The 256,078-nt window shown below is 51.9% G+C and overlaps 5 protein-coding genes across 11 annotated transcripts; 3 read left to right on the top strand and 2 right to left on the bottom strand.

Moving 5' to 3' along the window:
* Positions 1–3,813: 3,813 nt before the first annotated feature.
* On the bottom strand, positions 3,814–20,367 carry SLC66A1 (solute carrier family 66 member 1). 2 transcript variants are annotated; one of them, XM_053660563.1, is made up of 8 exons: positions 20,290–20,367; positions 15,106–15,295; positions 11,553–11,682; positions 10,785–10,872; positions 10,143–10,285; positions 9,892–9,984; positions 9,165–9,352; positions 3,814–7,393 (listed from the first exon to the last, which is right to left on the bottom strand). In XM_053660563.1, exons 2-8 carry the CDS (start codon positions 15,267–15,269, stop codon positions 7,327–7,329), a joined length of 873 nt encoding a protein of 290 aa, XP_053516538.1. In that variant the 5' UTR covers positions 15,270–15,295; positions 20,290–20,367; the 3' UTR covers positions 3,814–7,326. The 2 variants fall into 2 exon arrangements, with proteins under 2 accessions (XP_053516538.1, XP_053516537.1); XM_053660562.1 differs by lacking the exon at positions 20,290–20,367 and adding an exon at positions 20,150–20,279.
* A 154-nt stretch (positions 20,368–20,521) lies between these two features.
* AKR7A2 (aldo-keto reductase family 7 member A2) lies at positions 20,522–27,523 on the top strand. The gene is made up of 7 exons (XM_037140072.2): positions 20,522–20,861; positions 23,987–24,174; positions 24,372–24,476; positions 25,108–25,204; positions 25,386–25,485; positions 26,072–26,201; positions 27,149–27,523. The coding sequence occupies exons 1-7, from the start codon at positions 20,537–20,539 to the stop codon at positions 27,308–27,310; spliced, it is 1,107 nt and encodes a 368-aa protein (XP_036995967.2). The 5' UTR covers positions 20,522–20,536; the 3' UTR covers positions 27,311–27,523.
* Positions 27,524–28,133: 610 nt separating this feature from the next.
* MRTO4 (MRT4 homolog, ribosome maturation factor) lies at positions 28,134–33,742 on the bottom strand. The gene is made up of 8 exons (XM_037140073.2): positions 33,462–33,742; positions 31,520–31,578; positions 30,612–30,715; positions 29,802–29,883; positions 29,449–29,516; positions 29,033–29,184; positions 28,616–28,692; positions 28,134–28,511 (listed from the first exon to the last, which is right to left on the bottom strand). The coding sequence occupies exons 1-8, from the start codon at positions 33,487–33,489 to the stop codon at positions 28,359–28,361; spliced, it is 723 nt and encodes a 240-aa protein (XP_036995968.2). The 5' UTR covers positions 33,490–33,742; the 3' UTR covers positions 28,134–28,358.
* A 33-nt stretch (positions 33,743–33,775) lies between these two features.
* EMC1 (ER membrane protein complex subunit 1) lies at positions 33,776–59,115 on the top strand. Of its 2 annotated transcripts, none has more exons than XM_037140075.2 (23): positions 33,776–33,903; positions 36,249–36,373; positions 37,041–37,106; positions 37,348–37,441; positions 39,939–40,067; positions 41,386–41,512; positions 42,118–42,267; positions 42,574–42,741; positions 43,243–43,314; positions 43,693–43,752; positions 44,391–44,513; positions 45,269–45,365; positions 45,689–45,808; positions 47,363–47,562; positions 47,710–47,859; positions 48,765–48,926; positions 49,281–49,400; positions 51,652–51,789; positions 54,785–54,958; positions 55,506–55,716; positions 56,192–56,276; positions 57,410–57,539; positions 57,720–59,115. In XM_037140075.2, the coding sequence occupies exons 1-23, from the start codon at positions 33,809–33,811 to the stop codon at positions 57,897–57,899; spliced, it is 2,976 nt and encodes a 991-aa protein (XP_036995970.2). In that variant the 5' UTR covers positions 33,776–33,808; the 3' UTR covers positions 57,900–59,115. The 2 variants fall into 2 exon arrangements, with proteins under 2 accessions (XP_036995970.2, XP_036995969.2); XM_037140074.2 differs by having other exon boundaries at positions 33,777–33,903; positions 45,686–45,808.
* An 8,955-nt stretch (positions 59,116–68,070) lies between these two features.
* UBR4 (ubiquitin protein ligase E3 component n-recognin 4) lies at positions 68,071–186,716 on the top strand. Of its 5 annotated transcripts, XM_053660554.1 has the most exons (107): positions 68,072–68,311; positions 74,348–74,445; positions 75,658–75,761; positions 76,517–76,646; positions 76,745–76,884; positions 77,374–77,476; positions 77,591–77,732; positions 77,880–78,004; positions 80,731–80,855; positions 81,423–81,482; positions 81,644–81,834; positions 85,465–85,564; positions 85,686–85,823; positions 86,301–86,418; positions 87,917–88,104; positions 89,030–89,189; positions 89,293–89,378; positions 95,222–95,391; positions 96,568–96,850; positions 97,398–97,533; positions 98,398–98,477; positions 98,955–99,083; positions 99,775–99,957; positions 100,105–100,227; positions 100,315–100,544; positions 101,919–102,040; positions 103,207–103,304; positions 104,730–104,887; positions 105,652–105,861; positions 106,709–106,810; positions 107,149–107,249; positions 107,484–107,682; positions 108,048–108,236; positions 108,659–108,722; positions 110,100–110,291; positions 110,828–110,898; positions 110,989–111,136; positions 111,535–111,762; positions 112,401–112,571; positions 113,693–113,875; positions 114,957–115,115; positions 115,418–115,570; positions 115,952–116,179; positions 116,501–116,658; positions 117,871–118,042; positions 118,297–118,498; positions 119,602–119,765; positions 120,167–120,383; positions 121,204–121,420; positions 122,188–122,220; positions 123,354–123,417; positions 123,851–123,985; positions 125,069–125,243; positions 126,111–126,251; positions 126,982–127,103; positions 127,719–127,830; positions 129,503–129,633; positions 129,751–129,928; positions 130,396–130,500; positions 131,967–132,104; positions 132,932–133,106; positions 134,814–134,910; positions 135,566–135,673; positions 136,125–136,241; positions 137,178–137,387; positions 139,676–139,825; positions 141,278–141,505; positions 142,283–142,361; positions 143,044–143,289; positions 144,111–144,279; positions 144,773–144,917; positions 145,491–145,576; positions 146,282–146,369; positions 146,636–146,829; positions 148,840–149,079; positions 149,449–149,587; positions 150,278–150,403; positions 150,481–150,609; positions 151,331–151,674; positions 153,276–153,366; positions 153,673–153,757; positions 153,920–154,047; positions 154,822–154,951; positions 155,074–155,231; positions 155,953–156,062; positions 156,710–156,851; positions 157,247–157,328; positions 157,656–157,829; positions 159,804–159,925; positions 161,103–161,300; positions 161,963–162,043; positions 164,799–164,886; positions 165,420–165,547; positions 166,441–166,548; positions 167,072–167,191; positions 167,904–168,094; positions 168,721–168,894; positions 169,250–169,349; positions 172,686–172,904; positions 173,798–173,911; positions 174,780–174,922; positions 175,380–175,505; positions 176,524–176,718; positions 179,413–179,637; positions 182,758–182,848; positions 183,486–183,648; positions 186,339–186,716. In XM_053660554.1, the coding sequence occupies exons 1-107, from the start codon at positions 68,136–68,138 to the stop codon at positions 186,401–186,403; spliced, it is 15,579 nt and encodes a 5,192-aa protein (XP_053516529.1). In that variant the 5' UTR covers positions 68,072–68,135; the 3' UTR covers positions 186,404–186,716. The 5 variants fall into 5 exon arrangements, with proteins under 5 accessions (XP_053516526.1, XP_053516527.1, XP_053516529.1 ...); XM_053660551.1 differs by having other exon boundaries at positions 68,071–68,311; positions 129,503–129,928; XM_053660552.1 differs by having other exon boundaries at positions 68,071–68,311; positions 129,503–129,928; positions 183,489–183,648.
* The last annotated feature ends 69,362 nt before the right edge of the window (positions 186,717–256,078 follow it).

Below are 256,078 nucleotides of genomic sequence, written 5' to 3' on the forward strand. Positions count from 1 at the left end.
GCCGATGGCCTTGGTCGTGCGACCGGCGGCAGGCGTGTGGCAGCCTCGGCAGGGTGGCGGGCGGAGGGAGGGGCTGGTCGTGGGGTGGGAAGGACGAGCGTCTTCGCAGAGCCCCAGGGCTGCTGCTCCCAGCCCCGCTGTGGAGACCCCAGCGCCCCCGCCCCGAGCACTGGGGCCACTTTGAGTCACACCAGCCATGAGTGGCAGGTCCCGGCACCTCATCTCTGCTCCTGCCAGCTCTGCTCCCTGCTTCCCCTCCGTGTAGTGAACACCTGCTGGCCAGGCCCGCACACCTGGGGCCTCTTGTCACCACGGCGCCCAGGGATGGCGCCCAGGGGCGGGAGGAAGATTCCGAGTGCACCTGCGGCCTCGCTCGGGCCCGCAGCCTGACTGGCCCCTCTGGTTCCACGTGCCTGGATCCTCGACATCTCTGACCCAACTCCTTGGTGCCAGCTTCTCTCCACCTGGTCTGACAAAGTTCCAGATGGGGCATGTCTTTGTTGAGATAGAAACCACTGCACTGAGTTCCCTTTCAGTGCCTGGTGGGCTGGAGAGAAGGCAGGCCCTGGCCAGGTATGACTCTGTGCCACCCTGGGAGGGGAGCGGGCCCCAAGGCATTTCCTTACGTGGTCAACAGGGGTGACAGCTTTGTGGAGCTGTGTGAGCAGAGGGCCGGGCACACAGAAGGTGCTGAGTAAACCATTCTTCCTAGTTAGGTGTTCTGTCACGGGACCAAAAACACCACCAGAAACCCAGAAATTGTGACTGGGACGTGTGCCGGGCCCGACCTTACTCCGCCTTCTAGAATCCTCCACGGGTGCATTGCTGCTCGTGTTCTGGCGCTGCCGGGCGGCTGCAGTTGGGAGCAGTAAGCTCAGACAGCAGGTTCTCAGGTGAGGGGCAGTTGGAAGCAAGTGGCAAAAGGGCCCCCTCACAGCTACTCCTTTCCCTGCACCAAGGCAAGCACGGTGCCCCGCGGGGCCCCTGGAGCGTTCCCGAGGCCGAGGGGACACTGAGGAAACAGTGCAAGGAGCCTTGGACTGGCCCTCTGGGTCCCCAAGCTGCAGCCTGCCTGATGCTCACCAGGTACCCTTCTCCCGGTGGCCGATGGGCCCTGAATTCAGGGGCTGCAGGAGAGGGAACCTGCCGCGGTCCGGCCGCAGCGGGTCAAAGGGTCCCCTCGAGGTGAAGGTAGGAGTGGCGCGGAAATCAGGCAACTACACAGCTCAAGGCAGGTGATGCTCTGAAGACGTTTATTGAGAATCAAGCAGGGTTTTTATATTTTTCTACTTGGCTAGCAGTTCTGGTTTCATGGGTTTTGTGGTTTCTCAAAGTTCCTGAAACAGGAACTTGGCTGTCTGATCTAAGCCTGTTGACGCAGGTATCCTATTCTTTGTTCTGTGTCTGGGTTAATATTAGAAATGGGTTGGTGGGTGATTACGCCCTCCAGGTTGACCTGTATACTTGTCTATGCCTTTTCTTATTTCTTCTTCTGCTAAGGACTGTAATTCTTTGAATTCTTCTAAAATCTTTTTATATCTAGTTGGCCATATTCTAGAGTAGTATCTTAAGAGACTTTTCTTCTATTTTCCTTTGAGCAGTCATACATTTTTCTGGGGTGTTGTCTGATCTTGCTAGTCTTTCTGCACAGGGTAGGCTTTTTACTGTTATATTTTTCCTATTTTTTGAAACCTACTTTACCCTATTTTTATCCCAGACCCCATAGTACGGAAGTGTGGGTCTGGGGGGTGTAGGGACTACTTGAAGGCCCTTAGCTCCCTTAGGTGGGTACCACGGCCTTCCCTTAAGGAGATATGCTGGTCCCCATGGAGTTTTTACAGTTGGTGGAATATTCCTGGGTCTATTTTTGGGTTTTGGAGGGGCTTTTGTCCCATAGGGCTATTCCTACGTTGCAGGGGGCTTTCAAGGGTACTTCTTTCAAGTTTCTCTAGGAGTTCTTTTATAGACATGTTTTATACTTTGATTCCCGCTAAGAAAGCAGTGAGATCATCTCCTGATTTCCCAGTTTTCTAACTTATCTTGGGTGTTTTTCCAATGATCTGTTACTGATTAAGCTTGAATTCTCAGAATGTTCTGGTTGTTTCTTTGTACCTATATTCCCTGACGTTTCTAGTATGGTATCATTATTCTGTTCATTGAGCAGGGAAAGGTCTAAGCGCACTATCTGAATCACTGCAAGGGTATTCATAATGATTAAAGCAAAAAGGGTCATGATCCCCAAAGCAAGCACAATCACAATAGGTATTGCAAGGCCTTCCATGCCACGTCCACCAGGTTGGAAAATGCTTCCTTGAAGTCTTACGCCCCCTCTCAGGACCTTGTCATGGAGAGAGGGATCCAACAGTGGATGCGGCAGTGGATGTGGCAGGAACCTGCGTTGAGCACCTCCTCGGGCTGGTCACTGGGCCTGGGCGTCAGCGTTGGCCTTGAACCCTCCCCAAAAGCCACGGAGGCAGATGCGTGTCCTCTACCCCGCGGTAAGCAGGGGGCCGAGGGACCATCTTCCTCGCAAGTGCGTGTCAGCCTCTATAGCCAAGTCTTTTCAAACTTAATATAAGAAAGTATGTCTCATTCCAAGCACTGTAATAAATGCTATAAAGTATCCATTCTACAATTTACATGTAAGTCAGAAGTCTCATAATTATTTGCTCAATATAACTGAAAATTTGTAAAGCCCTCCGTAGGAAAACTGGACCGAGTCGTCACGCCTCGTCCAGTTGTGACTTCCATCAGAACGTCTGCTTCCTACAGATTCAGAGCTTTGTTACTGATTCTGCTGTTCCCTTTTCCGCTCTTCAGGGAGCAGCTGAGCTACCAAACAGATGCTTTTTTAATGGACTAGGTGGTGGTGCTGTTTCCTTGTTTTATGAAAAGTTTCATTATGATTTATATCACTGCTCGGATTGTTCATAGGTTTTTAAAAACAATTGAGGATACAGGCATTCTATATAAACTCCCAATGTAAAGAAATGAAGTTCCTGAAAGACTGAAATGTGGTACATTATTAAGTTTTTATTTTCTGTTTTTAGTTATTTTCTTTGAAGATATTACCTCACCGACACACGTCCTCATCTCTGTTTCTACTTTGTGAAACTGCAACTCGTCACGAGCTCGGTCAAGGCGCCGGGGAATAAACAGAAACATCGGAAACATTCCGGTATCAACCTCTCTGGTCCAGTGCGGCGATCTTCACCGCGTACCTTGGGAATTTTTTTAAACAGGCAACACCTGACTATTCAATCAGGAACTCGGACTGACCTCTTTTCCCTTAGATTATCAAATTAAAAAAATGACAATAGCTCACCGGGTGCCCTTCCCCCAGTGGCCAGTGGGCCCTGAATTCAGGGGCTGCAGGAGAGGGAACCTGCGTTGAGTACCTCCTCGGGCTGGTCACCGGGCCTGGGCGTCAGCGTTGGCCTTGAACCTTCCCCAGAAGCCACGGAGGCAGATGCGTGTCCTCTACCCCGCGGTAAGCAGGGGGCCGAGGGACCATCTTCCTGGCAAGTGCTTGTCAGCCTCTATAGCCAATGTGAATGAATCAAAATTATATGTACTTTTTATTTGTTGGATGAGCCAAAAAATGCATTTTGTGGTGTGCCGCAGAATTGTAGCAATTAGTTTGTGCCGTGAGAAAGGTGGACCGTCGCTGGCCTTGTGAAGGAAACACTTCATTTCCCTCACCTGGGTGACCACCGCCTCGTGTGTGCGTTTCAGGTCACCAGGCAATGACGACGTCCGTTGAATGTTACAAGGCAGTGAGTGATACAGTCACTACCCACAACTTCCCAGTCAAACCGTAATAACAGCCAATTCTATCTTCTTTCCAGTCACTTTATTGAGCCATAATTCACAGGCAGACAGTTTACCCATTTAAAGTGTATACATTCAGGAACGGGGGCGGGGGGGGGAGGACCAATTCACTTGTGCTCAGTTGCATGCCCAGCTCCCTCCCTCCCTCCCTAAGGGACAGTGTTTCAGGCACCCACTCCACTCATCCACTCACCAGGCATTTACTGAGCACCTACTGTGTGCTGGGGGCACGATGGTGGCCAGGACAGAAGTCTCTGCCTATACTATCTAGTGTGGGTGGGCAGACTTGTCACCATCAGGTCTGCCACGGGGCTGGGGGACTGACCATTACTTATTAGTTGAGTTAATTGGAAGCAAAAGGCCATCCCTGTTCCCCGCCACGGGGCTGACACTGACCTGGTCGGGTTGGTGCTGGGACATCTGGGTGGTCAGGACTCAGCAGCACCTGGCTGTTCCCAGGGACTCTAGGGTCCCACCACCCAGCTCCGGTGAGAGCCAAGTCCAACAGGAAAAGGGGTGAAGAGGACTGAATTGTGGGCTTCCCCCCCTTTCTCATTTCGAGGCACGGAAGGCTGCGTCGTCCGAGCTGAGGCTTCAGAGAACCCCAGGTTTGCTAAACAATCAAGGGGCACCCCAGTCTGGGAGGGCCCAGGACCGGGTGCTGAGGACGGGGCTGCAGGGCGGTCCTGCCTTTTGCAGAATGCCATCTGCCTGCCAAGCAGCTGGCCCCGCACCTCCCCACACCTGGAGATGCGCAGATTCCTGCCCACTGCCTGCAGTGCGGAGCTGGAGGTGTGTGAGCAGGGGGAGAAAGGAAACCCATCGGGGACCCCTGACCCACGGATCCCACCCCCAGCAAGCACGGCACAGTCAGCACAAGGGAACCCCCCAGCCTGGCGCTTTGCCTCTGGGAGCGACCCAGGGAGGTGCCAGGTATTGGATAAGCGGAAGTGGCCACCACTTATTTACCAGACACCTGCCATGTGCCAGGGCCTGGCACCACCCTGTTCACCACTGGACAGGGTGGTCCCACAAGGCAGGGACCATGTCTCCTCATCAGGCTGGGGCTTCCCGTGGAGGAAGGGGTGGTGTGCCCCCATCAGAGAAGGGTTTCCCAGGGTGGGGTGTGCAGGGGGCTGTGCTATTTCATTTTTTTTTTCTCACCCAGGTCTAGTTCAGGGGGCTGTGTCGCCACACCAGATCCCAGGTCTTTAGGCTATGAGGGCGCCACCTGGCCCCAGGTGACTAGGCCAGGTCACAGCCCTTGGAGGGGCCAGAGAGCTGGCTGGCAAAGGGGACCTGCACCAGAGCCAACTGGGGCCTGGGGCATGGAACAGACCAGAGGCCAGGGGGTGGGGGTCACTGCTCGGGGTGGTGTCAAAGGGAGCCTGAGCCCACCAGGGTTGGGCCGCCCCCAACCCCAGGCTGAGGCTGAGGCTGAGGCTGGGCCCTTAGCCAGGGTAGGAGGCCCCCAACTCCCACCAAGTGTGGGATGACTCCTGTAGCTGAGACCTGATGTGGTTCAAACAGCGGCCAGGCCCAGCTGGACGACCTTGGGCCAGTTGCTCAACCCACAAAGCCCATCTTTCCATCTGTTACATGGCCATCTGCACACACCCACCCCAGGCTTTCGAGGAGCGAATGAGGCCACAGCCTGGCCATGCACACGGTGAGTGCTCAGTACACGTGTGAGCTGCTGCCAGCCCGCACACGGGGCTTCACAGGCACACCGCAGGGCAGGGCGACACTGGCCCCCTTCACCCTCACTGCCCACCTGAACCTCAGAGGTGCCCGGTCCCTGGCCTTCCCATCCCAACTCCCCCCTCTTCCCTCCCCAAACCCGGACACCTGCTGTGAGCCTCTACTCGGGCCCCACCCCCACGACCCCACCTGACAGCAGCCCAGGCTCCCACTCCAGGGCCTTTTGCACACGCCTTTCCCTCTGCCTTCAAGATTCAGCTCTAGGGCTCCTCCTCCGTGAAGCCTTCCCTGGTTGTCTCCACATTTCTATGGCACATTGTACCTTCTCGTCACACCCCTTCTCACCAGGGCCTGGCAAGTCCTGCCTTTCTTAAGGGCAGGGATGAGGGGAGGCTCCTGCACCCCAGGCTTCCAGCACAGAGTGTGGAGGACTGTGCTCCATGAGTATTTGTAGCCCCAAACTAAGCCACAGCACCCCTCGCCACATCGCCGGCCCCGAGCTGCGGAGGCTCCTTGCTTTCTCCTGGGCTGGGGTCAAAAGGCCAAGGGTCAGCTTCTCCCCCAGCCAATCGATAGCTCCCGCCACTGGGGACCTGAAGAAGGGTGTGGGGGCGAGAGCAGGGTAGCTCGGGGCAGAGTGGCCCCTCTGCCTCGGGCACCCACAAGGTCACCACCAACAGGGACAGGGGACCAGAATGGAGTCTGCAAGAAAAACTCAGTTTCCGCTCAGGCCTGGGCCCTGCCTTCCTCTCCTCCCTCCCCATCTGCTCTTGTCCCTTCTCTTCCCCGGCAACACTCCTCTGCCCCTGCCATGCCCTGCTCGTCCTTTGGCCATACTGCCTCCTCCAGGAAGGCCTCCCTCCAGGGAGATCTGGTTGTCCCTTTCCTCCAACTAAGAATTATCGCAGCTAAACTTGAGTTCTTATTCCGTGCCAGCCTTTGGGGTTAACCCCCTAATCACACCATCTCGTAAGCAGGTATAAAGCGGTAATGTTGTCACCCCATTTCACAGATAGAGTAACTGAGGCACAGAACGGGTCAAATACAGAACCAAGCTCTGCACCTTAACCACTCTGCCTCCTCCTGAGCTCCAAGGTGCAGGTGCCCTGCTGGAGTGTCATTCTCACTGCTGTGTCTCCACCACCAGGTGTGCAGCCTGTCGCAGAGGAGCAAGCAGGTTGAAGAAACAAGGCCACCGGGAGGCCAGCCGGCAGCTGTGGTCCCCTCCTGCTGGGCTGTCCCACAGCCTGACCCTCTCGACCCCCACCTGGGCCCTGGAAGCTGGAGCCCAGGCCCCCCTCCACCGCGGTTCCCAGAGCAGCCCAGGTCCCAGCACCTTGGGAAGGAGTCACAGAACAGGCCTGGCTGGGAAGGACCGTTTACTAGGCTGGCTGCCGGTCCACAGGACAGCCCTGGGTGCTGCCCCAGGGGGTGAGGGGCAGAATGAGGTAGGTGAGCGGAGGTTTTCTCAGGGGTGTGGTCCCAGCTGCAGCCCCGCCCTCAAGGCCCCAGGGACAGCTGCCTCAGACCCTGGGGGGAGAGGGGTGAGTCTCTAGCAGGGACAGGGCAGAGGCCGTCTTGCTCCTGGAGGTCAAGTCAGTCAGGCTTTGGAGGAGTCAGCCCTTGAGGTTTTGGAAGCCTGGGGGTAGGCGGCTGGGTCAGGAGTACCAGGCCCCTGACCAGGGCTTCCCCCACAGGCTAGTCCAGAATCCACACAGCACTGTGACTGCCCACACCTCTCTCCTGGTGTGGCATCTGGAGATCCTGGTCACCTGGGCGTGGCCTGGGTCCAGGTCAGCCTGGGAGAAGGGGCTGGCGCTCTGAGGTGGAAGTGTTCCTGTAGACTAGGAACTGCACAGAGATCTGGAGGGACCAATGTTAAGGCCAAGCAGGGACTGGGTGGACCTGCCCCTGGGGCTCCATCCAGAGCTCTCTGCCCGAGCCCCACTCTGGCAGGTGGGAAGGGCCAGCCATGACGATCCAGCCTCTCTGCTCTGCCCACACCTTCCACTCTGAAAGCCCTTGAACTCCTCGGCCCCTGGCCCAACCTCACCATCCAGGTCAGCGCTGGGGTCTTCCTCCCTCAGGCAGTGACCCCGCAATCTTGCCTTCCTCCTACCCTACGCCGTCCTGGGAGGTAAACCAAGCGGGCAGGGCCATGTGAATGTCCTAGAACTTGAACTTTTCTGGACATTCAACTTTATATTAGTCTCAGGCGACCTTAAACTCCTCTCTCCCTGCACCCAGCAGAACTAGGTGGATGTTTAAACAATGGCCATGTTTACTTTCTCCCAGTGAGACCCAATCAGAACCTGTGCACCCTCTGCTGGGCCGTGTGCAGTGCTTCCAGATGCCTCGTCTTACGTAATCACCCCATTATCTAGGTGAGGTGGCGACTGTTAACCCCGGTGCAGATGAAGATACGGAAGCACAGAGAGGTTAACAGTGTGTTCCATGTCACACAGCTATGAAAGAGTGGAGTCAGAATTTGAACCCCGGTTTTTCCGGCACTAACTCGTGTGCCTCCACGTTCCAGCTTCCATTCCTCTGGCCGATTCTTCCCTTGTTCCTCAGGGCCTTTGCAACACCTGAGCTGGGAACGTCCCTCCCATGCCTCTGCCTGACTGATTTCTCCTTTAAGGGCACAGTTTAAAGGGCACCACGGAGGCCTCTGCTAAGCCTTTTGACCAGGACAGCCCCCTGGTCACGCACACTTCCAGTCGTTCTCTGTGGTACTTGGTGCCATTGTAATACAGTAATTATTTGTAACTGTGCATCCTGTCTGCCTCCCACTGCGCTGCGGGCTTCCGGAGGCAGGACCAGCCTGTTCTTGTTCACTACTGGACCCTGTGCCCGACAGAACGCATGACAGACAGGTTTGGCTCTCAGTGGATGGATGGACAGATGGATGGGTGGATGGTGGTGGATGGATGGATGGATGGATGGATGGTGGATAGATAGGTGGGTGGATGAATGGACGGTGGATGGATGGATGATGTATGGATGGATGGATTGTGGATGAGTGGATAGATGAATGGTGGATGAATGATGGATGGATTGTGGATGAATGGTGGATGGATGACGGATGGATCGTGGATGAGTGGATAGATGAATGGTGGATGAATGATGGATGGATTGTGGATGAATGGTGGATGGATGACGGATGGATTGTGGATGAGTGGATAGATGAATGGTGGATGAATGATGGATGGATGGTGGATGGATGGATGATGTATGGATGGATGGATTGTGGATGAGTGGATGGATGATGGATGGATTGTGGATGAATGGTGGATGGATGACGGATGGATTGTGGATGAGTGGATGGATGAATGGTGGATGGATGGACAGATGGATGGTGGATGGATGGATGATGTATGGATGGATGGACTGTGGATGAGTGGATGGATGAATGGTGGATGAATGATGGATGGATGATGTATGGATGGATGGATTGTGGATGAGTGGATGGATGAATGGTGGATGGATGACGGATGGATTGTGGATGAGTGGATGGATGAATGGTGGATGGATGGACAGATGGATGGATAATAGACGGCCATTGGATGGACGGGTGTGGAGGCTGCCATGCCCACCCCACCCCGCCGCCCGTCCTGCACACCCCGAAGGATATGACGGTGTCGAGCAGCAGCACGCCCAGGCTGCCCACAAGCCAGGGCAGGTGGTGCAGCAGGTAGCTGCCCTCGCTCTGGCCCACCTCTGGGTTTTTGAGCAGCACACTCAGCCCATACAGTGTGTTCCCCAGCATCACCAACGCGAACAGCGAGTAGGAGATCCCCTGGGTTGACTTGCGCAGGAACTGAAGGTGAGGGGTGTGAGGACAGAGACCTCAAACAGGGCTCCTGTTACTCTGGATTGTGACTGTCCTCGTGTCCATCTGCCCTGCCACACCGTCACACTGCGTGTAGTCCTAAGCTGACCTTTCCCGGTGTGCGCAGTGTCCGACATGGGCCCAGCACACGAACCAACCCATTTCACTGCAGCCCCCCCTCTCCCAGGAGCCCCCGCCCAGGCTGTGCCCTGCCCACTGGCTCCGTGATGCTCTGCTCCTGAGACCCCTATCCCTGATTCCCCACCTTCTCCTCTGCACTCGGGCTTCTGCGCTCAGCTCCCCGTCACCTGACCTCACACAGGTCACACGGGTCCCTGCATGGCAGGCAGCACCGTGCCCGTTTCCCAGAGGCACAAACTGAGGCCTGGAGAACTGGGTTAAGTTGCCCAAGTCCACAGTGAGCGTGGACCCAGACCTTGTGCACCGCGCTACTCCTGCACCCGGAGGCCTGAGCTGCCAGGCCGGCTCTCCTCTCCCTCTCGGCCCCACCCCCGCTCACGGCTCACGTTGGTGCGGATCTGAGGCAGCCTGGAGAACAGGTACAGCACGCTGGAGACAGAGCCGATGACAAAGCCAATGATTTCCTGCCGGGTGAAGGGCTGGGCAGGCAGAAGGGAGTGCTCAGGGCTGGTGGGGGCTAGAGGTGCAGGGTGAGGTTCCCACCTCCCTCCCAGAGGGCAATCCCCACACCCTGTGGCCATGCAGGGGAAGACCCTTGATGCCAGTCTCCCCCCACCATTACCTACCTACACCTCACCTTATTGCCCGGCTCCACAGACAAGAGCTTCCGCCCCCTGAAGACCTCCCTCGGGGCAGCCACAGAGCCAGCGCTGCTCAGCAGCGGGGCGGTGCACACCAGTCCCAAGGTGAACAAGAGCAGAGTATTGATGGGGGTGGACACTGGACACAAGCAGGAGGGAAGCCCAAGTTAGGTATCTAATAGCAGCAGACAGGCTGGGACTGACTGGCCCTTCAGTGGCTCTGTGACCTTGGGCAGGTGACCTACCCTCTCTGAGCATTAATTGCTCATCTGTGGAATGGGTGTGGTAATAGCACCCTTCTCCTGGGACTGTAAAGTGATGAGAGCGGTGGGGCCCTAAGGGTGTTACAAAAAGAGGTGCCTCGAAGTTGGGTCTTATCCAGACCTTGGCCATGGCTCTTCTGAACCCTCAAGGGCAGAAGCTGAAGCCGTGTTTGCTGAGTAAGAACTCAAGTGCAGGGAGCCCCTGTGGTCCTGCCCAGCTGTGTGCACCACCCTTGGGCCTCCATCGTGGCCGATCTGGGCTCGGGCTTTCAGATGAGGCCCGAGGAAGCCCTCCCAAGGTTCATCACCCAGCCTTGGGGCACCTGCTCCCGGCTGCCCCCGGTGTAGCTGACACGGAGGGACCTCCATACTCACACAGAGAGGGGCGGTTCTTAAACTTGTAATAAAAGTACAGGGACAGCATCACCACGTCTGCCAAGACGTAATACACTGCCGTGTAGGTCTGCAAGAGAAGCAGGGGCACCAGCTGAGTCCCTGGCTCTGGGGCCACGCCCCGCAACTGGGGCAGCGCTGGAACGTCCCAGCCGGGGGACCCTGGGCAAGTCACTTTGCCTCTCTGAGCTTCTGCCTGCTCATCTGGAAGGCGGAGCGCAGCTCCTACCCAGCAGAACCAGAGAACAGGCAGGCAGCACGTCAGGCCTGGGCAGGCAGCGCACATGGTACCTAGCTCCACGTCAGGACGACGGGGACCAGAGGTTAAGTGTGGACTCTGCTCGGCCTGACTCAGAGGCACTGCCAGTGGATTCCTGAGTTTTAATCCCGGCTCCACCCACCCACAGGAGAATGACGACCCTGGCTGTCTCAAGGGACAACTATTGCCCTCTAGCTGCCACCCCCATCAAGCTCCATGGGGATGGTAGCACCTTGGAGGTGAAAAGACTCCAGTGATCCTCTGGTTTGATGTGGTCATTTTGCAGATGGGGAACCTGAGGCCCAGAGAAGGGCAGTGAGCAGTCCACTGTCACACTGCCTGGCAGGGCACAGGGCCCTCTCCAGCGCGTGGGGCCCTCACAGGATGGAACGACAGGTCAGGATTCTGGAGCCCCGGCTTCTCCTGCTGGTGGTCCCAAAGCCTCTGCCATTGCTAACCGAGGCAGCCCACCCTGCCCGGGGCCAGCCCACCTGCAGGGGCAGCTGGTCGGCAAGGAAAGAGCCAATGAGGTTGCAGGAGTCTCCGCCAATCCAGCCCAGGAGAAACCACAGTGACAAGGCCTGGTCCATGTTCCCCGTCCTGCAGGCCTGGATGTACTGTCTGCGGTGGAGAGGGAGACACGCATTGGAGGGTCAACAAGGGAATGGCCCCCCCCAGTGGGACAACCACAACAGGGCGGTGGGCCGGGGGGCAGCAGCCGCACAGGTCACCGGGAGCTCTGCAGGCAGAGTCCTCGTGAGCCTTTCTTTGCCCTTTGGGGGTTCACACCAGGGAGAATTCCTCCAGCCCGGGAAGTCGATGGGGTGTGCATCTTCCCAGAGAGATCCAAAGCATTACTCACGTTCTCCTCTGCAGCACCCTGGGGGTACCCAGTGGGGAGCTGGGGTATTTACAGGGTCCTGAGGTTCAGGGTCAGGCCCTGAGAACCACTCCCCCGACTCTTTCTTCTACAAAGTGGGCAGGGAGTTTGACAAGAGCAGGGGGCTGCTGGCAGCGAGCCCAAGGCCGGGGCACCACCACTGCCCTCTCTTCAGGAGCAGGCGATGGTGAGATGCCAGGCCGAACCACAGCCCAGCATCTGCAGAAAGCAACTCAAAGGGCAGGGCTGTTGTTCGGCAGCGCCCGGTATAGAAGCTGGCGGCGTTCACACCTTGGGTGTTTTCCCAAAGGTCCTTGGTCTCAGCGTGGGCCCAGTGCTGGTGGTGGCTGTGGGGTCTCAGGCACAGCTCTGAGCCCTTCATGTATATTAACTCACTCAGTCCTCAAAGCCCCCACTGTGCGCTCAAGTCTGTGTTGAGGCCTCCACTCAGGCGGGGACAAGCTGGTCAGCTCATGCAGCCGGGGGAGTGTGGGAGCCAGGACACACTCCCAGACCCCAGGCTCCAGTCCCGCTCCGTGCAGATTGCCCTCCCTTCCTCTGAGCTTTCGGCTTGCAGGTGGCCCGCCGGCCTCCCTCTTCACCTGTCACTGCTCTGGAAACATCAGCTCCTCCTCAGGACCCTCTTGCCGGAAGCTTACGGCACCTTCTTCGTCCTCCGGAATACCCTGGGCCCTCCAGGACCCAGGCTTCCTGGGGGCAGGGACCGGACTGCACCTTGCACAGGCCTGGCACTGAGAAGGCCCTTAATGAAGGTTTAGCCTGTGTCCCACAAAGCTCCTTCAGGGTACTGTGACTTGCCATTTCCCCATAAACTGCAGGTGAAATGATTCTGTCACACTCAGGAAAAGCCGAGTGTTCAGCAGGAGCAGGTGGGTAGCTGCCCTTCCTGCAGTCACTTGGGGCTGTCTCCCGGGCCTGTGATGCCGCCCCGATTGCTCAGCCAGACCCAGGCAGGGCCGGCGCGGTGCCACAGCAGGAAAGGGAAGCCTCAGCCAGCTCCTCAGATGGCTCCGGAGAAGCTCTCCCCCAGGACAGGGAGTCTCGGTCCCTCGGCCACCGTCAGTCACCCAGATCTGTCTGGTCTGCCTCCTAAGGGACCCCGCAATGGCTTCTGACATCACCACCTGTTGCATGGCCTATCTCTCTCCAGTCTGCCTTCCCTAATGACTCCCAGGTCGCCTCTCTAAAGGGTGCTGGAACGGAAGGCCTGCAAAGGTCGGGCGGGGTCTGTTTCACTTCCTTGTGTCACGCCCAGTACGGCACCGAAACAAGGCAGTTCAGTACAAACGTCGAGGAACGGCGTGAAGAGACAAAACGGAGTCACTGTGGTCAAGCTGACGAATTACTGACACTGACGAATTACTGACACCACGTAGGTGGAGGCGGCAGCCTGGGAACGTACACTTTTCAGCTCCCCAGCCCTGCGGCAATGCCTGACTCGACGTCCACCCTGCAGCAGCCCTCGGGTCAGCTCCTGAAGGCCTGGAAAAAGTGTCCATGCAGCCAGACCGCTGGCCACCTGTGGGATTACGATCGCGGACCAACCCAGAAGCTAAGAACTCGGGACTGATTCTCCTCGAGAAGGTGCTTTGCACTCGAAGAACCCTCAGCGCTTCCTTTTCCTCCGCAGCCCTCTGGGGGCTGCCAGCCATGTTTCCAGTCTGTCTGTGAACCCGAGGCTGCAGAGGGGCTGGTTCTCACCAACAACTGCAGCTCCTCAAGAGATCGGTTGTGGAGTTACCGAGTGAGCCAGCAACTCCAGTCCTTAGGTGCCTCCCGAGAGCAGGAAAACGTATGTCCCAACAGAAACTTGGTGAATGCACACAGTGGCCTTGACCCATAACAGCCCCAAAGTAGAAAGGACCCGTATGTCCACCGGCGGGTGACAAACACCAGCACACACCATGGGATAGTAGTTGGACATGAAAAGGACAGAAGTACTGATCCAGGCTCAAACACGAAGGGACTGTTAAGACATCACGTCAAATGAAGGAAGCTGGCCACGTGAGGCCCCTGCTGCACGGCTCCGCCTTCGTGAGCTGGCAGAGCAGATTCACAGCGGGAGAGGGGGCGGGGCCGGAGGTGCAGGGGAAGGAGGAGTGAGTCGCTCCTCTCCGAGTTTCTTTTAACAGTGAGGAAAACGTTCCAAAACTAATTGTGGTGATGGTTACACAACCCTGTGAGTTACCCAATTAAATGCGCTAATCGTAGGGGATATGAATTATGTTTCAATAAAGCTGTTTTTTAAAGAAGGTCAAGCCCCCAATGAACGCCTCATCTTTGACCCTCAGGATGAAGAGCAGGTGCCCCAGCAGTGAAGAATTCTCTACTTCAAGGCCCTGATGACCCTCACGTACTCTGTCCAGTTACGGGGCCGGGCACGTTCACGTGAATAGGGTGAACAGGCGTTACACACACTCCCTCCTGCCACCCTTGGAGTAACCCTGTAAGCTAGGGGCCAATGTTCCTGTTTTACAGATGAAGAAACCGAGGTGCAGAGTGGCAAAGTGACTTCCCTGGGTCACAGCTGAGGGCAGATAGAGTTCACCGCTGTCCACATCCGCAGCCCAGGCCCCGACCATGGGCTTTCATGCAGCGTGTCTCTGGTCCCTGACGACAGCAGCGGCCACACTGTCTCCTGATCACTGCTTGGCCACCACCAGACTGCCACGGCGCAGAGGCCCTGTGTGACGCATCCCAGCCGTCCCACCCTCGGTTGCCTCTCTCACTGTGCAACCTGGAGCGATGTACTTAACCGCTTCAGATTTGTGTCCTTGTAAAATAGGGATAGTAACTGTATCTGTTTCGCTGGATTGTTATGAAGATTAAATGAGCTAAAAACAGGTTAAGTGCTTAGACCTAAGCTGAGTACGTAGCAGGGCACTCAAAAAACAGGAGCAAGTGTTATTATTATTATCTGGGGGTCAGCCAGGCCCAGCACAAGGCCGGGCCTAGGGTGAGCTCAGGGCAGGGCCCTCCTGGGCAAGTGGGAAGACCGTGAGTAGGGGTGGGGGAGGGAGCACACTTGGCCTTGAATCTGGTGAGACCCATGGCCAGACGGCAGCCCCTTGTCCTATGGTCCCTGGGGCCCCTGCCCCAGCCCTGCAAACCTTTCCTGGTCCTGCCACCCTGGCAATACTTACGGGAAGGTGGACGCTGCAAAGCAGAGAATGGAGATCAAGCCCAGGCCCACGCTGGCCTCGTCCCAGCCGTCCTGGGCACATTCACCAAACACGTCCCATATCCACTGGTGCGAGCCATTGGGGCAGCTGGAGAAATTGCCAGAGCCCAGTTTCTTCCAGACCATGGCTGCAGAGGGCGGGAGGGAGGGCTCTGTGGAGCAAAAAGAGAGGGGCTTCAGCCTCGGGAGGTCTGGGTCCCAGTCACGGTGCCCCCAACCGAAGCCCAACCCCGGCCTCATCAGCTGGCAGTGAGCGCGCCCCCGGACCAAAGGGCACAGTCAGCCTCGAGTGAAGCGATCAGAGCAAATGCGCGCTGACTACAGGTGCAGGGAGCTCGGTTGTGTGGTCAGGGACACGAGCCTCCACACCCCACCTTAGCTCTCACCGATGCCGTGACTCTGTGCCTCGGTTCCTCCTCTGGGAACCGGGCAATGACGTTGCCTCCCTCACACAGCTGTGCGGGCCCAATGAGTTCAGAGACACCGTGCGGAGAGCTGGGCCCGCAGACACGCCACGTTTTTGTCATAACCGCATGTTCGGGTCGTTTCCCATCTTTTGTTGTTGTAAATTACACTGTGAGGGTCTGTTGAGAGCAGGCCCATGCAGTGGCTTGTCACCTGACATTGGGCTGTGGATGAAAAAGGGGCTCTGCCCAGGCTGGTGTGGCTCAGTGGGCTGAGCATATGCCTGTGAACCAAAAAGTGGCCAGTTCAATTCCCAGTAGGGGCACATCTCTGGGTTGCAGGCCAGGTCCCCAGTCGGGGTGGAGGGGGTGCAAGAGGCAACCAACAGACATTTCTCTCACACATCAATGTTTCTCTCCTCTCTTTCTTCATCCCTTCCCCTTTCTCTGAAAATAAATAAAATCTTTTTAAAAAGAAAAGAAAAAGGGGTCCTATGGAAAGTAACCTTCCAGGGTCTGATCATAAATTCCTAACTGGGCAGGTCATGGTGGGTAGTCACGCCCCAGGCATATAACTGCTTTAGGGAAGTTTTTTAGCCAGTGCTATCCACCTGGGTACAAACACCACTGAAACGCTGGAAGTAATACCCCTCCAGATGTAACCACCCTTAAGAAAGCACATAAGGCCCTGGCTGGTGTGGTTCAGTGGATGGAGGGCCGGCCGGTGAACCAAAAAGTTGCCGGTTCGATTCCCAGTCAGTGCACATCTTTGGGTTGCGGGCAAGGTTCCTAGTTGGGGGTGTGTGAAAAGCAACCAACTGATGTTTCCCTCACATGTCAATGTTTCTCTCCCTCTCCTTCTCCCTCCCTTCCCCTATCTCTTAAATAAATAAAATCTTAAAATAAAAAGCAAGCAAGCATGCAAGTCTGTAATCTGATCCCCACTTGGCTCTCTCCCACACTCTCATAATCTTCCTTATGTTCCCTCCTGAATCTTGAATGCATAAAAGCAGCTGCAAAACTGCTATTCCCTGCAGCATTTGGGATCTTGCTCTCTGGCGTACGTTATCAGTTTGACTCAAAAAAAAAAAAAACCTCTGATAACCTGGACATTTTTTCCAGCAATAGGTTAGATGAGGCAGGTGGCAGCCAGGACCAGGGGAATCCTGAGGCTGCACAGGTGGCTGGGATTCAAGCCATATTCTTCCCAAAGTTCACCTGTGCGGGGTGCCCGCTGGCAAGGCGTCCGGAGCCAGTGCCCCATTCTCACCACTGCCAAAGCCAGAAGACGGCTGGCTGGCTGGCTACGGGGCGGGCAGGGAAGGCCCCTCCCGGGACCCTGGCACCCCGCACAGTGACTAGGACAGTCTCTGCCTGTGTGACAACCCTAGCAACGGAAGTGAAAGGGGAGCCAGGTGACGCCATCTCTGCCAGGCGAGGATCCTCACAGCCCGGTTACTGAGCTCTCTGCAGGCTCCATGCTAAGTGCCTCATGTGCGCTTATGCATTTTGTCCTCGTATCAACTCTATAAAGTAGAGGAGCCAGGGAAGCGACTTGCCAGGGCCATCCAGCCAGGAAGTGGCAGAGCCCTGAGTCAGAGCCAGGACCAGGATGCAAACCCCTGCTCAGAGCCACCAGCCCCGCCTCAGTCCTGTCCCTGGGCACAGCAAGACCCTCCTGTGGTCTGGCACGGCTGTGTACCTTCTTGCGCAGCCAGCCGGCACGCTTCCCCTTTTCTCGCTGCTCAGAGGGGTCCCCCCACCCCCATCCCACGCCTACACGAGGCTCCTCCTGCTACCTTCAGTTCCTAGTCCTGTTGGGAGGCCCAGGATCTTCCTAAAGCAATGCCCAGAGCTGCAGACTGAACACTGATGTCTTCCCCAAATTCTTCTTTTGAAACCTCCTCCCCCGTGTGATGGTGTTAAGAGTGAGGCCTTCGGGAAGTGCTCGGCCAGGAGGGTGCAGCCCTCATGAGTGGGGTTAGGGCCCTTAGGAGACCCGGGGGAGCTTTCACTTTTGCTTTTTCTCCCTCTCCATCTCTTTTTCTTTCTTTGCCCTACGAGGCCGCAGTGAGAAGACAGCCATCTATGACTAGGCAGTGGACCTCACCAGACACTGAATCTGCCGGCGCCAAATATCTGTGTTTATAAGCCGCTCAGTCTGCGGTGTTGTTAGAGCAACCCTGATGCACAGTCACCCTGACGGGAACACTAGCACTGAGGTCACAGTGCCTGAGGCTGTCAGGAAGGGAAAGGAAGCCAGTCGGCTTCTTTTCCCAGGCAGCTCTGGGCTCTCAGTCCTGAGGCGACTCCAGCAGGCAGAGGGCCCCGAGCTGGGAGGGAGGTGCCACGCACAGGTCACTGTCTGCCTGGTTCACTGCAGCATCTCCAGGGCCCAGCAAGCACGGCCGAAAGCCTCTTCCTGCCTCCTGGTGACCCAACTTGGTGGCCTTTAGCACAGCTGACACTGCAACCGTCTAAACACCAGCTGTCCTGTCAGCGGCACCTGAAAGGCCACCCCACGCTAACACACAGTTCGGGTCACCGCATCGTCACAACGCCAAGTTACACTTGTTCCCCGGCCATCCCCGAACTGGACTGCCTCACCCACCTTCCTCTTATAGATCCCAAATGTACATGGTCATCCTTGTCACTTCCCTGGGAAGTAGGGAATACTGTCCCCACTTTACAGATAAGGTTGAGCGGCTCAGGACCAGTGAGTGACCTGTCTGAGCCTGTTTATAAAATGAGATGAGCCTCACTCCTGGGGTGGCTGTGCTGATGAAATGCACACAGAGTTCTAGCCCAGTGCCTGGCAACGCACGGCACCGACGATTTTGTGGAAACAAGCCCAATGTCTCAGCAACCCTGAGGCCACTCCCTCACTCCCCCTTTCCACCAGGTTGGGAAGAAATGAGGAGGGCACGTGCCCGGTGAGGAAGGGTGGTGGTCCTCCACCCAAGGCTGTTGTGCAGCTCCGGGTGCTCTGAGACACGCCTGAGCCCTTGAACAGAAAGGGTCTTCCTCCGAGCGCCGCTGTGCCTATGGCCTGTCACCTCCAGATTCTGACTCAGGTGGGGAGCCAGCCTGGGCCCCAAGCCTGGCTTCCGGAAATGGGCCCATCTGGTCAAACAGCACGGAGTGAATGGATGTCCAGAGTTGTAACAGAAGTTTGTGTTTGTAGGTTTGACAGGGACTACAGCTGGGGTGCCTTAGAATCAAGGAGGGCACGCGTTCAAAATTCAGGATCAGCATGTCTGGTCTGGGGATCCCAGGCTCCCCCAGCTGATTCTGATGCATGTGCTTTGAGAAAGGCTGCGGTGGAGAAGCTGGAAAAGGCATCTCCTGCCACACCCACGCTCCCCTCCCAGGTGATAAACTGAGTCAAGGACATGCTTTCCTCTGAAGCTGGCCAAGTGACCTTCATCCATCAGGTCAAGTCCACATTCCTTGAGGCAAAGCCCCAAGGTACTTCAATAACTGACCGCCCCCCTCATCTCCTGTCCCTTGCCCAGGTCTTCAATAGTCATTCTCACACCTCTGGGCTCTTTCTGCACTTGCCGTCTCTTCCCCCAGCCCAGGAGTGTCCTTCTCTCGGAAGGAGGGTGGGGCTGGTAGAAATACTAAGACCAAGTTCTAAATTGCCCTCTCGAAGAGGATTCACAAAGCCTGGCCAGGCAACACCTGTCACCTCTTCCCCTTCCCCCCTCATGCACAAACCTGAAGAATGCTTATCCTCAGCGATCACTGCTCTTTAAGCCCACTCCTCCCCCTCAACCTAATTGTAAACTGAGCGCTTAGACACACCAGCTGCCCAGTAAAAATGTTGAGAGGAATGGGGGAAGGGAGAAAGACAAAAAAAGAGCCAGTTAGGAGCTCCAGCTCGGATGGCTTAAGGCTGAGGAGGAAGCACTCCAGAGCTGACCTGCCTGATGCCTGCAAGTACAGAACTCTTGGGCAAGCGATGGAGCCTCAGAGGTCCAATCTGTACAGCAGGGGGAAATGCAAGTCTCCTCCTTGGCTGACCTCAGAGATAAAAGAGATAATCTAGGCCAAACCATTGGCAGGGTGCCTGGCACAGGTTAAACACCCAGTAGGAATAGCCACGGATGACCATTATTTTGATTCTGCTGTAGCACTCCCCCAAGCCACCCCCCACCCCCCACCAAGGGTCCCTGGCACACGGCAGCCTTCAGTAGGTGTTGAATGGACAAGACTGGCGCCAACCCTCGCACTCTCAAACCCAGCCTAGGTATGAGTTGGGGAGAATGCAATCTGGGCTCCTTGCAGACCTGGGAACTACGTGGAGGGGAGGCGTGTCCCGGCTTGTGGGCACCACCCCCTCCAGGACTCCAGGTTCTGGGCAGACTCGTGACTCAGCCCAGCGCTGGCCGCCTGTTTGGCGGGGATAATGACAGGGCAGCCCGCTGGGTCAGCGCTCAGTCGCCCCGAGGACCCTTCCCCTGGCGAAAACAAAGTCGTCAGAATCCGGGACCCAGACCCCAAACCCTGGCCAGGCCAGTCGGAGAGGCCACCCTGGTCGCCCCTGAAGAGGGGGACAGGAGACCCCCGAAGGCTGCCCAATCCCAATCAGATCCTCACCTGGGATCTCGCGCTCCAAAGGAGAGAACAAGTCCCAGGAGGGTCCAGGGGCTGGGGAGGGCGCTGTGAAGACGTGGCAGGGAAGCCCCCAAGCTCCGACCCGCAGCCTCGTATTTGCTCCAAGCCTCAAACCTACTCACCACGTCCAGATCCGCCGCCCGGCGGGGTTTCTGGGTTGTCTCCACTGGCTGGGTCAGCTGACCCGAGCCCCCGCCCCGCCCCTGAAACTGGTGGCTCCGCCTCTCGCGTCGCTTCTCGTCATAGGGTTGCTGGGGAGACAAAGGCCAGTAAAGCGTAAGTGAAGGGACGCCAAGCTCGCTGTGCACGCACCCCACCCCGCAGCGGTGGGCGGGGTCCCAGGCGCCCCAGCGCGCAGGCGCGGACCTCATGCTTCGCGGTGCATCTCTAGCAGTAGCCGGCGCCGCGGTTCGCTGTGTGCGTAACCTCGGGCCGCCGCAGGCTCGCTCAGCCAGCGCCGCCGCCATGTCCCGGCCGCCGCCGTCCGCCTCGGGCTCCTCGGCCCGGCCTGCCACCGTGCTGGGCACCATGGAGATGGGGCGCCGGATGGACTCGCCAGCCAGTGCCGCGGCTGTGCGCGCCTTTCTGGAGCGCGGCCACACCGAGCTGGACACGGCCTTCATGTACAGCGACGGCCAGTCCGAGAGCATCCTGGGTGGCCTGGGGCTCGGGCTGGGTGGCGGCGACTGCAGAGGTAACGCCTAGCCCCCGCGCCTTGGGCCCCTGACTTTCCCCGGTACCGTGCAGGACTCTGACCCGACCCCAGCCGTGACAGGACTCTGACCCGCACGGACCCCAGCCGTGCGGTGGGGACCAGCTGCTTCGTCTCCTCCACTAGCCGACTTGCAACTCTGTGAATTGAATCCCCAGCTCCTTAGGCCAGGTGCACATCTTGCCCCGACAGACGGACAGTGCTGTCCTGGTCACCTTCACCTCTTTCCTAGGGGTTGCAACTCGGGAACTCCCAAGTCTTACCCCGAGCTTGGTCTAGCCCTCAGCTTTCTACTCTTGTTGCTTTCTTGGTGTTCTCTGTGGCACTCATCTCCAGAGCTGTGCCGACCCCGCCTCCAGTCCTGCAGGGTGCCCACAACCAGGCCCCAGGTTCTCTGCCTGTGCCATCTCCCATTGCCCTCACCGCCCATGCGCCCCCTCAGCACCCTTTACTCATCCTGTTCTTTCTTCGTGACTGCCCACTGAACAGACTTTGTACTCAGGGGAAGCTGTAGCTCTGCAGTAGGCCGGGCTGGGCTGGGGAGCAGAGATGGAGGTGTGAGAGCAGGGGTAAGGTAGCTCCAAGCCAGGCTTTGTGGTGGGGTCATAAGAGGGAAAGTAACCCTAACCCACCCCCAGGGAGCTCAGAGTAGTGGGGAAGATTGGAGCCAATGAGTACTGGGGAACCCAGAAGGTGCAGCATTCTGGGGGAAGGAGGGGAGGGGGCAGGACGACCAGAACAGGGAGACACACTAGGGAAGGCTCAGAGTAGGCTGGAGCTGGGCCTTAAAGGATCTGTAGTGGTGTGCTGGGCAGAGAATGACAGAAGGGGACTTTAGAGCTGGGGGCACAGCTGTGCAAAGACTGGGCTTGGAAATGCTAAGTTCCTTGATGTGTGGAAGGGTGGCCAGTAGGCAGGTGTGGCTTGAACAGTAGATGTGTGAGTGTGGAGGGACTGTCCCTTGTTAGCCTGATGCCATTAGAAGTAGAAGTACCTAGGAGAGTGTCTGGCACAGAGTGGGGACCAGTGAACTTTAGCTACTGTTGTTATTGCCATACTTTGCCTTCTCTTCTGAGCCACCCCCACCCCACTCCACCCGACCCCCAGGCTCTTCTTTCCCAGCCCTTGTGGGGCTTCCCCTTTGGGTCATAGCTCGGTGGACCTGGAGGAACAGAATGGGAATGAACCGAGAAAAGCCGGCGTTCGGGCTCCCTGTCATCTATCAGACCCAATAAGCAGAGACAGGGATTGAATCTTTATGGGCGCTCTATTCAGATGTCTGGTGATCAGAGAAGAGGCGGATTTGTACTCTAACAGACTGCCTTAAATTCCATGTTCAACCAATCCTTTATATAAGGAGAAGAAAAGTGTAGGTAAGGGGTTTGGAATTCAAGGAAAAAGTTAATCAGATAAAAGCTGCAGCATTCTTTCATCTGAGTCCTGGACGGTGGTCTTTCATTCCTGTCCTGGGCGGTGGGTGTCTCCCCCCTGGAGCACAGTGGCTCAGATGCTGCCTTGACTGCTCGCAGTCCTCCTGGGGCCCAAGAGTGGAACCGTTTATGGTCTCCTGGAGTCAGGGTAGGTCATGCCTTCAGTCCCTGGAACAACAAACAGTTTTTACATGCATTGATTACTAAGCATAATAACTATGACCTGAAACTAAAAATGGTGTTGATAGTGAAGGTTTTGTTTCTGAACTGTTTTTTCTACTCCAGCCCTGCCTTGTTTCCTTCTTAGAGGCCTAGCACTCACTGGGCCAAAGTCCAAAGGTTAGGCTCCAGGCAGAGTTCACACTAAGCATGCTGGGGAACATCTGGTCGAAAAGCCGTGGGACTTGTTCCCTCATGTGAAGTGGTCTGATGACTTCCCTCTAAACTGCTGACTTGCCTTTGCCAAGTACAGAAAGTGCAGACTCCGTTCACCCACCAATCCAGACAGCCAGCGTCCTGTAGAGCGTTTCCCCGCTGCCGGCACGTCAGAACACTGTCTTGTTCTCATGCGGATCGTGGCTCTACAGTGGGTGTGTGGTGAGCACGCTTCTGTGAGTCTGGAAGGGCAAGGGACGCTGTAATTGCCTTGTACTCATGTAGTAGCCTGCCCGTCTCCCACACCGACCTCTGCCACCGGCACTCACGCTCAGGCAGATGCGTCTCTCCCCTGGATTCTCACACCAGACTCTTTCCCGACTCTTGACCCGTCTTTGTATTCCCAGGCCTGCCCCCTTGAGTCTTTCCCTTGAAACTGCAGCCGGGGTGCAGAACACACTTGAAACATTTGAATGGTGGCATCTGAGGAAACCCTTCGGGATCAGGACTGTGCCCTTTCTCTTCTCTCTTGTCCCGTTGCGCCACGCCTGGAGTTTATGCTCTTATAACTCAGAATTGCCCAGCACGGCCCTTCACATACTGTATTGCCTTCCCTTTGATTTTGCCTGCGTCCCCGCCCTCTGGAATGTGCTTCCCATACCTCCTTGTGGACCACGACTCATTCTTTTTTTTTTTTTAAGATTTTATTTATTTTTAGAGAAGGGAAGGCAGGGAGGGAGAAAGAGAGAGAAACATTAATGTGTGGTTGCCTCCTCAGCGCCCCCTCTTGGGGGCCTGGCCCACAGCCTGGGCATGTGCCCTGACTGGGAATCGAACTGGCAACCCTTTGGTTCCCTGTGACTCATTCTTGGAGTCTCAGCTGGGGGTTACCCTGCAGGAAGCCTTCCCTGACAGTCCCTCCTCTTTGGGCTTCTTTAGCACTGGCGCTTGTCTGTGCTGCCTTTACCATGTTGTAACATCACCTTCTAGACTCCAAGCTCTTTGAGGGCAGAGATTGAGCATGTTCGGTTTGTCTTTGTGTACTCACCTCTAGCGCCAGGCCCGGCACAGCCAGCAGTTTGATGACCACTAATAGTTACAGGGACAGTGAACACTAGGACTTAGTTGTCATGTCATGTACTTCACCCTCATCATCTCCCAATGAGGACAGTGCCATTATCACCACCCCCATTTTACAGATTATAGAACTGAGGCTCGGAGACCTTAAATACTTTAGCCAGGGTCACATGGCTAATAAGTGGTTATAATACATCTGTTCACCACTGCATTCTCCCTCCACAGTGAAAATTGCCACCAAGGCCAATCCCTGGGATGGGAAGTCACTGAAGCCTGACAGTCTCCGGTCCCAGCTAGAGACATCACTGAAACGCCTGCGGTGCCCCCAGGTGGACCTCTTCTACCTGCACGCGCCTGACCATGGCACCCCCGTGGAAGAAACGCTGCGTGCCTGCCACCAGCTGCACCAGGAGGTGAGCGTGTTGCCCCGGGCTCCGGGAGGAGGACTGCTGTTCCTTTTGTTGACCTGTCATTACCCAGGAGAGTGGAGGCTTCAGGCCTATCCGAGAGCAGAGCTGAGGACAGTCCCCACTCTCAGGGTCTTCACTGTGGTCTCCCCTTCCCGGTCTCCTGGACTGTGTTGGTTCTGACCACCGCCTCTCCCCCGCAGGGCAAGTTCGTGGAGCTCGGCCTCTCCAACTATGCTGCCTGGGAGGTGGCTGAGATCTGTACCCTCTGCAAGAGCAACGGCTGGATCCTTCCCACTGTGTACCAGGTGCGGGCGGGGTCCCTCTGACCGCCCTGTGCCCCCTCCTCAGCAGCCACTCTCCTGCTCAGAGCCTGCAGGGTGCCCTCAGGGTGCTCTTCAGCCTGGCCACTAGGTGCCTGCTCGCTTGGCCTTGGCTCCCCTCCCTGCCTGCGTGAACACCTTGGTCCCATCCCTTCTGCTTCCCCTTCTCCCTGGTAGAGGTGCTCAGGTTTCACTCAGGTGGCTCTGGAAAGCCCTTCCTGGCAGCCCAGCGGGGCCCCTAATCTCCAGACCTAGTCTTCAACCATCAGTGTTTGGGAGCACCCGCTCTAGTCAGGGAATCCGCCTTTATTGTGGTCACCTGTCTCTTCTCTGTTTTTAACTCAGCTCTGACATCTCTTGGGGACAGAGACCTTGCTGGATTCACTCGTGTTTGGAAACCCAGTGTCCAGCCTGGCGCCTACGGATATTTGTGCGATCTCTCTAGTCCAATTTCCCTTCCTGGGGTCCAGCCCTGTCTCCCCATCCCGTCACCTCTAGTGAGCTGGGAGGTTATCGCTGAAGTCCTGGGCAGGTTTTGACTGAAAGGCTTAAAAGATGGCAGCTGGGGTTCCTTCGCTTGGCACGTGCACCCTCTCAGCTGGCCCTCTGCCTGCAGGGCATGTACAACGCCACCACCCGGCAGGTGGAGACGGAGCTCCTCCCCTGCCTCAGGCACTTTGGACTGAGGTTCTACGCCTACAACCCTTTGGCTGGTATGGCTGCTGTAGGGACAGCTCCCTGCCCCCCCCCCCCCCGTGGGGTGGGTGGGCGCTCCCGGCCCTGGGAAGCAGGGAGGGGTTTGACAAGAGGCTGGGCAGTGTCCTCCATCCTCCTGGTCCGGAACAGCCTCTGGGAACAGTGTGTGTAGGGGATCTGAGGGCAGCCTTCCCGCAGGGGGCCTGCTGACCGGCAAGTACAAGTATGAAGACAAGGACAGGAAACAGCCTGTGGGCCGCTTCTTTGGAAATAGCTGGGCTGAGACCTACCGGAATCGGTGAGCTGGAGATGTCTGCAGTAGGTGGCTGAAGGGGGCGGGGGCTGTTACCTGAAAGGAGAGGTTCTAGGCTGCTCTCCTGGAGGCTCCAGGCCTTCCCTTGCAGGCTGGACCCATGTCTCTGGATTCCTGCAGGAATTGCCAAACCCTCTGTGGGTTCTCTTGTTTTCTTGGGACCTCTGGGAAGAAACAAGGATCCCTGAATCGTATGCCAGGTCTTCCAAGTCACACCTGTTCCCCGAGACATGCTTATCACCTGCTGGGAGGGAAGAGGCCTGGATTGAGGTCCAGGAGGCCTGGAGCCTGCCCCTGTGCTAGCTACCTGTGTTCCATTGGTAAAGAGGGCAGGCTTCTAGGAACAAAGACGTCGCGGAGGTGTCTGGTGAGGGAGCCGCATCCCGAGTGGTTCTGCTGCCTAACAAAGCAAGAGACCCACTGCTGGAGCAGGCACTGGCCCCTCCGTGCTGTTTGGCTGGGCTTGGGGTGGGCGCAGCTGCCTTGCTTGGCTCTGTGCCTGTGGCCCCCAGCGTGACTCACCCCATGCTGCTGACTTCTGTGCCCCCTCCCCCATCCCCCACCTGCCCAGCTTCTGGAAGGAGCACCACTTCAAGGCCATTGCCCTGGTGGAGAAGGCCCTGCAGGCTGCTTATGGCACCAGTGCCCCCAGCACGGCCTCGGCCGCCCTAAGGTGGATGTACCACCACTCGCAGCTCCAGGTAACCCGGCTGCCCCGTCCGGGAGGCTCTGCTTCTGTTTTCCCTTTTTTTTGGTGGGGTAGCAGGGGGCGTGGAGGAAGGGACAGGGCTACATAGTTATTTGGTGACTTCTGAGATTACTCCTTCCTCTGAAATTTCTCCGTGGCCCAGCTCTTTTGCGTGGTTATCTTTTTTTTTTTTAGGTTTTATTTATTTTTAGAGAGGGGAAAGGAAGGACAGAGAGACGAGAAACATCAATGTACGAGAGAAACATTGATCAGTAGCCTTTTGCAGGCCCCCAACTGGGGACCCGGCCCACTACCCACCCTGTGCCAACTGGGAATCTAAATTTTGGTCCGCAGGCCGTTGCTCACTCTACTCAGCCACACCAGCCAGGGCATATCCTGTTGCTCTGAAGTCCCTTAAGTGGCCTGCCACAAACACCGTTGGCTGTGTGCGGTGGGATCCGCAATATTATACGAGGAGACCCACTCGGAGGCCACTTCACTTGACCAGAGTCCCACTGCTACATGTGACGGGGCACGGACACTCGAGACCTGCACCTTTAACCGTTAACATTGTCCATCCTTGGCGGCTGGCTGTCCACAGTGGGGTTGCCCTCCCCCTGCTGTCCCTGTTATTGAGCACCTATTAAGGGCCAGGCCTGGAGCAGACACTTCACAAACTTTTAATTGTATGGCTCACAATCACCTTGCAAAGTATAGGAAGTCTGAAGCCCAGAGAGGTCATGTAACCCACCCAGGTTTACCCGGCTGCTGGGTGGCTCTGAACTTGGGTCTGTCTGCTGCTGAGATGGGAGGCAGGGCTTCAGAGCTGTCTGAAGGCCAGGTGAAGTTCTTTCTGTCATACCGCAGGGTGGGAACAGACCCCTGAGCCCTGGTCGTAGCAGGGGCAGGGCTGGAGACTGCACGGGCGCATTGACATGTGGCCACTGTCTCCCCTTCCAGGGTGCCCACGGGGACGCGGTCATCCTGGGCATGTCCAGCCTGGAGCAGCTGGAACAGAACCTGTCGGCGACGGAGGAGGGGCCCCTGGAGCCCGCTGTCGTGCAGGCCTTCGATCAGGGCTGGGACCTGGTCGCCCACGAGTGCCCCAACTACTTCCGTTAGGCCTGGACCCAACTTGAAGTGGCAGGGGGTGCCCCCGTCTGTCACCTTCACTTCTCACCCTGGCCTTAAGCTGCTCTATTAGCCTGTTCTTTCCTCATCGTCTCGGTTCACAGACGGTTTCCTATATTCTTGTACTACTCCACGTGTGTGAAGGCTAGACTTTGTTGGAATAAAGCAGGCCCTTGACCTGGTGTTGCCCAGGCCCGAAGCCAACCTGGTGGGCTTGTTTCTTCTGCTGCCAGCAGCTTGTCCTGTCCTCCCCCCCACCCAAGGTGCTGAGAAGGGCGCTGGAGCACGGCTTCCCCTTCGAAGGGTGGGGGCAGTGGGGGGCTCTCCTCAGGCGCCTGCCCTGAGCCCAGCCTGACCTCTCCAGAGTGGGGAGAGGGACGGGGCGGGGGTGGCCCTTCCACACACACAACCCGAAGCTGCTTTTCTCAGTTGGGAATGCCTTCGCTGAAATATTTACAAATAGAACAATTCGGGCAAAATCCTGTCATTAGTCACCCTGGGAAGAGCAAGAACTCCCAGAATCCTGTGGCACATTGCTAACTCTCAGCTTCAGCAGGGCTTTCCTCTCCACTTGGCTAAAACCTCTGGTGGTCTGGTCGCCCACGACACTCAGTTCTGGTTTGTGGGAGGGGTGTGTGTCGAGCAAGGAGGGCAGCCAGGCGCTGATTTTTTGCAGCAAGTCCCCAGGACATGCCAGGGCACTGAGGGGGTGAGGAGGAGCCCTGGTGGCTGACCCCCTGTCCCCAGGGGTCACAGGAACCAGTGCTTGGAAGCTGACTCATGAGGTGAACAAAGAACCCTTGGAATCCAAACAAAAGTGAAACCCAAAAGCCTTTTTTTCTGAGAAAAGTCCCTTTGGCCATCTGCAGGGAGACAGCCTGCAGACGAAGTTTTATTGTTGTAGGAAGACCGTCTGTCCCCAGTGTCCTTCCTTGTCTCCATCCCCAGCGAAACCCCTGCTGCCGAGGAGCTCGGGGCAGGCCCTCTCGGTCGGGATGGTGCCAGGCCAGCTGGGAGCCCTCAGTCCCGGGCCCGTCCCTCAGGAGTCATCATCGTCGTCCTCCTCTGATTCTTCTGACGCTGGTGCGCTCTCCGGAAGGTCATCTCCCATCTGGTGGAACCTTCCAGAGTGGGCATCCCACATATACTTGACGGTCACCTTGAACTCAGCCATCTCATACCCGAAAAGCTTCTGCAAGAGACAAAGGGACTCAGGGTCAGGAGGAGCCTGCGTGATCCTTCTGTGGCCCCTTTGGCCACAGCCTGCAGACTGCTGGGAGGGGCCTGGTGACTCACCAGGATGCGGGCCTGCTCCGGGGTCAGCAGGTCACCCTCCTTACACACCTCGTAGTCAGACAGCAGGGTCACCACACCTGCAGAGAAGGCGGGAAAGCAAACAGTCACTTCTGGTAGACTTTGTGCCCACTGCCCAGAGCTGGGAGGAGCCTGGTGGGCCCAACTCCAGCACTCACTGGGGCACGGGCTAATCAGCGGTGCTCAGCAGCCCCCCACCTTGTCCCTTAGTGCTGTGTCCTGGCTGTAAGTTACTGTCTGCCTTCACCCCACCCATGAGGGGGACACTCTCAGCTCCACCTTCTCACGAGAAAACGGAAGCCAGCAGAAATCCCCTGCTTTGTCAGAAAGGGGAGAGAGGGCGGCCTGTCGGGTTTGGGAGCCTGTGCCCTTGGCCACTACAATGCGACCTCGCCATACCTCTCTTGAGGGCAGTGGGCAGCCCCAGCTGCCTCAGCTGCGGCTCCATGGAGTGGGGGAACTGCTCCAGGGGCCCTGGGTCGAGGTTCACAGTGAAAGTTGCTTTGTTTCCAGCGCGGGCGTAGTCCATCTCCGTGTACTTCGTGAACCACCTTGGGGGACCAGCAGTGGTTGAAGGGGAGGTTCCTGACTGGCCCACCTGAAGCCAGGCCCCCCGGGTCCTGCCTCCCCCACCGCCCTGTTCATCTCAGCTGTTGCTGGCAGCCAGCTTGGAACACCATGCTGGGAATAAAGGCTCAGTCAGGGGTTCCGAGGACTAGTTCTTACCTAACGTCTCCACTGTACAAAGTCTCCAGGTTGTTCCTCCCCCAGAGTTTTCACCAACCCCCCTCCCCACCGCTCCCGAAAACACTCACTCGTTCACTTCCTCCTTAGTGCGATTGGTGAAAAGGAGACCAACCTCACCCCTCAACTTCTTGCTGACCTGAAGATCAAAAGTGGGTTGGTCTGGTCCCATTAGAGCAGTGGTTTTCAACTGGGCACAATGTTTAGCCCCCTGCCCCCATTTGGCAACATCTGGAGGCAGTTTTAGGGTCACAGCTGGGGGATGTGTGTTTACTCGCTGGGTCTGGAGGTTACAGGAGAACCAGAGCTCTAAGCCAGACCTTGCTCCCACCCCCAGGCCATCCGGCCAGAGTGTGTGTGTGTCTTATAACTATAGCAGAAGAGCAGTCGCCTTGGCCCCTCCCAGTGAGGGCCAGAGACTCACCTGGTGCAGGTTGTCTTTGTACTCATCTGATGGGCTTCGACCCAAGGCCACCATCATTACTTTGTTTTTGCCGAAGAACATCCTGCAGAGAGCAGAGGGGTCTGTGAAGGCCACGGCCTGCCCAGCCCTCCCTTCGGTTAAGTGCAAACCAGCTCTAGTCCGGCTTTGGGGCTGAAGGTGTGGTCAGAGGCTCCTACTTCTTCCAGGGAGCCCTGCCCACTGTCTCCGGCCCAGGGTCCCCTTTGCTATTTTCCTGCCTATGGACCTGAGCTAGAATATTTTGTCTACCAGCCCACAGTGGGTGTTGAGTGATAATCCGCCTTCCCCACCGGAATGTATGGAAGGGGCTGCTCAATGGTCTGAACCAGCACCAGTGCAGCCGTGGATGACCAGAATGGTCATCTGCACTGTCACAATTCCAGCCCCAGAACAGGTACTTGCCACGTTGCTGTCAGGACACTGGTGCATCCCAGAGCCCTGTCTGGAAGTACATCCTGACTTCCTAAAACTGACAGGGGTGTTCCTAAAAACACTAGACCCAGAGGTAAGGGAGCCCCGTCTCCAGGAGGGATTGATGCCAAAACATTCCCTGAGCAACCAGCAAGGAGCTCAGTACAAGACCAGCTATTCCAGTTCAAAAGTGTCCTTCAGTGGGGGCACAGCACTCTGTCCTTGTTAAGGTGCCATCTGTGTGACCCAGGTACCTGAGGGTCAATAGCTGCTCCTCAGGTACCTGGGGGGCAGATAACTGTCTGACTGACAGCAGGGTAGCCCTCCCCGCCGCCTGCCCCCTCCCCGCCGCCTGCTCACCGGCTGTGCTTCCAGGCGTTCCGGATGTCCTTCAACTTGCTGTTCCTCATGTTGGCCACAGAGAAGATGAAAAGGTACTTGTACGTGTCCACACATTTCCGTAGCTGTGGAACAATTCACAGGGCTCTGAAGTTCAAGGGGCACCAGGCTGGGCAACACCCTGGCCTCAGATGGGAAAAGAATATGCTCCAGGTCGCTGAAAACTTTAAGTTTAGAGCCGGAGGCCTCTACGCCGGGATCACTTCGTACAGGGATTTCCCTGGAGCAAAGCAGGTGTGACCTCAAAGTACAGGAGAACCTGAGCCATGGTTTCTGACTTACCTGTGGCCACTGCTCTTTATTTGTTAGCTGTTGACAAACTAGAAATACTTAGCTAGGCCAGGAAGGCATCTACTAAATGAAACATATGAAGCCTCATTATAACTCTTAAGGAGCGGTGGCTCAGCAACCCTGCCCTACGCACGTTGATGGCTGCAGCCATGATGAGGTGGTCTCAGGGAAACAGAACCTTTGTGCAGGAGGAGACACCTGCCTCGCCCAGCCCGCAGCCTGAAGCAGGGTGAATGGTGAGCTGGTGCTTTTACCCGCGTCTCCTAAGTCCCAGCTTTCTGACATCAGGCAGACTAACAGATCTCCGGAAGCTTCAGTTACCCAATTGCAGAACAGTGATAATGTCCCCTCCTATGAAGGACACAGTGAATGATACACATGCAGCGTGCCCCGTACAGGGCACGAGTTGTCACCATGGGTGTTTTCATCGGTGCTGTCCCTGGAGGAAGAAGGGCTGGACCAGCATCCTTTTCCTTTCTCCTTCCTTTAAACAGTCTATTTCCATAATGTACAGTCCTCTACCTACCTTTATAAACCAAACACAAGATCTGAAAAAAGAGAAAAAAAGCAGCTCTTACCTCTTCTATCAGGTTCTGTTTCAGTTCCAAGCCTTTCTTAGCAGTTTTGGTTAAGGAAACTAACGTGAAAGAGAAAAAGGAGACATGATGAGAGTCTAGATATCCTGGAGACCCATTTTCTTCTTGTCCTCGGGAGCTCAGCTGGATCGAGCCAGTAAGAGGAGAGACAGCGTGGTGATTCCCAGGGTCCTCAGTGCCTACTCTCTAGCGTTCCCAACCCTGGAGATTCTTTGCCATGTTTCCTGTTATGCAGACAAACTAGACATCCCCTTGTTCCTCTCAGTTCAATCTAGAATTCTGTCCTGAGGTGTGTGGGTGGAGTTTGTTCCTGCTCTTTGTGTGCTTTCAGGCAGACCTAGCCTGCTGGCTGCGGCAAGCCGCTTTCTGCCCTTGGCCATGGTGTACAGAGACCATCTATGGTTGGCCTCTGCTATGAAATGAATGAGTCTGGGGGCTCATCGTTTCCCTCCTCTGCTACATCTTTTGCTGTCTGGACTCGTGGATACAGCAGTGCCACTTTGGAGAGGGATAAGCACCCATGCTGTGAAACAGCTGGCCCCTTACCCAGAAGGGTCTGACACCTGCCTGCCAGATCTCATCATGACTCCCTCTGCAGAACACATACACACTTAACAGGACATCAGGTGCAAAGGCCAGGGTGCCCCGGGAAGAGGCCACCTCTTATTTATCCTGCCTGGAACCTAGTGCCTCTTCACATGGTAAACATACAGAGAGGTAATCCCAAGGTTCAGGGGCAAAGGAAGCACTGGAGGACAAACAACACAAGGGCCCATTTTCCATCACTTCCACTGCTACAACCGTGAACCAAGCCAGCATCATCGCCTCCTGGATTACTGCTGGTCTTGCTGCTTCCACCCTGGCCTCCACCCTACCCAGCCCATTCTCAACGAGACAACTAGGGTTGTCTGTTAAATAGTTAAACCATGTAATTCCTCTGCTCAAGCTCTCAGGTGACTACACATTTCGCCAGGATGTGAAAGGCAATTCCTTGCAAAGGTCTTAAAACTCCTGCCCAGTCTGCCCAATCTGGCTCTCCCTCCCCCACCTGCTCCACCCACACTGGCCTCTTGTCCCAGGCCCCTGCCCTACAACACCGTTATCCAGGTAATTCCGTGGGTTGCTCACTTCCTTCCCCTTTCTGCTCATTTGCCACCTCATCACAGAGATCTTCTCTGATCATACTATACAAAATAACATCACCTCTCTTTCTCATTTTTACTCCGTGGGACTCTTCACTATGTGACTCCAGTTATTCAGGTTTTGGTATTAGGGGGTCCATATACTTCCCATAACTAAAATGTTCAGCTCAGTGAAGGCTCCACGCCTGTGTTGTTGTAAATGCTGTATCCTCCTCTCTTAGGTCAGTTGAGAGGAAGTACTTAACAGACCAGGTGAGATAGACACCACCATAGTCAGGAATGCTCTCTTAGGAGACGCCAATATGAACCAACTGTGAAAGAACCAGCCATATGAAGATCGGATCGTAAGCATGCCAAGCAACAGGAACTGCAAATGCAAAGGGCCAGACACGAGAGTAAGCCTGTGCTGGAGGAAAGGAGCTGCGGCCAGGATGGCGACAGCACGGAATGCTGAAGGAGTTGGGCTGAGACTGAAAAGGTGGACCAGGGCGAGATCAGGCGCGGTCTGCGGACTCAGAGGCTGTTTCCCGGCCCAGCAGGCCTTGGAAGAACACTCAAAGGCTGGACAACCAGTCTCCGCTCCCTTGCCCCATCGAGGTTCCAGTACCCTGGGATGGTCCTCCTGCACTAAACATCCCGTTGCCTGTTAGCAGCGAGTACGCAGAGCTCCCCGCGGAAGTCTAGGTGTCCCATTTTACGTCCCCAAAGCCCCATCGGCCCCATCACAGCCAGCACCTACAAGGCGGAGGTACCCCCTGCGTCCCAATGTCCTTTTCGCCCACCTTTCTTGTCGCGCTTGGATTTGGGCATCGCTCTGTATCCACATGCGGCGGAAGACCGGGTTGTCTCCTAGGACCCCAGCGGCGCGGAGGACTCTGGGACGGCCCTCGGGAGCTGTCCTCGCACGTGCCTGACCCAATCAGCTGTGCGGCCCTCCTCTCTCGGCCCGGCATCCACCAGCGCTATTCCCCACGTCTCCAGGGCTACTTTTCGCATGTCGGAGGACCTCCGAATCCTGGGCACCCCATCGAGGGCTTTGCGTGTGGTCCCAACTCTATGGTTCTGTGGAGATGGCGCCTGCGGCGCGGTGCATGCCGGGTCGGCGGTGGGCGGGGCCCGGGCTCCCATCATGGCGGCTGCGGTAGCTTTCCGATTCTGTCTCTTGGCTGCCTTGCTTATCCCTGCGGGTGCGGTTTATGAAGACCAAGTGGGCAAGTTTGATTGGTGCGTACGAGTGGGGCCCTTTCGGGAAATATGTGGCTATTTTCCCAGTACCTGTTTTCTGCCTACTAAAGGGCGAAGGATTACCGTGCAGCAGGTCCGATAGGCTACATAACTTGCAGGGCCCAGTGCAAAAGGAAAATACGGGACCCTTGCCCTAAAGTAAAGTTTTACGGTGGATTTGCGATGTCTTTACGGTGGTGACAGCAGAGCGTTAAACCAAACGTTGGGGCGCTTTTACCCTTCCCACGTGACCGCACAGGTAGCAAGCCCTTGAAGCCAGCCTGACATTGAAGCATGCCTGGGCTTCTGGTCAGAGAGCATTGGTCTCTCCCTCGTCAGGTCGCATTTCTGCGACGTCAGGTTTCTGATCTGCGTGCCGGAGGCCTTCAGCCCTCATGAATTCTCATTGGTCCTCTAATTGGCATCTCTTGGGCATGGGAACAGGACCTTGGGGGTTATTAGAAGCCCTAAATTGAGCCCTCTTCCCCTTCCCTCCCAGGGCATCCCAGCTCTGGTCTCAGAACGGGTGCCATTCACTCACTCATCTCCCTTCCCCCACCTCCTTTTTTAAGGCCCTGGTGTCCGCCTGCTTTTGTTTGAATCTCAGTTTTGCCATTTAAGGGTTGTGTGATCTTGGCAAAGTGACTTAACCACTCTGTACCCTGTTTTCCTTATTTATAATATTGTTTACTAATACTGTTCCATTACCTCCTATAGTAGTTGTAAGTATGGATGAGATAATTCCGGTAAATTAGCACAATGCCTGGCTCATTGAGTGCAATCAGTAAATGTTACTGATTATTTTTACTATTCAGGGAACATTTTAACCTTCAGAGCCCAACTCAGTGAAATCTGTATCTGTATCAGGCAAATTAGCGCACACATTTGTTGAGTGGCTGTAGTGGGCCAGTGGTTCTCCATGCCATGGAAACAGAGAGGTGGAGGAGCCCATGAGGCAGATATGCAGTAAGTCCTCACGTAACTTCCTCGATAGGTTCAGCAATTTTAAACAGAATGACGTACATCAAAAGCATTTTTACCGTAGGCTAATTGATAGAAACTAGAGTTCAGTCCCCACTGGGAATTGTTACAATGAGACAGCGACCTGCTGTGTAAGTGTCTGATATAAGAAGGTGTGACAAATTCAACCTAAGTCACATTTTTAATGAGTCAGGCAAGTGCTCATGATATAATATGTATCACACATATGTGGCATATTACAGTATGGTTCCAATTTAGCGGAATACTAGGTATATGCATTTTATAAGTTGAAAAGTAAACAGAAGGGAATACTCCAAAAACATTAATAAGTTTATGGTGGTGTTATATGGGGCATTTTTATTTTCTTGTTTATACTTTTATGTATATTTCACATGTCCACAATGAGCATGAAATCTAGAGTCAGGTCTTAGTGTTACATTCTAGCTCTGACAGTGATTCATTAACTTCAGTGGACTTTGGTTTATTATCTGTAAAATGAGAGTGATAACTGCCCTACAAACGTCAGAGTGCTCCCCGAATACCGCGAGACTGAAGTATGCGGAAGCACTGGTAGAAACTGTAAAATGTAATACAAGCCTGTCTCCCACTACCAGTTTAGTTTCTTCTTTGAAAAAAAAAAGTGACTGAACAACACCATGGCGAGGAATTCAGTGTCAGCATCCTGTGCGATTAACTTGCTAGAGAATTCAGTACTTACTCATTAGCAGCAATGTGCAGGTGCCTCCTGTGTACTTGATAGTCTGCCGCACAAAGCTGATTATGTCCTCTTCATGCTTAGGTCAGAGTGTTGAAAGTGTCGAGATAATAGTCCCCAAAAAGTATAAGCAATGGGTCAAATGGATCTTGAACACAGCAAGGGTTAGAAAAGGCTGTGGAGAACAAAGCCTGACCCAGTGTATGGAGTTGTGTTGGAAAATTTGCTTAATTTCTTGTTCAGAGGTCAGTGAAGATAGAAGGAAGGTTGGATTGTATGTTCATGGACAATAGGCTCTTCTCCCTAGCCTGTAGTAGGGGTGCCTAGACCCACTCTTAATAATGCAGAGACAGCTGTAATGTTTGTTCTAGGGGCCTCAGGCCAGGTGCTCCTTTGAGTGTCACTTATCTTGAGATAAATATGTGCTTACATTTAGAAGGAAGGCTTGTATTTCTCATCTGTTTCTCATTCTTGTTGCCTTTGCTTCTGACTACATTGTGTAGAAATCTTGCTTTGTGTCGGATCTCCTCATTAACAAACATTTCTCCTATATCCGTATGATGGCAATAAGCTGTGATCACGTCTTTTTCCAAAGTGCTCTGCGCGGTGATGGTTTTGGCCCTTTTCTTTACATTTCTCTTTTCTGTAGGAGGCAGCAATATGTTGGGAAGCTCAAATTTGCCTCCTTGGAATTTTCCTCTGGATCCAAGAAGTTGGTCGTGGCCACGGAGAAGAATGTGATCGCAGCATTAAATTCTCGGACCGGGGATATCCGTGAGTGGATTGCGTGGATCCGCTAGCTTGGGATGGCACGGCTGACCGTAGGGAATCCAGCATGGTCTGCAGCTTGCGAAGTCTGCCAGGCTGGTTCCCAAGTTAGGGGCCAGTTGGCCAAAAAATTGCATCTCTTACTAGATTCGGACAATTTTCTTTTCAGTCTTATCACTTAATATATTCCTATAACTGGCCTTTGTGGTGTATTCCCTCAGCTCAAGTCCTCAGTATTCTTAAATTAGATATTGCCACAAAAACATGTTACTCTATTTTACACTAAAGGTTTGGGTTGCCCCCTCCCCACTTACCTGTACTGGTTTTATGGATGTTTTTCAGCACTAAAATCATGGATATGTAACTTATAATCACTCTTTTTCTTGTGAATTGTATGGATTTTGTTAACTGTGTCATGGTTCATTCCTGTGCTTGATGGGGTGGTAGTGGGGACGGGAAGTACAGAGCTCTTAGGCTGGGGCAGCGGCAGCTCCTCTCAACCCCTCCTCCCCTCGTTCCCCACTGAGTGGGAGTGGCTCGTTGCCAATTATCTGTGGTCCTTCCTGCCCTCCAAAGAAAATGAGACTTGGCTATGCAAGCAAAGACCTCTTTTGCTCTCTCCTACCCGTCTTCTTGGATGCCTCTGTTCACATCTGACTCTCTTGCCTCGCAGTGTGGCGCCATGTTGACAAGGGTACGGCGGAGGGGACAGTGGACGCCATGCTACTATATGGACAGGGTGAGCAGAGTCCAGCTTTATTTCGATCATGGCTTCAGCTCCCTCCCTCCATTCCTTGGCTTCTTCTTTGCCCAGGGTCTGGCAGGGAGAGGAGAAGGGGTATTCCCAACAGGAAAGAGCAGGCATACGAAGGGCTCTTATTTGTACTCACATGTTGGAGGTGAGGCCACCGCTAACAGGCCTAGGAGGCTACAGAGCTCCACTTTGGGAGGTGATGTCACCATGGTCTTTTCCCTTCCAGATGCAATCACTGTGTCCAACGGAGGCCGGATCATGCGTTCCTGGGAGACTAACATCGGGGGCCTGAACTGGGAGATTACCTTGGACAGTGGCAGGTAGGGGGGGAGCAGCTGCATGGGCTTGGTTCAGAGCTTTGCTGCACACAGATCTGCGTGGACAGCAACTCGGGCCTTTTGGCTTTTTTCCAGGGACCACTACAGAGCCAGAGAGCGTTAAACACGCAGTTTGGTGGTTTTTTAAAAAATATATTTTATTGATTATGCCATTACAATTGTTCTATTCCCCTCCCTTCATTCCCCTCCACCCTGCACACCCCCCCACTTTAGTTTATGACCATGTGTCTCAAGTTCTTTAGATTCCATATTTCCCCTACTATTCTTACCCTCCCCCCTATTTTCTATCTATGGTCTATGGTACTTATTTTCTGTACCTTCTCCCCCCTTCTCCTTCTCCCACTCCCCCGTTGCTAACCCTCCATGTGATCTTCATTTCTATGGTTCGATCCTGATCTGGCTGTCCTCTTAGTTTGCTTTTGTTTTAGGTGTGGTTGTTAATAACTGTGAGTTTGTTGTCCTTTCACTGTTCATCTTTTTTTATCTTCTTTTTCTTAGATAAGTCCCTTTAACATTTCATAAAATAATGGCTTGGTGATGATGAACTCCTTGAATTTGATCTTATCTGAGAAGCACTTTATCTGTCCTTCCATTCTAAATGAAAGTTTTGCTGGATAGAGCAATCTTGGTTGTAGGTCTTTGGATTTCATGACTTGGAATACTTCTTTCCAGCCCCTTCTTGCCTCTAAGGTCTCTTTTGAGAAATCAGCTGACAGTCTGATGGGAACTCCTTTGTAGGTGACTGTCCCCTTATCTCTTGCTGCTTCTATGAGTCTCTCTTCATTTTAATCTTGGCTAATGTAATGATGATGTGCCTTGGTATGTTCCTTCTTGGGTCCAACTTCTTTGGGACTCTCTGAGCTTCCTGGATTTCCTGGAAGTCTGTTTCCTTTGCCAGATTGGGGAAATTCTCCTTTATTATTTGTTCAAATAAGTTTTCCACTGGTGGCTGTTCCTTTCCCCCTTCTGGTACCCCTATAATTCAGATGTTGGAGCATTTAAAGATGTCCTGGAGGTTCCTAAGCCTCTCCTCATTTTTTTGAATTCTTGTTTCTTCATACTTTTCTGTTTGGTCATTTTTTCCTTCCTTCTGGTCCACTCCCTTGATTTGAGTCCGTTTCCTTTCCATCACTATTGGTTTCCTGTGCATTTCCCTTCATTTCAGTTAGTTTAGCCTTTATTTGTTCCTCCATTTTGTGACGAAAATCAACTAGTTCTGTAAGCATCCTGATCACCAGTGTTTTGAACTGTGCCTCTGATAGGTTGGCAATTTCTTGTTCACTTAGATTTATTGGCTCTGGGGCTCTGAGTTCTTCTTGAGCTATGTTTTGATCTGTTTGCACCTGTTACGTATGAGGGGCGGAGCCTTAGTTGTTCACCAGGGCGGGGCCCCCTGGGTTGCTGGTTTGTGATGCTGTATGTGGGGGCGGGGTCAAAGAGGGAGCAATAGGTGGTCCCCTCTGCTCCTTCCCGCCACTGGGGCCTGCCCGGTCTGACTCATTGCTTGCCCCTTAGCTGGTTTATCTGCGCGCACATGTGTGACCGTGGTCAGCCTGTACCTTGTGCCTTCACTGGGTCCGCCTTTCGCTACCCCACACCTGGGATTTGCCCTTGGCTGCCTGTGCGCCTGGATCGGGGGATCTTTTTTGCCTGACCTGCTCCACTGCTGGCTCCGCCCCTCTTACTGGTCTAGCTGAATGGTTAGTTGTTGTTAGACTCTGTATTGTTCAATTTTTTGTGGCTTGGCTGCGTTTATTGTTGCTAAAACTTTGTGGTTTTTAGACTTGGTTGTGCAAGAAGGTACAGTGTTCCCACCTACGCCTCCATCTTGGCAGTCCAGTTTGGTGTTTTTGAGGTGTTGGAACACATGCTTACTCAGCCGGCACTCACTGAGCACCTGTCAGATGCAGAGCTCTGAACTGGGCATAGTGCTTGTTGCACTTGACTGTCTTTCCTCATCTCACCTTGACTTGAGAACTTTGCAGTGTTTCAGATACAACATAGTATAACACTTTCAGTGCTTTACATCTTTGCTAAGGTTGTTTAAATGGTCATTTGCATTAGCTTCTACACCCAATAGTCACTTATTCCGTAAACACTTGGGGAGCCCTCAGGCAGTGGGGACCCGCCTGTGAACGTGGGACATTTTGTTACCAAGGAACTCCTAGTCAGTTGAGGGGGGCAGGCCTGCGGCCCAATAACGACAGCTCTGCCCGATGGGTGCCGTGGTGGAGGGCTGGCCTGGTTGCTGTGAGGCCCAGCGGAAGGAGGGCGTGATCGTCAGGAGGTTCAGGGGGCGTGAGGGAAGCAGACGGCGGTGGTGCAAGTGCTGTCTCCGGGTCCGCTCACTGGAGGCAGCCGTGTTGGACCCCCCAGCCCGTTCTCTCGCCGAACCAGCTACAGGGCTAGCGTTCTGGCCTGTCTGCTCCAGTGCGAGGCTCTGGAGGTGAGAGCATTGTCCCCCTGTGCCTGTGCTCAGTTTCCAGGCGCTGGGGCTGGCGGGCCTGCAGGAGTCCACGAGGTTCGTTGCGGTGCTGAAGAGGACGACGCTCGCCTTGCATCACCTCTCCAGCGGGCATCTGAAGTGGGTGGAACATCTTCCCGAAAGGTAAGGCCACCTTCCCACCAGGGGACGGCTACCCGGTCTTGCTCTTTGCAGGTCCCTCTTCCTCCTTCAGGGTTGGAGCCCCTGCTCCGGCCCAGCCCTACCTTGTGTGGGTGTCGCTCGCGAATGCTGTGCTGGGCTCGCTGGTCTGGGCCTGGGCTCAAAGGCGCGTGGCCCCTGCCTTTCCAGTGCAGTGAGGAGAAAGCTCTCAAGCTGGACACCAGAGCCAGTCAAGCCAGGGGAGTGGCTCTCTCGCTCATGGTCATACTGCTTCTGGCTCTTCGACTTCCAGGTCAAGTCAGACAGCCTTTCATGTGAAGAATCGTAACAACTCAAGGCCCAGGGTAGGAGCTTAGGGGGATTTCAGATGGTTTCCAGAGGTTCTGGTAGTGGAAAGAATTAAAGCTGAGAAGGAACAGGAGGGAGGGATGAAAAGAAAGGATCTACTTAGACCACCTAAGGCAGGGACCCAAAAGTCAAATTCCTACAGGCCCAAGTGCATAGGTAGCCAGCCACTAGGAGCAAAGCAGGCTCAGTGGGGATTCTTGAGAGCTGTAGTGTGCCTGGCCTACCTCAAGGGGGCAGCCTTACCCAGTTGAAAAGTACCTTATAGCAGTGATTTTCAACTCTTTCATCTCATGGCACACATACTCTGCAGCAAACTGTAAAACATATTTTTTGTCGGTTTGACAAACAAAAATAGGTATGATTTTGATCCATTCACGTCGGATGGCTGTTGTTGTATCGGCTGTTATCGTTTTTTAATTTGACAGTCTAAAGGAAAAGAGGTCAGTGCCCCTGACTAAGTAGTCAGTTACTGTAGGAGGTCTTGTGGCAGCCAGATGAAAACACTGCCCTGGAGGGTGCAGTGTTACCTGGTGTTGCAACAGCTCACTTTTTGAACACTTTATTTTTTGTTTTTTATTTTAGAGAGAGGAGAAGGGAGAAAGAAAGGGTGAGAGACACCGATGTGAGAGAGAAACACTGGTTGTTTTTTTGTGTGGGCCCCAAGGGACCAAACTTGTAACCCAGGCACATGCCCTGACTGGGAATCGAACTGGTGACCTTTTGGTTTCCAGGATGACGTCCAACCAACTGGCCCACCCACACTAGCTGGGGCAGAATATCTTTTTAAAAAAGTGAGGAATCTGGTCTTTACATGTAAAATGTCTGTTTCAATTGTGGACAACTAATTGAAATAATAAAAAGGAGTAACTGTGAGCCCAACGAAACTCGCTGGGGACTGATAGTTCGTGACATCTGGCCGAGGACCCGTCCTCGGGTTCAAGCCCGTGCCCCTGCTGTCTCCTCCCTGCCTCAGTGACAGCATCCACTACCAGATGGTGTATTCCTACGGCTCCGGGGCGGTGTGGGCCCTCGGCATCCTTCCCTTCAGCCACGTGAACGTCGTTAAGTTCAACGTGGAAGATGGAGAGATTGTGCAGCAGGTAGGGTCGTGTGTCGTCTCGAGGAGCCGGGGATCGAGGAGGGGACAGGCAGAGCCCTTCCCTGCACGAGGGCCAGGGAACTTGGCTGGGTCGGCGCAAAAGCCCGTTAAGGTCCCTGACTCTGGTCGCTTGGAGGCTGCCTTCTCATCGAGTATTTATTTATTTACTTGGCTTTTTATGAGTGTATTTGAGCCAAGTTGATGACATGTGAGGAAGAGAGATCCCAGGTGCTCCCCAAGTGTTCATTCGAAGCCCTTGCACTCACACGTAGCGCTCTCCCGGGCTGGCGAAAAAAAGTCGCATGTGTAGGTATCTCGCAGGATAACGTTGTAAAGTAATGATAGAGAAAGCACATAGGACACGTACAGTAGATAAATGTTTATCCGAAATGTCAGGTGTTAAAAATAATGTGGTATGTTTTTCTGGTAACCAGAAAGAAAATTGTGATTTTTCTTTGGCTTTGGAGCGTTTGGGAGGCTGGGTGGGGGACAGAACTCCTTTGGAACCAACCCTGAAGCTTAGGCCCCCTAGTGGATCTGGGTGACGTTGCGGATGAGCTGAAAGGGAAGCATAAAAATCCTCCTGTTCTGCCGTCTTTCCCGTAGGTCAGGGTTTCAACTCCCTGGCTACAGAGTCTCACCGGAGCCTGTGGTGTGGTGGATGAGGCTGTCCTGGTGTGCCCTGACCCAAGCTCACGCTCCCTCCAAACCTTGGCTCTGGAGACAGAGTGGGAGTTGAGGCAGGTCCCACTGCAGGTGAGTGAGCAGCGCTGCTTGCCCTGGCCCGAGGCATGGCCTTCGCTGCTTAGAAAGGTCTTTCTCCCAGCGTCACTGCTTCCTTTCCGAGAGTCAGCAGCTGTTGAGAGAAGGCCAGGCCTCTGGCCGAACTGATGAAAGGCGAAGTGGGCCACTCTTCTCTTTGGAGAATCAGAACGGGAGCTTCTGGTGCTGCTTGCCATGGCCCAGTTCCTCTCGTCAGCAAAGTGGGGCAGAGCATGCACACCTGGGGTGGAACACTGACTCCTTGGCTGTAGGCCTGACCCTCCTCCTCTTGCCTCCCAGTCTCTCGACTTAGAATTTGCAAGTGGCTTTCAACCCCGGGTCCTGCCCACGCAGCCCAACCCAGTGGATCCTTCTCGGGCCCAGTTCTTCCTGCAGTTGTCCCCAAGCCACTATGCCCTGCTGCACTACCACCACGGGGTCCTGAGCCTCCTCAAGAACTTCCCACAGGTACCCGCAGGCTGCGTGGTCTGCTAGGATTCAGGAGGACAGGGCCAAGATGTAGATGCTAGGAGTCCCTGCCTTTGAGGCTGGACGCGTTTGCTCAAGAGAGAAGACGTCTTTCCATTGGTGGCTTGAGACGGGTTGGCCTTAGAGCAGAAATGGGAGACTTTTCCTTCTAAGAGATATGAAGGGTTTTTAGAGTGAAACTGGCACTCTCTTCTGAGCCCACAGGACAGTGGGGGTGTTCAGTAGAGCCTCCCACAGACACCAAGAGCAGCGTGGGGTTGAGGGTTGACCTGTGCCTCTGTGGGAGGCAGGGGACAGGCCTGTGGTCAGCTGTGGGTGCACCTGGGCCCTTCCTCTGCTCTACCGTGCCCTGGCCATGTTGTTCCAAAGTTGGGAGTACTTCCACCTCAGGGCCGAGGGGCGTCCCTGTAGAGGTGACCCTCGGGAAGGCTGCTGGCTGGTAAAGGCCCCATTTAGGAACTGATGCCCTGCTTCCCCCAGACTGCCCTTGTGAGCTTCGCCACCACGGGGGAGAAGACCGTGGCTGCAGTCATGACCTGTCGCAACGACGTGGTGAGTGTTGAGAGCGTCAGTCAGTACCGGGGCTCCTTCCTCATCCTCGCCAGGAGCCCAGGGAGCCAAAGTCGGGGGGCATTCTCTCTCCTGGCCACTCTGAACCCAGGGGGCAAGGGGCTGTTCAGGACTGAGTTCTCACTTCGTCCACAGAGCCTTCCGTGCGCCCCCTTGGTCCCCAGGAGTGGGGCCCTACTGTGACAGCGCTGCTCTCATCAGGGTCGATTAAGGGTTATGTGGGCCTCGTGGGCAGGAGTGAGGAGCGGAGATTTGCCTTCCCCGAGTGCTGAGGAGGCAGAGGTGGAAGCTTCATCTCGGGGACAAGGAAGTGACCCTTGGGCTCCGTTTTCTCCTTCCGTCCTTCTCTTTTCCCATCAGAAACCTGGCACTTCTGACGACGGGCCTGCGCGGAGCTTTTCGGAGAGGTCTAGTGCACAGGTAGGGTGTGGCGTCGGGCGTGTGCCAGACCTGGGGGCACAGGCGGTCACCCGGTGAAGTGGGGGGTGCACCCCGGGCACGAGCAGGTCCCCTGGCATATCCTGACTCAAATGGGGTTTCCCGAGTTGTGTAAATGACATTTCTCTTGCTGTTTTTTAGTTGGAAAATTAGGAAGTAGAATCTCTAAAATCTGTTCTTAACAACTTTCTCCTCTGGGCCTAATTTCCCCGTTTCTCTTGGGGTCCCGACTGGTGGAGTTGAGTTCCAGCCTGTGCCTCTGCACTGGAGCGCAGCGCGGGCCCTGGCTGGAGCGTGGGCTCCTGCTGCGGCCCTTCCCCGGAGCTTTCCCGAAGGGGTTCTCATTTCTCTGCTTACGGTCTGCCTCTTTGCAAAGTCCCTGCTACCCTGGACTGGCTTCCTCTGGACAAGTACAGCGGTTGTGATTCTGTTTGTTTACTCCTGTATCTTATTTCTGCCTTAGGACTTAGCTTTCTCTTCTCTTGGATTTTCTTTTGTGTGTATTTCTTCTTCCTGGCCTGGGTCCTTCTCTGGGACTTCCTCCCCCTTTTCTTGGACTTCCTCTGGGGACTCTGCTTTGGGGGATCCCTGTAGTTGACCTGTGCTGCCTGCTCCCCTAGGACTCGCTGGCTTGCTTCAACCAGACCTACACCATCAACCTCTACTTGGTGGAGACAGGTCGGCGGCTGCTTGACACCACCATCACCTTCAGCCTGGAGCAGAACGGCACTCGGCCCGAGCGGGTGAGGGGGAGCCTTTGCTTCCGGGCCGCGGCCTGTGGGGGTCTCAGCAGGCGGCTGCCTCTCCTCCGGGCTGGGGCACAGCCACGGGGCTGGATTAGATCTGGACGTGGGTTCCGGTTCTTCCTGAGCCACTGGGCTGTCATCAGTCCCTCTGAATAACGGTAAAAGCAGGTGCCATTCTTCCCAAGTCATCACTGTGCCAGGCACTGTGCCAAGCTTTTCGTGTGTGCACTGACTGATTTAACCTCCCAAGTGTCTCATGAGGCGGTTATTGCAAACGAGGGAATTGTGACAGAGATTCCAGACCCCACCCTGGGTCACCGAGCTAGTGAGAAGGGTCTCCAGCCCTGCCGTGGGCGGTCCCCATGACTGCCTGGCGCTGCCTTTGAGCACGTTTAGTTGTGTCCCCAGCCCATCTCTGCTGCGGCTCTTTTGATTCTAACGTGGGAACTTAGAAACTTGGCCTCCTGCTCGCTGCCTGGGGTGTGATTGGTACATGGTACAGGACGCGGTGCCCGAGAAGTACTCAGGCTTCCTCCCGGGAAGGTCTGAGCCCAAGCCCAGCACCAGTGCGCTGTCTCCCAGGAGTGCGTGTTGTCCTGTTGGAGTCTGTGTAATCGCTGTATCGTTTAGACGTCGAAGCTTGCGTGCCTGGCCCACCGACCCCTCCCGAGGCTTTGAGTCTCGGGGTCCGGTACTCTAAGAGGCACTTGGATTCTTGCTGACGGCAGTGGACTTGACCCTTTGCCTCACAGCTGTACATCCAGGTGTTCTTGAAGAAGGATGACTCCGTGGGCTACCGGGCCTTGGTGCAGACAGAGGACCACCTGCTCCTCTTCCTGCAGCAGCTGGGTGAGCGGACTCACTTAACCCACTCGTTTTGGGCCTGTGCGGGGGTTCCGGTGAGACTCCTGGGGTGGCGCGCAGACTTCTGGAGAAGATTCCCGCGGCATGGACCCTGATGTTTTTTTCGGAGCATGTATCTCCTCGTTCTGAGTTCCTCCCTACCATTCTCGGTCAGGACATGGAACCTTTCCCACCTGACCTGTCGAGTCTAGCACCTTGCTCTGTCATTTCTCATTTTTCACACAAGAGCTGCAAGAAGTCCCTGAGTCCCCAGGAAGGGTCTCTGGGGGTGGGGGCGGGCAGCTTGGTGACTGTGGTTCCTCCAGCAGGGAAGGTGGTATTGTGGACCCGGGAGGAGTCTCTAGCAGAGGTGGTGTGCCTGGAGATGGTGGACCTCCCCCTGACGGGGGCGCAGGCTGAGCTGGAAGGAGAATTTGGCAAGAAGGCAGGTATGAGCCCTGGAGCTTGGGACTGCAGAGCTGCGGGAGGGGTGCTGTGGGGACAGGTCTGTCAGGGGGACCGCAGGTGATGCTGTCTCATGGCTCCCTGGCTGGCGGGGTGGGGCCGTGAGCCCGTCCGCCTGTCTGTTCTGAACCAGGTCCGAGGCCACCTGCAGTGCCCCACGGCCGTTAGGTTTATGTCTGAAAGGTGTCACCCGTGACTCCCTTTAGAGAAGGGCCCCAAGGAAAAGAAACTTAATGTACTCCAGAAATAGTGACCACTGTTGGACCGCCTAAATTTGCCAGGCACCACACACCTGTTGTCCGCAAAGCGACAGCCCCGCCCTTCTAGAGGGACACGACTGGGTTGCCCCCCGTTACTGTGGCCGGCCCCAGGGTGGACCGAGTGCCCTGCTGTGACTCACCCCCGCCTCCCCATCCCTTCATCGCCCCGGCCAGCGCTGCTCACCAGGGGCCTGCTCTGGGCCAGGCACCCGGGCAGGCATTGCCGACTTTCTTAAGCCGAGGATTAATTCAGCTTTACTGTTTATTTTTGCTGCCTGGATCCAGCGATTCAAGGTAAAATCTGCTTCCTGCTGCCCGTTGCTCGTTGCCTGCACACATGACTCGCTTTGGTTAATTCGTTGTTTTCCCTGACTTGCATCAACAAAGTGTAGACGTGTGTGTGTGGACTGCTGTGGCCGTGACCTGTGCTGTTGCCTCTCACGTCTCCTCCTTGAACTGAAGGACAGTTACACGGGAAAGGGCACCCCCTTCAGTGTGCACTGAGCAGGCGCCCTGGGGCCCCTGCGTGTGCCCCATGCGGGGTCAGTGGCAGCAGCCTGGTCAGTGGGTTCCATGCCTTTTCCCAGATGAGGAACCAGAGGCCAGAAGGTCAAGTATATTCCCCAAGGTCACCGACTTAGTAAGCAGTGGAGTTGGGGTTTTAATCCGGGTCTGGCAGACTCCAGAGGCCACGCCCTTTACAACCCAGTCCGCCCTGTGAAGGAGGTTAGAGGCTGTGGTGCCACATACGGAGTCAGGGGCAGGGGGAATGAGAGCCCTGGGCCTTGGGTGCAGGTAGGTCTGTTGGTGCAGGTTCAACAGTTGACAGAGTAGGAGTGAGGCGGTGGGAAAGGGAAGCACACATTCAAGGTTGTGCACACATATGCACCCCTGCATCCCACGTCCCTCCCCCTTCTGGGTTCGTGGCACCCAGAGCCCTCCCCTGGCCAGGCTGGATGCGGGGCTTTGGTGGAGATACTCACAGCATGACTGCATCCTGCATGGCTGACCCCTGAGCTCTTAGTCTCCTATTAGGAGATTGCAGGCAGGGGAAGCATTGTGGGCCAGGTAAGTAGGTTTGGAAGTTCCCGCCTGGCTGTACCTGCATCTGAGACCGTTAGCATCCAACACAGGGCTGCCCCTGGGGCGTGCAGCCTGGGGCAGGCAGCCACAGGGGAGAAGGGGACTCCTTGTCAGGAGAAGCAAGTGTCCCCTCGCTGCAAACGCTGGGTCTGGTGGGGAAGGAGCCTCAGCCGGTTACCTTTTCCTTGACACCAGATGGCTTACTGGGGATGTTCCTGAAGCGACTCTCGTCCCAGCTTATCCTGCTGCAGGCATGGACTTCCCACCTCTGGAAAATGTTTTACGATGCTCGGAAGCCCCGGAGTCAGATAAAGAATGAGATCAACATTGACACCCTGGCCAGAGATGAGTTCAACCTCCAGAAGATGATGGTGATGGTGACGGCCTCGGGCAAGGTGAGAGGGGCCGGGCCACGCACACCACACTCTGAGGCTCGGGGAGGGGTGGGCAGGGGAGAGAGCATGGGCTCTAATTTTCATGGGGAGAATTAGCTGTTCCTTTTGTCTTTCTGGTAGTTAACTGGGTATTTGTTTATCTTTCAGCTTTTTGGCATTGAAAGCAGCTCCGGCACCATACTGTGGAAACAGTACCTCCCCAGTGTCAAGCCAGACTCCTCCTTTAAACTGATGGTGCAGAGAACCACTGCCCACTTCCCCCACCCCCCGCAGTGCACCCTCCTGGTAAAGGATAAGGTGAGGCCGCCTCTGGTTTGAACCTAAGTGGTATGTATGGTGGCGCTTTGGCGTTTGTGACTTACAGTCTTCCTGGGCCTTTCGAGCTGTGTGACAGTTACAGATCTGTGTTCAGGGTCCAGGGCTCTGTCTCTTCCAGTCCTTGCAGAGTGGGGGGCCTTGCGGACTGACGTGGAATGGACTGGAAAGTGGCTGTGACCGGGTCTGTGGTAGCCAGCTCGCCTTCGTCCCAAACAGGCAGCTGTGGGCAGCTGAGGGGCTGTTGCTCATCTCTGGATGAGAGAGAGCAGGACATGAAGCTATTTTTGTGTCTGCCTCCCGGAATTAGACGGACTTCTGTGGGTTTGTTCTGGTACTGGTGGAAGGGGGTTGGGAAGCATTGTGCTGGAGTGGCTGTCCTGGGGTTGCCGAACTGGTTCTTGACCATTTTATTTGCCCCTTAGCCAGTCCGGTTCTTGGTTAGCTTTGGAGTCAAAGGGAATTTTATTTTCTTTTTACACATTAGCCTAGGAGACCTTCACCTTCAGTTAAGAATAGTTTGTTTATTTTTAAGACTTTATTCATTTTCAGAGAGATGGAAAGGGAGGGAGAAAGAGAGGGACAGAAACATAGATGTGAGAGAGAAACATCAGTTGGTTGCCTCTCGAATGCCCCCAGCCAGGGACCTGGCCCGCAAACCAGGCCTGTGTCCTGACGGGCCATCGATGCAGCGTGACCTTTCGGCTCACAGGCCAGCACTCAGTCCACTGAGCCACACCAGCCAGGGCGGCCAGGACTGTTTTTGACAACAAGGATGAAGACGAACCAATCTAGCACATTCGAGCTGAAGCCCCAGCTTTCCAGATTTACGCCTCCCACGTGCATTCTTTTCGTGTTGGTGGAATCTGATGGTTTGTCCGTTTCAGGAGACAGGAATGAGTTCCCTCTACGTTTTCAATCCCATTTTTGGGAAGTGGAGTCAGGTGGCCCCCCCAGTGCTGAAGCGCCCCGTCCTGCAGTCGCTGCTTCTCCCCATCATGGATCAAGACTACGCCAAGGTGCTGCTGTTGATAGATGACGAGTACAAGGTGCGGCGCCTTCAGTGGGGCTGGGGGACGGTCCGGCAGAACCGCGCGTGGGGAGGGCTGGTCAGACAGCAGCCAGGGGGCCAGAGATGGGAGCTGCCGGCAGTCGGCGCACGATTGGGCTGGAGGGCGTCTGTAAGCGGCCTGATGGCTCTTGCTGCGCTTGTGAGAACGCAGGGTCTTAATGGGACTAAACGGAAGCCCTAATCTGAGCGTAATCAGCGGGCTCCATCTTTTTAAGATTTCCCATTTGATTACAGCTGAAGTTGAGGGGAAATAGTAATGAGTATAGAGAAACTGCTTGGAGACTCCTGACCTTTTTCTTTAACTTTTCTTGGGCTCTCTGGGGCGTTCAAGGTCACAGCTTTCCCAGCCACTCGGAACGTCTTGCGACAGCTCCACGAGCTGGCCCCTTCCATCTTCTTTTACTTGGTGGACGCAGAGCAGGGACGGCTGTGCGGATACCGACTTCGGAAGGTAGGGAGCGGGCGTCCTGCCGGCACCGCTGCAGGAGGGAGGTGCTCCCGAACTCTGCTGTAAATTCAGGTCAGCAGAGTCCGGTGTCTGATCAAAGTCACTTTCTTCTTAGTGATTTTATTTTTCATTTTATTCTTTAAAATTATTTTATCATAGTTCAATTCTTTTTAGTGATATTTTTAAAAAGATTTTATTTATTTATCTTTAGAGGGGAAGGGAAGGAGAGAGGGAGAGAAATATCAATGTATGGTGGCCTCTCTTGCGTCCCCTGCTGGGAACTAGCCCGCAACCCAGGCGTGTGCCCTGACTGGGAGTCAAACTGCGATCCTTTGGTTCACAGGCCCTCACTCAATCCACTGAGCTATACCAGCCAGGGCCCTTTTTAGTGATTTTTTTAAGAGAGGAAAACATCGATTTGTCCTTCCACTCACATGTTCACTGGTTGGTCTTGTCTGTGCCCTGACCGTGGGTGGAACCACAGCCTTGGTGCACCGGCCAGTGCTCTCCCCAGCTGAGCTCCCTGGCCGGGGCTTACAGTTTATCGAGCAGCTGCTTCGTGGCAGGCATGGTTCTCGGCGTTGTGGAAGGAGCAGGGAACGACAGACAGAGCCTCTGCTGCGTGGAGTTTTCGTTCTGCATTCCTTTCCATGGCAAAAAGAAGGGGCTTTGTCCTCCGTTTGGGGGAAGGTGGCCAGGTGGGAGTAGGAGTTGAATGAAAGTACTTTCTATATGAAGAGATGTTATAAACTCACGCTTTACAGGATGTGCACTTTGAATTTTATTTCCAGAAATGGGATTGATTTGCTCTGGCCTTGGCATTTGCGTCCAGCCCTCGCCCACAGCGAGGCAGCCTGCTGTGAAGTTCAGCCTGTGGTGCACTGAGGGCCTGCCCCCAGGCTCGCTAGCAGGGCCACACCGAGGAGTGGCTGGCGTGTACTCGCAGGATGGCCCTGCGTCCTGCCCCTTGGGGCCTTTGGGGGGTGCTGTGAGCTTGCACCCAGATGCCTGTGCAGGAAACCTCACTCACTGTGTCACCTTGGGCATACGACCTCTCTAGCCCCGTTTTCTTGTCTGTGAAGTCAGGTGGTAACAGCACCTACCTCACAGGGCTGGGAGGAGTCAGGGAGGGGATGCGTGTAAATCATGTAAAGTGATGCTCTGAAGTTTCGTAACAGCCAGCCGTTCACATAAACAACCAGGAATGGTCTACCCAGGAAATAACATTCTTTACTTCTGTGGGTGAAAGAAACTTGCCCTTCCAAGTTGATAGAAAGGAGACTCTGAAAGCGACAGTTCTTTGTGGGTACGGGAGAACAGACTGCAGTGTGGGGGGCACACATCGGTGGGGTCCTGAGGATGCTGGGGTCCTGAGGATGCGATCGGAGTAAGCGCTGGCCAAGGGCAGACAAAGGAGGCGGAGTGGGGATTGGCCGACGGCGTCTGCCCTCTCCGACCTCTGAGGGAGTTGACTGGCGGTCTTACCTTCTGGTGGTGCTTTTCATTGTAAGAGGTTAAACTGATGCGGAAGCCACAAGCAAAGTGTGAACAGCCCCTTTTTCAGCACAGTTCCCGGCTGCTCCCCCAGAGGGAACGCCTTCTGGGAGGTGGCCGGGCAGGTCCCCTCTGTGCCCCTGTGTGCTCCCTGCACCGCCGGAGCAGCTGCGCGACGCACGTCTGTGTGGTGCGGGCATCTGCTCTTAGTGAGGCAGACTGGACTGTTTTTATTAATAGGGAATTCGACTTCTTTCTACCTCGTTGTTTTGTTAAACCCAAGTTTATCAGTGCATGATATTAAGGAAAAGTCCAGAAATGTTCAAAAAAGGAGCACTTGTGTGCATAGCCACCAGATCAGGAAGCAGAATGGCACTGGCGCCCGGGAGACCCTGGCTCCTCTTCCCCTGCTGCTAGAATAACATTTAACCGTAAAACTTTGCTCATTGGTTTCCTGTGACTACACGGAACATTCCCCATAATGTTTTGAGGTCCCTGGCTGCTGGCCCAGTATATGAATTCTTCGATTTTAGTAAGAAGTGGTCAATTTTCTGTAGGTATTTTTTACTCAGATAAACAGTGGGATGCTGTTGAATAATCCTTTTCTTAGTGGCTTTCATATCGTATTAAATCAAACAGTTCTAAAACCTCTCCACAAACTGGGTCCTTCTGGCATCAAGGCTGCACATAATGACTGGCAGGTGCATCTGGCCGCGGCCTCTTCCTGGTCACGGACGCCGGCTGTTTGCCTTTGTTCTAGGATCTCACCACTGAACTGAGCTGGGAGCTGACCATTCCCCCAGAAGTGCAGCGTATTGTCAAGGTGAAGGGGAAGCGCAGCAGCGAGCATGTTCATTCCCAGGGCCGTGTGATGGGGGACCGCAGCGTGCTCTACAAGGTACGGCGAGGCTGTCGGCATGGAGCGAAGGGCAAGGGCTGGAAATCTGGCTCTAGAATTCGGCAGGTGCACGACCTTGAGTGAGTCCATCAGTCCCTTTCAGCCTAACTTAACGTCTGTGAAATGGGCCCTCTGTGCCCTTCTGCTGGGGTGGTTGTGAGATCACGTGAGAGACTCGTGTGTAGCTGGGGTGCCTGGCATGTGGCCACTACCCAGCAGATGTTAGCTGTTGTTATTATTAGTGCTACTACTGATAGAACTTTCTGTGCTTACCCCGTAGTCGCCCCATCAGAAACACCATCTCTGACCCAGCCCTCGAGTCAGTAGGAAAGGGCAGGAGGCGGAGAGGTGACCTGTGGGCTGCAAACCGCCCCATGAGAGAACGTAGTCATTGCAGTAATGGACACTGATCAGACCCTCCGAGTAACGCAGCAAAGGCCGAGTTGAGGAGAGGATGTGAGAGACCCAGGAAACCCACTGGGAGTCGCTTTGCCGGGTGCGCAGTGGTGCGCAGGCCTCCGGTCGGACTGTCCAGGACCAGACGCGGCTCTGCCACAGACTGACTGTTCATCGTGGGTGCTTTGCTCAGGCTTCCCGAACGTGTGTGTTCACTGGTAAATGGTGGCGGCAGTGTCTGTGTGATGGGGTGACTTTGACGATCAGCGGTCACAGGTCACGTGGAACGTGAGCAGGACAGTGTCTCCCACACAGTGAGCATTATTGTTAGTGCTGTCAGCTTGGAATCTTTGTTGCTGGGTGCCTTCCATGTGGCCACGGCCAGTTTCACTCCTTCGGGTTGCCAACATAGTACCTGTTCTAAAGTACAATTTATTTGAACTAGAAGAAAACTTACTATGTAGTTTCATTTGTACAAGGTAAAGTATGCTGGAATACTTGTGTTTTTATATATGAGCCTAACAGAGGTAGGGCTCTTTGGGTTCATATTCATTTTGCAAATTTTTAGGTTAGTCTTCTTTTACATTAACTTTTTTATTTTTGGCTTAATTTTAGATTTACAGAAAAGCCGCAAAGATAGTACATAGAACCCCACGTGGCCCTTCTCTGGTTTTCCCGAGGGCCACGTGCCTCCGTCCGGATGAGACACTGACATCGGTGAAACACTGTTAACTGACCTCCGGTGTTGGGGTTCGCCAGCATTTCCATTAATGTCCTTCTCTGCCCCAGCATCCAGTCCAGGGCCCCACGCTGCACCCGGTTGTCAGGCCTGTTTGGCTTGCTCTGGTCTTTGACAGGTTTTCGGTCTTACTGTGTTTTTCACGGCCTTGATGGTTTTGAAGAGTACTGGTCAGGGGTTTTGCTTTGTCTGCGCCGTGGTTATGGGCCTTTGGAAGGGACACCACAAAGGCAAAGGGTTTTTGTTGTTGTTGTTTTGTGTTTTGACTGCCAGGTGGGTGCCAGGTATGCTTTAGACACCGGGATAGTCAGGGAACAATAGACAACATTTCCTGTCCTCATGAGGCTTGCACTGTATTTAGAAGAGGCTAATAAAGACAAAAAGTAGGTGAATCAGATAGTATTTAGAGGGTGAGCAGTTCTATAGAAAAACATGAGCCTGAGAAGAGGGGATGGGGTGGGAGGGGATGCATTTAAACTGGGGTTAGGGAGGGTCTCCTCAAGGAAGTGACCCCTGAGTGAGACTCGGAGTGAGGTGGTGAGTCAGGAAACCTGGGAGGTGCCTTCTGGGCAGGAAAGCCACAGCATGGCTGGAACATTCTAGAAACAGCAAGGAGGCTAATATGGCTAGAGCGGGGTCTTTGAGGAGGAACGTCCAGGTCGCCCAGGCCAGGAGGTGACAGGACCAGACCACAGGCCATCCCTCTGGCCTTCTGAGCGAGACGAAGAGCCCCTGGGAGGCTGCGAGCTGAGGAGGGACCGAGATGACAGGCTGAACGGGCCCACTTGGCCGGCTGTGTTGACTCGCCTGCCACGGCCAGCGGGGGAGCAGGCAGACAGTCGGGCTGTTGTAACAATCCAGTCAAGATGGTGGTGGCTTAACCTGGGTTGGTCGGGGTGGTGACAAAGGATCTGATTCTGGATGCTTCTGAGCCGGAGCCAGCAGCTCATGCCGATGGGCAGGATGTGTGTGAGAGGGAAAGGGGTCGGATGGCTCGGAGGTTCCGGGCCCAAGACACGCACGGGGAACCCTGAGGCGGGGAGCGGGTGCTAGCAGGGGTAGCACAGGGGTTCAGTTGGGGGCATGCCAGGTTCGAGACGAGACATCCAAGCAGAGATACTGAGCTGGCACTCTGTCAGTCAGGTCTGGCGTTCAGGGAGAGGTGTGGCTCCGAGTTGGGCATTGCCAGCACCCACGGATGGTACGAAAGCCGTGAGATTGGCTGAGGTCACCATGAGCGAGTACAGATGGAACCGTCCCAGACATCCGAGAGACGAGGAGGAACCGCAGAGGAGACTGGGAAGGGGTGGCCAGTGAGGCAGAAAGAAAACCAGGGAGCGGATGTCCCGGACGCCAGGTGGAGAGAGTGTTCCGAGATAGGAGCGATCCCGTGTCACATGGTACTGGTAGGTCAGGTAAGGTGAGAACTGAGACTCGCCATTGATTCGGTGATAGGGAGACGCTGCTGGAGCAGCAGCGGTGCTGGAGCAGCGTCCCTAGGGCAGCGGGTGGGCAGGCCTGGATTGTATCTGTTGAGTTACCATTTGCTCTGCCTGTGACTTGAGCAAGATGCTTAACTACTTGCAGACATTTCACCTATGAAAGGTAAACAGCAGCTGCTTTGCAAGATTGTTTACGGATCCAGTGAACTGAGGCAGGCAAAGCACATGGCATGGCCCCCAGCCCCCAGCAGACGCCACCGAACCAGCTCTGAACAGAGGGCTCTTCCAACCAGAAAACCTGATTCCTCTGCCAGGCCAGGGAGCTCCACGTCCGCCTCACTGCCCGGGGCTCACAGTGCAGTGGAGCCCCTGGTGTGCCTCTGTGGCTCTGAGGGAGCTTTTGTCTCCTCCTCCCCAGAGCCTGAACCCCAACCTGCTGGCCGTGGTGACCGAGAGCACAGATGGACACCACGAGCGCACCTTCATCGGCATCTTCCTGGTGGACGGAGTCACTGGGCGCATCACCCACTCCTCCGTGCAGAGGAAGGCCAAGGGCCCCGTGCACACGGTGCACTCCGAGAACTGGGTGGTGGTAAGGCCTCGCAGATGAACTCGGGCTGGTCTCCCCGTGTCTAAACCCTCACATCGCCCCTTGTTCTGGAAGCCAGTCGCTACTCTGTGTTTTCATAGGATCCCAACCACCCATGGAAGCATGGAGTGCGGGTTAAGGGCGAGGCCCAGGAGGCAGACTGCCTGGGTTTGATCCCAGCTCTTCCATTTTCTGACCATGAAACCATGACTCGAACTAGTTGTTTATGCTCTTCTGTGCTGCTTCCTTTGTGAAATAGGGATAGTAACAGTCACCTCCAGTCAAGCTTACACCAGTGCCTGGCACATAGTGAGCACCCAAACGTCAGCTGTACTTATTCCGACCTCCAAGAATCTTTGTTTCTGATGGGCTCTTTGGGTAGCCTGGAGAAGACTGCTCCGAACACTCATTAACTTGTTAGCAAGGAGGAAACTGGGGTGCTGGGTAGTTTCCTTCCTTTCTGGGCGTGTAGCTCATTGGAAAGGTGCCTTCTGGGAGTCCCCTGTGCACGGGCCCAGCCGAGCCCACACCGGCCCCTCTCCCCTCGCAGTACCAGTACTGGAACACCAAGGCCCGGCGCAACGAGTTCACCGTGCTGGAGCTCTACGAGGGCACCGAGCAGTACAACGCCACGGCCTTCAGCTCCCTGGACCGGCCCCAGCTGCCCCAGGTCCTGCAGCAGTCCTACATCTTCCCCTCCGCCATCAGCGCCATGGAGGCCACCATCACCGAGCGGGGCATCACCAGCCGACACCTGCTCAGTGAGTGGCCGGGGAGGGTCTCTGGGGTGACTGGGCCCCAGGCAGCCGCACTGCAGGGCAGAGCTGAGTGACCGCCTCGAGGGAAGCTTCGCAAGGAGGGAGAGGAGGGCTTTAGTTCAGCAGAGAAGGTCCTTAATCTGGCTTTGCCACCATCGAGGTGACACCTTTGGATTCTCATTTCTGATGAACTACTTCAGTTCTGCAGTGTCACCTCCCTCCGAAGGTGGTGCCCTGACCCCATTCCAGCCGGTGGCCTGTGCGACGGCAGCAGCCGGCAGGGTCTAGGGCCCGCCTTTCTGCAGGGTCTGGGGCCTCACTCAGACCGCGTACATTGTTACGTTGTCCTTCTGGCCATTTCAGGGGCCTCGGTCCTTTAGTTGTCATTTCAAACTCAAACTCTAAAGTTCCGTGAGAAGGACATATTTCTGAGTGGCCCGGGGCTGGCCAGTACGAACATTTACTCCTTCCTGCGCAGTTGGACTGCCTTCTGGAGCGATCCTTTCCCTGCCTAAGGCCTTGCTGGACCCCCGCCGTCCTGAGATCCCCACGGAACAGAGCAGGTGAGCCGCCTGTGGGCTGTGTACAGGCTCTGACCTTCAGGAACTTCACCTACTGACCAAGTGCAGTCCTCAGTCTGGTGCGCCCTGTCCCGCCGTGCGGGGGGCTGGGAGGTAGCCGTGACCAAGCCTGACAAGTGCGGCTGCCCTTGTGGGGTTTACGTTCTGGTTGGAGAGATGGACAATAAGTGAGATGACCTGTCGGCTACTCATAAGTGCTGAGGAGGGAGAAGAGCAAACGGAGGACGGGGACTGTGAAGGGGTGGGGGGGTGTTAAACGTTGAGGGGCTGGCCTGGGAGAACCCCTGTGGAACAGTGACTGCTGATCCGCACCCTGGAGGGGGAGGGCGAGGGCGCTGGCCGTGTGGAGACCCCAGGAGGGTAGCGTGTCGGGCAGAGGGAAGAGCCGGGGCCAGTGCCCTGAGGTCATGCCTGCTGAGTTAGAGGGAGGCTGGGAGGCTGATGGGCTGGGGCTGCTGGTGGTAGGGACGGGGGAATGAGGTCAAGACGGTAATGGGGCTGGGTCACTAGGGAGGGCAGTCGCTTGTCACTTTCTGTCACTTTCGGTGTTAATTTCAGTAATTCCAGCCATCATTTCTGCATATTTGCTTGTCTCCACCCCGAATTCTCTTCCCTTGGGGCATGCAACATTAGATCCGTCTTTGCACCTGAGGAGAGGGGAGAGGAGGGTGGTTTGGGGGTGGGGAGAGGATGAGAGCGAAAGTGATGGGGGGTGGGGACAAAGTTGGGGAAAAGACACGGGTGATAGTGGGGTTTTCAGGAGGATGGAGGCAGAAGTACCGGGGAGGAAAGACCAGGAACTGACCAAGTGCCTCAGCATTTTGCTTTTAAAATGGCCCTGACTTTCCTTCCCTGATGTAAATTAGTGGTTGTTTCTATGCTACTTGTTTTTAGATTCAGAACCAGGTAGGAATCCAGATCACAGTCTAAGTCTACACGCAGCTTGCTTTCTTGCAGCCTTCCTAATATTTAGTTGCTAAATTTTTAACTGCCTAGTGCTTTGAAGGAAGATCTGAGGCTAGATATGAGGCCCGGAGAGCTCCCAGGCCTCCGAAAGGGCAGCCAAGGGATCCCCTTACAGCAGCGTGACGCCGGTCCCGGCTGATGTTTTGCAGGGAGGAGAACCTAATCCCGTATTCTCCAGATGTACAGATACACGCAGAGCGGTTCATCAACTACAACCAGACCGTTTCTCGAATGCGAGGCATCTACACTGCTCCCTCAGGCCTGGAGTCCACTTGTTTGGTGAGTAGAGCCCACAGCCACCCTGGGCGCCGTCTCCAAAGCCGCCCTGTGGGACAGCCGCTCTCGGTTTCACCCTTGGGGAAACAGCTGAGGATTCCATTTCCTGTCCTGCCCGAGTCTGGGGTTGTGCGGATCACTGACTGCCTTTCTTACCCGGTTCTCATTCCCTCTGCCTTCCAGGTTGTGGCCTACGGCCTGGACATATACCAAACTCGAGTCTACCCGTCCAAACAGTTCGATGTCCTGAAGGATGACTATGACTACGTGTTAATCAGCAGTGTCCTCTTTGGCCTGGTCTTTGCCACCATGATCACTAAGAGGCTGGCACAGGTGAAACTCCTGAATCGTGCCTGGCGGTAAAGACCCAGGCCCCGCCGCCAGAGACCTGAGAGCCGAGAGCGGATGGGGCGGGCGTCAGTGAAGCTCCCACTCAGCTCGACAGGGTGGTAGAGGGTGTGTGTCGGGTGCTCACCTTAGTTAAGAGTTGTAAGGAGGAAAGTGGGCTTGTGGACACTGCTGTGGGGCGTGCCTGGCGCAGCTGGTGGTGGGTGGAGGCCGGACTCACTCAGCCGAGAGTCTCAGAGCATCTCGATGGACCTCCTGAATCCAAAGACCACTGCCCTGTTCCTCTCTTGCCCGTCTTGTCCTTTTTCGGACGAGACCTCCCAACAGAGTTTTCTCTTTCGTGAGGCCTGTTTAAATTGACTTTGGGTTGTCTTCTGTTCCCCACGTTAACCTAGAAATCTTTCTGTTTCCCTGCTTCTTGCTTGAGTTGGAAGGGAGCTGTGACCGACAACTCCGCCTTGTAGGCGCGTCTGCACTTTTACATTCAGGAGGGCAAAGACCCCGCCTTAGCCGCAGTTTCAGGGCCGGTCCAGCCTCTCACAGCTTCTCTCCAAAGTAGCTCCTGGTGAGGAGTCCACATGTGGTGTCCGAGTTATTTTAATTAAGCCTCCAGGTGCGTGCTCCCATTCCGGTTGAGCCACCCAGGCTCTGTCTCCGTTTTCCGAAAGCCGAGTAGTAACCAGCATCTTGGATTGTTGATCACTGCCTATGCTCTTCGCCTAAGGCGTGTCCAAGCTGAGGCCTTTCTGTACTACTGAATTGTCTGAGCCTTGAAGAGATTCTGGGGAGGGGGAGGGAGGACCTGGCTGTTCCACAGCACCTCATAATCTTCACCACACCCACGGCCTGGGCCGGCCATCGGACAGCCGAGTTAAGTGGCAAGAGTCATCCTCGTGTAAGAGCCTCACTATTTATTTCTAGTTTTAGATATGAATTAATGTGTGGGTCACTAGATTGCTCTTAAAATGAGCTGACTTTAAGTCTTGTGGATCCTTAAGAAATGGAGAAAAAGGGTAGAGGTAGGAAATTGGCATTTTGTGGATGAGGCATTGCCGATTGGCCGAGCAGCCGTGTCTGCTGCAAATGAAAGACGTCCTGAGGGTTCTTCCTTGGTGGACGTGGGGCACGATGGGGTTTTCCTTTACTGTGAAGAGTGAAAGGTGCGGAGCAGGCCTCTGGCCTTGTGGGGGGGAGGCACACTCAATGTCTGAATAAAGCAAGTGACCAGCGACGCTGTTGAAGACCTTTTTTGTGGTTTAGGAACACTCTTGAGGCCACTTGTGCATGACAGGGACACAAAGTGCATGACAAAGGCCACTTGTGCATGACAGGGACACAATTTAGAAATTGTTTTTCAAAAATATTTTTTATTTTTCTGTGGTCATAGACTGATGGGTAGACTATGGCAGAAAAGGAATAAAAGTATTACCCTTTTTAAAAAATGTGAAATTGACTTTAATGAATGAACATTTGAGTATCTCCAGGAAAAAAACAGGCATCTCTTCATCCTGACTCAAGACATACTGTGCTTGATGTGAGCTGGGAGAAGGGAGGAGGTGTGAGTTCGGCTCTAGTTTTGAGGAAGCCGGGCTGGGACTCTGACTGTCCCAGTGAACACCTGCAGGCTGCCTCGTGGCCCTCGCCTGCCCGCCAGCCATGTTCGCCCAGCCCTACGGATCTGTTAAGATTCCAGTTTCCGTTTACCTGTGTAGGGGCCAGAATCTGAAAGAAGCAGCTAATGGGAGAGTTGTCTGACCTTTCATAAAATTCCCTATATTCCACTTTAATTACTACATTTTGACTGACAGATAACTCAGGTGGCAGGGTCCAGTAAATCTAAGCTGCCTTCCCAACCTTCCTTAACCTTAAAGCAGCACTCAGTTCTGACCGGCCCTGGTCAGCCTCTGCCCATGGCTTTGACTCTGGTGGGTTTTCTTATCTTCCTCCTGTTCTCTGCATGTCCCGTAAGGCCTCTGCCCCCTGTCTTCATTAATTAAGTTAACTTGGGAGCCCCCTGCAGTGAATGTTTCACTTAAAAGGCGATTCCTCAGTACTTTGGATGTCTTTTGTTATTATTATTATTATTAGTTTGGTCAACATATGAGATCTCTTGGCATAAAACTTTATAATTAAAAATAGTATTTAGTGATTTTCAGTCCATGTGGGGAATAAATGAAATGGTCTATGGCTTTTGTTAGTTTTCCCTTAGCCTTTGACTCTGGACAGTAGTCACCAGCTACTGGGGAATGTGCATGAATTAATACAGAACTGCACGACAGTTTTAAATTGGGTGGAGGAGTTATATACTAGTGTGTTTTGCCCCACCTTCTTCTTAAAACTCGCGTATTGATTTCATACTGTTTTTGGAAAAGGTGGACCCCGCTCCCCTCGCCCCCCAACAGTAGAAGGTGAGCAGGCTCATGTGTGGATACCGCAGTTTCATTGCTGACCCTCAGACTGATCATTCCAAGCAAGTTATAAACTTTTCTGAAACCCCAACCTTTGTTAGCATCCCCTCAATATTTATTTTGCTTAGCATCTGCGATCTAAGTTGCATGTCGACTCAGTCTGCCTGTCTCTCGGAAGGAGAACTCTGGGCCTTGACTAGCCTTTTGTCTGCAAGGGGCAGAGGTGAGACTTCTTGAATGCATCCCCTCTGCCCTCTGATTAGCCGCCAGCCCTTGTCAGGCTCTCACTTTAAGGGGAGGATGTTGCTCCGCTCCCCTGCTTTAAGGATTGTTGGACTGTGTCGCTCCGTGCTTCTAGAGTAGGACAGAAGATAGGCCCCAGGAGGGTTAATGTAACAGATCTCCTCGGGCAGTAACTCACCTCCTTACAACAAGCACTTGGTTGAAAACAGCCTCACAGACACAGAGCAGACTGCTGGTTGTCAAAGGGGAGGGGTGTCGGGGCACTGGGTGAAGATGGTGAGGCGATTCGGAAGTACAGATCGATCGCTTCTCGGCCTTTTGGCTAAGATCAAGTGAAGAAGTACAAATTGGCAGTTACAGAACAGCCACGGGGGTGCGAAGTACAGCATAGGGAACACAGTCTAATACTGTAGTAACTGCCTGGTCCCCAGTCGGTACTGGAAATGTTGAGGGAGGGAACACTATGTAAAGGATATGACTGTCTAACCGCTGTGCTGTACACCTGAAACCAACAGAAAATAATACTGAAAGGAAGCTGTAATTGAAAAATAAAAATAAAAAAGTTTTAAAAAACACACTTGGGACAGCTTATATAACCACAAATGATACACAATAACATAAAACGAAGATTAGAGGTGAAGACACAGCAAGAGGAGAATGAAAGCACAAAAGGAGACTGACTCAGACACAGCGGTGGTGGACACCCGTGTATGTATATACTCCGCCTTTTCTTCAAGCTACTCCAACATTAATCCCAGGCCAGCGGAGAATGAGCCATGCATGTAGATCGAATGGGGGGTGTGTGCGGGGTTTTCTCATGGCCTACCCGCAGAAGTGGATTTTAGGACCTGCCACTGGATTTTTTCCAGGGATCTGAAGGACACTGTTTATCTTATGTAGAGGAACAAGGAGGAATTTCCCTCTGGGCTCAGTACCACAATAGTTGTGTCTTTCTTAGCTCACTTATGAAAGTTTTTGAATATATAGGAAGAGGGGAGGGAAAGGCCTGCCCCGACCCCCCCACACAAAACTTCCTTGACTTTAAATAGAACGTGCATGTTGTAGAAAAATTTTTAATGTAAAAATTACCGTGGACTAGTACTAAGGTTAATCACTCATACGGGCATCAATAGCCAGTTTGGTGTTCTTGTGTGTGAACTCGTAATGAGATCATGCTATTTTTTTTTCAAATAATGAATCTTAAACATGTTTTTCATAAAAGAGGCCCTAAATCCTTTCTGGAACAAAGTGTGATAGAAATTTGAGATATGTAATTTGACTGCCTGTACCAATCGGGCCAGCTTATTACATAAGCTGCAATGATTGCATTCACCCTGAGACTTATTTACTGATGTCTGCTCATTTAAAATTTTGTTTTTAAGTAATGTATCTATTGTATCTCCGTTCTTTACTTGGAATGCTTTTTTCCCCCTTCTCAAAATCTGGCTTGTCTCAAATCTAACATCCTCCACAAAGCCTGCCCTGTTGATTTTGGCTCCCCAGAACCTCCCAGTTTCCTGACTGCTGACCACAGAATTTCCCGAGTGGTGCATTTCAGTGTTTTAGTGCTCGTGTCATGGTGTGTGTCCCAGGGAGGGATAAACTGTTCTCTGAGTTCCCCAGTATCTGAAGCATGAAGCTGCTGATTGACCAGTAGTTCCCCAAATGCTGATGCCTTGTTCATGGAAGCCTTAGGACATCTGTCCTTAGTGTCTTGGTGACAAGTGTGGAGTTCTGACATTGACATGCCAAGAGATAGCCCTACTCCCCTTTTGTGCTGTACTCTGACAAACCCTATCTTGCTGCATAAAACAAATACAAGATCAATATTGGAAATGAGCTTTGGGTACCATAATTTCTATTTTAAAAAGGAATGGTATCTTTTTGGTATTATATTTATATGTGCTTATATAAACAAAATAAATAGAACTTAGATTCAAAGTCCAAATAGGCTTTGGCAAACACCATTCTTTAAATTTTCAAAATTTGACAATTAGCATTCCATAATCAAAACCAGGTGGACAATACTTTGTCACATTTATTTTTTTTATAAAATGTAAACAGAGGTACCATCTCCCTTTCTTTTTCTAATCCTCACCTGGGGATATATTTATTAATTTCAGAGAGAGAGGTACATTGATGGGTTGTCTCCCGTATGTGGCCCGACTGTGAACTGAACCCGCCACAGCCCAGGCACGTGCCCGGACTGGGAGTCAAACCTGTGACCTTGCGGTTTACCAGATGACACTCTAACCAGCTGAGCCACACTGGCAGGGCCTATCTACCCTTCAATAATGGAGACGCTGGTATTTCATATGAAGGAACTGCTTCATACAATATTTCATTACTGAGTTATTTTAAAAGACTATAATTCCCAACAACTTCGGTTGAGTCTCCCTTCAAAACCTCCCCAACCCTGTGTCCCAGAGTAACCACTGAACAAGTCTGCTGTGTCTCTCTCCAAACCAAATTGGGTTTTACAACTCGATCAACAATATGGGTCTCCCATGCCCCCTTTGAAGGTCACAAGTTCGGAATTTTTTAGAGTTATTCCATTAGAGATTGTGACAAGATCAACTAACTACTCTCAGGGAAGCCTGTCTTACTTAGATCGTCTTTCCGGTTAGGATCTATAATGCAAAAGAGGTGCACATCCCACCTCCTCATTTTTTGAGGAGTTTGTGATGTTGGTTGGGACTGACCTCCAATCCGGAACCCTCATTTCCACCAGCACGAGGGCCATACAGATTTCTAATACAGGGTGCTGAGATAATGCCTTTTTCAGTATAGAGGCAGGCTATTTTGAAAGGTATCTATAAAATAGCAAGAGATTTATATTGACGCACTCTTGTCTACTATCGCCTAACATGCTATCTGAAAGAATGAAAGTTAAACAACAGCAATACATTTAAAAGGCATACTTCCACATCTATGCTCCACTGTACTTTTTAAAAATATATTTTATTTATTTATTTTTAGAGAGAGGGGAAGGGAAGGAGAAAGAGTGGGAGAGAAACATTAATGTGTGGCTGCCTCTCATGTGTTCCCTACTGGGGATCTGGCCTGCTACCCAGACACATGCCCTGACTGGGAATCGAACCACAAGCCTTTGCTTCACAGGCTCGTGCTCAATCCACTGAGCTATACCAGCCAGGGCTCCACTGTACTTTGGATGGTTTTGGTGATGAGTTATACCCCGTGTGCTATGTGATAAAATAAGCTAGTCTAGAAACTGATAACCAGAATGCCGGTTTATTGATGACAATGAAGAATGGAATTGTAAAGAGGACTAGAATACTTGCCCACTAGTTGGAATATATATTCTTTCCCATGAAGAAGTCTGAATAATGCTATTCTTTTTATTTCATTTATTTTTAGAGAAAGAGAAAGGGGGGGAGGAAGAGGGGGAAAGAAACATTGATCAGCTGCCTCTTGCACACATCAGCTGGGGGCCTGGCCCATAACCCAGGCACATGCCCTGACTGGGACCTGAACCAAAAACCTTTTGTTTGGCAGGCTGGTGCTCAGTCCACTGAGCCACACCAGCCACAGCTTAAATTGCTATTATGAGTTTGCTTGGTTATAGTTGAATAGAGGGTGTGTTATCCCTATTATCATATATATGGTTTTTACTATAGGCCTATACGGGTAAGAGAGACCTGAATACTCACTTGAGCTGACCAGAGCAGCCCTTCCTCACCCCCGAAGGATACATTGTAATCATTTGACTCCACTTTTCCCAGACTACAATACTACTTTTCTTTGTTAAATGCCTGCCATGTCTTTATACTTTAATCATGTTTTTGAACTCTGAAGCAAAGTATTTACAAAGTTTTTTTCTTTTAACTTTTTATTCTGATACAATTTCAGACATACAGAAAAGTTACAAGAATAGTACAAAGAATACTCAGATACCTTTCACTCGAATTCCCCAAATGTTAACATTTTACCGTATTTGTTCTATCCACCTCCCTCCTGTCTTTCTCTCCTCTCTCGATCTGATGGTCCAAAGTTCTGCTGAGTGTAAATCCTAAAAGATGGCAATCACAGAACTGAGGAAGATAAAAATCATTTCACGGAACAAAACCCTTCCAATATATTATCAATTTTGTGTTATTTCCTTTAAGCTGAGTTAGTATATCTAAGCTTCATTGTGTAGTTTGTCAGTTAACCATGTTAATTCACATTGGCTGAATTAACACCATAAAAATGTAGATATTTACCTTATAATTTTAATCATTTCAATTGTGATCCTTCCTTGGTTTCCTGTAAGTCGTGCTTCCTGCTGTTCTGTAAGACTGATGTTTTATTCTAGTCCTGCAGTGTGGCCAAAAGTATTTGTCTCTCTTAAAGGAAGAAGACTGCAAAGCATATTTTCTTCTTTGTTTTAAATTTTTACCATATAAAACCCACTATTTTGGGGAAAACAATCAATCCTTGTGGATTACAAGTGAATTTCATATTACTAAATTGAACCAGGTTTCCGATGTATTTCCTTATATTCTTGGTATTTTATTTTATTTTTTAAAAATATTTTGTTTATTTTCAGAGAGAGGGGAAGGGAGGGAGAAAGAAAGAGAGAGAAACATCAGTCTGTTGAGTCTCACACGCCCCCAACCAGGGACCTGGCCTGCAACCCAGGTATGTGCCTGACTAGGATTGAACCAGTGACCCTTTGGTTCGAAGGCCAGTGCTCAATCCACTGAGCCAGGCCGGCCAGGGCTCATAAATCACTTTTGACATGTTCAGTCAGTCACAGCACCTTCTCTATACATTGCATAAATCTTTTTGCGTGTATTTCAGTTGCATTTTTACCCTACTTGAAATAATAAAGCACAATACATCAAAATTGTTGCATATTTTCTTCCATCTTCAATATTAAAATGGCTACACAAAAATTCACCAATTTTGATGTTTTTAAAAAATGGACACTGATATAACAGCTGTCACAATCTAAGAAATTGTTTCAAATGAAGTTAAAAATAACTAAGCACTGCTAGAGTCATTGTAGGGAAAAATGTAACATTTTCTTGCCAACCCAATACATTCAGTGCTGCTTTAGGAGTTCCCACAAATATGCACTGACTTTTGGTTCCTGTAACTTCATAAAATCTCCAGAACAGACTGACCTCTATTGGCTCCTGGAAGCTAACAGTAGCTACTGTTTATTCATCTAATTGTTTCTAAACACACAGTATCTATTATGGTTTACTTCAAATAACTTTGTATCAGGTGGAATACTTTGGGGGGGGAATGCCAATGTCTCTTGCTTTTGAGGTTCCTGCAGTGACATTGATCTTACTGTTGTTTCTGAATTGAGGTATAAATCGTTAACTACTAAAGTGTACGCATCAAGTAGATAGCTCACTGAATACAGGGGTGCACAGGAGTGGGTTTACAGTTGTGAGTATGCCAGAGTTTGTTCTTTTATTATTTAACTGTACTATTTTTCGTCTGAACAAATGTAAACCTTCTTTCGCCCACCCTGTGTTCTGTGTATTTACATGTAAATACACATGATCTGTGTCAAGACACAGAATTTTTCCAGCTCCCTCCAAGTCTGTACTCCCACATTAAGGCGTATCATTCGGCTATGGCTGCTGATTTTTTTTTCTACTGCATTTCCTACAACATGATACAGTTTTAGTTCTTTTCCTAGCCACTTGGGATTAGAAGGGAACTAGTATTTTAAATCCTTCAGTTAATTCACAAAAATTACTATCCTTTAGTTTCTACCTTATTTTCTGGACCAAAGTATGTGTATTAGAGGTGTGTGCTGCTTCTAGAAGTCTTTTTTTTAGTGCCTTATTTATCTGGTTCCTTTCTTTTGTCATCCAAATTTGGACCATAGATGTCATTCCAAATCTCTGTGACAAGAACACAGTTCCAATACTGAAATTAATGTGGTAGTTGTAAGGAAAGATCTTTACCTAAGAGTGCTTTCTCCAATCTGTGAGCCAGAAATACTAAAAGTGTGTAATAAATATATGAGTTAACACACAGGTGGGAATCTCCTTGTGATACTTTGTATTTGCCTTTTTATTTTATTCTCTCTTCCAGCTGTAGCTGATGGTGGGGGAAGGATGGAGGCACGAACACTTGATCTTTTATTATTTCCTGAAACCCCTCCCAGAGAATCTGGGCAGATTAATTTTGTCCTTTGGGTAAAAAAAAAAAATTGATATTCCAAGAACCACTATAAAATGCTTGGTATCCAAACTTCTCCTTAGGGCTTTGGTTTGGTATCTTGAAAGAATGCAATATATACTGTATTATGAAAAGTTTTTACCCTGCATTTCATTTTTCATATTTTTAAGATTCTTAAAACACTAAAGGAAAATCCCTATGTTATCACTGAACACATGGTTTCCTCCAAGACTGGCCTTGACTGAATTTATTTCTAATATGAAATAGGTCTTTTCGCCCCAGCAGGTGTGGCTCAGCTGGCTGGGCTTCGTCCTGCAAACCCAAAAGCTTGCCAGTTCCACTGCTGGATCGTTTCCCAAGCAGGCCTGTGTGTTGCGGGTTTGGTCCAACCGATGGATGTTTCTGCCCTTCTGTTTCTCCCTTCCTTTCCCTCTTTCTAAAATTAAAAATAAAATAAAAAAAAAAAGAAATGTTTTTCCTTACTAAAAGTGCAGATTGATCACCAGGTACCAATTTATTCATAGCGTTACACCGGTAACAAAGGCTCTTCCAAAACTTGGGAAATTTCATGGCTTCAGGATTTTCAAACCGTCTCCACGGTTCTTGGGAAGATTTATTGAGGCGGACAGTGGTCCACGAAGCCCAAGAAGGTTCTCAATGCACGGATACCTTCCCTTGAGTCAAACGCTTTTCCCTCTGGTACCCAAATCGTTTTTTTCCTCGATAAAATCTAGACATTATGCCCTGTGAATAAAAGGTTACATTCTTTCTTGGCTAGTAGAAAAATGGGAGAAAGGGAACCTAACGTGGCAAACTGGAAAGAACGATGCGATACGTGCTGGTAACATTACTAACAAGGGTAATCAAAACGTAAAGGGACGTGGGCGCGAAGAAAGGACCAGTGGTTACAACAGTAGCGGGAGGCGCCGTGGGCAGGAGAAAGCTCTGTACTCGGAAGGAGGCCGTCGCCTTACAGTTACAGGGAGCCCCGGGGGGAGGCGGGGAAGGCACCAGCGGGTGAGGGAGGCTCGCTCCTCTTCGCCTCGGCCGCTAGGGGCGGCGCCGCCACCCTCTCGAGGCAGAGTCTGCTCCGCAGCCCCGATTTTTGCCACCTGAAACAAAGCGGCCGACTCACCTTTCGCGGGGATCCCGAAGCCTCAGAGCTCCCGCCTTCCCGAGCAACGCCCAGCGCGCAGGCGCGGAGACCCAGGCGCCCCGCCCTCACCCGCCGCGCCGCGGCCTGCGCAGGCGCAGCGCCCCAGCCCAGTCCCGGGCGCGCCGCGCTCCCCGCGCGGGAGCGGAGCGGGGCCTTCCTCAGCCGCCTCGCGTATTTTGGTCCGCGACTGCGTCGCTCAGGCTGACGCAACCGATTGCGTCACTTCCGCCCCCTCCCGGGAGGCGGTGCTGGGCCGGTGGCAATCCCCGGGAGGGAGTCGCAGGAGTACGACGGAAGATGGCGACGAGCGGCGGCGACGAGGCGGCGGCAGCAGCGCCGGCGCCCGGGGACCCGGCAACGGGGTTGGACACGACCCCGGGCTGGGAGGTGGCTGTGCGGCCCCTGCTGTCCGCGTCCTATTCCGCCTTCGAGATGAAAGAGTTGCCGCAGCTGGTGGCCTCAGTCATCGAGAGGTACCGGGCGGCGGCCCCGGCGGGGCGGGCGAAGGGAGGGGGAGGGGAGGTCGTGCGGGACGGTCTGGACCCGCTTCCCGGGCCGCCTCCTGCCGCTCGGGGGCCCCCGGCCCGGCCGCGGCTTCGGGGCTCCCGGGCGCCGGCAGACCGGGGCTTGTCTGCGGTTCTTGATGTCAGCCCGTGTAAATCATCCGTGCCTCAGTTTCCCTTCCGAGCAAAACTTTTGAGGTCCCCCTCCGGGAGGGCGTGGTCGGACCTGTTTGCGAGTGACTTCGCGATGCACCGCGCTCTCAGGGCACTGTCCCCGGGGCTGCCCCCTGTGTTAAGGTCAAAGCGCTGATGAGTTTGCATTTCTCGCAGGCACTCGTGCCCCTAGCCTGGGCCGGCGCGGAGCCCGGGCTTTAAATGGGAGACCTACCAGATAATTTAATAACGGTCTTCCCGTGGGGCTGTAATCACTGGGGCACGTGCTGTTTCTGTGACTGCGGCCACTAATGACCACTGAGGACTCTCTCTTCGGGTTGCACTTACTGTGTATTTCCACCGGAACGGCCTTTGATTAAAAACATTTACGTGTGTTAGTCCAAAAGGTCATTTCTCCCCCATAAAAGGCACTCTCAGTTTCTCCATAAAATATCTTCAGACTCTTTGACAGATGGGACTGTTTATTGGCTCGCTGTTACATGGTTCTTTGCCTTTTTGTAGGGAGATTCTCAGGTTGTGAGACTTGTGTTAATGAAGGCGGGGCTTGCCTCTTCCTGATTTAGGTTCTCAGAACAGTCTTTCATTAGTTTAATGGTAAGTATGCCTTTAAAGTTGGTCTCACTTTCATTTTTTTGGGCCAACCCTTCAGCAACTCCCTGCAGTTGCTAACTGGGTCATTTTAGCTTCATGCCAACAAGGGTATGTCTAATTGTTATCCAGGAGGTTAGAAATTGCTGTTTGTTGCTAAAGGAAGGCCCATGGTTTGACATATTGTTTATTATAGTGCTTATTGTTAGGTTTGTGTTGCTTTGGATGCAGTTTTTAGAAATACTATAATGAAATAATGGTTGGCTTTGGTAATAGTTTTGGTCACAGTTAACTTACAGTCAGATTTTTCTCATCATTAAGCCAAGAATGTTCTGAAGATGTAAACAAATATCAAAGGTACTGCTCTTAAATTATGTAGCCACTTATTAGCCATTTTAAACATTTGGATTAGTGGCATTTTTCCTGAGTTATAGTCGCCATGTTGTTTATCATGGACAGTGCTCCACTCTTTAGAACGTTTGCTTTTGTGTCTTTGTGGACACAAGCTGAGAGGGTTGAGTCGTTTGTGGACACCCTCCTGTGCATCCGGTATTCTGGGCCCGTGCCTTTTAAAACCAATAGTTGAGCGACTCCCTCCAATCTGTAGAAGGAGCCCAAACCAAACACATTAAAGTAGGTTTGAATTTTGTCACATAAGTAATAGTGGTGCCTCTCCCACACTCTCTGTTAGGTAGGGTAATCAGCTGCCTGTGTGTACGGACTCGAAAGACCTCTCTTCAGGGGTTAGAGAAAAGGTCCAAAGTTATGGCTGTTTAGCAGCAAACTTTTATTGGAAGGCAAGATCCTTGAAGTCTCTGTTCTGGTTTTTGTGGCTCAGTTCACTTTGAAAGCCAGTTAATGTAGCCTTGTCAGGGTCTGTGAGAAGAATATGATCTTAAGAAAAATTTCCAAAAGAAACATCTGGCTTATAAGTTCTTTGCTGTTAAAACAACTAAAAGTATTAAATGTGCAGTTTGGTGTAGAGCAGAGGTTGGCACACATTTTCTGTAAGAGGTCAGACAAGTACGTATTTCCCAGCCACGTAGTCTGTGTCTGCGCGAGTCAACTTGGCCATTGTGTTGGGAAAGCAGCCTGCATGATAGATACGTGGTAGACAAGTGGGCATGACTGGGTTCCAGAACCCTACCTGTGGGCACCTCAGGATCTCATGTGATATTTACGTTAAAAAGATTCTGCTTTTGATTTTTGCAGCCATTAAAAAATTTAAAATTCACTTACAAAATTTAATTGAATTTATTGGCATGGCACTGATTAATTAAGTTATACAGGCTTCAAGTGTACACTTCTTTAATACAACATCTGTACATTGCATTGTGTGTTCCCCACCCAAGTCAAGTCTTCTTCCATCAGCACTGATGCCCCTTCACGCTCTTCTACTTCCCCACCCCCTCTCCCGCTGATGATCACCAGACTGTTGTCTGTTCTGAGGGTTTGGTTTTCTTTTTGCCCAATCCCTTCACCTTTTCCTCCCAGCCTCCCAGCCCCTTCCCCCTCTGAGGGCTGTCAGTCTGTTTCTGGTTTGTTTGTTAGTTTACTTTGTTCACTAGATTCCACAAAGCCATTCCTCAGTGTGTGGACGGCACAAACAGGTGGTTGGCTGGATTTAACTTGCAGGCCGTAGCTTGTCGACTCCTGATTTGTAACACAAAAGTGAGTACTGTGCTATCAGTACTGTGTTTCTCAAGTTTTATTTGCCTTTCAAAATATAAAGGGAATTGAGGGTGTCAGAATTGTGGAAGTAATTCTTTAATATGCAGCTGTGGTCACTGAGCACAGGGCCAGGTGAGAGCCAGCACTGCGTGGGCGCCCACGCTGCCGCTTTCCTTCCGTGGCTGCTGCTGCCGCTGCCGCTGCCACCTGCTGTGGTTCCTGTGCTTCTTTCTGTTGTTGTGTCCTGCTGCACTTTTCTTTCTTGCTTCCAGGGGTCCTCTGTTTCTCTGCAGCGATCTGCTACCCTCTGCCTCCCTTTTTGATGTCCTAGTCCGTGCCAGCTCTTACTTTCTCTCTGGCAGCCATTGGAATTAACCCATTGAATTCCTTTTTTTTTTTTTGACTCTGGGGGTCAGTGACAAATGTCTTAAGAGACTGCTTTGTACTCTACCACTATGCTTTTTGTCCCTGTTCTTTCAGACTTTCATACTTGGAATTGACCTTTTGGTTAGAAGAAATGGTTGATTAAAAACAAATTCCTCAGTTCAGACCCTGTTGAGTTTGGCCTGGTAATCGCCTGTGAAACGAAGGAAGCATAGATCGGCAGGGGTAAATTGGGAAGGGACTCTCAAAAGTGTCGTTCGACTTTGAAAAGAAAAAGGTACCCGAGTTTACTTAAAGGGGAGTTTATTTCCACTCCCTGTTGCTGGTACGTTTGTAGGAGTAAAGATCGAAAGTCTTTCGAGCACCATCACTTTTCCAGCCCAGAGATGGAGCTGGAACTGGCTTAATGGAGCACATACTTTGTGTGGAGTTAATTAGTATAATTGCTGAAGGTAGCCTGGTGTGTTAACAAACTGTCAAACACAGAGTTCCTTTCTTAATTCGGTGCAAAATAGTGGTGAGTGCTGCTCTCGGGGGACAATTTGATTGGCTCCCGGTAGATTACAAAAACATTTCTCTTTCCCCTGAGCCAGTCAGTCCTTCCTAGGCTGTCCTGGCCTCCTTAGTGACGAGCCTGAGTCCCTGCCTCCCAGTTATTAGGTAAAATTTAGGCCAGAGGGACCTACTCGGGAAGGCAGAAGCTGTTACAACAGCCTCATCAGATAACACGCAGCTATTTTGTGAAAACCTTGGAAGGGAGAAAGGGATGCACTGATACGGCGATCTTTTGAATTTATATGCTCCAGGACATAACTTTGTGATTGCTCTGCAGGGGAAAAATCCCACCACCAAATGGTGGAGTATGATTGTGAGGTCGGTTCTGGTCCTAGCTGCTGTTGCCCTGTCTCAGAGTCACGTCCACCGCAGGCGGTATCTTATCTGAGTGGTATCTTATCTAAGAGGGAGAGGTGAGGTGAATCCTTCCTCTTTTATTTTGCTCTTTTGGATTTCTGCCTCTTCCTAAACAAACTATATATTTCCAGACCCTTCTGGTTCTTCTTACTTACTTGTCAGAGTGGATCCCTCTGACCCGGCTGCCCAGTTGCTGCCCCCTGTGGTCCTCGGCATCCCCTTCGCTCTGTGTGGTGTGGGAACACCTGTCTTCCCACAGCGTTTCAGTCTCGGGTGCTGCTGTTGCCAAGTTAGAAAAGGCAGGTATTTTTGAAGTGTTTTTCATTTTTTTTCTCTGTGTTATATTTGCCTTCAATGTCTTTATTTCTTTCCTTCCTACCTCACTTCTTGCCCTTGTTCCTTTTTTTTTTTCATGTCTTTGCATCCTCCGGTGTCTTCATCAGAGTCTCCGTGTGTGAGGGTGGGGCCAGGAAGTGGGGCGGCGCATCTTAGGTGACTCATAGGCACTTGTTTCTTCAAAATCAAGTGATACGACCTTGTCCTTGGCCACAGGTCTACTCCCTCCTTCAAGGGCTTATGAAATTAATTTCCTTGGGTTTATCCTTAGTTTGCCCTAAGCAAATTATACATGGAGCTCAAGACTTCTGCGTGCACTGGCCCACATCCTAGTATCCGACTTTCGCCAAAGTGCATCCTTGCTTCTTTATTGAAATAAGGCCATCGTGGTGGTGGTGGTGGTGTTTTTTCTGGGCAGGATGTATGGTTTGTTAAATCACAATGGGACAACATTGGACCAAGCAATTAAATGAGTTTATTACTGTATTTTGGATCTATATCACTATTTGACTGGGAATGAAAGCAACGGAATAAGTTCATCCTTTGGGTGGACAGTTTTTCCTCTTAGTTTTGGTAAACCCGTTCGGCAGAAAAACATGGAGGTGAGTGGCTCTGAAGTTTTGCAATAAAGTAAAGAAGGTATGCAGCTTAGTAAAATACATCTAACTGTGGGGAGGAAAAACTTTAGAGCAATGAATAGGAAAGTATAAGGATGGAAGTGAAGGAACAATTAAACAAATGTCCTAGCAAGGGGGTTTAGTGGAAATTTTTTGCTGAATATGCTATGACCCTTATCAGTGTTTGATGGTCACTGGAAACTTTGAGTGGTACTTGGTTTAAAGTTTCTTGTTTCCTCCTTTTTATTCATCTGACAAATAGGGAGGAATGACCATTTCGTGGGCAGGAAGATCCCTGAACATCAGAAGTGCTCCATAAATATCTGTTCTTAGTTGGTCCAACATAAGGAACTGATCTTTGATAAATCCTTATTTATTCATGGTAAATCCCCAAATAACAAAGCATTTGCAATGCCAGACTTTTAAGCGCTGTTTAAGGTGATTCATCATTCTTGTTGGCACCTTCTCAATGTTCAGCTTGTCTTTTTGGCTCCTGTGTTGATTTGGCACGTGGATACAGTCCTTACTGTTTACCTTTCCTTTCCTAGGCTGATACTTCTGCCTAGAGAATCAACTCATTGAGGAAACTATGTAGCCGTACTGCTGGCCTTTTCCATTTAACAGGATACATTTTAGTCTTTTTGTTGCCTTCTTATTTCATGGGCTACAGATTAGCATCTGATTGGATAGAGAGAATGATGTAAATGTATCCAGCTTGTAGACCTAGTTGAGCTCCAGACTTTCACAGAAGAGGTTTTTCCGCCAAAGATTGGGATGCGGTTAAAAATCACTGAATTAGTTGTGATCTAGCTGTATCCCACCAGGAAGGCGGGGTGGGGTGGAAGAGAACTCTGGTACCTAGTGAATTTTGGATTTTGTCACCAGTTAGATGATTTCTTCCCTGGAGAAACTGATCATTTTTAAGTTATTACATGATGGGCCAGCCTTGTTTGGTCTTCAGAAGGGGTCACAGTAACCTATATTCCTACCAACAGTATTTTAAGTGCTCTTGTCTACCCTTTCTGGCTAGCACATGGTATTGTTAGGTTTTAGTCTTCACTGATCAGTAATATAGCACCAAATGGTGCCCTGTTCATGTTTTCCTTCAGCCCTTGCCATTCACTAAGCCAGATACTTTGGACAAGTTACTTAATTTTCATTCTCTAAGCTTCACATTCTCAGTCTGGAGTATTGGGATGATAACAGAGTCTTCTAAGCAGAGTTGCTGCAAGGATTAAGTAAGATACTGCCTACAAATGAGGGGTAAGGTATCTGGCCTACAGTAAGCACGGAGTAAATCTTGGCTGAATTGTTTCCTTCGCAGCGAGTCGGAAATCCTCCACCACGAGAAGCAGTACGAGCCGTTCTACTCGTCCTTCGTCGCCCTGTCCACGCACTACATCACCACGGTGTGCGGCCTCAGTGAGTGTTCCACTCTCCTCGTGCTCTTCTGAGGGCCTGGGAGTGGGGGTTGTGCGTCTCCCCAGGAGGGCGTCTGAACGGGCTGGTGATGAAGTCTCTGCTTCCGCACTTCTGACCGTCCATCCCGGAGTGGGGACAGTGGTCAGTGTGGTAAGGCTCCAGAAGCTTTCCACCTGGGCCAGCCAGGAGGGATTGAAAAATGACTTCATTCGGACACTGCTTCATCACCCACTCGGTTACCCTTCTTTACCTTCTTAATCAGAAACGTTGTATTGATTTCATAAATGTGATTACCAGTGAGCTGATTTCCGGGGGGGGGGTATGTGTGGGTAGGTGGGTACCAGCCTGGGTTAAGCAGCTGCAAATCAAGGGTCTATTTTATTTGGTTTTGGTGAGAAGGTGAACTCTCCTTTTGTGTTCTCTGGTATGTGAAAATATTTCACTTTCAGTTCCCCATCTTTAAACTTTTTCTAATCGAAGAGTCACCAAGCCCCTATTTTCCATTATCTGAATTTTTGCGTTTTCACATTTTAAAAAATCCTAACTCATACAGTTCTGAAAATTGTAATGATTTGTTTAGTTTAGTTTCTAAGCAAGTGAAGTGAAAGGAAGCCACAGGGTTGCTGAGCAATTTCTGTGTCCAGTGCTGTTCATTACCGGCACTGGGCCCTGGTGAAGGAATCACTTTTAGCTTGAAGAAACTTTGTGTAGGAAGCTGCTTGCAAAAAGGCATTAGAATCTATGGGGAAAAGAAGTTGTATGTGCTGGTGGTTAAGGGCATGAACTCTAGAGCCAGACGTCCTGAGTCTGACTCCAGCTGTGCCACGTGGGCAAACCATTTAACCTCTCTGTGGCTGTTTTTAAAAAGGAGGGGGAGCGGATAACAAAAACACCAACATCATAGGATTGGTTTAAGGATTGAGTTAATATGTTTGAAGTTCTTGGTACCCAGGGTGATGTATATCTCATTAGAATTATCTTAGTTCCTAGCAAATGTAAGATAAATTGATTTGTAAGTATTTGATGACTATCAGTGACCAGAAGCCTTCGGGTTGTTGGTTCTGAATAATTCTTATCATAGAAATATTGGAACTGTTGGATATATGGAGTATGTATCCAGAGCATCAGTACATGTCTCGTTTGATGTATTAACGGTGAGGGTCAAGTGCGTTACAGATGTTTGAGGTTAAGTATAACTCGTTGCTTTCTCAGTCCCGCGGAACCAGCTTCAGTCGGTGGCAGCAGCCTGTAAAGTCCTGATTGAGTTTTCGCTCCTGCGTCTGGAGAATCCGGATGAGGCTTGTGCTGTGTCCCAGGTGAGAGGGACGGCCTGTTTCCCAGTCTTCTTTTGAGGTAGGATTGTGGAGTGATGGAGAAGGGCTGTCACGGAGCAGGGGCCGGTGAACTTGCTCTGTAATCAGCCAGATAGTAAACACTTTGCTGACCATCCGGTCCCTGCCGCAGCTAGTCTCTGCCTTTCGCCTCTGCCTTTGTGCTGTGCAAGCAGCCACAGACCGCACGTGAATGACCGAGCATATAGTTGCAGTTCCGTAAACTTCATTTGCAAAAATGCAGTGGGCTGAGTGGGGGCTGCGGTGTCCTGGTCTCTGGTATAGGGAGGGCTGCAGAGGCTGTTAAAGGGTTCCAGTTACTGCCCGCAAGGCCAGGCACGTGAGACTGAGTAAAGCGTGCTCGCTGAGATGGGTGCATGCCCAGCTCTGAAGGCCAGTCACTGGCTCCAGCTCACTCCTGCTGTGCAGCAGCGGAGGCTCAAAAGCTTGTTACCGTAACCCGTGATGATTGAGAGATAAGAAGTCCGGATTTGTATGTTAAACTTCCCATGTTTGAAAAAGTTAGCATTAACTTCAAATTAAAACCAGCAGCGTGTGAGAAGAGTAAGACAGATGCGCAGACCAGTGTGGTCGGGCCCATCAGCTTGTGATTTCTGCTTCGGTTTTTTCTCCTAAGACTGCAGTCCTTGGTAGGAACCTGCATTGGGCCCGGTGCCAGTTAGAAGTCTCTAAAGAGTCAAATCTTCTAAAAGACGTATTTGAATTTGTTTTCTTTTCAGAAACACTTGATCCTTCTCATCAAGGGCCTGTGCACTGGCTGTAGCCGCCTAGACAGAACTGAAATTATCACGTTTACGGCAATGATGAAATCGGCCAAACTGCCGCAGACGGTGAAGACGCTGTCAGATGGTGAGTGTTCCTTTGGCCAGTTCCCTGGCCCGCTTTTTCCTGCTTTGCTTTCTGGCAGTGCTGTCCTCATCCCTCTGTCTGCTTTTCGTGTTTCACAGTGGAAGATCAGAAGGAGCTGGCCTCGCCAGTGAGCCCAGAGCTGAGGCAGAAGGAGGTCCAGATGAATTTTCTGAACCAGCTGACGTCAGTTTTCAACCCTAGAACTATAGCATCACCATCCTTAGGCCCGCAGACGCCGGTGAGTTACTTCAGCCAATGTCCTTGTTCAGGAGGTAACTCCAGGAAAAAATAACAACTGGACTTTGTATTTGTGGTATAAAGTGATGTACATGCCTATGGTAGGAAAAAAATTGAAGAATACAAACAAACAAAAAAGTAAAACTCACTCAGGCTCCTCCTGTCTCATTATTACTATTTTGGTGACTGTTTTGTGACATTTCTCAGTGTAACTAAACATGGAAGAGCACGCTCTCTGTAAAATGCGTCACTCTCTAGTAGTTGTGGGATGTAGTCATATTTGAAGCTATGTGCTTCTCCCGTCCTCTGGGAAGATTAACCCGTGCTTTCCAGCGTCAGAGAGGAGTCTCTGCTCGTCACCTGCGGAGTCTGAAGAGGGTCCGTGCAGCTGCTGCCCAGTGTGCACAGTCGGTTTGGTTCCGGACCCCAGGGCGGCGTCAGCAGGCGATGGTGTCTTGATAGGCCTTCCGCGTGCTTTGTTTTTCTTCAGGCGGAAGGGGAAAGCGAGGAGCAGTCATCCACAGACCAAACCTCTGCTGTCAAAACCAAGAACGTGTTCATAGCTCAGAACGTGGCTAGTCTTCAAGAGCTTGGTAAGATACCTAGTTGTTGGCAGAAAGCTGGTTCCTCTGCTTTCAAAAATTCCTTGAGTGGGAAAGAATCAGACAGAAGCTCATTTGTAAGGTCAAGCTTTTTCATTAATTCAGGTGGCTCAGAGAAGCTACTGCGTGTATGTCTGAACCTGCCATATTTCCTACGCTACATCAATCGGTTTCAGGACGCCGTGTTGGCCAATTCCTTCTTCATTATGCCTGCGACAGTAGCAGATGCCACTGCTGTTCGTAATGGGTAAGGTGCTCCAGGGGACCTAAACTGTGCATTCCAATGCTGCCCTCAGAGAGATGAGCTGGTCATTTTTACGGCGTGCCTACTTTCAGATTATGGAAGCAAGTGATTCACAGAGATGCTTTTGTCGTCTTCTCTGTTGTGTTCCAGTTTCCATTCACTAGTGATCGATGTGACCATGGCATTGGATACCCTTTCTCTACCCGTGCTGGAACCTCTCAATCCTTCTCGTCTGCAAGACGTGACAGTCCTCAGCCTGAGTTGTCTGTATGCAGGTGAGAAGTTACAATGTCTGATCTCATTCTCTCAGTCAGCGCAGGTATACTTTCTAGAAACCATGAGATTCTTCTGGGGCATCTGCCTTTACTTACTCCCTTCCCCCAAGGACCATCTAGTATCTCTTCTAGGTAAAAGGAGGTCCCAATAGGATAATCTTGTGAGTTGCCCTGTTGTTCAACAGCCAGAGTTGTGTTGTGAGCATATTTAACTCCATCGTGTGTGCAGATAGTAAGTGTCTCCTGTGTGAAAAGCAAAATGCCAAGTACTGTTGGGGTATCGAGGTGAATGGTATGTCGTCACTGCCCTTAAGGAGCCTGCACCCGAGCAGACGGACCACGTAGTAGAGACCCATCTATATGAGTGATGGACCCATCTCCTGAGAAACAGGAGATGCCCAAGGCAATGCGACGGGTGCAGCTCACTGGGGCACACACCAGAGGGGGCGACTGAGCCTTGCTGTGGGGCAGGTGTGAGGAAGGCTTTGGAGAACATGGGGCGTCTGTTTATACACATGACACATGTTCTTCACGCTTCCACAGGATCCCCTGTCTTTCTGTTGAACATGCGTCCATGGCAGTGGCGCCTGACAGCTGGTGTTTACTCTTAAAGTTATTGTTACCATGACTTTTTAACCCCTGGTTTTAAATATCCTAGTTCAGGACGTCTTGGAAGGTATAACAATTTCTGATGTTTACTTGGTTCTGTAAGTGAGGATTTGAACAGCCTCGGAAACCTGACCTTGGGTGCACCAAGAAATTAGTGAAGTTAATCATTTTCCTACATTCTTTGAACAGCTTATTTTGAACCTCTCTGTTCAAATAGGAATCTAAAGATGAAGGCATTTTCCACCATGGAAGTCAGCAGTCATGAGGAACTGACTTCTCTGGTGTGTCTTGTAGGGCAGGAAGGATTTTAGCTTGGCTAACTCTAGGCCGAGGCAAAAGCAGGGCCACAAGTGTTCTATCTCGGGTTTGGGGAGAGATAGAACACTTGTGTGTGTATTAGCGAGTGTTACAACTGCAGAGAAAGTAGGCCCGGTCACCGAAGGCCTAGAAATGCATTCTGAGTCCCTGGGACCACACCTTGTAGACAGCAGAGACAGCTGAAGATGCCGAAGGGCGGCGTGGTCTGAGCTGCGCTTTGAGAAGAACGTCTGCGCAGTCGCATGCAGGCTGTTTGGTGTGGGGAGGTGCTGGCGGCACAGACGCTCCAACACGGAAGGACACACGCATGGCCTGAGCTGGAGCAGCAGCAGTGAGAGTGGAGAGCTCAGGGCGCGTGTGACCACGTGCTCTCTCCACACCCGTTCCCAGTGTTTGCTTCTTAGTCCTCTACCTTTGATCTTGGCATTTTTAAATTGGGGATTCAGTGATTTCAATTTTCTGGGAATTTTTCTTTTTTTAAGTAACATCTTTATTCTTTAAGGTTTTATTTACTTTTAGAGAAAGGGGAAGGGAGGGAGAAAGAGAGGGAGGGAAACATTGGCATGAGAGAGAAACGTCGATAGGTCGCCTCCTGTGTGCACCCCAACCAGGGACTGACCCGCAGCCCAGGCCCGAGCCCCGACCGGGAATGGAACTGGTGACTTTTCATTTTGCGGGATGATGCCCAACTGACTGAGCCCCATCAGTCAGGGCATCGGTTTTCAGGGACTTTCTTAATATCACATGGATCTCAGTGCATTCAGTCAGTAAGGATTAAAGATTCTTTGAAAATTCTTAGTTGGGTTTGAGATCCCAGATTTGGTTTGTTGTTGAAATTTGATCACTTGGGGTCATATTTAAAGAAAGGGGTTATATTTATGTCCTTGATGTCTTCAAGAAAAACTAAATATGGGATTTTCCCCATAATCTTAAGAAGTTCTTTAAAAAGTATTTAAAAATTAATGAATTTTACTTTTAAAGCAGTTTTAGGTTTCAGAAGCATTGAGCAGATTTTACAGAGTTCTCATACAGTTCGTTTCCCGATACACAGTGTTCATTGTTGACTTAGCGCATTAATATGAGACACTTGTTATAATTGAACCAATATTGATATGTCATTACTAACTGAAATTTAGATTAGGGTTCCCTCTCTGTGTGGTAGTTATGTGTATTTTGACAGATGCATAATCTTATGTATCCATTTTCATTGTCTCTTACAGAAGAGTTTCACTGCCCCCACACCCCTTCCTGCTTCACCTAGTAATGCCTCTCCCCTCTCCCCACCCCAGTCTCTAGTACCCACTGATGTTTCTGCTGTCTGCGTAGTTATCTTTTCCAAGACGCCCTGCAGTTAGAATCAGCTATATAGTATGTAGTCTTTTGAGACTGGCTTTTTTTTTCCCCTTAGAATATGCATTTGTTTCCTCTGTGTCTTTGTGGCTGGATAGCTCATCTCTTTTTACTGCTCTTTATTTGTATATGAACCACAGTTTGTTATCCTTTCAACTTTTGAAGGACATTTTGATTGCGTCTATTTCTTGGCAGTTACGAATACAGCTACAGTAAATATTTGTGGGCAGGTTTTTACGTGGACAGAAGTTTTCAGCTCATTTAGGTAAACACCTAGGAGTATGATTGCTGGATCATATGGTAAGACAATGTTTAGTGTTGTCCGTATGGAATTTACTTTCAGCAACGATAAACTCACTGACTAGATTGTGATTGGGTTGTTTTCAGTTTCATTTTCGGTGGATTCTCGGAACTGTACCGGGACTGGAATCTGTGCATCTTTTTTTCAGGCGTGAGTGTGGCGACCTGCATGGCCATCCTTCACGTGGGCTGTGCTCAGCAAGTGCGGACGGGGTCCGCGAGCTCCAAAGAGGACGACTATGAGAGTGATGCAGCTACAATCGTCCAGAAATGCGTAAGCCAAGCCTCCGGGTGCCCTGGTGGTTCAAACGGGGGGACGTGGGCAGTTGTACTTTCCTCTGTGACAGAGGAAAGGACATGGCGTGCTCTCCACACCCCTCCCCCTGGGTAGCGGGTCTAAGAGGTAGGCGTTCGGTTTGTATATCTGGCAGGTTGCACTGCAGAAAGCATGCGGTGTTGTGGTGGCAGTGACCTTGTGAAAGATGAGTCACTCAGTCGGCATGTATGTTGGAGGGCTTACCACGTGTCAGTATATAGAGAGTAGAGACGCACGGTGGTTTCAGATAGTGATGTCAGATAGTGATAAGTATGTAGGATGAATAACCGTGATAGAAAGCAATCTGGGTGTGTCACTGTAGGTTGGGTGGAGGGGACACCTGTGGGGTGCCATGTGAGCTGAGCTAGAAGAGGGAACCAGTGCCACATGAAGAGGAGGGGAAGTGGGACAACTGTGTCATTGGAAAGTGACTTGAAGATATTTTGGTCTTGAAGCTAAGTTAGGTAGGATTTAGCATTTATAATATGTCTGCTCAGATTTCTCTGTATGTTTGATATTGGACAGCTTGAAATCTATGATATGATTGGACAAGCAATCTGCAGTTCCCGCCGGGCTGGTGGTGAGGTAAGAGGCATGTCTCTGCTATGTGCAAGTCTTGTGGCCTCTAAGATGTGTTCTTCACTTGTAACCCGTAAGAGGTGTATGTTCATAGTTTTCTTCTGTGCCTTTGTTCAGTGACAGCTGACATTCAACGTTTTAGTAATTTCAGGTGTCTCTCCCAACAGCGCTATCAGAACTTCCAGTTGCTGGGTGCCTGGTGCTTGTTAAACAGCCTGTTCCTCATACTGAACCTCAGTCCTACTGCCTTGGCTGATAAGGGGAAAGAGAAAGACCCACTGGCCGCACTCCGAGTCAGAGACATCCTTTCTCGTACGAAGGAGGGCGTGGGCTCTCCTAAACTGGGGCCTGGCAAAGGGTACGTGTCTCTGCTCGCCACTCTGCTGTGTCCTCTTCCGCCATTCTCTGCCCACGGGGCCCCGGTCATCTCCACATCAGTAGGAAGGTGTCCCTCCGTGCCTGGGTGAACGTGACGGCCCGATGATGACCACAGGCTGCTATCTCTGTCCACGTCAGAGCTGTGTGGCTTTGGATGAGTCACTCTTTTTTTCAGTCTTGTTTCCTTATATGTAAGAAGCAGAAAATTCCTGTGTAATACATATTTCAGAATTTGTGTGAGGTTCACATCAGGAAACAAAAGCTTTTGTATAATGGGCTCAGTTGATTTGGAGGTGATTGCTCCCCTTGCGTGTTTACCTGTAAAGAAAGGGTTCTGAGCCCTGGCTGGTATAGCTCAGTGGATTGAGCATGGGCCTGTGAAACAAAGAAGCGTTGCCAGTTCGATTCCCAGTCAGGGCACATGCCTGGGTTGTGAGCCAGCTCCCCAGTGAGGGGTGCACAAGGTGCAACCACACATTGATGTTTCTCTCCCTCTCTTTCTCCTTCCATTCTGTCTAAAAATAAATAAATGAAATCTGATTTAAAAAAATAAAGAGAGGGTTCTGTCAGGTCCTCCTGGCTTGCTTCCCGAAACATTTGCCGCTGTGTTGATGAAGTCCGGGCATTAAACGCTGCCTCCTAGAAAGGAGGTTAGCGACGTGGCTTGTGTGCTGTTCCAGGGTGTGTTTTCTAAGGACAGGCAGTTCTGGATTTTACCTCTTCACTCCGTCCCAACCACGCCGGAGGCCCTTATTCAGGCGCTGGGGATCCAGCACAATCAAAGCAATGTCCTTGCCTTTATGGAGTTTATTTTCCAACTGGAACAATACATCTGCTTGCTCAGGTTTCTCTGTATGTTTTTTTATTGGACAGCTTGAAATCTATGATATATTTGGAGCAAATATACTAAGTTCACAATAGATTACGTGTGAGTGTTATAAAGAAAAATAAGCTAGAGCAAGGGGCTGTTGTTTTAGTTAGAGTGGTCAGGAAAGATCTCTGAAGACAAGATGTGGAGAACCTGTATGAAGTGACAGAGTGAGGCATGCAAATATTTTGGGTAGAATGGTGCAGGTTTTGAGGTAGAAGTATAGCTAGGCATTTTTGATGGTCAACAAGTTCAGTATGGCTTGGATGGGGAAATTGAGGAGGGAGAGTGGTAGAATATTAGGTCAGAGGGTGAGCCAGGGGCCAGATCACCGAGGGCCAAGTGTAATCTGTAGGGGTACGAGGGTTTCAACAGCAGGTGGTGTGAGCTGATTGATGAGTGATTTGGGAATGCAGCTTCTGTGTGGGGAATAGACTGCAGGGTCAGTAGAGAAAAGGGGGGCAGAACAGTTAAAAAGCTAATGCGTCACTCCAAACAAGAGAGGAAGGGGCTCGGGTAGGGTGGTGGTGGTGAGGACAGAGAGGAGGTCAACTCGGGGTACCTTTTGAAGGTATAGCAGGTGGGATTTGCTGATGGCTGGGGTGCTGAGTGAAAAATATGACGTCAGCATTTTCTTTGGTGTGAGAAAACCTGGGTTGTGTAATTTTCTGAGCTAGGGAACACCAGCTCAGGAGTAGATTGGGAGGCAGCAAGGGGCAGAACCAGAGTGTAATCTTGGCCATGCTGACTTCGAGATGAATGCCAGACCTTGATGTGAGGCGTTGAATAGGCAGTAGGGTATGTGAGTACAGAATTCAAGGAAGAAGTCAATTCTGGATCTCATTCAACAAGTTATTCACTGGGTGTCTTCTCTGCCCCAGGCTCTGTGTTAGTCTGGAATGCTTTGATGAACAAAAAGTAGACATTCCCAAGAGACAAAGTTGATAGATATCTGTATGAATATCAACTTGTATCACATTGTATCTAGAGTGCATTGTAATGGTGCCATTTGACCTTGGTCAGGGCAGGCTTCCCCGAGGAAGTGTTCTGAACTGGGCGTTGGGACGGTTGGCAGCACACTCACGCGTAACGTTTTGGACGACAGCAGACTGCACGTGCAGTGGTGGTGCGTGGACCGTGTGGCCTGGGTGTGCTGTAGTGTGTGTCAGTGCGCTCGGTGATGCCCACAGGACGACGCAGCGGCATTTCTCAGAACGCGTCCCGTCCTTAAGTAGTGCATGACAGTGAGCTTCAGGCAGAGTAGAGGTGAGTTCGTTCTAGAGAGGGCGGTGGTTTGTGACGTTGGGAGTTTGTCCTTGGTCTTGGCCTTGTAAAGAGAAATGGGCGAATTCCAAAAAGTTCTTCTGTTCTTAGCAGTAGCACTTACATGTAAAATATGGTCATTGTTTCTTGAGGTTTAAAATGAATACATGTACAAATTTATAAGCTACAAACCATAAGAAAAGGAAAAAAAGGTCACCTAAATTAGTAAACATTCCGTCAGACATTTTTCTGTGCACATATACAAAATATATTTACAAAAATAGGATCACTTATAAAATACTGTTGACACCTTTTCAGTGAACAAGCTCTGTAAGTTCTAAACAGCTGACTGTATTTCACTGTATAAACATTACCATAGTTAACTAATTACCTTCTTAAACACTTAGTTTTTTTAGCTATGTTTTTTAAACCTTCTAAAACACAAATCTTTGTGAACTTGTTTAATTATCCCCTTGGGATAAAATCCTAGAAGTATAATTGTTAGGACAAAGGGTGCCCTTATTTACAAATTTGAGCCCTGGCTGATGTGGCTGTGGATTGAGTGCAGACCTGCAAACCAAAGGATCGCAGTTCGATTCCCAGTCAGGGCACATGCCTGGGTCGTGGGCCAGGTCCCCATTAGGGGGCACATGAGAGGCAACCATGCATTGATGTTTCCCTCTGTCTCCTTCCTTTCCCCTCTCTCTAAAAATAAATAAAACCTTTGAAAAAATAAGTGAAAAGTTGGAACGTGGCCACGCCGCTCTGGTTTGCCTTCCCTCCGCTGTGTGGCGTGTGCCCCTCGCCCAGGTTCTCTTCGACGGTGGGAGTTGTTAGTGTTCACCTTCGCTGGCACCGGAAGTGAAAGGCGGCATCCTATCGCTCTTATTTGCATATGTCTGTGGTTACTGGTGTGATCGTGGTCCTCTTCACGTGGTTACTGCTCATCTTCATTTCCTTTGTAAACTGCCTGCGTCCTTTGCCCTGCTTTTCTCTTTGGTGTTTGTCCTTTTTTCTTACTGATTCACGTGAGCTCATTGTATGTTAGATATACTCAGTCTTTGTCATGTGATCATTTGGACAGAAAGAAAAAGTTTTATAGAGGTTGGTAACTTTTAACTTTTTCTTCTCAAAAGAATGACTTTTAAGAAGTTCAGGTACCATTTAAATGTCAGCATCTTCACATGACCGACCCAGTTGTCTTGAACTGAGAGTTTCCATTTAAGGTCCATGGATTTTGAAGTTTCTGTAGTCCTGGAGTTCTTAAAGCCAGTGGGTCCTTAGGCAGGCCACGGTCGGGTTTCAGGGAAATTGTGTGCTTCTGAAATTACATGCAGATTCTGTGCTTTTCCCCCTGGGGGCAATTCCACAGATTCTGAACGGGGTCTGGGACCCCCAAAATGGCAAGATGCTCTGTGTTTAAGGTTGTACTTTATTGTGACTTATCTGAAGGATTGTTCTTTCCTCGTCTTTGTGTAGGCATCAGGGCTTCGGGGTGCTCTCAGTCATACTGGCAAACCACGCTGTCAAGCTGTTAACATCCCTCTTCCAAGACCTGCAGGTGGAGGCCCTGCACAAGGTGAGGGGCTGTGTTCGGGGGTCGGCAGAGGGCTGGCCGGCTGCTCTGGGTAAGCTGGCTTGATCGGTTGGTTGTTTCCTGGTGACTCAGACGTTGATTCTCTTTTGATGTTTACCTTCAGGGTTGGGAGACAGATGGTCCCCCTGCGGCCCTGAGCATTATGGCCCAGAGCACCTCCACACAGAGGGTTCAGCGGCTGGTCGACTCTGTCCCGCTGACGAACTTGTTGCTGACATTGCTCTCAACTTCCTACAGGAAGGTGGGTGGGGTGATGCCATGGGTAATTGGGAATATCTTGTATAAGAGAAACTTCCCAAAATGAGGAAGACTGACTGAAAGCTGTGACCTTTATAATGCCAGATTTGTGGTAATCATTTTAGAGATGACAGGAATTCTTAAATGATTCCAAATGATTCTTAAATTATTTGAATCTGCTGTTGGTCATTAGCAGCGTGATACATACTGCCTGGTGATTTGGGACAATTGGCGTGCCAAAGCAGAATCATACAAGACACCACGGAGATACTCCTTTTCAATTCTGGCCCACATCTCTGGTTTTGGAGTGCTTTTGTAGGAAAAAGCCATGAGAGTCCTGAAGGGAGCTAGTAGGAGAGCTACTTGTTGGATATAGAAAAACAGAATAAGATGGAGAAAACGTTCCAAGTGGTGGATGGGGTGAGGTAGGAAGGTTCCCGGGTGGTGGTCGCCAGCTCCACCGCTCTCACTGCTCGCCTAGGCCTGCGTCCTGCAGCGGCAGAGGAAGGGCTCCATGAGCAGTGACGCCAGCGCCTCCACCGACTCCAACACCTACTACGAGGACGATTTCAGCAGCACGGAGGAGGACAGCAGCCAAGGTAGAGCCCTCTCCTTTCTGTCCCCCAGCAGATGAGCCGTGGAGTGCAGCAGGAAGTGTTCCCAGCGGTTCCTCTGCTTCCCTGTTTGTCCTTTTCTGTCGGCTGCCTAGCCTGGATCTTGATTTTATGTGCGCTGAAGGTGACCTATTATTTAAGAGTAAGCCGCGCTGTTGAGGACTGAATAAAAGGAACTACTGTCTGCAGAGTCCAGGTTGCATTTCATTCCGTGTCCTCCAAAATCAAATACATCTCAGTTCGTGTTTCTTTTTCTAAAGATTTTACATATTTATTTTTATTAGAGAGAGAAAGAAAAAAAGGGAGAGAAAAATCAATGTGTGGTTGCCTCTTATGCGCCCCCTACTGGGGACCTGGCCTGCAACCCAAGGCATGCGCTCTGATGGTGATCAACTGGCGACCTGTTGCTTCGCAGTCCGGTGCTCAATCCACTGAGCCACCAGCCAGGGCTCTTTTTGTGTTGACCTGTTTTGTGAACTTGGCTCTGAGCTTTCCCACTTGAACTGAAGAGGTGTGCGAGGTGTCGGGTCTGGCTGTTGCTGTGCGTGTGTGGCCTGGGGAAGCTGAGGGAGAAGCTCCACACTGTTGTCTCGAACAGCGGGAGGGTCTGGCATTCCCTCCTGCCTTAGTCTGGCGAGAGACTGAAAAAGATAAACATCTCAGATTCTTTATAATCAGGTGTTTGGGACCAATGTACAGTATTGTAAAAGGTACGATTCTTATGTTGGGGTTTACAGTTAATAGGCAAGTAAAAAATTTGCTCTTGAAAAAGGGGAGGGATTTTGAGGAACAAGTATGAAAGACACAGGGATGAGGACTAGGAGGGGAGGAAATGGGAGGGAGGTGGGGAGCACGGGGCAGGGTGGGGGCTGGGATGGGAGAAATAGACAAAAAACTGTACTTGAAAAATAACAATAAAATTTAAAAAATATATATGTATTTTTTCCAATTACAGTTTACACTGAATATTATTTTGTATTAATTTCAGGGGTACAGTATAGTAGTTAGATGATCATATACTTTACAGAGTGCTCCCTCTCATATTTTTAGTGCCTAACAGGAAACAAATGCTATTGTTAAAAATAATAAAAGGGTATTTTGCAAAAAAAAAAAAAATTTGCTCTTGAAAATATTTGGTTTGTTGCCAGTAAAATAAAGTGAGACTTTCTCTTCCTTTGTGTGTGTGTCCTCTTTAAAAAAAAAAATCAGTTTGTAACAAAGAAAAAAAGTATCAGTTTTATTGAGGTCTAATTTATATAAAGTAAAATGCTTCCATTTTATGTTTCAAATTTTTCAGTTACAGTTGCCGTACAATATTACTTTCAGGTGTAAAAACATAGATGAGCTTTGACAAATTTATGTAGTTGTGTAACTGCCACCACAATCAAGATAGCCTTGTGTTCCTTAGACTTTTTAAAAGTGGATGCACTAACATTTTTAAAAAATGTGTTAATGTCTGTTACTTTTCTCTTCCTCTGTTCAGATGATGACAGTGAGCCCATTTTGGGGCAGTGGTTTGAAGAGACCATTTCCCCCAGTAAAGAGAAAGTGGCCCCTCCGCCTCCGCCCCCGCCCCCTCCACTGGAGAGCTCTCCTAGAGTTAAAAGCCCCAGCAAGCAGGCCCCTGGAGAGAAGGGCAACATTCTGGCCAGCCGCAAAGATCCCGAGTTGGTAAGAGGGGATTTCTGAGGCCTAGGGGAAGGAGAAACTGGGAGAAAGTGTGTAAAAAGCAGATCATTTGAACTAAAACATTTTCTAGGATGGATAACTGTAACATTTAAAGGTATTTTTACTTAGGACTTCAATGTGTTGGTTATGCTTAACCGAGGAACACGTACTCTTGGTGTTCCTCTGATTGAGAGTTACTAGTAGCATAGCCTGTGGAGTTAGAGGTGAGTTTCAGTCCTGCTTTTCTCACGTTCTGGCTTTGTGACGCTGGGCAAGACTCTGACCTCAGCCTCAGTTATGTCCTTTACTGGATTGAGGGTTGTACCTGCCTCGAAGTGTGGTGAGGGGTTAAGAGCCCTTTGCGTAGGTTTGGTACATGCTAAGTTCTCACTCACGATTTTTCCAACTAGCGTTTATTGATGACACGCTCTGTGGGAGCCCCTGTTCTGAAGCCATGTCGGCAGACAGGTCAGATGCAGTCCTTGCTTTCATACAGCTTAGCCTCGTGAAGGGTCTGGACAGTCAACATTGACACAACAATTCAGTTCAATTTTAATAAAGAATTCTATAATGATAATACAGGCTTCAGAATTGAATGTATCAATAATGTCCAAGAGCTTGACAAATACAGGACCTTAGAGGAGAAAGACGTGAGTCACTCTGTGTGGAACTCTCCCGTTGCCCTGCAGTGTTCTGTGAAGTCTTGCACCAAACCAACATACCGTTTTGTGTAACTGGTAGAATTACAAGGGAAGGGCTGTCCTAATCAAACTTAGTCCTGCTGTAGGTGACTTAAAATCTGGTTTTTAAATTCATTGTATTTACTGCACGAGGCCTGTGGGCCTGTTTCACTTGCTGTTTGCAGGCAGTGTTTGTAGGGGCTCTGGACTTCTGGACCTGGCGTCAGCGTTTCGTGTGTGTGTTTTAGTTCTTAGGTCTCGCGTCCAACATTCTGAACTTCATCACCTCTTCCATGCTGAACTCTCGGAACAATTTTATCAGAAACTACCTGAGTGTATCTCTCTCAGAACACCATATGGCTACCCTGGCCAGCATCATTAAGGAGGTGGACAAAGATGGACTCAAGGGTCAGTCAACAGGGTGTTTTTTCTGGTGGAGTTTGGCTGTAAGCAGGGTGGTGCGATACACTCAGTAGCTGCTGGAGTGATTGGTTTTCCTGTGTGTCTCCAGGTTCATCAGATGAAGAGTTTGCTGCTGCGCTCTATCATTTCAACCACTCTCTGGTCACTTCTGACCTTCAGTCACCTAACCTGCAGGTTAGTATGTGCAATGTCCAGTGAGGCCGGGAGCTCTCTCCATCAGCTCTCAGCAGGCTGCAGTTCTTGTTGCTAAGCAACACCATTTGTCATGGGATCCCCACAGTGGAGAGAGTGCTGAGAGAATATTCTACTGTGACCTCTGCCTTAGTTAGGATCATCGAAGGGAAAGAAAATGTCACAGTGAATTTAAAGAAAAGGAAAAACTACAAAAACAAACAACTCCTGATGACTATGCTACTAGAAAAACGGACAAAATAAGTGGGCGATTTTTAAAGATATAATTATATCCAGGATGTGTATATATGGATATATATATACACACATATATGTATATATGGATACACACACACACACATAAATACCCAACAAACATAGGAAGTGTTTGTCATTAGTAATCTGAGAAATGCAGATTAGGAGGCGTGTTTCAAAGGAACCAATCACAGGAGATGGATGCTGTCATGCGCATTCCTCCTGCAGACCCACCACAAAGGAAGTCCAGGGTCTCGTTTGTGGACTTGTAAATCTTACGATTTTCTCTCCCCACTGAAGTAGCTGATGTTTGGAATTCTAAATTTGAAATTTCTCATTTCATTCGTTTTACATGTATTTATTTTTGTGTTTATAGTTCTTAGGTTTTAAAAATTATTTTGTTGTTTCTAGTTTTTTTGTTTGTTTTAAATATTTTATTTATCTTTAGAGGGGAAGGGAAGGAGAGAGGGAGAGAAACATCAATGTATGGTTGCCTCTTGTGTGTCCCCTGCTGGGAACTGGCCCGCAACCCAGGCATGTGCCCTGACTGGGAATCGAACCATGATCCTTTGGTTTGCAGGCCCGCGCTCAATCCACTGAGCCACACCAGCCAGGGCTCGTTTCTAGTTTTTATAGCAAATGATGTCGTGTTCTACACAGCCCTTTCAGGCCTTTTCCACTCAGGCCTTTTCTCAGTATTGTTGAGACCATGTTGCTAAGATCCATCCATATTTTTGCATGTTTTTATAGTTCTTGTTTTGACTGCTGCATGATATCCCGCTGTCTTCATGACTGTCCCAGTTTCTTCATTCCCCTCTGCTCCTCCCACAGGCCTTTGGGTCCTGTCGGGTCAGATCGCAATTCCAGGTGTTGCAGCGATCTTTCTTGCATGTCTCCCCTGTCCTGTTAGGACTGTGACCAGGGGTAGAGTTGACAGGCTGTGGAGTATGTGGCCTTAGGCAGATAATGCCCAGTGGCTCTTCTGAGCAGCTGTGCCCAGTGTTACTGCACCGGCACTGTGTCAGAGCTCACAGGTTCACGCCCAGCGTTCGCCAGCGTCAGGTGCGCCTGGTAACTTTCTTACGTTCGAGGTCAGGGCTTCTCGATCTTCATCGTGCATAAGCATTCCCTGGGGAATTTGGTAAAAATGCTGGTTTTTAGTTACTGTGACACTCCCCTCCCCCAGCGGAATTTGGTAATCTCCAGTAATTTGCTTTACTGTTTTGAACATTTTTTTTGTTATTCTTAAGATTCTTTCAGTGGATTCTCAGAATCAAGATACAGTTGAAAGGCTTGCACTTATCCTCAAAGGGACATATTCCAGGACGCTGTTTCAGGAGGTTAAACTTGATTCTCATAACCCCAACCTATTCAAGAAATTCTTAAAATTTTTCTTCTGTTGGAAAGATAAAAGCTGTTTATACTTACCTACTGTTACATGAGGACATTTGGGCGGGGCAAGAAGGGGAACACAGATGGAGCAGAGAAGTGGTTGACGTGCGAGGTGAAGAGGAGGAAGGAGGAAATGCGTCAGTTAGCATACGGCCGCTGTCCTGCTGCTTACCAGTCCCTTGCCCAGATCTGAGTTTATTTAGGGAAGTTTCAGAGTTCGTAGACTAGATCTTTGCCTGCTTAAACTTGCTGAAGTAATGGGGAAGAAAGGTTTCTTTCTGGAGAATATTTAGGATTCCTCGAATTGTGTTGTCCTCTTGGCAAAGCTAATCGCAGGCCTTGTGTGGACATGTAGCCTGGTTGCCTGCGGCTGCTGGCTTCGTGCAGAGGAAACCCTCATGCCTCCCTTTTCCTTCCATCTCCAAACATGGGACTTTGGGGTTCTTCCCCCAGATCTCACAGCTGCGAGGGGGGGAGGTGTAACCTAGCCGTCTGCCGCTGGGCGCCCTGCGGAGGACACTGTTTCCTGGGGCAGGCACAGGGCCAGTCACCCAGGTGTGTGACTGCTGTTGCAGGAGGCACACAGTGTGCCCTCAGGGAGGTGAGTGACATGCGCCTCAGTCTGTGCGAGCAGACAGAGGTCAGCTGCGCCTGAAAAGTTGTGTTCAGCTGTCTGGGACATAAAGAACCGTGGTTCTGAGTGAGATTAGTAGACCTGTTTTCCACTTAGAGAAGACATTGAAATCTGCTTCTCGACGACTTTGAACGTACTGGGTAGAAGACGTTTCACCAAGAGGCTGTGGGAGAAGACGTCCTTGGTTGGCGTGGCCCCTCTGGTTTCTCACGTGTGTCTAATAAAGCATCTGCTCTGGTGATTTGTGTCTCTTGAAGCCCAATGAGAAGGCAGGCTTTGTCCACTTTTCCATTGGTGTTCTGCTCCACTGGCCTTGGGTGATGGATTAGCTCAGTCTCTAGCCCTGCTTTTCAGAGAGGAGGTTGGGGATGGGGTCGGAAGTTCCAGTCCTCTAATCACATGGTTTTTTTGGCAGCCAATCCCCATCCTGAAGCTGTCTGGGACCCGCCTATCTAGGGCCTCACATCATTAGCATAAACTCCGGTATCACTGAAAAGAGCTTATTATGATGAACAAAAGAAGCTTCTTTAACCCCTACCACTAAGGAAATTACCAGAGTTTCAGGCCCTCTGCACTAAGAATGGCACTAAGACCAAATGCACCTTTTATATGTCTCCATATCAACAGCAGAGGGTGGGGTGCGGGACAGGATGACTATTTAAAGATGAAGTGCTGGGTGGGGGTGGAGGTGGTGACCACAGCTGCGCAGTGCGCATGGACTCCATGCCTCAGAACTGCGCGCTGAAAACAGCTAAAATGGCGGTCTTAAAAGATTTTATTTATTTATTTTAGGGGGGGAAGAAGGGAGGAAGGAAGAGAGGGAGAGAAATATCAATATGTGGTTGCCTCTTGTGCACCCCCTACTGGCATACGTGGCCTGCAACCCAGGCATGTGCCCTGACAGGGAATTGAACTGGCCACCCTTTGGTTTGCAGGCCAGCACTCAATCCACTGAGCCACACCAGCCAGAGCTAAAATGGTAAATTTTATGTTGTTATCTTATCACAAAAAAATTACCTTGCACTTTTAGTACTAGTTTGTTGCTAGGACTACTAATTGTTAGCCTCTGTATTTATTATTTTGTTACTGTTAGTGTATTTTTTATTATATTTACTGTTACTGATAGAATTCTAATAGTTTAATATTTAGTGGTGATCTAGGTTCATTTATTCAATAAGTATTCATTGAACATTTTCTGTGTGTGGACACTGAGGAATAGTTGGCTTGAATTTCTGTGGGGTCAGGAGAGAAAGGAGGTTTGGTGTGGGTAGCGGACCTAATAGAGAGAGCATGGGAAAGTATTTGCATGGGATGAAGGACATAGGGAGGAGGAGCTTAAGGTGTTGCTGGGGTTTACATCTCAGATGCAGGCTGGCAGGATGCTGTGGTCTTTACTAGGAATGGAGTCAGGAAGGAGAGTTGGCTGGGGTGTAGCAGGAGTTGGAGGCGGCGCTCAGCCTGTGAGTTCCTGGGCGTCGGTCAGCTCAGAGGTTGCATTTACTCACGGATTACTCACTTATTCCACATTTACTCAGAACGGTCCTTTGGGTTTTACGGGAGGCACTGTTTGCCATTTTCTCTGTTTTTAAACACAAATGAGTTGATATCAGCTTACTGACACGACTTTTTTTCAGTCGCTATGGTAGGGCAGTCTTGAAGCCATTGTGTGGCCTGGAAAATAGCATAGCTGAGTACGAGGCTCCCCTTTAACGAAGGAGTCGACTGAAGGCCATTGGCAGAGGCGTTTTCTGTGACTGCATTGCTTCCTCTGTCGGTGTGTTGCCTTCCATTCAAACGAGAAAACAATTTGTGTGTTTTTGTATATGAGTTGTACATTGTAGGTTATCAATGATTTTTAGTTTAAATAGTTGCCATTACAATGGAAAAGATCATCTCAAATATGATATTTTGAGGTGCCAGTGGGATGAAAACATCTAGCAAGCAGTTGGAAATGTGAGTCTGAAACTGAGTTAAAAAAATCAAGGTTGCTAATAGCTTCGGGACTCAGTGAGGCAGTTGCTGGAGGGAGGAGGAACAGATGGAGTGGAAAGATAGTGAGGGAGACGCAGGCTGAGGCCGAGACCTCAGGAATGTCCGCACGGGAGAGGGGCGGGTGAGGGTGCTCGGGAGGGGTGGTCAGGCCAGGGCTGGCTCGGTTTTACTTCTTAGAAAGTCGGTTTTTCTTAACTCAGAGATAAGAGGGGTTGAAGTGGTAAGGAAAAAGACAGGTTCCTGAGGAATGTTAGCTCATTTCCACAGCTCTGAGACCTGAAAACTGACGCACAGTAAAAGCCTCACCTAAAAAATATCGTATAAAGAACATTATAAGGAATATATGTACATTAACTATAATCCTTTCACCAAACCTATGATTTTATTATTTATCTGTTTTCTTCTAGTCCCTATCCATATAGTTTGCATCATTTTATAGTTATAATCAGAACACTGATACATTTTTTTGTTGTCTACTTTTTCAAATTTCATATATATTGTGTTTTTTACATTTACCTTGATCTTTATAATGGCCACCATTATGGCTGCATGTCACTTGAACATTTAGATTTTTTCTCTAGTTATTTTTTATTACAGTAGTGCTACAGTATTTATTTTTTGTATAGCCAAGGCATATTTATTTTTTTGAAAGGTTTCCTTGAGTCAGGGATGGAAAAGTCATTTACGGCTGTGTTGAGCGTAGCGATTAAGAATGTGGGTTTTAGAGGTAAACCTGGCTTTAGTCATGATCTTAAACCACTCGGAGCCATTTCCCTCATGGGTAGAGTGCAGCCCACGCCCACCCCGCGTCACTGCCCTGAGCGTTTGTGTGACAGTGTGCACACAGCGCTTAGCCTGCAGTGGCTGCCCACACGTGAAACCACTCGTGACATGAGTAATTATTCCCAAGGAATGAGGTCCTCTAGGATGTTTTATAAGAATGTAATTTAACTGGCAGACAGAAATTTATCCTGTGTCCTGAGGTACCCACGATTTGTGTTTTCTGAAGCCTAGTGGGAGAGCAGGCTTTTGTCTGGCTTCCACCGGCGTCCTGCGCAGTCGGCATGTGTTGGAGAAGACAGGTTGCAGCCCAGACCACTGGGCTGGGAGCAGAGCCCAAACGAAGGGCAGGCTGCAGCCGGGCAGACGGCGACTGCCGCTGTGCGCCTCGGCAGCTTGCGGGCCAGATTGCTCTGCCAGTGCTGCCAGGGTAGGTTGTCAGACCTACGGGGTGTTGGAGCTCCCTGTGCCGAGTGTCGTTTGTAGTGCGTGACTGATTGTGGAGAAGATGTCCGCTACTGTGGTTCAAGTTTTTTTGGAAAGCAGACTCCTCATGTTCCACCCGTTTGGCACTTTACCTTGTTTCTGCTGTCTCAGTGCCTTTTTTCTGTTTCAGGACTTCCCTTGTGATGCTGAGTAGTGACAGATGTTTATTTACTTATGAAATAAACCTGATCTCCTTCATTTAAATACCCCTGCCAGCATTAAAAAGTGACACTAGGGAGCATTACTAAGCTTTTGGCCTGGCTTGCTGTCTTTTTCCTAACGGTCTCTTGTGTGTCTTTCATGTCAGAACACACTGCTGCAGCAGCTGGGAGTCGCTCCCTTTTCCGAGGGCCCGTGGCCCCTGTACATCCACCCTCAAAGCCTCTCTGTACTTTCACGCCTCCTGCTCATCTGGCAACATAAAGCTTGTGCTCAAGGTGACCCTGATGTCCCCGAATGCCTGAAAGTTTGGGACAGGTAAGAAACTGCCAAGAGAAGCCTTGTGGAGAAGGTTCCTTACTTTGTTTTATGTTTGACTCCTTTATAGTTAATCTGTGGCTCTGAGGTGGTGCTCTGATGATCGTATTTAAAGTGATGAGGGTGGAGAAGTGAGTTTCTGGTGGCGGGGCAGGGGGAAGATGTGCTGTTTGAAAGACAAGAACCACGTGGTGTGGAAGTATCAGCACAGGAGGGATTTGGTAGCAGTTATGAGATAGTACCTGACTTGTGAACATAACCAATTTTATCCTGACCTCATTTTTTGGAAGCGAGGGAACAGAGAAGCCAACGCTGTCTTTGGTTATATTGCTTTGAACATGAAACCACTTAGAATGACTTGCAGTCCTTTTTGGACAACTTTTAAAGATTTATTTTACTTGGGGGAAGCTCAGGTTAATCATCTAAATCCTCTTTAGACGAAGACCTATATTTGTCATTTTTGTTTACATGGCTCGGAGTCTTCAAAGCAATTTGATTTTCTCTTCTCCATTCTACGATCAAATAACTCTAATGCTGGATTTGAGAAATTGTAAACCCTCTCGTATGCAAAAGACCCTTCATTTTTCCTGGTGGAATCTTGCAAAAAGGCCAGGAGGAGGAGGGTGGGGGTGTGGTGAGGGAGCCCTCATTAAAACACAAGCCTCTTCTCTAACAGCCAAAGGCAGTGAGAACAGTTGGCCACATTTACTTCTTTATTTTTATTTATTTATTTTGCATAAAGCTCTTCCGACAAGTTCTCTGAATAGCAGAGAATTGAGTTATAATGTATATGACTATTATCGTGCACTGCTTTAACCTGTACTGTAAACTCTCAAAACAAAAATTGAACTCTAGAATCAAAGTATAGGGAAAAGTAATATTTGTTTCTACCTGACCAGGTTTGGTAATTTAGAAAAAGGCACCATTTTTGGGAGCTTGCAGTTCTGCCCACCGTCAGGCATGGCTGGTGGGTGTTCACAGGCAGTGCTGGGTGGGGCGTGGGCGAGCCTGGCTCTTCTGTAGCCCAAATTTAGTTTTCCTCTTTCATTTGCATGTAGCCCTTTGTCTTCCTCAGTTTGCTGTCTTAATTTCTGCGTTCAACACTGGACATTGTAGCACTTGGGGGGATGTTCTGACTTTTCCTCATCAGACATTCTCTCCTTTTCTCTGGGGCAGGTTTTTGTTGACCATGAAGCAGAATGCCCTGCAGGGCGTGGTGCCCGCTGAGACAGAGGACTTGAACGTGGAGCACCTGCAGCTGCTGCTCCTGGTTTTCCACAACTTCACCGAGCAGGGCCGGCAGGCCATTCTGACTCACGTCGTGCAGATCATCCAGGAGCTGAGCGCCAGCATGGACGTGCAGACGCGCTCCGTGCCGCTCGTCCTGGCTCGCCTTCTGTTGATCTTGGATTACCTGCTCCACCAGTACTCCAGAGCCCCCATGTATCTGTTCGAGCAGGTGTGGACGGGCGTGCTCTTCTTGCTTTACTGGTTGTTGTGGAGAGTGTTTTCGTGCTAGGTTTCCGAGTAGCCTTAGGATGCCACTCGGCCTGAGTCTGCGCGCTCACACTTTGTTTAGCCAGAAGCGATAAGTATAGATTATGTGACTCGATGAGTTTGTTAAAACCCGGGTGTTGTCCTTTGGACGGACCTTGTGTTGTCCAGCACAATGCCCTGAGCATCAGCCCTCAGGGAGCCTCTGTTGCTGGTTGAGAGACGGTGGGAGCGGAGTTGATGGGTTAGTGACTTGCTTTGTCGAGGTCCACAGTGAGGGTGGGAGGGCCAGGTCAGGATTTCTACTCAGCATTTCTTAAAATGTGTTGTCGAGTACTATTCCCTCTATACTTCAGCAAAAAAGACACTTTCCAGAAGTCACAGGAAAATCTAAGATTTTCTTTTAGTTTGAGAGTTCCCCAAACTTTGATGCTTTAGTCTGCGTGGCGCCTGGAGTGAGAAGCAGCATGGTGACTGTGTAGCTTTCTTACTCTGAGTATTTCTTTTCAAAGGTGCAGCATAACCTGCTCAGTCCTCCTTTTGGGTGGGCAAGTGGATCCCACGATAGCAGCAGCCGCCGGACGACCAGCCCCCTCTATCACGGATTCAAAGAAGTAGAGGAAAACTGGTCCAAGCATTTTTCTTCAGGTCAGGAAGACTGCCAATAAGAAACTGACTCGCGGGTTCTCCTTGGCGGGGCGGAATTTGGAGCTTGGAGACTCCTTGAGCATCACTGGTCATTGGTTTACTCTGCTTCCCGTGGGTGGCGGATACCTGTGGATCCAAAACTTTTTCAGAAATAAGTTTCACATATCCAACATTTATTTCAAAACAAAAAGCATTGAGATACAAGAATTAGGAAATCTTCTGTCTGGCAGGATGTTCTAACTTGTGGCGTAAATTTCCTTTTGGGGGATACTCAGGAAATAACAGGAGCCGTGACTTTCTCTCGTGTTTCTCATTGTCCATTCTTTTGATGAGGTGCCTCTTGTGTCCATTTTTAGTATGGGTTTGCTGCTGTCCTGAGGATTGCTAGATGTTAAGTATGTTTTGTGGAAACTTCATCCAGCGTTCATATGAAGTTACCATCATTGGCATCTCTCACTAGTCCCTTTGATACCAGGAGGACAGCATTTAAGTTTAGGGCGGTCAGTCTAATGGTAGAACTGTGTTGGCTGACTTGATCATAGAGCGTGTTAACTCCTAGAGTAGTGGTTCTCAGCTGGGGGTGATTGTGGCCCCACCCCCAGAGGGGACGTTGGGCAGTGTCTGCGGACATATTTAGTTGTCTCAAGTGGGCGGACGCTCTCGGTACTCAGTGGGTAGAAGGCAGATGGGTGCCAGACCCCCTGCAGTCCACAGGGCAGCCTCCCACAGCCAAGTCGTCGAGCCAGCACGTCGGTAGTGCCAAAGCCAGGAGACCCTGTTCCAAAGTGTTTCCTTAGTTTTATACTTCACAGTTGTAAGAGTTGAGAATAAAGTAACTCTTTTCATTGGTGCGTTGTTTTTCAGACACTGTGCCGCAGCCCAGATTCTACTGCGTCCTGTCCCCAGAAGCCTCCGAGGACGATCTGAACCGACTCGATTCTGTGGTACCAGGAATTTTTAAAACCCCATTTTACATGCGGATCAGGTGGTTTCCACCCAAATCAGTCTGTCCCAGGAAAGGGGTGCATTTTTGTAATGAGGGACTTGGGTCTGTGTTAAGGTTTGAGCTTATTCTAAAAGGAACCTGTTATTTTGAGGTCCATTTGCTGGGCTCCCCTTTTGCTGTAGGGGTTACCCTTCCTGGTGGTTCCCACCTCTGACACATTATTCGAGAAGACTCAGCATTTTCATATGCCTTATTTTAATGGACAGAGTTGTCTTATCCTAAAGCCTGCACTTGGGTGCTGACGATGGCTCAGAAACTGACCAAGGGCCCTGAGTGGCAGTATTGCTGCAGAGAAATTAATTCATCAGAATTTAAATGAACTAGTTTGTCAATCCTGAGGTTGAGAGTGGGTAGAGAGTAGGAGAAGCATGTTTTCAAATAAGAAAAAGTGATTGTCTTTCTCTCTTGCAATTAGGCGTGTGATGTTCTCTTCTCCAAGCTTGTCAAGTATGACGATCTTTATACTGCCCTGACATCCCTGCTCGCAGCGGGGTCCCAGCTGGATACAGTCAGGAGAAAGGAGAACAAGAGCGTAACGGCTCTGGTAAGACCGTGGCGGCCTGGGCTAGTGGCAAAGTTTGGTGTTTGTTGGATAACTGGGTAGCAGTTCAGCCAGAAATTTCCTTCTAGGACCTACTCAGTTTACTGCAGATCTGTTTGCAAAACTGACTGATACTTCAGTATTTTTATGTAGTTAAGGTGGTTATGTTCATCTTAGAGATAGTTTTGTCTTCTTTGGTTAGCATTGGAGAAAGTGTGACTTTGAGAGTTAGTGGCCACCTAAGTACTCCATCTCCTGTGAGTGCCCAACGGGTAATGCCGTGAGCCTCACACGTGAGCTTTTTCTGTGTTTGCAGGGATGTGTCTCTGCCTCTAGAAGCCACAACAGCAATTCAGGCCACAGAAGGGGCCCGCTGATGGGGGGCCTGCCAAGGAGAACGTCCTGCTTTCTTCTGGTGTTTGTTAAATTATTTGGGGAGTCAGAGTTGTCTAGAAGAGCTTTTTTGGCCTGTGAAGTGTGCAGGCCACGGAATGAATTGTACGTGTGTTTTCACACACAGTTCTGCTTTATCATCAGCCATGTTCTCTAGAAAGACCCGAGAGCCACCTCTCAGTTGAAGAGCGAGACTCCATGCTGTTGTGCTTTGAGGGCTGTGTTCGGAGCCATCCTCACTCTTGGGGAGGCCTTGAGGCGGTGCTGCTGCCTCTGAGACTGCGCCTTCTGCTTCTTCCAGGAGGCCTGCGCCCTTCAATATTACTTCTTGATACTGTGGAGGATCCTAGGGGTTTTGCCACCATCAAAGACTTACATGAACCAGCTGGCCATGAACTCGCCCGAGATGAGTGAATGTGACATCCTGCACACTCTGCGGTGGTCTTCTCGCCTCCGGATCAGCTCCTATGTCAACTGGATAAAGGTACCACGGTGTAACAGCGCTTGCTGCTCGGGGTATTCAAGGCCAGTGTGCTCTGCGCTGCTGGGAATTTTAAATATAAGAGTAATGAAAACTTCACACTCGGTCTATGTTGATCTCCTGAACACTTTTCTCTTGCTGTCCGGATAGGATCACCTTATCAAACAGGGGATGAAGACCGAGCATGCTGGCTCTCTCCTAGAGCTGGCGTCCAGCAAGTGCAGCTCAGTGAAGTACGATGTCGAAATTGTGGAGGAATACTTTGCGCGACAGGTGTGTTAGTTCTGGATCCGTAATACGGAATTTGGCTCATGTCACGGCCTTCTGCCACGTCTAATTAACATTTTGGTGTCTTTAAAGATCTCGTCGTTCTGTAGCATCGACTGCACCACCATCCTGCAGCTCCACGAAATCCCCAGTCTCCAGTCCATCTACACCCTGGACGCCGCCATCTCGAAGGTCCAGGTCTCCCTGGATGAGCACTTTTCTAAGATGGCTGCCGAGACGGAGCCGCATAAGTCACCCGAGATCACCAAGAACCTGCTTCCGGCCACGCTGCAGCTCATTGACACCTATGCGTCGTTCACCAGGTGTGATGGGCCGCCTGCCCGGAGCGGGGAGGAAGGGCTGGCTTCCTTCAGGAGCCTGAAAATTCCTAAGGATGAATTTTGTTATTCTAAGTACTATTCACTCTTCAAATCCCTACTGACTCGGAATTTTGTCATACTTACTTACTTACTTATTTATTTATTTAGATTAGCTTAGGGTTGTTTTTCTTTTTTCCTTCTCCATAATCAAGAGGTGTCTGATGAAGGAAGTTTCAAATAGTTCATTAAATGTCAAGAGAGTTTAATTTTTATAAATCTTTAAATACTTTCTAGCATTTTACTTGTAAGATACAAAGAAAGAATGGAATTTTTCCAAACACTGTTGTTTCTGTTATTCGCTCAGATGAAGCTCTTTAATGCTCTTTAAATTTTATAGTATTTAGCTAGAGAAAAAAAATTCCTAGTGAGTTAGAGTATATTGAATTCCAGCTCTTTCTATAATAAACACGGCAAATCATATGCCATATAGAGTCGTTTGTTCTTCATGATGTCTGAGTATTTTAAAATTCATTTTCCATGTATAATAGTGAGAGTTTATTTACGAACCAAAAATTCTGGCTTTCTTCCTGTTGGCAAAACGGACAGAACGGGGCCTGACTCCCCTCACGTTGAGCTGGGCGTGAGCTGGGAGCCGGGTGCACGGGGCCCTTTCAGCTCAGTCACCGTTCAGCTCCTGCTCCGTGGGCCTTCCACGCTGACAGGGGTTCAGATGCTGTAAAACTTAACTGATGTCTTCTAGTGTGGGTGCCTCCCGCTAGAGAGAGGACTGTTGCTTGAGGTCGTGAACAAGTAAAGGTGGATCATAGATACGAGGGCTTGCTGTGGGCCAGGTGGGTCTTGCAGGTGCAGGGCTGCAGCAGTAGCAAAGCTACGGCCCTGCCCCGGGGGCTTGTCGTTTCTCATCTGCCCCGTGGGGCCAGTGCTCTCTGAACGGAGCTGTTGACAGGTGTTCCTGGGCAAACAGGTGTGGGGAGTGCTGGGTAAATAAAAGTGAACAGTTTTAAAACATACATATATATAAATGATACTTCTCAGAGCCTTTATATACATCGTCAGTCTTCCAAGGCCAGGGGAAGAAATACCAATACAGTGTTCACTGTTTCCCACACTCATTTATGTTGGAACTGGGCTTTGGGAGCGGGTCAGAACTTGGGGTATTCTTTGGGGAACAGCTACCCATTGGAATTCTCATGAGACCAGAAAGGCAGGAACTGTCACCTATAGCTACTAGGTTAGGAAACTGAGGTACAGTTTTCTCAGTTTGTCCAGGGTTAGTTTTTGTTAACTATCACAGGAGTCCTTTGGCTCTTACACTTTATCCTGTTTTTTGGGCTTCTTTTCTTTTTTTCCCCCCAGAGCCTATTTGCTACAGAACTTTAATGAAGAGGGATCCACTGAAAAACCTTCCCAGGAGAAATTGCAGGGCTTTGCTGCTGTTCTGGCAATTGGCTCTAGTAGGTGCAAAGCCAACACTCTGGGTAAGTGAATGTGCTTTTGCATTTTACCGTTATTGCCAGTATGACCAGTGCTACCGCTTCTCTGCCTATTAACCTGTCTGCTGGCATTTACCATTTACTGGACACTTTCTGGGCATTGAACATGGATGGGTTTATCTATTTAGATCTTCAGAATAACCTCACAGGGTAAGTATTGGTATTATCTCTTTTTACTCATTAGGACACTGAGGCTTAGAGAAGTTATTTGCCCCTAATTCGATAGCTTTTTTATTTAAAGATTTTATTTATTGATTTTGAGAGAGGGTAAGGGAGGGAGAGAACCATCGATGTACGAGACATCGATCCATTGCCTGTCACATGCCTCCAGCCACGGTCCTGGCCCACAACTCAGGCTTGTGGGAATCATGCTGACTGGGAGTCAGATCAGCAGCCCTTCGGTTCGCAGGCCGGCGCTCAGTCCGCTGGGCCACACTAGCCAGGGCTCTAATACTGCATCTTGTGAGTGGTAGAGCTGGGATCTAAATCAAGGTCAGTTGGTTCTAAAAGGTTAGGCTCTTTTGTTGTGAACATAGATCTTTGTTCCTTTTTTCATTTATAGAGATTAGGGAGATCAGCGGGCTAACACTTCGTGCTTGGGGAAAACCTCCTCTTAGTTAGGAGTGATCTGGTAGAAATGTAGGATGGAGAATTAAAATGACTGCAGTTAAGTACAACAGTTACCCTTTAAAATTTCTAGCCATTTGTATTGTCCTGAATTTCAAGCTCTAAATAATCTTTTGATACTCAAATATTTTCACTTTCAGAAATTAAATTTCACTACTTCCTTGAATGTTCTTAATGATTTCTGCCCTTTTAAGATTTATCTTAAGAAGAAAAAGGATCAAAGCAATACTTCCTCATGGACGGCGTAGCTGATGTTTAATCTAATTTAATTCACTTTACTTGCCAGATTAGAAAGTGAATGTGGTGGGAAATGAATAGCTTATGATTAGGCTGCTGGCTATTAACCAGTTAGCTAATTCTTGGACATAGTACTGCTATTGAAATGTCCATTTACACCACCTTAGTAATTATTTTGACAGCCTGGGCTGTGGCGCTTCTTTTACTGCATTTGAGCTTGACTTTTTAAATGCTGTGACCTGTTCTTTCTCTTTGGTGATGATCCCTGATCCTTTTGTTGCTGCCAGGTCCAACACTGGTTCCGAACTTACCGTCGTCGGTGCAGGGTGTGTGCGAGTCCTGGAACAACGTCAGCACCAACGAGTTCCCCAACATTGGGTCCTGGGTGAGTGTCTGTCTTCCAGGAATCGGGCTGTGGAGCACAGCCCTCCTGTGTCCTGCTGTTATTCTTTGGGCCGAAAGCAGCTCCCGAGACATATTTGCATGCTGCAGTGTTATTTGCTGTGGCTGAGTCAGTAATCAAAGCCTTGAACTACCCTGCTGGTACCGTATGATCTTTTTGCAAAGAAGTGTGTGTTACTGTGTTGCAGGGCAGCTGCTCAGCCTCAGTTTCTTCATCTGTTAAATACTGGGACGAGTAGACTAGGTCTGTTAAGTGTTAAGTGCCTGGCACATTATCTGGCACATGAATTCTCAGTAAATGCTAACTGTTTCCTTTCCTCGCTGGGTTATGTCAAGAACGTGTTCCTCTTGCTGCAGTTTTATGGAGCAGCTTTTAGGTTTTCTAGGCTTTTAGAAGACTGTTTATCTTCTGTCAGTTTATTTGAACTTTGCATGTGCTCTATTCTGATTTCCTCTGTTAACAGATTATTCTGGTATTACAGTTCTTTGCAAAAGCCAACTCTTATAATCTCTTTATACCTTTTTTATAATTGTGACCTCAGCTTACATCACCTGGAGCTATAATACAAGGATAATTAAGATACTTGTAATGGAGACCCAGCTGCATTGCAAAATCCAGATTCTTTTCAATCAATAGAGACAATAATTTCCACATTGAATATACAGTTGACCCTTGATTAATACAGGTTTGAAATGTGTGGATCCGCTTACAGGTGGACTTTTCACTTGGCCCATGCGGTTCAGTCCAGCAGTGTTCAAATGTCAGCTCTGGGGTTGGGGGCTTGTATTTGTGGAGCGCCAACTGCAGTTACAGACAGATTTCAACTGCGTGGGAAGTCAGTGCCCCTGACCTCCAAATTGATTAAGGGTCAACTACAGTATATTCTAACTCTTTAAAAAAAAAAAAAAAGATTTTATTTATTTATTTTTAGACAGAGGGAAAGAGGAGAGAGGGAGGGAAACACCAATGTGTGGTTGCCTCTCACACACACCCCCTACTGGGGACTGTGCCTGCAACCCAGGCATGTGCCCTGACTGGGAATCAAACTTGGCAACCCTTTGGTTCCCAGGTCCGTGCTCAGTCCACTGAGCTACACCAGCCAGGGCTATATTCTAATTCTTTAGGAAGTGATATTGGTTAACTTAACTTCGTACTAACTTCGTTTTAAGTTTAACTTTTAAAATTTCAAGTTCACTTTGTACCAAATGAAACTTGTTAGCTGCTTCCTACGCCCCACCCCACTCCTGCCCAGGGTGAACAGCGGCGTGTACCGAGGAGAGCCATTGTCTCGAATCCTTAGCAGGGCCTTCGTTTCTCTGGGCTCAGCATCTTTTCTTTCGACCTGAGAATTTTATTCTGGGCGGGTAGATGGCCTGTGCATTCGTGTCTTTTTTTGCCTCCATTCAGCGAAATGCCTTTGCCAATGACACCATCCCTTCGGAGAGTTACATCAGTGCCGTGCAGGCTGCTCACCTGGGGACTCTGTGTGGCCAAAGTCTGCCCCTGGCTGCCTCCCTGAAGCACACCCTCCTCTCGCTGGTCAGACTGACCGGAGACCTCATCGTGTGAGTGCCGACTGCGTAGCCCGAGTGCGTCCTGCACCTGTGTTCTGTCAGTGCTAAAGGAGGTCGTGGGCTTTTTTCCTACATAAGTGCGTGACAGTGCTCTTGTGCGTGCTGTGGTAGCAGAGAGCCTGTTGCTGTAGATTAGAGTATGAGCATTTGCCTACGAGGATGTGCAACTTAGTTCTGGGGCCCACCAGAGCACCTCCTCCCCTTTTCTGTAGTATTTTTCATTAAGGCCTGCTGTGGTTTGGAGGGGCTCGGGTTTAAATGTTAGAGTGACAGTGATGTATTTGAAGTCACATTTCCCCAGAATCATTGTGGGAGTTAGACCTTGCCACCTGGGGACGAGGGCAGGCCACCGAGGGACCGAACGTGGATCACGGGCAGAGTCCTGTGTCCCATTGCCTTAGAGGTGATCCAGGTTCCCGGGAGTTCTAGAAAAGTCTGGGATGATTATACTAGCTTAGGTTTTAGTAAACTTTCTTTTCCGAACATTATAAAATATATCTTACTGTTTCAATAAATGAATTTTTCTTATGGAGATGAGTTGTACTTACAGATATAGCAATGAAAAAAAGAATATGAAATTGTATGATTGCACCCATGTATAAAGCAACTACCAAGGGGAAAAGACCAGAATAAAAGTCCTTCCCTCGACAATGATTGGATTGCCCTATTTTCTTCCTGCCCCACTCCCCCCTGCCCATCGCACAGCCTTTTGGAGGAGCGCACTCACTGACTTGGTTCCATTTTCTGTGTTGAAGCTGGTCCGATGAGATGAACCCACCGCAGGTCATTCGGACCCTGCTCCCCCTTCTGCTGGAGTCGAGCACCGAGAGCGTGGCCGAGATCAGCAGCAACTCCCTGGAGCGCATCCTGGGCCCGGCGGAGTCTGATGAGTTCCTGGCTCGTGTGTATGAGAAGCTGATCACCGGCTGTTACAACATCCTGGCCAATCACGCAGATCCCAATAGGTGAGCCTGCCCGAGAGAGCGGGTGCCCGTGACCTACTGCGGTCCAAGAGACGGCCCGACACCGGCTTCTTCACATCGCCCATCACTAGCTTCTTGTTGAGCCTGTGTGCATTTTGTGTTCTTGTGGGTGTACAGGAAAGGTTGCTGGGAATCTTCATTTCTGGTTAATTCTTAGGAATAAAAATTAAGAAAAGGGAAGGCTTACATGTTCAGGTGTGGAACCTGACATATTTCAACAGATGCTTCTCATGCCCTCTGCTAGATGTGATGACGTGTACAAAGAGACTGATGACATTTCTAATATTTTTGTGATCGTACTACTGAGAGGGGTGCTCAGTGGGATTGGGTGGTCTCAGCGTCGTTTGCCCTTGAGAGCTTGCCTAGGCCGTGCTGGTGCGGGCGAGCCCTGAGGCGCAGTTGAGTGGGTTGCAGTTTTACCCCATTGAGCACTGTATAAACAAGGCCTGTATGTATTGGGATTTCTTTATGTTGGTGAGGAGAGCAGGGTTTTTTGGTTTATTTTTAAATTTTGGGCCTTCTATTTTTCCCTTCTTTGTCCTTCCTTGTCCTTCCATAACAGTGATGACCCTTTGGACTCTTAGCCATTGACTGCACTGGTTATGTCAGATTTTAGGGCTCGTTTTTGTTTTATTAAAGTTTCACTTATCAAATATTTATTAAGCACTCATCGTGTGCCAGACTTTATGCTAACTTTTGACAAGGCAAAAATTGAGTATCACCTTCAAGGTTTAGGCATAAACCAACTTTAGGATTTTAAAACTCAGTGTCAGGAGGGCAGTGAAATGGGCCTTCTTTTGGGTGGTTAAGCTTTCCTTTCGACCCTCAGCGGACTGGATGAATCCATCTTGGAGGAGTGTCTCCAGTATCTGGAGAAGCAGCTGGAAAGCAGCCAGGCTCGTAAAGCCATGGAGGAGTTTTTCTCTGACAGGTGAGCCTTGTTTCCCGTTCGGTGAGCCGTGTTTGAATACTTCCAAAAGCAGGGCGCCATCTGCGTCTGTGCCGGCTTAGGTATTCCTTCTCCAGGGACACTGCAGGCAGCCTAAGTGTGCGTACAGTGTTTCAGGAGGGCTTGGGTGGGCGGAGGGTGCCTCGAGGGTACTGATGAGGAGCTGGTGGCCTAACACCTGTGGTGGTGACTCACTGATGACCAGCCCCTCAGAGGACACAGATTGTGGGGAAACGGAAATAGTGGTTTAGAGATTGTGGGGAGATGGAAATAGCGGCTTAATTTGGCTCTTCCCTCTTTTTCCCCTTTCTGTCTCCCAGTGGAGAACTCGTGCAGATCATGATGGCAACAGCCAATGAGAACCTCTCTGCCAAGTTCTGTAACCGGGTTTTGAAATTCTTCACCAAACTCTTCCAGCTGAGTGAGTGACAGCTTTTAGTAATCTCCTTATGGGAACTTTGATGTCTGACTAATACTGTGCATATCTGTGGCCCAAGAGTAGCAGGAAAATGCTAACAAGTGAAGAGAATCCCTCAGAGAAAGTGTGGAAGGGAGTTGAAAACTTGCCCGGAGCCTTTTCCGGCTCACAGTTTGCACCATCCTTCCTTTCCTCCTGCCCTCTGTCACTGACCTTGGCCTCTTGGTCTGTCCCCAGCCGAGAAGAGCCCTAACCCGAGCCTCCTTCATCTCTGCGGCTCTCTGGCGCAGCTGGCCTGTGTGGAGCCGGTGCGTCTCCAAGCCTGGCTCACCCGCATGACCACGGCGCCCCCCAAAGATTCTGATCAGCTGGATATAATTCAGGAGAACCGGCAGCTGCTGCAGTTACTGACCACTTACATCGTCCGGGAAAACAGGTAGAGCAACTGCGTCTGTGTTAGGTGGCCCAAATGACTCCAGAAATGTGTTGAGGATTTTAAACTCTTTCCTTCAGGCATCAGTCGATGGTATTTTCGGTGACCTCATAGCTCTTTCACTGGAGTCAAGGAGTCTAGCAGAGCTCTTTGATCTTTCCTGTGGGAAAACTTTTGCGGTGACTTGACCTGTCTGTTGTAACTTGGCTGTGAGTTTTATGCTCTAGTAGCCCAACTCCAAAGTACATGTACTCACGTATTCAGTGTTTAATTTGAAACTTTCTTTAATTACGCTTACAAATTTAGAGGTACGTGGAGTCAAAGTCCTGTTGATTACTCACCAATTTGCTTTTTTTTTTTTCTATCAGCCAAGTTGGAGAAGGTGTGTGTGCCGTGCTTCTGGGTACCCTAATCCCCATGGCAACAGAGATGCTGGCCAACGGTGATGGAACTGGTTTTCCTGAACTCATGGTTGTGATGGCCACCCTGGCCAGTGCAGGTCAAGGTGCTGGCCATCTTCAGCTTCATAATGCTGCCGTGGACTGGCTAAGTAGATGGTAAGAGGATGAAATGGGAGGAACCCACTTGTAGGTTACAACATTGCCCTTAGAGAATAGGGGGTGAGTCATTGCAGGTTGTTTTCTTGGTTGCTCACAGTGAGTATAAAAGAAATTTGAATCTCTGCCTTTTTATCAGGGATCAAGGAGCAGCCAGTAACTCTGATCACTTTGTACTTCATCTTCCGTGTTTTCTTAGTAGAGTTTCCTATTCGTTATTCCTAGGAGAAGTCTTGGGGAACTGTCTTAAGTGTCATTGATAAGGCCATACGTAGCACCCCAGTCCTCTGATTACCTACATAGTGTTCTAAGAAGGCCTTTGCTTCATGGTGTCCACAAATTGATGCAAGGTTCATGAAGATGCTTTCTTTCTTTGATTCATCTGATTTTACGTCCCTCCCTTCTTTTTGTCTTCGGATTAGCAAGAAGTACCTGTCACAGAAGAATGTTGTTGAAAAACTGAATGCCAACGTAATGCATGGAAAGGTAAGAAAGGGAGAAGCGGCCACAGTCAGGAAGTGATGATCCCATGTTTGTGGTCAGGTGAAGTCTCCCCCTTCTACTGGCCTCTGTCCCTGGCCAGTCTACAGAGGATAAGGTTGTAATCTCAGACCTGGAGATGTGCACTTGCTAACTGTGCCCTTTGGTGCCTTCTGGGTGGCAGGAGGTGGGTGGAAGGAAATATTCTGGTAAACATCCACCAGAATCCTTCTTAAAACATAGTGAACTCCGGCTGTGTTGAGATGCTGATGTGCCCTGGAGAACCGTCCCCTTCCCCTGCATCGGATCCGTGCGCCCTGAGCAGGCATTACGTGGGGTTGCAGGCTACCTCCTCAGCCGCAGTCTCGGTTCTAGAATCGGTGCCTTCGCCTGAGGCTCAGGTCACTGTGCCGAGGAGGAGGGTTCGAGCTGACAGGAGCCCCGCGTCCCGGCATCCCCCACCCTCCCGTCCCCTTTCATGAACGTGACCGAGGTGGCCAAGGACAGATAACTGGCCTTTGAGACCCACCACCATGCCATTCATTTCTCCTCCTTTCATGCTAATCTTTGTCCTTTCAGCTCCAAACTGTCGAGGTGCAGAGTGAGGAACTGAGCAATCTGAGGCTCTGAGGCCAGACTGGGGGGATTTTCAGGCAGGCACGGACTCCCTGCAGGCGGTTGTGTGGACCCTCTTTCACGTGGTCTCTGAAGCTGTTTCTCTTCCTCTGCACCGATTGAAAACCCAGAAATTTAAATGTCTTTCACTGGTGGTCACAAAATGCCAGTGGTGGAAAAAGTGCCGACTAGAGCCTATTCATACTTTTATTCCAGTCTCTTTTTGAATCATTTTTCTTCCTTTTTGTCCCCTTTTCTGATTTCGGTTTTATTCCATTTTGTAAGATTTTATAAAGCGTTATGTGTGTGTTTAAGAATAAAGGAATATGTAGTAATTCAGTACAATTTATTGGCCAGCTCCACGTGGTCGTGGTGCTAGGAGTTGGGGAAATGGGTAACTAAAACTCTTTTTTTTTTAAATATTTTATTTATTTATCTTTAGAGGGGAAGGGAAGGAGAGAGGGAGAGAAACATCAATGTATGGTTGCCTTTCGTGCGTCCCCTGCTGGCCTGCCTGCAGGGAACTGGTCTGCAACCCAGGCATATGCCCTGACTGGGAATCGATCCTCGATTGTCTGGTTCGCAGGCCCGCTCAATCCACTGAGCTACACCAGCCAGGGCTTTAAAAACTCTTTTTGTCTTTTTTGTTTTGCTTTTATACCATTCCTCTGAAATTGAACTTCATTGGGAAAAACTTAAGAAAGCATAGGTTACGTGATGACCTGTGCAGAAGCAAGGTGTTCACGGTACGGTGGTGTTCTCTTGTAGCACGTGGTGGTGCTGGAGTGCACGTGCCACATTATGTCCTACTTGGCCGACGTCACCAATGCGCTGAGCCAGAGTAATGGCCAGGGCCCAAGTCACCTCTCGGTGGATGGGGAAGAGCGGGCCATCGAGGTGGACTCAGACTGGGTGGAGGAGCTGGCTGTGGAAGAGGAAGACTCCCAGGCAGAGGATTCAGTAAGTACCGCGTAACCCAAGGGGATCACGGGGTGACCCCTGACCGGCCCTTGCAGAGCCCATGCTAACGAGCTCTTGGGTCTCCCCCACAGGCCTGTGAGCTTCAGAACTCACAGTCCTTATTGCCATCTCCCACTCGAATGTGATTAATGCCGAGTGTGTCTCCAGGCCTGCAGAGCAAGCTGTAGGGAGCCAGCCCCTCGGGGGAAAGGCCTGTTGAATAGGCAGGCGCCCTCTTCCATCCAGGGGCAGTCACCCTGCTGTTCTTCAGTTCGCGCATCTGAAATGGGGCTTCGGGGATGAGTTCTTCGTGGGAATGGCGTGAGCTCCTTTGTAGAGAAAGCATAAGATTTCTCTCTTTCTTACCCGTAAGGTGCTAAGGTCTCACCTGAAATTGTAGCACATTTATAGCCTGCAAGCCATTTCCAGGTTTCTGCATGTCATTTATGAGTCAACCATTTTATTTACATAGCTTGTGTTTTTGTGGGTGTCTGGAGGGGTGTAATTCCAATTAAAAAGACTTTTTATCTTTGAAGGATGAAGATTCTCTTTGCAATAAACTTTGCACTTTCACCATCACTCAGAAGGAATTCATGAACCAGCACTGGTAAGAAGAGTTCTCCCTTTTAGGTGAGGGTTTGCCGGGCTTTGATTGTTGGGACTTCGGGGCTCATTTGCTGGCTCTCGTTCCTCACAGGTACCACTGCCACACCTGCAAGATGGTTGATGGGGTGGGTGTGTGCACAGTGTGTGCCAAGGTGTGCCACAAGGATCACGAGATTTCCTATGCCAAGTACGGATCCTTCTTTTGTGACTGTGGAGCCAAGGAAGATGGCAGCTGTTTGGTGAGAGATTGGCACACTTGCTGGGCTGACGGGGTGACTTGTTAGTGACACGAGAAGGTTTAACCAGACTGGAACTCTGCATGTCACCTGGGTCTAGAGTACATTCTGATTCTGTCACTGATCGTGCCATAAGAATGTCAGGACTCACAGGGTCATTTGAGATCTTGGAGTTTTTTATGAGACCCTCTCCATAATTTCCGATGTCGTAACCAAGACCCATTGCTCTGTGTAAGTTTTAGATGTTAGGCAATCACCACTAAGAGCAGAATTCGGGCCTTTGGCTGTTGTTTCAGTGGCTATCAAGTTTCTCCTGTGGGTCAGATTTGTCTCCAAGACCTGGGGCCTCATTTCATCTGTGCCTGTGGCAAGAGCTTAGGGCCCGACGTTTTCTGTCCCAGGCGCTGGTCAAGCGAACGCCTAGCAGCGGCATGAGCGCCACCATGAAGGAGTCAGCGTTTCAGAGTGAGCCCAGGGTGTCGGAGAGTCTGGTGCGCCATACCAGCACGTCCCCCGCTGACAAGGCCAAAGTCACCATCAGCGATGGCAAGGGTGCTGACGAGGAGAAGCCCAAGAAGAGCAGCCTGTGCCGCACAGTGGAGGGCTGCCGGGAGGAGCTGCAGAACCAGGTTGGGCTCCCAGGGTGCCCGGCACTGCGGGCGGAGGGCAGAGCCCGCTGGTGGTTCTCGTGCAGGCAATGCACAAGGCTGTCCGTGCAGCTCCACTGGGCGGCCTGGGGGCTGTTGCCCCTTTCTCTGGGTTTTCTCCTTTCCACAGTGTGAACGCAAAGTGGGTGTGTGGTCAGTTGTGCCTCACAGGGAGGGGTGTGTCACTGAGGAGTGTGAATGGGGTTTTTGGGGGGGGGCAGGTTTTAGTTCTTCGATGCAGTAGAGCTCCCTTCCATGGCCAGGGTTCTTCATCTGAAGCACAGAATACAGGGCATGATTTGAGTGATTATTTTGTCAAATTTCCCAAGGATGGTGCCTAACTAGCCGTTCTGGTTTCACAGGAGAGAAGTGAACTGGTTGTGCGTGACGGACATGATTGAGCATTAGGGTGTCTGTGTGAGACTCCTCATGTAGAAAGGTCACTCTAGATAGAGTTAGTAGCACAGTAACACATTGATTGGGATCAAATCCAGTATTGAGAGAAAGGGACGGTTCTCCATAATGGATTCTGAAGGTAGATTCTGGCAGGATTATGATGAGTATGACCCATAATTTTTTGTCTTTTTTTTTTTTCATTTGTGTATTTGGATTTTTCTCAGGCCAATTTCTCCTTCGCTCCTCTCGTGTTAGACATGCTCAGTTTCCTCATGGACGCCATTCAGACCAACTTTCAGCAGGCTTCCGCCGTGGGGAGCAGCAGCCGGGCGCAGCAAGCCCTGCGCGAACTACACACGGTGGACAAGGCAGTCGAGATGACAGACCAGCTCATGGTGAGTGTGTCGGGGTTGGGGACTGAGACACTGCAGTGTGGCAGGTGCTCTAAGGAGCATCCGTAGAGCGGTCAGTCGCTGCCCATTTAGAACTTGGAACCTAAGGTACCATGACATCCAGTGTGCAGATCAGCACAGGAGGTGTGTCTTGTAAAGAAGTCGTTTGGAGTACGTCCCATGTTCAGTCCACCAAGGTGTGAGGATCTTCATTTGGAGGCAATTAGAATAGAAATTTCTTCTGTATATGAAAGAGAAAATCTCTGTATTGTATCTTCTTCGCTAAGAGTCATCTGACTTGCAAAAATATTTGCCCTCTTTTGCTTTAGGGAACTTTCCTTTAGTTCTTTGTATGACATGGGTTGTAAGTTGTGAGTCATTATCCACTTTAAAACCTGTGCTCAGCACTGAGAATGGACCTCCGGCGGGGTCTGCCGGGCCTCTTTAGTGGGAAGTGCAAAAATGAATGAGGTACGTGGCTAGGTCTCACAAGGTGACTGCTTTTAAGGGAAAATATTCATATGGAAATCCACATGCATACATACACACACACAAATAATAAGGTATTTATTAAAAACTTGTTACAGTTTTACACAGCAGTTGCACATAAAAGATGGTTCTGAGTCCGTTCAAGTCCAAGATACCTGAATATAAGGGTATAAGACACTGTTGTAGTTCAGTGTGTTTTCTTCACTCTCAAAACAAAGAAACAAACAAAAAAGTCGCAGTTTTAGAGCATTGTTTTTAGACTTGTAACTATTAAAGATGAAGATAAAAAGTACTGGGGTGGTGTCGGTGACCCACAGAGCTGCTGGCTTTCAGTTTTCCTAGGCTGGTTCAGTGAGAAAACATTCCATAGCACTGTCATTTTATTTTTTTTAAAGACATATGTTTTTTGAGAGCCAGTAGTGTTTATTAATTAAACTTAGGTTTATGAGGCACCCACTACATTGTTCTTACCAGATGATAATAACTTCCCAAGTGTACCAGTGTCCATGGGTCAGAGATTGAATCCATTGCTTCTGAATGACCAAGCTGCAGCATCTGTATCACCTGAACAGTGGGCCAGTCCACTTGACCTTGTTTGTCTTATTACTGCCTCCCTCGGCTTCCCTCTTTGCCAGGTTCCCACCTTAGGCTCCCAGGAGGGTGCCTTTGAGAATGTCCGGATGAACTACAGCGGAGACCAGGGCCAGACCATCCGACAGCTCATCAGCGCCCACGTGCTCAGGCGGGTGGCTATGTGTGTGCTGTCCTCCCCCCACGGGCGCCGCCAGCACCTGGCTGTCAGCCACGAGAAAGGCAAGGTGGGTCCTCCACTTCCTTCCCACTCATTTCAGGTCCTGTTTGTTTAAGCGCTACGTATAACAGGTAGACGACTGCCCAGATTGGTCCTCAGAAAAGGTTTATCAGTTTGGAGGACTGTGTCAGGGACAGCGCTGAACGAGCATTTCCTCGTGAGCCCTTAGTTACTAGATTAGCCTGAGACCCAGCATGACTGGAACAGAGCTTCTGTTTCTAATTAGTGACCTCCCACCGAACACGTCCTTCCAGCCTCCGGGAAAGGCGATAGCCAGCAGTTACCTATGGCAGTGTGGCTCCCATTCTCGCCCAGTTTGGTCACTCTGGAAGGCGTAAGCCAAGAGGCAAACAGCTTCATAAGAAGGCTCAGCCTTCCTTATTTAGTTCTTTCCTGCCCTCCCAACCCTCTAAGGACACAGGAAAGTTTATACGTTGTGTTACAGACCAGCGGAAGGTGAGAGAATGGTGGTTATTTTAACTCCTGTTTTTCTGTATTCTGGCTTCTCTATCACCAGTAAAGCTAACATCTTAGAAGTGAGAAACAAACTAGAGATATGTATGTTCTTAAAATAGCTCAAAAATACTTTTCTACTTTTAAAAAATATTTATTTATTTTTAGAGAAGGGAAGGGAGGGAGAGAAACATCAATGTGTGGTTGCCTCTTGTGCATCCCCTGCTGGGAACTGGCCTGCAACCCAGGCAGGTGCCCTGACTGGGAATCAAACTGGGAGACCCTTTGGTTCAACAGATTGGCATTCAATCCACTGAGCCACACCAGCCAGGGTTCAGAAGTACTTGCAAAAACATTTTGTAATAGATTATAAAGAATATAGTACATAGAAATTTTTTACTTATGAACTGATTATACAAGGAGAAATCGATCTTATTACTCATTTGTCCTCACTGGAAGGAAGAAAGGAAAGAACATCCCATATCTTTCAGCAAGAAGTAGAGGCTGATATTATTGTTCTAGGGTTTTCCAAGGAGGCTCGTTTACAATAAACAACTATTGAAGGGCGTGGTGTCATTGCTCTGTTCTCTGAGAAGCCTGGGGTTAGGAAGAGATTGCTTGTCGTTCTTTTGCAGATCACTGTTCTGCAGCTTTCTGCACTCCTGAAGCAGGCAGATTCCAGCAAGAGGAAGTTGACTCTGACCCGCCTGGCGTCTGCTCCAGTCCCCTTCACTGTGTTGAGCCTCACTGGGAATCCGTGCAAGGAAGACTACCTGGCTGTGTGCGGGCTGAAGGTAACAGCCAGATCCAGGTTCCCAATCACCTGCTCCCTTCTGTTCCCAGCACCACTTAGTGGTGGTTGAGGGTAAACTTAAAAACCATTGGAGTGCAAAAGAAATCTTTCTCTGAATTCCTTCTAGATTGTTTTCATGTTGGGATAGTCTTTGTGTTCTTGAAACCTAAACGTGTCCTAGACTGTCTGAATACTGTCTGAGGGCAGGGAGTGTCAGGAAGAAAGGAAACATTAGAGCTCTGAAATGCACTAGCCTGTTTCCAAATCATCTTTCAACCGGTCTGTCCCTTAACCCATGTCCAGGACTGCCATGTGCTGACCTTCAGTAGCTCAGGCTCTGTTTCGGATCACTTGGTGCTGCACCCCCAGCTGGCAACGGGGAACTTCATCATCAAAGCCGTGTGGTTGCCTGGTTCACAGACCGAGTTAGCTATTGTCACCGCAGACTTCGTCAAGGTACTGCGTCAGCTCTGATGGGGTCCCAGAATAGTTTTGCTTTTAAATCTGGAATGTCTGATCTCCCGTGTGTGCTAGCTTTTCCCAGAAGTTAAAAATAAAAAGCCCTAATGTTTTGTTGCCTTTTGTTACATTGGTGAGCAGCAGCTTTCTGTGTGTAGGCAACATGAAATTGATTCTGGTTCTGTCCGCATTGTACCACGGGCACAGCTGTTACCGTACTTGATACAGAATTTGTTGATGTGTACCTTTCCCTTACTCATTCCTTGAGGGAGAGGAAAGATAGTTACCCATTGCAGCTCTTTGGATTGATCAGGATCATTTGGGGATGGAGCTGCAGTAGAGCTCCCTTATTTCCTTCCTCTTCCTTCCATTCTACAGATTTATGACCTGTCTGTTGATGCCTTGAGTCCAACTTTCTACTTTCTCCTGCCAAGCTCAAAGATACGAGATGTTACCTTCCTCTTCAACGAGGAGGGAAAAAACATCATTGTTATAATGTCTTCAGCCGGCTACATCTATACTCAGCTCATGGAGGAGGCCAGCAGCGCCCAGCAGGGACCCTTCTATGTTACTAATGTTCTGGAAGTCAACCACGAGGACCTGAAGGTTAGAGCAGATGTTGCCATTTCCTTCTGTTCCAGATATAATTAGCTCAGCAACTCTGCTGCTGTTCTTTTCTTTTTTTCTTTTTGCTTTATGCTTCTAACTTTTTATCTCATAGCTAAAACTCTTATTCTTTAGGATTAAACCAATTCAACTTGACGTTTCTTTATTCCTGCATGTGTTTCAGACTTAGCCAGTGGGGTCTCATGCTTAGACTGTGAGGGCCCAGCATATCGACTGAAAACTAATCACCAGCAAAATGGGAAGCTGGTAGCCAAGGCAACGTGTGACGTTAATGCGGTTGTTGTGTGTTTGTCCCGACAGGACACTAACAGCCAGGTGGCAGGTGGCGGCGTGTCTGTCTACTACTCCCACGTGTTGCAGATGCTGTTCTTCAGCTACTGTCAAGGCAGATCGTTCGCAGCCACCATCAGCAGGACGACCCTGGAGGTGCTGCAGCTCTTCTCCATCAACATCAAGAGGTGGGAAGGGCCGTAGTGTTCAGCTTCGTGATGGCCATGGTCAGCAGGGGGCTCCACCTCCCTCCCAAGTCCTGGTGTCTGTTTTGGGTTTGGTGAAATGTCCTTTTGTCCAGCAAACGTCTTCCTTCCTTGCTTGGTATTTCTGAAGTCATGCAGTGTCCAGTATTGGCAGTTTTGGCTGTCCGCTTATTCTGTCCCCCACCAAGGAGACCCCAGGCTGTAAGAGGCGGTTTGGGATGGGGCCACTGTCACTCAGAAGGAAAAGCTACGGTCATGGCAGCAAACAGGATTTTTTGTATCCTCTCCCGAGGGAGGGGAAGGGAGGGAGGCAGAGAAGGGGAGAGAAACACCAGTGCGAGAGAGACGTCGATTGGCTGCCTCCCACATGTGTCCTGAGTGGGGATCCAACCCACAGCCTGTGTGTGTGCCCTGACCGTGAATCAAACCTGCAGCCTTTTGATTTGCAAGACGACACTCCAGCCAGCGGAGCCACACTGGTCAGGGCATCACACCCGATTTTAATGTGATCACTGAGTTTTGACAAGGGAAAGTGAGTCTCTCCTAGACATGCATGCCCTCTCGAGCCCCTTAGGTTGCCCTCCTGGGGGACTGACTGGTCATGGAACATGGCATCAGTAGTGGGGGCCTGGTTGGGCTTGGGAGGTGGAGGCTTCCGTCGGGTTTCCAGATAATAGTGGTGTACGTGAAGTGGTGAGTGTTCGTTTAGGGTGGGGAATGAAGAGGTTTAGGACTTTCTCCCGTCTTTCTTACCTGTTGTTGAAGGGCCATTCTAGCACTTTGTCTCTGGTCTCTGTTTTGTGAATTACCTGGTTTGGGATGAAATAAAAGAGATAGCGTCGCACATAACTTGAAGTACCTGGAGATTCTCACTAGGACAGTGGGCCGTGAGCCTTAGGCAGCTCCACGGCCCTGTGAAGTTGACAGCCTCTGGGCACCTGGGCTCACCTCTGCCCTCAGACCGTGGAACCCAGCATTGGAGGTGCTAACCAGGACTCCCACTGGGGATACCTGCTGGGGCATGTGAAAGCATATACATGGCTTGGAAGAAGACTGCGACTCGTGGGGAGTTCAGTTCCTGCACAAGTGTCTTGCTCTGGGAGTCCAGAACGTAGTGAGGATGGCCTTGAGGTCAAGGAAAGCATGAACAGGCGGTGATTGGTACCTAACTGTGGCCACCTTTGTCGCCCGCAGTTCCAATGGTGGCAGTAAGACGTCTCCTGCCCTCTGCCAGTGGTCCGAGGTGATGAACCACCCTGGCTTGGTGTGTTGTGTCCAGCAAACAACAGGTGTGCCACTGGTAGTTATGGTGAAACCAGACACTTTTCTCATTCAAGAGATAAAGACTCTTCCTGCCAAAGCAAAGGTCAGTGCACATTCTCCTGTCACTCGAACAGGCTGAGCCCGGTCTGGTTCTGTATTTGTCTGTTACACCCCTTTCCCAGCTTTGTCAGGGGAGGTCCAGAAAAGTGTTCGGACCTGGTTTTCCTGCACGTCTGTGTCACCCTTATGCAGCCCCGCAACTGACCGTGAAAGTAGCTGCTTCTCTGCCTCGTTCTCTCTGGGGGCTCCGATCTGTAGGCCCGGGAACCGACGCCCTCCTCTGCCCCCTTGCCCTAGATCCAGGACATGGTGGCCATCCGGCACACAGCCTGCAACGAGCAGCAGCGGACGACGATGATCCTGCTGTGCGAGGACGGCAGCCTGCGCATTTACATGGCCAACGTGGAGAACACCTCCTACTGGCTCCAGCCGTCCCTGCAGCCCAGCAGCGTCATCAGCATAATGAAGCCGGTCCGGAAGCGCAAAGCAGCCACCATCAGTAAGGCCCTCCTCACGCCCGTGGGGCACGGGGCGGCGGTCGGCTAGACTGCAACTCGGTGCGGACTGGGGTGAACACCCGTGAGGAGTCCGCGACTCTCCCGCTTGTACATTTTTTTAATATTTTTATTTATTTTTTAAAGATTTTATGTACTTATTTTTAGAGAGAGGAGAAGGGAGGGAGAAAAAGAGGGAGAGAAACATTGACTGGTTGCCTCTGCCCACCCCCAACTGGGGTCTTGGCTCACAACCCAGACATGTGCCCTGACCGGGAATCGAACCAGTGACCTTTAGGTTCGTTTACTAACACTCAGTCCACCGAGCCTCACCAGCCAGGGCCCGCTTGCACATTTCGTAAAGGTAGGGATGTGGGCCGGCCGATTTCCAAAAGCAGAGTGAGTGTCCTGAGGCCGCCAGCGTTCCCTGTGGATCTGGAGGCACGTCGCACAGGTGGGACATGCCCGCTGGCGTCCACCTCGGGCCAGCCGTGCTCCGGTGCCCAGGAAAGAACATCCCTCAGCCCATGCTTGAATGTTTTGTCTGGGTTTGGGGGAAATATCTTGCCCGCTGTGAAGTGCAGGACAGAGCTGATGGAGGAGCAGGCTCTTCGGTTGGACAGTTTCCCTGAGCAGTGAGGAGCCACTCGCAGGCCTCTGAGCTCGGAGCCTTGCTCCTGACCGATCAAGGACTCTTCAGGGAGTGAAGGCCTTAACGTAGGAGCGAGGGAATCTTGCTTGGCAACGACCGATGCGGGGGTCCTCCCACTACCTGCATGGGAGATGGTGATGCCACTCACCTTCCCATGAAGAAATACTTCCGTTGGTTTTACATAGAGCAGCTGTGAGAGGACCTACTGCTGTGTAACAAACAGCCCCCAAACCAGCACCGGGTGCCTTTGTCCTGCTAGGCAGTATTGTGGTTACAGGGATGAGGGCTGTTGGCCAGCTCCCCACATGTAGGCATCGTGCCAGTGCCAACGCTGTAGCGCAGAGTCTGTCTAGAGAGCTTGGGGCACGTGAGTGTGGGCTCCGCTGGGAGTGGGCAGGCGGAGGCAGAGACCACACTCACCAGTGCTCCCTGGCAATCCGGTGCTGCTCTCCACAGCGACGCGCACGTCCAGCCAGGTGACCTTCCCCATTGACTTCTTTGAGCACAACCAGCAGCTAACGGATGTGGAGTTTGGCGGTAATGACCTCCTGCAGGTCTACAATGCACAACAGATAAAGCACCGGCTGAATTCCACTGGCATGTATGTGGCCAATACCAAGGTGAGGACTGCGTCCGTGTGGGTTCCGTCTCTCAGAAATGGTATCGTTTGAGAAGACATCTCTTTTTAGAATGCAAGTACAAGGTCTTTTCCCCTGATCCTAGTTGAGGGGTCCCCAGAGTAAGTGAATGTCTTCACTCTCGCGCAGAAGGGCTTCTGCACAACGTTTCCAGCAGGGCTACCGTGCAGAGGACTGGGGAGTGGGGAGGAGGAAGCCTGACGTTGAGGAGCTCTGCTCCCTGCCTCAGCGTGCCCATCTTCAAGGAAGTGATTACCGGAGGGCGGAGAGGATACGGGTCTTGTCTGGGGTCACACACCAAGAGACTGTCAGAGGAAGGAGTTTGCAGGTTTGCCCTTAAGAACCTGTATTCATTCCCTGATGTGCACCTTTCCACCCTGCAGCCCGGTGGCTTCACCATTGAGATCAGTAACAACAACAGCACGATGGTGATGACAGGCATGCGGATCCAGATCGGGACCCAGGCGATTGAACGGGCTCCGTCGTATATTGAGATCTTCGGCAGAACTATGCAGCTTAACCTGAGTCGCTCACGCTGGTTCGACTTCCCCTTCACCAGAGAAGAAGCCTTGCAGGCCGATAAGAAACTGAACCTCTTCAGTGAGTCACCAGACCCAGGCCACTTCCCTGTTGGCTCCCCACATTCTGGGAGCCCTGTACTCCAGCGATGTCTCTGTGGCCTCTACTGGCATGAACCTCTGAGCTTCGTCTGAGATAAAAAGAGGAAGGGGGACAGGAAAAGGATGTATTTGAGAATGGGAAGGGCCCCAGGGGGACAGACACCCATCGGGTCACACTCTGCCTCGGTGCCCACTTCTGTAGGCATGGGTCATCCTTGCTGCGGGGCTGCCTGTGTGTTTCTGCAGAGTGGAGGCAAGATTAGCATGTGTAATCACAGGGCTGTCTTAAAGCATGGATGAGAGCCGTAGGCCCCACGTCTCTGGGAGGTGTTTGGTGGTCCCTGCCTGCCATGCCGTTGAAGCCTTTAAACCCTCAGAGTACAGATCCCTGAGTCTTTCGCTCGGCTGGCACCTCTCTCCAGCACTCACTGGCCCGCCCTCCGATGCTGTGGTGGGATGATGGTAGGCTGTGCTTTGAGCAGAGGGAGTGCTCTGCACTCCCTTGGGGTGGGGGTGGGTGGCATGGTCCCCGGCAGCACCAGGGGGTCTGATCCTCACAGCGATGGTTAGCGGCTGTCCTTCCCCCTCGTAGACTGTGGTCAGTGCGAGTGTATTTTCAGGTATGCAGCATCTGTACAAGGCCGAGGTGCTGCGGCACCTCAGGAGACGAGGTTCGTTGTGACTGTGGCGTGCACCTGAAGTGCTGCTCTGCCCAGGCTTAGTCTGGTCTCTGCTTCGGAGGCAGTGGCCTTAGCCCTTCAGAGAACGTGTTCCTTAAGGCCGCCTCTCGCTTGTTGTAGTTGGGGCCTCCGTGGATCCGGCAGGAGTCACCATGATCGACGCTGTGAAAATCTATGGCAAGACGAAGGAGCAGTTCGGCTGGCCTGATGAGCCCCCGGAAGAGTTCCCGCCTGCCGCCGTCAGCAGCATCTGCCCTTCAAACCTGAACCAGAGCAATGGCACTGGAGAGAGTGACCCGGCCGCCCCCACTACGACCAGCGGCACTGTCCTGGAGAGGTACCGGCACTGGTGGGGGCCGGCTGCAGTCCTCACCGGTTTTCACCCTCCTTGCAGAGCCTGTGTCTTGGAAGAGCCAGTCTCTGTGAATGGCCCCAAGTCTAGCCTTTGATTTTCACGTTTGCACACAACTCCCTGGCACTCGCTGTCTCCTCAGCGTGCAGGCAAAGCCTGGAAGTGTGCAGAGAGCCCTCCAACTCCAGTCTCTGCCCAGGGCTTCTGAGTCTTCTCTTAGTGTTCAGGTGTCCTTTGGAGTAGCCAGAGGATGCTGACTAAGAAGCTTAAACCAGGATTATGGATTAAGATCCAGTCTTGCTGAAATTGTAGGGGAAAATCTTCCCTTTCATTCTAATTCCATCATTTCCTCATCTTTCTCTGCAGCAGCAACTTAGGTCATGGTAACACTGCTGCCAGAGGTTGGCTACTGCATCTGTAGCAGAGCTGAGAGCCTCCTAGGCTCCCTCCAGTGGCCTTCTTAAGCACTGCGCTTGGCTTCTTTGCACTAGGTAGCTGCTGGTTTGCCTCGGCAGAAGAAGTAACTCACGATGTGAGATGTTGAGTTTCCTACATTGTAAGTCAGAAGAATAGCCTGGCTTGGAATCACTGCCTCCCACCAGCAGCCTCCCTCTCTCCCTTTTTTCTCTTTCTTTTTTCTCTGTCTTTCTTTGTCCCCCTACCCTATTCTTATATTGTTTGCTTAGGATGTGTTTCCAGATTTCTCTGAGCTTCACATTTTTTTCCTTTTTTTCCTTTGCTTCTCCCCAAAGTTCTGAAACTGAGTCCCTAACCAAGCTGGACCGGTTAGTATGCCTTCTTTCTCTGCACGAGTGAGTGTGTGTCGGAGAGCCGTGCGACCCAAAGTGGCTTGGCGTCAGTCCTGCTTCCGTAGAGCCCCCCCCCCTGCTTCTTTCTGTCTGGTCATTGCATGGCTGCAGAGCTGTCCGCGGGCCAGCGGGGAATGGGGAGGGCGGTGCGTGCGCACTTGGTGTTGGCCGCTTCAGACCTCGTTGGCTTTGTCTTCCTCACCCCGTTCCTCTCTGTGCCCTCTCTGCAGTGGGCGAGAAGGGCGGCCAGGGGCGGCAGGACAGCGGAGGAGTCCTACCGTCTGAAAAGCCACTGGGGAACTTGTTCCGTCCCACTTCGTTTTACGCCTCTGGTCCCTCTTCCCGGGCTCTTTACTGCCTTCCTCTCCCCCTTGACCTTTCCCTGCAGCTGCCCTTTCAGTCCTTTCCTTTCCTGTCTGAGCGTGGGCCGTCAGAGTGTTGGTCTTCACACTATGCACATGAAACCCCCAGGGCCGGCCCTGGGGAGCATGCTCCGAGGTACCCTCCTGCAGTTGGGTTTCCTGTTCCTTAGCTCAGGTTTCTAAAAGTATCATTTAGAAATGATACTCTGAAGTATCATTTAAATGTTGGCATTGGCACGCTCCTGAAAACACGGTTTGCCCTCTTCCCATACTTAGGGACTCATAGGATGTGCCTTTTCTAAGAGGCGTAAGTGAAGTGTAAGCTGTCTTTACCAGTGTAAGAAGATGACTTCACCTTTTCCCTGGTGTGAGTGTCCCTTTGCCTGTGATCTGTGGGCACCTGAGCTTCGGGCCTCATCACATCCAGACTTCTAAGCCCATTTCAGTGATCGCAGCCATAGGCAGCCGAAGGAGCACGTTTATCCTCTTTGAGGAAGAAGAGCCCTGTCTCTGGGTTATGGATAATGAACATGGCCTCAGGTTGATCTCTGAGCAGGCGCCAGGTTTCTTCTGGCCCATACCACTGGGACGATGTGCATGGTGCTCGTGGCAGGTCTATGTGCTCCGATTTGGCGTGTGGCATTCCTTAGCTGTCCCCAGGGTCCTCACGACTCTAGTTTGCACTGGCTAAAGCACAAGGCAGAGAGAAGGGCTGCTGGACTGAAGCCAGCTTTTCTGTCTCCCTAGGCTGGTTGTCAGTTCTTTAGAAGCCTTGGAAAGCTGCTTTGCTGTTGGCCCAATCATCGAAAAGGCAAGTTCCTTTTTCAAAGTACATGGGAGGCTTTCTGGAGAAGCAGGAAGGCAGTGGAGTCGTTGGAGGCCCCGGGGACTCGAAACTGAAGAACATTTATAGCTTAATCTTGATTTGCAGAGAGGCTCCAGGGAAGTCTTCAGCTTCGGGCCTTCTGTCCTACTTTTAGGAGGCCTGTAGTGTTTTATAGAGTAGGGTGTGATGCTAAAAGAACACTGTTCTGGGGGTCATGAACTTGGACTCAGTTTCTACACCTATGTTGTGAGAAGATTATAAGTTTTGAAATTCTTTGTTTGGCTTTTTGCAGCCCGTGGAGCATGTGACCTTGCTTTGCTGGTCTAGAAGGGAAGAGGGGGAGGGCGGGGTTCAGACAGTGCGTTTGGCATGGACTGGGCAAGTCAGTGGTAGGTAACCCTGCTGTCTGTCACGTCAGGAGAAAAACAAGAATGCAGCTCAGGAGCTGGCCACCTTGCTGCTGTCCCTGCCGGCCCCTCCCAGTGTCCAGCAGCAGTCCAAGAGCCTCCTGGCCAGCCTGCACACCAGCCGCTCGGCCTATCACAGCCACAAGGTAAGCGTTCCCTCACAGGAGTGTTTTCTGAGTACTGACAGGGCATCGAGCTAAGTTGGCTTTTCATGTGTAAAGCAGGGGCATGGTTAAGTAAGGTGGGCAGCATAGCATTGAGATTAGACCCCCGCCATCCAAGATGTCTCCTGAGAAATTAGTGGAAGTCTCTGCAACCGAGGACAAGCCAACAGCAGGCTGTACGTTTGTTCCTCCTGTCACTGTAACAGCACCAGCAAGATTCACAAAAGAGAAGGGAAGGGCATCCACGTGTGAGTGTCCCTCGTACTGGAAGGGAGGGAGGAGGGGGCTCCCTCAGGAGAGCAGGATGGCTGGCCTTTGCCTTTCCACCGGCTGCGGCCTGACTGGGCGAGCCTGCGGGCAGTGGGGGGGGGGGGTCCTCACCTGTGGAAGTCGGCGGGGCTGAAGGCGGCCAGTCAGGCTGGTTTCTGGTTTCAGTAGATGGGAAAGACGACAGTTCAGACCCAGACTCCTGGGTTAGCTTCGTGCCTCCAGCCCAGAGAACCAGCACATTGTCTCTCAAGGAGAGACAATTTTGGGAACAGTTTGTGTGATGCGCACTTACAGGAGAACGGTTCCTTCATTGTAGGAAAGCGATCTGGGTGTTACAGTCCTGGAGAACTGAGTGGTTTCTGATTTTCCCATCATACTGATTTTGTGACTTAAATTTTGTGTAGTGCCTTTAGTTTTTTATGTGTGAAGAAGTTTAACTTTGAGCCCTGGCTGGTGTAGCTCAGTGGATTGAGTGCAGACCTGCAAACCAAAGGATCGCAGTTCAATTCCCAGTCAGGGCACGTGCCTGGGTTTCAGGCCAGTTCCCAGCAGGGGACGCACGAGAGGCAACCATACGTTGATGTTTCTCTCCCTCTCTCCTTCCCTTCCCCTCTAAAGATAAATAAATAAAATAAAATAAAAAAGAAGAAGTTTAACTTTGAAGATTTGTTCCAGTTAGCTGGGTGGTGATCAGCCTGTTCTCTGGAGGGAGGTGGCCAGCCTGCCAGCTGTCCTCCGCTCTCCACGTTAGTGCGGCCTTTGCTGTGGGTTACCCCTGTGGCCCCTCTGTTGCAGGACCAGGCCTTGTTGAGCAAAGCTGTGCAGTGTCTCAACACCTCCAGCAAAGAAGGCAAGGATTTGGACCCCGAGGTCTTCCAGAGGCTGGTGATCACAGCTCGCTCCATCGCCATCATGCGCCCTAACAACCTCGTCCACTTCACGGAGTCAAAGCTGCCCCAGATGGAAACAGGTGAACTTGGCCTACGTGGCCGTGGTCCTGAAATCTGCAGCTACATTTTCTTCAGCCTTTCCTCCCTTCGCTGTGCTCACTGGCCTCCGACTGACTGCATGCTCTGGCGGGATTTTACCCTCGTGTCTTTACACCTCGTGGAGGGTTTGTGACATTAAGATTGTACCATTTTAAGTAAATACTCCTTCCACTGCTTATTCCCCGGGTTATTTTTGGGTTTATTTAGTGCTCTAGACATCAGTCTAATCTGTCACTATGTCTTATGATTTTCAGGTTAAAGTTAAAGTTAGAGCAACTTCAGGGCCCCATTCACTTTAAACTGCTAGGGTCCTGTCTTCTGCTTTCATGCTGTTCTCCTGTTGGTCCGTGTGGTGGCCCTTCTTGGTGCCCATTCTGTTTCCCCCTCCTCCTCACTTTGTCTGGGCACCACACTTGTTTTGCTTTTATCAGATACAGTTCATTGATGCTTTTACAGTCCTTTGTCACATGCACCCACGTACTGTCGTCATCCTGTGCCTCCTCCTAATACTGTCACCCAGGAATCGTTCCAGAAAATCTCAGAGGTTCTCCCAGCTTTTACAGTGGGGAGTTGAGCAGTGGGACCTGAGACCTCTGAATCTGCTGCGAAGATCCTGAATGCTCCCCCTTCTACTTAACTCTCTAACATGCGATGTCTTCTGTGATGTTCCTTTCCCAGACTGCTTTCCTCCTAGATGTGCCTGCTGGAATCTAGGGATAGTTGGCATGTTGATTGGGGCCCCACTTGAAACTCCCTCCCCAGGCAAGCTTCCTTGACCTGAGTTAAACTTGACACAAATTAAATTCCATCCCCGATTTACCGTCGTTACTAACTTTCTTTCTGTGTAGAAGGAGTGGAGGAGGGGCGAGAGCCTCAGAAGCAGGTGGACGGGGATTGCTGCAGTTTCATCACCCAGCTGGTGAACCACTTCTGGAAACTCCATGCCTCCAAACCCAAGAACGCCTTCTTGGCGCCTGCCTGCCTGCCAGGTATCGCGTGGGCAGGGGCACCTGCGTGTTGGTAGCTGGCGAAGCCCGACGCGAGTCCTGTCTTTGAACAGGCCCAGCCCCCAGCCTTGTCCCTCGTCGCTCCCTCTTCCAGATGAGTAGTCAGGGACAGAAGGCTGGGGGTCCGTCCGTGTTCCTGACACAGGAAGGCAGGAGGGGCAGCGAGGGAGCTTCTCGCGTAGCTCTCCATGTCGGGTTGGCTGTTTCACACGGGGCATGTGTGTGCCCTCAGTTGTGTTTGGAATTATTTCAGAAATCTTTGGGAGACTGACTGATAGCCACTTCACAAGGTAGCAGTTAGGTGTCAGCCTGGAGAACCGGGTTGTTCCGAAGCTGCCACTGCCTTCAGTGTCTGACCTCTCACATCATCCTGAGTTGGGGGGGAAGAGCCAGATCTGAACGGCAGCCTGGGAAAGCAAAACCGCCCCTGGTGCTCACTCGTGGTGGGAGTTTGCTGGGGCAGCAAACCTGAAGGCGTGCCAAGGTCATGTTTGTTGTTACCAAAGGCTTGGGGTTAGTGGGGACATTTGGAATCTGCCAGCTCTAAACACTTCTCTACCCTGGTTTGATGTCCAGGAGAGCAGACAGCACTTACTGCTGTGACTCGGGAAGTCTGGGATGGCTTTTAAGGACAGTGTGGGAGATTAGAAGACTTTTTTCTTGGACTCTTGAGTAGGTAGAAGTTTTTCTGTTGTCCTCTTCTCCCCTTCAGGCCTGACTCACATCGAAGCCACTGTCAATGCGCTGGTGGACATCGTCCACGGCTACTGCACGTGTGAGCTGGACTGCATCAGCACGGCGTCCGGGATCTACATGCAGATGCTGCTGTGCCCCGTACGTACCCCTGCACCGCCCAGGCACGGGCGGGAGAACTGCAGTAAATCCACTAATGAGCGAGGACACTCTTAAAGGAGATCATGAGAATGAAGAGTTTTGAATATCGATAAAAGCTTTAAGATTTATTCATTCCTTGGGGGGAAAAAAGGTTTGAAGAGGTGATGGACTTTGTCTTGTTTAGGGCTGATACCCAGGGAATATCCTGGTGGTTGCTATTTAGTGCTGAGTATTAATCAGAAGGGCTAGATGAATGACCACCACTAAGCTCTGGTTCTCGTGACTCTGTCACAGAAGCTCAGTGTTTGAAGTGCTGATTGTAGCACAGAGCTAAGTTGAGCCCGATGATCTGATGAGAAGCCAAACCCCCCTGTAGAGAGCCAGGTGGCCTGCCGGTCTGCCAGCAGGGACCATGATGCAAGAGTGGGGGTGAAGGGGTCTTACTCTGCCAGGTCAGGAGATGAGGTTAACTGCTGAGCTCGGTCAGCAGGGTTGTGGGCGAGAGCAGGTAGGTCTTCTCCATGCATGGAAACGGTTGACTGAGAGAGGAAGGTGTTTGTAGACAGTGTCTTGAATAATGTGAAACTTAAGTGTGACAGTGTCCTTCAACCTCAGGACCCTGCGGTGAGCTTCTCCTGTAAACAAGCTCTGATTCGAGTCCTGAGGCCCAGGAACAAGCGGAGACATGTGACACTGCCATCCTCCCCTCGAAGCAACACTCCGATGGGTAACATGGGGTCTCGACCTGGGCTCACGTGGCTGTGGGAGGGCGGTGCTGCCCCCGTGGGCCAAGGGCCCAGGGCCTGTGGTCTGTGGGTCCGTCGTTGTTGTCCTGCCTTGTTCCGCAAAGGCCGTCAGGTGGCAGATAAAAATGCGTATGCTAAAAATGGGATAAAAATAAAGAAAATCAAAGCCATGGGAAAATAAAGGTACAGTAGTCAAATCAAGCCCAAGATGCAAAAAAAAAAATCTGCGTCGTGAGGTCCTGCATAGTTGTTAAGTGAAGACCTTACATCTGGATGAATGCTTCCTCAGAGCCACAACCAAGTCACCTAAGAACAGTTATGCAAGTCACACGACTAAGGAAAAGTGTAGCCATTTTCCAGTGAAAACAGACTTCCGAGCATGGAAGCCCTGCAGTGAGGGTCTGGGTCGCTGCCTCCGCAGAGGCCGCACCTACACTGTTTGACAGCAGGTGTCACGAGAGGCTTCCCTCGCCATACACTTGGACACAAGTCGGGTAACGTGTAACATTGTAGTGAAAGCTGTTCTCAAAGCATCTAAGTATCAGCACTACATTGTGTAAGTCTCTGGTTACTTGGTTTGCCTCAGAAGGACATTTCCGATGAAAGTCACGTGCATAATTTTAAGTTTTCTATTAGTCAGGTTTTAAAAAGAGTGATAGGAAGTATGTTGAAGTTAACTTGCTAATCAGTCTAGTGCATACAAGTATTTCAACATGTCAATGTAGATTGTTAGCGCAGTGCTTCGAATATCTGCAACATGTCTTTGTGAGGTCTTCATCTAGTGTGAAGTGTGCGCTAGTGTCACATTTCCACGTGGACCGGGCCCGCTGCGAGTGCCCCGGAGCCACACGCACGGTGCAGGGCTGCAGGGGTGCATGTGACTTTGTGGCCTTCCATCCGCCTTGAACACCATTCAAGGTATTGAATGGTACTGATCTTAGCCGAGCTTCTCAGGAGTTAGGCCACAGTCGGTGCATCTCCGGTGAGAAGCAAGAGGGCAGTCGGTTCATGTTTCCAGTCGAGGCCATGTGCACACGCTTCCACAGCCCGCCTGGCGAGAGGCACGTTCTCCGTCTTCTCACACCAGGGGTCTGGCCCCCCTCACACTAGGAGGCCTCTCCCTTCACACAGGAACTGGCTGGGCCAGGTTCTCCTAATGCTCCTGCAGTGTGAGACCTCACTGGCCCAGTTGTTTTGGAAAAGCATAGTACCACTTCAAGCTGCCATGACAGATAACAGATAACAGATATTAGATTATTTATTTTCCCTGTCTTGTCCAAGGTCTCTTGAGAGTTGGTGGGAGCCTGTGGACTTACTGGGCTTCAGTTTCACTGCGTTGTGGAAATCCCTTTGTAATTCAAGGTTCCCCCCATCATGGCCCCCTCCCCCCGCCACACACACACTCACTCACTCACTCACTCACACTCTTCATCAGCTGGAAAAGGTCTTGTCCTAGGTGGGGGCAAGCTCTCCCTTACCAACCTATCTTCTTAGACCCTGCCAGGCTAGGCACAGCGCTCTGGGGTCTCTCTCTGGGGCACAGATGCCGGCGGGTAGCTCGTCGTCTGGGCTTTTGTTTGCTCTGTGAGTCACGCTGCTGAGGCGGGGGAGGTTTTTAAGTATTGTCAGCTGACAGGGGTTTCTTTGACTCAGGAGACAAGGATGATGATGACGATGATGATGCAGATGAGAAAATGCAGTCATCAGGGATCCCGAATGGTGGCCACATCCGGCAGGAAAGCCAGGAACAGAGCGAGGTGGACCATGGAGATTTTGAGATGGTGGTGAGTCTGGAGCTGGAGAGGGGCGTAGGGGCCTCTAACTTTCCTCTAGCTCTTATTCAGTGGACTTCCAAAAGCAACCATGAGCCATGGGCCGCTGACCGCGCGTCCTCTCTGCAGTCCGAGTCGATGGTCCTGGAGACTGCTGAGAATGTCAACAATGGCAACCCCTCGCCCCTGGAGGCCCTGCTGGCCGGTGCAGAGGGCTTCCCCCCTATGCTGGACATTCCGCCTGACGCCGATGACGAGACCATGGTCGAACTGGCCATCGCCCTGAGCCTGCAGCAGGACCAGCAAGGTAGAAGGCAGATGCCAGGAGCGCGGTGGCCCGCTGGCCTTGCCCCGGAGAGAGGGACGGCAGTTACTGACGTGCCGCTCACTTAGCTCGTCCCCAGATCTGGGGAGAGGTCAATCTGGGTGAGAGCCATTCAGAGACGCAAGTGGAGAGTGAGAGGCACTGTGGGCACATGTTCAGCTGGGAGCCAGTCTCCTTGTTTCTGTTTGTTGGGGCATTTGGACTATTCCCCCCCACATGTGTTAGATCTCTCCCTGCTGGGTCCAGCCTGAGTTGGAGGGAGTCTTCCACCACTTGTGTAGCCAAACAGGGTGGCTGGGCAGCAATGGCTGTTAACTTCCTCCAGGCCAGAGGGGCAGAGGGGGTCACACACTGGCGAGTTTAGGTTCCTGAGGACAGCAGGTGGCCACAGCAGCGCTGTGGACGGGGTCTGGAGGGGGTGTTTAGCTCACTCTCCACTTGTTCCCCAGGCAGCAGCAGCAGTGCTCTGGGCCTGCAGAGTCTGGGGCTGTCGGGCCAGGCACCCAGCTCTTCCTCACTGGATGCAGGAACCCTCTCTGACACCACAGCATCAGGTAACTGTCCATAGCAAGGAGCATGGCCCAGGACCCCCAGGCCCCAGGCCGTGTTCTCTGTGCTGTGAGAGTGTACCGGGCAGCTGCTTTGACAGGCCATTCTGGACTTCCCGCTTCTGCCTTCGCTTTGGAAAGACGGGTGCGGGAGGCATACCATGCAGCTTGGCGGGGGCGCTCGTGGCTTCGCCTCCTGCACTTTGCATGCCGCCTGGCTCCCACTCACTTGCCGAGGAAGGGCCTAGAGAGCAGCCTGCAGGTCGATCGGCTCTGGGCTTAAATCGCAGCTTTCCAGTTCTTCATCAGAGTGCTGACACTTTGGACAGCATTAAAGAAAGACAAGAAATAGGGGTTATACCTTTTAACATTTTTCTCTTCATTTGCAAGTAAAAGTGAAGTTGTAAGAAGCCGAGGTAGCTGGAGGTCAGTGTGGCTAATTGTCGGGGATTTGTGAGCTTCGGAGCCAGGGGTTTTGTGTACAATTCAAATGCAGAGGAAATTTTCAAACCTCATTTTGTCTTCACTTGCAGTCTCTTTCCTAACTTGGAAAGAAAAAAAATTCCCTAAGTAGAGAGTTGGACCAAGAGAAGAGGATGCAACATCTGACCCAGCTGCTGGGAAATGTGCCCGAGTAATTTAAGGGTTGACTTGGAGGTTTTCAGGCAGATGCTTCCCTATATTTGTTTCTTTCTTTTGTATTTTCCTTTCGGGAGTTTTACTCTGGGTAGGTGAGGAAGGGAGAAATTGTCTGTCCCGTCTCCCCTGCTGCCATGCTTGTTGCTTCCCTCGGTCCCTTTAGTGGCTGTCATTTCAGGCTTGGCGGTCACTGTCATGCTGTGCCAGCTGTACCCCCGCTGTGCTCTGTGGCGTGTTGGCTTTCCTCCCCCTGAGCCTCATCCTGTCCCGCTCAGCCCTGATCCTGGATGCTGTGGGGTCTCCGGGGAATTTCCTTGCTTCATTGTTAGCATCTGATGAGGATGATTAGGAGGCGTGAAATTTCCCAGTGAGCACTCCTCCGGACCACCTGATTAAAAAGAAAACAAACAGGATTGATTAAAGAGTTCATGTTAGTGATTTCCTGACATAAGCACGAATTGACCGATTATGAAACAAATCTCATTAAAATTGAGTTCTGTGCTTGGAATGGTAATGGCTGCTTTCCAGCCTCAGCTGGTGTCAGTAACACCTCCACAATGGTGACTACAAAGCACTTACATTAGAAAACTGAGTGTCCATGTCACAGAACCTATTGAACTCTGCACTGTTCCTCTTGTGCTGTAGCGTGACAGTGAAGGAAGTGCCCAGGGAACTGGGTCTTCACTCCTAGTACTGTTCTCAACACTCGGTGCGTACATAGTGTTTGCTCCTGCTAGTGGTTAACCAGCAAAGCACCTCTCTCCCTTTTTCCTTTGACAGTGGGACAGATACTGTGTGGTTCTTACCTGTAACAGCTCTCGTTCCTCTCTCAGCTCCAGCCTCGGACGACGAGGGCAGCACGGCAGCGACTGATGGCTCCACCCTTCGGACCTCTCCCGCTGACCACGGTGGGAGTGTGGGCTCAGAGAGCGGGGGCAGTGCCGTGGACTCAGTGGCTGGCGAGCACAGTGGTAAAGGGTCCTGGGGTCCTGATCTCCTGGGCAGAGGGTGGGGACAAAACTGGAATCTCTGCCTGGGTTCTGGGATTGGCCTCAGCAGAAGGAAGCTCTGGGGGCTCGTTGGAAGTCTCAGGGAATCACCTGACCTCAGCCCTGGGGTTTCATGTGTTTGGTGATAATGGCTTAAACCCAGGGAGTCTGGTCCTAAAGTAGCTCCCAGGCAGCTTTCACTTATTGGTAGTGGAGAAAGCAGGGACACACCCAACCCTGAATCGGGATGCATCTAAAACACTTACGGTGTGACCTTGGAATCCATCACACTGGGTTTGCTCCTCTTGTTGGGGGAAGATACTTTGGGCAATTACTGCTGATGGTCTGGTGTGTTAATACAGTAGGTCGTCTTCACAGGGTACTGGACGATAGGGTGGGGCTCTAGAATGAGGACGCGTGACAAAGCCAGTGGGGTCGATCTTATAAATCAGGCCACAGATATGAAAATTTTTTGTGTGGAGTAGATTAAGAGTAAAAGGTAATGCCTAGACTCCCAAATGAGTGTGTGTTCTCTGGAGTGTGGGATGGAAATGTGTCAGTAGCTGAGACAGAGGTCGGTCCTATAGGTGGAGATTATGTTCTGTACAGGGACGTGTGGCCACCCCAAGAGTCACTGGGGGTCACAGTGCTGTGGGGCCAGAATTGTGCATTCCATCCTTATTTAGCTTCACACAGAATAAAAAATTCGTAAGCTTACCAGTCATCTTTTAACTATTGCTGACTTCAGACTGCATTGGATTCCGTCGTGCTTTGGGGGCTGACTTGTGCTTTTAACCACTTTCCTCCAGTGTCTGGCCGGAGCAGTGCTTACGGTGATGCCACAGCGGAGGGGCATCCAGCGGGACCTGGGAGTGTCAGCTCGAGCACGGGCGCCATCAGCACCACCACCGGGCACCAGGAGGGAGAGGGCTCCGAGGGAGAAGGGGAAGGGGACGGAGAAGGAGATGTGCACACCAGCAACAGGTCAGGGCCTGCGCGTTCTCAGTCGAGGGGTTTCCTGTGGGGGACATTCTAGGAACAGGATCCATTGCAGGAGGTGGATCCAGGGGTATTTAGAAGTGTGTTGCTAAATTTCCAAACATTGGGGGTGATTTTGTAATTATTTTTCTGTTATTGATTTATAGTCTAATTTACTGTGGTTGGGGAACATATTGTGTGATTTTAATTCTTTGAAACGTTTTGAGATTCAGCATTGCTTCTAAAATGATTTTATGTCTTTGGATTTTTTTAGTTTTTTAGCAGGGCAATTTAGGAACCTCGCCATATTGGTAATGGGAGTCTCCAAAGTGGTTTTAACATTTTTCCAGGAATAAGTTAAACAGTCCAGTGACTTGTTTTGAATAGTATGATGGAATTGTTTTCATTTAAGTCACAAGGAAAGGAAGTAGCAGTCTTTGGTAGTGTTGAGTTTTTTGGTATTGTTTCAAGAGTAACCTGGTGTGATCTCGGTCCAGGTCCAGACCCTGCTCGTTTGGCCGACTCTTTCCTTTGTGTATGTCTGTTCATTCACACGCATGTTCTCCACGTCAGAAGATTTTACTCCATCTCAAAGCTTAGATTTATCCCAAAAGTGCTGAACTGCTGCCGCCATCCCATCCTGTGCCCCGTCCGCTCCCGGCTGCCGTCCCGTCCTGTGCTTTGTCTGATCAGTTCTTATGCGTGTGTGGGCTTCTGTGTGTTAGTGCTAAAGGACATTTAGCTCCTTATTCAAGTTCTTTTTAGAACGATAATCATTATCGAATAAGACACTCTACTTTCATTCAAACTTTTATTACTTTGAGTTGTAATATAATGAAGTCACATTTAAAAATTATAGGCATGTGGTTTCTTATGTTAAATAGTCCACGGAGTACAATGAAAACTGATTCACTGTGTGACGTGAACCCATTCATTCACTCAGCAGATGCACTCTGAAGTCTGCGTGAGACAGTGTGTGAGGCGAGACTGCCACCCAGCTCGTTGCCAAGGCCCTAACTAGTGGATCTTCACATTGGTCCTTCTGAGTCAGTGTAGTCACCAGGGTCCAAGGCACACACTCAGTGTGGGAGCCCAGCTGCAAAGCTGCAGATGAGGAAGGCTTCGATGGTGGGCACCCGAGTGTAGGAGGGAGTCTGTGGGTCCAGTATAGGAAGGGTGGTGTTGAGATTGAATTTTGCACGTGGAGAAATTGTGGACGAGGTGTGGGAGGAGAGGGTAAAGCAGTGACTGGCTTTCCAAAGGACTTGGGAAGCGTGAGAATAAAAGAGCCGGGTCACTGTGCAACTGGATGATACAGGATGCGCAGGTAGGAGAACGCCAGAGAAGAGCGCCGAGAGGCAGGATAGGGCCACGGCTGGAGAAGAGCCATAGCGCTCACTGTGGACGGTTTGGCCTGATTCTGGTACTGAGAACGGCCAGGACCTGATTGCTTTAGTAGTATTTAACTTTCCTGTATAGGTTTTCAGTACCATTCATTGTATTTTGCAGTAGTTTTGCTCCCTTTTAACAGAGTGAGATTTCTCTTATGTTGCTGGTGTAACAGATACGCATTTATTAACATTTTTTGAATACTGGGCTTGTTCTTAAGCAGCAGACGCCTTGTTTACCTTGGTGGCAGGAGGGAAGGCCTGGGGTCACTTGGTAAGTGGTTGTACACTGGCTCATGTTTCATGTATTTTTCTTGGCCTTCAGGCTGCACATGGTCCGTCTGATGCTGCTGGAGAGACTACTGCAGACCTTGCCCCAGTTACGCAATGTCGGAGGTGTCCGGGCCATCCCGTACATGCAGGTATCCCTCAGTTCACAGGGTCGATCGCTTTGTACTTGGATTGTCCTTAGGTGTGCTGACGTCTCTCTTCCAGGGGCTCCATAAGGCTTTGGAATTAGGTCATTAAAAAAATGGAATACAATTTTGAGCTTAAGTCATAGTCCTTCAATTTAGAGATGAGAAGCCTGGGGTCAGAGTTTTTTTTTTAATGTCCCCAATTACCCAGCTAAGTTACTGACAGAGCCAGGAGCGGAGTCTGCCCCAGAGATTCTTAGTCTGCAGTGACTCTTCACTGAGGTTAGTAGTAGAGTGTGGTCTGTGACAGCTGTTCTCCCACTGGCTGCCTTTGTCTTGGGCAGAACTGCCCTTTGATTCTTAGCAAGCACAATGCCTTGTCTCAGCCCACTGCGGATGGATGTAACATGGCTTAGTCATTTAGTTTTGCAAACTTTTTGCAAAAATGTTTTCTGTGATGCCAAGTGTGGTATATATCAAAAATGGACTCTTCTGACTCTGGAGACTTCAACTTTGGATATCTGGGGATTTGGAACTTCCTCGTGGGTAACTGTTTTAATGGACAGAGAAGAAGATTGGGGTTTCTTCAGAAACACCTGGTGTTAGAAGGCATTGTTCTCCAAGGAAGTGGCCCTCCCGTTTCTCCTCTGTTGGCTCCTAGGTCATTCTGATGCTCACGGCAGACCTGGATGGGGAAGATGAGAAGGACAAGGGGGCCCTAGACAACCTGCTCTCCCAGCTCATTGCTGAACTGGGCATGGACAAAAAGGTAACATCTGAGTCGCACTGTGTGGGAATAGGGGTCGGCTAAGACCAGTTCTCAGTTTTTGTTCCTCTCCAGAGACTGTCCCCAAGTTTTGGGGGGAAGGGGGGAGGGCTCTCGGTCTGTTGAGCCAGCGAAACTGTCTGCAGTGCCTGCTGCAGCCCAGGCGTCCTTTCGGATCCAGGCATAAGTGGGGAATAAGACCAAGTCCCTGCCCTCATGGAGCCTCTGTAGTCCTGCAAGGTGAAGACAGTGAATTGGTTGTTTCTGTCTTAATGTGGCCTCTTAAGAGCATCAGGCTTGCAGTAATCCAGGTATAACCCACAGGTGCTTGAGCTTGTTTTCTCTCCAGTTCCACCTGAGAAACATTTAGCACTGAGAGGCCTGAGGGAATCTCACTCAGATACCTCAAGCTGAAAAGCTGGTGTGAGCGTCTGGGTTCTGCTTCTGCTTGCAGGACGTCTCCAAGAAGAATGAGCGCAGTGCCCTGAATGAGGTCCATCTGGTGGTGATGAGACTCCTGAGTGTCTTCATGTCCCGGACCAAGTCCGGGTCCAAGTCTTCCATATGTGAGGTACCTTCCCTTCGAGCTTCTGGGTGTGGGGAAAGGGGAGGCGTTGTCTGCTCGGTGCTAGGGCTGCGGGCAGAGGCGACAGTCCTAGGTTAGAGTGGGGCCCTTGTTGCCTGAGGGAAGTTAGATTCTAAGCTGTTACCTCTTTCAGAACAGGGCCTCCACTTTTTTCAAAATCCCTGACAAATCCTGATTTTTGCCAACAATCCCCCCATCGGCGGGGTTAAAGGGTTTGGACGCTCCATCATTGAAAAGCAGGGGACTGTTCTGCAGGCGTGGAATAGCTAAGAGGATTCGCACTGTGTTGCTTATAAGTGCTTATAAGTGCAGTAATAAAGCAGAGAGAAAGCGGGGTGTGCATGGTGGCAGGGAGATTAACACAAAGCGGAGAAGGTGGGAATGGAGGCTGAACTGCGTCCAATCTTAATGAGCTTAGGAGCTGTGGGGCTTGCTGGGATTTGCAAGGCTCTCCTAATGGTTTTATTTACAGTAGCTTTTCTCCTACTTTTTTATTCATGTGATCGCACACCCTATCTTCTTTGGAAGCTGGTTCTATGAGAAGAGCCCCTACTGGGGGGTGGGGTTGCTAAAAACATGCCTCTAGTGGAAAGTTTTCTCTCATCAAAATGGTCTTCTTTTCTGGTTAGCCAAGGAAAAAGAGGCAGTTCGTGCCCTCCAGCTGGAAAGATCTAATCCTTGCCTCCTGGCCGGAGGGGGCGTATGTAGGGAGATTTTCGCTTAGAGCTGTGTTCTTGTCTTTTCTTCAACCGTGCCCTTATTCAAAAGAGTTGGGGCAGTGTTTGAGCTGGTTGGAAAACTTTTAGCTCAAGAGACTGACTAACCCCCTTCAGGACAACTGATTCTGTTGTGAGTGTGTCCCCCACCCCACCCCCTGGCACACAGCTGCATTTACAAGCCCTTCTCACCTCCTCCCTCCAGTCCTCGTCCCTCATCTCCAGTGCCACGGCAGCGGCCCTGCTGAGCTCTGGGGCCGTGGACTACTGCCTGCACGTGCTCAAGTCCCTGCTGGAGTACTGGAAGAGCCAACAGAACGATGAGGAGCCCGTGGCTGCCAGCCAGTTGCTGAAACCACATACTACTTCCTCCCCACCCGACATGAGCCCGTTCTTCCTCCGCCAGTATGTGAAGGTGAGGGCTTTCCCAGACCAGAGCCACTGCTGTCCCTCATCCAGTGAGGGACACTCAGCAGAGCTGAGGGAGCTGCAGGAGGGAGCCTGCATTCCCCGGTGGGGTTGACTCAGCGCAATTTAATGAATAACCTGCGGCCGGGGTCCTGAGTCCTGCCACTTGATGAACCTGAGGAACTGAATGACACCAGACATTCAAGGTCCTTTCACATTGAGCTCCTGAGAAAAAGATGACACGGTATAAGGTCATGTTTTCAGTGTAGATCACATCCACAAGTGTTTGTCACATGCTCCCCCTGCTGTCATCAGAGGCGCTGTGTGCTCTAGGTTAGAAGATGGGCTTTTTGATCATGTGTGTCTGGGAACAAGTGTCTAGGAACAGTTGTCTCACTAGCCGTGAGGCTTGCAGAATTTCCGTCTGACCCCAGTAAGTAAGCCTCAGTTTGAATACCTGGAATAGGAGGGTACAAGAATGTCTGCTGTGTGGGCGGTCGTGAGCATTGAATGAGGTGGTGTTTGTAAAGCACAGTGTCTGGCACCTACCAAGACTCAGTAAATGTCCATTGTCACCGTCTCTCCTCCACCGAGGCCATGTGTTGGAGCAAAATGGGTTGGACTAGCTCTGCTTCTTACTGTGTGCTCAGAACTACTTTGACTAGTGTGGGAGCATAACAGGCATGCAGTAGGAATCCTTCTCTTTTTAGTAACCCTTTGGGGTTTTCTTTAATTAGTTTGACCAAACATTACCTCGAGTGTCCAGCTATCTCCCTTACTCTCTACCTCACTCACCCACAACACCTCTGCATGCAGCCCTCCTAACTTGTGCCTTTCCCCACGTGCGACGTTGCCTTCGTGCCTGCCGTCCCTCCTGAGATTCTTTCCTTTCCCTCTGCGTCCCTTCCTTCCCCTTATTAGCTGATGCCTGTTTCTTCAAGACCCAGCTCAAACACTGGATCCTAGGAAGACCTTTCCCGACACACACTTCCCTGCTATCACGTGATTGAGATGATGTTCTTCCGGGCTCCCCGTGCACACATGTGGAGTCTTCCCTTCACACTGTTGCAAAGACCATATTTTCTTCCTATTTATGCTCCCAGCACTTGGCATAAAACCAACAAATACCTGGGGATTAAATATATGAGCCACGTTGTACAGGCTCTTCTTGGGCACCAGGTGGCTTGCAGTATAGCCGTTGTCCACTGGCCTCATTGTCCACTGCCCTCCTGTGGCGGACTCCAGCCAGCAGAGTCTGCCTATTGCGGCTGACGACGAGAATGAATGCACAGGCGACAGCAATCCTGTGGAGAAAAAGGGAACAGCACTGCCACTCTCAGGGGTAGAGTGTCTATGGTGCCTCGGCCACTCTCTCAAGGGGAGAGCACCCTGACCCTGCCCTAGACAGGCTTTTATTGTTTTCCTCGGGTCTTACAACAGAGGAAGATTTATTATCTGTTACATAGAATATTATTGTCTACGTTTTAGGTACAATCAAGGAAATGAAAACATGCAGAGGGAAATGGTGATGAGCTGATTAGCTCTGCCCTTGGGAAAGTTTATACAGGCTTTGGAAAATCACCTTGAAGACAGACAATACACATTTGTTGTATTAGACCAGGGCGATGGAGTTTTAGCAAGAGCAAGCCATGACAGTCTGTATGCACTTTCCAGGCCTGATTCCCATGGGAACACTCGGTTTGAAGGTCTGGCTCCTGCCCACCACTTCGCTTCTGTAGGTTTTCCCTACAGGGCTGAGTCACATTTGCCAGACCAAAACAAACCGGTCCCCTACACCCTCCGATTTCTCTGTACCCCTGCCTCTCTGAGTGATGTGAACCCAGATCTCAACTGAGTTTAGTGGCTCCGGGCCCCTGGGCTTATTGGACTATGTCGTGTTGTTATGAAAGTTTTACTTCTAGGGAATGGAATACACATCTAACAGAAAGTAAGAAATCTTCCCCTGCTACTGTTTCTTCAGTGTTTTCCCATTCTAAGTTTTGCATGAGTTGAACACAATCAGTACAGTGTCCAAAACTACAGAGCGAAATATTAGAACTTTTAAGAGCAGTGAGATCCTCTCCACTGTAATCTTTGCATGTAATGCAATTGCCCAGGAGCCTGGGACGTTGCTTGTCTGTACATTAAACTGTCAGCCAGTGGCAGCTCCAGCTGCAGAAAGCGCAGTGACCAGTGCTAGCATAAGGTGTGCCGAGTAAGCAGGAAGCCAGTCTTTTTCTGAGTGTGGCTGTGGAGACTGTCGATCATGGGTTCTTACACATGTTCTCCTCCCAGGGTCATGCTGCTGATGTGTTTGAGGCCTACACGCAGCTTCTAACAGAGATGGTGCTGAGGCTCCCCTACCAAATCAAAAAGATCGCCGACACCAGTTCTCGGATCCCGCCTCCTGTCTTTGACCATTCGTGGTTTTACTTCCTCTCAGAGGTAAGTGAGGGGAGCGGTGCCCACTGAGGGGTGGACACATCAGCCTCAGTGACCACCTTGGCGGCCCCCTTCCATCCTGACGCTCCTGCAGTATCCCCCTGGGCCTCGCCCCTTTTCGGCATGTACTACAGGGCAGGGCAAATGCAGGTTTGCAGCTGCGAGTACGTGAAACACAGAGTTTTTCATGTATTGTCACTTATTGATCATTGTATTACCTTCTGCACCAAACTGTAAACCTCCTTTGCCCCGCCCCCATAAGCGGCGAAGCTGTGGAAGATGTGCCTTAGAGCAAGCCGTCTGCCTGACTTCCCCCACACGTAATGACAGTAGACAGATTTAATACTTCGCACGCGGCCCAGAAAGCAGTATAGTTAAATTAACAGAGATTCCAGCAAAGGGAATTGGTTACAGAGCACTGAAGCAGCTAAAGGTTAGAAGGGAACGCAGAGGTGCACAGAGAGGGTAACTGCGAGCGCTGCCAGCAGCCTCGAGAATGAAGAGGGAGGCCCAGGGATCTGGGGAAGGGTGCAGCTGCTGGCCCTCCGGAGCTCTGAAGAGGGGGGCTGGGACATGGACAACTCCAGAAGCACCGAGAGGAGCTGACGGTTAGAGCCAGCTGTAGCTGGTCTGTCCTTGCGTACGGAAGTGGCAGGCCTGCCAGGGTGAAGGGCTCTTGCTTGGATAGCAGGCAGACAGGAGGAAGCAGCTCCCTCCTTTCCCTCCTGCCTTCCAGTGTCCCTCTGGTGCTCCCCAGTGCAGGACCCAGGCGGGGCCGGTTGCAAAGATGCAATGCGGTTAGCGTAATTCTGGGCCGACACCACGGAGCAGGGTGTGTGGTGGGCTGGGTTTGGAGCCAGCCGAGAAACAACCGCTTAGCAACGACGGAAGGCATGAGATTAATTCTGGGGAGAATAATCTGCTAGTAAACTCCAGGTGACCACTTCAAGGCGTGTAGCTGTAACAGTCTTACCTGTTTCCCTACCTCCTTTACCTGAAGGAGAGATTCTGAATTTTTCTTTAATATGTTTTAACTCTGTGTGGGCCACGGTGGAGGCCAGTCTTCCCTGGACACTCCTAAGTATCCCAGGAAGGAAGCGGGAATATTGCTCTTTTCCCCTCTTTGACTTCTTTCTTCCTGTGCCTTTCTCCTGGCCTCTGCAAGGAAGACTAAAGTTCACCAGAGGCCAGCTCGGCTGAGAGGAAATAGCTTGGTTTGGTTTGTGTTTCTCGCCACTTTTTTTTTTTTTTTAATTTTGTATGATTTTTTTTTTTTTTGAGAATTTTTTAGTTTATGTGAACCAGACTGATGACATGATGGGAAACAAGAGCTCAAATGCTTTGGAGAGTAAGGTTTGCTCTCACCGGTTTTCAGTAACAGTTCACAAAACCCAAGGCGCCTGGGCTGGGACAGACAGTCCCAGAGTCCTTGACCGCGCTGTTTCTCCCCTCAAGTACCTGATGATCCAGCAGACACCATTCGTGCGCCGGCAAGTCCGCAAACTCCTGCTCTTCATCTGTGGGTCCAAGGACAAATACCGCCAGCTCCGGGATTTGCACACCCTGGACTCCCACGTGCGTGGAATCAAGAAGCTGCTGGAGGAACAGGGGATATTCCTCCGGGCAAGTGTGGTGACAGCCAGCTCAGGCTCCGCCTTGCAGTATGACACACTCATCAGCCTGGTACGAGGGGGTGGAAATGGTAGGGTGGGGAGGGGCGTGGGATGAGGCTCAGCTGAGTAGGTAATCTGAATGGAGCTGCACAGGGCTTGCAGACACATGGAGGGCATCCTGGCCAGGATCAGGGTAAAGCCCAAATCCCTGACTGGGTTCCACACCATGTGTACTGGCTTTGGGGTCTGCGATTCCCCCCTCATGTTCCCACCCCCACCTGGCTTGGCTTCTGCATTAGAAAGAGGGGGGACTTGGGTTTTTACCAGTGTCATTTGTTCATGTCATGGATAGGAGCAACCTGATGTTCGTGCTCCTCTGATTTTTGTCCTTGGATGCTAAAGACGTGATGTCTTGTACCTGAAGATGAACTGTTTGTATTTTGGGGACTAAACTGCATATATTGCACAGGAGCATGCAGAAAGAACACCTTCAGTATTACAGACTCCTAATCTAACGTCCTTACTATTGTGCATTTAGTAAGAAAAACAGACTGGATGGAGGGTTTCCGAGTCACGGCCGGTCTCTCTTGCTGCAGTGCTGAGTGGGCTGAAGGAAGCCTGAAAGCAAAGGGCCTTTGTATGGTGGGGAGTTGACCGTGGGAGGCTCTGTAAGAGCCTTGTATGTGGGCCTTGTCCCAGGGTCACAGGGCACTGGATCCCCCTTGCAGAGAGCACCGTGTTCAGGCGCATCCAAAGCCAGGATGAAGGCCCCTCAAGGCAGCAGGTGTGGTACTGGCCGGGCTGCTGGTCAGAGTAGCTCATTTTCGGTGGTTGGCTGTCATTTCAGATGGAGCACCTGAAAGCTTGTGCAGAGATCGCTGCCCAGCGAACCATCAACTGGCAGAAATTCTGCATCAAAGACGACTGTAAGCAGTGCTGTTCCTTTTGGTTGCGGTTATTATTCATTCCTTCAAGAACTATTACTGACGCTCCTATATACCACGCACTAAGCTGGGTGCTGGAGATACAGCCATGAGCAGGATAGTCACGCGCCGCCTGACAATGGGGATATCTCCTGAGAAATGTGTCTTTGGCCATTTCTCTGTTGTGCAAACATCGTAGAACACACTGTGCAAATCTAGACGGTGTAGCCCATACACACCTAGGCAGTGTGGCACGCCAGCGTTGTACGTGTTGGTCCGCTGTTGCCCAGATTGTCATTATGCGGCGCGCAACTGCACAGACAGCCCTGCCGAGCGGAGAAGGCACACGAGAGCTTGAAGGGTGATGAGGGTCAGTAGACAGATGTGGGGTGCTACACGAAGGAGGGGGATCTGACCTCCCTCATGTGACAGTGAAGCTAAAGAGGGGTGTGTGGAGTTTAGAGAGCCATCTCACTCAAAGAAGTAGGGACAGGGAGCCAGTCTCTTCGCAGCTTGTCGGGTACTCGCAGAGGGTGTAAACCCTTGGTGGCATTCAGCAGCAAGGACTTGGAGAAGGGGCTGGTGCCAACCGGGCAGTCCTGACCACGGGGCAGAGTTACTCCTGTTCTCGCATGTGAGTCGAGCTGTCATCTTAGAGTTGAGCCACTGTCTCCTGTCCCCGCAGCTGTCCTGTACTTCCTCCTCCAAGTCAGCTTCCTGGTGGATGAGGGTGTGTCTCCGGTGCTGCTGCAGCTGCTCTCCTGTGCGCTGTGTGGCAGCAAAGTGCTCGCCGCCCTGGCTGCTTCGGCGGGGTCCTCCGGTGCAGCTTCCTCCTCGGCCCCTGCCGCTGCCAGCTCTGGACAAGCCACGACACAGTCCAAGTCGTCCACTAAAAAGAGCAAGAAAGAAGAAAAGGAGAAGGAGAAGGAGGGTAAGAGTCACTCTCTTGTCTTGGTCGCAAGGGCAGTGTGTTCCGATCTCTCTTGGAGCACAAGGTTTGTTCTCTCCTGAAGTGGTTTTTATCCTGACCGACAGGCGACCTGAAACCCGAATGCCTCTCATGTCCGTTTGGCCTCATTTTCAGTTACATTGAAGATGACACCTTCAACAGTGTGACTCCCCATTTCAGGTGACAGTGATAGGAAAGGTCACAGTACACTGAGCATTTTTTGCTAGGCCAGGTTTCTTCTTCTGTGAAACAGTAGCACTTGCTCTGTGGCCAGCTTGTCAATGTTTAATGGAGGGATGTTTTTAAATGGGCCTTGTAAACTGTTAAACGCTCTATGAATGTAAGCCTTTTTACCCGACTTCTTACCATCAGAAAGGCAGATGCCTCTCTGTTTTATTGTGCTTCATGGTCCTTGGAGGCCTGAGACAGGTGATCGGGGTGGAAAGCAAGGAAGGTGGTTCTCCCAACTAATTATTCGGATTTCTCTGTGCAGGCGTGTGGTAATATTGACTGTTTTAGGCAGAAAACATCTAAAAGGAGTTTTTCCTCCAGTGGAACTGTGTGTGTCTAGTGCCAGGCTAATGTGGGCACTTTATTCCATGCTTTTCTTGGGGGGGCATCACTGTCTGTCTCATTTGGGGTTGACCTTTTCTCCCCCAGGAAGCAACTGAAAATTATCTTCAGATTTAACCATTTCGTTCAAATTTTTAGGCACGGACAGCCTTCCCTCCCTCTCTACATGGTAGCACCAGCTCTGGGACTCTAGACCACTTCTTTCTGTTCTTTGTGCCCCACTCTTGCAGGCGAGAGCTCAGGCAGCCAGGAGGACCAGCTGTGCACAGCTCTGGTGAACCAGCTGAACAAATTTGCAGATAAGGAGACTTTGGTCCAGTTTCTGCGTTGCTTCCTATTAGAGTCCAACTCTTCCTCAGTGCGCTGGCAGGCCCACTGCCTGACACTGCACATCTACAGGTGAGGTCCAGGGCTGTTTGACAGTCTCCTGGGTCGGCGACCAGAGTGGGTGTTACAGTTCAGCCTTGACTTGATGTTACATGTTCCTGGTCACCGTATCAGTATTTACCGCAGCCTGAAAAATCCTCTTAACTATTACAGGTTTCTTCTTCTAGTTACTCTGCTTTTTAGCTATCAAAGTGATGTCATAAGCAAAAGATGATCTTTCCCACTAAGAAGGCTGTGTTTAGAAGTTTGTAAAATGACTGGGCCTGGCTCTTTACGCTAACAAAGCTCATTACTGCCATTGAGTAATGTTGGATGTTGGTAATAGGCCACCTCCTGAAGATAGGAAGGGACCGTGCTACATTGGTTAGGGTCGATTGTCAGAAGAGCAACAAAACCATTCCTTGTGGAGAAATAGATGTGTCCACAGAAACAGTGTTGGGCCTTGCCGATGAAGAACCTTGGGGTTTTCTGGTGCTTGGTGATGTGAGCTGTCATCTCTCTACAGAAACTCCAGCAAATCCCAACAGGAGCTCCTGCTGGATCTGATGTGGTCCATATGGCCGGAACTGCCGGCCTACGGTCGGAAGGCTGCCCAGTTCGTGGACCTACTCGGCTATTTCTCCTTGAAAACGCCACAGACAGAGAAGAAGGTAGACTGCTTCTTTATGGTCAGAGAAGCCAACTTGCCATTTTTAACCTTTTTTCTCTTGAGTTAAGAACCTTACGACCAACCCAAAGGTAGTACATAAATACATATACATGCATGTACATATGTATATACATACATATACACACACTCCCAGTGTGTATGCTACATAGGTAACACACACCAGCATGTAAGTACAGTCTGAAAGTGGCTTAGCCAATAGAAGTAGATCTGGTGGGGAGAAAATGTAACTCAAGTTGTTTGGGAATGACAGTGCTCCTCTGGTTTTCCCAGCAACCCTGACTGCATCCCCCGAGTGTTTCTGAAGTTAGACAGCCTTTTTGTGGCTTCCCCATAAGAGTGAAATTTATCTTCTTCCACCCACAAGGTCTAAAAAGATGGACTGTCATAAGGTTGTGGAAGCTTCTAAAGCAGATAGAGTCCTTTAAACAGTTAGGTGTTGGGCCCGGCTTTGCATTGGGGGCTGAGGGGTCTGGTACTTCTGCAGATGGAAGTCTTTTCCAGCAAGACTTTCCTTTGCACTTTAACTGTGTCTCTTTGTTGACTTCTGTTTCAGTTGAAGGAATATTCACAGAAGGCAGTGGAGATTCTGCGGACTCAAAACCACATTCTTACCAACCATCCCAACTCCAACATTTACAAGTGAGCTTTGTTCTGCTCTCTCCCTCCTTGAAGCTCAGCCAGCAGCCGAGTGGCTTTCTCCGCGCTGTCTGGCTCCTCCGTATGGGTCAACATGCCCCCGTCTGGTTGGTCTTGCAGCCCCTCCTGCAGAGCTGGGGCCTGGTCCATGGGAATTACACGAACTGTGCTGGCTGGATTTGGGCTCGGTAATCAGTGATTTAAGAAGGTCTCTAGTTTCAAGGGTCTGAGTCTAAATCAAATAAGAGAAATTCACAGAAAATGGCTGCATTTAAAAACATTTTTGAAAGAGACTGTTGGTTAAATTGACAGTTTATTACTTCCATGGTTTAATAGTGACTATTCTTTTCTTTTTCTCCAAACTTTATTGAGGTACAGTTTCCCTACTTATAAAAGTCACCTTTTAAGTACACAGTTTAATGACTCTTAGTATATTTAATTGTGACTCTTTGAGTTGAACTTTAACGTAATGTTCTAGGACCCCCTGACCTCAGGACAGCTCAGAAACAGGAAGCATCTACGGTCGATTAGCCGCCATTCCTTCCTGTGACTGCCAAACCCTGCTGGCATTTCTCACGCGTCCTTGTGTTCTCACGAGGTTGGGGACCGCCTGGGGATATTGAGCCGTGGCCTTTTCATGGCTTCTTTACGAAGCTCAGTGCTTTCTGAGATGAAATGTCTTTATGCTGAGACTGGTTTCTTCTTTAGCACCTTGTCTGGCTTAGTGGAGTTTGATGGCTATTACCTGGAGAGTGACCCCTGCCTGGTGTGTAATAATCCAGAAGTGCCGTTTTGTGTAAGTGACCTCTTCCACGTGGACAGTCCTGAGGCTTGCAGGGCCAGTGGGTTTCTCATTTCCAGAGCCTGGTTGCTCCCACATAGGCATTCCTCTCCTAATGCTCAGTCAGCAGTGGTCTGAACCCTCACCTGCCATGCTCGTTACCGTAAATAGCAATTTCATCTGTGGATGGAGAGTGGGTTACTTTGGTGAATGTTGAAGAGGAAAGGATGAGCCGCTCGCCTTGAACTAATACAGTGTTTTGTGTGCTCTCTTGCATTCAGTATATCAAGCTGTCTTCCATTAAAGTGGATACGCGGTACACCACCACCCAGCAGGTCGTGAAGCTCATTGGCAGCCACACCATCAGCAAGGTGACGGTGAAAATCGGAGACCTGAAGCGGACCAAGATGGTGCGAACGATCAACCTCTATTACAACAACCGAACCGTGCAGGCCATCGTGGAGCTGAAAAACAAGTACGGGCCCTTTGCGCTTGGGGAGGGGCAGGGGGCTGGTAAGGCCTAGCACCTGGCGTTGGCTTCGGTGGCCGGAATCCGGTAAAGCAGCACCTCCCTAGGGATCCAGTGTGTCCTCTTACCCCGAAGTCGTGGCTGGGGGACAGAGTGAAATACCAGTTTCTAAGGATGTCGACAAAGGCTATTTTAAAATCATGTCCAGTGGAGCCTTGGGGGCTATGGAAGCCCCTCAACAGCTTGTCTAGGCAGGCGAAGCTGAGTGAGGGGGACTCCAGCCTTCTCACACCCATACAAACTAGAGCAATTCCATTTTCATATAAAAGCACCTCCATGTATTGGAAAGCAGTTGTCATTTCTTGGATTTGGACGCTATTCTCTAGCTCACAGAGCAGGCAGTATTTCTCCGGAAGTTTCTCTAGTATGTGGTCCTTCCATTTCTGCATAGTGCCTTCCCCCAGTATCTGCTGGTGTTGGATCTTTGTAGCTCACGGCGCCAGTGTTTGAATCAGGGCGTGCTATCTACGGCTACAGGAGGTGCCCGCAGGTCATAGTGCTGACTTCTCTGAGACCGACACGCTGCCTACTGCGCTCAGAGGGCACCTTGCGGGGCTGACTCTTACAGAGACAGACCCTGTGTGGGTGAGGTTGCAGGCTTTGCTGTCAGGCAGAGGACATGATGGTACCTGAATATTAAGACTTACCATGCTGTTCTGCACATAGAGTGGAAGTATTGGTATTATTTTAAGAGACAGAGTAAAGCTGGAGTGTAACATGTCAACAGACGGCCACCAGGAGCTCTGCCTGAAGGAGGCTTTCTGGTCTCCTTTGCAAAGCAGAGTTAACACTGGTGACCTGTGCGTAGCAGCTACTCGCTGGGATGGCCCGAGTCCCTTCTGCGGGAAGGGGTTTGACTTTCTCTGTGTGGAGTCAGTGCAGCTGCCGGTAAAGCTCTTAGGCTCTGGAATGAGACTGTGGATTCACATCTCAGCTCTGTTGCCCATGTCTTTGACCTTGGAGGAGCTATGTAGCCTCAGGTTGCTTGACTTGAAAGTAAAGAGAGGTAAGCTCACTTTCAGGGTGTTGTTTTAAGGATTAACTGAGTTAGAGTGTGTGTGTGCGTATGTGTGTGTGTGTGTGTGTGTATTATACACGTACGTAAAGTGCTGAGAACAGAGCCTACCTAGCGCATGGGGAGTGCTCAGTAAATACTGCTTCTAGTTATACTAATATAATTACCCTTAAATTATTACATGCCTTTTCTCTCTCTGACTTGGCTTGGCACTCGGTCCAGATCCTGGTGCGCCCTTCTGCCTCGCCAGAGCGACCTGAGCTTTGCCCTTCCGAGGCAGTTGTTGGGGTGGGGGGCCCGGCGGCCGTCACCCCGGTAGTCCTGGGATTACAGGCTTCAGTGCACCAGGATTTTGGAGGGGTGTCTTTCATTGACAAAGACTTCTGTTTTTCTGGAGTCTCAAAAATTATCATGTGGAACACATTTTTTTAAGTTGTTGTTCAAGTACAGTTTTCTGTCTTTTACTTCCATCCCAGCCCACCTCCCTCACGTTTCCACCCCCTTTAGTTTTTGTCCATGTGTCCTTTATACTTGTTCCTGCAAACCCTTCCCCTTTTCCCCAGAAATTCCCTCTCTTCTCCCCTCTGGTCACTGTCAGCCTGTTCTCTATTTCAGTGTCTTTGGTTATATTTTGCTGTTTAGGTTCCTGTTAAAGTGGGATCATATGGTATTTGTCTTTCACCACCTGGCTTATTTCGCTTAGTTGTATGGAACATCTTAAAGCCCTTGTATGTTCTTTTTTATTAGAGAAAGAATAGTAGAGAAATACTTTTAAAATTAGAGTGCTGTTATTTGTCAGATTTCCTGCTTTTAGAGAAACTACTTCATTGTGTTAGAAAAATACACATGGACAGCCTTCATCTCATCAGCACGCCCTCGCTGAAGGTTAAAGGAGAGGCTCTGGGGCCCTCTGTCCCGCTGTCTGACACTGTCTCTCATAGGCCGGCTCGCTGGCACAAAGCCAAGAAGGTGCAGCTGACCCCTGGGCAGACGGAAGTGAAGATCGACCTGCCCTTGCCCATCGTCGCCTCCAACCTGATGATCGAGTTTGCCGACTTCTACGAAAACTACCAGGCCTCCACAGAGACCCTGCAGTGCCCGCGCTGCAGTGCCTCGGTCCCTGCCAACCCCGGGGTCTGTGGCAACTGTGGAGAGAATGTCTACCAGTGTCACAAATGCAGGTAAGCGAGCAGTCGTCACCCTGGCCAGGACCACGTACACTCTTATATGTTTCCGCATCACCTCAGGGTGGGCAATTTCAGTGTCTGGGCCCTCATAATAGTTAGGGGGTTACGGTATGTAGAGTGTGGAGTCCTAGGGTAGAGAGAGAAGTGGGGGGAGAGTGGGGCGTGCGTATCTGCCCCTCCTGTGTGGGCGGGGGTCCGTAAGTTTACTTCTGGATCTTCTGTTGTTGTTACCTGGTTGCTTAAGTCACCCTCACCTACTTGTTCCTGTCCCTCCACTAGTCCTAGCAGTGGTTGACAGAGTGTAGGTGTGGCGCAATCCATTTCCTCACGGGTCACCCCTGACCCGACACTTTGATTCTTCAGATCCATCAATTACGATGAAAAGGACCCCTTCCTCTGCAATGCCTGTGGCTTCTGTAAATACGCGCGTTTCGACTTCATGCTCTATGCCAAGCCTTGCTGTGCGGTGGATCCTATCGAGAACGAAGAAGACCGGAAGAAGGTGAGGCCACACCCGTCCTAGACTCAGGACCATGGCTTCGGCCACAGCGGGGCAGGGCTGTGTGCTTTTCCTTGTAGCCCTGGTCGTCTTTAACTCAGCACTGTTTCCAGGACCGAGTCTGTGGGTGGGAGAAGATAACGGTTTAAGGTGTACTGGAGCACGGAGTTTGTGTGGGGTTTTGGAGAACTGCTGGTAGTGGACTAAAATACCTCGAGGGGCAAACAACTTTAGATCTGGAAAGGTGGAAGGGAGTCGGCTGGCCAGCCCTGCGTTTTCTCCACGGACTGCTTCATATCGCAGCTGCTGTTCGTCCCTCAGTGTCAGCTTATTCGGGGGCCACTTCTCGGCCAGCACAATGTGACTGGATGTGGGGTGAGAAGACGCAGACTATTGGGGCAGCTACTAGAAGTGTCGGGGGAAGCAAAGGTCTTTCAGCTTTGGAGTCAGAAGGACCAAAGTTTCCGTTTTGGCTCTGCATTTTAATACTGCAGGACCCGCCATAAATTACTTATCAACACTGTACTTTATATGTATGTCTCCCCCACAGGGTTATTGCAAAGACTAGAAATAATGCATGGAGCCTATGATATACCTATAGGGAATGTTTCAGTGACGGTTTACTCATTCAGATCACTCAGGAAGGTCGTCGTGCTGGAAAGCCTTCATGGGTGCCCATCTTTTCCCCTCTAGGCTGTTTCCAACATCAATACTCTTCTGGACAAAGCGGATCGGGTGTATCATCAGCTGATGGGACATCGGCCACAGCTGGAGAACCTGCTCTGCAAAGTGAATGAGGCAGCTCCTGAGAAGCCGCAGGTAATCCCAAAGTGGACAGATCACAACCAGGAGGCCACCTCCCGGTGGAGGCTGACCGCTTCCCTCTTGGGTTGCAGGACGACTCGGGCTCCGCGGGGGGTGTCGGCTCCACCTCAGCCAGCGTGAATCGCTACATCCTGCAGTTGGCTCAGGAGTACTGCGGAGACTGCAAGAACTCTTTCGATGAACTCTCCAAAATCATTCAGGTAGAGAAAAGGGGGTGACTTTGGAGTGCGTGGCCAGTTGTTGTCAAAGCAGCCCCGTTGCACTCATCCGGCCTGGGGCGGCCCTTGCCCAGCGCAGCTGAGAGCAGAGTCCGAGCAGCCGCCCTCACTGCTTCCTTCCCTGCTTCCCTCCCATTGCAGCTTCTGGTGCTTGGCAGAGCACGAGTTCATTCCAGGAGACTGAAAATGGAGATGACGATACATCTATTTTTCTTGACCATTCACAACCCGTCTTTTAGTGGAGGGGTTACTGGTTTTAAAAAAATTGGGTGCCGAGAATCTGTTTCTTTTTTCTGATATATGAAATATTGGCAGGCTGGATGGGTAGGGCATACCAACTCCCTTCAACCAGGGTGGGCCTTACAGCGGATGGAATATTGATCTCCATGGGATGCGAGGCTGCCTGCGGATGAGGAGGGCAGCCAGTATCCTTGACCCCAAGTCACTGGTGTGTCGTCTTTGCTACTTGTACCTACAGCTCTGACCGTTGTTTTGTCCATTACAAGACTGTCACAGGAAAGTGAAGGGCGTGGGCCTGCGATCAGAGGCTCTTCTGACTCTGCCGCTCACCTCGGTCACACCAGCCCCTCAGCCTGTCTCCTCAGTGAAATGGGGATATAGTATAAACCAAAGTTGATTTCTAGTTAACGTCTTCTTCCTCCTTATTTCAATGGCTAATTTATTTCTTTGTCTTTTTTCTTAGAAAGTCTTTGCTTCGCGTAAAGAGTTGTTGGAATATGACCTGCAGCAGAGGGAGGCGGCCACCAAATCGTCCCGGACCTCCGTGCAGCCCACCTTCACTGCCAGCCAGTACCGCGCCTTATCCGTGCTGGGCTGCGGCCACACGTCCTCCACCAAGTGCTATGGCTGCGCCTCAGCTGTCACCGAACACTGCATCACACTGCTCCGGGCCCTGGCCTCCAACCCAGCCCTGAGGCACATCCTCGTCTCCCAGGGCCTCATCCGGGAGCTCTTCGATTACAATCTTCGCCGAGGCTCCGCGGCCATGCGGGAGGAGGTCCGCCAGCTCATGTGCCTCCTAACTCGGTCAGAGCCTGCATCATCGTGGGGCTAGTAATGCCTGCAGCTCGGGGGTTGGTGGCAGCAGCGATGCCAGGAGCACTAGAGGGTGCAGAGCATCATGCTTCTCATCGCCAGACAGGTTGGCTAGCTTACCGCAGAGAAGAAAATGGGAAGCCATCCCAGGTGGTGAGGAGTGAACTTAGGGAGCGTTTGAAACCCCATGGAAATAGTCTCTTTGGATTGTGCTGTGCTTTGTTAGTTCCAGTGAGATTTCCTGAGGAAATGGTCTTGGGTTCTGGGGGAAGAGGAGAAGGCAGTGACTGGGCAGTTAGACTCAAGACTTGCCCACAAGAAGACAGCGGAGCAGTGGAGCCTAGTGATTAGGGGCTTGGACTCTGGGTCTAAAAGACCCAGCCTTGGTATCCAGTCCTTTTGTACTGTGGGTCTCAGGCAAATTCCTTAACTCCTTGAGCCCAGACTTTTCTCATCTGAAAAATACTGATAATAGTAAATCCCTTAAAAGGCTCATGGTGAGGATGAAGCAAAATAATTCACGTGAATAATAACTCATATCTGTTGAGTGTCTAGTTAATGCCCATAGAGGACCCAGAGCTGCCTGTGGCTGTCTACGGGGCATGTGGCTTAAACTTTGGAACCTGTCGGGTGGCTGAGAAATCTTACTCTCTCAGCTAATACTTCTTGAGCATCTGTTGAATGCCAGGCACGTGCCAGACTCAGAGGGCACAGCGGTAAATGAAACAAAGTCCCTGCCTTCCCGTAGCTCCCATTCCAGGTGGGAGGACCGCAGTGCACAGCTAACTCCACAGTACCATGTCAGGGAGTTAGACAGTGAAGGGAAGTAAAGGGGGCGGGACCCCGTCTGTGGGAGGGGTTGCGTCCAGGAAGGCCTTGGGGGGGGGTGATGCTTGAGCGAGAGCCATGTGAAGTGGGAGCAAGCTGCACAGATGCGTGAGGCGTGCGCCGCATGCACAGGGAGTGTGCGTGGAAGGCTGCGAGGTGGGCTGTGCCGGGAGTGGTGGGTGTGCAGCATGGAGGCCCGCGCCACTGCAGCAAGGGACGCCTGGGGAAAACGGGCACTGGAATTCGGGAGCGGGACATGGGGCCGCATCCTGGTGGGTCTTGTAGGCCATTGTGAGGACTTTGGGCTTTATTCAAAAAGTGTTGGAAAGCAAGAAAGTGATATGGTAGAATTTCTGGTTTTTGTTATTGTTGGTGTGGACATGGTTACAGAGGGGCGTGGGCGGAAAGTGCCAGTGCCCTGTGGGAAGCGAAGTGGGGGCAGCTGGGGCAGATGAGAGAGTTGTGGCCAATACTGAGCGTGAGCACCTGGATCGGGGGACTGTGACATACCCCGGGGCACCCGAGGGCCGTGCAGCCAGGGACGGGGACCAGAGGGAGGCTCCCCTGTTTGATGCTGCCCTTCCCCCGTCAGGGGCTGTGACCGGCGGTGTCACTGCACACCAGAGGCTGTGAGCCAGCACTGCAGTCTCGCCCCTGGAAGGCCATGTGGCCCCCGACATGGACTTCGTGTCTCTGGGCTCCTCCAAGTAGAATGGGGGGCACAACCAGTGGTGGGTAATGAGACCCTGTTTTTGCTTCTGCAGAGACAATCCAGAAGCCACCCAGCAAATGAACGACCTGATTATTGGCAAAGTCTCCACAGCTCTGAAGGGCCACTGGGCCAATCCCGACCTGGTGAGCAGGACAAGTGTCCCCTCTGACTTCTCCCGCCGGCCCCATCGTGATGACCGAGCAACATGGTTGCTTGCCAAGCTCATGTCCCAGAGTGCTGTTCCCTGGTCAGACCCGGCTCCACAGGGGCAGGGAAGTGGGCGGCCGGCTGTGGGGAGTACAGGGGCCTCCATCTGTCCTTCCTCTTATGATGCCACTTGTGACCAAAAGTTTAGTTCTGAGTCCTGGGTCAGAGCGTGGACATAAGCCATCCCTGGGATTGACCCCTCAGACCCTTGTCATCTCATGCCCCTTTGGTCGGCCTTCCAGGCCAGTGGCCTCCAGTACGAAATGCTGCTGCTGACAGACTCCATCTCCAAGGAGGACAGCTGCTGGGAGCTCCGGCTGCGCTGCGGTGAGTTTGGGCAGCGGCTCCTCGGGCGCTTTCCTGAGGAAGGAAAGGAGGCAGGCGGTGCAGTCCTAGCCCCAGAGGGGAGAGGTGGGGAAACTGCTCGCACGGCCCGTGGGAGGCGGAGGGGGCGCTTTGTGATCCTGACTCTGCTGCCTCCCACCCCAGCTCTCAGCCTCTTCCTCATGGCTGTGAACATCAAGACACCCGTGGTCGTTGAGAATATCACGCTCATGTGCCTGCGGATCCTGCAGAAGCTGATCAAACCCCCTGCTCCAACCAGCAAGAAGAACAAGGTACTCGGTCCAATAGAAAAATACTCTTCTCTCTTCCAGTTATATACCTGTGTGGGGCTAGAGGTTTCTCATATACTTGACCAAACAGCATATTGCTACCACTGTTCAAAAGCACAAGCAGCTATGGGAATCCAGCTGTCTTATTAAGGCAGTCATTAAATTATTTTCAAAATGTAAAACTGTCCCCTTCCTTTCTCTAGATTATTTTTGCTTTGGAAAATAGACTTAATCTTATTTTTAAATGAGGTGATAAATATCTTACAGATGTCTCAGTTTTGATTTTGAACATGGTAGATATACATAGAACCACACATGGAAAAGCTCTTCTGAGTGCTTGGTGGTTTTTAAGAGTGTGATGGGGTCCTGAGGCCAAAGAGTTTGAGAACCGCTGGCTTCGAGTTCGGATTAGTAATGGCTCTTTAAATTCTGGAGGCTTTAAATTCGGGGACCTCTTGAAGATTCACGCTTGGGAAACTGCACATCGGCCTGGGGATAGGAATTAGTGTGTGTGGTCACAGGAGTGTCTGCAGGGAGCCGGCTCCCTCTCATCCTGCACAAAGTCAGTGACCTCGGGCTCAGTGTGGAGGTGCTGCTGCCAGACTGGATCAGAATGCTCTAACAGAACGTGTATTTGGGCGTGGAAGATACTATTATCGATCCTTCTGATCTTCTTGCCTTTGCGAGTGTCCCCGTGGAGTGTCAGTGCCCTTGTGTCAGAGCCGTGGCTCAGGTGTGCCCTCACGCACTCTCCCCTTGTTCTGTGCACTCCTGCAGGATGTTCCCGTGGAGGCCCTCACTACGGTTAAGCCGTACAGCAATGAGATCCACGCCCAGGCTCAGCTGTGGCTCAAGAGAGACCCCAAAGCATCCTATGAGGCCTGGAAGAAGTGTCTTCCTATCAGAGGTCTGTTTATGTCTTGAAGATTTGGGAGATCAGTCCTTCCTACCCGTGTCCTGACAGCTCCAGAATCCGCCCTTTGCTCTCACTTTCTGTTCCTTACCCCCCTGCACCCCTTTGTCTGCCAGGGATAGATGGCAATGGGAAGTCCCCAAGCAAATCAGAGCTCCACCATCTCTATTTGACCGAGAAGTACGTGTGGAGGTGGAAGCAGTTCCTGAGCCGGCGGGGCAAGAGGACCCCCCCCTTGGATCTCAAATTGGGCCACAACAACTGGCTGCGGCAAGTGAGTGACCGCCTCCCCTGGGCCCCCACTCTGCTGTGGCAGCTCTGGAGAGCAAGCGCCTTCCCGTGTGGGCCGCACTTCCTCTCCTTTCCCTTTGCTCTCCTGCTTCCTTTCAAGAGGAAGGGAGGGCGGGTCGAGGTTCTTGGTTGCAGCCAGCAGCGTGGTGGACCGGCCAGAGCAGGACTTCGGTGCCCTCTCTCTCATCACGCTTGTCTTGCTCCTGCTCTCCTCTCCGACCACTTAGAGGGACTGAGCCGCGGGGCCTGCGGTCCCCTTCTCCCCTCAGTCCCCTTCTCCCCTTCGGTCCTGCGCATCTCCTGCTGTCGTCTCCCTCTTCCTTCTAGCTGACGTCTAAGTCATTATATTTCCAGAACCCATTTGTCCACTGGTATGTAGAATGAGGACTGTTTGGCATGTAGGGGTCCCCAGAACAGGATTGTAGAAATCTTTGCTGAGGAAAATACCCACTTGTCTTGCAGTTCAGTGGTCTTAGGTACGTTCTCCAAAGTACTTTACGGAGAGTCTCGTGCAGAACACTCCCTAGCAGCCGCTTTCCCAGTCTGTGGTGGTCCGACCTGGGGTAACATGTGATTTTTGCCTTTAACCTTTTCCTGGAGAGTTGCCCAGAGGCCTTGGGGGTAGGTGGTGGTTGATGGCCCTGCGGAGGGGCCTGATGGGAGGCCACCATCTGAGCCAGGGGCTCCCCTCCTGTGCCCTGCAGGTCCTCTTTACTCCGGCGACGCAGGCTGCCCGGCAGGCGGCCTGTACCATTGTGGAAGCTCTAGCCACCATTCCCAGCCGCAAGCAGCAGGTCCTTGACCTCCTCACCAGGTACCATGTGCGGGTGGGATGGGGAGAGTGGTCAGACCTCATCCAGAGCCTTTTCAGCTTTCCCAGGGGGACCCGTAGCTCAGGGTGGTGGGAGGCGCGCCCGTGCTCTAACCCTCTCATTCCGTGTGGAGGACCACAGAGACCAAAAAGGATGGAAAGCTGGGTTTCAGTGGTGGCAGTAGCGGTAGTGATACGGTGTGGGCACCAGCTTACGAGCATATAAATGCTTGGCATGCATTATCTCATTTAATCCTCACAGCAACCTGGGCTTAAAGGAACTGATCAGCTTGTCCACGGGAAGGCAGCATTTGAGTTCAGGTGGTCTAATCCCAAGGCCATTGTTGTTGGCCACCCTGTGGTACACTCACCTTCCAAGGGGTTCGGTCAGAAACACAGTCTTGCTGCCCAAATAATCACTGTTCATACTTTAGTGTTCATTCTAAATGAGTATGGTTATCGTATGCCATTTCCTATTGTGTGCTCTGGGCTCTTCCCTAGTTTGGGGGGTTCCCGCGTGGGAAGTGCAGGTTTTCTCAAGGAAGGGGGACCGAAGGACAGCACAGTGGAAGATGGAAGGAGCGTAAGGAACTAGAAGGCCGTAGGAACTACTTGAGTTCTCTCACGGAGCCTGTCTGTCTCGGTGGCAGTTACCTGGATGAACTGAGCACGGCCGGCGAGTGTGCCGCTGAGTACTTGGCTCTCTACCAGAAGCTCATCGCCTCTGCTCACTGGAAGGTCTACCTGGCAGCCCGGGGAGTCCTGCCCTACGTGGGCAACCTCATCACCAAGGTACCCCCTGCGGCCCAGGAGAGCCCTTTCCTAGCTCTACCAGCGAACTCTTTCTCTGATACACACTGTGCAATATTCTGTTGTGCTGAGAAGTGTTTGTTGGAAATACTATTTTTATCGCTCCGTTATATTTGTCAAAAGGACATAGCAACCTGCTGGGGGCACTTAGGCCCTTCCAGTTTTTAAGCAGTCCCGTACCAGCAGCGCAGCTGTCCTTGGCTTCTTGGGAAGGAGGTTTGCAGAGATTTGGGCTCAGGGTCCATTAGAGTAAATAAAGCGTGAGGACTACACAGTGTCTTCGGTTGGTGCTGCAAGCTCCCGGCCCGGCAGTGGAGGCGACCGGCGGGCATCATCAGCGGCGCCGCCACACTCACTGTGCCTCTCGTCCTGCTCAGGAGATAGCCCGCCTGCTCGCCCTGGAGGAGGCCTCCCTGAGCACCGACCTGCAGCAGGGCTACGCCCTCAAGAGTCTCACAGGTAGAGAGCCGCCGAGCCCTTCCTTCGGGAGCCCCGGTTGTAATTTGGGGACCGGTCCTTAGTTCTGGGGTGTGGAGTTGGCTCTCTTCCCTCGCGTGTTGGCCGTAGTGCACGTTAAGCTCTGCAGTCCTCTCCTCACCTGCGGGTTGGCGTGTTCCAGCTCTTGCTCTCTGCTGACTGGTGAGCTTCGTGGAGCACCTGCTCTGTGCCAAGCATGGAGACGGCTTTTTCCTGCCTTTGAGTTGCTCATAATCTTTTGAAGACACGGCCCTTCCTCACTTACATTCTCATTCAGAGTTCTTGCAGCAACTTTCCCTGTCCCCACAGGCCTTCTTTCCTCCTTCGTCGAGGTGGAATCCATCAAAAGGCACTTTAAGAGCCGCTTGGTGGGCACTGTGCTGAATGGCTACCTGTGCCTGAGGAAGCTGGTGGTGCAGAGGACCAAGCTGATCGATGAGACGCAGGACATGCTGCTGGAGATGCTGGAGGACATGACCACAGGTAGCGCTGCCCGGCGGCCGGAGCCCAAGGCCCCGCATCCCTTCCGGGTCTGCCTGGGACACCGGTCTGATCTCCCGAGTTCTGCTGAGGCGGTGGAGGGGCGGCGCGTCCGTGCTTTCGCATGAGGAAGGGGAGGAACCTCTCCGAGGGAAGACCGGTTTGTGGAGCTGTAGAAGGGGCTCGGTCTGGTGTGGGCTTTCTGGGTCGTGCTCAGAGCAGGAAGAGGTCAAGGGTCTCGGACTGGGGTCTGTCGCCGGTTCTGGGAACCCTGAGCCACTCACCCCGTCATCCTCATCTCCCCGCCGCCCTTCCGTGGTGTTCCTCTCACCATACCTCTGCGCCGATTTCTCCGTTTCGTCGTTCAGCTCGTCGGTTTTCTCTGTTCTCCGTGCTGCCTGTGTCATCCACCCATCGCGTCCCTTCTATTGACATTTCCCACCCCTTCGATAATCTTCCAACAACAAACGTGTTTCTGCGCCTGATCATTCTAAAAGCGGAAATGTTTGTTGATTTCATTCTGCGGTTGTTATTTTCGCTCATGTTTCTTGTGCCTTAATTTGTTTTTTTTGTTTTGTTTTTCTTTGTATTTTGTGATTCTTGACTGTGTTGGGGGGATATTTATCCATGGAAATTCTTCAGGACCTGAGTCAAAGGTGGGGTTTTCCAGAGAGGAGTTGTAGCTGCTTCCACGAGGCCTCCGGGGGCACCGCCCTCCCAGGGCCCCTGCAGCAGAGTTCTGACCTGGGGCTTTCACACGTCTTAGGTGTTGGGGTCACAGACCTCTGTGAGCACCTGAGTTCTCAGAGACTTCCACCCCCTCTACTCATTGCCACGTCTTACGAGAAGACAGTATCCTCTTACCTGCCCGGGGGAAGGGAGAGTCACTTCTGGGTGACCTGTGCACCAAGGTGTGCAGCTCTTTTAGGGTACCAGACTCAACGAGTGTGCGTCGCGTTCCTGCCAGACTTCCCACCCAGCAGACTTGGGGCTTTGTGTCCGGCTCGGAAACCTTGGCAGGTTGTAGAAACCAAAGCTCAGGGCAAAAGCAGCCTCCGTGTTTGTCTTTTCTTTTCATTTCTTTTTCTTTCTTTCAGATTTTATTTATTTTTAGAAGAGGGGAAGGGAGGGAGAAAGAGAGGGAGAGAAATACCGATGTGCGAGAGATACGTTGACCGGTTGCCTCTCTCACACCCCCAACTGGGGGCCTGGACTGAATGAAACCCAGGCATGTGCCCTAACTAGGAATCGAACCAGTGACCCTTCTGTTCTCAGGCCAGTGCTCATCCACTGAGCCACACCAGCCAGGGTACCTCTGTGTGTCTCTAACTTCCCCGGTTACTCTTAAACCTGGCTTTTCATTCTTGGCTAATGTGACAGTTCACTGATACGTTTTTATTCAATATTTTAAGTAGTTTCTAAGTGGTGAGAAGTGGGAAGTCAGTCAGGGAACACAGTCTGCTATGTTGCCAAACACGGACGTCCTTCTGTTGCCATTTTCATTCGGCCACACTCAGACGGTTTGTGACCTTGTCGGTTGGACCCTTTTCAAGAGGATATTTCTCCTTCCTCATGCAGTTTGAAGTTATGCCTTTGGCTTGCAGAAGACAGTCTACATGGCCTTTTAGAATGAAGCTTATAACTTCTCTTAGATTTGAATACCATTAAGATCATATCAAAATGTCAAATACTTGACATTTTGGAGCACCTGTGTTGGTCAGGAGAGTGAGAGGTCATGGTTCCCACTAACCACGACACGTGGTGCAGACTCGGACGTTGAGGCTTTCCACTGGAATGAGGCCTGAGTATAAAACGCAGTCAGCTCCACGTCTCTGGTGGGACTGTTGGTGCTGCTGCGTCGGTAGTAACTGGCCAGGCAGAGAGAGGCCGTTAGTGACGATGCTTAACAAAGCTTCACCTTGGTTTCTGGGTGTGAATCGCTTCCCTAACTGACTTGGCCACTTTGGTTCCGGGCAGGAACAGAATCGGAAACCAAGGCCTTCATGGCTGTGTGCATCGAGACAGCCAAGCGCTACAGCCTGGACGACTACCGAACTCCTGTCTTCATCTTCGAGAGGCTCTGCAGCATCATCTACCCTGTAAGTGGCCGTGCTTCCCACGCCCCTCTGCGGGTTGCGTGGGCCTTTCTGCTGTGAACCTCTCGGTGACGCGTTATAGTCATCAGCAGTCTTACCACCTGTGGGCCTTCTAGTTACCATTTTATTTTACTTTATTTTTAAATATTTATTTTTAAAGAGAGGGAAAGGAGGGAGAAAGGGAAAGAAACATCAGTGTGAGAGAGAAACATCGATCAGTTGCCTCTTGCAGGCCGCCAACCAGGGACCCAGCCTTAACCCAGGCGTGTGCCCTGACTGGGAATCGAGCCAGCAGCCTTTCGGTCCACAGGCTGGTGCTCAGTCCACCGAGCCACACCAGACAGGGCCAGTCAGCATTTTAGAACACACCATTGGCAGGCATAAAACCAGAAGCAGCCTCATAATTTTCCTGTTCCTGATGATGGAAAACTCAAGACCTTCCTTGGTCTTATTTGCTAAATACAAAGTCAAGGTCAGCCTTGTTGTTGTTGTTGTTAAACTAGGTCTAATCTTCCATTGCCAAAATCCCACTGCTTATCAATCCACTGTGATATGAAAGAACAACGTCGAGCTGCAGTCTAAGGACATTTTCACCACACCCGCCTCCCCATTTTGGGTGCACGTGCATTCGTGCCTGTTTCCCTGGCCTTGCTGTAGAGAAGCGTGGTCCGAAGACCCTTCCTGTTCCCGAGCAAGGATGAGGACGAGGGGCGCCAGGGTCCTCAGTTACTGATGAGAGGTCACTGGGGTCGGGCATGCCTGATGCTGTCTGTGACTTGAGGGCCACCAGTGACAAAGTCACCTGGCCCCGGCTTGGTCAGCATCCACGAGACGATCAGGCAGAGGAGAGCAAACCCCCCCCCCCCCTCAGCCCCCGCGCGCTTATTTTGGTGTATGGCTTTCACAGGTCACTCCTCATCTGCTCATTTTGTTAGGCTTTCTCTCCTAACCCACCCTGAGGGGACGTGCTCGATAAGTAACGCTGTTTGAATTATATTTGGATTTTTTAATCACCCCAAGCTCCCTATTCTTTATATCTTTAAATGTGTAAGGGGCTGCATGAGTCTGGTGTGTCCCTCAGAGTGGTCATGGAACATGATAAATCTAAAAGGCCTTGGCCGTCCCTCTGCGTATATCTTTATGCCGTCCGTTCTGATGCATACTTCTCTCTGTCCTTCAGGAGGAGAATGAGGTCACTGAGTTCTTTGTGACCCTGGAGAAGGACCCCCAACAAGAAGACTTCTTACAGGGCAGGATGCCTGGCAACCCTTACAGCAGCAACGAGCCGGGCATTGGGCCACTTATGAGGGATATAAAGAACAAGATCTGCCAGGACTGTGACTTGGTGGCTCTCCTGGAGGATGACAGTGGGATGGAGGTAACAAGCATGGGACAGTGCCACCATGGTTAAGAGAATGGGCTGGGACCAAATCCAGGTTCCTGCCCTTAAGAGCTGATTAACCTTGGACAGCCAGCTTGCCCCAGCTTTCTCATCTATAAATGGGGCTCATGATTCCCACTGGCTGGATGTAAAGGTTAATAACTTGTCAGAGGCCCTGACCCTGCCTGCCATGCTTATCGTGGTGTAGACCTACTCTTCTCGTTGCTCTGGCAGAGGCCTGCTGATTCCCAGCTGGTCTCTGTAACTACTGGCACTTCAGCCCTCATGCAGATATCCAGCTCTGTGTCTGGTACATTGGTGTTGTTATTATGTACATGGTGAAAAGCATGTTGGGTGAAACAGAAAATTGCTTTTTCTGGTGCTGAGGCTGAAATGGGCTCAGGCTAAGAGGTCCTCATCAGGGATTTGTAGCCTGGAATCCATGGTTTGGGTTAAAGCATGTTTGTAACCCATGAGATTATACACAAAATTCTGCGTGTCTTGCACACATGTGCATTTTTTAAGAGGGGGAGACTCGATTGACCCTCAACACATAAAAGTCATGAATTGAGCCTCTGCTGTAAAGTGCCCTTTGATCTTGAAGTGTGGCTTGCCTTACAATTACCCCGAGTAACAGCCTCATCTACCTTTCTGTTCAGCTTCTAGTGAACAACAAAATCATTAGTTTGGACCTTCCTGTGGCTGAGGTTTACAAGAAGGTCTGGTGCACCACGAATGAGGTAGGTGCTTGTTTCTTCATGCTTGGAGGTGCGGCTTGACTTTGCTGATGTGTGCAGGCTTGAACCCGGAGGAGCCGCTGTCAGCCGACACTTCCCCAGCTCGCAGCAGCTCTTCTGGGGCGTCTGTCTTCCCCCGATCGTGCTTGTGTGGGGAAACCAGTCCCCGTGCCCTCCTCTGAGGCAGCTGGCTCGTGCAGAGCTTCCAGAGAGGGCGGGCTAGTGCGTTCTGGAGGTGTGCAGCGGGCGGGGCGCGTCTCAGGAGCACCGCAGTGGGGACGCCTGCTGCCTCATACCCATTAAGGACAGGCATCTTGTGATCGAGGTTGACCCCCAGCTTTTGGGGGCCTGCTTACTTATCTGAACACATTCCCAGTGGCTGCGCCAGGGAGGCGTGATCTCTGTCTTACTAGTTGGGGAGTTTAGACTCACACAGGCGGTTATTCCTGCGGAGGGAGCAGGGAGGTGAAGGAAGCCCAGCTCTCTGGTCCTCTTGGTCCCCTCAGTACCCTGCTCATGAAAGCCTGCCCTAGATGGTTCCTGTCCCTTCCCTCTTTTCCTAACCTGTCTGTTCCTTCCTGCCTTTCTCCTGCTTTTCTTCCTCACTTTCCCATTTCTTTTCATCTCTTGTTTCTGTTAAGGAGACATTTAGTAAACGAATCAAAGAAATAGTTCCAGCAAACTAGGGTCCCAGTGAGCACTGCACACTTTTCTAGACTTACTCCCAAATATTTCTGTAGATTTTAAGAAACCAGATTGGCAGTGTGCTGTCGGCCTTTAACGTACACATATTTTTGCTCCTCCCCTTTCCCCACTGTGCCGGGAGTCCTGGACAGCGTTTACTGTCGGGCGGCTGCCAGCGGGTAGATCTGGTGCTGCGGCGCTGGGACTTGCAGAAGCTTGCCCCTCCAGTGCATCTTGTCACTGACATTTTAGCATCAAAACAGAACGATACAGACTTAATTCCCAATGCACATAAGAAATTCAGATCAGGCTTTTGTGGGCCTTCTTGTAAATGGTGGCGTGGAACCCAAAGAATTCACATGGGCACCTCCCCTTTTGAGCCATGAGGCAAGGTGGAAATTGAGATCATTCGACCCCCACATTAGTGTGCCTAATTCACTGAGGGGTTATTCTGACCGAGTCCAGGGTTTATGGCAGCTATTATCTGGGGCTTCGTCAACTCCCCTTCTTACGTCCCAATGAACAGCCCATCTCCTTAGCCACTGACTGAAGCCTGTCCTCTCTTCTAAGTCTGTCCATGGTCTGTGGCTGCCCCCCTCTCAGCTCCCGCTGAGCATCCGTAGCTGAGAAGCCTTCCTAACAAGTTCTCTCCAGGACCTTTTTCCTCCTGATGCCGAACATGGGCTCGGCGGTGGCATCGTTTCACATAGTGCGGCCTCAGGTGCCCATTTCTCATCTCCACGTGAGAACAGTGGACATGCGGAGTGCCTGCCTCGTTGCCTGGCGTGCAGTGAACACTCACAACCCTCCAGTTCACTGAGCGCTGCAACCTTCTAATTACCGGAGACGTCCTCCTTGTTAACCCGTCAGCGGGGAGGTTCTAGACTGAGGAAGTTTACATGAATTTGCACCTTGCCAGATGGTTACATGTAGACATTCGTCTCTCCGTAGGCAAAGATTGATGTATCGTCTTTTCTTGCTTTTGGTTCCTGAGACGTGAATCAAAGTTCTTTGATCCTGTTGACCTCCCTTGTCTTGATTCTTTGAGTAGTGGTCCTTCTGGGTTAGAGTTTGTCCTAAAGATGCAGGCCTGACATTAGTCCCAGCCTGATAGCTGAGTAACTTTAAATGGGCTGCTTTAACCTTGTACAGAAGGGTAATTTGAAGTTCTTTTTTGTTGTTGTTAGCATTTTTTTAAAGTTTTAATTGTTATTCAAGTACAGTTTTCTCTTTTACTCCCATCCCAGCCCATCCCCCCAGTGCTCCCCACCTCCCTCCCATTTCCACCTACCTTAGTTTTTGTCCATATGTCCTCTTTACTTGTTCCTGTGAATCCTTCCCCTTTTCCCCTGAAATTCTCTCCCTTCTCCCCTCTGGTCCCTGTCAGCCTGTTCTCTATTTTCAATGTCTTTGGTTATATTTTGCTTGTTCGTTTGTTTTGTTGATTAGGTTCCTGTTAAAGGTGAGATCATATGGTATTTGTTTTTCACCGCCTGGCTTATTTCACTCAGCATAATGCTTTCCAGTTCTATCCATGCTTAATGTGAAGTTCTCAATTAGCATAGGACTTAGCACAGAGTAAAACAATGAGTAGTAGTTGTTGGAGTTGTTACCTAGAGTTTTAATGTTATTAAATGAGATAGTGTCCGTAGGAGGCTTCCTGCTGTTCCTGGCCTAAACAGATGCTAAATGAGTTAGCCTTCTTTCCCCTAAGTTGGGGGTGTCAAACTCATTTTCACCAGGGGCCACATCAGCTTCACAGTTCCCTTCACAGGGCTGAATGTCATTTAGGACTCTGTGTAACTACTCCTTAACCAGCGGCGAGGAGCTCTGCACTGCCGCCAGGAGAAACAAGGTGCCCAGCTGGATAAAACAGGTGCAGCCCATGGGCCTTGTGTTTGCTACCTGTGTCCTAAGTGAAATGCAGCGCATTTGGATTCCAGGTTCTGTGGTCCACATCTTGTAGAGAAATAGGAGTTGTCGTGTTGCCGAGGCGTTAACCAAGACCAGGTGCTGTTTCTTTGCCTTTTCTGGGCCTGATTACAAGTACCGTTCTCCAACTTTCTCTGCTCAGGGAGAGCCCATGAGGATTGTTTATCGAATGCGGGGGCTGCTTGGTGATGCCACCGAGGAGTTTATCGAGTCCCTGGACTCCACCACAGGTACGGCCCTTTCGCAGATAACCGCTGCAGGCTGGATTTGGGGGTTGGCACCAGTCAGCAGTTCATGTCCCGGGATTAGGGGTGTTCTGGGCAGATACTCTCTTGTACATCTGATCAGAATTGAAGGGAGATTACTGCCGCAACTGAGGAAGAAAACAGGTATCTACGGTCTGATTCACAGACCTCTGGGATTGGGGAGGAAAAAAGCCAACCTCGGGGAAAAGAATGCAAATTAGCAACAGATCCGAGGTCAGATTTATTTTTAGCTTACTTCGCTGCATCCCCCTATAATAGTGGTTGTGGTACTTGTATTTTCACATATTTGAATAAATAATTTTACTTGACTGGAATGTTTTAAAAAGCTACTAGAGTGAGATAGTGTAGTTTAGTGTCTAGTATCAGCCCCTTTTATTGGCTGTATCTTTACCAGAGATACAAAAAAGGGAAATAGCCATCAGCTGGTGGGGGGGGCTGTCAGGTTTATTCCTGTCCCCACGTTTTTCTGTTTCCGCTCGGCTTCCCTTCTGCTGCAGATGAAGAAGAAGATGAAGAAGAAGTGTATAAGATGGCTGGCGTGATGGCCCAGTGTGGGGGCCTGGAGTGCATGCTGAACAGGCTGGCAGGGATCCGAGATTTCAAGCAGGGACGCCACCTTCTAACAGTGAGTTGGAGGCAGTACAGTGGGACCAGCTTTCTGCTGTGGGAGAGGCCCCTGTGGAAAGAAGTTCATGGTCATTGCGCCATTTAACCCTAGAGGGCAGCATGGTGCCATGGACCAGTGCAAGCCAGTGAAGGACCTGGCAGCTTCCCTGAGCCCTCTGCGTCCCAGGTTCTCCCCCCGCCGCCCCCCTCTTCCTGGCCCACGTGTGATGGGCCAAAACACCAGCGTGATGGCAGCCTTCTGCCATGTCCCTGTAGTGACCTGTGAAACCCTTTCTAATGGTCTTTCCCTACAAAAGACCGTACTGGGTCTGTAATTATTATTTCTTTTTAAATGGATTTATAAGTAACCCTTTCACTTCTTGTAGGATTCTGTTTGCTTACTCGTCTGTTTCATTACTAAAGAGCAGAGGATTCCAATGGCAGTACAAGTATCACACTACGATTATTACCTCCAGTGGGTGTGAGCGAGGTCACACATCACTGTGCCCACGTTTTAAATGACCTACATGGTTCTGAGCCCCCATAGGCCATGAGCTTTGGAGTCTCCCTGTTGACTGTTAGTTCAGAGTTAGTACCAGGATTTCCCCCAAGACAGCGGAGCATCACCTGCTCCATTAGGAATTTGGTGTCTGCTGTAGGTTTAGAGGTGGTAAGAGATTCACCAAGCCCACAAGGGCGACTGCTAGAGAACACTGCTGTTTAAAATACCTAGCTGGCGTGAGGTCCCAGCCACCTTACCATGTCCCCTTAAGGATTATGTCCCTCTGTGTCTCCTGGGTTTTGGGAGGACCTGCTGACAATACATAGCCTCTTGCAAACATCCCTTCCTGCTTGTCCCCACACCTACACTCTCAGATGGTCTCCTGGGTTTTGACTGGCTTTTCTTGTCAGGTGCTCCTGAAATTGTTCAGTTACTGTGTGAAGGTGAAAGTCAACCGGCAGCAGCTGGTCAAGCTGGAAATGAACACTTTGAACGTCATGCTGGGGACGCTAAACTTGGTAAAGAGTGTGGGCTGCAAGAGATAAAGACTGAGTCTTGGGGTCCTGGGTGGGAGAAAAACAGCTCATTCTGGACACAGACGAAATGGGTCTGTGGCCTCCAAGCCCGTCGTTTATCTGTCCGACTGGTGCAGAGGCTCATTCAGGATCGTTCAGATCCTGTCCCTCCTCTTCCTGCCGGCTCACCCCCATGCTGCTGCCATGACACCCAAGATCTTCCTTGTCCCCTTTCTGGGTTTAGATCACAGGCAGAGGAAGTTAGTTCTTAAAACACTCCAGACCATACACCAGTGGAAAGTAGTGCTGCTCACCTCGGGGCAACCAGAGAGCACTCTGGAACCTGGCACTTTCACCCTCCTCAAAGGCCTGCGTACTGGTGTCACTCTGAGGACACGCACACACATGCACACTTGGACAGGCTCTGGTCTGGGAAACGAGGCCATGAAGGGTGTCTGAGGAGCAGGCAGCATCAGCAGTGAGTGGCTCTGTTGTTGCCCCAGAGTGACTGTGTCTCCTCCCCCAGGCCCTGGTTGCTGAGCAGGAGAGCAAGGACAGTGGTGGGGCAGCTGTGGCCGAGCAGGTGCTGAGCATTATGGAGATCATTCTGGATGAGTCCAATGCCGAGCCCCTGAGTGAGGACAAGGTGAGTGGGCCTGGCCCGTGGATCTGTAGACACTGAGGATCTGCCCTGTCCCATTGCCAGCAGCGGGCTCGCTTGTGTCTGTGTCAACAAGAACACTTGAACCTGCTCAGCTCGCAGGAATGGCAAGGCTCAGCTAGTTAATGATGACATCATTGCATTGAAGCCTGAAAGTGGAGGATTCAAAAGAAACAAAGCTGCTAAGGGTGTTCTTTCACTCAGAAGCGTTCATTAATGAAGTTCTGGCATGTTCCAGCTGATAGACATGGCCCTAGTCCAGCCCCTTGTTTTACAGTTGAGGAAACTCGGCCTAGAAAGATGAAGTGAGCTCTTTGGTGTTACATAGTCGGAGGCCTAGAACCCAGGTCTCCAGCTCCCAGTTCAGTTTCTCTCTGCCGACTGCACCATTACCTTCCTCCATTCTGGTGGATGCTAATGTTTTGGCTAGAAAGATGACTAGATGAGTTTCAGGTAGTAACATTCTCTGGGGGAGGGAGAGACTGCTTTGGTTTATTTTGAGCACTTGAGACTACTAACAGAGCCATCACAGAAATTGAGACATTAATTTATCAAGTGGAACTCACACTCTTTGTTCTCCAGAAAGTGCCGAGACACCGTTCTTTTAGGGCTGCTTTGTGACCCCTGGAGGTGCTACAGCCGAAGTCCTGACCCGATTACGGGCCCCTCTGTCCTTCCCCCCTCTTTCTCATTGCAGGGCAACCTCCTCCTGACCGGGGACAAAGATCAGCTCGTGATGCTCCTGGACCAGATCAACAGCACCTTCGTGCGCTCCAACCCCAGCGTGCTCCAGGGCCTGCTGCGCATCATCCCGTACCTGTCCTTCGGGGAGCTGGAGAAGATGCAGATCCTGGTGGAGCGGTTCAAACCCTACTGCAGCTTCGATAAGTATGTTGCTCGGATTTCATGCAGCAAAGGGAGAGCCCCCACGAAAGCGCCGAACTAGTTCTGGGAGACCGAGGAGGCGCCCCTGGGATTTCTGTTAGGTTTCTCCTGCCAGTCTGGCTGGTCTTTAAGGGGCTCGATTGAGTTGGAGATTCTGTAATTAAAATACAGGGTCTGGTGGAAGTAAGGCCTGCTTGAGTGTGGTCGGTAGGGTAATAATACAGGTGTAATCATTTATAGTTTTAATTTGAACATTTCACCTAAAATGTCATATGGTGTGCTTGAGTGTGCTGTTGCTATGTTACAGAGTTACGTGCTGATGGCTTTGTAATAAAGAAAGGGGGTGTTGTTTGTGCTGGACCCTGTATATTGTGTTAAATTGGTGAGTGGACGTAGGGTGGGAGGAGGGTATGACGAAGCCGGGCAGACGTCGTGTGTGCGAAAGCGTGAAAACACAGGGAATGTTGGAGTCTGGGCGACGGAGCAGGTGGCAGGAGAGCGACAGGAACCAGATGAGCAGGTTCTCTATGCCAGGCCGAGGAGTTTAGAGTTGATCCTGCAGACTGTGGAGGGTTGTTCAGCCCTGTGATTATTTCCACACCGTCAGACTCTCCCCTCCTTCCGCCTAGGTACGATGAAGACCACAGCGGCGACGATAAAGTCTTCCTGGACTGCTTCTGTAAAATAGCAGCCGGCATCAAGAACAACAGCAACGGGCACCAGCTGAAGGATCTGATTCTGCAGAAGGGAATCACCCAGAATGCACTTGACTACATGAAAAAGCACATTCCCAGTGCCAAGAAGTAAGAGGCGGCTCCAGCAGAGTGACTGCTTTCCTTCCCCTTTCCCAGTTCCTTTTCTTCTCCATCATCTTGACATAATCGTTCCCTTTTGCCCTCCTTGGACGGCTCCCTCCTCTTCTGAAAACTACCAAGGTGACCCCTTAGCTGCCGCAGGGTCCCTGAACGGCAGCCTTTGGTTTCTGTGTAGAGGACCCCTCTCTCTTGCTTCCCAGCTGAGCTGCATGGTCCTTTGTGGTCCTTTGTGGTCCTTTGTGGCACTCTTGAGGGTCACGTTTAAACGAGCCAGAGTCAACATCTGGTTTCCAGGGAGCCTTTGCCTCTCCGGCCTGCTGAGGAGTCTTCCTTTGCTTTGCAGTTTGGATGCTGACATCTGGAAGAAGTTTTTGTCTCGTCCAGCCCTGCCGTTCATCTTGAGGCTTCTCCGGGGTTTGGCCATCCAGCACCCTGCCACCCAGGTGAGTAGCCAGCCTGCACGTAGACCTTATTCTGCAGACAGGACATGCAGAGTGAGGAAACCACACACTGTCTCCCCCCCTCTCCCAGGACTGAGTGATAGTGATGCTGGGATTAGCCTTGAGACATGACCTCCCCTAGCACATGCACGCAGCTCCTAGAGGGCAGAGACTCTTAGGGGTCACCTGGCCCAGCGGATTGAGTGCTGTTTATGATTTCCTCATTCAGCTCCTGCTCACGTGGGGCTTTATTATCTCATGGGGCAGCTGAGCCGCAGTGGGACTGCAAGGGTACAGCCAGAAACTGGCCCTCCTGTCACTTTGCTGAGGTTCCCATGACATCGGGAACCTCATCACCGCCAATTTCTGCTCTGCATCGGGCAGCTGAAGACGTGGCGGTGAGAGAGGCCCTCTGCTGCTCTTCCTGTCAGCCCCCCGTGGGGCCGAGGCACCTGTTAGCCCTTGTAGATCCTAACTGGTCTGTGAAGGTGGCCAGGCTGGATATTTATTTATTTATTTTTTTAAAGACTTTGTTTTTTGAGAGAGGGGAAGGGAGAGAGAAAGAGAGGGAGAGAAGCATCAGTGTGTGGTTGCCTCTCATGCACCCCCTACTGGGGATTAGGCCCGCAGCCCAGGCATGTGCCCTGATGGGGAGTCAAACCAGCGACCCTTCGCTTCGCAGTCCAGAGGTCAATCCACTGAGGCACACCAGCCAGGGCTGGATTTCTGAAAACTTTTTATGTTGATGTCATTGTAGATTCACATGCAGTTGTTAAGGAATAATAGAGAGAAATCATACCTACGTGTACCCATTGCCCAGTTTGTCTCAGTGGTAACATTTTGGAAAGCTGGCAGATCTCTCAGACAGGGTACTGACATCGGTGTAGCCCAGCTCCGGGACAATCTCAGCACTACAGGGGCCCCTCCTGTTGCACCGTTAGAGCCGCACCCACGCTCTCCATCCCCCACCACCACCACCACTGACCCCGGGTCTGTTCTCCATTTCTGTAATTTTGCCATTTCAAGAACGTTATGTAAAGGGAATCATGCAGCATGGAACCTTTGCAGGGCTGGCTTTTTTCACTTAGGATAATTTTCTGGAGATCTGTCCGGGTGGTATGCAGCGTTTGTTCCTTCCATGGCCGAGTGGTGTCCGTGGTGCGGATGCACCACAGCCTGTCTGACCGTTCACCTGTTAAAGGGCTTCTGGGCTGTTTCCAGTGTGGGGCGGTTACAAGCAAAGCTGCTCCGAATGTTTGTGTGCAGGTTTATATGTGGACGTAAGCTTTCATTTCCCTAGGATGAAGGCCCAAGAGGACAACTGCCAGTTGCAGGCTTAGCTTCACGGGAAGCTGCCACACTGTTTTCCAGAGTGGTGGCGGCACGTTGCGTTCCCCACAGCAGTGCACACGTGAGCCGCTTTCTCTGAGTCCTCGCCGGCACTGGGGGTCACTGTTCTCTCTTTCAGCCGTTCTCATAGCCGGGTAGTGACACGTTATCGCGGTTTTCATTTGTATTTTGCTGGCGGCCAATGAGCCTGCGTATCTGTCTCTTCGTTTGCTTCGTCTGCGTGTATCTTCCGTGAAATGTCTGTTCATGTCTTTTCTTTTGTTCTTTTTTTTTAATGTGCAGTTTTTAAGAGTCCTCAGGGCTGGATGTTTTCTCTGTTTATAGTGTTCTACCTTGAATATAGGTCTGCATTCTTACTTGGTATCAGTTTTGATAACTCATCTCAAACGTGGTATTAATAATTTGGTTGCAGACAAGATTTTCATCTGTCTTACCCAAATCTCTGTTGTTCTGAACTTCAGTTCAGTGGAGATGGTCGTAATTAATACATCTTTGTGGTAATAATTTTTCCTACATAAGAGTCTTACCTTATTTTTCTTACCCATGCAACATCTCTTTTAAATATGGATAAATCAAAGGACTGAGGTGGCAACACGTACATTTAGAACAGATCTGCTGGTAGCCAGTCTTATTATTAGTTACTAAATTGAATTACTTTCTTTAGAATAAGGCTTATCTAGGTAGGTACTTGGCATTCACACTTCTGGTCATTCACTTTTATTTCAACACTTACTTATTGAGCTCCTAGCGTGTACCTGTGCTGTGCTAGGCAGAGGCAACCAGTTAGCGAGGTGGAGAGTGAATGTATTCCACAGAGATCTGGGAGGCGGGATAAACGGACCCGGAGGTTGACTACATGTAGGAGTGAAGAAGTGGATGAATGAGGGCTCCGTTTGGTCTCTGGATTGGGTGACAAGGTGAATGGTGGTGCTGGAAGGAGCGGGAGCACCTGGGAGGTTTGAAGTAAGGTAGGGGAGAGTTCCTCGGGTTTTCTCCTAATGCCCGGTCTGCCCTCCTAACGAGACTGTAAGCCCTAGGACAGTACGGATTTACCTCCCCAGCACCTGGAACGCTGCTCCACACTCAGCGCACACCCAGAGTGCTGAGTGCAGCCCGCCAGGGTCTAGGAGCTGGAGACACGGGGCTCCCCATACTTTTGCTGAGCCACAGGTTTGAAGGTGTGAGGACAGATTTACGGGCTCCAGTGAGTGGTCTGAGTTGCGTGCTGAGCTTTCACATTGCAAGTTGACTTTGTTGTGTTCAGTTTATCGTCAAACATGTAGAGCCTGTCATTGATTCACCTGTGGCGTGGGCGGTGCGGGTCTCAGTGAGCTGGTGCTGTTCCCAGCGAGCTTGCCCGGAGAGCTTTTTCAGACCACACCTGCCTTCGGTGTCCCGGGACCCTCCGACACCAGTGCAGAGCGTGTTTTGGGGCACAGCGGTTTCCTGTTGCTATATGTTTTAAAGTGTTTTTTTGCTCCAAGTCCCATTTGCAGTTGTACCTCTAGACCCGGAGGTTAAGAAAACTCCCATGCTCCTTAGTTCGGTGAACCCAGAGGGCCTTTGGTGGAGCCTGCAGCAGAGGCTCTGTGAATGTCCTGGGCCTGCTCTGCTCTGCACCAGCCCCGAGGCCACCGCTCAGGCCTCTCCGTGGGTGCTGCTTCTCCAGGGGGCCTGCCCTGAGCCCCTTCCCTGTGCCTGGACGATTTACATGGTACCCGACTCGATTGTCGCAGGAACCCTGGCGTGACCTCTTATGGACGGAGGTGCTGAAGCTAAAGACCGCAGTGATGGGTCAAAGGTCATTGGTGGAGCCAAACTCTCTCCTGTTTGTCCATCCCTTTCAAAGTGTAGAGTCAAAGGGTCTGGTTGGAATTTGACCAGATGACATGAGATTGTGCACCTTCTATTTCCCTGAACCTTTACACTCCCAGAAGAACACTGGTGGGATAACTGGGGGCCTGCGTCTCTCTGGTCCTTTCTTGGCAGGTTCTGATTGGAACCGACTCCATCACAAACCTGCACAAACTGGAGCAGGTGTCCAGTGACGAGGGCATCGGGACCCTGGCAGAGAACCTGCTGGAGGCGCTGCGGGAGCACCCCGACGTGAACAAGAAGATCGACGCCGCCCGCAGGGAGACCCGGGCGGAGAAGAAGCGCATGGCCATGGCGATGCGGCAGAAGGCTCTGGGCACCCTGGGCATGACGGTGAGCCCGCGCCCGAGTGCCCTCACTCTTGCCCTGCTGTTGAGGAGATGGCCACCGCAGAGTCGTTCGTGTGTTGGGCGGAGCTGGGGCTGGGGAGGGTGAGCTCGAAGGCTGGACAGAGAAAGGAGGGACCAGGGTGTGCTGGGCTCGTCACTTTCCTTAATCTTCCCAACAGCCCTCAGGGCTGTGGCTGTTACCGTTCTGCTCTATAGATGAGACTTGGGGTAGGGACTTAAGTTCACAAAAAAGTAAAAGTGGTGAGGATAACCCTTGAAGATGTACTGTACACCACACGCTACACTTAGGCACCTTACTTGCAAGATTTTGTTTAAGCCTTTGTGTCATTCTGTGAGGTATTAATCATACCCGTTCCGGACGCAGTGACCGAGGTGGAGAGGTGACATAAACAGGCCAGGGCACATAACTAGTAGGTGGGTGATGGGATTTTGAGCCAGGTCTGCACATGAGGGCTGTGCCATTTTCACTGTCCTGAGGCCCCGCAGGGAGCACAGCCCTCCGAGGGCCCCTCCAGGCAGCACACTTTCCTGCCGGCAGTTGGGGCTCCCGTGGGAACAGTAAATGACTCGTGATGAAGCAGCCTTGGCCGCTGAGAGCTGGTGTTGCTGGCACAAAGGAGGGGCTCTTTTGGTGGCGAGTGGCAGCTTGCCAGGCTTCCAGCTGGATGGCCCCTCTGCCTCTGTGGTTCCTGTGGGAAGAGGGTGGCAAAAGGGTCTGGGTCTTCACGCTCGTCAGAAGCCGTGGGGATTTCCTTTGGTGCAACAGTCCTTTTAGTGTACGTGGAGGGTCAGCCCTGTCCCCAAGTGTCCCCAAGCTGGGGCGGGAGGGTTTGTGGAAATCCCCTCCTGACATGTCATCTGGGGTTCCCCCAACAGACAAATGAAAAGGGCCAGGTGGTGACCAAGACGGCGCTCCTGAAGCAGATGGAGGAGCTGATCGAGGAGCCGGGCCTCACATGCTGCATCTGCAGGGAGGGGTACAAGTTCCAGGTGCGGGCCTGGGCCAGGTGGCGCAGCCTGCTGCCTCCCTGCGCTGGCGGCCCTCGCCCCCGGGCCTTTCTGCTCTGAGAGTGGCCGAGACCTGCTCTTGGCCACTGTTCTTTACAGGCAGGAACGTTAGTCTTCCCCGTCACTGTGACAGCAGACAGCAGCCACTCATTGGATCCCGTCTCTGCTAGGTCCTGTGCCCAGCGCTTAATGTCAACTGCGTGGTTTTGTCTTTCAACTTGTAAAAGGTCCCAGTTCATGGATGAGAGAGCAGAGGTCACGGCACAGAGCCAGAGCCCTGGGCTTTTAGAAATACACCACACTGCTTCCATTCAGGACACCTGGGCAGTCAGCTCCCCAACCAGAGTTACACCTGAGAGGAGCAGAGCAGCAAGGACCTCTGCGCTTCAGGGCCTGCTTGTTCCCCTGAAGGCCTAAAGGGGGGGTCCCGCTTTCTCTCCAGCTTGAATTTACTACCCGGCACCCACACTGTTGAAGGGCAAGCCACAAGCCCTGTGAGTCCTGCTGTATGTAACCCGGGCCCTTGAAGGCTGCCTGGTCGTTCTGGAAGAGCAAGCAATTTATCAAGAGACACTTTACTCTCTATTTTTAGATAAATAAAGCAAAGCCAAAAGTGCAATTTAAACTTAAATTTCTGCCTTTCCATCTGCATAGCATCTGCTTAGTTTGGTTGCTTCGCTGTGCCCAGCCCAGAGCTTGGCCAAGAGGGGGTGCTGGCTGTCACCCCTTCTCCTGGGTTATCCCCTCCTAGAAGGGCAGACTTCCGAGTCCCTTCTGCTTTGCTTCGCCTACTTCCAGAGCCTGCCTGAGTCTCTCCTCACCTCTCCTCCTCTTTCTGTCGTCCTGGTAGCCCACGAAGGTCCTGGGCATTTACACCTTCACCAAGCGGGTAGCCTTGGAGGAGATGGAGAACAAGCCCCGGAAGCAGCAGGGCTACAGCACCGTGTCCCACTTCAACATCGTGCACTACGACTGCCACCTGGCAGCCGTCAGGTGGGCCCGGCTCTCGCGAACTGGCTCCTTCAGTGGGCCGCTCCCTCCCACGGCTTCAGCTGCAGACCTCTGTTTCTTCACTGAGGAGGGCTGCTTGTCTAAGGCCTTGGACTTGTAGGGGCAGGACTGCCAGCTCTGGAGTTTTCATGCTATTTCTTAGTCTCCAGGGCTAGGGTGTTCGACCTTAAACCATGTAGGCTGCAGAGTCATTCTTGCCATATGACTGGGAAAGTATTCATGGCTTTAGCCCACGGCTGGGGAAAGCAGTGTTACTTACCTGAAGTAGTGAAGCTGTAGTTGCTATATCAGGGTCACAAATGGTTAATTCTCTGCCCAGGGTCGGGGCACAGGTTGGCTTCCTTAGCGGTGGCAAACCCTCCTCCACCTCACTTGCCCAGGTGCCTGGTTGCCGAATGAGCTCCAGCAGCCATGCGTCCCTGCTCCCCTCCCCACCCAGGTTGGCTCGAGGCCGGGAAGAGTGGGAAAGTGCCGCCCTCCAGAACGCCAACACCAAGTGCAATGGGCTCCTTCCGGTCTGGGGACCTCACGTCCCTGAATCAGCTTTTGCCACCTGCTTAGCAAGGTGAGTGTTGAGTATTTTGCGTGGTAGGGAAGGGGATTCCCAGGAGATGGGAATCAGTGGTGAATCAGTGGGAATCCATCTCTCTCTGCTTGCTGGCGAGGGGGCTGTTCGGAATGGAGAGCAACTCTGCTGAGAGAAACTGGCACCTCGGCATCTGGTGCACCGCGGAGAATGTCCAGTTGCTCACTGCCTCTCCTCCTTGGCTGGCCCGAGGACATGAGACACGGGGTGCCCGACTTGGTTCTCGAGGCCAGCATTTCCCGGCATTCCCTTCTACAGCGTGTGCCTTTGAGGTTTAAATAATGAAAAGTAATAGCTTAGTTACATGGGGAAGGTCAGGCCGTTTGGAGGCCTTCCTTGTCCTAAAATCCAGAGCAGAGGAGCCGAAGCTTCCGTGAGGTTTTGGCCCCGAGGTGGTGCCGCCCCCCAGGCCCTCCCCGCAGAACAGCCGCCTGGCGGTGGTGGTGACGGGAGGAGCTGTAGGCAATACGGAGCTGCTCACCGTGTCTCACTGCTACACACACTCCACAGGCGACGACTGGGGCACAGAGAGGTTGGGGAACTTACTCGGGCACACGGTTAATAAACGTAATAGATTGTAATATAAATTGACATAGAAAGAACTTCTGTTTGGAGGTTGAGGAAATGATTCTCGTGGCTAGATTTCCTTATTAGTCAGAAGGAGTAAGTTCTATTTTTTTCTTCCAAAATGTACTTTTGGACGTGGCCACAATTTGTCCTGTGACAGTGACCCATCAAGAAGTGGGTCCCTCAGAACCAGTGGGTTCTTGTTAAAGCTTGGAGACATCACTTTCAGTCCCAGCAGAAGGAATGTCCTCTGCTGTCCCTTCCTGGTAGCCCCAGTCCTTGTCCTCACTGCTCCCTTCTGCCCCACTGTCTGTGTGTGCGACCGGTGCAGCCCTCAGGGAAGGGGGTGCCAAGGGGGGCTCTCCCAACGGGGCTTTTGCCAGGAAGCTCGCTTCCACGTCAGCGTTTGTCCTGCCCCCCCTTCCCCCAGGCACAACACTTACCTCCAGGAATGCACAGGCCAGCGGGAGCCCACGTACCAGCTGAACATCCACGACATCAAGCTGCTCTTCCTGCGCTTCGCCATGGAGCAGTCGTTCAGCGCAGACACTGGCGGTGGCGGCCGGGAGAGCAACATCCACCTGATCCCATACATCGTTCACACTGTGCTTTATGTCCTGAACACGTCAGTACCTCCCCCCACCCCGGGCAGCGTCCAGCTGGCCCAGCGGGACCTCCCGCTGTCCCGTGTTTGCCCTAGTTAGCGTCAGAGCGAATGTCTGAGGCAGCCTTTGCCAAAGTAGGAGTGGTCGTCTGTGGCTTTTAGGTGACTCCCTTCCCAAACTGTCCCGTCTCCTGCCTGGGCACAGAGGGGACAGAAACTGGGAGAAGCCAGACCGGTGAAGCTTCTGCTTCGATGCAGCCTCTGCTTCCCCTCGCTGGACTCCCTTCTCTCGGATGGGGGCGGCCATGGGTCGGAGCTGCGTGCAGTCACTTCAGGGGCACACGGGTGTTACAGGTGAGGGTTCACATCCTGGTGACGCAGCAGAGCCAAGAACCCGTCCGTGAGTGGGAACTGGAGTTGCTTCCCCCGTTTCCTCTCTGCTAAGCCACGTTTCTGGCAAGTGTGAGCGAGAGGCGGGCGTGTTAAAGGTTATCTGGAAAGTCAGCTGAGAAGGAAGGCGGCCAGGAAGGGTTTAGGTTTTTTCCACACGTGCACTGTGGAGTAGGTGGATGTGTAAAAGTGTGATTTTAAAGACGCACTTAGGGGTAGAGAATATGTTTTCATTCCACTCCCAGATTTCCGATGAAGAGATGTAATATGCTTTAGCTCTTAGATTTGATTTATTAAATGGTCTCACGTTTTAGGCCCCTCTCTTCTAGCAAGTCCTCCAGACCCAGTGGGCAGAGAGTCGACAGGCCGTGTGCAGCCCCCCGGGGCGGCTGCAGTTCAGCTCAGGCACAGGGCAGCCTGCCTCTGGTCCCTTCTGGTCTTCTCTCCGCCACGGTGTTGTCTTCAGCTTCCCTCCCACGTCCGTGTGGGTTAAAAGGCTGACTGACCTCCAGACCGCAGGCCTCGTGGTTAAAAAGACGCACGGGCGGGTCTCCCTGGGCACATTGCATCATCTGCCCAGCTGTTCAGACAGACTGTCGGGAGAAGCACCGCACTGCTGACAGCACAGACGTTCGCACTGTCCAAACCCTGCCTCGGGCCGAGCAGTGCTAATTACCTGCTTGCAGCCTCTGACTGAGCCCTCGGCTTTTGCAGAGACATGTCTGTTCTTGGCGGCTGGGAGGGAGAGTGGACTGCCCGGTTCTCCAGGGCAGAGAGCAGACCCATAGGGCTGGCGCGATTTGCCCAGCAGAAAGGAGCTGGTGATATCAGGCGTCAGAGGTTCTCGAATGCTAGGCATTCTAACTCCTGCTCAAGTTCCCGAGTTGGAGGGGGGGCCAGTCACGGTTGTCTTGGCCAGCTTGGGGCCGACCCGCAGCCTTCACGGAGGCCCTGTTTCTCGCCATGGACTGCTTTCCTAGCTGGTCATTCCCGGTTGCTGTGAGCTTGGTCCCAGGGGACCCAGGAGAGGGCCGTGGCTGCCTTTGTTGAGGCGAGTATGTGACACCGTGGTCCAGAGCAGAGCTGAGTGGGACTTGCGATGACAGCGAGCCTCTGACCCCCAGCTGTGGGAAATCAGGTTGATCACATTTCCCAGTTGCATGGGTGCCGTTCCTCAGGGAGCAGGTGTCCTGGCACCGCTGCTCCGGCTTCCCCACGATGCCGTGTCTGGCAGTGCCCTCTGCGCGTCTGGCGACGGATCCTCGTGGCTGCTGGTGCTGAGTTTGTTTATTCTCTTCCCATTCTGGACCCTGCCCTGTCCCCCCACCCCCGCCACCATAGAATTGGGCAGGGCATCCAGCACTCTTGTCCTGAGAGCACCATCTAGGGTCTTTGAAGAGAGAGTAGCCAGAAACGCCTGGTCAGTGCAGGTCAGGGAGCACGTGCCAAGGCTCCATCACGCAGGGAAGACAGAGTTCGCTTAGCTGGACAGGCTCTGGAGCCCGGTGGCCTGGGTTCGCAGTCCAGGTCTTCCCTGTCCCCGTGCGTGACTTCGGGCAGGCTGTTTACTCTCACTGTACTGCATGCAGTTTCCTTGTCTGTAAGGTTGGGACAGTGCTGGCGCCTGTTTCAGGGTCATTGTGAGGGTTAAATGAGACGGTTCGCCTGGAGCTCTTAAGAGTGGTACCTGGCACTCAGGTTCATGATCATCATTCTCATTGTAGTTTAGGCAAGAGTGAGAACAAGAAGTGGTGCTTCCCTGGAAGTGGTTCTGATGGAGGAGACAGGGCACAGGCACATAAGAAAACAGACAAAATAGCAAGCCACGGAAAGCCACCGGACACCAACCGAGTGTGAACCCCTTAGCTCTAGTGAGACTGCACAGGGTCAGGGAGGGTGCAGGCAGTGTGGGCTGGGAGTCACGGACTCTGGGTTCGCATCGGCTGCCGCCACTCACTGGCTTGTGACTTTGGGAAAATCACTTCATTTCTCTGGGCTTCAGGTTCCGTGGTAAAAACATGCTGGCTGTTACTTCCAGAGTTACGCAGTCGCTGACAGTGGCATGTTAATGGATGTGCCTGATACACAGGGCACGCAGGAGCCCCTGGTTTGGACTTGTGTGGGAGCCGAGCCGGGGTGGGGGCGGAGATGCCACCAGGATGGACTTGGATGGGCAGCAGTGGCACTCGGGGAGGAGGGGAAGGGAGTCGGGGTGGGTGGGAGTGGTCTACGACCCAAGCGTTTGAGAAATTGAGCACAGCCTCCTCCTCCGCTCTTGCTGGTCCCTCGCGTCTACCCTGGTTCCATCATCCCCTTTTGTTCCAGAACCCGAGCAACTTCCCGAGAAGAGAAGAACCTCCAGGGCTTTTTGGAGCAGCCCAAGGAGAAGTGGGTGGAGAGTGCCTTTGAAGTGGACGGGCCCCACTATTTCACAGTCCTGGCCCTGCACATCCTGCCCCCCGAGAAGTGGAGAACCACGCGAGTGGAAATCCTGCGGAGGCTGCTGGTGACCTCTCAGGCCCGGGCAGTGGCTCCGGGAGGAGCCACCAGGTTAGTGCCTGCTTCAGCAAGTGCTGACTTCGGGAAGCCGCCTCCTGCCCCCGTGGCCTGGACTGTGTGTGCCCAGTGTTCGAGAGCTGCCTGGCAACGTGCATGTGCCGAGGGAGGGCAGGCGTGCTCGTTGGGCTCAGTCGTCAGTCCCGACCCATCTCAGTTTGTGCCGTCAGGAGTCCAGGCCCGATGGCTGGCAGGTGCCTGGCTGCCTTCGAGTCTGGCACTCAGCCCCTGGAAGGAGAGCCGGGCTCATCTCTGGGAAATTTCAGGGGGAAGCCAGTCAGGCGCAGGGCAGCAGGGAAGAGCATCTGGGCGTTGGGCTCAGACAGGCAACAGGTCTCCCGGTCACCTGGTTGGGGCACAGACTAGGAAAGCCTCTGTGTGGCTGCGGTTGGGGCTTTTCTTTTCCGATCACTAAAAGCTGTTTTCTCCCTTCTTGGTCACATTCCTGTCCTGTCCTTGTCACATTCCATGAGCTGTTCTCCTCTTTCTCAGTGACCTGGATGCCTCCTAAAGAAGGAAGTACTCTTTGTTTTCATGACCTTGTGCTGGGGGTTGGGTCAGACGGGAGGTGCCTGGGGAGAGGCGCCTGCGAACAACGGCGGGCGGCCCCCGAGATGCCCACGCGACGGCCGCACGCGCGGCAGGCCCCGGGGGCACCACCCTCGCTCACGGTGGCCCCGTGCAGTCTCTGCCTACCCCAGGCTGCAGAGCAGCGGGGCGTTTGCCCCTTTGCTTCTGACACTCAGGGGAAACCTTCCCTCCTGGAAGATCTGTCCTTGGGAGTCTGCTTTCTCCCGGACCCAAGAGAACATTCCCACATTTGTTGGCCAACGAGGGAGCTCAGGTTTTCAGGCCCCTGATGGTGACAGGCCATGGGGCAGTGTCCAGGCGGCGGTGGCCGCCGTGTGCCTGAATTGGCACCCTGGTCTCCTCACGTCCATCAGCTGGCATTCACCAGAGGGTGCTCGTCGTGGGCGCCCCGAGCCCACAGGGGACCGGGTGGCGCTCTGCAGTTGCATCAGGCCCGCGTCAGTCAGTGCCCGCGTGGGGAGCAGGAGGGGCGCGTCCTGTTGGGTTCCCGACTACCCACCCCTCGTTCCAAACATTAGTCGGCAACTAACCACTAGAGTCGCAGGTTCCATCTGGTGGGTGCTACGGCGTTGGTGAGCCAGGCTGGCCTGCTTCCGCCGCGCGTACGGTGGGTACCGCTGGGCACAGGCTCTCGGTGGCAGGTGTGAATCTGAGCCCACAGGAGCTGTTTCTTCAGTTAGGAGCCCAGGGCTCCTCACTGTCCCAGGAGGTTACAGAGGCCAGTTTGGTCACAGCTCAGTCAGGAAACCCAACGCGAGCTGCACTCCCGAGCCGCCCTCTTCTCTGCAGCAGTTAGTTTCCTGTACTAATTAGCCTTAAATGATTAAGTTGGGCAGGGTCGTTCAGGACGGCTGCTCACCGAGGCAAAACAGTCACCGCGGGGGGCTGCCCTGGTGTGGCGTGGAGTCCGAGCGGGGCCCCTGAAACACTGGTGGAGGGGCTGGGCGTCGGCACGACGTGGGGACGCCCCCCAGGGAGAGGCCGGGCTGGAAGGGCCTTGGGAGGCGCCATCCCCTGGTTGGGCAGTGTTGCCCGCGCAGGCTTCGTGCATCACGGGCAGGGAGGCAGTGGCAGACACTCAGTGGTGGAGCTCCAGGGACCTGCCCCAGAGAAGTGGACCTCTTCTGTGTGTCCCACATTCGCAGAGAAGGGGTCCCTCTGCCAGGAACTTGTGTACCGGAGCCTGGGACTTTCTTGTCATCCTGTTTACATGGAAACAGATCATCACCCTGACCCCCAGGCCCACCTCACAGTCATTTTCACCTCAGGCAGCGGCACCCCCCTGTGCTTGGCAGGCAGGGGAGAAAGTGGGTGCTTTGGAGGGCTTCAGGGGGAGGGAGGGCGCAGGAAGCATATTTCAGCAATGGAGCTCTCTCTTGTCTTACTGCTACTTTACTTTTGGGAAAGAAGTGCGAGCACCGACCGGGAGCAGATGGCGGTCCCGTGCAGCAGCGACCTGGCACGCAGGGCCCACACAGCACGGTTTCAGCTGCCGTGTTAGAGCGCAGCTGCACTTGTTCTCTGTGATGCTTACACACGTGAGCACACGTGCACACGGTACTAAGTTTCAGTCCGCTGTTGGCTCACGCTCTAGGGTGCTCCAGGGCAAGGGTCTGTGACAAGGGTCTGTCTGGCCTGTACTCACCACCTGGTGAAGCCAGGTTGCAGGCGACACCTCTTGTAGACTTGGGTGGTAGAAACCAAATTCTAGCCCTGATTCGTCACTCCCTGGGCAGAGAGGAGTCTGGTCTGGTCTGTGTTTCCCGGTGGCTGTGCCTGGTGTGACCATCCCTCACAGCAGGGGTGTCTGTTGAGGGGGGCAGACAGCCCCAGGTTCCCAGGGACTGGCTGGCCTTAATCCTCGGCTGCATCAGGGATTAAGTAGAAGCAATCGATACTGGGTAGAAACCAGTGGGTGTGGTCAGCAGCTCAGGATTATCCGGGCTGGGAGGCGTGGGCGGTTGTGCGCTCCGTCCCGGACAGGGACACCGAGGGTGCCACTGCTCATCGCCACTTTGCCACCAGCGCACTGTTCTCAATGCAGCACGTGGCGGACCAGTCGCTCTGTCCGGTGGCTTTAGGTCTGCTGACTGAAATTCTCGTGGTGGGAATGTGAAGACTGGGAGGGCCGTGGTTCCTGCTCCATTTCTTAGATCCTGTCGAGTCCACGAGCTCGTGTGGGGGCTGAGCTTGGGGGAACACGTGAGCCCTCGGCCTCGCCCGGAGGCCCTAGGCTTTTGGCTGCTGTGTCCCAGCCTAGGTCCCCCTTTCTTCCAACTCACCCTGATTTGGAAGAGTCCGTGTTAAGGTGAGTCTTTCAGGGGACACGTTCGTAGTAAATAAACCACCACATCCAGGCTCACGTGAAGGGGCTGAGAAGCTGCCCTCAGCCCCTTGTTTTGGAGAAGACAGACGAGTGGCTGGAGCGGAGTGACACAGATGACTGTGACGTCCCTCGCCCTGCCCTGTGAGTTCCCTTCCATGTGCACATGGACACGCAGGCAGCCGGCCCTTCTTTTCCAGGCTGACGGACAAGACCGTGAAGGACTACTCTGTGTATCGCTCTTCCCTCCTCTTCTGGGCCCTCGTCGATCTCACTTACAACATGTTCAAGGTAAGGACACCATCAGAGGCTTGGTGGGCGGCTGCAAGGGTGTCCGTGACCTGTGCTGCTGGCTTTGACCCTGCCTGGGCCGGCAGTGGCTGCCCCCACTGTGGGGGGGCTCACACCAGCCCAGACCTGGGCTGTCCCTGCCCGCTCCTGGGCCCTGCTGCAAGCGAGTCCTCCCTCCTGAGTCGCCCTTTGCTTGCTCCTGTTCCCGCAGTTTTGATAAACTTCATTGCCCTGTCAAGTGTGACTTACACCAGCCCAGCTTACAACGGGACACTCCTCTCTTCCTGGAAGGAGTCAGAGGGCGTGGGCTGGTTCCTTTTTTGTAATCCGAACGAAACGGCTCGGTTAAGGCATCCTGACGATTCCCTCCTCTTTGGGGAACGCACGTGTGACGTGTGTGGGGAGGAAGGAATGCAGCCACTTGCTGTGGCTTGTAGGTTCGAGCAGCGTGGTGTGTGACGAAGGGGCCGAGAGAAGGGCGAGGTGAAATTTCATTGTTCTGGGGCAAGACACCCTCCAGGGGGACCTCTGCAGAGCCAGGGAGTGGGGAGGCCTTTTGTCTGCTCTGCAGAGCTGATGAGCCCGGCCGGAGGCGGTGCCCTCCACCCCCGGGCCCGTCTCCTGCTGCTTCTTGCAGAAGGTGCCCACCAGCAACACCGAGGGAGGCTGGTCCTGCTCTCTGGCGGAGTACATCCGCCACAACGACATGCCTATCTGCGAGGCTGCTGACAAAGCCCTGAAGACCTTCCAGGAGGAGTTCATGCCGGTGGAGACCTTCTCGGAGTTCCTCGACGTGGCTGGTCAGTGGCGAGGTTTTGTCTCTCAGAGATCCGCAGCAGAACCCGTTTGTCTCCGTGGGGTTGGCTGTAGCTTTTCCCTTCACCTGTCAGAAGCACCGGTGAGAACTAGCCTGTCAGCCACCAGAGGGCCTGGGAGAGGTAAACACGGAGCCTCTCGCAATGACAGCGGCTGCTCTGGCGCGCACTGGGGCCTCGCTGCGCTCCAGGCCTGCGCTCATCGTCTGCCAGGCAGCCCTGGGTGAGGTAGGGAGCGTGGTCACCCCACTTTGTGGTGGGGTGACAGGCTCTGAAGCTTCCAGTGGAGCACAGCTGGAACATTGGCAGAGCCCCTCCTGGTCCCTCGCTTTCGATGGAAGTTCAGGGAAGGAACGTGGAGCTTACTCGTCTTCCTCCCGCCTCTTCTCTTTTTTAAAGGTTTTAGTTACTTATTTTTAGAAGGAAAAAGGGAGAAAGAGAGGCAGGGAGACATCGACCCGTTGCCTCTTCAATCAGTTGGCTGAACCGGCAGCCCAGGGCATTGACGTGCCCTGACCAGGAGTCAAACCGGCGACCTTGTGCTTTGCGGGGCCACCCCCTGCAGTCCAGGCCACGGGGTCAGGCCCTCCTGCCTTTCACGTCACAGCTGCCCCAGGGACACGGGCAAGATCTCAGCTCTTGTTCTTAAAGTCAGCGACAACCATCAGAGCACCTCTGATCGCACGGCAGGGCCGCACTCAGAGCCCCTGTCCTGTGAGCCGCCCTCCGATGGCCCCTTGTCCCGCAGCCGGTGAGGTCACCATTGTCCCCTGCACACAGGCTCCTCACATGACAGATGTGACCTGGTCGTTGCAGACGCATTAAAAACTGTTTGGCTTTCATAAGCAAGCATCACACGGCCACAAGGGGAGGTGACTTGGGCAGCCACCTGGGAACACCTGCCTCGGACGGTGGGTGCAGCGCCTTCTTGGGCCGGCACTGCTGTCTGAGCCAAGTGGGCTCCGGGTGGAGGTAGAGTGGCCACGCCCCCCACCTGGCTCTTTGGGGGCTTGTTTCATTCTCCCCTCACGTTCGCTGTGGGGCAATGGGGACGTGTGAGGAGGCAGGGAGACGTTTCTCATGGGTCCCGCTTGTCGTTTAGGGACTGGGCTTTCACAGGTCTGGAGTGGTGCTCTGTGTGAGGTCTATTTCCCCAGCTCAGCCACGACCGACGGGGCTTCTGCCCCGGTCCTTTGCGGTGGCCTAGGTGGGAACCGTGTCCTGGGTGGGCCTTTGGCAGCCTGCTGCCTCCCCCGTTCTCTGGATCACGGCAGCTCGCGCCGCTCCCCAAGGTGGCTCTGTTAGCCTCGCTGGATGCCCCACGCGCGTCTTCTCAGCCCTGACTTTTCCCATAGCCACCGCCCTTGCTTTCTTCCCAGGGGGTGACCCCTACCAGGGAGCAGGTAGCCCACGTGTGTGTGTCCGCAGTGCCAAGTGAGTGTGTCACCCCGGAGTCTGGTGGATGTCTGAACAGGGACTGTCAGTGTGAACACGAGAAGGGAGGTGGGCAGGGCGGGGTGGCGTTCGCCTCAGTGCAGGGCTTTGCGGTGCCCCGCAGCCGTGGCGGCGCCCCCGCCTGAAGCAGGGAGAGCGAGAGCCTGTCGGCGGAGAGGCTCTGGGACCAGCACTCTGAGGCCGGGTTTTCACAGTGTGACTTTATGACTTTGTTTACACTAGTAGAAAATTCCAGAGCATTAGACACACCCCATTTGAATGCAAGGACAAAAACACCTTCCAGAACCAGGAGGTGATGATCGGCACCAGTGCTCTCTGCCTCGTGCAGATTTGGAGAGAGGACTGCAGCTCTCCTGGTGCCGGCCTCGGGCTTGACAGCGCCCGTTTGTTCAGCGTGAGCGCCCTGCTCCGGCTGGTGGGGCTCGGTTGCTTGGAGCATCGTCCGTAGACCCAAGGGTCATGGGTTCGGTTTCTGGTCGGGGCGCGCACCCAGGTCGCAGGACGAGAAGGCAGCCCACCGGTGTTTCTTTTTCACATCAACGTGTTTCCCTCCTTCTCCCTCCCTCCCTCCCTCCCTCCCTCCCTGCCTTCCCCTGCTCTCTGAAAACAGTGGAAAAGTGCCCTTGGACAGGTACTGAATAAAATAAAATGAGCACCCCCTGCTTGGTGAGGGGTGGACAACAAGGGCCCTGATGCTAACCGAGCTCCTTCTGTGCACTGGACGCTTCCATACATGTGGCCTAATCGAATCCCCACAGTGTTGAAACAAGGACTTGTCACTGTCCCCATGTCATAATTGAAGAAACAGTTCCTGAGTGTCAGCAGCGCACTCAAGGCCCCAGGACTCGCTGCCAAAGCTCAGATGAGCCCAGGGTCCGACTGCCCTTCTCTGCTCCTCCAGCCTTCCAGGTCCCTCTGAGAACGTGCTGGAGGCTGTGGACACGTTCCTTTCCTGAAGGCTCCCCTCGGGTTAAGGGGAAGGGCATGAGGGGGACCCTGCCACTGTAACACCTCCAACGAGCTGCAGGGTCTGGCTGAGAGCAGGCCTCCTCCCACAGAGCGGGAGTGTCTGCTTGGCGACCATCTGCCCCGTCACCGCCGCCCTGCTGGCAGCCGCCGTCGGGGCTTGTCGGAGTACAGTGTGTTCTCTCCAGGGCGGCAGCCGTGACTCAGAGGGGCTGTGTGTTCCTGCTCCCGACCAGCCTCTGTCTCTGCTCCAGGTCTGCTCGCCGAGATCACCGACCCGGAGAGCTTCCTGAAGGACCTGTTGAACTCAGTCCCCTGACCGCCCCACAGGACCGCTGCTGCCGACCGGAGCTGGCTGGCCTCCCACCCCTTGGGCTCTTCCCTCCTGTGCATCAACTCCCCACAGGATGCTGCGTCATTACTCCCCCCTCCCCTCCCTCACCTTTTCTTGGAGTGGCTTGGGGTTTTTAGGCTTCCTGTTTTATCTCGTGTGTGTGGTGCACTAGCTATGAAGTTGTCTGTAACCCGAGCCGTCGAAGGACCTGTACATACCCAGGAGCCATGAGCTGTCCTGGCCGACTTAATACTTGAGTGTGCACATCTTGAGAAATAAACGAATGACTTAATCCACATTGAACAAGAAGGTGTCGACTGCTGCTTAAACTCCTCCTTAGTGATACGGGCCAAGTGCTCCTCCCTGGCCGCCCAGCCCTTCCCGATGTCAGCACCGGAAGACTGACATGTCAGGAGCACTGTCTTGGGGCCTCTTGTTGGCACCAAGTGGAGCCCATCTGCTTCCGGCCAGCGAGTCGGGGCGCTGCGTTCAATGAACATGATCTTTCCTAAAAAAATCGCTAGGCCTCTCAGTGTTTTGGCCTAAAGAGCTGGAACCCAAAGACACGCGGAGCCCGGTGCTTTTCTGGTCCTCGGCCAAAGGCAGGCTCAGTGCACTGGGGCTCTGGTCTTTCTGCAGCCAAGGCCTCGGACACCCGCCTGCCCACCGCGGATCAGGGACCTCTCGAGACTGTTCTTTGGGGTTATGCATTAGGAGGGGGCCCAGGGCAGGCTCACAGCACAGTCAGCGGCTGCCCTGGCCGCACGCCTCCTCTTGGCCGGCGTGTATGCTCTGCTTGTCTCTGCTGGTCCCACGGGGAGGGCTGCTGACCCAGCCTCACTGGCCGAAGGTCGCCAGCCAGTTGCTGCCAGGGCCGCAGGTTTGCACCTTGGAAACCGTGTTCTCAACCACTGTGGCTCTTGTCCCCGGGGGCTATGAGACCTGCTTCCCAGGTTCGTGGGCAGCAGCCCTCTTGCCAGTGAAGCAGCAAGACTCTCGAGAGCCTCTCACAGATTTTAGGGCACGGCTGACCCAGCCTCTTGGGGAGGCTGCACTCCCCAATGCCTTCCTTACCTCGATGTCCAGCCTGTGGCTCAGTCCTCAGGCCAGACTACTGGGGACAGGAAGTGCCTCTGGGCACCTTTCAAAGACTCTCACAGCCAGGACTCGGTGGCCCTGCCGCAGAGCTCCTGGTGGGGTGGCCGTGAGCAGGTGTGAGTGCTGAGCTTGGGCTAGCCAGGAAGAGGAGCGGCTTGTTGCAGGCGCCTGGCCCGCGGCCCTGGCAGATGAGCGTGCAAGTGCTCACGTGCACGTCGGCGTTGGGCGGGAGGCCTTCTGAGGGCCCGGCTTGGCCGGGGAGACGGCGCAGCATCACCAGAGCTGCGTCAGGTGCTGACTGTTCAAATCTCAGCTCTGCCACCTCCTGTGCCGCCAGGCTCCCCGCCCGTAGATGGGAGTGTCGGGTCTGCGGGGCAGGGTGGTCGCCAGGCTTCCGTGAGATTATTCACCTGCCATGTAGCGAGGAAATACCTTCTCTGAACTACTAATGAATTTACTTCCAGTCTACAAGATTTTGACGTTTTCTTTACCAAAGCTTCATGTCTCAGGTGAGGTCAGGCTTGTCTAGTGAAAGCGGGTGAGGACCTTGTTTTCAGGGACCCTGGCTTCGCACACTGAACACAGCAAGTTCGTTCCTTCTTGTGGGTCCCTCGTCCCCCCACCTGCTGTGGTCTCCCCATGAGACCCCTGCAGGTACCTGTTAGCACGCAGGACAGCTACTACACAACGTGCTGGCGGCAAGGAGACCGGGCGGCCAGGAGGGAAGGTGCGGTGTAAACAGGGTTGTGCCTGCTCCCCAGGTGTTGGCTTGCTGTTCCGCCCGGCGCCACGGTAGGCTGAGCCATGTTCAAAGCGACACCTCAGGGCACCGAGTGTCGACAAGGCACCTTTGGAAGCCTGACTGCGGACTGGCGCCTTGGGCCTGCAAGGCTGCAGTCACCAAAGCTCACGACGAGGGCTCGGCCTGTTTCTTCCCTGCCCTCTGTTTATCTCGCAAAAGCCTCGGAGAAATGTGACTCCTGCCCAAATACATCAAGCCTCTTCTTTTCACGGTCACAGCTTTTCCTAGCGTCCACACGATCACTTCCCATGGTCTCTGCAGCCCCACACAGGCTGCTGCTGATGGGTGGCCCGCAGGTCTGTGACAGGTCCCCCGGTGGCGGCTGAGGCAGGGCTGGGCAGGAGTAGGAGCTGGTGGTCTCGGGAGGCAACTCCGCCTCCTGAGCCCAGGACTCATGACGAAGGAGAAGCCCAGCGCCTTCCGTCCCGAGCCATGTAGGGGCCCATTGCCACTTTGGGTCCCTGTCTCTCTCAGCAGGCAGCTCCAGCTGGGGAACTCGGAGGGTGCCAGACTGAGCTATGCCTAACGATGGCCACAGGTTTTAAGCCCCGGAAGTCTGCGTTCAGCTCTAAGGCTGGAGCAGAGAGGCCACCGCCTTCTAGACTCGCTGCAGCCTCTGGCAGTCCGGGGGCTCGCGCCTCTCCTGGCACCCCGCTTTTCGAGTTTGGGACCGTTAGGGTCTGAGCAGCAGGCCGGGTGGCCCCTTCTCCCCCAGACCCCTCCCCTTCCTCCAGCCGTGTTTGCTGAGACACCCTGCAGGCCAGGGGGTGGTGTTGGCACCTTACAGGTGGGGGCCGGCCCCAGAGGAAGGGACTCGCCTTCGGGGAGTCAGGCATCCACCAGTGTGCGGGGCTCAGCGGTCCACTCATCGCCCCCCTCGAGGCCTCAGTGTCTGCGTGGCGGCGCCCCAAGCTGGTACCGAGGGCGCAGCAGTGTGTGCACCGTCCATCCCGTGGGGCCTAGATCCCCATCAGGGACAAGATGAGCCCGGGGCTGAGCCCCTGGAGCCCCCCGCCTGCCGACTGTTCCCCTGGGGGCAAGCCTCGGACTCACTCCTCTGGCTTCTCTTGGCCACCTGGGCCCTCTCCCCCTCTGACGACTGAGTCTGTGGCTCAGGTGCAGCAGATGGAGCAGGGCAGCCTCTGAACAGGGCGGGGGATGAGGAGCAACTTTTCCCGAGGGCCCATTGAAGCTGGTGCTCTACCGACTGCCGCTGCCGTCCCATGTGACTGGGGGCGCCCCCTTTCCCAGATGAGTAAACTGGGGTACAGAGAGGCCAGGAGCCTGCCTGGGTTCTTGCAGCCAAGACAGGCAGAGCAGAACGAAGACCCGGACCTGCTTGGCTCCCTGAGCCCCTCGTGAGTGAGAGTGCACCAGTGCGGGGAGGCCCAGGAGGACCAGGGTGTATCAGGTGGTTTGGGCGTGTGAGCCAGCTCCCTCGCCCGGTCCCCAAGATCCTCGGGGGCCTGTGCCTGAGGATGCGGTAGGAAGCATGCATTTCCCGGACTAAGCAGACCTGTGTGTCCTCCTTCAGAGGTGGGCAGTGGGGTGTGGGGATGCTCCAGGGCTCTGGGGCGCCCAGCGCTGCCGTGGGGCCGCAGGCCAGTCTCCTCGCCTGTCTGTTGATGTGGGGGAAAGCCCTGAACCGCACGGTCAAGGCTCCGGGTCTGGTGGCCAGTGCTGCTGGTGTGCTGCGCCCAGAGGAACCACAGCCGAGCAGAGGAGCCCTGAGGCACCGTGTCGCCTCGCCTCCCAGCTGCTGGGACAGCCATCCGGCTGCGGCACACACCCGCACGTGGCCCGCGCCCCCGCTGGCCTCGCCTGCACGTGAGTCCGCTGCACAGTGACGCCTGTTTGGTCCCGGTGGTTGTTTCAGTTTCCGAGGCTCTGCAGTCCCCGCCCCCGCCCTGGGGGCTGTTCCTCCTTCACCCGCCGTTGTCTGTCGTCCCATCTCAGAGCCTGGCCCGGGCGTGTGTGCTGCCAGCTCGCCCCCTTGGCCTCCTGGACAAGCCTGGAGTGGCTCCAAGTTTTGCCCAGGTGCAGAGCTGGCTTCCTGCAGCTCAGGGCGTGGGGGGCCTTCTTGCCCCCTGAGAGCACCGAAGCCCAGCCCAGGAGGGATCTGTGCTGAGGGCCTGGGGCTGCACCAGCCAGGGCCTCATCTGTGGCCCTTTGCCAGTTTCAGGGCTTTGGGGTGTGCTCCGCCCCTCTGTCCTGGGACGGTGGGGTGCAGGGAGGGGGCGGACTTGCTGGGTCCTCGACTGGCAGCATGGCCCACATCCCAGGCAAACAGGTCCAGGCACTAAGCTCGGGGGTGGGGGGGGCCTCCAGGACCACCGCACGAGCGTGAGAGGAATGATTTCCAGGTGACAGCTGACTTCGATGAGAGGAAAGAGCAGGAACAGTGACGGGCGTGGAGAGGGGCGGGGGGCTCTCCTCTGGGAGAGAAAGTGGCAGGCGGCATTCGGAGCACCCAGTCCAGGCCGGCCCGGCACCTCTGCCAGCTCACCTCGCCCACTCGGGCTCTCACACCTGTGCACGTCTCTGCGCTGTCCATGAGCTCATGAGTGTCCGTGGCTCCGGAAACTGGTGGAACTGACGGGGGAAACAGGGAGGCCGGCAGGGCTGGACGGCTGCGACAGGACCAGAGTTAACTCCGGTAACAAGTTTACGGGGACACCAGTGGGTGGACCCAGAGCCCCTACAAGCCCTCTGGCCATGGGTAGAACTAGCGGGAACTGGGGTCTTGGCTCCTGGCACTTTGGACTCTGTCCCTCAGGCCCCTCTGCCGTCTTCGCCCGATGACCTTGTCACCCAGCCTGCTGGGTCCCCACGGAGGCTCCTGCCGGACCGCCATCAGGCTGTTATGGTTGTAGACGGTTGGGGACCCTCATATTCATGTACCAAGTGCCTGCTCGGGCCAGGCATGGCGGCCAGCCTGTGGTTACTGCGCGCTGGTCCGTTTCACCGGTGAGGAGCCTGAGGCTCAGAGAGGCAGACTCACCGCCCAGGTCCCCACAGCCCTGAGTGGGATGCGGCCACCACCTGAGCCCTGCTCTTTGGCCTGGTCCTGCTCCCCATGGGACCTGGGCGTGGGTTTGGTCAGCTCTGCCCAGCTCCCAGCAGGAGGGCACAGCCTTGGTAGCTGCTGGGAATCAGGGTAGGTGCCCTAATCAGAGCAAGCGGGGCATTTAGAAGGCGGCTTGTGTTTGATGAGGCCCAAGTGCTGGGCTCAGAGCTGCGGCCGAGTCACACGGCCACTGTCAGCCCCAGCCCCTTCACACGGCAGAAAGCTGCTCGTTCCTGGGGATGGGTCGGTGCCCTGCGGAGCGTGACTGCAAATGGGGACACAATGCCCCTCTGTTTGCTTTCCGGCTACGGTGGTGGCGGTTGGTGGGCTGACTCTCGTCACGACACAGAACGCCTGCTAGTGTTTTCATCCGCCAGACCTGGCCGCCCCGGCTCGGTGGTCATTGAACACACAGATTTAGGCACACTCGGCGCCCAATTTTGAGGAAGACCCCCACTTCTGTTGGAGAAGCAAGACCCAGGTGCAAATCCCCATTCGGGGGGCCCAGAGAGCAGCAGGTGCTCCTGGAAGCTGGGGAGAGCCTGGTGTGTTCGGGGAACTTCAAGGTCGACAGGCCTGGGATGTTGGGGAAGGGGGCTGGGGGTGCTGGGGAAGGGGCTCACCCTGAAAACCACCAGGAGCCTGAGTGTAGTGAGCAGGGGAGGCCAGTTCCAGAAGCCTCGGCTCTGGCCTTTCTGCAGCGGCTGCCCCTTCATAGGACTGTGCCGAGACCCCCGTGGGCCGGCCCAGGCCCCTCTGCAGCCCAGCTCTGGGCGGGGCCCGAAGGCCAGGGCTGGGTGGCCAGGTGGTTGGTCGGATGTGCATTCCTGGGAAGGGAGCTGGGACGGAGCTCCTGACACCTCACCCCTGCTTCCTCCGGAGCTGGGGGCACAGCCTGCCCTCCCTGCCCTCCCTGCCCTGCTACCAGGACTGGCCGCCCCTCACCGTCACCGGAGCTGGTCCCCTGGCCCAGAGGCCATGACGCCGTCTCCTGGGCGAGCTCCCTCTGCCAGGGTGGTGTCCCTACCAGGAGAGGCCGGCATGTGCCTGGGCACCCGCACCGAGCAGGCCAGAGGGCGCAGGGAGGCCACCACACAGGCAGGATCCTGAGGTCTCTGTCTTTTGGGATATTCCCAGTGTGCCCTGGGGCCATGGTCCTCCCCTGATGGGGGGCCGTCGGCGGGCCGTCCCCCAAGAGCAAGGGGAGCAGGCGCGCGCCCAAAGCGGGGCGGCGCGGCCGGCCGCCTTTTCACGGCTCTCAGCTGGTGGTTTCTTGGCCCGAACAGTTTTTCCGCCCCCCCCGTTTTTTTTTTTTTTCTGGTGCCCTGAGGTCCCCGAGGGCAAAATACAGCCCTGTTCTCTGTGGACCCCTGGCATTGAATCGGGGAATCTTGGAGACATTCCTGCCAGTAGCCTCGTGGTTGGCTTGTCCTTTCAAGGACTGTCACCTTAGTGGGACTGAGGCAGCTCTCAACTTATTTCTGTTCCCAGCCCCACCTGCTGGACCAGGGCTCATCTCTGCCTGTTCACTGGACCTTCCTGACTGTCCTGGGGGCAGGGACCGGGTGGTTGTGGTGCCCGGTGTGCCCTGTCGCCTGGCTTGGGCCTGCACAGTGCAGGTGCCGAGGGGCTCAGTGCAGAGGAAGCCAGGAGGAGGCCGGGGCGGCTGTGTACAGGGCTCCCGGGCAGGCCTGACTCCGTGGTCACACATCCTCCGTTCCACCCAAACCCTGCACAGAAGCCCCGCTCTGCACCCCCACCCCCCACGTGTGAGGAGAAGCCCAAGGTCCGGCCCTGGGGACATGGTCACAGTGGGAGCTGGAGTCCCTCCTGCTTGGCACGCACCCATCCCCCAGGTGAGCCACTGAGAATAGAACACAGACCGTCAACCAGAAACCGCAGTCCCATTTTACAGATGGGGGAGCTGAGGACTTGGCCAGGTGTGAGGAGCCAGGCAGCATCGTGAACCCAGGGCTGGGACTCGGTCCCCGCTCTGTGGAATTTGGGGAACAGAGGCTGTTCCCACCGCAGGGAGCGGCGTCCCTGGCAGCCCAGGTAAGAAGTTCTGTGCTGAGCTCAGCTTGGGGCTGACTCATGGAGGCACCTCTCCCAGGGCCTGGCAGAGTCGCCGGCTGCAGGCGCCCGGTCTCCTGGGGCTCCCACGAGGCAGCCTGGGGCCCAGGGCCCGTACACGTGCAGGCTGACGTGGGTGCCGCCCGCCTCCGCGCAGCCACAGTCGCCAGGCTGGGGGACCACCCTCAGCATGAGCAGGCCAGGGCCCAGGGCCTGCTGACTTGGGGGATCTGTCCGGTGCTGGGCTGGGCCCGCCCTCCCAGCAGAACCTTCCTCCTGGGTTCCAGGCGGTGCCCTGGGACGAGGAGGCAGACCTGGGTTGACCCCACACAGTGCACGGGCCTTCGTCTGCTGGCCCCGGGTGAAGGGAGTGGGTGGCAGTCTTCTGGGAAGACTGGGCATGGGCACAGACCGCCGCCCTCGTTGGCACTGCAGCCTCTGTGATGTTTGCCCCAGATTGTGGGCTCCGAAGGGCAGGGACAGAACCACCCTGCTCTGCCAGGTGTGACCAGAGCCACACGCCTCGGGGGTCTTCTGGAGGGGCTCGGGTGACATGAGCCCTCTGAGCCCAGCCATGCCCTGAAGGTGGAAGCAGAGTGGTGGGGGCGATGGAGTGGGGTGAGGTGGGGCTGGGGGCGTGTGCTCCAGGGGTCGGGGCTCGGCCGGCCAGTCCTGGGTGTGATTCCCGGCCCTGACACCTGCTGGCTGTGTGACATGGACTTCGGTCTAGTGTCCTCCCCGGCGCGAACCTCAGTTTCATCTGCAGTGAAATAGGTGTGGTGATTGTACCTTGAGGGGCCGTTGTGAAGAACCTGCAATTTACTAAGGCCTTTGTAAACTGTAAAGTGCTATGAAAATCGGGAAGCCGTGGTATTTATTACCTGCCTCGGGCAGGCAGACTGCTCCCAGTTCCTAAGCTCAGCCCTGAGGAGGCCTGAGGGCTCTGCTGAGGCCCCAAGGGGCTGGGGCACCATAGCCCGGGGGGGCAAAGGTGGTGCCCGCCTTCCCTCCCCCAGGAGAGCCCCCCACTGAGACTGAGGCCCCCCTGAGCCCAGGCGCTCCTGCTGGGCGAGGTCACACGGCAGGTGCTGTGTGCCCCTTCGCAGGGCATCTTAGAGAACACGGTGGGCAAGAGCCGGGGGTCTGCTTGGAGTGCGGGCTTTGCCATTTCCTCGCCCTGGTGAGCAGTGGGCCTGGGGGTGACCGTGGCCCGGAGAGCAGTCGGGGCCTGAGCCGGAGAAGGAGGCACCCGTTGCGGGGGGGGCCTGGTGTAGGCGTCAGGGCCCCAAATGGTGAGAAGCGGGTCCACGAGGGGGCGTGGCCTGCAGGGCTGCAGAGCCCGGGAGGTGTGGAGGGCGGCCAGGTGGAGTGGCAGGGCCCACGTGGGCACCCTCGTGTGTGTGTGTGGAGGGGGTGGCAGTGGTGGGGGATTGGTTACATAGAAGGGGGCTCATCTAATCGATAAATAGAGGATCCTGCACAAGTAATGCTTCTTTTTTATTACAAAATTTTACAAAATCATAGGCATGTCATTCTGTAACACAACAACATCACACTCCAGCACACCATGTGACATTTTAGGTGAAACAATCAAATTAAAACTGTACATTATTCCATCCATAATACTGCCCTACCAACCACACTCGAGCAGGCCTTACTTCTGCTGGACCCTGTAGATTAAGGATAAAGAAGCCCAGATTTTTGTATCAGAAAGAGCAGTTACAGATAGGGAATGGGAGAGAAGGAAAATGGGTCCTATGGTACTGGAGTTGAAATCCGAGATATCCGTGTACACTCACCATTATCAATAGAAGAGACAAAAGTGCAGGTGTAGTGTGTATGAGGTATTTACCACGTGGTGCGTGTGTGTGTCTGTGTGTGTAGGTAACCACACACAATCCTGCCCCCGCCCCCTGCCCGGAGTCCTGAGCAGCCCAGTGGCGACGAGCGCATCTGCACCCGGACCTTGGCATCTACGTATCATTCTCTAGGACAAGGTCAGGGCTCCTCAGAGGCAAGACTGACTCTGGGGCCAAGCGGGGAGAGTATGAGAAGAAGCCGGAATATCGTGTTGTGCCAGAAAGTAAGGAAATGTCCGGGAATGAGAGAGACATGCCAGGATGCCCAGGAACCACTGGACGGGACAACCAGCAGCCGTCATGGGGCAACCTGAGCATTAACACAAACAAGGGCAGTAAAGGGTTACTGGCTGTTGAATGCAATCAGAAACCACGAGTCCATGCAGCTGTAAGTAAATAAGTGGAGAAATTGAAAGTTTGATGAGGAATGAGGTATGTACATAGTCTCAAAAATACATATTAATTACAGAGGGAGAAAGGGCACCTTGACAGTGGAGAAACCTGGAAGCCACTTCAATCAGGTGACCCGATTTGACATCACCAGTCATGGGACACACTCAGAGCCCAGTAGGTGCCCCTGGTGACGGTCCTGCCACAAATGAGCCTTGTCGGGAAGAAGCACCAGGTAAACCCAAGTTCTGCGCAATAACTGACCTGAAGTCTTCAAAAGCGTCAAGGCCGAGACAGGAAGTCTGACTCCAGCTGGTCCTTTGGCTGTCACGGGCGTTGCCGGGACAGTTGGCGCAGCCGGCCTGAGGCCCGTGGAGCAGAAGGAGGTGATGCATCAGTGCCAAGTTCCTGAGTGGGCGGTTTTGCTGCGGTTGTTCGGGGAAATGCCCTGTGTGCACAAAAGAAAACAGCGAAGCATTCGGGACAATGGGCCTCAGGTTAGTCTCCAAAAAAGCCCTTAGAGTATTCTAGGTGCAGATTTTCTCTACATCTGAAATAGTTTCAAAACTTTAAAAAACATCAGTATAAAAACCAGTAAGTAGAATACACGACAAGAAAAGAATCGCGGTAACGAGACCAACCGTCTGACTGCAGCACTTGGGCAAACGCTGGCGGTGCCCGCTCAGCACACGGTGGGGGGGCGGGGCCGCCAAGCTTCCCTCGCCTCCTGGCTTTGTCTTCTCCATGTCCATCCCTGTCCCTTTCCTCCCTGCTCCAAAGTTGCCTCCTCCAGTAAGTCCTCCATGAGAATGTCATGTGTGCTGGGGAAGAGGTCAACTGGCCTCTAGCTCTGTCGTAACTCACAGTCGCGTGCAGCACAGGCCGTGCAGGAGGAGGTTGGACGGGACAAAGCCCCTGTCCCAAGCTCTGCTCTCACCCGAAACTTCCAGCATCCTCTGCTCTGGGTACCCACCCCTTCCCACCCAGAAATCCCTGCGCCAAGGTGGAGGCCCTTCTTGTCACTCCTGTCTCAGAATGACAGCGAGTCTGCTTCTCTGAGTCCGCTCCCCAGCCTCTTGGCCAGGTCGTTTTGAAACTGGCTTGGCGAAAGTGGGCCTTATCTTCCGTCTGCCTTTCCGGGGAGCAGGGTTTCAAAAGCACACATCAGCACGCACTCCTCCGCCCTGGCTGGGTGCTCTCCGGGGTTCGCTCCCGCGGGCTCGCAGAACGTGACGGCGCAGCTGCGGTCACAAGCTCATTTCACAGATGAGAAAACAGAGGCGTGGAGAGGCCGAGCCTCATGCTGGCAGGGCCGTCTCGGTGGGGAGCAGTGGGCAGTGGGCAGGTGTTGACTCACATTTGCTTGCTTTGTTCCCATGGCTGGGTGACTCTCTCCGTTTTTTTAGGGGGCCTGAAACTTACACAGTTTGGGGTGGTGGGACTCTAAGTGAAATAATACAAAATATCCTAACTTTTGCAAATTGTACAAAGCACAAGAACAAGTGAGTCCATTGCTAGGGTCCCTCCCAGGCCGTAGAGGGGGTCTTGAAGCTTAAGCTTCCTCTGCCCCCCATTAGTGAATCGCCCCGTGTTCGGAGAGGAGGTGGCTAGATGCGGGGCCCTCAGGTCACTCACGGGGACCATTTGACCAGAGTCCCCAGGAAACCTGCCTTCTCCTTGTCCTCTTCTCTAGGTCGCTTTCTGAATCTTGCCACACTCCCCAGGTGAGCTGGGCCAGGTGAGGGTGGGGCTCTGTCTGGCTTTGGGGTGGGGCAGACTAGAAGCCCCAGACTGGACCAGCCCTCAGAATCACCTTGGGCACTTATTAAGAATACATGTTCCTGGGCCCTCAGCCCTTCCCCCATTCCGTGCTGATTTCGTGGTTCTGGGGCAAGGCCTAGGAATCTGCCTCGGCCCTTTCAAGAGGACCCCGGGAGAGGTGGATGGGGTCCCCCTTTTTGGACACACTGCTCCTGGGACACGCCCTCCTGCCCGTCACCTCCGTGCTCCCCATCAGGCCGGGCCTGGCACTGGGGCTGAGCAGACCTCATCCCTCAGGTATGCAATTAGCAGCCCAGAGAACAATGCCCTTGTTTTAATCATTACAGCTCCCGCCCGCCTGGTAATTTGTTGCTTTTCCTGCAGTAACAAGCTCTGGCTTGGGAATGGGGGAGGGGATCTTTTCTGTCATCCAAGCTTCCCAAACACCTGCTCAGGGGCTTGTGGGAGAGGCAGAGAGACACCTGGCACTGTCTGGGGCAATCTGGGGAGGCTTCCTGGGAGAAGTGGCTGCTGGATGTCCACTGGCTTAGCGCTGGGGATATCATGGTGGACAGACAGCATGCACAACACCCACGCCTGGGAGGAGGCTCGCAGTCTGTCGGAGACCAGTGAGTAGGGAGGGCCCTCTACCCAGAGGGGCAAAGGTGGTCAAGAGAGGCCCCGACTCTGCTGGGGTGGGTCAGAGGTCACAACGGGTTTCCTGGGAGATGATGTCCCCATCGAGCCCTGAAAGCTGAGTAGAGGTCGGCCAGGTGAAGGGGGTCGGCTGGGATGGGTGGAAGAAATCTGTGGTCAGAAGGGGCAGCATGTGTTGAGGCCGAGGGCGTCAACAGGGCCTCCTTGGCCGTGCGGAGGGGCCGGACCCACCCAGAGAGTGCCCGGTGGCAGACTGCAGGGTGGGGCAAAGGAGGCTGCAGGTGTTTGTGTGGAAAGTAGTCCAGTCACGAATCAATAATAACAGAACAACTGCTGTGCTTCCTGGGCTCACGACTGTGAACCTGCTTTTGCCTCGCCCTGTTTTTCCAAAGGTGGCTGTAATGCTCCCTCCCACCCCCCTTGCTCTTCCTTCAATGTGACCTTGACATTCCCCCACCCAGAACCAGAATCCGTGTCCCTCTCCTGGATGAACCTGGATGGAGTTTTGTGTATGAGGCTCTGGGGCCTCCGAGGTTAAGCCATAAAGATGACTTCCGTCTTGCCGTTCCGGGAGATCCATCCACTCCCTGAGCCCGGCTTCCACTCGGTGAGGGAGCCTGCACCACACTAGTCCGCTTGGCAAGATTGTGGGTGTCTCCGCCCACAATCCTGTCGAGGCCACGCCGACAGCCAGACATGGGAGCAAGGCCACCCTGGATGCCCACGGCCCCACGCCCCGAGCCACCCAGCTGTCCCTGCCATGCCCTGCCTGATCCTGACCCACAGAGTCCGAGCGTGTCAGGTGGTGCGTTTCGGGTCCTGTGGTGCTCGGTGCCAGGAAAAGGCATGGCTGGCAGGCCATCACAAGACGCACGCAGGGGCGATGGGGAGGGAGGGGGGCTTCGGGAAGCTCAGCGAGTCTGTGGGTGCAGAGTGGGTCGGGAGGGTGCGACTGGACACGGGGCGCCTGTTGGTGACATAAAGGGAATTTGAAATCCCGGCACCGAGGCCATGCCTTCCCATCCCTCAGCAGCGTGGGGCCCCCGTCACATTGTGCCCAGTGACCCCGGTCTCTGCCTGCCCCTGGCGACCGAATGCCCGCACCTCACCAGACTGCCCCTTCCTCTGTCCCCCGGCCCGCGTGCCACGACTCCGGCGCTCTCCTGGGTCCAACGGAAGTCTGGTTCCCTGAAGCACCCCCGTGTTAGACACTGTCCCATCCTCACAATTCCCAGGCTGCCTTCCAGGGTGTGATGATGGCGACCCGCCATTCCGGTCTTCTGCAAGTTAGCAGCTCCGGTTGAGTCAACTGCTCCTCGGGTGGTTGTGGTCGCAGACCGGGGTTTGAGTGCGGGCTCGGGCTCTTCTAGCTGAGGGGCTTGGGCTCCCCTCTCTGGGCCTCCATGTTCTCTTCGGGGACAGGGACACAGTGGCAACCCCTCCTGTTGCTGTTGTAGGGACACAGGTGAATGTGTGTGGGACTCCGTCAGCGTCAGCTCAGACAGAGGAGCCGGGCCGTGGTATTGCTGCCCCTCGTGATCGTGGTGAGAAGCCGGGGGAGAGAGAAGGCAGGAAAATGCTGCACAGACTGGGGGCCGCCGGCACTGCCCATGCCCTCGGTGTTATTTTGAAACTGCTCAGCCGTGGCCTAACCTGTCCCTGGGGACCAGGCAGTGGCGAAGGGGCCAAGGCCCATCCATCAGCGACACTGGGAGATCATTGTCCTCTGGAGTCAAAGGTGGCTCTGTTCGCAGCTGTCACTCTCTCTGCCCCACCTGGCTCCTGGCCAAATTACCTGCAGCTGTGAGAGCCGTGGCGGAGCCATCCCAGTGCCCGCTGGTCCCTCTCAGTGTGAGGTCATGGTCAGGGGCGCGGCCTTTCTGAAAGGGCCTGGGGCAATGGTGGGAGTAGGGTTCACAGATCCCCAGATCCTCCTTTGTACCCCAAGACCCCGGGGGGCCACCTCATGTTGCTGTCTGGGTCCCCTCGGCATTACCTGGGCAGTTCAACCAGCCTGGGCCGTGCCAGGAGCTGCGCTGGGCTCAGGTTGGCTCCGGTGGCCTGGGCCGCCAGAGCTGGAGGGAAAACGGGAGCTCCTGGGGTCCCCTTGGGAGGGGAAGGGACTGGAGGGCCAGGCCCAGGCCCCTTTCCCGGCTTTGATCACCGCATCTCTGCTTAGGTCTGATATTAGAGTCCCACGTGAGACTCAGCCCTTGAAACCGGTGGGCCGCCTTTCTCACGCAGGCCTTCCCCTCGGCCTGCCTGCCGCCCCCAGAGCCGCAGCCTCGGGGCACTTCAGGTCCTGAGTCACCCACCCTCAGAGGCCTCCCTGTCTGAGCTATGAGGAAGACGCCTTCGCAGCCTCCTCTGGGGGCGGCACAAGGAAAGCTCAGAAGGGGCTGCCTCTCGGCGGGTCGTGACCCAGCTGTGCCCCAGGCGTGTGGAGGTCACCCGGGGGCTCTGCCCACACCCTCTCCGCCCCAGGGAGGGCAGCAGCAACAACAGTTTATTCTATGCCTGCCGTCCACCAGGCATTGCCAGGGCAGTCCTGCTTAATCCTCACGGCCTCCCCGGGAGGCCAGCAGTGCGGGCCCGTGGTTCAGCCCAGGGACTCTGGAGCCAGGTGGCCTAGGTTCGAATCCCAGCAATGCTATATACTAGCTGTGTGACCTTGGGCAAGTTACTTAACCTCTCTGTGCCTCAACTCTCCTCCTATAAAATTAGGTTGCTGCTTCCTAGATTCCCGAAAGAGGAGTTAATACTCACAAAAGGCTTCACACGACAATGCCCAGCCCAAGGTAAGTGCTACCTGAGGTTAGATGTCATCATTATTCCCATTTTACAGATGGCACGACCAAGGTGCAGAGAGGGTGGATGACTTGTCTACAGCGCATGGCTGAGTAAGCCAGGTCCGCGTGATTCCAGAATCAGTGACCTGTTTTTGCCACTTGAAGTAACTCCCTCCTCGAGTCCCCTGGATGCTTTTCTGCAACCGGAAGCAGCCAGGGCTGTGGGGATCAACAAGAGGAAAACGCATAAGGAATCCAGCCTGGCCTTCATTCAGTCACATCGTCTTGGAGGAGATCCTGGAGTTGTTTACCAATACTGTGCACCGTCCAATATGGTAGCCAATGACCCTGTGGCCGCTGAACCCCGGGAAGGCAGCTAGCTGCGACTGAGAGGTGCCCCAGGGGGAAGATACCTATGCATGTCAAGGACTGGGAACAGAGAATATACAACCTCACTAACACTTTTTATATCGACTCCATGGTGAGCTGATGATACTCTGTTCATATTGGGTTAAATACCATTCTATTGACATTAATTTCACCCGTTAGTTTCAAGCGGCTGCTGGAGCGTTTATGACCCGCGTTCTGTTTCTGCTGGACGGCGCTGATCTAGGTGGGTAGAGGCAGACCTCGGATGCTGCGGGCTCCGGTCCAGACCCCCGCGATCGGGCGACCGTCACCACAAAGGGAGTCCAGACCTTTTTGCCAGCAGAGGGTCTTGCCTTCCATTTGTAAAACACGCAACACCACGAAGCTCAATAAAGCGAAGCGCAGTAAAACCCGCACATGCCTGAGCACTGGGTCGAAGAGGAGCAAAATAAGGCCCGGAGCTGCGGTTCGCTGCGGGGGGGGGCCGGGTTCGGGTGGCAGGGCCGGCCCTCCGAGGTCTCACTCCGGGGCCCTTCCTGGGGAGGCCCGCTGCCCCGGCAAATGGGGAGGGGGGCGCTGAGCCGCACCGCACCAGGAAGAGCCGTTTCCATCAGGCCTTGCCTGCAACACACACCTGAATCGGGAGTTTTCGGAAACGAGCCTCCCCTCTACGCTTTTCTACCTTACTCTGTTTTTAAAATGCTGTTCGCGGTCCCCCAAACCGATTTCGGCCCTACTAATGTGTAACACTCTGAAGGTTGGGAGGCACTGCTCTGGCAGACGGATCTCGGCCCTGGAGACAGACTCTTCCACGCCGTTTGTGTCCGTAAAGGGACCGGTACCCTCCGAGTCTGCGGGGCGGTGGTGAGGGCGGGGGCTACAGCGGGGAAAGTCCCGGCGCAGCAGACTCGGGCGCGGGTGGCTGCGGCTGCACAGGTGCGCCCACTGGGAGATTGGGGAGGGCGGAGCTCCCCTCTGAGCTGCACTGCGAGAATGCTGAGGACGCACGTCCGAGGTGGGCGCGTTCCTCCACCCATAGGACCCCCAGCGTCCCCACCGGTAGCCACTCCTTCAGGTGAGCACTGCCTTGCCCATCTGGGGTCCTTATTCGTGTGAGTGCACCTCGTAGAAGCGGCGACTCGGGTCCCCAATACTTTGGATAAATGAGTTTGTTAAGTGTCTCCCAACGCTGGCAGACATGAGGGAATTTAAACGGGGGTGGTGGTGGGAGAAATGTCTGGAATGTGAGGGTTAAGAAGCTGGTGGGAGACCTGGGGGGTCTTTCTGGATACTTGGACGTAATCTTTGGCCTACGTGCCCCCCCCATCAGCCCCAACCTGCCAATTGAACTGACACTGATCCAAGTCCACGGACAAGCTGAGTGGTCTTGGCTCAGCCTCCTTACTTCTCTGAGCCTCAGCTTCCTCATCTGCAATGCTTGCAGCGTTTGCACTCCCTCCCTTGGTAGCTGGGCGGGGTGTCAAGTTTTAAGGAAACAGTGTCTGGAGGATCCCACGCCATTGCCGACACATGGTGGGACCCAGTGCCTCTCAGTGCCCCCTTCCCAGCCTGTCTCCCCTCCCTACACACCATCTAAACACCAGACTGTGGGAAATGATATGTCCTGTGAGGGAGTGAGTTCCCCATCACTGGGAGAATAAAAAAAAAAATAAGGTTGGAGAAGCAACAGAGTTACAGAAGAGATTGAGACAATCATGGTTTCAGGCATGAACGAGGCACCTTCTACGTGGCTGTGGAGTGAATAAACATTGGAGGGTCCTGTACTGAGGAGGTTGTTCTAGAACACTGCCAGGGCTTGGCTGACACATCAGAATCACCTGGGAGTTTAGAGCGTACGGGTGCCTGGCGCTTGCCCTGTGGGTGCTGACGTAATGGGCTAGAGGCGGGGCCTGGGCCCTGGTATTTTTGAAAGCTCTCCAGGTGACCCCATGTGCAGCCAGGCACGAGAACCAGAGCACCACCTTCCCACCCAACTCCAAGTTTATAAAATCTCGTTGTAAAGTCATTTACACTTCAGTATAAATTTAAGTCAAAGTTACTTTGTACACTATGTATATATAGTCAGGGGGTTAATAAATGGTTAAAAATATTATTTCAGATGTCAGGGACTAGCTGGGTTGTCTTTATAAGAAGCAGAAAAGGTTCAGCCGAGTCAGCTAAGCCTTGATGCTAAAGGTGGACAGTCTGTTAGCACCCACGTATGAGAGGCAAGAGGGTCCATGGAGCAACCCTGGTTGCACGATCTCCGGGGACCATGGCGTGCGAACAGGAGCCTCTGGTCTGATGGGAGAGGCTGAGCCCCCGACACAGCGAACCCCCAGTCCGATGGTGGATTTGTAGCCCTTGCCCGAGCTTCACCCAGGTGTTTAGCAGTTTACAGAGTGTTTTTGTTTCCACCATCCTTGGTAAGTGGTGGGTTTCATGCAGGGGAGACACAGTCTTAGCTCTCAGGCAATCCTTCCACCCTGGGGGAACTTTCCAGACAATGCCTCCCCGTGATATTCCTGGGCAGGTGGAAGAGACACAATTACCGAGTGTCCTTGGGAGTCCTCAGTCTGAGGCCTTCCAGGATCCCCTGCATCTGGGCAGAGGACAGGGAGGCCAGGTCCCCATTCCTGAGAACCCCCTGGGCTACTGTGAGTGTCTGCCACATGTCGTTGGCATGCCCAGCCGTCACTGGCTCTGGTGGTTTGTGTCCTTCCCTAAAACAGGAGGTCCCGTTGGGCAGGGACTCTGTCTTCATTTTCTCTGGATCCTCAGAAGGTTTGCTGACCAACTGACAGACCCACTGAGTAGATAATGAATGAATGGGGAGGTAGGGGTTGCAATTCTGACCCTCGCAGACAGTGTTCACTGCTCATTGCCCTGGACATCCTAGAAGACTCCCTGCCCCCTCCTTGGAGTCTGAGTCCCCAATAAAGAGAGCACACACCTGTGCAGGTTTCTTGTTGGCCTGTAAAAATGCACGGACCAGCTGCAGCTCTGTGACCAGTGAGGCAAGGGTCACAACCCCACTCCTTGGCGTGAGGTGTGTGGGGTGCAAGGATAAGCCTCCTCCCTCCTGGGGGGCCCCTTGCCTCTCCTCTCCCTTGTGCAGAAAACCACACCTGGGAGGAAATGCACCCAAATAAAACAGCAATTGCCTTGGGAAGGGGGGGCGGCAGGGGCTCCGTCACTCCTGCTCTGTAGTTCCCCAAATCCCCGTGCATGGCTTTGATAATGAAGCACAACTGCATTATCTCATCGGACTGCGCAGAGTCTTTCCAGTGTCCCCACGTGGCCCTGCCCAACCCCTCAGAGTTAGCTTCATTTCTTGAGATTCGCTGGAACGGATTCCAGGCAAGCTGCCCATGGCTGCCTGGTTCCCTGATTGGTCTGAGCTCTTCCGGGCTGGGGGCATCCGTTCTTCCCCTGGTTGCCTGCGTGGGGTCCATGCCAGGAACTGGCCCCAAAGAGCCACAGGGGTTTTCCAATAAACATCCCAATCTGACTGTTGCTCCCAAGGGGGCTGTGTCCATGACAATTGGCTGAGATTCTGGTGAAAGAAAGAGGGCAAGTCCCCTACCTGCTCTCTGCCCTTGCAAACTCTCTCACCACCACCAAACGGGTTTTGGCTTGTGCCTCCACGGGGCACCGAGATCTTCCTCTACTTCATCAGTCTTTTTATTCCTTTTACTTGTGCATAAACGCAATGCCTGCCTGTGCTCTTGAGATTGAGGGTGACCGCCTCGCGTGACCACCTCCAGCTCTTACTGGACCTCCTCCCTGATTTCCCAGGGTCTCTTCTCGCCTCCTTACACTGCGCTGTCCCAGGAAGGTTCGGTGCCCACCTCCTCCCCTGAGGGAGGCCTCCTGTGAGGCCCAGAGGCCGGTCCTGATGTCAAGGAGGCTCTGGCTTGAAGGAATGCTTCACCTGGCCAGGAAGAAAGATGGACGCATGGATAAGCTAGCCAAAATGTGTTCAGGGAAAGAATGCATCAGGAAAGCAGATGGGGCTGGGTGGGCAAAGGCAATGCCTGGGGGGCAGGCTGGGGGTGGGGAGGGAAGAAAGTCTGGGCCAGGGGGCCTCAGGGAGGGTGGGCTCATTCTCAGGCCACCTCCACCCCGGTCATCCCCATCATCACCACCCCTTCCCCTCCAGCCGGCCCCTCCCCTCCTCCCAGAGCTGCTGCCCCAGGTCCCCGGTGCAGGCGAGGTGAGGGGGGGAATTCTTGGCAGCCCACATGGGTGAAAAGTTGCCAGACCACGACACCGGGAGCTGGAGTCAGATCTGGGGATTATCTGTGGCCCTCAGTGATCCCGGCTGCATTTTATCTCTGTCTCTCCTGGCTCCCTTTCAGGGAGTTAATGCGATTATCTCGGACACAGCTCCGGGCGGGACCTCAGCATCCCACAGAAACAGGCCTGCTTCCTTCTTCCCTGCCTCCCTGGCCACCAGGTTAAGGGAGTGGATCCAGCTCATCCCACACTGGGTGTGAGGACAACTCCTCCACCACGAGGGGACATGCTTCCCATAATTGTGTGTTTTTTAAGGAAATGAATAGACACATCCGTACACGGCAGCGAGCTCCTGGAAGGCACAGCTGGAGTATTCTGGGCAGAGCTCCGGGGAAGGGCCTAGGACCTGAGTTAGTATAAACAGGTAGCAGTTCTTTAGCAAGGCGACTGGGGTGGTGGCCGGCTCTTGGGTCCAGGTGACCATTTGCTTCGTAAAATCTAATGTTTAGCTTGCTTTTGGCTCACAGCGGGAGGATCTGGGGTTGGCAAGGGACCCTGGGAGTCCTGATGGAAGGGCCACACGAGGGTGTCCTGTCCTGAGCAGGTCTGTGGAAAACGGGGTGGCGGGAGGCCCCGGAGGCTTCTGCCCTGGGACCCACCACGCCTGGCTCGGGTCCCCCAGTTCTCAGCCGAGTGCTGAGCCCGGCCCTGGCTGCCAGGGAGATACCTGGGCTGGGCTGGGGAGCCGCAGGGAGGTGCGAGCCGGGCCCACCCGCTGATGAGTGGGGCCCAGTGAGCAATGAGAACGGGGGCCCCATGTCCCACCATCGTTAAGTTCAGGATGGCAAATGGAGGATATGACAGGAAGCAGGGACACATTGGAGAGTCCGTCCCGTCCATGCCGCCTGCTGCGACAGTCTGCTTGGGCTGCTGGGACAACATGCCACCAGCTGGGTGGCTTCAAATAACAGCAATGCGTTGTCACGGTTCTGGAGGCTCGTTTCTCCGAGGACACTGGGGGAGAGTCGGCTGCGCGCACGCCCTCAGCTCCCCGGTTTGCTGGCCGCCCGCTCCGCGGTCTCCTCACCGCCTTCCCTCTGAGCGCGTCTGTCTTCGTGGCCAAATTTCCTTTTACAAGAACATCAGTCATGTTCAATTAGGGCCCATCCTAGTGACTGCGTATTACTGGATTACCTCTATGAAGACTGGGTTCCAGAGAAGGTCATGTTCAGAGGCGCTGAGGGTTAGAATGTCAGCATGTCTTCTGGGGACACAATTCAACCCGTAACACTGGCCCGGCAGGCGGAAAGGCCTCCTGCGGGTCGGTTCAGCTGGTGGACAGACATTAACTGGCACTGTGTGTGCCCGGCTCCCTCCTGGGGCAGGTGCAGCTGCGCCACAGGAGCTCCCTGTCCCCGTGGAACCCCCTGGCAGGAGGCAGAGGGCAGGGGGTTCCCCAGTGTGCGTCTGGGTGGGGGGCACAGACCTGACTGCTTCCCAGCGGTGTCACCGTCCAGCCGTCACCCCCTGTGACTATGGCACCTGCCCGGGCCTATGTCCTCGTCTCGAGCCCTTCGAGGGCTCCGGGCAGCAGCCATTGCCTGAGAGTGACAACGGGTGGGGACCCTCCGTCCAAAAGGGGGCCATGCCCTGCCCGGCCACTCCCTAGCGATGTAACCCCCAGTCCCCTCCTCGTACTCCGTCTCAGTTCCCCACCTGTGACATGGGGTCACCAGGACCCACTGCAGAGGTCTCCTGTCACCTCCTCAGGCCACGTGTTTCAGAAGCACCAGCAGGGCCAGACCACTGTGGGGACTCAGAGAGAGACAGCAGCCTGGAACCTCATTTTCAGGTAATTTGGTGGGAAAGCCAAAATCTGCCTCAGGGGTGTCGGAGGAGTCACCAGTGCCCCCAACTCTGGCCTTGGGGGGAGCAGGCATGTCTGGGGCATGGCTGACTGGGGAGCACCGCGCTGGGCTCGGAGGCCAGGCAGTGAGTGTCCTTGGTACCAGAGGCGTGGGCTGGCTTTGGGGCCTCCACCTGGCCCACACCTGGGGCCCTTGTTTCTTTGGCTCACACTAGGGACGGTGTCATCATCCTTTCCGAGTGATCACTAATTTCCTCCAAGAAAAAGTGCCAGCTATGGCATTTGGCTTTTTCCCTCCCACTTTTCTTTTTCTTTTCCTTTTCCTTTGATGAGTGTAATGCGATTAGTAGGGACCTGTGAGAGGGAAGGTACTCCCTTTGCGGGGCAAGGCGGCTCCCCTCCCCTGACTCATCGCCTTGCTCTCTGGCCCCCAAGCGTGGACCGTGCCTGTTAGATCTGCCCCAGGCACCGCCCCTCCCTAGGAGGGCCGTCCCCACCTTCGTGTTTGGGAGGCTGAGTCAACAGTGAAGTCACCCCTTGGCTTGGTTCTCAGACAAGCTCCCTCTTGCCTGGCTGCGTGGTTCCCACTGGCACCCCAGCTCCACCCCAGCTGCCCTGTGGGCCGGGACCCCAGGCAGGCAGCTGGTGAGCAGCACCAGCCCTGGGCCCATCGGCCACCCCTGGATTTGATTTGGTTCTTAACTCAGCCACTGCTGGCTGAAGGCCGATGTGGGCACCGGGGAAGGGGCACTCAGGTGCCCCCACACACTGGACTGTCTGTGCGAGGCCACGTGGGTGCACTGAGTGGGGAGCACCCGACTGCCTTGGAGGTCAGGGAAGGTGACGCTGGAAGTGTCCCCTTGAAGGATGTACTGGAAGTTGCCAGAAAAGGGGAGGGAACATATCCACCAGTGAGAGCAGTATCCATCTGATGCAGCGGCCCATGCAAAGGCACAGAGACATTCAGAGTAGCCAGGTCAGTTTTCGTGATGCGCTCAGGAGGCGGTGAGGGAGGGGGAGGCGGGGTCCGGGCCTAGGGGGCTCTCTGCCACACCGAGCAACTCACCTCAGGAGAGCGGGGACCACAGAAGCGTTTGAGACAGGACGGTGACATGACCTGGTTCAGTTTTTAGGGCAGTGATACTGGTGGCAGGGTGGGGACGATGGACGGAGGGTGGAGACAGGTGGCAGGAAGCCCATTTGGAAGTTGTCACAACAGTCCAGGGGAGGCAGAGAGAGGGTCTGGCCCAGAGAAGGGAAGGGGCCAAAGAGGGGGGTTTGGGTTTAGAAAGCTTGGGGCCCCAGTCCCTGGAGCAACAGGTGCCAATCTTAGCTGGCAGCGTCTTTTTCTCACTTCTGGCCTCAGTGCCACCTCTGCACAATGTCCCTAATAGGTCAGCTCAGCCAACGTGTCACCCCTTGCATCTCATGACCCTAGTTGTGTTTGGGCCTTCCCCCTTGTGTGTGTCTCCCACCTGCCCAGGTGCACCGAGGGGAGGAGTAAGGCACCCCCTGGATAGACAACAGTGCAGGCGAGCAGAGGCTTCCCCACGCCCTCCCGCTTCCGAGAGGCAGGTGGACTCTAGACAGGTCCCCACACTCTGGCCCAGGGCTGTCCCCCTTCATTGCAGTCACCCCCTTTCAGGGGTTTTGCTGTTTGTATAGCAGGGAATAGGCCTCATCTCACCATGGGAAAGAGCGCAGGCTTCTGAATCAGGCAAGACGCATCTGGGGTTTTCCACGCCACGACTGTGTGACCTTGGGCAGGTGCCTTGACTGCTCTGTGCTTTAAGTCTTTTTCCTACAAAGGGAGGGTGTTCTCACTGGGTGGCTGTGAGACCTAAGTGAGGTGTCACAGCCTGACTCTGTAATTATGTATTACAATTACGAACAAGGCCCCCCGCCACCCTGGCCTCCCTACAATCACTGGGGTATCCTGGTCTGTGTGGACATCTCCTAATGACCTGAACGGCCACGCCTGCAAGGGCATCCACCAGCCACCTGGGGAGGCAGGAGCTGCGCCAGCGCAGGACGAATGTCCGGTGCCTGGCGGAGTCCGCGCTGCCTGTCCTGAAAGGCTCGCCTGGTGCCGTGGCCGCGAGCGGCTGTATCCCTGCACCGAGCTCTCGGTGCTGCCGTGCAGTCCGACCGGGTGCCCTCTCGGGCCCGGGACGTCAGCCGCATGTGCTTCTCCCAGCCCTGGCTGGAAAGAAGTGAATGAAAATAAACACACGCTAAAACCATCAGCAAGAAGCACTTCTTCATGTCTGCCGGGTCCCCAGCTGCCCCTTTGTGAACAACCCGGAGGAGGGTTGTCTACATACCCGCCCTCAATAAATACACCAAAGAAATCATTAGATTCATACAATGCAGCACTGTGCGCCCCCAAAAATGATGGCCTAGACCCATGTTCGGTGCCCTGGAGCGAGGGCCACATTATTTTATTAAATAAACAAAGTCAACTACCAAACAGTAGGTACAATAGAATTTTATTCAGGCAAAATATACATAATATGAGTGACCAGAAAGAGTCTAGAGGGAAGCACACCAACACCTCCAGGGGTGGAGGGTTGGAGGTGGTTCTCACTTTCTCATCTGCATCTTTCTGGACCAGCGAGATGTGGCTTGGCCAGTCCGGGCCTGTGGGGCCCATGCAGCCTGCGACCTGTTACTGTACAGGCGTCGAGATGGGCTTCTGCATTTTTAAAGGGTGTTCAAACCAAACAGAAGCACACGCCACAGAGCATACGTGACCCACAAAACATAAATTATTTAGGCTCTTTACAGAAAAAGTTCGCCAACCCTTGGTCTAGAGAAAACGATTAACATTAGCATGGATTATTGGTGGAATAATAAAAACGGCAATGGTTTTCCTTTGGGGAAGGCAGTGAGTTTAACGCACCGATGGCTCGGGTGCCAGGCCGGACGCTCGTCTCCCTCCCCCGTCCCTCCCTCCCTCCCTCTGTTTCATCTCCACACTTTCCTGCCGCATCAGTGCCTCCCGGTCGACGGGGAGACAGACCCAGGAACAAGTCACCGTAATGCTGCGGCCTCAGTGCGGCAGGCTCCTGGGGGGTCCTTCCAGGCTGAGGGGTGACAGAGTGGGAGCCCCAGCTTTGCCTGGGAGTGTGAAGAAGGCTCCAAGGAGGACTTAGGGTGGCATCTTCTACAGTCACCCGGGGCCAGGACAGGCCCTTAGAAAGGAGATTCAAAACACCAGCCACCTAGGCCACAGTCCCCCATGTTGAGGTGACCAGGGGAGATTCGGTGACTGAAAGGGCGCTTGTCTGAGGCGCTTGTTGATTCCCTCAACACGTGGGAAAAGGAGCAGGATATTGAGTGGCCAGGGAGCTGCGTGGCCAGAGGCTGGGTGAGGCGGGGCCTGGAGAGTGGGGTTTCTCTACGGGTTGGAGGAGAGCTCCCTCGGGTCCGAGGCGCGATGACAGATGCTGGGACCGGTTCCCATGGGCCGGACCGGAGGCCGGGAGGCTGTTGCAATCACCCCGCCAGTGCCTGCTCAGCCAGCTCCCTGCAGGCCCACGCCCCCTCCCACCCTGTCTCCCACCGCCTGGGTCACACCAGACAAGGGCATTGGGAAAGGGCTGCGTGGGGCAGGGTGGGAAGGCAAGGGACACCCCTTCCTTCCTCTTAGTCACTGGATCTAACTTTCAGCACATCGTTCAAGCCTTAGTCATGCCCCAGGTACTTAGCACCCAGGGTAAGTGAGGCAGAAAGCCAAGCGGGCTCCCACCCCAAGCTGCCTACCTGCTGCCCCCTCTCCTGGCGCTGGGATTTAAAAATGAGCCAAACAACCAGGCCAGGCCCGGCCACGTCCTCCCGCCCCTGGGACTTCTGAACACCTCTCAGCTCCTGAGCCAGAACCTGATGTGGCACCAAGACTCAGGCGGGGCCCTCTAGACTTTGGGTCCCAGCTCTGCACCTGTGTGGCTTTGGGTACCTCACCTCACCACTCTGGACCTCAGTTCCCTTGCTCTAGAACAAGGTAACACAATGACCCACTGTAGCAGGGCTGAACGCTGTCGTGTAGCGACCACAGAGAGCACAGCAGGCTCAGGACAAACGTCCCTCCCATACAAGGAAACGATGTGACACCCAGGCTCTGCCCCAAGAGGCTGCCCCTGGAGGTGGGGCAGAGCGACTCCCTGAGACAATTAGACACACTAATGGGGCCTAATAACTCCGAATGACTTTGCCCTGCCCTTGGAGACAGCAGCTTGCATCTCGTGACTCCTTAAGCTCCTGGCTGACGATGCCCTGGTCGCATGGGGCTTCTGGACAGGCCCTGGAACACGCCAGGTCCCATGCAGGGCCTTGGCACAGGTGGGTCTCTCCACCTGCAACTCTCTCCCTCTTTCGGGCTGCCCCGCCCCCCAACCCACTGAGATCAAATCAGCGTCCAGAAGGGTGGTCACATTGCTGCTCTCAGAGTCTGGAAAGGGGAGAGGGCCAACCCACTTTTTTGTAACATCCCAGGGAGACTAATTATTCTAAGAGGTGTCAGGAAGCTCTCTAGGCAAGATTAAATTTGATTCACTTTAATTAAAAAAAGAGATGACAGCCACCTGGCATTTTGGTGGGTGGACGGCGGAGGGAGAGTGTCAGGAAGTCCAGCACCTGCTCTCACAGCTCCAGGGGTCAGACACCTTGTTTTCTGGGAGGTCCCTTCTTCTGGAAAGGGCAGGTGACTCCCTCCTTGGTGCGCACAGAGCTGGAACGCCAGTGAAGCCTGTCACATTGCTTTGCAATGCCTGGATCACGTGCCATTCTGCCCTGCTGAACTGGCACCATCTCCCTGGTGGCTTGTCCTCCCAGCCAGCCTTGCCCAGGTTGGCGGCTGGTGGCATGTGGGTGCCCAACCAGACATGAAGTCTGGTCAGAGCACCCCTCCTCATTCCCACAGGCCTACACTCCACGACAGTGTTTTTGTCCCTCGTTTTTTACGGCCTTGCCAAGGTATAATTCACATTCCATGAAGTTCACCCATTTAGCCTTGACCAGTGCGGCTCAGTTGGTTGGGCGTCGTCCTGCAAGGCGAAAGGTCACCTGTTCGATTTCTGGTCACCGCACAGGCTTGGGTTGCAGGTTCCATACCCCCGTCAGGGTGTATATAAGAGGCAACCAATCAATGCTTCTCTCCCTCCCTTCCTCCCTCCTTTCCCTGTTAATTTTAAAGAAAAATAAACAAATAAATTCTTTTTTAAAAAATCATCCACTTAAAGCATACAGTTCAATAAATTTTGGAAAATGTGTATAGCTGTGCATGTATACTCACAGTCAAGGTTTCGTGACTCCCAGCACCCCGCACATTTCCTCATGTCCCTTTGCAGTCTGTCTCCAGCCCCAGACAACCACTGATGTGAGTTCTGTCGCTGGAGTTTTGCTCTTCCTAGAACGGCCTGTGGATAACGAAGTCAGTCAGCACATGGTCTTGGGTGTCTGGCTTTCTCTGCCTGGTATGATGTTGTTGAGGTTCATCCACACCATAGTCCGCATCAGTACCAGGCTCTTTCCCATTAGCACATGGTATTCCACCGTGCAGCTCTGTCTCGGTCTGTCCAGCATATACCCGTGTTGAAGGACCTTGGGGCTGGATCCGTTTCTTTCTGGACACCATGAATAATGCTCCGACCATTGGCATGCAAATCTTCGTACAGACACCTGCTTCCCGATTGCTTATGTAGATACCTAGATTAGAATGCTTCGATCATAAGATAAAGTGCTGTATGAAAAACCAGCCCGGCTGTTTTTGCAAAGTGGCTGTACCAATTTGCATTTTTGCCAGCAAGGCAGAGGTGCCAGTTTCTCGGCATCCTCGCCACCACTTGGGTTAGTCAGGTGTTCGGCTCTGGTCTTTAACCTCAGCTATCCTAATGGATGTGTATGACGCAACGTTGGGTAAAAATGGGGAGAGCGGGCATGCCGTGTTGATGGACCTTTGCTGGGACGATGTCATTCGGCAGTGACGTGCTATCCTCTGTGTATCCTGCTGCTTTTGACTTATTGACGCTTGTTAAAGATTCTTGCACCCATGTTTTTGAGGAATATTGATCTATAGCTTTGTTTCTGCTTCCGATTTCTTTGTCTGGATTTGCTGTTGGGATAATACGAGCCTTACAAAGTAAATTGGGAAATGCTTCTTCCTCCTGTATTTTCTGACTTTCTGCAGAATTAGTGTTTCTTCCTTAAATATTTGGTGGGAAGTCCTCTGGGTCTGGCCTTTTGCTTGTGAGAAGACTTTTAATGACCAATTCAATTTCTTTACTCAGTATAGGTGTATTTAGATCTTTTCTTCTTGGGTCAGTTCCAGTCATTTATATCTTTTGATAAATTTGGCTACTTTATGTATGTTTTCAAAGTTATTGGTATAAAGTTATTCATAACTTTTCCATGTTGTCCTTTTCCTTCTCCTGTTTATATTGATTTTCTAATAGCTTTATCAAGGCACAATTAATATACAATAAACTATAAATAAGGGGTCCAACTTATATATGCGTATGCACACATATTTACATAGATAACCTGTGGAAATACTACATCAAGATAATGAACAAATCCATCACCCCCAAAGTTTCCTGTGTTTCTTTATATATTCCATCATAGTTTTTTATCTCTTAAAATTTGATTTGGGTCTTTTTGAGATCTTCCAATGTCTACTTAACATATTCAATGTTTCTTCTAGTTTTTTCTTTAGTCCTCCCCTGAGGGTATTTTTTTATTGAGGTTAGAGTGAGAAGAAGGGAGAGAGAGAGAGAAACACTGATTAGTTGCCTCCCGAATGCACCCCAGCGAGGGATCAAAACCACACCCTAGGTATATGCCCTGACTGGGAATCGAACCCTCAGACTTTTGGTGTATGGGATGACACTCCAACCAACTAAGCCACCAGGCCAGTGCTCTTAGAGTTTTTGAATGTATGGAATGCAGTTATAACACGTGTCTTAATGTCATCTGCTGATTCTAACATCTGTGTCCCATCTGGGTCAGTTTCATCTGACTGTTTCTGCTCCTCGTTATGCTTCTTTGCACGCCTAGTAGTTCCCGACTGAATGTCTGACTTGTGAATTTTACCTTCTTGGATGCTAAATATTTTTGTCTGTCTATGACTATTCTCGAGCTTTTTCCCCTGGGACACAGTGAAGCTGCTTGGAAACAGTTCGATCCTTCCAGGTTTTGCTTTTAAGGTTTGTAAGGTGGAACCAGAGCAGCATTACTACTAAATCAAGACCCTTCTGAACATGCTACCCAGCGCCCCAGGAATTATGAGGTTTCCCGGACTGGCTGATGGAAACAGGCTGTGTCCCCAACCCTCTCGGGCTAACCCCGTAGGCTGGTTCTTCCATGGTCCGGGGCAGTTTTCTCAGGCTCCTGCACTGGCCAACACTCCCCCCTATATTTTATGCAGCTCCTCTGCAGGACTTGGGGGTTCTGTCTCTGGCAGCTCTCGCCTCTTTAGTACTTTGCCCCGAAACTCTGGCCAGCTCAGCTGCCCTGGACTGTCAGCTCCTGTTTCCTCAGCTCAGGGAGTCTGCTGGCCCCGCCTGGGTTCCCCTCCCTGGGCTGCGGCCTGGACACTCCTCTGAGGCGGCGAGCTGGAGTGACTTCAAGTCTCACTTCATTTGTTTTCTGTCTCTCAGAGATGATGCTCCTTTGTTGCCTGATACCCAAGGTTTTGAAAAATTGTTGTTTCATTGCTTTTGTCTGGATTCTCAGTTGTTTCAAGCAGGGGAGTGAATTCAGTCTCTGTTATTTCATTTTGGTTGAAGGCGACTTATCCTTTGAATGTCTGTAGGATCTATAGTGATGTCTCTTTTTGTTCCTAGTGGTAGTGATCTGTGACTTCTTTCGTTTTCGACCATTCTAGCTAAAGGCTTATTAATTTCATTGATCTTCACAAAGCATGAACTTTAGTTTTGTCAATTGTTAAAAGATTTTAAAATTTATTTATTTTTAGAGAGAGGAAAAGGGAGGGAGAGAGGGAGAGAAACATCGATTAGGTGCCCCCTGCATGCTCCCCAACCTGGGCTGGGACCCACAACCCAGCCACGTGCCCTGACTGGGAACCGAACTGAGGACTCCTTGCCCTGAGGGACGACACCCAAGCAACTGAGCCACACCGGTCAGGGCTTATAGATTTTTAAATATTTTTTATTGTATTAACTTCTGCTCTTGTCTTTATTACTTTCTCTCTTGTACTTCAGGTTTAATTTCCTCTCCTTTTGCTAGCTTGTTAGGGTGGAGACATAGGTAATTGTTTTTGGACGTTTTTCTTTTCTAGTGTGGGCACTTAAGGCTCTAAATTTCCCTTTAAGCCCTGCTTTAACTAAATCCTGCGAATTTTGATCTACTTTTGTTCGAGTCAAGATTTGTTTCTCACCATTTTTTGACCATGAGTTATAACGAGTATACTGTTTAATGTCCACATGTTTGGAGGATTTCCCGTATTTCTTTGTGTTATTACTTTCTAATTTAATTCTTTGGTATTTAAGGAACATACTTGGTATTATTTCAATTCTTCCAAATGTACTGAGACTTATTCTCAACCCGATCTTGATCTGCCCTGGTGAAGGTTCCACATATACATGAAAAGAATGTGCATTCTTTGATGTGGTTTTATAAATGTCAATTAGATCATTTTTTAATAGTGTTCATGTGTTCTGTGTCTTCCCTGATTTTCTGACTATAAACTACTAAGGAGAAAAGCATTAAAGTCTTCACGTGTTGGAGGTTATTGTCACATGCTTATACATTTATAAATCTTCATTCCATAGGGACCTTTTAACATTACGAGATCTTCCTCTTCATCAGCAGTGGTGATAACCCTGGCTTCCAACCCGGTTTGGTTTGTCGGTAGCACGGACGGTGCAGACTTCTCACGCTCCCGTCTGCGTGGCGCGCCCTCTCACTTCCCTGCACAAGGCTGCGTCTCGCTCTCCCACGAGGTCTGAAGTGTCTCTGCACTTGGATGGCAGGTTTAGTCCATTTATATTTATTGTGCGACTGACCCGGTTAGAGTTGCTCTGTAATTGTGTGGTTAATTTTTTCAAATTTTTATTGGATTAATTGGGGCGACACTGGTTAATGAAATTATGTAAGTTTCGGGTGTAGAATTCTACAAGACATCATTGTGTTGTGTGTTCATCACCCCAAGTCAAGTCTCCTTTCATCACCATTAATTCCCCCCTTTATCCTCTTTTGCCTCTCCTCACGCCCCTTTCCCTCTGGTAATCACCATACTGTTGTCTGTGCCCATGAAGTTTTTTTCTTAAAATTTTCTACTATGTCTTTCTATACTTCCTTCTTTTGTGAAAACCTGCCTTAATATATGACTTTAATTCTTTTTTTATATTTTTGTAAGTTTTTAGAGATTGTTCTACACATTGTAATATACATCTTTATCTTATCAAATTTGAATTAATAATGACTGACTTCCACCAACTTTGCACCAGCATCGTTCACATCTCCCTTGTGGGTGGTTTTGTTGTAATATATACTACATCTATATATGTTATAAATCCAGCAATACGGTGTTACAATTTTTGCTTTAAATGGCAATGTATATTTTAGAGAAATTAATAGAACAAAATTTAAAACTAAACCACATAATTACTGATTTTAGGGCTCTCTGTTTCAAACATGGATCCGGACTACTGCCAGGTATCATTTTTCTTTAGTTTTCAGTTCTTATTATTTTCCTTGAGTTTTTATTGCAATGCCAATCTGCCAACAACAAATTTGCTTTGTTTTTATCTATCTGTGAATGTCTTTATTTTGCCCTGATTTTGAAGGATAGTTTTATCATGTAGAGAACTCTTTGTTGACAATTATTTTTTCTTTTGCCACTTTGACTATGTCATTCTAATATCTTCTGGCCTCCACTATTTCTGGTGGAAAGTCGGCTGTTTATCCTATCATTGTTCCTCTGTGTGATGTGTCAGTTTCCTTTTTCCACCTTCAATGTTTCTTTTCTGTCTTAGTCTTCCAGCAGTTTGGCTGGATGTATCTACGTGTAATTCTCTTTGTGTTTAGCCTTCTTGCTGAGTTTCTTGGATCCTTTAGTCAATACTTTTCACTAAATTGGGGAATATTTGGGCCATTATACTACAAATATTTTTCTGCCCACTTCTCTCTTTTCTTGTCTTCTAGGGCTACAGTTTAACGTATGTTGGAATGCTTGATGTTGTCCTGCAGATTTCTGAGTCTAGTGATATTTCTTCTCTGTTTCCTCTCTGTGGTTTTCTGAGTAATTTCTAATAATTTATCTTCAATTTCACTGGGTTTTTTTTTAAAGATTTTATTTATCTTTAGAGGGGAAGGGAAGGCAAGAAGGAGAGAAATATCAATGTATGGTTGCCTCTCGGGAGTCCCCTACTGGGAACTGGCCTGCAACCCAGGCATGTGCCCTGACTGAGAATCGAACCTTGATCGTGTGGTTCACAGGCCTGCACTCAATCCACTGAGCTACACCAGCCAGGGCTCACTATTTTTTTTTTATTTCTTCTGTCATTTCATATTTACTATTGAGCCTTAAACATTTTTTGTTATTTTACTTTTTAACTCTAGAATATCTACTTGATTTTTAAATAGTTTAAATTCTCTGTTGAGAGTATCTATTTACTTACTCTTTCCCAGTATATTTTATTGATTTTTTGAGCATAGTTATAATGGCTTTTTTTTTAAGTTTAAAAACCTGTATTCAACATCTGGGCCTACTGAGGGTCAGTTTCTGACGACTACTCACCACCCCCCACACCCACTCCCTGACTTTGGGTCACACTTTCCTGTTTCATTCCGTGTGTTATAATTTTGGGTTGAAAACTGGTCATTGTAGATAATACATGGTCATAACTAAAATGTTTTGTTTTTCTGAAATTATTAGTTCTTTGGTTTTGACGGGTGGTAACTTCCCTGGACTTGAACCACAAACGCTGTCTCTCCCACAGTGTGAAGCTGCTGATATTTCCGCTCATTTTTATTGTTTTATATTTAGCTTGACTCCCTAGGGCTCTCCCCTGTGTCTGTATGGTTCAGGGTCCAGCAGTGATCGAGCAGAGACCATGCTCAGACACCACAAGCCAATAAGGACTTAACCCTCGGCCACCTGAGCTCAGGCTGAGCTGAGAAGCTCAGTCAAAGGTTCTATTTTCAGGCGCGCTAACAGTCTGAAGGACCGTGAGAACCAGGGGAACTGGTGATGTAAGTGTGAGTCCAAGGGCCAAAGAACCAGAGTGTCCATGTCTGAGGGCAGAGGAAGATGATGTCCCAGCTCCAGCAAAGAGAGGAAATTCACTCTCTTCTGCCTCCTTGTTCGATTCCAGGCCTCGCCTGATTGGACGATTGGTGGGAGTGATCTTCTTTACTCAGTCTGCTGATGATGCACATGCTAACCTCTTCCAGAAGCACCCTCACAGATGCGCCCAGAAATCACATTTTACTCGTATCCCTTAGCCCAGTTGACACATACATTGACCATCACCTACGGCTCTCTCACTTTCAATGTCTCTCTGATAAATAAGCCACTCTTGAACCATGTTGGCCTCCTTTGGCCATTTAAGCTGTGGCCTTTGCTGTCCTTGCTGGGAGAGCTATGGCACCCCCAGGCATCGAGGCCACAAAGTCACCGTCCCTCTGCTCAGCAGCTGTCCTGCCCCAAGGTAAGACGTATCCTGTAACAACAGGATACAACCTGTAACAACCTGCCTTTGGTCGTGTTCTGGTGCTCCGTTCGCAGAATAATTTCATCCAGGTTCATACTTGTTTTCTGTGGAGGAGAATTGCTTAGTGACATTATTGGAAATCTTGCCCATTGCATTCTTTCAGGATTTTATTTTATTATACAACTAAAACAAGTTCATCATCAACATTGAGAAAATGAGATCACTTCTCAAATCACTCATAATGTATTGCTTAGAGATAGTGTTAACAGTGCAGATTTTATATCTTTTTAAAGATATACATGGAGAGTTGAAATGGGATAAGTTGACATATAGTTTGCTATTGGGGTATATGTACATAACATGAATTTTGCCCTTCTAACCGTATTTAAGTGTACAGTTCTGCGGCATTAAGTACGTCCACATGGTTATACAGGTATTACCACTGCCCACCTCCAGAACACTTCCCAGTTAAACATCATTCCAGCCTCCCCCGGCCCCTGGCAACTGCCATTCTACTTTCTGTCTCTCTGAACCGGACTCAAGGTGCCTCATGTAAGTGGAATCATACGTACTGACCCTTTTGTGTCCTATTTCACTGGGCAGAATGTCCTCAGGGTTCATTGCGTGGTAACTGTCAGAATTCCCATCCTGTTTAGGCTGAACAATATTCAGCTGCATGTCTATACCACACTTGTGGTATCCACTTATTTTGGATTGTTTTACATTGGGGTTGTTTCCACCTTCCGGCCTGTGTGAGCGATGCTGCCACAACCAGGGGCATGTGTATATTGGTGCCAGTTCTTCTGCATATGTTCCCCAAGGTGAGATTGCTGGGTCACACGGTAATTCTGTCCAAGTTTTTGAGGAATTGCTGTACTGTTTTCCACATAAGAATTCCCATGCTGCTTACACCAGCAATGCACAAAGGTTCTGGTTTCTCCCTATTCTCACCAGCCCTTATTTTTTGTCTGTTTTTTGATGGTAACAATCCTAATGGGGGTGCAGTGGTACCTCCTCATGGTTTCGACTCGCATTTTCCCTAACGATTAGTGATACTGAGCATTTTTTCTTGTGCGGATTGGCTATTTTTATATCTTCTTTGGAAAAATATCTATTCAAATTTTTTGCCTGTTTTTAAATCAGGTTGTTTGTGTTTCTGGTGTTGCTGTTGACTTGTAATTCCTCATATACTCTGGAGATTAATGCGATCGCAGACACATGATTTGCAAGTATTGTTTCCCACTGCACGTGTTGCCTTATTTCCCTTTGCTGGTCACTTCCTTAGATGCAAAAAATTCTGATGAAGTCCAACTTAACTACTGTTTCTTTTGTGGCCTGTTTTTATTGTCAGGTCTAAGAAATCATTGCCAAATCCAGAGTCATGAAGGGTCCCCCATGTTCTCTCTAGGATTTTTATAGTTGAACTCTTATATTTAGCTCTCGGATCCCTGTTCAATTAACTTTTTAACACATTGCTAGGTAAGGGCCCAACTTTCCCCCTGTATGTGGATATCCACTGTCCAACACAGTTTTCTGGAGAGACTGTCCTTTCCTTACTGAATGGTCTTGGCGCCCCGGTTGAAGGTCATTTATTTGACCATAAATGATAGGGTTTACTTCTGTGCTTTCTATTGTGTTTCATCGGTTTATATGTCTGTCTCTATTTCAGTGTCATACTATTTTGATGACCATAGCTTTGTAGTAAGTTTTAAAACCAGGAAGTGTGAGACTTCAAACTTGGTACTTCTTTATCAAGATTATCTCGGCTCTTCGAGGTTTCTTAAGATTTCATACAAATTTTAGGGTGAATTTTTCTTTTTCTGCAAAAAGTATTGGAATTTTGGTAAGGATCTCCTTAACTCTATAAGCTATATACACTGTTTTTACACTGCCTTTTTCACAAAATATGCATATACAAAAATATATCATGAATGTCTTTTAGGTGCCTAATGTGCTTCAACAGCACCATTTGCCAGGGCTGCCTGGTATTCATACCACTGTAGAGATAGGTGTGATTCACTTAATCGTACCTGATTGTTCAGTGTTCAGGTTATTCCCCATTTTGGTATCATAAAGAGTTCATAATGGTTATCTGTGTACCTTATGTTTCAATGGGGTCTTTTTTGAGGGCGGTTATCCCTGTTTTAGTTATAGAAAGACCACTGATGTAAGAAGGAACTTTAGAAACTGTTTTGTTGTCTCTCCTCTGGTTTACAAATGGGGACCCAAAGGCCCCCAGAGCATCGGTGATCTGGGCTGGGATCTGAGCTCCCCCACCCACGAGACAGATGAATGTACACTAGTACTTCTACCTCCCTTTATGGGTAAGATGAGAGTAACGGTGCTCAGCCTCCAGGGCAAATGAGCTTGCTCAGAGCCCAGCACAAAGCAGACACTCAGTAAACACTCATCGCTCTCCTTTGTAGCAGACCTGAAACCAGAACTCAGGCTCTTTCTTAACCCAGTTTTCTCATTTCTGCAACCCGAGGCCTGAGGCAGTTTTTAATTCCATCCTCTTGCTTGAAGGGAAGAGAAGAAAACCCTTTCTCCTCCTTCAGCAAACCACAACCCCTGTCATTTAAATTAGCTAACGAATTCTTCCATTAATTCTATAACGTAGTTTATACATTATATTTAATTATATTAATTTCTAGGCTATATGTGAGTTTTTATGAATTATTGGTCAGGGATGGTTCATATATGTTTATTCATTGGCCACCTTTTAGCTGAGAAAGGGACAGTTAGCTCGGCCGAGAAGGTACAAATCTGACCGGCCGTTTGTCAGCCCGGACCAGCAGGTGCGGACCAGGCCCCTCTGCACAGCCACGGGGACACACTGCTGCTGTAGAACGTCACAACGCCTCGCTTCTTTAAGTGACCATTGCTTTTTCACTCACTGGGCGTCTCTGCTCTCTCGGTGCTGTCACGGGGATTCTGGAGAAGGACGGAATGTGAGAGCAAAGCGTCCGCACCTTGGCCTGGGGCTCTCAGTCTCCTGCGGAGAAGCAGCCCTGCCTTCAACCCAAGTCCAGGACCTCAGATAAGGGACTTCTGAGCACAGCATTCCGAGTTTATCTGAACCTCCTGCTTTCAAGGACAGAGAGTTCTGGGTCTGCTTTTTAAAAAATGTGTTTTAATCTTCACCCAAGGACATGTTTATCAGTTTTGGACAGAGAGGAAGGGGGTGGGGGTGAACATCTATCCATTGCCTACCTGCACCAGGGATCCAACCCACACCCCTTTCGTATCCAGGGCAACGCTCCAGCCGGCTGAGCCACCGGCCTGGGCTGTGGGTCCACTTTGCAGTCCAGGTTCGAGGTCAGTCCCTTTAAATAGAAATCCCACTTTGCTTTGAGGCTAAAACATTGCTTCATTGAAATTCCACCTGGACCCCACGCTTCAAAGTTCTCTAGTAACTCTACCTTTTCTTTTTTTTTTCCAGTCTTAAAGTTTTATCCTTCTTTCCCCGGTTAATCCACCTAGGGGGAATAGTGTCTCTTGTCTGGATTTCATCAGTATCTGGCTTTTTAAAAACATGTTTATTGTGGTAAAATATATGTAACACAAATTTGCCGCCATAACTATTTCTGACTCTGCAGTTTGGTGGCGTTAACACAGTCATGCCACCGTGCCGCCGTCACCACCCTCCAGTTCCCAAATGTGGTCGTCGCCCCCGTAACCATTCAGCAGCGAATCGCCATCCCCACCCTTCAGCCCCTGGTCACTTCGGACCTGCGTTCTGTCTCTGTGGAGCTGCCTGTTCTGGGCATTTCGTGCAAACAGAACCACTCAACTCTCACCCTTTGTGTTGAGGTTGTCTCACTCGGTGTGCGGTTTTCAAGGCTCTGGCACATGGCAGCAGAACTGCAGTCCCTCATGTGGCTGAGACGCCAGCCCACCCCTGTGAGGGTGGCTGGACCATTTTCACTGATTATTCTAACTCTAAAAAACTTAAGTGTATTGGGAGAACATCGGTTAATCACCTCAGATACATTTTAGGATCGCTCTAGCCTTTTCTTTTTGGTTCTTGCGGTGGGTGTTCCCCCTCAGGACAGTGGGTGGAGAAATCCGACTTGCTCAGACTGCAGGCTTGTTCTTGGTCTGAGCTTGACCGGCTGGGAGTCAACTCTGAAGCCTCAATGCCAAGGCTACCTGGGCTGCATGTCACTCCATGAACCAGAGCTTCTCAGACTTGTGTGTGCATCGGAATTACATGGAGAGCTTGGTCAGGGGCATTCTGCTGGCCCCCCACCTCTTAGGGTCTCTGATTAAGTAGATCTGGGTGGGAAGCCTAGAAATACATTTCTTAATAAATTCCTGGTGGTGCTAATGCTGCTGATCCAAAGAACCACACCTTGGGAACACCGTTTTAACCAACCCGAGTGTCACCTTCACTTAAGAGGGTTGTAGGGACCGAGTGTCAAGTGTATGAAGAATTCGGTTCCGGATTTGGCATCATAGTAAATAAGTGCTCAGTAAATGTAAGCCATTACTATTATTATTATTATTTTTTAAAGATTTTATTTATTTATCTTTAGAGGGGAAGGGAAGGAGAGAGGGAGAGAAACATCAATGTGTGGTTGCCTTTCATGCATCCCATGCTGGGAACTGGCCTGCAGGGAACCAGTCTGCAACCCGGGTATGTGCCCTGACTGGGAATCAAACCGCGATTGTCTGGTTCACAGGCCCGCACTCAATCCACTGAGCTACACCAGCCAGGGCTCCTTATTATTATTTTTAAATAAACTATTCAGACTCTCACATAATACACACTCCCACTCATTCTTTTCTTCTAATATAGTGACAAGGTTGCTCACTCTGGGGCCCTCTGAGAACTTGTAGTGTAAGGCAGTGACTTGCACCTGGTGTGCCAGAAGGATTTAAAAAAAACTGTTTTATTTTTAAAAGTTTTTATTTACTTATTTTTAGAGAGAGGGGAAGGGAGAGAGAAGGAGATGGAGAGACATCAATGTGCGGTTGTCTCTCACGCATCCCCCCAACTAGGGACCTGGCCTGCAACCCAGGCATGTGCCCTGACCGGGAATCAAACCCGTGACCCTTCGGTTAGCAGGCCGGTCCTCAATCCACTGAGCCACAGCAGCCAGGTGCCTCAGGGATTTTTTAGAACATGCGGTACCTGACCATTTAGTCAGGGGCACTGACCTCTTTTTTCCTTAGATTGTCAAACAAGAAAATGACAACAGCCAACACAACACTAGCCACCCAGTGTGAATGAATGAAAATTATACCTATTTTTTATCAGATCGGCAAAATGTGTATATTTTGGCGTGCCGCAGATTTTTCTTAATTAGCTTATGTGTGCTGTGGGATGGAAAAGGTTGAAAATGGCCAGGCTGTGTGGCAGAGAGAAAACGAATTAATTACCACTCAAAGCTGAATGACGTAAGCTCCTTGCATAGATGCTGAACACGTAACTTCAGAGTCATTTTATAAATATGTTATTGTATCAATTTTCCCCACAGTGTATTTTTAGCACGAACATTCTACCCTGTCGTTGTTAGAAAACTCTCCAAACCCAAAACACTAGATTATGTCTGCGCTGAGTGCCGTTTAACCATTCCATCATGGGACACTTCACTGCTTCCAAAGTCGTTGCTGATAGAAACAGCCCTCCTGTGGAGATCTGGGGGCCAAAGTATTGGTCCGAACCACAGACGCCTTCTTTAGGAAAGAGCCTTAACATGGGGAAGTGCCCGGGGCACAGGGCGCCAGCTTTGGAAGGCCTCCCCAGGGCCACGGTCAGATTTCCTCCCATCTGGGAGCAGGAGGGTCGCTGGCAAGCGCTTCCAGGTGGCAACATCTGGGTTCCTTTCAGCAGTTTCCCATGATTCTGAGCAGCAGGCAGAGCAGGTGGGCCCCAGCGACAGACTCAGCGTCTGGTCACTGTCTCTGCCTTCCACAGCTTCTTGCTGAATGAACGGGTCGGCCTGGGCAGCCTCTGTCTGCCCTCTCCTTCCCCAGTCAGAGGGCAGTGTTGGGCCCTACACCCATCCTGAATGGTGTGTGAATCGTTTTATGGGTTTTCGGTGAAGTGTGATGCACGCGAGGGCAACCATTTCCTGGTGACCCGAGTTTAACCCAGGGCTTGGCTAAAGCTGGAATAAACCAAGGCAGGCGGTCACAGAGCATGAAGTGGCAACGTCTGTGGTCAGCCCTCATTTAAGACAAATCACTCTTCAAAGGGAGTGGCCGCTCCCACCTCCGTCGCCGAGGACGCCCCGGCCTTACCTGTGTATAGAGCGTCCTCTGTGGAACTGGGAACCGCCTGTCCAGCCCGCCCTTGCTGCTGGGGCCTCAAGGTGAGCCCACGGAGAACCCTCCCGGGACACCCCAGCCCACGTTTGTCTCCTGGCCCTGAGAGCTGCTCCGGGGACTGAGCTCCCTGCACACCTCGCCTCACTCAGACTCGTTCCTGTTGGTGGCCCACATCACAGCCAGGAAAACTGAGACTCAGAGACGAATGGGAACTTGAACGAGGGAGAAATCAGGAGAACAGGGGTGGAAGTCAGGTCAAGAGCATCCCGAGGCCGGGCTGGCTGCCCCAGGTCAGTCCCAGGGGCTCATCTGTGCACCGTAGGCCCTGCGCAGTCTTTGCCCACTGCTGGGTGCTTGCTGCCCACGGGGAGCCCCTGTCTGTGCATTTGTCTTTTTTTATTACTATCATCTCATACCCCAGGGCCTGGCTTACTGTTCTCTGGGTGACCCAGGCTTAGCACAGGGCTGGGCACAGAGTGGGGCGCTCAGAGGCTGAGAGCGTCCTTACCGCTTCTCCTTTTTTTTTGCCTTTCCTGCCTTCCTCCACTCCTGTTCCCGAGAGGAAGGATGTTGGCTGACTGCACTCATTTCGAGAAAATCTATTGAGGAGGGGCAATGTCCTCATTTCAATCCTTGCAGCTCAACGTTTTAAAGAGAGAAACCAACGTGATCGAAATCACCTTTCCCCGAAACCCACTGTGATCTGAAAGAAAGCCGTGAGAATTCCGACAGTCCAATATTTGGTGTTCGGGAGAGGCGATGGCGCAAGTCTGTTCCGGCCACTGCAGGAGTTCCTCGGAACCAGCCCCGCTCCCGCCCTCGCCTTGTCTTGTCCTTCCTGCTGCATTTACTGTCAACACGGGCGGGCCAGGGGCCAAGTGGGGCAGCACATGACCTTGGCTTTCTCAGCAATCCCCCTGGGTCAGGATGACAGGCGCCAGCAGTGAAGAACTGCCAAAGAAGAGGTCACTGTTCCACATATCCCCTTTTTTCAGCTTTATATAGTTGTATTTGACAAGTAAAATGATAAGATAGTTCAAGTGTGCACTGTGGTAACTCCATATACGTGTATACCATGGAAGGGTCCCTCCCCACCAGAATGGGAGCCTTCTGGGGGCAGGGAGTGGGAGCCACGTGTGTGTAAGAGAATGAGTGCATGTGTGCACATGTGTTTCTTTACCCTAATTTCCACTGTTTGCAGCATTGTGCTCCCACATGCTAAGCACGCGATAAATATTTGTTGATTGAAGAGTGTGTAGCGCTGTGTGTTTCTTTAGAACCCTTTCAATAGCAGTGACTCCATTTGACAAAGGGAGAAACCGAGGTCCAGAGACGTGACTTGCATCAGCCAAGGTCCCGCAGCTGGAAAGGGGCGGAGCTGGGATTCAAACCCAGCCTCGGACTCGGCCTGGTGCCCTTTGTACTTCTCTAGGCTGCCAGCTTCCTCTGAGGTTTGGCAGGTTAAACAGAAGCAAAAAGTTCAGAGGAAACTCACCGCAAGGCAGAGCGTTTACCAGCGATGACCTCATCTCCGAGGCAGTGAAAGGCTTCGCAGAAAAGAGCTAAAAAGAAAATACCTTCGCAATGAATGAGCTGGGCCGGCAGGCCTTGGGCTGACTCATGAGTCAGTTTTCCCTTTACAAGGACTTTATTGGGCCCCCCTGGGCATGTATTTTGCCTTGTGCACAGGCCTGGGAGGGCATAAGTGGGGCGAATACAGGCAGGAGAGCGTGGGGCCGTGGCCGGAATTTGCACTCTGCCAGCTCTGTGCCCAGGGACCCTTCGCTCCCCGACTACCATGTGCTCCCCCCTCTGGCTGTCTGGTCCCTGCCAAACCTTACCTGGGTGAGTGTGGGGCACTCACTGCGTGTAACCCCCAAGTTGCAGTCTCACAACAGCCTACTACGTTCACCACCAGCTCTTGCTCATCCACTCTTTTTTGGTCACCCTTCCCTCCCTCCTGCTGTGTCTTTTGTCCTTGAAGTCACTGGGGTGAAGTCACTGGCCACAGAGGCTGTGCTGTCTGTATGTGGAAATTCACGCCAAGAGTCCTTTTCCAAAGGTCCCTGCGCAGTGGGCCCTCGGCGCTGTGTTCTTGGTGGCGGCGGGGGGGAAGGTCACTCACGTGCTCTGTTCCTGACTTGGTCCCCGCAGGCGGCACTGCCTGCCTCGTGCTCGGGCACCCCCTCTCAGGGCGCGCACACCGATGCCACTGCCCTGACCCCGCTGTCCCCCTCTTCTAAACGGCCATTTCCCCCCGTGAGCCGTCCACGCCCGGGCACGGTCCACTCTGGAGAGCCCTGAGCTGCGTTTCGATTCTGGCCACTGAGAACTATGGAGACACCCGGTCCCCCCACCAGCCACTTCCCTCACCCCTGCTACTTCTCACAACCACCCTGGGGGGCCGGGTCATCGCCCACCCATTTCAGAGATGGAGAAGCTGAGGCTCAGCGAGTCGCCTGCTAAGATCTCAGAGTCAGGAGGAGCCAGAAAGGCCCGGGACTGGGGCCCTCCCGTCAGACTCCTCAGTCCCATCATGGACAGGGCCTAACGAGTTCTCTCGGATCCCGGCCCGCCGCAGACGCTGACGCGGGGGTCACGCGGGGAAGGACCTTAGGAATGCGGGACGGCCGTCCCAGGAATGCTTGGCACCTGCTAACTGACGGAAATACTTGGGGCGTGACATCACACATCACTGTCTGATTGCCATCGACTGGCCTGTGTGTTTGGGTTGGAGCTGGATAATGATTAACCTGCAAGTGCAGATTACGGCCCAAGGCCGCGTGCTCTCTCAAGTGGGAGAGAGTGCAGGCGGGAGCCGGAGAGGTGACCTGGCACACCTGTGACTCCTGCCTCCGCCAGGAACAGCCTTGGCTAAGGTGTCAGGAAACAGAGAGGTCCCATCCCATTGCGGCCACTTCCTGGCTGTGAACCTGGGGTACCCCCTGCTCCACATGGGGGCCGGGAAGGTTGCAGGTGGAGGGCTTTGCGTGTCAGGATGCTCAGGAAGTGTAGGCTTCCCGCCCCCTCCCACCACGTGGAGTATCAGCTCTAATTCCCATCAGCTTTGGAGGGAGACGGGCTCTAGAGCTGAATCCCACCTCTACCACCTCCTGGGTGTTCAACCTGGAGAGAGTCGCTTCCCCTCCCCAAGCCCCAGCTCCCTCTGCAGCGACAAGGGTGGCGACAGCTGCATGGTGAGGCCACAGCGAGGCCCGAACACGGCAGTGTTCGACATCTCTCATGTCCGTCAAGTCCTTGCTTGGTGCCAGCGAGCGGGCGCGGGGCCCGAGTTTCTGAAAATCCAGCAAACTCTTGGTGGTACTGCCACTGCTGAACCAGTGATCACACTTTGGGTAGTGAGGTGACAGGTTACGGTCGGTGGGATCATGGAGGTGAGTGTGGGGGGCAGAGGTAATGGCTGGGAAACTTTCCACTGGGCGCTTGCCCTCAGGATTTGCCCTGATTGAGACAGAACTAAAGAAGACCTGGTCATTGATCGAACACATCAGCTCCTGTCCCCTTGGAGCCCTGGTGCCTGACGAGTATGTCCCTGCTACACCCCAAACCTGAGACCTGTGGTTGTCCTCGCCCGGCCCAGGGCTCAGGCAGGATGGCTGCAGGTGTTGAGGAGGCGTCCTCCAGGTGGAGGAGGGCGAGGGGTGTGTGCTGTGGGGAAGCGGTCACACAGACACGCACGAGGACGCAGTCTATCTCCGTGTCACCCTTCCACAGCCTGGTGCACAGGGAAGCGCCCAGGCTTGGGAGGCAGGGACACCCGGGGTCATAGCTCTGCCGTGCAGACGCTGTGTCACAGACAGGCTGTGTCACAGACACGCCAAGTGACCTCACCAAGGGATGCATTCTTTTCCGTAAGGTGGAGGCGATGCTTCCGACCTTGAGTGCTTTTGGGGAGGGGTGGTTAAAAGGGGAGCGCGGGACAGTGTCTGGCTGCCGGCACTGTGCAATCCTTCCTGGGAATGTGGAAGTCCAGCATCCCGGTGCGGGGCGGGGCCGGGTCTCCCAGCGGCCTCTGTGGGCAGGGCGGCCCCTGCTCTGTGGCTCCCACGCGTCTCCCCTTCTCCCCGCACCAGGCTTTCAGGCGAAGATGGGGCGTGAGCCAGGGTCCCTGGGAGACTGATTTTGTCGGAGCCTCTGACCTTAAGCCGGTGCACTGTCTGGCACGAACCCAGAGACATGGCTGAGATAACAGGGCCCTTATCATGGTACACAGACTCCTCCCAGGATAAGATTAGAATAGACTAGCCTCTGTTTCTGCTGCTCTGGCAGGGCACCCAGCAGCGGCCCAGCTCCCGGCCTTCAGCTCAGCAGCAGCGCCCCGGGGCTGGCCTGCCTTCAGAGTTACCCCTCCCTGCCCACCCGACCCCCGACCCCAACTTGCCTGTTTGTCTGCTTATTTCCTCCCCTCAAATTTACCCATTAGAGTGGCTACCCCCCAAAAAAAACCCCACAGCGAACAACAGAGTTGATGAGATGTGAGGAAATTGTAGCCCCTGCGAACTATCGGTGGGAATGTAAAATGGTCCGCCCAGGGAGGTTAACAGTACGGCAGATCCTCAAATAATTAAAATTTCCACATGACCCAGTCATTCAACCTCCGGGTCTACACCCGAAGAACTGAAAGCAGGGAGTTGAACAGGTATTTGCACACCTATGTTCACAGCAGCACTATTCACAACAGCCAAAGGTAGAGAGAGTTACAGTATTCATCCGTGGATGAATGGATAAACACGGTGTTTACACACCAGGATATTGTTCCGTTTTTAAAAGGAAGGGGCGAGCTCTGCTACGTAGCGGGGCAGCGCAGTGAGGTAGAAAGGGCAGGGGAAGTGGCCTCGTTCTCTGGGGTCCCCTCCTTTGGGTAGACAGCTTACCTCTGGGGTGACCAACTGTCCCGGTGTGCCTGGGACCGAAGGGTTCCTCAGACACAGGGCTTTCGGGTGTAAAACAGGGATGGCTCCAGGAAAACTGGGATGAGTTTGGTCACAGTCTTTGCCTCTCTGAGCCTCAGTTTGCTCATCTGTGAAACAGGGATAACTCCCTGTTAGGGGAATTAAGTGGAATGATGCCAGGAAACATCAAGTACGGTGAGTCCTCGGTAATGGTGTCCGTTACTTATTTCTCTGCCTGGAGGAACCGCAGGGCTTCAACTGTGAATTGTTCTTATTTCCAGGATCTTTTGAAATCAACACTGAAGCAGATTCGGGGGAGCGTCTGCATCGAAGACGTCATTAAACCTGCCTGCTGTGATTTTGGCCCACATGCCTTCTGACGGACAGGGCTAAAGCAATGGAGAACAGAGGTGGCCCCTCTTAGTAAAGAGAGGCCAGAAGCCAGGAGGCTAGGCTCACTCTCAGCTCCGACGCTAACTTGCTGCGTGACCTTGGACAAGTCACTTTGCCCCCCCCCGGGCCTCCGTTTGCCATCCACAGAATGGAGGGTGGGGCCGCATGATCTCTGAGTGGGTCTAAGCGTGCCTTCTTGCCCTAACACTCAACGATCCTACCACACTGAGCTCGTTAACCCTGCACGCTGCTACAGAGAAAGCACTGGAGATGGGATGGTTCGATTGGTGCCGGTAAACAGGCGATGAGGAAGAAACCCAAGCTTTCGGCACCTTCTTAAGCACCAACTAAAGCATTTTAAATGGCATAAGGGGGAAAATAACATCTTACAGGTAGAACAGCTGGTTCATGTCTACAAGGTGGGCTGGGCATGGTCTCCGGGTGCCGTTGTTTGACCACTTATTCGTTTGTTGCTTCCTGCTTCCCTTCATTTGTTCATTCATTCTTTCACCGAGGGACTCACAGGGTGATCGACAGCATGCGTTCTGAAGCTGGTTGGCTTGGGTTCGAATCCCGGCTCAGACAGTTCCTTGTAATGTGACCTCGGCAAGTTACTTGACTTCCCTCTGCCTCTGTCTCCTCATCTATAAAATGGAAACAACAGAATTACCTTCCTTTTGGAGCACTTTTGGTGTTAAGTGTGCTAATTTATGTGAAGTTCTTTAACCAGCACCTGGCATCCCCAAGGTATGCTATACATGTTAGCTATTGTTTGTTTGTTCTTTCGCCATTTACTAGGAGACAACTACGTGGCCAGCACTGGTCTGGGCAGCCAGCAGGGCTTCAAATCTGAAGGTCAATGCCAACCTTGAGGAGGTCACAAGCAGGCAGTAGCAGAGTCATGTGGTCGGTGTTGTGCCGGTAAGCACAGGACGCTATGGGAACGAAGAGGAGGGGCACGCAGCCTGGATGGGATGGGCTCCAGGGGTGGGGGTGTGTGCCCAGGAAGGCTTCCTGGCAGAGGTGTCAGTTGGTCTGGTCTCCAGGCACAGGTACCTATTAGCCAGGAGGCGAAGAGGGTGGAGCGTCCAGAAACCCTAGCACTGGGGACGGCTGGTACACAGGCTCAGAAGGGAGGCTGGGGCTGTGCAGGGAGCGGACCAGGTTCGGTCTGGCTTGCGGGGGTGGGGGAGGCCGTAGGTGCAGCTGGAGGGGGAAGCGAAGCCTCAGCCATCCTTGGCATCCCAAGACTGCAGAAGAGTCAATATGTCGTCAGTTAGGCCAATGTCTCCAACTTTAGGATCAAAGCCCCCCATGTACAAACCTCTCCACTAAGAGATTTATTTATAAATAAATTATGGACATGAGGTACCATACAGATATATCATGCACGTTATAAGACACACAAACATCGAAATATTTAATCAGATTACTTGCCCTTTTTTTTTGCTTGAATTATATGAGTTTTTATACATTCTGGATATTAACCCTTCATCAGATATGTCATTTATAAATATGTTCTCTCGTTCAGCGGGTTACCTTTTCATTTCGTTGAGGATTTCCTTTGCTGTGCAAGAGCTTTTTGGTTTGACAGAATCCCACTTGTTTATTTCTACTTTCGTCGCCTCTGCTTTTCACGTCCAACCCAAAAAAATCATCTCCAACACCAAGGTCACGGAGTTTGCCCCCTGCGTTTTCCTTCTGGGAGGTTTATGTGTTCAGGCCTTACATTCAAGTGTCTGATCCACTTTGAGCTAATTTTTGTGTATGGCCTAAGAGAGCGGTCTGCTTTTATTCTTTTGCACGACGTGGCTGTCCAGCTGTCTGGACAGAGGAATTTGAAATGTGAGATACATAACACACGTGCATTGTGGCACTTTTCCTCCTTTGCATCCGAGTTTCCTCTCGTCCATCTCCGGGAACGCGCCCCCGCCCCCTGCTTTGGAGCTCACCGCTCTGTACCACGGGACACATCCAAGGGTGGTAAGTGGGTTTTTACTCCTCAAAGATCATTTTGACAAATATACACGTTGGTATCCCTGCAGTCTTTAAGATAAAGATGCAGTTGTATATTATGAACACCACGATGTGCTAAATACATTAAGAAAAAAAAGAGCAAGCTGACAAGCACCCCAGGTTGCCCAAGACCGAGTGCTTTCCTGGGATGCAGGACTGCAGAGCTGCGACCGAGCCTGGCCAGGTGATGTGCGTCACCCTAGTGGTGCACCTGGAACATTCCGATTTCGCAAAGAATAGAAACTACTATGACCGGTAGTTATCACTGTGTGGTGGTGGGGAGGCGATGGGAAGTTACACTTGCTTTTTTAAAAAAAAAATACATCATTTATTTATTTTTAGAGAGGGGGGAAGAGAAGGAGAAAGAGTGGGAGAGAAACATCAATGTGCGGTTGCCTCTCCTGTGTCCCCCACTGGCGACCTGGCCTGCAACCCAGGCATGTGCCCTGACTGGGAATCGAACTGGTAACCCTTTGCTTCACAGGCCTGTGCTCAATTACAATTGCTTTTGTTTCTCTTTATTAAGAAATGTATCTTGGGTTTTGCTTGCCTGAATTTGATATTTGCTGATGAGAACTAAGTGTTATTGTACGACTTTTTCAGCCATGGAAAACAAGAACGATGAGGCTCAGTCGCAAGCAGGGCAGAGCACGGAAGGAGGGGGAGTAAGGTAGAGGGCCTGGGGCGGGTGCATTAGGGGCAGTTAGGAAATAAAGTGAGAAATGAAAAGAGAACTCGGACTTGGCAGTGACCGTGGCTGGTGGGGGGGAAGATGGCTTCCAGAGGTCAGTGAGAGAGAAAGACTCCATAGACTTGGTGAATGATCAACGTGAGGATGGAAGGAGAGGCCGGAGGTGGGTTTCTGAGTGGTGCTATTAACCATGTGGGTAACACAGAAGCAGCAGTTTGGAGAAGGAGGGACGCTCTGGGTGGGGACCGGGGGTACTGGGGGTATGCTGTTGGCTCATTGGCTTGGTTTTGGACAAATGGTTGTGCTTGTGGGACACCCAAGGTGGAGGTGTGGGAACTCGGGGAGCTAGCTCTGCGTGGGCCTGGACTTAAGCCGCTGTTGCCAGCACCCTCCCTTTGAAAATCCACTCAGACCTCAACAATGCGCCCCACTGGCCTGGAAATCCCTTCTGATTCATGCTGGTTTGAAAGGAGTTAGGTTTTAAGACCCACTGCTATCACTTCCAAGCAGCCAAAGGTGACTCATTTGCATTACATAGAAAGTTTCTCTTCTCTATCTTTTAGCACAACAAAAACAAAACAAAACCCAGGGCGCATCCCTTATCATTTTTTCTTTCCAGAACCAGTGTAGTGATTTCAATCCTTATAAATGTACTGAGACATGATATGCAGCCTGGCATTCACTCGGTGTGCCTTGTTGTGCTCTTGTAAAGAATGTATACTCTGTCGTTAGGTGGAGCAGTCTATAAATGTCAATTAGGTCGATTTAGTTGATGGAGTTGTTCAAGTTTTCTATATCCTCGATGACTTCTGTCTGCTTGTTCTGTCAGTTATGGGAGGTGTTGAAATTTCCAGTTCTGTCCGTGGGTTTGTCTGCGTCTCCTTTTAGGTGCGTCCATTTTTGCTTCGTGCATTTTAAGCTCTGCTGTTCGGTGCGCGCGTATTCTGGGCTGTCCTATCCTCGGAATGAACTGATTTTCCTTCTCATGAATAAATATTCTTCTTAATCTCTGATAACGCCCCTTGTTCTGAAGTCCACTTTGATAATAATACAGCCACTACAACTTTCTTACAATGAGTGTTTTCCTACTATATATTTTCCTATGTTTTCACATTCATCTATTTGTTTTTCAATTGTTTTCTTTTTGCTTCTTTTTTTATATTTCAAGTGGGTTTCTTGGAGACAGCATGTAGTTGGGTCTTGCTTTTTAAATTCGGTCTGGCAATCTCTGCTTTTAAATTGGGGTTCTTAGAAAAGATTAGCATTTAATGTGATTGTTGATGCAGTTGGATTTAAATCTGCTGTCTTGCTACCAGCTTTCCGTTTGCCCTCTCTCTTGTGTTTTTTAATTTCCCTTTGCCTGGCTTCTTTTGGATTAATTATTTTTTATGATTTAATTTTATGTTTACTCTTTGTTTTGCTTTTTTAGTAGTTACTTTAGGGTTAATTATAATTCATCTTTAACTTATCACACAGTATTTCTATGTTATGCAACTTCACACATTTATTAGTTAGGCTTCGATCAAAGAAGCAGAACCAGTGGGAGTGATGTATAAAATGATCTATTATAAGAATTGAACCTATACAAGTCTATGGAGCCGGCTAAACAATTTATAAAAGGCTCTCTTCCAACAGTGAAAGGAAGGAGCTTGGGAAGAAGAGATGGATTTAAACTTGGGGAAGAGCAGACACAAACGTCATCTCTCACCTCTGCTAAGAGGACAACTTCAGTGATGTGAGCGACCTATGGGGAAAACTGGGGCTTCCCCCTGTGAAGCTGAACACACACCTGAGCCAGAGGTCGGAGAAATGGAAGGAGCAGTGGGCCCAGCCATGCCTTCCTGATGTCAGGATGACGCAGCAGTCAAGTGACAGAGTGTGTGACCTGCGCGGGGCGTCCCTGTACCAGTGGTCTGAGTACTCAAAAGACAAGACACAACACACAAATGAGACAAATGAGCAAAAGCCAAAAAAGCAAGTAGCTTTTGTTTTGCATTTGTTCCACCTTCCAGATGTTGCACTTAGGGTCTCTGTGACCCATGCAAACTTGGAACTGTACAGGGAAAGGAATTCTGGGAAATGTAGTTTCCAGGTGAGCTGAGTTGACAATAGAAATTCATCACAACAGATAATACAAGAAACTTATAATAAGTCTAGTCCCATTTCCTATTCTGTCCTTTATGTGCTATTATTGTCTTACATTTTGCTTTTACATAACATTATAAACCCCAGCATACACTGTCATTTTTGCTTATTTTTTAAAGAAATTGATAAATGAATAAAAGAATACCTTTAGATTTATTCACTTGTTGATCCTTTGTGTAGATTCAAATTTCTATCCAGAATAATTCTTCTTTCACCTGAAAGACTTCCTTTATTATTTATTTCTTGTAGTGTGGAGCTGAGGGTGACAAATTCTCTCAATTTTTGTTTTAATGAAGAAGCTTTTATTTCTCCCCCATTGTTTAAAGAGTACTGTTGCTGAAAACCTAGAATTTTAGGTTGATAGTTTTTTTTCTTTTCCAGTGTTTCAGACAGAGCCTATTGTCTTCTGGCTTGCATGGTTTCTGATGGGAAGTCTTTTCCTTCTTACCATTGCTGTATGTAACATGTCTTTTTTCTCCGGGTGCTTTTAGGATTTTCTTGTTATCATTGGTCTTCAGCAATTTGATTGTGATGTACCTTGGTGCGGGGTTTTTGTGTTTATTTTGTTTGGGATTTATTGCAATTCTGGATCTGTGGGTTTATATTTGTTAATCAAAGTTAGAAAATTTGTAGCCACTATTTTTTCAACGCTATATCCTGTTTTGTTTTTTTCTTTCTCCTTTCCTTCTTGGACTTCAATCACACATATGTTAGACCATTTGGCATCGCAGGACATTAAGCTCATCTTTTTTTCCAGTCTCTTTTTCTCCTTGTGCTTCATTTTAGATAGACTATTTTGCTACACCTTTGGGGTCAGTTACCTTTTCTTCTGCACTGTCTAATCTTCTGTTAATCTCATCCAAGAATTTTTTCCATTTTAGATATTATATTTTTTACGTCTAAAAGTTCCCCATGAGTATTTTGTCTCTTCCATTTTTTTCACTGTGCCCACATATATATTTAAAAATACTTCAGTATGTAACATTTTTGTATGTTAGTTTCGTCACCTCTGTCATTTCTGAATTCATTTCTATGGATTGAGTTTTCTATTATATTTTCTAGCGTATTTTCCCGCTTGTTGGCCCAAATAGTGTTTTCTGACTTGATTTTGGACATGATGGGTATTACGCAGTTGACTCTCAGTTTTGTTTTCTCTCTGTAAGGAAGATGGGCTCTGTTGTAACAGGCAACCAGGCTACTTGAAAACCAGCTTCATCCCTTTGAAGCCTGTTTGGAAGCGTTGCTCTGGCTGGTCTGGACTAGCCCTCACTCTAGGGGTAGGTCAGCCTAGAGCTAAGTCATGACTTCCACAAAGTCTCTCCTGAAGGTTCTAGGTTTCCAGTGACTTCTCACCACCCTGGCTGGTCACGATTCAAATGTTTCCAGTCCAGTGTGAGCTTTGGAAATTGTTCAGCTTGCCACCTTTCAGCTGTTCTCTGCCCAGGCCCATGGAATTTCACTCTAGCCATCAGCAACAACTTCGGAAGGTCCCATGCAGAGTCCTGGAGCTCTTTCACTGCCTGGCTTCCTTCTTTCTGGAACTTCGAACACGACTTCTAGCTGTGTCCCTGAACTCCTGTTTCCAGAACTTTAATTCAGCAAGATTAATAGATACTTGGCATTCCTCTCCCTGAACCACAATCTGGAACCGACTCCAGGCAGAACACCGGGGCAATCAGGGCCTCCCCTCATTTGCTTCTCTCCTCTTAGGTATCACATATTGCCATGCCTGTTTGTCATTGTTTGAAAACCATTGTTTTTTATACTTTGTTTGGTTTTCTAGGTGTTCAGGGTGAGGCTGTAAGTCTCATTCTTGTTGTTCCAGTGCAGCCAGGAGCGGAAGTCAGGACCTGGTACAGAGGAAAGCTCTCCAATGGCTTGGTGTAAACATCCCCCATCTTTCACGAAGCCGGTCGTGGTTTCTGTCTCTTCTGTATTTGGTGCCATCACACTCGGCCTTGACTTATAATTGCACCCCGTGTGACTCTCTCAGTGGCCCACAGGGCCTCACAGGTGGGCACAGTGTCCCTCTGAGCAGCTTCTCTGAGCATAGCATGTGATAGGCTCTTGGGAAGAGAGCCTGGTTTTCCGTGTGTGGCAGTGAACTCAGGTGACCCTGATGAGGCGATGGGTACCTCGGGCTGAAACCCAGGAGGACTGGCTCTCTCCCTCATGTGATCAGCAGTGGGCATACTCCCAGGTAGAATCATGAGGGTGCACTATTCTCCCTTATTAGGCAGGGGATCGAGGGATTGACTAAAAGAATCCAGGCCTGTCTGGACTTGCCAACTACATCATCCTAACATTAGAGCTCATAACAAATGCCTCAGATGTTGACACAATGGAAGGGCTTGACCACAGGGCTCTGGCAGCGTCAGGTGACTCCTCAGAGTGGGGCCAGACCAATCCCCAAGGGGCCGGTCCCTGGGCCAAGTGTCCGGGAGCTCAGACAGCCGCAGGTCCCGCCCACTTTTCCAGGAAGTGGAGAGAGGATGCACAGTGGTGAGGTCTGGGGCCCTGCTCTGTGACCTTGATCAGCTGACTCAGTTTCCCTACCTGCCAAAGGAAGCCTTAGACAGGATGGTCTCTGAGGCCCTTTCCCCCCCTAAAGAGCTGGGTCCTGTTGACTGATGGATGGATGGCCCTGCGCACCTGTGATCCCCTGAGCTGGGCATTCGGGGCTTAGGATCGATGGTTCTCAGACACTGGCATTCTGTGGCTCTGTGATTGGAATGATCTGTGGCTCTCAGACAACCTCTGATGCTATGGGCCTAACCTTCTATGGTTCTGATGGTCACAGCTGGTGACAACTCTGTGACACTTTGTTATGCGGCTCTATGACCCTGGAGCACCCACTGCAGAGACCCTCAGCAGCAGCAGCGTCATTTGTGTGCCTTGGATCCAGCTTTCTCTTTGCTCAAGAAGAACGCAATCTTGTTCCCCATTCATTGTTCCCAGGGTCATTCATTCTGAGTGATTCACTTACAGGAGCCAGAGAGAAGCAAAGGTGCAGGGGATGCCAGCCCGCCCGCCCTCAGCCTGAAAGGGCTGAATTGTCTGCCTGCCTGAGAGAGCCTTTGTGCCGGGCTGTCTGGCAAGGGCCGGGCTGGGCCGGGCAGCACTGCTCTGTGCCCAGGGAGAGAGAGGTTCTGCCCTCCCAGCCCATTATCTGGCATCTGGCTTCACCCTCCAGGAAGGGTGAGCAGGAGAGCAGGCAGGGGCCATTGCTGATTCTGCCCCCAGGTTCCTGGAGCTGCCTCTGGCTGGGCTTGTACCTGCTTGGCCCACCCTGGGTGATGCCCCTGATTCTGCCTGGCCCCTGGCCTGACCCCACCGTGGGGCCCGCCATGCAGCCCCCTGCAGTTTTCTGGCCTGGTCGCGCTGTCTGACTCAGACCTCTGGGCACACCCTCTGCAATGTCTTTGTCTCCCTTTCATTTCCCTCTTTATGAGGACCCAGATGCTGCTCCCTGACCTGCTGGCCTGGGGACTGGGGACTGACCATATACACCGGGACAGGCCGGAAGAGAAGGGGTGAGGGATCTGAAGTAACCCCGCTCTGTTACTTGTTCCTGTGCGACAGCTCACCTGCCCTCCCTGCACTGCAGGCTCTTTGTGGCTCACGGGGGCGATGGGGAGAAACCACAAGAACACGTGTGCAGACGTGCTCAGTGGACTAAGGGTTGATGATTCTTGTGCAAATACCAAGGCGAGTCCTCTCGGAACACATGTAAGCCCATCTTACGCCTCATCCAGGGGGTCCTCCAGCCCTGGGAGACTGTTAGGTGGGCGCCTGGCTCTGACTCTCCCGCAGGGAATCTCAGACTCTGTCTTCTGGGAGGAGAAATAGTAGTCTGGAGAAATCATTCATCCCCTGAATTATATGTTCAGTAGTTTGTTCATTCATTCATTCACTCAGTCAGTCATACATTCATACTTTTATACTTTATTCTTTGTTCACCAGTTACTGTTTTAGGTGCTGAGTTGTGTCTTGGAAATTCAACCTAGAGAATGCCTTCATTTCATTCCGGACTTGAAGTAGGGAGAGGTGGGGAGGTGGGAGGGGCCACACCAGCCCAGCCCTCTGAAGGAAAACAGTTCCAGACAAGGGTAAAGAGCCAGCTTGCTGCAGTCAGATGGGTGTGGGTCTCTGCCTTGACTTGCCTTGCTGTGCGACCTTGGGCAGATTACTTAGCCTCTCTGAGTCTCTGTTTGCTCATCTGTAGCATGGAGAAAGTAGTGGTGATTCCCCTGCCAGGGAGGCCGTGAGACCTGAATGGAATCAGGTGTCATCCCGTGTGACCCAGCCTGCGCTCCGCACTTGGCAACTCCAGAGTGGAGGTTAAGGTCATGGGAAGCTGGCGAGCTGTTCGGATCTCGGCTCTGCTACTTGTTGGCTGAGGGGCCTTGTGAAGCTACAGGGCCTTTCCTGCCTCTGTTTCCTCTCCTGTCACATAGGGCTCATAGGCCCGTTGTGCAGATTCAAGTTTAAAAACGCAGATTAGGTAGCACAAGGCCTGGCACACGGTAGACCTCAGTCCGCGGCAGCCGACGGTATCCTGAAACGTTCCTCATGAGACCCGAGGGCTCAGCCTGCCTGGACTTCATTCCGGAACTTCTCACGGAATCACATGGCCCCGCGGGTGTGCACGGCGGCCTTGGAGGAAGACTGACACGTGCCAGACAGGGATAGACTGTGGAGCCCGGGTTTCCTCTTCACAGGAAACGAGGCCGGCCGCCCCACACCCCTTGCCCAGTCGGCCCCACTGGAATTTCTGGATTCCTAAGTCACCAGGGAAGGAGGCTCCCCTTCTTGCCCCTTGAGTTTCCCAGGAAGGGTTTGGCCTCTGTTTGGGTGCCTTGTTTTGGGGTTTCCATGGGGCTGCGTGAGCCCTGATTTTCAGCACCTTCCAGGGCGAGGTGGAGGGAGGGACAGGGAGGGCGCAGCCGGCACCGGGCCGAGGATGAAAAACCTGTAACGGGTCAGCATCTCGGGGCCCAGGGTGAGCCGGAGGAAAGCCGTGACCGAGGCCCTGCCCGTCTGGGCGCTTTGCCTTCCTGGCTGTGAGTCCAACTTTGTTTCCTGTGTTCCTTCTGTTCTAGCTCTGATGTCTCGGGCTCCCAAGTGGTCCGAGAGTGAAACTGAGGCTGGTATCCAGGCTCTAAAACCAAGCAGTTATTCACTTAGTCATGCATTCAAGACGTCACTGAGGTTCTCCTGTTGCTGCACTGGCATTTTGGGGGAAAAATTGGCAGACTTGCCCTCACGCGGCCTACGTACAGTGTGCAGAAACTGGTCAAGTTATAACCCAGCTGAAATAGCAACATGATGAAAACGTCTTGTGTGTTTATGGTGCCCGCCCCTTTAAGAACCTGATAAAAATTTCCCAGAAAGTTTAGCAAGCTTATGAAACTTTGCCTACACTTTCAGGATGTTTATGGATTCCCTCGCCATCCCTCCGAGAACCCCAGGTCAGGAGTTCCTGAAGCGCAGTGGGGGACCGGCTGAGAGAGCCAGGGGGCTGCAGAGATGCAGAGTGAAGGAATGTCTCTTAGTCTAGAAATCCAGGAAGGACTTCCTGGAGGAAGTCACATTTATCCATTTAACAAGCACTTATTGAGCTCTTACGAAATGCTCTCCATCGATGATGAACCACTGAACAAGAAAGGCAAGATTTCTTCTCTCCTACAGCTTACAGTCTAGTGGGGAGAGACAAAGAAATAAGCAATACACCAATATACAGAATGTGTGGAGGTGGTGGGGAGCCTGCTTTAAGGGACATGCCAGGCAGAGGGAACAGTGAATGGAGGCCCTAAGGTGGGCGTGCAAGTTGGTGCTTGAAGACAGGAGCGTGGCGGGAGCTTCGTGCACGGTATGAGATGCAGTTAGAGGCCTGAGCAAGAGCCGGATCTCGTAGCCCCTGGGGATCAGCGTAGAAATTAAGATTTCACTCTGAGGGTAACAGGAAGTCATTTTTTTTCTTTCAGTCGAGAACTGAAAATTTGAATACATGGAAGCAGTGTGCATGTGTCTGTTTATGGCTGCCTTGTTTTCATCTGACTACACTGGACAGATGCTGAATTAATTTATTTTCCACTGCTATTACTAATTTATTACCAACGGCCCAAACGCCTTTGTGGGATTCTATACATAGACATCACACCGTATGTCTCTAGTCTCCTGCTGACAGACATTGAGGTTGATCTTGTGTTTTCACAGTCACAACTGCTTCTGGAAAAGGAGCTGATCAGGGTGGAAGGGCGAGCTCCATTGTTGCAACGCCATAGAAAGTTGCCAGGTGGCTTTCTGAAGTTGGCGTACCAATTTATATCACCACCGGTGGCGTCTGAAAGTTCCCATTTCTTTGTATCCTTGCCAGCAGTTGATATTGTCAGCCTTTAAAAAATTTGACAATGTTTTGGGTGTAAAATGGTAACTCGTTTTAATTTGCATTTCCGTGATTACTAGTGAAGTCAAACATGTAATTTTGTATTTATTGGCTCTGGGAGTCTTTTCCCTTTTGGATGTGTTGTTTGCACTCATTGCCATTCTCCTAGGTGGCCGTCTTCTTTGGATTGATGAGGGGAGGTTGTTTATACTTTCAAGTTTCTAACCCATTGTCTTTTATTCGGGTTGCCAATATCTTCTCCCACGCTGTCTACCAGAGGGTTTTAAGGAGAAGAATGACCTGATCTGATTTACATGCTGAGAAGACCACTCTCACTGTGGTGTGAAGAACAGGTCGGGGTGGATGGGAAACTGGGGAGAAGGCCATCCCAGTGGTCCAGGCAGGGGAGATGGTGGCCCAGACTCGGCTGACAGGAGGGAATGAGAAAAGTGGGCAGTTCCAGGGGGCACGTTGGAGGGAGAGCTGACAGGACCAGCTGGCAGGTCGGTTGTGGGGCGAAAAGGAAAGATAGGAATCAGGATGACTACCTAGGGTTTGGCCTGAGCATCTGGGTGGATGGTGGTGCCCATCACTGAGAGCGAGGATGGGAGGTGGAGAAACTGGTTCAGGCTGAGAGTGGGGGGAACAACTATCTCGGCAGGTTAAGCTGGACGCAGCCTGTAGATAGCCAAGTGGTTCGATCAAGCGGGTGGTTGGGTATATGGGTCTGGGGTTCGGGAGAAAGAGCCGGGTCCAGGAATAGACATCTGGGAGTCATACACGTGGATGGAATTTAAAACCACGAGATGAATAAGATGGAAAAAAACAGGGGTTCCTGAGGTGAGCCTCAGCACATGCCAGCGTTCAGAGGTTGAGCAGAGGTGGAGAATCAGCAAAGAAGACTTGGCCTAGAATGTGAACTCCACGGGCGGGGCTCCGCTCTGCAGACTGCTTACTGCCTGGCATAGGGCTCAGCAAGGAGTGGGCTCGTAGTAAATATTTGTTGAGCAAACACATGAAAAAAGTGAATGAATGAGTCAATGAGTGAATGAATGATTGAAGAGGTTGAGAAGGAGTAGTGAGTTGGGTAGCAGGGATTAAGTTACCATGGAAACCAAGAGAAACCTTTCAAGAAGTCGGGAATGGTCAACGGTGTGGAATGTTGTCAAGCGGTTACATAGGAGCTGGACAGAGAAGTGGCCAGTGAATTTAGCAACATAGAGGTTTTGTTTGCCAGGTCCTGTGACATATGGGAGGGTGGGGTGGGCACCGAGAGGGAGGCTTTATTTCCAGCAGAAGGAATGGCATGAGAAGATGCAGAGAGGAACAGGGGGCTGGTCCGTGTCACTGAAAGTGTTTCCGGGGGACACAAGGAGGACAGAGTGGCCATGTGAGGACAGGCTAGAAGAGCGCAAGGCAGGCTGGGTCTCACGGCGGGGGGCAAGGGAGGGAAAGGGCCAGCTCCACGGAGATGAGGAGAGGTTGAGGGCAGCCCAGCGTGGTTGAACACGATCACTTGGGCTGGGATTAAGGGGGCAACCACGCGACCGTGTATTAGTCAAAATTCAGGAGACAGAATTCCAATTTGAACTGTCTTAAACTCAAAGGATTTTTTCTCATGTAATCACCAGGGACAGTTCCTGGCTTCTGATACAAGGCTTGGACCCTCTCTTCACTCTTGGTTCTCTTTTTCTCTGGGTCAGCTCTCTTGTATGGTGGTCATGTGTCATGCCTGGACCAATCACTGTGGCCAAAGGAAGGGTGCTCCTCCCTGACTGGCCGGCCCTGGGTCATATGCCCGGCCGTATAGCTGGGGGTGCAGCTTAGTCTTCCTGAAGCAAATTTCCCTTTTGGAAAATCAAGGTGCCCACACAAGAATGGGGTGAGGAAGGGCATAATGCCAGGAAACCCAGAGAATTAATTACCCAGCATCAGAAGGATGTGAGTTTGCAGAACATCAGAATATTTTTGAATGTAATATATTTTTATTTATTTTTAAATAGATAATCTTTATTATATTTTTCCATGGCCATTTAGTCCCCTTAAACTCCCTTCTTCCAGCAGCCACCACACTGTTGTCCACGTCCACGAGTCCTTTTTCCTTTCTGCCCAGTTCCTCCGCCCCTCACCTCCCGCCCCCACTAGCTATTAAACTAGGAAAGTACCTTAAGAGATTCCATAGCCCAGTACCGTACAACAGAAGTAGACTGTAAGCCACAGAGGTAACTTTAAATGTTCTTTTACCCACATCAAAATGAGGAAGAGAAACAGGTACAATTAATTTTCATGTATTTTATTTAACCCCTTAAATCTAAAATAGTACCATTTCCATATGTAACCAATATAAAAAGGATTAACCTGATATTTTAAAAAGAATGTCCTTTTTCATATTAAGTCTTTGAAATTTGTATTTTATACTTAGAGAACATTTTAGTCCAAAATCTAAACTTTCCTCAGAAATACTCAATCAGTGGTTCGAATTCATCAAATTTACGAGGGAAGAAAAGAGGTTTTCCACACCCAAGTTGTTCCAAATGTACTTAAAAATTCTCCAGTGGCTAAACGGTGTGTCAGTTTTTTTAATTAATTAAAAAGAAATAAAATTTCTAATTCGGGACCTCAAGTCTCACCAGCCGCATTTCAGGTGAGTGGTTACCCACTGGACCGAACAGCCCTAACCCGGGTGTCCGCCTGATCGAGAGGCCGTGAGGTCCAGAGGGGGGGTGGCCCACCCGAGGTCCCCTCACTGTCAAGGCCACTCCCTTGCACGTCACCGTGCGCCCCACTTTGAGCAGGTCGCCGAGCACCCCCAGGGAGCAGCAGTGTCAGGAATGCTCGCCGCCTCTCCGCAGCGGGAGCCGCAGCCGCAGAAGGCATGGTGGGGACGTCGGGGTCCAAATCTTGCTGAGGCTCAAGTGCCTGCTCGGCCGTAAACTTCTTGCAGTCCCTTTATTTTATGTTCATCTTACCCGTGACCATCTCCGCCTCTAGATAATAGATGTGTGTGGAATGAGTGCATACATGACTGTAGCATGCATTTATGGGGCACCGACTGAGTTCTAAGCCCTGCATTCAGCCAGCCGTAGGCACGTGGAGAGGACATTGGCCCAGATTCTGGTCTCCAGGGGCTCGCCCTCTGGCCCAGGGAGAACAGGGTGGTAAAGACGGGTTCGGGGTGCACCCAGGGTGGTGTGGGGCAGCGCTTTGGGGAGCGATTAGATCGCATGCCTCGTGTATGGAAATGACCAGTAAACAGCCTCTGGGGCTGGTTGAGTCTTGGGAAAATCTGCAGGGAGCCCACACCTGGCTCTGCTGGGTGTTGGGCCTTGGCCTGTGTGTGGGGGGGTGTTTGGGTAACAGCCCAAAGGCTGGGAGGGGTTGTTTGGGTTGTTGATTTTGGAACTGAGAGGGGCTATTATTAAGCGAAGTCTCAGCTTGTTGGGGTGTGGGATTGGCTCAGGGCAGCGGGGTGGGTATTGGCGGCGGCATCTTTGCCATCAGCGAACTTCGCATTATCGACAAGAACAGCTCTGTGCTGAGTGATCCACAGCAGCACCCTCGTCTCTCTCCCCGTCCCAGCCTTCTCTCCTCACACACCCACACGCGCTACCAGCTACATGATTGAATTTGCGGAACCCAGTAAACAATGAAAATGCAGGGTCCTTTGTTCAAAAATTAAGAGTTTCAAACCGGTGACATTAAAGCAAAGCTTCTACCAAGCTCAGGGCCCTTCTGGGCCTGGGACCCTGTGCGACCGCCCGGGTCACAAGTCCAGGAAGCTGACCTACCCCCCGGGCGAACACACAAGTCCCTGCTGTTGGGCTTGTGCCTGCCCTCCTCCCCACGCGCTGCGAACAAGGAAAAGCGTGAAGACCAGCGCCAAGCGCTTTAGAGATTTGTTATCTCATGTCATCTGTTGACACCCTGTCTGCGATGACTGTCACACCCACTTCACATACGAGGGAGTGGAGGTGCAGAGCACGCCTGGGACCAGCCCCAAAGTCAGGTGAGTCCCCTCCGCCCCAGCCTTTCCTCCCAGAAGGAGCAGGCCTTCTTGCGCTCTGTGTCCTTTCTGATTTTCTTTTTTAATATTCTTTTCCCCTAAAGGTTTAGGTGGTGCATCTGGTAGAAAAATGGATTCGCCAAATCCCTGCAGCCCTATGGGACCACCCTTCCCTTCGGTGAGGCACCCCACGGGGGCCTGTGGGGTCCCTGCCTGCGCCACGTCACCAGGATTCTCAGGGGCAGCCCCACCTCCCTCTGTCCCCTCCTCCAGGTGTCGCTCACCTGAGCAAGCACGGGCTTTGACTGAGACTTGGGGTCACAGAGAGAGTTGCATCACAGAACGGCAACCAGTTGGAAGGTGACATTCGATGCTCAAGTTCTTAGCCATCCTTTGGAGCCCCTGCCTGCCGGGGCCCCTGCCTGGCCAAGGCCCCCCCGAGCGGCTGCTTCTCCCTCTTTCCTGGGGTGTCTCATTCTTTCATGTATTCATCCCTCATCGAGCAGCCGCTGTGTGTTGGGCACTGTGTTTGGTGCTGGGGACACAGGGCAGAAAAGGCGGACACGTCTCTGCCCTCACAGGCTCCGTCTGGTGGGAAGATGGACCTGAAACCACCACGCAGATTAGCTTCTTGATTTCAGTTGCGCCAGGTGCTATGGAGGCAAAGGATGGAAAATTAGAACACGGTGGGGAAGGGAGGACCCATTTCAGGGTGCACAGCATTTAGGCCTGGACCTGGGAGAGGAGCGGGCCCAGCCTGGGACAGAGGAGGTTAGAACACGGGGCACAACCTGGGCAAGGACCCTGAGGCGCGGAGCAGCTGGGGCACCCACGTGGGGTACAAGGGAGCGCTGAGACTGTGGTGAGCGAGGGGTGGGTGGGAAGTGGAGACAACTGTACTTGAACAACAATTAAAAAAGAAAAAAACCTGAAACGAAAACAAATACACATTCATTGTAAACCCTCTGAAAATGCAACTCTGTAGGAGGAAGCGGTAAATACTCATAATGTTACACTCCAAAGCTGACTGTTATTAAGGTCTTACTCCATATGTTTCCAGTTCTTTCCTGTATTTCCCTACACTTAAAACTGGGACTATATTAACATAGTACTTTATGGCCTGCGGTTGTTACCTTGTTACCCTTCACACTGTATCGTATCTTTCTGTGCCGTTTAGTCTCTCAAGCCAAGTTGCTTTTTTAATGGATCCATTGTATTTCGCTGCGTGGATTTACCAATACGCATTTAAATTTAAATCGACACAGAGTTGCTTTATCACTTGTCTTCATTATATACGATCCTATCAGTGCCTCTTTATTCAGTTGTCCCATTGTTTGTTTACAGTAATTGGTTGGGAAACTACGTGGGCTGGAGCTATGTTAAAGCTTGTGATAGGCCTTCCAGGGGTGGCCAATATTTTGGCGTCTCTGGGACACACCGGAAGAAGCGTTGTCTTGGGCCACCCAGTAAACACAAACACGAATGAAAACTGATGAGCAGAAAAAAGGTTTTGAGTCCATTTATGACTTTGTGTTGGGCAGCGTTCATAGCTGTCGTGGGCTGTGGGTTGGACGCCCCCCTCCGCATGCAGCTGCCTTCCATAAAGGGGGCACCCCCAGGCGCCTGGAGGGTCCAGCGGGTTCCTTTCAGACCTGCTTTGCCTTAAGGCTTTTCAAGAGGAGCTTTGCCCGAAGGCAGACAGGTTCCCAGGAGAATCAGGGCTGGCTCCCTTGTGGCAGACCTTCAGAGAGGGAAGGGACGTGTCTGTCTGGGTTGGTTCAGAGGCAGAGCTGCCCAGGGGACCTGCGGAAGTCCACCCCCAGACTTAAGGGTCCAGGGACCAGAAGACAGACCACAGAACCGGCCTCAAGTTTCGCTTTAACATCTGGTCAGAGGGCCAAGGCCACGGTAGGTCTGTGAAGACTCCGCCTCAGAGAGGCCAGGTTCGGTGTCAAGTTTCCCGTGAGACCCACAAAGGGAGACTCCCAGGATGCACTTGCTGTCCGCTCCAAGTGCGGCCCCCTCACGAGGTTTGGCCCATCTGCCCCAACAAGATGCCGGGTGTTTTTAGGAGGCCAGGAGAAAGGCACATGACCGATGGGCTCCGTGGTGAGTTGAAGGGTGACCCGTGAACTCTTTGGAGTTGCCTTGGGCCTGAAAGAGCCTCACACGTGAGCTACAGAGTTCGCACAGGGCTGCCAAGGTGGGCTTGGGAGAGCACCTCCCGCAAGTCCTAGATTCTCCTTCCCTCGGACAAACTCCCCATCTGCCTTCCTCCCATCCAGGGCACACAATGTAGCGATAAAAACCACCACCCACGTGACCCAAATATGCGTGAGAAACCACCATCACCACGGCAACTGCCAGCCGCCTCCCCTCTTCTGGTCCCTGCGTGTTGCTCTGCAAACACGAGGGGTGTTATTAATAGAACGGAATCCTGCTGGCACGATGGGCTCTCTTGCTGCCACGGTCGATCATGGTGAGCCGAGACAGTCTCTCGCACGTATCTCGTGTCCCCCCACCCACCATCCCCTCCTGCCAAACCCTCAGCATCGCAAGAAGAGCGAACACCTGTACTGACCTTATGACGGCCTAGGCATTGTTTTAAGCTCTTGAACATTTGTGATTTCATTTCCTCTAATACCCATGAGACCCCAGAGACGGAGCAGGTCTTCTGTCCCCAGTTTCTCCCTTTGGAGTCCCGTGTCCACACCGTTTTCATGGTTACCAGAGTATGGGTGGTAGTTGCATCTTTTTTGCAACTGAGAAGGTTTCATCCCTGAAAAGCATGTCTTATATGTGAGATATTGATGATGACAGTAACGAAAGCGTAGGCCCCCATTCAACTTGCGAGAGCTGACGGGACAAATTCCCGAAGCTTCCCCTGGGCCCCTCCCCCAGCTCCCCCTCCCCCTCCCATCTGGATGCAATAACCGCTCTGAATGCTGTCTTTATCATTCCTCCGCTCCTTCCTTTGTGGTTTTCTCACGGACGGACGCAGCCCTGCACACTGCAGTTGTGGAAGAACAGAGTCCCACTGTCTGCATTGCCCTGTGGCACACGTGTCTCTGGTGGTGCGAGTCAGCCCCGTGGTTGAGCGGAGCTGTCCGCACTCCGTTGTTTGAGGACACCACAGCACCACAGTCCCTTCTCCTATCGATGGACACAGAATTGCCACCACCAGTATTGGTTGCCTCACCCAGGTAAGGGTTGCTGGCGAGGCACCCGGGAATAGGAATGCTGGGTAATAAGACTTGCACATCCGAACTTGACCAGACAAGGCCAAGTGGATTTCCAAATTGGAGGTGTGAATTCACACTGCCGCAAGCAGCAGACAAGAGCTCGCATTGTTCCCCGGCCCCGACAACACTTGCTGTTGTCGGGCTTTAGCACTGCGCCAAGCCGGTGGGTGTGAACTGGCACCTCGTAGAGGCTTCGGGCTTGCGTTTCCCTGGTCCCTAATGAGGTCGGCGTCTTTCCGCGGCTGTGGGCAGCACCTGACTCCTCGTCTGAGCTCTGCTGTGTGCTCAGTCCTTTTTCCCTTGTGTTGTCCTTTCCTCGACTCTACAGGAACTCGTTACACATTTTCCTCCTAATCTTTGGTAAATTATATGCATTGCACGCGTCATTTCCTAATCTTGTGGCTTGTCTGCTCACATTCCGAATGTTGTGTCTTTTGTGAAAGGAAGTTCTTAGTCTTCACACAGTATGATTTTTTGATGTTTTCCTTTATGGTAAATACTTTTGTGTCTTTTTAAAGAAATCCTTCTCTCCCCTGAGGTCAGAGAGATGATCTCCTGTATTTCTCCCTAAAGTTTTGCCTTGCACATTTAGGTCTTTAGTTCACCTAGAATTGATTTTGTAGAAATAAAGATTAAATTTCAGCTTCTCCCAGATGGATAGGCAATGGTCCTAGCTCTATTTATTGAATAGTTGATCTTCTGTGTTATTTTGCAAAACCGCCTCTTGGAAATGGGCCACATTCCCATTTGTGCTTGAGATTCTTTCTAGACTCTCTAGTCTGATTCACTGGTCTGTGTGTCTGTCCCTGAGCCCAAACCGCAGCGCTCCAATGACTAATACTTCAACACAAGTGCTAATGATCGCTTTCTATGGTGTGTATTGATAGGTAGGGGCCAAGCTTTACCCTTTGTAATTCTTCGGGAATGTTCTGGCACTTTGCTCTTTCTTATAAATAATAGAAAGGTATTGTCATGTGCCATGAACACCTCATTAAGATATTATCTGGAAATGCAACGAATGATAAATTAACTTGTGCAAACATTATATTTTATGTGGCTAGTATTTATATTTATCTGCATCACTTACGCATTTGCTCTTGTTGTTCTATCTTGTATTTTATTTTACTCCTTTGTCTGGGATCATTTTCCTTATTCTTATGCTATATATGTAAAAGCACCTTAGGTACAAGTTTATCTGTGGTCAACACATCGACACTGATTTGTCTGAAAATTTTGTCTTTGTTCTTGAAAGGTAGTTTTGCTGAGCCCACAATTCTAGTGACAATTATTTTCAGTAAGGGGCAATTATTTAGCCCTTGGAAAGTACTGTCCCACTGTCTTCTGGCTCGGATGGTACTGGTGGAAAGTCAGCTGTCCAGAGTCTGTGGGGTCTTTGTTGTTGAAGGAGGTGGGTAACTCCTCTGGAGAAGGGGGTTTTTCTCTCTGACTGTGGTTTTTCTTTGACCATGGCCTTCTGCAGGTTTGTTGTGTTATATGGAGATGCAGATTTGAATTTGTATCTTGCTTGTGATTTACTGTGCTCCTGGAATATGATTCATGTCTTTCATCAGTCTAAAAAAACTTAGCCATTATCTTCTGGATGATTGCTCCCCCCCACCCCCACCCCCGCTGTATTCGTTTCCTATGGCTGCTGTGACAAATAACCACAAATGCGGTGGCCTAAAACAACAGACATTTATTCTGTCACCGTTCTGGAGGCCAGACGCCCTAAATCAGTGTGACTGGGCGGAAGTCGAGGTGTCAGCCGGGCTGCGCTTCCTCCGGAGGCTTTAGGGGAGAGTCCACACCTTGTTTCCTCCAGCTTCCACTGGCTGCCAGCTCTCCTTGGTTTGCACCCACGTTATGCCAATGTTCAAGGGCATCACCCTCAAATTTCTCTCTGCTCTGTCCTCCTACCAACATCTCTGTGGCTTGTCACGTCTCCCTCGTCCTCCCTCCTTCTTAGAAGGACACCTGGAGAATCAGAGCTAATCTCCCCATCGATGTCTCCTAAATCCATCACATCTGCAAAGAATTCTCTCTCCTTTTTTTTTTTTTTTACCATATATTCTAACACTAATAGGTTCCAGGCATTAGGACATGGAAGTCGTTGGGGGCCACTTTTCAGCCCAGGTCTTGAACTCCACTGAGTCGCACCTTACACCCTCCCAGTCTGTCCTCCATGTGTTCAGTCCCTTTTTCATGATTGATATTTTGTCTCTCTGTGCTACATTATGGAGAGTTTCTCCAAATATTTCTTCCCTTTTCCCCATTATTTTTTCAGTCTTATGTAATCTTCCGTGTAACGCAGGCATTGAGTTTTAGATTTCCCTGAACATATTTCTCATTCTGAGATGTCTCGTTTCTTTTTCAAATCCCCACGGTCATGTTTGTAGTCCCCTGTTTCAGGTTCAGTTTGCTTTTCTTTTTAATGGATTCAGTGGTTAAAAATCGAATCTGGCTAGAGAAAAAGTCACAACCCTTGGGACATTTTCTTGTAAAAATGACCAGAGAAATGGGCCAGTAGCTGAAAGTTGAGAAGTAACCTTCAGGGCAAAGGTGAAGATTTTCATGGCGATGAGAGGGCCCGGCAGACAGGGGCCAGGTGATGGGGCCGGGCCCGCCAGGTGGGAGGAAGAGCGGGCGGAGTCTGCGCACAGAGACGGTGAGGGTGCGGAGCTCAGAGGCTGTGGCGAGGAGAGAGCTGAGTGTGGGCCACCTCAGCTGGTCGTTTCTGCCTTCCCACTAAACAGCAAGGAAGGTCGTCGGCCGAGAAAGAGGCTGGGGCAGAGCTGTCTGAGCTATGAAAGAGAGAAGGTGTGAGATGCTCGTCTAGGAGAGCGGGAGAGTAAACGGACTGAGACATGGAACGGAATGGATGTCGGGCAGCACCAGATACCCTGGGGAGGCTCACGGGCTGACTTGAAAAAGAGACTGATCAGCATGGTTATAATTTTCTAAAGCACAGGTCTGGCTAGGCCCCTCCCCTGCTGAAAACCCTCATTCGCTCTTCCTGCTCCAAACTCTGTTGTGTGGCATTCAAGGCTGTCCCCTCCATGACCCCAGCACTACTGGATCTCATCTCTGCCCTTTGCACCCCCAAACCCAGAGCGACCTGCAGTTCCCCAAACAGGTTTGACACCACTGTGCTGTGGCTCCTGCTGTTCCCACTGCCTGGAACACCCTTCTCCAATGGCGGGTCTGTCCAGGAAGTGGGTTCCCCCCCCTCCAGCCCATCACCCTGCACGTCCCTATACAGACTTTTCTCTTCTGTTGTAGCTCCCGTAAAACTTCACTGGCTCCAGATCGTTTATGTCTCTGCTTGGCCCCCCACATCGAGGGCACAGACTCTGTCCTGTCCTTCCTGTGTCCCTGGAGTTCTGCGCTGAGCAGATGCTATGACAGTGTCTGTGGAGAGTAATGACCAACGGTTTCTAGAGGAGAGCTGGGTCAGGCCAGCAGGGGTGTGACCGAAAGGGCCATCCGTGGAATCAGTGGGCTGTGGAGAAGAGACAAGGGCAGTAGCCAGGAATCAGAGCCAAGGCCTGCGGTCAGGAGAAAGCAGGCCACGCTCCCACCTGGGGGGCCGAGGGAGACTGAGGGGGTGGGGGCAGCAGGCAAGGTGGAGCACGTGGTCCATTACACACATTTGCAGACTCTGAGCACCTGGCAGGGTGGTTCTGCACTGTCCCGTGGTCCTTGAGCTGGGGAGGGGCACAGGCTTATCGGGACGGGGGAAGAAAGCAGCTGTAAAGTGTCTGTCTTTCTGGGAATCATGTCTAGAAGTAGGACAGATATGAGGAGTCCCCCAGCCCCTTATTTCCAAAGAACGAAATGTTTAACTTGGAACAGCCTCCAGACATGGGAAATAAGGTCAAGGGGGATCTGGGCACAGCCTAGAGTAGTGCCAAGGGCAGCGTGCTGGGCTCAGGCTGTCGCCCGCGCACCGTGGTGCTGTGGACACGCTGCTCTGTCTCTCTGAGCTGCAGGCCCCTCATCTGTGAAGGGGGATGACTATGAAGACGCATAGTGCACTCAAGCAACGGGTAAAGGGTTTGAACAGATGTGTGCCTAAGGAAGGTGGTACATGTGCCCATAAGCACACAAAAGCTGCTCAGCATCCTTAGTCATTAGGGAAATGCAGATCAAAACCACAACGAGCTTCCAGTTCACACCCAGCAGACAGGAACAAGTGCTGACCAGGGCGTCCGGGACAGAAACCTCCGCGCATTGCGGGTGGGAGGGCAGATGGCACGGTTGCCTGGTAAACGCGTTTTCTCAAGGTGGAAACCAGAGCGACGGACGGATCGTGTGGTCGTGGCACGGGCTGTGAAAGCATTCACAAAGAGAAGAAAGCGCAGAGTAAAGGTTTTATCTTTACTTTCCCGAGGGAGGGACAGGGCCTGGTGCGGAGAAGTGGGCACCAGCCCTGAGGGGCGGGGCTGTGAGTTTTATCGGGTGGTGGGCGCTTGCAGAGCAGGGTTTCTCAGCGGGGCTGCAGCTCGTTTCCGTATTGTCTTCTGGGTGCGGGTGGTGGTCAGTCGTGGTCTGGTCCGTCCTGTTTGGCGAGTTCCTGGGGCCTCTGCGCCTTCAGGGCGCTTCCAGGAATTTTCTAGTCCTGAGGATAAAGGCCCAGAAAACAGTTAGGGCCAGTCATGCTTTATGGGGTCCAGCCGGCTCTGGGAAAGAGGGCCTGAGAAGTGGCTTTTGTCCTGTTAGTTACCATATGACCCAGCAGCTTCACCCCCGGGGATCTCATTGAAAATGAGAACATGCACCCACAGACACTTGCTTGCAAACGCTCACAGCGACTTTACTTACAATATCCATTGTCCATCAGCTAGACAATGGATAAGCAAAACATGGTATAGTCATTCAACAGAATAGTGTTTGGCAATAAAAAAAGATTGAAATATTGAAAACCTATCACCCAGGTGAACCTGAAAAACACAATAATGATGGAGAGAAGCCAGACCCAAACGACCACATAGCTCACGATTCCGTTTACATGAAATGTCCAGAACAGACAGCTCCGTAGGGGCAGATCGTGGACTTGTGATGACCTAACACGGGGGGGGGGGGGGATTTGAAGCGAGAGGTGGAATGACTGTAAATGAACAAAGTGCTAACATTTGATTGTGGTGATGGTGGGCCAACTTGGGGAACATAATAAAAGACATTGAACTGTATACTTATAATGGACAAATTCTGTGGTGTGTCGATGAGACCTCAGTAAAGCTGTTTAGGAGCGGGAGGGAGATAACTGTGTCCACCTTGGAGGGCTGTTGCGAGGCTGAGTGAGGAACTGTGTGTATGGTACCTGGGTGCCTAGACCATAGCAGGTGCTCACAGCAGAAGCACTAGGTGCCCTAATAGGACTCACCATTAACACGGGTTGGCACCTGCAGCCCAGCTGCCCTGGCCCCACTTCCGGCTCCTGGCCCCTCCCGGGAGCTTTTCCTTGCAGGTATCCCCAGTAGGTGTGAAGTGCGGGGGAGTTCACAGCCCCACCCCCACCCCAAGACTCGGAGCCCCCTTTTCTGTCTCATTTCCCCACTCCCCCACTGGCGTTTCCTGAGATCACCTCCCCAATAAACCACATGTTCAAGTACATAAATCCTTGTATCAGGCTGGATTTAGGGCACCCCGTCTAAGGCCGTCATTATGGTCCTCAAGGGGCTAGTCAAGTCTCGGGACCATAGCCGTCCCATCTCCATCTTGCTCCCAGCTCCGGGCTCTCTAGTCTGCCCTGAGGAGGTCAGTATGAGGAGGGAGGACTTGCTCAGGGCCCCGAGAAGGAGAGAGAGGGACTCTAGGATCCTCCAGGTGATGAAATGAGCTGGTGAACGGAGGATTTATTTTTTGCCTGGCACTGTGTTCAAAGCGCTTCCCAGGTATTGCTTCATCCCCATAGCAGGTTGGTGCCTCATTTCACTGAATTGAAAACTAAGGCTCAGAGAGCTGAGTGACTTGCCCAAGGTCACGCAGCTATTAAGTTCTGGTGTCTGAGTTCGAACCCAGGCCCTGAGCTCTGCCCCTGCACTACCCTGCCTTTCTCAGCCCTGCTCAGCAGTTTACTCACCTCCTTTCCATTTAGACTTATGGGGACTCTGGTTTCCCGGGAGGTTCGGGTTGGCTCTGTGGGCCGGACGAGGAACAAAGATGCTGGTGTGGCCTTCTTTGAGGTCACACTGACTCTTGAACAAGGCAAAACTCTTAGTCTGCGTCCTGGCCCATAAACCATGTTCACAGGCTCCTTTCCTTGGGTTTACAAGGGGCTGGAGACACCAGTGTGGGGGCAGCGCCCGGCATGGCCCTGGCACCTGGGGCCCTGGTACTAGGTCAGGGACCCCCGTAAGAACGCAGACCTGTACTTGGGCAGGCTGAGTCCCGACCCCGGAAGGTCTGCTCTGTGCCAGTGGGGGCAGGGGCGGGGCGGAGGTGAGGAGGAGAAAGAGGGGAGGGAACTCACCCTTACTGAGTGCCTAACCCGGGCCTGGAAGTCACTCTTGGATGAGAGCCAGCACCCACCGCAGTGGGACCCCATCCCCCATCACTTCAAGGGCAGGCAACCCAGATACTGACAGTTCCAACCAATCACAGTAAATGTTTACTGAGCATGTACTGTCAGAAGGGGCTTCATAGGCATTACCTCATCTAATCTTACCCAGGCTTACCTAGCTGCCACTGCCCCCATTTCACAGGCAAAATGACAGAGGCAGAGCAAGACTCAGTCACTTGTCCAATGACAGAGCGAGAACAGAGAAGAGTCTGATGTGAACCCGGCTGTCTGCTCCACAGGCTGCGGGCGAAGCCTCCCCCTCCACAGCCTCACCAGTGGTGGGGGCGGGGCATGGAGGCAGGGGGAGGGAGGGATCTGCTCTCTTGGGGGTGAGAGTGGGCCCACGGAGGTCTTCATACTAATGTCCAATTGAGGCTTTGAAGGA

Source organism: Artibeus jamaicensis, unplaced genomic scaffold (genome assembly GCF_021234435.1).
Source record: "Artibeus jamaicensis isolate MK-2021 breed Jamaican fruit bat unplaced genomic scaffold, CSHL_Jam_final scaffold_847, whole genome shotgun sequence".
In the NCBI taxonomy this organism is placed as follows: Eukaryota; Metazoa; Chordata; class Mammalia; order Chiroptera; family Phyllostomidae; genus Artibeus; species Artibeus jamaicensis.

What these genes read in the sequence shown, in the direction of transcription:
- SLC66A1 (XM_053660563.1), bottom strand. Translation starts at nt 15,269, where the DNA reads ATGGTCTGGAAGAAACTGGGCTCTGGCAATTTCTCCAGCTGCCCCAAT. An exon ending in TTTGCAGCGTCCACCTTCCC is followed by an intron (nt 11,683 to 15,105) that starts GTAAGTATTGCC and finishes TCTCCACCGCAG; the next exon opens with ACAGTACATCCAGGCCTGCA. An exon ending in TGCCTCAGATCCGCACCAAC is followed by an intron (nt 9,353 to 9,891) that starts GTGAGCCGTGAG and finishes CCTCACCTTCAG; the next exon opens with TTCCTGCGCAAGTCAACCCA.
- AKR7A2 (XM_037140072.2), top strand. Translation starts at nt 20,537, where the DNA reads ATGCTTCGCGGTGCATCTCTAGCAGTAGCCGGCGCCGCGGTTCGCTGT. An exon ending in GCCACCAGCTGCACCAGGAG is followed by an intron (nt 24,175 to 24,371) that starts GTGAGCGTGTTG and finishes TCTCCCCCGCAG; the next exon opens with GGCAAGTTCGTGGAGCTCGG. An exon ending in TCCTTCCCACTGTGTACCAG is followed by an intron (nt 24,477 to 25,107) that starts GTGCGGGCGGGG and finishes CTCTGCCTGCAG; the next exon opens with GGCATGTACAACGCCACCAC.
- MRTO4 (XM_037140073.2), bottom strand. Translation starts at nt 33,489, where the DNA reads ATGCCCAAATCCAAGCGCGACAAGAAAG. An exon ending in AACAGAACCTGATAGAAGAG is followed by an intron (nt 30,716 to 31,519) that starts GTAAGAGCTGCT and finishes ATTGTTCCACAG; the next exon opens with CTACGGAAATGTGTGGACAC. An exon ending in CGGAGCAGGCCCGCATCCTG is followed by an intron (nt 28,512 to 28,615) that starts GTGAGTCACCAG and finishes TGTCTCTTGCAG; the next exon opens with AAGCTTTTCGGGTATGAGAT.
- EMC1 (XM_037140074.2), top strand. Translation starts at nt 33,809, where the DNA reads ATGGCGGCTGCGGTAGCTTTCCGATTCTGTCTCTTGGCTGCCTTGCTT. An exon ending in CGGAGAGGTCTAGTGCACAG is followed by an intron (nt 43,753 to 44,390) that starts GTAGGGTGTGGC and finishes CTGCTCCCCTAG; the next exon opens with GACTCGCTGGCTTGCTTCAA. An exon ending in TGGTGACGGCCTCGGGCAAG is followed by an intron (nt 47,563 to 47,709) that starts GTGAGAGGGGCC and finishes TTTATCTTTCAG; the next exon opens with CTTTTTGGCATTGAAAGCAG.
- UBR4 (XM_053660551.1), top strand. Translation starts at nt 68,136, where the DNA reads ATGGCGACGAGCGGCGGCGACGAGGCGGCGGCAGCAGCGCCGGCGCCC. An exon ending in CCTGAGTTGTCTGTATGCAG is followed by an intron (nt 78,005 to 80,730) that starts GTGAGAAGTTAC and finishes TCTTTTTTTCAG; the next exon opens with GCGTGAGTGTGGCGACCTGC. An exon ending in ACAAGAGCGTAACGGCTCTG is followed by an intron (nt 99,084 to 99,774) that starts GTAAGACCGTGG and finishes TGCTTCTTCCAG; the next exon opens with GAGGCCTGCGCCCTTCAATA.